The sequence below is a fragment of the Miniopterus schreibersii genome (genome assembly GCF_964146895.1).
Source record: "Miniopterus schreibersii genome assembly, chromosome: 18".
NCBI classification, from domain to species: Eukaryota; Metazoa; Chordata; class Mammalia; order Chiroptera; family Miniopteridae; genus Miniopterus; species Miniopterus schreibersii.
In genome coordinates, this window is record NC_138121.1 from 32,416,483 (window position 1) to 32,703,351 (window position 286,869).

A 286,869-nucleotide genomic window follows, 5' to 3' on the forward strand; every position below is an offset into this window, starting at 1 on the left:
ATCGAACCCTGATCTCCTGCATCCTAGGTTGATGCTCAACCCCTGAGCCACACCCAGCTGGGTAGGCCCTGTCCTTTTTGACTCCCCTTGCTACAGATTCCATATGTTTGGAGGCAAAGTTGACCTTCTACGTACAAAGCCCTCTAATGGGATATCTTTGGCTTCATCCCTGGGACTAGGTGTGAGACATAGGTGGACAAAATCAGAGCAGGCAGGGACCCTTGGGGGCACCAGCTTGAATCCTGCATGGTCAGCGTTGGAAGAACCCTGAGAAATCATGGGCCAGTTCCTTGTTGTTCAAATAGGGAAACAGAGACCCAGGGAGACACAGTCAATCCCCTGTCACTGAGCATAGTGGTCGTGGGGGGATTTGAACTTGGCTCCTAAGCTCATTGCCAGCACCCACACTTTAGGGCTAAGGCACTCATGACTAAACTGTTCAGCAGTTTGGAGCCTTGTGGCCTTATAGACTGTTTATCAATTTACTTCATTATTGAAAAGTTCAAACATACTAAAAAGTACAAAGAATGGTGTTATAAACATCACTGTATCTACTGCCCAGAATTACTAGATGTCAACATCGTCATGTTTGCTTCAATCCTTTTATTTATAAGAAATAAAAAATTAACAGGCTCATGGCTTTAAATTCTGTCTGTGCATTGGGACTTCCAATTTACATCTCCGGGCCTGGCCTCTCTTTTGAACTCCAGGTCCATATTTCTGGCTCTACTACTCCACATTCCACATGGATGTCAAACAGTATCTCAAACTTGACATATCCCCAACCGAGCTCCTGCTCCCAGCCTCACCTCCAACCAGACCTTCCCACTGTCTTGTCTGCCTCTGTCACCCACCTGATTTGAGCCAGGACCATCTCCCACGAAGATTCAGCACCCATTTCCTAAGTGGCCTCCTGTGTCTGCCCTGGACCCTCCTACCACATTGTCTTTATCATAAAGATGCTGCAAGGAACATCCCGTTCATGTCATGTACATAGTGTACAAGGCTCACTCATCCTTAGAAGGACAGCTAGGTTGTAGTGGGAAAATTGCTCTCCAAAGACCCTATGCTAATTTACATTCCCTCTAGCAATTTCTGAGAGTCCCCATTTCCCTACCTCCCCCTCCAGTACTTCCAATACTCAGACTTTGAAATGTTTGCCCATCTGGTAATTGTGAAGTGTAATGGTGTCTCAATGAGGTATAATTTGCATGTCCTGCCTCCCACCAGCTATTAACATCTAGAGCGTGAGCCACCGTCTAGTCGTCCTCACACTGACTGTGGGTGTCTCATTAGCCTTTCACACTCTAGCAAGAGAGGGTGCAGTGAAGATCATGGGCTGTGGTCCTTCGCACAGGGCTCTAATTCTGGCTCCTCTATCTGCTTGCTGTACAACCTCAGATAAGTTTCCTAAGCTCTGTGAACCTCAACCATGAAATGGAGATAACTGGGTCCACTCAGGGAGTTGTGGTGAGGATTGAGAGAAAATGAAAAAGATCAGGCATTTAACACAGTTGCTCAAGGAATAGTCGATTTTATTAAGAGCTCATGTTTATAGTGGAGTGATATGTTTATAGGCAGCTTGATATGGAGTCAGATATGCCTGGAGCTCATCTCCAACGCTTTGGCAAGGCATGCCACGTCTCCAAACATCAGTTTGTCATCTTTAGAAGGGAGATGATCATGAGCAGGACAGGAGATGCTAGGGCAGAAAGCTCAAGGGAGAAGTAAAGAACACAAAAGACAAAAACCTTCTCTCCTCAGCCTGGCGTGGCTCAGCGGTTGAGTGTCGACCTAGGAATCAGGAGATCGGGGTTCAATCCCCAGTCAGGGCACATGCCCGGGTTGCGGGCTCAATCCCCAGTGTGGGGTGTGCAGGAGGCAGTCGATCAGTGACGACTCTCTCGTCATTGATGTTTCTCTCTCTCTCTCTCCCTCTCCTTTCCTCTCTCTGAAATCAATAAAGATATATTTAAAAAACAACAACAACACACAAAAAAACCTTCTCTGTCACAACTCTGTCCATGGCCCGGCCTGGAAAAGCACGGTGCAGAGGGGTGAACAGGACACAGACCCCCAAACCCTGGAGGGTTGGGCTTTGGGGTGAGAGGCTGGGTGGGAAGAGCAGGGGCAGGCCCCCTTTCCCCATGCACCCGTTACTCCTCCTATGCTGGGCTAACTGAGAGTTACCCTCTTCGTGACCCAAGTTCTGACAGCTGTGCTGAGGGGGTTTTAAAGATCTTATCATCAAGAAGAGGTTCTGTGGGTTTTGATAAGCTGTAGATGTTTTCACATTTTCTTTAAATATATTTTTCTAGAGATTTGTTCCATCAGCTAAGGTAACTGTATCTGAGAGAGAGAGTTCTAAGAAAGGCTTATCCCCAACCAAGATACACACACACACTTCTGCTTTTCTGACCCCCAATTCCGTTCGGGGAGCCCTGGTAAAGAACCCTCAGCCTCCCAGGAGGTGGGTCCCAGCAATGTAGACTGTGAAAACCAGGCCAAGGCTAATTAGGAGCCACAGCTTAGCCGTCACCTGGCGGTCGGCAGGCCTCACAGACTCTCCAGGGCTTGCGGCTGCTGTTAATTACAGGGGACTCAGCTCCACGGCTGTAATTCAGGGCCCACTGGGCGAGGGAAACCCTCCGCTCTGCACACGGCCCGGAAGACGACCGAGTAAGGCCGAGGCCCACGATTACCCAGGCTTGCTGCCCCCAGCAGCAAAGTGGCTGGTCCAGGTTGGCTGGCAGCCCAGGTTAGGCCTTTGGAGAGGGGGAAGGAGGTTCAGGTTCATCTTTTTTCCTTCCTTCCTCTCCCCTGCTCCTTTGATCAGCCGTTCAGCAAACATATTCAGGCTGCCTGTGGGCTAGGTCAGGTTAGCCCTCTGAGTGGGGTAAGTGACCCAGACTCGGGGCCTGGTCCTCAGGAGCTGGATTCCCAGTCGAGGCAATGAGCGTGTCCAGAGCTATCAGAACAGGGGAAAGCAGGCAGGTGTGGGTGAGGGCCCACAGGCGCAGGGCGGCACCTCAGTGACCCTGGGAGCGAGTACCTGTCTAGATTTTGGGCCCTGCATGCCTCGCTTGCCTCCCCCGAGTGTGGGCCCCCCGTTGCTTTCAGTCTAGGGAACTCCGGCTTCCTCGGGGAACGTGGGCTGGACTGGGGCTTTCACACCGCGTGCTCAGAGCCCCTGAGGGTGGGATGCTGGGTCCCACCCTTACCCCGGTGGGAGGCAGTGGAGGGGCAACTCCAGCTGCACCCTCAGCCTTTATATTCGCCACAAGCCAGCACGGAGCCCACGGGGGAATGGTCAAGTCGCAAAGTTCGTCCTAGGTTCCTGCACTTTGGCCCCTTTATTAGAAACCCTTCCTTCTGACTAATGGGCTCACAGCCAGGAGCTCTGGCTTTGCTCCTCAATGCCTCGGGGAAGACTTGAAGGAGGCAAGCCCACTCCCGGGATTAACCTGATTCTAGAACGCCGGAGCTCTGCGGGCAGTAATGCGGCCCAAACCCTGCTCAATCCCAACCCCAACCCCAACGCCAACCCCAACGCCAACCCCAACCCCAACTACAGATTGGAAGCCTGAGGCCGGAGAGGGGAGGTGTGGGTCAGCTGGGTGAGGTGAGGAATCGGGGAGGAGCACCTCCCAGGGCCTTTGCAGCCTCCTAGGGGACTGCAGAGGGTGCCCACGCGCAGAGCCAGCTGCTCGGATTAAGCAACTGCTGAGGGCCCCACACAATGCGACATGCATCACCCAGGGGTACGGAGGAGAAGGTTCAGGTTTTATGGTGTAATTGGGACGCTGAGGCCTGAGGAGAAGAAACCGCAGGCGAGCATCGCAGAGCCCTGTGCTCCATGAGCTAGACCAGGGGCCTCGCGTACAGGTCTCGGTCTCTTCTGTCACCCTCTGTCCCTCCTGCTTTCTCCCTCTCCCTCTTCCCTCCTCCTCTCTCATCCCCCTTTATCTTCTTGTACCTCATTCTTTCTCGTGCCTTCTTTTCTCTCTCTCAGCACAAGGCGCCCAGGCTGGGACTCGGGGCGGCTGGGTCCTCCAAATTCCCTCGTGGCATCGCTCACTCGGGAGCCCACTCCCTGCCCTGGGACTCAGTCTCCCCGAAGCAACAAGGAGGGGCCCGTGTCTAGATGACCACTCGGGCCTCTCCCAGTTCTGTTCCAGGTGCTGGGAAAGACATTGGTATTTATTTATTAAATCCTCGCCCAGGATATTTTATCCATTGATTTTTTTAGAGAGAGTGGAGGGGAGAGAGAAGAGGGGGGGAGAGAGAAACATTGGTGGGACAGAGACACATCAACTGGTTGCCTCCCGCCCACAGGGCCGGGGATCGAGCCTGCAACCGAGATACGTGCCCTTGACTAGGAATTGAACCTACAGGCCAGCGCTCTAACCACTGAGCAAAACTGGCCAGGGTAAGACAGTGTTTTTTGTGGGTTTTTTTTTTTAAAGAAATGAGCATTTATTTTTATTATTTTTTAATTCTCACTCAAGGATATTTTTTCCATTGCTTTTCAGAGAAAGTGGGAGAGAGAGAGAGAGGGAGAGAAACATCAATGTGAGAGTGACACATCGATTCGTTGCCTCCCACACGAGCCCCAACCAGGGCCGCGGATCGAGCCTGCAACCGAGGTACATGCCCTGGGCTAGAATCAAACCGAGGACCCTTCGGTCTGCGTGCCAACTCTAACCACTGAGCCAAACCAGCCAGGGCAAGACAGTGGTTTTTAGACTGGTTAGGAAGTTCCTATCTCTAAGATTTTTAGAGGGGCTATTCCCTAAGCCACTGTCCCCCAAAAGCAATTTGTATTTAAAGCATTGAAATCAGCCCAACTGGTGTGGCTCAGTGATTGAGCATCAACCTATAATCCAGGAAATCGCATTTTGATTCCTGGTCGGGGCACATGCCCGGGTTGTGGGCTCCATCCCTAGCAGGAGGTGTGCAAGAGGCAGCAGATCAATGACTCTCATCATTGATGTTTCTATTCCTCTCTCCCTTTCTCTCTCTGAAATCAATGAAGAGATATTTAAAAATAAAAATAAAAATAAAGCATTGGGATCAAAGCCACATTTTCGAGAAACTTCACTAATTGTTAATCATCTGCAGGCACTTTTTGGTCTTGCCTTTCCCCCTAAGATGTGAGAGTGAATTCAGCAGCCCAGGCCCTGCAGCCCTGGCACATGCTCCCCCAACAGTGGGCATGTCAGGTCAATAACGTTTCCTTCAGGTCCGAAATCCTGGGGGGTCTGAGGACTTCTGTTTAAACAGGTCCCTCAGGTAGAGGGACCAAGAGCCCCTCCCCACATGTCAGGGATTTCACTCATAACTCCTATCCATAATGCATGAGTATTTTAATTTGTTGATTTCTCCAGTATAAACACATAGTCCTCTGCAAATGATCGGATCACCCTCAATCCATGTTAGGGGGAGAAAGACAACAATGTGAGGGTTTTATAGAAGGGGAATACTTATCCGCAGCGGTTATTTCCTGCGTTGTGAAAGGGTGGATGACAGAGCTTATTGCCCCCCTCAGCGCCTGTGGGGTTATTGGCCTAATGTCTTTGCGAAGCTCGGGTCTGGGAGGCCCAGTGTGAGAACCAGGAGAGGCGGCCACAACCCAACTGGGCATGAAAGCCGGAGTGCACTAGAATTCCTGAGCCAGCTCAGGTCTGCGTGAGCCCCACACGGACACAGATCTATTCTGCCACTGCTTTGATTTTGTCTCTCTCTCTCTCTCTCTTTGGCCTTGAGCAAGCCATTTGACCTCGGTTTCCCCGCCAATAAAATGAAGTTAGTAACATGCCCTTCTAAGGGTGCCTCTTAAGAATAATTGGCCAGTTCTTGCTGGACGCTTTGAAGAAAATTGCTGTGAAGATGTTCTGCTGGCTCTGGAATTTTCCTTGGTGCAAATATCAAACAGACGAGAATGGCCAAAGTTCTGATTCTGGCCCTCCCAGCTGAACCATTTCCCCCAGCTCAGTTGGAAGAGAGGAAGACAGGGGAGGGGCTGTGATCACAGCCTGGGCCTGTCTGGAATATTAAAGGCACAACCCTGCCTTTGATGCCTGCCTGCAACGCTTGTTAATTTTAATAGGAAGCCAGCAGAGGCAGGAAGGTTCTGCCTGGCAGAAGAAAACAGGCCGAGGCCAAGGAGGATTGGTGCCAACTCAATTTGGAGCTTGTTTGGCTTTGAAGTTCTTGGCCCCAGAGCTGGAGTCACAAGACAACTCCTAGATGTCAGTAGGGTAAGTGTGGACAGACATCTGGGGAAAGTATGGACCTCAGGCTCCTCAGTTCCCAGCTCAATTCCCTGTCCCAATTTGGGAATCACCTTAGAGTCAATAATCCCCCAAGTTGGTGAATTTCCAGGAAAACGTCAAATAAGGATTTCAAATGTAAGTCACCTAAGGGGCTAGGTAGTTAGTGCATAAGAGTGAATTAAGCTGATTGTAGGCAATAGGGAGTGGTGGGGATTGTGGCAAAGTGACTAAGCTCCAATTCAATAGTGAGATTTGGTAATGAGGGTCAAATTTTGTCAGCTCTTCTGATTTTCTGATAAATTTAAAGCATGAATTGTGTGTGCGTGTGTGTGAAATACTACAATTTTGAACATGGATGAGAGTTATTTATCATTTTAAAATACTCTCGCCCGGCCAGGCGTGGCTCAGTGGTTGAGCATCGACCTAGGATCTAGGAGATCACCCTTCGATTCCCAGTCAGGGCACATGCCCGGGTTGAGGGTTCGATCCCCAGTTGGGGGTGTGCAGGAGGCAGCTGATCAATGACTCTCTCTCATCATTGATGTTTCTATCTCTCCCTCTCCCTTCCTCTCCCTGAAATCAATAAAGATATATTTAAAATAAACAAACAAACAAACAAATAAATAAATAAGCAAAATACTCTCCCCATGAACAACTAACACATCCATATGCCAGAGAGGCCCACAGGGTCCTGTTTTGTGACCTCTGTTTTAGAATCCTAAAGCTTCAGGAGTGCAGAGTCTCTTAAAATTCACTGAGGCCTTTGGTTACTATTTTCTAGAGACTTCAGACTGTTCCCTGGTTGAAGGCATCAGAATCACCTAGTGAGAGCTTTTCAAAAACACAGCTTTGCAGAGATTCTGATTCAGTGGGCTTGGAGTGGGATCTGGGAAGGGTTCCCATATTTTTTTTGATCCTGAGATGGTTTTGATGTACAGCCAGGTTTGGGAAACAGTGACCTCATCAGTTCCGCTCAGTGATTTTCAATCTTTTTGAGTCATAAACCTTTTTGAGAAGCTGAAGAAAGTTATCAACACTTTCCCTAGGGAAGAAAAGATGCTCATCCAGAAAACATTTTGCAAACAATGTCAGGGGGCCTGAGTACCCTCCCTCTGAAGGTCATCCAAGGCCACCAAGGGAAGAAACCTGGAGGTACTTGATGCTGGAATCCCATCTCCAGGAGCCATGAAAATGCCTCCAGGGTCTCACTTGTACTCCTGCAGTGACAGGGAGCTCATTATCTTTGGAGATAGCCTGTCTCTTTTGAGGGAACATTTATCTCAGTAAAGTTTTTGTGTGTGATGAGCTGCCTCTTTTCATTAATGGCCTTCTCTACTTCCTCTAGCTTCAGCCGTAACTCCCACAATTGTCCTCTAGCTATTCTCTCTCGTTTTGCTGGGTGGAGAGGGGGGAGTTGCTGTAGGGAGCCAGGAGAAGCTGGGGGGTGACCAATGATGAGAAGCTAGTCCTCCTGGGATTTGAGACTTTGGGAGCAGATTCTTGGCCAGATCCTGGTGATTCTTGTTCATGCCACCTTATGGCTTTGCCCCTTTAGAGGTCCCCTCCATTCATCCAGGACAAAATGCCAAGCCTGAATGTTTACTTTGCTTCATCATTACCATCTTCTCCCTGAACCTTTCTCTGTGGCTGACCCTCTTTGAGTGCCTGACCCCAAGCCTGGAAGATGAACCTTTCCAACATGAGTCAGGTACAGCTTGCAGATGCCAGAAGCATCAAGAAAGCCATACGGCCCGGCCGGCATGGCTCAGCAGTTGAGTATCGACCTAGGATCCAGGAGATCGCAGTTCTATTCTGTCAGGGTACAAGCCTGGGGTGCAGGCTTGATTCCCAGTGAGGGGCGTGCAGGAGGCAGCTGATCAATGACTCTCATCATTGATGTTTCTGTCTCTCTCTCTCCCTCTCCCTTGCTCTCTCTGAAATCAATAAAGATATATTAAAAAAAAAAAAGTCATATGAAGTCGCAGCCCAGCGCTCTAGCTTTGACCAGGATCTGGTGGGCACTTGGGGGACAGAATGCCATTCTCTGTGAAATTCATGCCATCACTCTCCATTCGACATCGGCCAAACACTGACCTCACGGCTGTAAATGTGACAGCCACAGATCTGTCACCTAGCAACCTGAAGCCTTCCTAGCCCTGTTTTTATTCTTGGTGCACCTGCTCCCTCGGGGTAGAAAACATGGAAAGGTCTTTCTGAGAAAAGTAGGTTGGGGGGAGGGCGTGTGGCTTTTCTTTGCCTTAAACTCTTTTAAATTTCAAGGGAAACTTCTTCTAATGGTTGAGATGGGTGTCCATCATCCCTCCCTCTGCATCCACTTTGGGACTTTATAGATTTAATTTAAGCCAAGCCTCCTTGTCTCCATCTAGAAGAAGCCTCGTTTTGTACTCTGTCATCTCACCGTCCCTTTGATCACTTTAGTCATCAGATTTGCCTGACAAATGTACCCAGGTTTGAATGCAAATGCCCCTAAGTGTTTCCACTTACCTTTTATCCCAGGGATTCTGGAAAAAGGGGACACCTGGGCCTTGCTCTCCTACAGGGAGGCTGGGAAAATGGCATCCTCTTACCAATGCCACAGCAAGACAGGAATGACTGGCCACTTGTTGAACGGACACCCATGGGTCTGGCAGAGTCCCACTCATGTATCCATTCCTGCGTTTATGCCACAAATATTTACTGAGTTCCTACGACGTGTCAGGTTCCAGGCTCCATGCTGCAGATGCAACAATCAACAACACCAAGCAAAACCTTGCCTTCCTGGAGTTTGTATTTTAGTAGGGAAGACAGAAGACAAATAAGCACACCTACAAATAATTACAAGTTGTGAAATGTGACATGAGAGATAACTACAGATATGTTAAGGGGAACTCAATTTAGACAGAAAAGGTGCCCTTCAGCTGAGACTTGTGGAGGGAAGGGTGTTCCAGGCAGAGAGAACAGCATATGCAAGGGCCCTGTGGCAGGGGAAAAAAATTGTTCCTAATTCAACATTTGCACTGAGCTGGGTCGGGGAGCTCTGAGGAGGAGGAGTGGCTGGGCTCTGCATGTGTTTGCATACTAATGAAGCAAGGCTGCCAGGGGCTAATTAACAAGGGCCTGACCTCCAGGGTTCTTAGGCTGCCAGCTTTTGTCCAAGTCTTTCTCTTTCAGAGAAACTTGAGCTGGTGCCGGAACGGATGCACACAATAGGGCCTTTCAGGGCCTCCTTTGAATGAAGTGTTCTGTTCCCACCACAGTTTTTTTAAGATGTGGAGAGAAAACAGAAACTCGGAAGGACTAAGTTCTGTTCCTTGGGGGTGGCCAGGCCAGTGCGCTGCAAAGTCCCAGGACAGGCCTGTTGTAGTTGGAGAGCCAACAGATGCCCTGGGTCTGGGCTGAGTCACAGTCCCAGCACCCGTGGGAAATTATCACCCTTGGTTTACAGCTAGAAATCCTAAAAGGAGACTCAGGTCATTGGGCATGGCTATGGTCCAGTATACCAGGACATACATATCCCCTTCTGTCAACCCCTACAGGGGGCCAAAGAGGGCTCAGCTTGGGATTAAAGGTGTGGATTTCCCGGGAGGGCTGGGCCTATAGGAGAAAATTTAGATCATTCATATATAAGTACAGGGAAGGATGACAGAGAAAAAAATACAAATCGCTTTTAGAACAAGTGATAAGATACTCATCTACACTTATAATCATAGAAATGCAAATTAAAACTACAAGCAGGTATCATTTCTTAAACATCTATCTGATTGGCAGAGGCCTGGGAATGTGCAGGGCCGTTCCGGGAGGTTGCTGGGAAAGAGGCATGCTCAGACAGGGATAGTGACAGCCGACTGCAGGACACCCACAGTAGCCTCCAGAACGTAAAAGGCATGTGCTTTCACGAAACAACTCTGCTGCTGGGAAATGATCCTATCTGTGCCTTTATTTACACCTAATGCACAAAGACGTGGGTGTAATTCGTTGCAATCTTGCTTGTAAAGGATTGGAAAGAGACCGAATGCTCATGTCCAGGAATCATGACACATCAATACAGTGGAATTCCAGGCAGCCCTTAAAGCCAGGAGGAGCTCTGCCTGTCCCGATAGGGAAGGATCCAGAAGATACAGTGTTGACTGAGGGAAAGCGAAGTGCAGGACGGGGTGTTCAGGAAGGTACAGGCGGCCACCACCAGCGGGGGGAGAGTGAGGGGGCTGCCTGGTCACACATGTTTGTATATGAACAGAATCCGCCTGCAAGGAGACCAAGAAACATGTAGCAGCGGGTACCTGTGAGAGGGGAGCGGGGAGCTAGGCTCAGCAGGCTGGGAGGCAGACTTACGCTGCACATATTTTTTTTTAAGCATTTGAATTATTTTTGCCATATGCTCATATTTCTTTTTCAAAGGAAAATGAAGAAGGGAGGAAGGAAGGAAGGGAATGGAAAATTAAATATAGATAGAAAAAACTTCCGAACAACCCTACTACCCAGAAATAAGCACAAATGACTTGGGGCTCATATCTTCCTATCACTTTGGAATTGATTTCAAACTTAAGAGTTGCAAGAATAGTGCAGAGAACTCTTGGTGTGAGTTTGCCTCCTTGGCCTTGCCATTCTCTCACCTCTCCTCACCCTCCTTCTACACGTAGGTAGATGTATGTGTGTGTGCTGCATACACTTGCATAGGTTTATATTTATATATTTTTCTCTCTGGACCACTTGAGAGTAAGTTGCCCTTCACTAAATACTTCACAAACAAGGATGCCAATTGACACACCATAATGCAATCAACAAAATCAGGAAATTGAAGGTTGGTACAATACCATTTTCGTCTACAAACCTTATTTATTTTTCTTTTTAAAAATATGTCTTTATTGATTTCAGAGAGGGGAAGGGAGAGGGAGAGAGAGAGATAGAAACATCAGTGATGAGAGAGTCATTGATCGGCTGCCTCCTACACTCCCCCGACTGGGGATGGAGACTGCAACCCGGGCATGTGCCCTGACCGGGGATCGAACCCCGATCTCCTGGATCCTAGGGCGACACTCAACCATTGAGCCACACTAGCTGGGCTACAGACCTTATTTAAATTTCACCTGTTGTCTCACTAATGCCCTTTATAGAATTTTTTTTCTGCTCCAGGATCTGATCCAGGACCACACAATTACATTTAGTAGTCATGTTTTTAATTCTTTAATCTATCACAGTTCCTTGCCAGTCGTTTGAGAAGGGCCCTCAACATTTGCCTGATGTTTCCTCTGAGTAGGTTCTGCAGTCTCGACAGCACCACCTTGGAAGCAACCCTGGGTCCTCCGTGCATCCTGCCACGAGATCCAGGAGGTCCGTTTGTCCCATTATTGGTGACAGACATACCTACAATTTAGATTACTAAAACATAAAACTTAGATTATATTAAACAGGCTACTGTGCGACTTTTCCCCCTCCCCAACTATAGTCTGTAATCATCTTTACGAAAAAGTTTTAGTTTTATTTATGGATTTTTGCAGAGATACTAGAGTCATATATGGTTCCCAATCCAAAGGGAGTGGAAGGGAAGCACTGCAAAGCCTCTCCCCCCGGGGCCAGCCATGCGATGCCCCTCCCTGCAGCGACAACCGCTCCATTTTCTGTGTCTCCTTCCACTGGTATTTGATGTGAGCATCTGGTGAGGGGCCAGAGTGAGGTGACTATCTAATGAGCAGCATGCAGGACGCCCCAATCCATAGCATTGTTTTAGGAGGGTGGCCTCGGACCTACCTGCTGCTTCCCAGGGTCTCTTAGGAGGCTCCTTTGATCCTTCTAGAAACAACCAGGATCTCCTGGAGCCCAGCCTGGTCGATGAGGTGTGCCAGCCCTTTGGGGTCAGAAAACAAACTCTGGCTTTGGAGGCATGCCACGAGCATCTCTGTGGAAAATAAACATACACCCATATTGTGGTCATCTGAGGAGGCCTATTTGAGCCCTGTTTCAGGGAGGCCTGAGCTGCAGGGCTCAGAGTAAGGTGTGGGAGTGAGGGAGGGTCTGGAGGGCCAGGGCCAGCCCAGACTCTGCTACTTACCGATCGGCTGGGGGTGACCTTTGGCAAGTCCCCTTCTCTTTCCCTGCTTATTTTCTACCTGAAAAAGAGGCATATTTCCACCCACCACTCGTGGTTCTCCTGAGGAATAAATGAGCTACTCTAACAGGAAGCTCCTGCACTTAGCAAGTGCTCAATAAAGTAGCTTCCCACCCAGCAGGGAAGGTGAAACCATAGCCAGCAGGGGACCTTTGGGACCCTCCCTGGACCTAAAACACACCACTTTCAAAGTCTCACTGGGCAGAAGCCCCACCCCATCGACTTGCTGAAAGGCACGGTTTTTATGGTAATTTCATTTTCTTTGATATACCATCGGTACTTCTAAAAAGCAGAAGACTGGCTTACCTTGGATTCAGAGAATATTCCCTAATGTCCCCATTCCTTTAACATATTAAACTGAAGGCAATGATTTCTTGGGTCAGGGGTTTTATTGGCTTTTCCTGGGCTGTGAGATTCTAATGTCCTGTGAGAGGCTATGAGACTCAGGATTCATTCATTCATTCATTCATTCATTCATTCATTCATTCCATTCTTTCAAGAAATATTTACTGCCCTGGCGGATTTGGCTTAGTGGTTAGAGTGCCAGCCCTCAGAAAGAAGGGTCGTGGGTTCGATTCCAGGTCAAGGGCACGTATCTTGATTGTAGGCCCAATCCCCGATTCCCTGCCCTGCTCCGGGCTTGTTCGGGAGGCAACCAATCAATGATTCTCTCTCTCCCCCGTCCCTCCTCCACTCTGGAAAGCAATGGAAAAAATATCCTCTGGTGAGGATTTAAAAGCAGAAGAAAAAATTTATTGAGCATCAGAGAGGTGCTTGGAATACATCAGTAAAGTGGAATTTACACTCTCGTGGAGGAGCAAGAGGAAAAAAGAGTAAACATAATCAATCCATTGATCATGCAGTTTGTTAGGAGGTAATAAATGCTATGGAAAAAGGACAGGTAGAGTAAGAGGGACCAGAAGTTACCGAGGGTTGGGGACACGTGGTGTAAACAACAGGGTGGTCAGAGTAGGCTCCTTGGAGAGGTGCAAATTCCCTCAAGAGCTCTTCGAAGTAGTCCCCCATTTCACAGATGGTGCAACTGAGGCAGAGATGAGCTAAGTGACTTGCTTGCCAAAAAAGGGCAGGGCCTGGCCTGGATTCCAACCCAGACCGACTGGCTTGGTCTGTGCTCTTTACCACCTTGTTGTGTAAGAGCTGCAAGGAACCTGGGGGTGAGGAAACTGAGGCCCAGAGAAAGAAAAGGGAGTTGCCTAAGGTCATGGAAAAGAGGGAACGTGGGATTCGTGAGTCCTGGGATTAGCAGGACAGAAATGCTCTAGCCTGGGGTCCCAAAAGGGAGAGGCTTTTCGATAACGTGCAGAAAAACTTGGTTTTTGTTGTTAGTAGTTTTAATGGACTTTAATGTATATGAGAAAGAAATGCAACTAGTACATGGAGCTTATAGCTTCACAAAGGTTCGTGCTTGGGATGAATAAGTTTGAAGTGTGTGGAATCTCAGCCGCCTTGCTCAAGGCCCCTCTGCCCAGGAATTCCTGCCCTGCTCTTACACCGTCATCCCACAGTCCTCTCTGCCTCACCGCTGCGACCGTGGGAAGCAGCCCTTTCATGGGCAGTGTCATCTTCAAAGCGTTTTGGTTTATTAATTGGCTGCCTTTCACTCCCAGCTGACTAGAGATCCCAGACATTCCGAGGGAGGAGGGCTGCTGGGGTCAGCACTGGGGACACCTTGGCAGGCTCTGAGTTCTGGACCAGCCTGGGAGGCGACCCTGCTTTCAGGACTGAAGCGCATCTCCGGGAGCCTCGATTGTTTTCATCTATGGAACGGCCGTGAGAATAGGGTTGTTGGGAAGACTCATCCTATGAAGGGCTGGTGTGGGACAGCTACTCCATGAATGTTGGTCCCTTCACACTCAGATGTCACCTCCTCCACGCTGCTCCATTCCTTACCATCCCTCCTCTGCCCTCCAGAACATTCAGTATGTTTTTCTCTTTTAACACTGATCAGTTCTCTGCCTTGCACTAGGGTGAACCGTGTACCTGTTGTAGTAATTAACTCCTTGAAGTCGAGGCTTATGTCTAAGGCATCAGCACATCTCTCTCGCTGGGAAGCCAGGGGCTGGCATGAAATTCAGTAAATGTTTGTATGCCCCAGAGGCAGCACTGTGGCATAGTCAACAAGAGCAAGGGCCCGGAGCCCCGCTCTGTGGCTGAAGTCCCAGCCTGTCATTCATTAGCTCTGTGATCTTAGGCACGTTACTTACCTGGCCTCGAAGTCCCGACCTATAAAATGGGAATAATTAATAATATACCTACATCACAAGGTTGGTGTGAGAATTAAATAAGTTTATGTGCTTAGAACAGTAGCTGCCACAAGGCAAGAGCTTTATAGCTGTTGGCTATTATTCTACCAGCTTCTAGCAAAGGCCTTTTTCCTGGTGTGGCCTCCATACATGTGCGATAAGCTGAGGTGAAAAGACTGTTTCCCCGCCCTCCCCTCATGCATACACACACCTGGCAGCTGTCTGAAATGCCACCATTCTTTTTTAAAAAATTTTCTTAATTTTTATTTTTTTATTGATTTTAGGGAGAGAGGAAGGGGGAGAGAGAGAGAGAGAGAGGGAGAGAGAGAGAGAAACATCGATTAGTTGTTCCACTTATTGATGCAGTCATCGGTAGCTTCTTGTATGTGCCCTGACCGGGGATCGAACCTGCAACCTGGCGTATCAGGACTTTGCTCTAAGCAACTGAACCACTGGCCAGGGACCCACCATTGTTGATTCATCAGCTGTAAGTCTGGTTGAATACTCTTCTGGTCAAAGGCTTTGTGTGGGAACACCACTCCGTGGCCTTAAAAGAAAAAATGAGCACGCTCTCCAAAGCATACTGTTAAGTGCAAAAAGCAAAATATAAAAAACTATGGGTCTAGCATGCTACCACTTATGGAGTAAACAAAAGCTCGGGAGAAGGGTATATACAGGGAGAGGAGACAACCTGGGTAAACACAGACCATCTTCAGAAGGAGACCAGGAAACTGGTCTCAGGGGCTTCTTGGTGACAAGTTTATAGTCACCTGTTGATGGACACTTGGGCTGTCACTTTTTAGCTATTGTGAATAATTCTGCTATGACTATTGGTGTACAAGCATCTGTAATGAACATGAGGGTGCAGATATCCCTTCAAGACAGTGATTTTATTTCCTTTGGATACATACCCAGAAGTGGAATTGCTCCACCCTAGGGTAGTTCTATGTTTCATTTCTGAAGAACCATCACCCTGTTTTCCATAGTGGCTGGATCATTTTACATTCCCACCAACAGTGTGTACGGTTCCAGCGTCTCCACATCTTTGTGCGTACGCTTTCATACCTTGCAATTTGGTTGATATCAACGTATTACTTGTTCAAATAATACGTTAAATATTTAAAAAGATATACTGTGTTAAAGAGGTTAGGCTGGGTGAGTGGGGGGCAGAACAACACGGATAAAACAAAAAGCAGCCCAGGGTGGCGATCTCTCTGGCCCCTTCCTACTTGGAAATGCCCTGGCTGTAGGAACGGAACTTGGAGTCTCCTTGAGCCTGCTCTGCCCCTTGAAGACGTGGTGCTCAGACCCACCAGGCCGCACACTGCTTTCAGCTACAGGAGTTCGTGCAAAGGTGGGAAAACTCAGGCCTTCCAGAGCAGGTGCACCAGAGGTCGGCTTCCCGCCCAAATAGGTCGTTAGCAAAGCTGAGTCAAGCCTCAGCCAGCGTCTGATGCTGCTCACGCCCAGGTATGGCTCCAGGGGACTGTAAAGAGCACACTCCTTGGAAACTGGAACACACTCCGGCCATCAGCTTTGATCTGCACCCTGGGAGCACGCTAGGCCGGGAGCCGGTTCCTCTGCTCCAAGGATGCTGGGCCGACCGCATCCCACTGTGGCCTCCTCTAATTTCAAAACCACTCGAAGACTCTTGGGCCTTCCTTGCCTTGGCAGAGCCAACTTGTCATTGTCAGCACACCTCTGGTCACACCTTCCCATTAATGCCACTGGGGGTTTGGCAGGTGGAGATCAAAGCAGGAGGAGTTTTTCATTAATCAGAACAGAAAGATTAAGGAGAGTATATTTGCAGATTTAAAAAAATCACAACCTATGTAAGTTATATAGGTATTTCAAAATCAGCAGCTTATGCCTAAAGCCAGAGAAGGTTAGAAAGAACTACATCAACAAAAATGAATCAAAGTGTGTTTCTCTGAGTGAATTGTTTGGCAAGGCTATTGTGATATTTGTATCCTGCTAGATCAAATATTTTATTTTCCTAAAGAATATTTAAATGTAACCTTAGGAGTCTCTGGCTCACCCAGAATCATGAGTCACGCTTAGAATCCTGCCCAGAATTTCAAACACGGTCTTGTGGGTGTCACAATGCAAGACAAGAAAAAGAGAGAGGTGCCACTCTCCAGTGCCTACCTGTGTAAAACCATCCAATCAGTTCTGACTTTTCAGCGGGGAGAAGTTATGCAGGCCAGTTCTACAGGGTGACATTGAAAAGCAGGGTAATGAGAGGACGGGGGCTCAGGACAGGCCTCTGTGAAGAGGGCAGAGTTGAGCCGAGATCTGAATGACACATTGACATGTGGGAGTCAGACTTAAAAAGACCTGGGGACTGACTGTTTCAGGTGGAGAAAACTATAAAGTGGCATAGTAGGTACTGCCAAATGAGTTATTCGAGATGTGAATATTGATTTATTTGAATAGACCATCATTCGTTGAACAAATTTTTAAAGCACACTCGCTATGTGCCAATAACCGTTGAGGGTGCTGGGACGATGTCAGGCTGGGGGAGAGAGCAAGGATATTGTGCAACAGTCCTGGTGTCTTGTGCCCTGCTGCTCTGTGACCCCTGGGGTGCACAGCTCCTCTTCCTCAGGGGTGCTGGCCTGTCTTCTCCCTGACGAGTGATGAAAGAGGCCTGCCCCAGGATGTGGCCTGTGGTTCTCCAGTGACAGACACATCCCCCTGATTCTGGCATTCAGAATTTGGAAGTTCATTTGACAGCAAACAGAAGTCATATTCCCCATGATCAGTTCTTACCAGGGATACAGTAACACTAGAGCTTCCATCTCTCTCTCTCTTTCTCTTGGGGTGGGGGTGGTGCTAGTTACTGGGCTCCCACAGCAGAAGTGGGCAAGACACTTGCATTCTAGTGTGGAGGGACAGGCAGAAAAACAAGTAAAGAAATAAACAAAATTATCTCAGAAAGAGACAAATGCTATGAAGAAAATAAAGTGGCATGATGGGCGAGAGAGCTGGGGCACAGGGCAGGCCTCTCTGAGGAGGGGGATACGGAGCTGAGACCTGATTGACCCCGCAGGGCTCCATTGGACAAGCTCTGGGGGCAGAGCACTCCAGGTGGAGGGAACTGTAAGTGCAAAGGTCCTGAGATGAGACCCTGCTTTGGGTGACTCACAGACACCAGAGCTCTGAAGGCCAAGTTAGGAGTTTGGCTTTCATTCAGTGTGTCATGGGAAGTCACTGGAGGATTTTAGGCATGAGAGCGACATAATCATCTATCTTGATTAAAAAAAGTGTTTTAAATCTACTTCTCAGGGGCATAATTTACATACAATAAAATTACTTATTTTAAATGTACTGTTTGATGAGTTTTGACAGACGTACACGTCTATGTAAACACTACCTCAAACAAAATATGTGATATTCCTTCACCCCCAAAAGTTCCCTCATGCCCCTTTAGAGTCATTCCTCCCTCCCATGGCCACCCCAAGCCAGTCCTAGGCGAGAGTTCCTGTAGACCCTTCATCCATCTTCTGCTAATGTTACCGTCTTATATGACCACAGTATAAAGATTAACATTGGGGCAGCGTTGCTAACCAAACTATGAACTCCAATCACATTGCACCAGTTCTCACGAAGGTCCTATTTCTGTTCCGAGATCCCATCCAGGATTGCATTTACTAATCATGTCCCCTTAATCTCTTCTACCCTGTGCCTGTTTCTCAGGTTTTCCTTGTTTTTCATGATCTTGGCAGTTTTGAGAAATACCCGTCAGGTATTTTGCAAAATATCCCTCATTTTGGGTTTATCCGATGTTTTCTCATGATGAGACAGGGTTTTATGGGCTTTGGGTGAAGTGCTCTGCATGATCACATGACTTCCCACTGGTGACGTCAGTCTTAATCCCATGGTTAAATGTGTGTGCCTGGTTTCTGCCCTATAGCGTTACTATTTTTTCCTGCATTTATAGGAATCATATTGTATTATATATTGCTATACTGTAATTAGATTACATGTAATCTGATTACATAATAGTATTACTTTATATTATATAAAAATTACTATCTTTCATACTGTACTCTTTAGAAGCAAGTCACAAGCTGCAGCCCACCCTCAAAAGGGGCCGGCAGTTGAGCCCTACTTCCTGGAGGGGATTATTTACATGCGTTATTTGGAATTCTGTAGGGAAAATTTGTCCCTTGTGTCTCATTTATTTATCTACTCAATCATTTATTCATAGAGAAAAATTTTTTCAAGATGGCAGAAATGACAGCATATTTGTATGTTGATGGAAATGATCCAATAGAGGGTGAAACACTATGTAAGTGTCCTTGGTTTCTTCAGTCAGAACCAAAAATTTTTTTCACTTTTAGAATTTCCACCAGGAGTTTTATTATGTTTTCTTGTTAATCTTCATAGTATATTTTATTTAACTCAACATATCAAAATATTATAATTTATCATTTTAAAAATATAAGCAATATAAAATATCAACCAGATGGTTACAATTATTTTCATATAAATTCTTCAAAATCCAGTGTATATTTTGCACTTACAACTTACCTCCTTTGGAACTAGCCACATTTCAGGTTCTCAGTTGCCACAGGTGACACATCGTTACCACCCAGGAGGCCACAGCTCTAGACTTTTCTGAGACCAACACAAGGCAGAGTGCCACCCTGGTGAGCATGCCCTTCATTTTTGGTCTCTAATCGGATCATCTTCATTGTGATTCTATGGCTATGATTCCTGAGAGCTCCTGTTCAGGAAGCACCTTGATATCTAACTTTCGAGGTGCCAGTTTTAGATACTGATAAAACTATAGTGGTGCCCTGGCTGGTTTGGCTCAGTGGTTAGAGTGTCAGCCCTCAAACCAAAGGGTTGTGGGTTCAATTCCCACTCAAGGGCACATACCTGGGTTGCAGGTTCGATCCCCAGCCCCAGTTGGGGCATGTGCGGGAGGCAACCAATCGATGTATCTCTTTCATACCCATGTATCTCTCTCTCTCTCTCCTTCTCACCCCTCCCTCCCTTCCACTCTCTCTAAAAAAATCAATGGAAAAAATATCCTCAGGTAAGGATTAACAAAACAAACAAAAAACCTGCAGTGGTCACAGCAATTCTCCTTTCCCCAGCATGGCAATTTCATAGTCATGTGCTCATTTTATTGTCTCTTCATGGTGCCTTTCATGCGGATCCTTCTCTGTGCTTTCCTTTTACTTTTTAAAAAAATTCAGCTTATTCTGAGATATTATAGATGTACATAGTTATAAGAAATAATGCAGAGATATCTCATGTACCTTTACTCAGTTTCTCATAATGGTAACATCTTGTAAAAGACCTGCTCCAGCTGGCTGCCCAGCCCACCCCTCAGAGGTCAACCCTGTGACTGTTGGAGGCCTTCTGTCCTGGGGGTTCCTCTCACCCACCTTCCCTCCAAGCCTTTAGTCCAGCGTCCTAAGGTGCTTAACCTCCATTCTTTATACCTGCACTCCCTCTAGTGGGGGTGCTTTGCCTCTGCAAAGCGAAGGCAAGGAACCAGAGGGGCAGGCAGCAGGTATGGAGTAAGTCAGCATCTAAATTCTTGGTCTCACCTGGCTCCCACCAGACCTTGACTAGCTAGGTTGGTTTTTCCCACCCCAGGGCTGAGAGGAAACCTGGAACAATGCTAACAAAAAAAGAAAGGAAAGACACCAGGTTTATTACAATAGCAACCCCAACAAGTCAAAGGCAGCCTTTTCACCTAGAGGTAATAATGATAATAAATTAGTAATACTAACCATTTATGGGAGCTCTTATTAAGTGCCAGGCATAGCTTTAAGTGCTTTATTTATACTAGCTTGTATAATTCTCACAACAACACTCCCCAGAAGTTCATTGCAGGACACAGTAGTGCTGTGGTTAGTAGCTCAGGCGACCACCTGGGTTTGCCATCCTGGTCCTGCCGCTTACCAGCTGTGTGGCCTTGTGCTTATGTTATATAACCTCTCAGTCTTCTCTCTTGTAGAATGGGTGTGATGACAGGATCTCCCCCAAAGGGTGGCTGTGAGGATAGACTGAGTTAGTGTGTGTGTCAAGAACGCACAGAGAAGGCGCCCAGTAAATGTGTTAGGATTAAATGATGGGCCCAAGACTCAGTGAGTGACTGACTGGGGAGGAATTTGAATCCAGATCTATGTGCTGTTGAGGCCTGCGTGCTTACCCACTATGCAAGGTTGAAGGGCAGAAGCACAGATCCAGGGCAATTTCCATTGCAGGACTGGTCAGGGAACTGCTACAGGACTGTGGGTCTAGACAGGGGACAGAAGAGGAAATGAGGCAGAAAGGGGCTGGGAGAACTCAGACACAAGGCCTATCCGGCCATTGGTTCAGGTCTTACCTTCCACTAACGCCCTCAAATTTAGTCTTTATACATTATCCCCAAAGAGGTTACAACTAGTCACAGACATTGCTCGTCTGTACAGCTGTATTTACAAAATGTAATTATCAACAATATTCTAGAAGTCATCTTTTAAGACCTATCTACAGCAGCTGACATAGTCATGTTCCTCCTGACAACCCTCTCTTCACTTGGCTTCAGGACACTGTACTCTCCTGGTCCTACTTCCTCAATGGCTGCTGCTTCTGTCTCCTCTGTTGGTTCTGTGAATGAAAAAGGGGCTACCTAGGAGCCCTGACAAACTCAGGCAGCCACATGGCAGGCCTGACAAGCTCAGTGATGGAACATAACCTCACAGGATGGTCTGATAATAAATTCCTAACTGGGCAGGCCACGGTGGGTAGCTACATCCCAGGCCCATAGCTTCTTGAGCAAAGGTCAGTCTTAACCTTGAGCGAGCCCTGTCCATTGCTCTTATGTGTCTAGGATAAAGGACCTTTAAAATGTTAGAGTAATTTCCCCCCCAGACCCTTCAGAATCACAACTGCAGGCACCAGAGCACAGAGACCAGGAAACTCCTCCCTGTTATCTTGTGGCCCACATGCCATCTCTGCAGTGCTATAAATGCTCAGTGTTAGTGATCCTGCACCCACCTATGAAAAAGAAGTGTTTCTCCGTTTGGCTTTTTATACAGTCCTGGAGATGTCCTCGCTTTGCTTTCTCCTGCCTCTTTAATCGACCAACGATGGAGTTCAGGTAACCTTCCTTATGTTTTTCTCCTTTGATTCCAAATGTATAAAATGAACTGCAAACAAATAAAACAAAAAAATAAAATGAGCTGCGTAACAGCCATTCTCCAGAGCATTTTTTCAATCTGTTGAGATGTTGCTTCTGGTCATGTCCTCAAAACATTGGCGTAAATGAATTCCTACACAATCTCCTGTTGGTTTGGATGCTCTTACCTTGCCAGTTCCTACTCACGCCATCCCTTGCTCCTAAGTGTCTGTTTCTGGAAACCCCTGAATCCCTCGGCTGCAACACCCTGCCTCAAGGCTGGCTCCCTCACTTCCTTGGAGACCTCACTTTCTCAGAGAGGTCTCTTCCCTACCATCTACTTAGAACCGCACATCCTTTAACCCTCTCTCCTTCTTCCCTCCTTTATCTCTGAAGAAGTTCAATGAAGTAAATTTGAAGATCTAATTGGCTTTATTGAGCTATTCGTGAATCCGGCAGCATCCCACAGAATAAACAGAAGTTGTACAAAACGGAAAGTTTAGTGCTAGAAGGAGAAGCCCCGGGGGTGCGCTGGTTCGGGCACGGCCCCCGCAGACTCGTTAGTAGCGAAATTAAGGAGCATAAGTTGCAGCAGCAAAACTCGTGCCTCGGTCGCATAGAACCAATTTCAGGTTCTGCCCGGCGAGAGGCTCGACTGCGCAGCCGCAGGAACTGGGCGGAGCCTGCGCAGCCGCACAAGAAGCTGGGCGGGTCTGCGCAACCGTAGAAGCAGCTGGCGGCCGGGACGTGGGGGCTGCACGGAGCCCCGCTGTTTCGCGCCCGGCCTGAGGCAGCCGGAGCCGAGTGGGTTTGACCCCTGCGCCCCTCACAGCAGCGGGTGAGACCGGCTCCGCCGCCGCGGCCTCGGGCCACCAGCCGCCCTCCCCACAGCCGCCGCCATCATGCTGCTGCCCGTGTTCACCCTGAAACTGCGCCACAAAATCATCCCCCGCATGGTGGCCGTGGGGCGCTACGACGGGACGCACCCGTGCCTGGCGGCCGCCACCCAAGCGGGCAAGGTAACCGTTCCCGCCTGCCCTGGGCCCGGGCTCCTGGAGTCCGGGGCTCTCCGGGGGCCGCGCCCCTCGGCCCCGCCCCTCGTTCCTCGGCCCCGCCCCCAGCCGGGGTTGCCCGGCAACCGGTCGTAGCCATCCTGTAGTTCTAAATCCCGCGCAGAATAATGAACAATGGGGTTTCGCACGAGTGGCTTTTCGGAGCAGTTAACTTTGCCTTCAAGCACTTAGACTCGGACAGAGTTGAAGTCCCTGTGCACTGAGGGAGCTTAGGAAAGAGCAGCCCGCAGGAGGGGCCAGGGGCTGGCCAGGGTTAGCGGCGGTAGCAGACCTCAGATTCGGGCCCAGGAGTCACTCTGAACGCCTCACACTATCTCAGACTGCCTCGAGCCAAACAACTTGATGAAAAAGAAAGAATACAAACGAAATGATTCAGATTGCACTTGTGATCTGTATCCATGTACATTCACCTCTTTTCCTCTAACTTATTCACGAAGTACCTACTACGTGTTTACTGTGTGCCAGGTGCTGTGCAAGGTGTGGGAGTCACAGGGATGAAAAAGACGTGATCATTCAACAGTCACCAGACTTTTACTGAACACCTCCTCTGTGTTAGATGTTGAGGATTTAAAGATGAAGCTGGAGTCCCTACTTTCTGAAAGCTTATTGTCCAGAAGGACAACAGACAAGGCAAATCAAGGCACTGTGTATTGATGGAGGCTTGCCTCAGATACATGGAATACAGTGACACCAAGGGCAATAGCTTCTGACAGTTACAAAAGCTTATTATTACATCACCTATCTCGGCATTCTTGCAACAATGCCAAGGGCAGCGGCATAGCGCAGGTGTATTGGATCCTGGCCCTGGTACCTACTAATTTCATGACCTTGGGCCAAGTACTTAATAATAGTATCTACCACATAGGGTTGTTATGAAGACTAAATAAGTTAATATGAATCAGTTGGCATATAAGAAATGTTCAGTAATTGTTAGCTGTTATTTTTTACTACTCCCACTTGACTGACTAAGCGGTTTTGAGAGGCTCAAAGTAATACCTGAGGTCACTCAACCAGAAAGTCATGGAAATGAGATTAGAGTCCCATGTTCTCTGACACAGTGCAGATTTAATAATGATTAAAACATTTATATAATGATTTATAGTTTTCAAAACACTTCCACCTATGTTGTATGTTATTTCATGCCTTGAGATACACGATTAAAAAATAATCATTTTCATTAAGTGGTTTAATGGAGAAAAGCGCTTAGCACAGGCTCTGGCACATAATGATGTTAGTTGTTATTGTTAAGAAGCGCTGACAAATGCCAGAAGTTCATATTGGTTCTGTTGTAGGTGCATAGCAGTTAAATAAATGGGCTGGAAAGGGCCCATTGATAGTAGCTCAGCCGCTAATTTATTGAGGTCTTACTATGTGCTAGGCACTCTTCTTAGCTCTGCAGGTGCAAGGGTGACTGTGACAGTCAAGTCTCATCCCCTTAGAGCTTACATTTGAGAGCGGGAGCCAGACAATTAAAGGGCAAATGTATTTTTATATCTAAGATCTCCCCCATCCCAACCCCAGTCACCCCTCTTGGGAGTGATATCACCCCCTTGAGAATGCACATTCTAGTCCAAACCTTTTTACAGATGAAGCCCAAGGCAACTGAATGATTTGTGCAGACACTCTGACAGTTATATTTATGATCGTTGAAACTGCTAAATAAATAAACTTTGGGCTGATTATTTAATTCTATCTTACTAGTATAGAATGAAAGCTTTCAAGAAGCTTGATTTTTATGACTCAATTTAAGTTTGTAAAACAGATTTGCTAACTACCAGACTGTTTTTTTTTGTTTTTGTTTTTAACATATCTTTATTGATTTCAGAGAGAGGAAAGGAGAGGGAGAGAGAGAGATAGAAACATCAATGATGAGAGAGTCATTGATCAGCTGCAGCCCGCAACCCGGGCATGTGCCCTGACCAGGAATCGAACCCCAATCTCCTGGATCCTAGGTCGATGCTCAACCGCTGAGCCATGCCAGGCCAGGCTACCAGACTGTTTTAAGGGTTAGGAAGTGAACTCATTAGGTGTTTGGATGAAAGGTACTAAAGGAAGTGTTTATTATTCTGTTTGCTGGGATGGTTTTGGTGTGTAGCAATCATTATGGCTAGTAGCAGCTTCCTATTATAGGCTGATCTGAAAAAGGCTGGCTTGCCAGAGTGCTTTGACAGCCTGCTGGTGGGTAGCATGTAAGCTGCCCTGATAAGCAGCAACTAGACCTTGTCCATTACCCTGTTCTTTGCAAGGCCAAGAACCACGGATTCCCACAATTCACAGTCATTGAAAGCCAGCCATGCACAGAACTGTGTTACGGGTGTTTTAAGTAAGTTTCATAGGTAATTAAAGTGACTTCTTGTTAATGTTGATATCTGTTTATAACCTCAGTCTTTAAAAATGTATTTTAATTTTACATTTTTGGTATTTTAAGGGAATGTAATTAACTGGTTTTGTTTTAGGTTTTTATTCACAATCCTCATACACGGAGCCAGCATTTCAGTGTGCCCAGGGTCTTCCAGAGCCCCCTGGAGTCTGATGTTTCTCTTCTCAACATTAACCAAGCTGTCAGCTGCCTGACTGCAGGAGTACTGAACCCTGAACTTAGCTATGATGCTCTTTTAGTGGGGACACAGACTAATCTTTTGGCTTATGATGTCTACAATAATTCAGATTTTTTCTACAGAGAGGCAAGTATATCTTTATAACAGTAAAATTCCCATTACCCATTAATGTTCATTTTTGTTATGCTTGAATGAGATCAGACATTTATTTTGGCTGTATTATGTGGTTGTTGTACTGTAGTTAAACAACATGATGATTTTTCCATTTGCATCTGCTTTATCCACTTCACATTTAATTGGTCATGGTTACTAACCGCTTTCATTTTGCATTTCCCTTGTGAACAGGGATGTAGAATACCTTTTCCTGTGCTTATTGCCTGTTTATATGTCTTTTGTGAAGTGTTATAGTCTTTTACCTATTTATATGTTGGTAGTTTGTGTGTATTTTTGATTTGTAGATGTTCTTTGGATACAGTGGATACAAGTTCTCTGTCAGATTTATATGCAATGAATATTTTCTCCTAGTATGTGGCTTATTCCAACAGGTAGGTGCCTTTTAATGAGTAAAAGTTTTCAGTTTTGATGAACCCCAGCTGATCAGTTTTTTTCTTGAATGGTTAGTGCTTTTCCTGCCCTTCTAAGAAATCTTTGGTCACATAGATACGCTTCCTATATTATTGTACAATATTGGAATTGAGTTTAGGACTGTATTAGTCAGGGTTCTCCAGATAAACAAAATTACTAAGGATGTATATATTTAGAGAGAGGGGTGGGGAGGGATATATTTTAAAGAATTGGTTCACACGGTTGTGGAGACTGGCAAGTCCAAGATTTGCAGGGTCGGCTAGCAGGCTGGAGGCCCAGGGGAGTTGATGTTGAAACTCAAGACTGAAGGCAGTCTGGTGGCAGAATTCTTCCTTCCTCAGGGGCCAGTCTTTTTTCTATTAAGGTCTTCAGCTGACTGGATGAGACCCACCCACATTATAGAGAGTAATCTGCATTTCTCAAAGGCTACGGATTTAAATGTTAATCTCATCTAAAAAATATCTTCACAGAAGCATCTAGAATAATATTTGGCTGAATACCCTAGAGAGCCTTGGACTTTGTAGCAGTTTATTGTAGCAGATTAGTGTGTGATGCCTAAGGCCTGAGTGTACCCTGGATCTTCGCTCATCCTTGCATCAGCACATGTTCGCCACAGGGACTGTCCTCAGGGGACCTGCTTCTCAAGAGACCATGTGGCTTCTCACAATTGATGACGGAGGAATTTGAGTATCCAAATAAAGAGAAGGATGCGTGTTAAGTCCAGTGTGCCTATGCATCCTTATCTGAGATTTTATATCTTTTTTCTTCTTAGGTGGCAGATGGGGCCAATGCAGTTGTGTTGGGGACATTGGGAGACATTTCCTCTCCTCTTGCAATTATTGGTGGAAATTGTGCTCTGCAGGGCTTTGATCATGAAGGAAATGATCTCTTTTGGACGGTATGAAGATGAAAACACTCTTTAGTACTCTTAAACATTTTCACTTTTAATGTTCTTTATTTACGTTTTGTTCTTTTCCATTGACTGTAATGAATAGAGAAAACAAAATGAAACCATGTTTATAATTCTGAACATTAAAAAAAGTTATGCAAAGTTTGAGTAACACCTGTTAGTGGTTTGTATAATCTTCCCTTTCATGTAGCTATTATAGTCAGATTGAATGAAAAAAGAGGGCATGTTTATGATACTGGGTTCTATTTTCAGGTTACTGGAGATAATGTTCATTCCTTGGCCTTATGTGACTTTGACAGTGATGGGAAAAAAGAGGTATGTGGGGGAATAGATACTTCTCTTTGTGTTCAGCTGAATAAATCTTCCCATGACAGTGACCTTGGTGTTGAGAGAAGTGTTAGCTTCTCATGGTTGCCGTTGGTGCTCTGTTGCCTAAATAATGAGCTAACTGGCCCCATTTGTCTTTCTCCTCTTTTTTGAACAATAAATCACTTTGTTTGTCTAACACAAAGATCAAGGCCAATGTGTTTCAAAGACACAGGGCGGGGAGGGAGGGTGGAACAGTTGATGTGACCACAGTCATATCCAAATCTTATAACTTGCTTCTGATACTTTCGAACCATATCAGTAAATAGTTTATGATTTTGGCCAACTTTTTCAGGGACTTAGAAGTTTTGGAGATGGGCTCTTAGCCTTTGAAATGATTCTCGTGGTTACTCGAGAAATTAGCTTCTTGAGCAGCCAGCAAAATGCTGTGTTGGGCAGTGACTTGCCCCTCTCTTGTCCATGGATACTGGCCTTTGGCATTTGAAACAGGGCTTCTATCTGCAGGCAGACAGGTGCTGAACCAGGGAGCACTTTCAGGTGTGTGCTGGAAAAACGCGCCCTGATGGGATATGCAGCCCACATGGCAGGATGTGCAGCCCACATCGCAGGAGAGAATCTCTAGAGCCGCTGTTTCTTCACTCACTTAATTTGTTGACCTTCATTAGAGGGAACCTTCCTGAGCATTGGCTTGCTGGGAGATTGGAAGTCTTGGGTAGCAGTAAAAACATATATTATGGAATTCTTTTGTTTCATTTATGAAAATTTTTCTGTATTCACTTGCTGAACTCAATATGCATGATTTTTTTTTAAGCTTCTTGTTGGATCTGAGGATTTTGATATCCGAGTTTTTAAAGAAGATGAGATTGTGGCAGAAATGACAGAAACAGAGGTAAGAAGTGGTAACCTTGGGCAATATAGATCAGCACATCAAATATAACATCAAATGAGAGTGCTGGGACACTTGCCCACAATCCATACAGTAGTAGGGTAAAAACTGGAGGGATTAAACAGCTGTACAATACAGAGAAAGAAGCTTTTTAAAATCTTATATAAGATATATTTGGAAAAGACTGATTAAATAGAGGAGAATTATTGAGCAGAAAGGCATTTCTTTTATTGAGTTACTACATCATCATCATCATCATCATCATCATCATCACTTTTTATTGTGCACCTAATATGTGCCAGGCACTGTTCTAAGCGCTTTACATGAACTAACTCATTTAATCCTACAGCAACCTTATTAGGAAGGAAACACTATTATTCCCATTTTACAGATGAAACGGATATTAAGTTTCCTTGTTAAATTACACACACAAGGTCATGGCTATTAAGTGGCTTGGTCAGGATTTGAACCTTTGTGCCTTGTCTTCCTCCTCCTTGTGTCTATTAAATGGGATTGAGTGACGTGCATACATGATATTTTTATACTTTTTCTCTTCATTCAAATTAAGTACTTCTTAGGCACATTTCTGTAGGTAAACTTAAAAATTAGATGTTAGAGAACTTGGCTAGTCTATTCGTGATTAGAATTACTTCATGTAATTGAACCGGATATGTTTCTTAAAGAGTTTAAACTTCATTTTTTAAAGCAGTGCCTAAGACTGCCTTTGTCCTTTGGAGTTTTCACATTCTTAGGATATATGCTGCTGGTTTTCCAGCACTGAGCAAGATGGAAACAGAAGAATTAGGATATTCTGAATTAGGGAAAGAGAATAGGCTAAAGGAGCAATGGCTTGTGAACATTGTAAATGGACAGAAAAACAACAGAAGGGAGTCTGAGAAGTCAGAATGGCAGGATTCTGCAAAATGTAGTCAGGTGGTGTTTGGGAGTCTGGCCTCTAAACCGCATTTGACCACTTGTCCTTGGCTTCGCGCCACTTACGAAAGCAATCTAGGCCCTGGCCAGTGTGGCTCGGTTGGGCATCGTCCTGTGCACTGAAAGGTTGCTGGTTCGATTCCTGGTAAGGGCACATGCTTGGGTTGCAGGCTGGAGGCCCAGTAGGGGGTGTGCAGGAGGCAGTGGATCACTGTTTCTCACATTGATGTCTCTCTCTCTCCCTCTCCCTTCCTCTCTCTCTAACAATCAATAAAAAAATCTTTAAACCAAGCAACCAAAAACCATCTAGAAAGTCAGGCTTCTAATCCCCTAACTGCAGAGGGGGCCAAAAAGCAAAACTTGCATATTGATATACAAAGTGTTATCAATGATTTTAACTAATTGACTGTTATCCTATAGTGAGAGCCATGGATCTTTACTTAGTCCTACTATGCTTTTTATATACTTGAAGTTACTGTGATTGTAAAGTGAAAGTTATGGACTGAGAAGAAACGAAGGAGAGAGATAAGTGCCAAAAGCAGCAGTCCGAAGGCTGTGTCTGTATAGGGGGTTCTGTTTTATGTGTATGTGCTTAACATGTTTTTCTGGAGAGAAGGTCCTTAGCTTTCATTAGGTTCTTAAAGGGGTTTGCCACCTCCCCACCTGACTACCCCCCCCCCCCAAAAAAAAGAGCTTGAGAATCACTGGCCTATAGGTGCTGTGCCTGCATTGCCATGTCCCTTTCATGCAAATTTATAGTAAACCTTTTCCCATTTGGTGGGAATCATCCAGGTTTTGTTGAATTTCTGTTTATCATCAATATTAGATGTGAGGAGGGTGCATTCTTTCGAACACCTTTTTCCTAAATCCTAGAAGAGGCCAGGAGAACATGAACTAGAGGTGACTGTTGATCCTCTAGTACACAAAAGAAACTTGTGAACTGAGGAGGGGCTAAGGGACCTAGGGAATCTGGGGCTTACATTTATGAAAATGTAGACTTTATAAAATTATTCATTTCAGGGCCATTTTCCTGTCCTTTCAGTTTGATTTTGCCCCTAGCTCAAATGTCTTTTCCCAGATCAGCAAAATCGTAATTCATTTGGCAGTTCAACAGTACCAAGTACTGCTGGAGGAATGCCTTAAGCTAAATAATTCTGAAATCCTAACAGTTCTTTGTATTCAGAGTTAAGTGATGTGGGTGGTTTTGTAGAAAAGCTGTAGGCATAGAGGAAATTACATAACTATTCTTTGCTTTACAATTGATTTAATATCTTTTTTATTAGGGTCAGAATGAGAAAGTAGGTCTGCAGGATCATAGAGGTTATTAAGCTTTGGTTTTAACTTTAAAAGGTAATTTTGTTTAGTATCTAAAAATTTATCCTTTTGAGATGTTAAATCCCAAAACAGTCCTGTAAATATTTCTCTGTAACATATATGCCTTCTGTATGTTGTCACATACATACACAGAGGCATGTGCTTGGGTTGCCACTTTTTGAATGATTATGTTTTTTCCTAAAAAATGTCTTTTATCTCTAGTACACAAATAATGTCACAGAAAGAAAAGTATACACATAAAAGATATTCAGTTGTGGATTTTGTAAGTCTTTTAAAAATTTAGACCGTGGGATAGTATAAGTTAAGGCAATTGGAATAATCATTAAAGCAGTTTCGAGCTATTGTGTATTATACCTATTGTACATACTCTAGATCTTGTGTATGTAGCTTATTTCCTCCTTTTTCCCTCAATTTTATTGTATTTCTTTTTGCAGTTTGCTGAAACTTGCCACATAAGCTTAATCTAAAACAGCAAACGTTGTGAGTTTATTTAGTTGTGATTATCCAGCTTGTGCAATAGATGAGATGGGTCTTATGGACTAGAAGTGCATTTAAGTCTAATTTTAACACACTTGTAGCAAGGCATGCAGTTTTATAAAGTCATGCTTTGCCTTAAATTGAGCCTTCATGAAATGTAGTAGTGTTTTCCTGTGTTATTTTTTTGCAGATAATCACCTCTCTTTGCCCCATGTATGGCAGTCGATTTGGTTATGCCCTTTCCAACGGCACAGTTGGAGTTTATGACAAAACAGCCCGATACTGGAGAATTAAAGTTAGTATGATTCAGCCTCTGATATGCAGGAATTTTATACATACTGAGAGACTTCTGTACTAATTATTGAAATTCCTTTTCAGTCCAAAAATCATGCCATGAGCATTCATGCTTTTGACCTTAATTCTGATGGAGTGTGTGAACTGATAACTGGCTGGTCCAATGGGAAGGTAAGTTAAATAGCAGAGTTCAGATATAAATCAAAGTAATAATTGTCTGAGACATATTGGCTGTATGATCCAGAGAAATAACTTGAGGGTACAAACTCACACTCCTTGGCTGTACTTTCAAATTTAACTTCATAATCTTTCTGCACTTTTTCTTCCCGCTATAGTTGTCAGCACTACAGAGTAACTAAATGTCCTTTTGGACTTATGGGCCTATTTGGGTGATAACCTCCAGCAGATTCTTTCTAAATCTCTCCTAGAAGGAATGGGAATCCATGCAGTCAGGTTGACTCTAGGCATAGGCCAGTGAAACAAGGAATTTTAATAAGCTAATAAAGAATTGTGTATAGCTCTTCTCTAATAAATCTTAAAATTGACTGAAAACCTAGAATTAATGGGAATAATGTTTCCCCAGGTGTAACATCAAAATAAAATCTTTTTGCTTTCTTTCCTTTTTTCACTTTAAATCATTCTTTTCTACATTTGGCAAGTCAGGATTGTTTGTGCGAAGCTGCCGTGTGCTGCCAGGTCTCCGTGGGCACCGTTGGCCCCGACTCTCTCGTCTGTCAGCGGCCCATTGCCTGGGGACCAGCTCATTCCTGGCTTTTCTTCTTTGGTTTTTCTTTCCTTCCGGCCAGGACCTTATAAACCTTCCTTTGCTGTTATGTTGGTTCATGCTTTTCCTCTTGGTTTTGTCTTTGGTATGGGTGTTAAAAATTATAAGGGAAGACTGTGTAGTTTCATATTAAGAAATTTGAAAATCCAAAGGTGAAGGGATGAAGCAAGAAAACCTCAAAACTCTTAGACACAGACAGCAGTATGGTGACCACCAGAGGGGAAGAGGGTGGGGGAGGCAGGAGAGGGGGAGCGGGGAGAGACGGGACCGGAGGAGCCCTGGCTGGGGTGGTGAGCACACGGTACAACATACAGATGATGTGCTAGAGAGGTATACACCTGGAACCTATATCATTTTATTGGCCAGTGTCACCCCAATAAACTCAATTAAAAATAAAGAAAGAAATAAACTTGAAAATCCATAAAATGGACCATATTCTGGGAGAATATAAGTTACAATTGATTAAAAAATTAGGAATTACTAGACTTGAGAAGTTATCAAAAGTTTCCTCCAAATAGGACTCTGGGCCTAGGTATTCTTATAGTTAAACACTTTAAACATTTTAAGAATTTCTATTATATCATCTGTTTCAGCGCATTAAAAAAATAAGAAAATTGCAGTTCATTATATAAGTAGAAAAACTGATATCTACACTTACCAGAAATAGCACAGAAAAGGGAAATATACAGATAGAACATGTGAATATAGATGCAAAAAGACTAAATAAATGTATCTGGCCAGTTAACTTTGTCAGTAGGTCATTTGTTGAGTTAGAGGGCTGTCCTCTCCTCCAGGGCAAAACCTTCATGCCAAATTAAGCAAACGAGCAGAAGACCCACAGAAATATTAATTTGTAGTCCAAATTAATGACCCTTGTTTGCTAAATATTGTGGAAGTGCAGTGCTGAAGGCTTTTCAGAGGTTGGAAAGAAGCAAGTTCAGTTCAGTCTGAGTTAATGGGTTATGTTGGTGTGTTAAGAGCTTTGCTAAAATACAGGCCATTCATTACCTCACAGGCTTCAGCATCCATAATTTTCAGGCTTACATGATGCTGTTACTAATAGTGTGGATATGTGAGTGCGGTATTCTCCGGACAAGGGGTAGGAGCTAGTAGTAGGCCATGATCTAAATTACTTTATTTTCTCATTGCAAAGTTCTGACCACAGGATGTTTCTGAAAAGACAAAAGCATTGCGTAGCATCGGTCATTGAGATGATTGCTCTACCAGATTTTCTATACTAGCCTTTTGCTGATAATACATGTGTTCTTGCTGAGAACACAATCATTTTAAGTGATCATTCTTCATTGTTTTTGAGATGCATCTGTTTCTGAAGAGTCACATATGTACTTGCCTCTCTTAGGAAGAGGCGGCTAGGACGACTCTAGGTATCTCAGTAGTTATTATGGGGCAGAAGGACTCCTAAACAGGGTATTATAAAAGCTTCTATCTATGGGGGAAGGTTGGCTAGTTTGGCATTTTCAAACTCTAGACATAACTATATTTTATACATTTATATATATTAAAGATAAGTTTTTTTATATAGAGCTAACATTTCTTGTATACCTCTATGTGCCAGGCTCTGTTCTAGGTGCTTTACACGTGTTTAGTCCTTTAGGCCTCATTCCAACCCTGTGAAGTGTAGATGCAGTTACTGTCCTCATGTTCTTGTCATCAATTCTAGATGAGGAGACCAAGCCCAGGATGGTTAAGAAACTTGCCCAAGTTCCCAGAGATAGTAAGGGCAAAGCTGGAACCAGAACCTGGGCAGTTTGGACTTTTTCACTATGTACTATATGTACTGCCTCTCAGCTAACTCATTTATCCAAAAGCAATATTATGTAAAAGCCAGTATGTAAAATAATTTATTTATAAAGAAGAAAATGCAGATGGTTAAGGCCTCTTATGGTCCCCTCGGGCTGTAGAGGTCACAGGTGCCTCCTCAGAAGCTACAGGGCTCCATGGAGTACTCTTGGAAACTGCTAAACTCAATGACCTTTAAATTTTGGGGTTTTTAAAAAATAGTAACATAAGTGCTTTTTCAATGTCTTATTTTATTTTTAGGTAGATGCTCGAAGTGACCGAACTGGAGAGGTCATCTTTAAAGACAATTTTTCTTCTGCAATCGCTGGTGTGGTAGAGGGAGATTATCGGATGGATGGCCACGTACAGTTAATCTGCTGCTCAGTGGACGGGGAAAGTAAATTGGGATGGGAAACCCCTTGAGGAGTCAGATTTTCAGTTTTATTGGGTCAGAATACCAGGAAATTCCACTGTAAAGTGTTTGTGTTGCTATCCTCTGGTCCTAGTAAGTTCACCTAAGTTGGGGAAATGTGAACTTCGATTTTTGGTCTATAAGACCAGGTAATTGATGACTTACAAGTAGATCTGGCTACACTTGGGATATTCCTTAATGTGGTGAGCGTCTGTTCCTTCTTTTCAGTCCGGGGCTACCTGCCAGGCTCGGCTGAGATGAGAGGGAACCTTATGGACACCAGTGTAGAGCAGGACCTGATCCGAGAACTGAGTCAGAAAAAACAGAATCTGTTGCTGGAACTGCGTAACTATGAGGAAAATGCCAAGGTGGGGCCTAATGTGGAGGGGAAACAGAATCTGAAAAGTTGAGGGTGGCACGTGCAAAAGCAAAATGAGAATGTCTGTCTGTCTGCCACAGTGCAGGCTCCCTCCCACCCACTGGCAGAAGCGCAGGTGGCTTCAGCCTTTTTGGCCTGGGTCAGAATGGATAGGATATGTATCCTTTTATCTAGAAATGCCACTTCTAGGCAGCTGAGCTATAGAGATCTTTGCACAAGTGGTCCCAGACGTTTACTGCAGCACCACTTGTAGCAGTGAACCCTTGGAAGCGGCATAGATGTTGGCCAGGAGTAGGAAATACGTGCTGGCGACTGTGAAGCCACTCAGAAGAATGAAGTGTAGGTACCTGGGCTGGTGCGGAAGGATGTGTGTGGTAGTAAGCGAAAAAAAGGAGGAACAATATGTATGGAGTATCTTGTATCTTTTCAAAAACAAATTAACAGCCCTAGCTGGTTTGGTTCAGTGGGTAGAGCATCATCCTGCAGACTGAAGGGTCCCAGGTTTGATTCCAGCCAAGGGCATGTACCTCGGTTGCAGGCTCGTCCCCAGGTCCAGGTTGGGGCATGTGCAGGAAGCAACCAATCGATGTGTCTCTCTCACATCGCTGTTTCTCTCTCTCTACCCCCCTTCCACTCTCTGAAAAGCAGTGTGTGTGTGTGTGTGTATGTGTGTACACACCAAACTGGTTGGAGGATGAGCTGGGGAGAATTTTAATTTGTCCTGTTATGCATGACTGTATTTGAATTTGCTGTGCTAAATGAATTTTATTTTGTTTTTATTTATTTATTTATTTTTGATATTTTGTCTTCATTCTTTATTGATTTTAGAGAGATGAAAGAGAGAAACATTGATTTGTTGTTGTTAATCCTCATCTTAGGATATTTTTTTCATTGCTTTTCAGAGAGAGTAGGAGGGAGGGAGGGAGGGGGAGAGAGAGAGAGAGAGGGAGACATCGATGTGAGACACATCGACTGGTTGCCATCCCCAGGCGCCCCAACTGGGGGCAGGGAGCAAACCCGAAACCGAGGTACATGCCCTTGACCGGGAATGGTGCGCAGGCCGACATTCTAACCACTAAGCCACACCGGCCAGGGCTCCACTTATTTATGCATTCATTGGTTGTTCCTTATATGTGCCCTGACCAGGCATTGAACCCACAACCTTGGCATATCGGGACATGCTCTAACCAACTGGGCTATTTTGTTATTTTAAAAGAACAATATAAAAAATTTGAAAGGCATGATGGGGTACAGTGGACTTTAAACACAGAAAGGGAAAAGGTCAGATGTAGTGCAAGGGGCGCTAATGAGAGTCCCCTGAATTCTAAAAAATCAGATTAATATAGTAAGACAAAGAGTGTGTCTGTTGAAGCAGAATAACCATAGTATTTAGAAGTGACATGAATTCACTGTTTGGTGACTGAGTTGGAAGCAGGTGAGATGTTTTGCAGGTGGAGTTGAGCAGTCTACTGAACGAGGCCGATGGGCAGCGAGGCATAATCCCAGCCAACACCAAGCTCCACACCGCCCTCTCAGTCAACCTGGGGAACGAGACCCAGGCTGCTCATGCAGAATTGTGCATTTCCACTTCAAATGGTGAGAAACTAGTTATAGCTGGTGTTCGTAGGCACCTGTGCTAGCCTGAGTGGTTCTTGAACTGCCTGCCATTTTCTCTCTTCCCTGCAGACACCATCATCAGAGCCGTATTGATTTTCGCAGAGGGCATTTTTCTAGGTGAAAGCCACGTGGTACACCCCAGCATTCACAGCCTTTCCAGCTCCATCCGCATCCCAATTACACCTCCCAAGGATGTCCCTGTGGATTTGCATTTGAAAACCTTCGTGGGTTACAGAAGCAGGTGACCCTCTGCAAGTCAGTTTATTTGTAGACAGCACTGAAAGGAGGGCGAGATGTGCAGATTTTTCCAATATGCCAGGGATTGTGGGGCCACAAAAGCCTTTAGTGGTTCTGTCCACCCAAAGGTTTCCCAGGACCTTATTTCCCTAATCTTTAAAAAGGGGGGGAGGTATTTAAATTTAAGATGGTTATTTTCTGATTTAGTCTGATGATTTTTTACACAAAAGTGTAAAAAGTATGTTTAATTGATGATTTGTCAACTTCTAGTTTTGACCACTAAGACTAAGGGGTTGGGATGCATCTTTATAGTAGAGTTACATATAATGTCAGCTGGTGGAGAAAATCCACCAAATTTGTGGAAGACAAAACCCTTATCACACTTTTTTTAGGGTGTTTTAAACCTTTGGTGTATGTATGCATGTATGTAGACTCATGATATCTCCAAACATCAAACCCCATTAATGTAGTAATTTAACCCTCAAGTTTTGGGGTTTTTTTCTGTGAAACTCTTAAATATCAACTTGATGACTCAGTTGTGACTTTCTTTTCTGGGCCCTGTGCTTTGAAATGCATTATATACGAAACAGTTCTCTTTTGTCCCATTGGTCGGCCATAGCACCCAGTTTCACGTGTTTGAACTGACGAGACAGCTCCCGCGATTCTCCATGTATGCGCTGACCAGCCCGGACCCTGCCGGCCAGCCGCTCAGTTACGTCAATTTCACCATCGCTGAACGGGCCCAGAGAGTGAGCATCTGGCTTTTTTCTTTCAATACTTTTGCATTTTACAATCCTTTAGATATTATTTCTTAGAAGGGAGGAATCACATGAATGAGTTATTTGGTAGCAATAAATATGACATGAATGATGTGGCTTGGAGTTGGTTTGTAACCTGTAACAAAAATATTGCTAAAATACCCCCTCACTTTGAAAAACTGCACACCTTATTTACCTGAGCAATCCTTAGTTACAGGTGGATTCTTACCAGTTGTTTTCTTTCTTAATATGTCTTTATTGATTTCAGAGAGAGGAAGGGAGAGGGAGAAAGATAGAAACATCAATGATGAGAGTTATTGATCGGCTGTCTCCTGCACACCCCCGATGGGGATAGAGCCCGAAACCCCAGCATGTGCCCTGACCTGGAATCAAATTGCAATCTCCTGGATCATAGGTCAATGCTCAACCCCTGAGCCACCAGTTTTTAGTTCCCTTTTCTATGGTTATGGTCTCAGTATGGTTGTCCTGACCTAGTGTTTCAAGAGGAACCTGCATCAAAATGGAAGGACAGTGGGACTTGGAGCTGGGAACATTTTTGGGTTCAAATGCTACCTTAACTAATGAAATTCTTAGTGATTTTGGGGAATTGCCTGGCACCAGTCTGAGCCTCAGTTTGCTTATCTGTAAGTGAGGATATCTTCCCTCACAGGACCCCTGAAGATTACAATAATTGGTGTGACAGCACCTTGTAAACCTGAAAGATCTGATACTAATGTACTTTAACTGTAGCTGGACCTCAGGATTCTTAGTGAGGCTTTTCAATGGTGTAGGTTCTCAGGCCCCTGTCGGGCCTGTGGAACTAGAAACACTATAGGCGGGCCCTTCCAAAACCCCTCATGGTGGTTCTTACGTGGAACCTGTTACAAACCACTGTAGAGTACTGTTACTACTAATATTAAAATTCATTTTTGTGTGGATGTGTCGCTGTGTCTGTGCTGTGTGCATGCATATTTCACTTAAAAAATTGTAAAGAATGGGCTGGAATAATACTAAGCAGACTACACTGTCCAGGACATAGCCACAGAAGTGCTGTTACGTGAACAGAACTAGCATCATACCTGAATTGTTTCTGCATTGCATGTAAGATTATGTCTCAGTTGAAGATGCTATTAAATTATGCATTATGTCTGTGGAGCCAAACATAATGATGTTACCTAAGAACATGCAGGAGGTGGGGAAAAGGAGTGTGATTAGGTGGTGGTGGTGGTGGTGGTGGGTGAAGTATATATAATTCTTTGTTTACCAAGCAATGAAACGAGAAAGAAGGATAACTCTTAACGATGACTGAAAAATGGAAATTCATTTCATCCTATTAATTTTTAAGGTGGTTGTATGGCTCAACCAGAACTTTCTGCTCCCAGAAGACACTAACATTCAGAATGCTCCTTTTCAAGTGTGTTTCACATCCTTACGGAACGGTAGCCAGATGTATATAAAAATAAAGCTCAGTGGAGAGGTAATGTTTAATGTCTTGGACATAGATTTCTCATGTAGTGTTAACCATTCAGTGCCAAGTGAGGGGGGTGACATCAATCTCAAGGTCATAAAACCACATGTTTCAACTCAGTCTGTTAGTGTTAATCATCTTAGACACTGGGTATAACCTAGAACAGGGGTTTTCTGTCCCCCTCCCCTACCCCCCTCCCTCCCTCCCTCCCTTCCTCATCTTAATTTGGGGAGGGTTAGGAATAGAGGTAAACAGAAACATTTTCACTGTTTGAATGACTTTGTTGTTTACCTTATAAGACTAAGAGTGATCTTTTAGCCTGCTGCTAGAAATAATGAATGTGGTTTGTAATTTCCTTGAGGGCTAACCTTAGTCATCACCACATATAAATTTGTGCTCAATAAGTGTGCTGAATATGGAGAAATTCAGGTACTGTTTCAGCTTAGTCTGTCTTCAATATCTGAGGATGCTGAACTTGTCTCTTTTCCTCTGGACAGATCACTCTGAATACTGACGACATTGACTTGGCTGGTGACATTATCCAGTCAATGGCATCATTTTTTTCTATTGAAGACCTTCAGGTGGAAGCGGATTTCCCTGTCTACTTTGAGGAGTTACGAAAGGTGTTAGTTAAGGTGAGGGCACCCAGTGCATGCACTTATGAGAACATGGTGGTTTAATTCTGTCTGAAAGGATCTCTTAGGAGAGTAATGGTACTATGACTGTATGCATGTTTTATGATGGTCATGTTTTGAAGACTTTTGCAAATTCTTAAAATCAAAATTGAACTAGTATTGGAGAGTTCACTAATTAAAGGATTTCCATTGTAAGTGTGAGTGGCTAGTTCTTGACCCCTGCTTTGTTTAATTTAGAAGAATACTTTTAAAAATACATATCAGCAGTTTCCTTTTGCTGACCCTTCGTCTTATCTGCTGTATCTGCTTTGCTCTTTGGTTAGTCCTTTCCAACAACACAGGTTCTAAAGAAAAAGGAAAAATAATAACTTTGTTGGCCCTAAATTATAACAAAGTTTCCACCCCAAATCTCTAAAAACGTGTGTGTTGCTGGGCCTCCCATGCTAAGACATGGAGAGGATCCAGATGGAATGCCACTGAACTGCTGGAGGCAGCAGACTGATCCCTTCACCGCGGAGGAGCTGACACAGTGGCGGTTAAGATGGGCCGAGTGAAGTGGGGAAGGAGGGGGCCGTGGTACATGGTAGACGGTCTTTGCAGTCTGTCTGGTTTTCAGGAAGTTTGGGAGCTCTCTCATTCCCGAGTGTTCATGGTCTCCAGGTGGATGAGTACCACTCAGTGCATCAGAAGCTCAGCGCTGACATGGCTGACAATTCTAACCTGATCCGCAGTCTGCTGGTCCGAGCTGAGGATGCCCGTCTCATGCGGGACATGTGAGTATTTGCCGTGGCTCGGCAGGTGCAAGGTGAAACACGTCAGCAATATGGAATAGAGCTCTCAGGTGCTACTAGGAGGAGTGTGGTTGGCACAAGGGCTTTGGAAGGTAACTTGGCATTATCAGTAGAGCTGACAATGTGCTTACCCTATGACCCAGCAACTCTCCTGCCTTATAACCTGGAAAAACGTATATAAACCAGGGTATTTGTACAAGGATGTTCATAACGGCATTGTTCATAAGAACCCCAAAGTGGAAACAATCCAAGCTAGCATCTACAGCATAACAGATAAATTATGATATGTCCATACAGTGGACACTTCTCGCAGTGAGAATGCATGTATCTCAGTGACATGTACCAACATGGACAGATCGTATGAGCATAATGGAGATTGGAAGAAGACTCAAAGAGTATGTACAAAATGCTCCCATTTATATGTAGTTCAGAAGCAGACAAAACTAAACTCTCACCTGGGACACATACCTAGATGATAAAAAGAGAAAGAAATGCAGGGGAGAGATGATCGTGTAAGACAGCATTTTCTCCTGGGGAAGGAGGGACTGTTCAGAAAGAACACACTGGAAAGCTTCTGGGTTGCTGGCAATGTCCTTTTTCTTGACCTGGCTAAAAAACATTTGTTCTATGAATTTTTTCAAATGTGATTACATTTTATAATGAAAAGTGAAAACGAATGTGGGCAGGTCTAGCACATTTTGTGTAATGAATGTTAATCTGGAACCTGGGTGATAAGCTGCCGTCTTGCTCCCTTTTCCTAGCAGTGGGCCCTTGATCGAATTCAAATAGACCATGCACCAGTGACAGAGGACGATTACTGGTCTCAATTGATTTGGAAGGAATAGATTATTTGATAGAAACTTCTCAATGTTTTCAAAGTGAACTTTAGTAGTTACCCTGTTTTAATGACAGTACGGATAAGAATGTATCTTCTTTTACGTGTCTAAGAAGTCAGCAAGTTTTTTCATTTAACCTTCTGTATTGAGGACAATGATGTTCAGTTTCTACTGATGTACACAGGAAAACAATGAAGAATCGCTATATGGAGCTCTATGATCTAAATAAAGATTTGCTAAATGGATATAAAATTCGCTGTAACAATCACACAGAGCTATTGGGAAACCTCAAAGCAGTAAACCAAGCAATTCAAAGAGCAGGTCGTCTGCGTGGTAAGTCTTTTTGTAGTGCTGGGAAGTAGCTTCTAGAATTCATATGGGGCCTATATCTATAAAGATACTTTAATACTTAAGTCGGCACCAGTTGCTTGAGTTTGTCAGCCTGTTGTCTGGCTTCAGTTAGTGTCCAGATTTCAAAGGGAAAGAAAGCTTGTAGCTCCTTTTCTTAGACTTTGTTGCATTCTCTAAAGAAAAACCTAGCAACATATACCAAGAGGAAAGCCTTAAGTATACCTATTAAAAAAACAAGGGAGACTGAAAATTAGTGAGGTAAGTGTCCAATTTAAAATTTAGAAAAAATAATAAAACAAAGGAAGCAGAAATATATACCAGCCAGATTTATACCTAAAATATGCTGTTTTGGGTCAGTGCTTTTTACCTCCTTTTAAAAATAATCTTTGGTAGGTGGATCTGAACGTTGACCTTTTAAAACTGACTTGATTTCTAGGCTTGAAATGGTCTTTAGGTTTGTGATAAATTTCCTCACAGGTATCTTTTTTAGGGAGTGCTAACATAAATTAGTTGAATTTGTACTACCTGTAACTCTCTTCTACCCTATTTTTATGCTGTTTTAAAGCTGGCCTCTGACTTATAATTTCACTTTTAATAATCCTTCAGATTGTACTAATTTGATGTTTCTTTTCAAATAGTTGGAAAACCAAAGAACCAGGTGATCACTGCCTGTCGGGATGCGATTCGAAGCAACAACATCAACACGCTGTTCAGAATCATGCGGGTGGGGACAGCTTCTTCATAGGAGAGGGAATAGATAATGAAGTTCCTAGCGTGTTTCTCCCTAAAATCTAGGCTGGTTTGCCTAGGGTGAACCCAGGGTGCTGAGAATGAAAATGGCCTTGGTGATCGTACAAATGGGAGACACAGCACTGCATCCAAAAAATGTATTCCCTTTCTGTTTTTAAGATCAATAGGGGCTGTTGCCGAAGAATACCAGGTTTGCATGGAGGAAGGTGAATGCTTCTGAACCACTGGGGCTTTGAAGTCCAGTACTTCTGTTTATATGTAAAGTTGGTGTATATACATGTCTTTTCCCTTGTAACTGAATTTATAATTTTAAAAGATTATCTACTTTTACATTAAAATTTAAAAGCATTGCACTTTGTGTTGACTGATTTTAAAAATCACTGCGTCAGAACTGCCAATTGTATTAACCATAATAGACCATTTGTATCATGTAGAGGAAAAAATGTGGATGTTAAATTTGTGTGCCTTCTCTTTAATCACTGAAAGGTTGGGTGTAAACAAATTTGTATTAAAAGTTCAGGGTGATCTGCTGGTTGGAGTAATGTTAACTGCTAACAGACCTCAGAATCCCCAAGGGCCCATTTATTTCTCTTTGTCATATTTCTCTAGCTATTCAGGGACCCAGGTTCCTGTAGTCATGAAGCTATGTTACCCTCTAGGGCAGCCTTTCTCAGCCTGAGTTCTCTAGAGAAACCAGCCTTGGGAAAATGACTGGGGCGACCATTTCACATCCATTGCATTCAGTGAAGACCTATGGCCTTGGGCTTCCCTCTCACTTGGAACCCTACTGCCGAAGGGCTTTCTTAAGTAAGGCCCTGCAGTTACTTCTGTCCAGGCCAGCGAAGAGCAGCTTTCCAAGGCTGTGGTCTGGAAACGGTCCTCTCATTTCCACTCTCGCGCCCTTAGCCCGATGGCCACACCTGGCTGCCAGGCCGGGCGATGCTACCTAGCTGTGCCCACCAGGAAGACAAAGCTGAGGCGGTGCCAGTAGCTAGCAACTCCTTTTCTAAGTGTTAGTTTTGCCTTAAGGTAGATTTCAGGACTGGTTTAGTCAGTTTTCACATCTTAATAGCATTCATAAGTAGCTGAGGGAGAGGGGCCTTTCCTTGATGGTAAATGAACTTTACTAGTTTCCTCCAGTTGGCCATTTTGGATTACCTCTTCTGTATCTGAAAGGCTAGCCTGATGGAGTCCTAATTTTAATGAGGTTATGGCTTGTAATACCTTTGTTTTGCATTTTCAACCTGTAAACTCAAAAGATAGCCACATAAACTGTGTTACTTTTGGTAATCCTTGACGTAGTAAAGAATCTTCTATCTGCTTCAAAGATGAGGAAATGGATGTGCAGGGATTAATTACCTGCCAGAGTCACAGAGCTGCTGGTAAAACTCGAGTCCCACTGTTGAGTCCTTTTCCGTTTCAACCAGTCTAACTAACCTATACCTACTGAGATTAAAATCTCTAGTCAGTGGTGGTTTTCAATTGTATGGCACTTCATTTGTAGGGACCCTAACGGAATAATCTCACCAAGGGTCATTCTGTTGTTCTTCAGCCAAAATTCATTCTTCTTAGACCTAAAAATATTCATGGGCAAAGCTTGATGGGGTCACCCTGCAGCAAGATATTTTTAAATATTCTTGATTATGAGTTTATTTTCACATAACTTTGACCCTCTTGATACTAGTATCTCTGAGCTCAGAAAGGCAGAATACTTCTACAGGGTCCCATAGCTTGGCTTTGTAAGTCATGTGTTGGTTGGAAACCAAGTAGTCATGGTCCTTTTTGCTATTCTGAACTGTTCCCAGGTAGGTGAGACTGGAAGAGATGAAAATGTTCATAGAACATTCAGTTACCTTCTTTTCTTAGAAGTTACCATGTTCAACTTAGGGATGAAAAAAAATGGTTATCAGTTACTTCTCTAGTTTTCTACCATGACAGAATATGGTACCTTCTAGAAGCTATACTTTAAGCTCTATTTTGTTGCAGCTTTAAGCGAACACTTGGCCTTCATGTAAAAGCTAATCTTGAGGATTCTGCTATCTGGGAGAAAGCTTTTCAGTTATTTTTTAGCATGCCCTTAAAAAAGTCACCACCACAAGGTACTCAAAATTTTTACAGAGAGAATGGTTTTTATTACCTCCCACCATGTCTCCTTCTCCACACATATCAAGGCTCAGCTGAAATGCTCTCATCTCAGGAGACAGTTCTCCCATGTCTATTCTTTAACCCTCATTACATCCTATGTTGATACAAATCCTAAGCCCCCAGTAAGTGACAGCAGGGGCTGCATCTTAATCAGCTTTGTCTCCCCACGGTGCCGAGTGAATGTCTTCAGCACAGACAGCATCTGCTGCTCTCCACGGGACTGTCTGTCCTCAGTTGGCCTGTCAGTAGCTTAGAAATCAAAGAACTAGGAACTTTACAATTATTATATAAGCCTAGAAATGCTTTATAAGAATGATTTTCAACATTATTAAAGTTTCAGATTTTATAATTAGCAGTTAAAAATCTGCCAAAGCAGAGCCCTGTGATCACTCTGAAACTAAAGTACAAGGAGACACCCATGCAGCCTGGTGTTCTGCACTTTGCCTCGTTCCCACCTGGCCCCTGCCCACACTGTGCTCTAGTTCTTCAGTTATCTTTATTTGTATGGTACAGAAATCTGTTCCTAAAATGATACCACATGGATAGTTCCCAAGTAGTTTTCAAAACTGTGTATGTGGACTGTGTCAATCAGAGAAGGAATCAGTTTTTGTAGGAATGTCCAGTTCACAAGGGCTGGTGTGGCGTCACTCTGTCAAGGACCCTTCTAACAGGACTTGCATTTGCTCACTCAGTTTTAGTAGTGGTACGTATATAATGGTATTGAAGAGATACTGCAGCCAAAACTTCTTGTTGAAAAATTACCACTCTGGGAAAGAGAGCCCAAGCATTGACAATTTTTGGTATTCTGCAGGGAAGAAACCACCACATGCAGTGGAACTTGGGAGGCAATCAGTGAGCGGTAGGAAAGCCAGGTTCAAAACCCAAGAGCCAATCTCTTCTAGGCTTCATTTCCACATCTTTAAACTGAGGGACTGAAATTATATTATTCATAGGGTTCTTCCTTAAATGTTTTTTTTCCTTCTCTTAACAGAAATGCTAATATGCTTTTGAAATAACTTAATGAAAACGTTTTTCATTCCCATCATGGGTGACATATTAGGAGGACTTGGTATGGGGATCTGACCTTGCACGATCCATAGGAAGTGCCAATGTAGTCTCTCTAAGGCTGCACTGCCTGATGCTGGAACTTGAAGTCCACAGGACAGGCAGCCAGAAAGGATGTAAAATCAGGGGGAACAAGTAGGAACCCACAGGCATGAGCTGGAGGCCCAGGAGGACACATTATCTGTGTTAATTCTGACCTGGATGGTGTGGACGTCCTGCAGAAACTGAGACCCTTCCCTCATCAGGAAGCTGAAGGATGATCCACAAGTAAAGTGGAATAGTTGCAGGCCCAGGTGCTGACACCAGTGAGGTGAGCCAGTAGATAAGTGAAAACGTGAGCTACAAAGTGGCTGCTGCTTCATTCTGGCCCTCCAAATCTTGCCTAAGAATTTGTGGCTCACTCTAATGACCATAGAGAAGGGAATCCTGGGAAACGTAGTAAGGTCTAGCCAAGCTGATACATTACAGTGGTTGTTAGAGAATGGTGGGATTTCAGGTGACCACTACTTCGTATTTTTACATGTTTAATTCTTCACAACGAACATGTATTATTTATATAACCTGAAAAATGTATAAAGCTATTCTCTTTGAGGAATAACATTTTCCTTTACTAAAAGGAATTATTAAGAATTGGAGGTTCACTATTAAGTTATATATTATAGAGCGGAACACCATAGCTTTCATCTGAAAGTATAAAAAGGATGCCCATGTTTAATTCTTCTTTTGCCACTTAGTTGTCAACTTTGGCTCCAAGCTCTAAAAATCAAGATGAATGAAGCACTAAGGAAAAGCAGTTTCTCAATCACTGGGTCCCTTGCATGCAGGAGTGCCCTTTAAGTTACAGTACCCTGCCCAGTCTAAGTGGTGCTGCTGTGGATGATGTAACTCACTGCAACAGCAGAGTCTGGCTCACCGGGAGTCACTCCCCTTGGACAATGAATCCTTTTTTGGAGTGTGTAGAATTCTGCTGTGTTGACAGGCCACAAACACATTGAGATTAAAGAAAAACTAATATGCACACTTTAACACCTGTGTAATGTGCTAAGATTTAGACTCAGCATTCCCAAATTGGAAAAGTTGGGTGGCCTCTTAGATGTTACCTAGAGGATGAGCCTCAAACCATTTCCCAAGCTTGGCACACGTGATGGTTTCACCTGCCCAGCATGCTTCCTTGGGCCTTTCTGGGGGTATGCCACTGACAAGGTGTTAACTAGAACCCTAACCCCTCTCTCTCCTACTCAGGAAAACACATCAGAAAGTGAATGAAAGCAATGTACGGATGACTTTCAGTCTGCAGGAACTTAAAAGACAAGCTTTGAAATGTAAACCATTAGAGTAGTTGTAATCCCCCCGAGTGTCACTATACTATGGTTAAAACAGTGTGGCTGCCAAAATTATATGCATGTGAAATCACCCATTACTGTATGGGTGTGAGAAGATAATAGAACGAGTATTTATCTCATCCTTTAAAAATTAGTATTTGCTTTATAACAATACTGAATAGTAGTCCATGTGTATAATTTATAAATAACTACCCATATAATGGGCACACATGCTAAAACATTTTCTGACTGGGGTGCAAAACCAAAAAATTTATGAAACCATCAACCTAAAAGAAAGGGAAACTCAATCCCTTTATTAAAATGCAAACTATAGAAAAGAATTAGTGTATGTCCTGGGAGAGTTACAGTGCAGCAAAGCCGCAGGCAATGGGAGGAAGACGTGTAATGAGCCCAGCACGCACAGGATGTAAGCTCTGTAATTTTCTAAACCTGTGTCACTAGGAAGAGCAGAATCTGCAATCATTCACTGGAAACATGGATGATCTTGAGGACTTTATGCTAAGTGAAATAAGCCAGTCACAAAAGGACAAATACCGTATTATTCCACTGACATGAGGAGTACGAGTAGGTAGATTCAGAGACAGAAAGCAGAATGGTGGTTGCTGGGGGTTAGGGAAGTAGAAATGGGGAGTCAGTGTTTAATGGGGGCAGAGTCTCACTTTGGGGGGATGAAAACGTTCTGGAGATGGATGGTGGTGGTGGCTGCACAACAACGTGAATGTGCTTAATGCCATTGGATTGTACACTCAAAATGGTCGAAATGGTAAATTTTATGTCAGATATATTTTACCACAAAAACCTCCACATTTTAAAATCACTGAAGAAGTCAATATGGGAAACAAAGTACTGAATGCTAAAGATTTTTTTCAGCTAAGAGATAAGTACATATCTCTCTAAGCTCAAGGTCTAGATTGAGCACAATCGCTGTGAGTCTTACTAAAGGACAACCACGGTTTTAAGAACAGTGTCAGAGAGGTTACCTTGTGGCCCTCCTTTGCTCGTTGCCTAGCTCTTCCACTTTCTGGTACTGATGAAGGGTCTCTTTTTCTCAGCTGAGCCCAGCCCCGTCATTCATAATAGACGAACGAGAAGTCCCAGAAACCTGTTCTGTTTGGGAAGGTTTTCTTTTGTTCTAGGCTTCGGTGGTTAATATGCTTGACAAATTTCAGAGTCTCTCTATCTCTGTAGATCAATGCCAAAGAATTGTTCTCTGGATTCACTGTTAGCAGCTGAAACAGGCAAATATAATGACACATCAGAACACAGAGCTTATTCTCAACTCTTTTCTTCAATGACTCATCACTGAACAGATGGTTTCCGTAGCAAGTATTTAAGTCTGGGGTAGGGGGACAGTAAAGAGTCTTTACTAGGAAGAGCTATTGCTCCAGCTGTCAAGACATTTTCCAACAAACCCTGATCCAATACATACCCAGGAAGATTTTACCTAATGCACTTATTTCCTATTATGTTGAAAAATTAATGGGAATGTACCATGGCTCTTAATTTATTTGGAATTTCTCAGGGTAGAAGAAATAAATGCTTGTTGATTACCCTTTAGCATCTTTATTCCATGCCAAGTGCTTTCTACTAGAAATCAGACCACTGCCAGGCAGAACAACATGGATTTACCAGAGTTAAAGACACTGGAAGAAGGTAATAAAAGTGGTTTTTGGAGAAGGAAAGTGTCCGCAAGACTAAAAAGACAGTTTGCTATGAGAAGCAACTTACCTCTTCATCTTCCCCTTTGGCAATGTAGGAAGTAAAGCCACCATACTCTGGCTCCCAGCCTTAGAGGGGAAAACAAATAGCATTCAGAAAGCTCTCACTGTGTGTTACGCCTCCTGCTGAAACCACGGATCCCATGCTCCGTGAACAGGGCAACTGGGAGTTCAGCAGTAACCAACTCTATGACTTATGAGCCTGATTTTACCATTCAATCAACATTAAATAACTGAAAACTAAGAATTAAATGTAAAATTTAAGGACAATTACATAAAAGCTGTAGAGTGGGGAGGGGGGCATTTTTGGAGGGAAATTATGGTTTGCTCCATCTCCCATACCCTGGTCAGACATAAATCCTACTTTGTGTTGGGACCAAAATTCACAACCCCTAAGATCCCTTCCAATTCTGAACTCCTGTGATCTGAGATCCTGGACAAGGTAAATACTCCAAACTGGTTCAGTTGGAGCGGTGCACCAGGAGAGACTGCCCCCTTAAGGAAACAATTCACTGCTTCCCAGCCTCCCTCTTACCTTCACAGCCACAGTAAAGAAGTAAGTCCAGGGCAAATTCAGTCTTGCTGTTGTCATGGATTAAAGTGTAGTGACCGGTCTTCCAACACCTCAGTTCCCCCTGACATGTGGGAACACTTGATTCTAAGAAAAAACAGAAGGCCAGAAAAATACTAAAATAATCTTAATACTAAAATAACCTTATAAAGAAAAGCTTTATAGCTCTTCTTTAGATGGTAAACTTGTGAACAGTGACCTTTCTCATTTACCTCTGTGCTCTCCCCTGGCTCTGGCCAGGGCCTTGCATAAAGCAAATGCTCAATAAAAGAATAAAGCACCTTTTGGTTGCTTGTATCAAATTTTCTTCCAAGTTGCACGTTCCCATAAAAATGAAACCAAAAAGGAAAAGAAGTGGAGAAATACTCTTATTTCTAGATATCTGTGATGCCAAAGTGGCAGTTCAGTCAGTATGGGAGACTACAGAATACGAGTTATGTTGTTTGTAAGGTTAGCACCTAACACTGCTGGTGGTCTCATTTCCATGGTATCCACCCCCCTTTTCTTTGTTCTTCTGACTGCACAGGGTTCTTCTCAAGAAATCAGATTGGAGGCCTGGCCAGCATGGCTAAGTGGTTGAGCATCGACCGATGAACAAGGTCACCCTACGATTCCTAGTCAGGGCACATGCCCGGGTTGCAGGCTCTATCCTCAGTAGGGGGCATGCGGAAGGCATCTGATCAATGAATGACTCATTGACATTTCAATCTCTCCCTTCCTCATTCTGAAATCAATAAAAAAAGAAAGAAATCAGAGTGGAAGCAGGACAGGAAAACTGACCAGAGGAACTGGGGAACAGACTTTCTAATTTGATTTCATAAGGGCTGTAATATTTAGTTGAATTTGTAGCTGCTCAGTTAATGGAGCCAAAATTCCCACAGAAACATTACCTCTTAAATTTCTTATATTTTTCTTTCCTCTACTTTTAATAATTCCCTCTCCCTCTTTGTCCAAATTCCAGTAAGTTTTTCTTAGTCTGTTATTGGTCCTTAGCAGAAATAAGCTGCTCACCTCGTCTACTTTATGTTCTTGTATTTGGGAGTAATTTTAGGCAAAGCCAGTCATTTCTCTCCACCACCATGTGTACTGATAAAATGTACAAGCTGTTCCTCCTATTTGGAATACTCTTCCTGCAAATCCTTCCAGTCATTCAGATCTGAGCCTAGCTGACAGCTTCTCAAACAGGCTTTTCCAGATTGCCTATTCACCTAAGAGGCCATTCTGCCAATCCTTAGCACATAACCCTATTGAAATGATCTGCATAGCATGTATAATTATTTGACGTTTTCTAGTTGTTGGTGCACACATTTAATCTCTGTCCTCTCCTTTGAGGATGTAAACTCAAGAACAGCAGGGACCTTGTCTGTTTTGTTCTCCAGCTCCTGAAATAGGACCTAGCAAACAGCAGATGCTCAAGAAATACTTGTTGAATAAATGATTGAATGGCGAATGCTTAATGGAAACCCAGGACACGTCGTAAAAGCAGCTTACTTTCCTTGGCTTCATCTTCCTCTGGCTCTGGGTCTGTCTGTTCATTGCTCTGCTGGCCATTGCTGCTGACAGCCACCGGATTATTCTCTGGCTCAGAGGAGCTATAGCTTGTCCCTTCTTCAGTGCTATCCGGAGCAGAGGCTGCTTCTCCCTCTTTTGTGTCCTCCATCTCATCTTCTTCTGAAGGGGCCAAGAAGTGAAGTTTCAGGCCTGTGAAGTTGGACAGCAGCAAGAACAGTGCCTCGGAGCGAAATAATGTCATGCAGTCCTTGAGTATGTCAGGAAGTGTGCTCTCCTCAGCTTTCTCATAAAACCTGGAAAGCAGCAATGGCAATTTCATCAAAGCCACAGATGTAAAATTACTCATGGAATAAAAGCTGATTCTTAGCTTTGTACCTCTCTCCCTAATTCTTGGCATAGCTTATTAAAGCATGTGTTGTTACAACAGTGAGATTTTATTCGGACCTGCTACTGGATGTCCCTGGGAACCAGACATCATTAGGGAAAATGTCCTATTATTGGAGGTGAGCCTTGCAGACAGACAGGCAGGTGCCAAATGCAGAAGCAAATGTCTTGGATGATGGGTTCTACCTTTTGTTAGGGGGCCCTCGGCTGCTCCATTTCACACCTCCTTTCTCCAAAGCCTCAAAGACTGCCGCAAATTTCTCAGGCTGGAAAAGGAGCAAAGAAGAAGCAGTCAACAACTCTCCCCATGACCCCACACTGGTCTTGCAGGCGTCACGGCTCTGCAGAATCATCTGGCTGATTCTTAAAGGGGTCAGTTGACTCTCATCCCTTTCACACAACAGTCCCCAGTCCTGTTATGGTGAAACCAGAGCAAAGATGGAATAAATCATCAGAAAACTTTAGATAAGAGACCCAAGTGTCTATTTGGGCCATTTCCTTAAATAGTTGTTTATCTTATGTCAAATTGCTCAACCTCTCAAACTCCTTCCTTCAGAAGATGAGGATTATAATACAGACTTTTTAATTCATAAGATGTAAGGGGGAAAAAATTAAACTGCAGAAGAGTCAATGTCATTACAATGAAAAACTGTATAACAACATGGATTCTCTAGGCCTCAGCTCAGTTCCATCATTTAATCAACATTCTAAACTTAAAATGTCAAGTTCAGTACAAGAAGCTGATTAACCTACTGACATTCTCCCCAGGAGCTTTCTATGTACTTGCTTAATGCAATTTCCCATGGAGGATTCTGAAACAGAAGGCCTAGCAGCCAAGTAGGAAAAGGATCCCAAAGCACGTTTAGAGAAGCTGAATCACACAGGGTTAAACAAGCTTATTTCCTATAAAATTTCTTAAATTCCTTAATGTGTTATTTTCAGCTATAAAATTCTGAGACACAGTATGTGTTGTCTCAACCTTTTTTTCATGGAGGAACTGCTCTTGGGAGTGTGATGCCATGGGACTCAGGGTCAACTGTGAAGCACCACACCCCAGCGTATGAGATCTCGTCTGGCACTCACAACTCTTCAAGACGGACAAGGCAGGTTTAAGGCTCAAGGATTGAGTGATTTGGTCAGGCTAGTAAGTAAGAGCCAGGACATGAATATAAGGTATCTGACTTCTGCTTTAGCACTCTCCCCACTACAAAGTGCTGCCTCATCACTGTCAAACATTCATCAATAGGTGCTGATCAACTAGCAATCTGTCTATCACTAAAAGTAATAGTATGCACCAGAGTCTTCAAATAAATAGGAAGGGAATTCACACAACTCTCAGTGTAGAAGCTTCTCCCTCTCTGTGTGTACCATTAAGATTCTAGAGAATGGGAATACCTAAGGGACTCTTAACACACTTAGCATACAGCCAATACCAATGTTAGCTGTTAACATCATTTCTGTATTACTTTATTTGGAGGAAATAACATAATAAACATTCTAACCAGGAACAAAACAAGAAACAAAAACTCTCCTGATGATGCCTATTCACCCACCCAAGGAGCAAGACTGCATGCCATACCAGATACACTGGGCAGGATGTGCACACCTACCTTAAGGAACTCCTTTAGGAGAATTTCAGACTGTTGTTCAAACTCTTCTTGAATTTGAATTTGGTAATCCATGTCCAGATAAGTAGGGTTGATCCACTCATATAAAATTTCATGCTTAAAAAGAAGCAACAGATGCAAAAGGTGAGTTAATAACTCCTATTGCTTTTTTTTTTTTTAAATATATCTTTATTGATTTCAGAGAGAGGAAGGGAGAGGGAGAGAGAGAGGTAGAAACATCAATGATGAGAAAGTCATTGATCGGCTGTAGCCCACAACCCAGGAATGTGCCCTGACCGGAAATCGAACCCTGATCTCCTGGATCCTAGGTTGATGCTCTGCTACTGAGCCACACCCGGCTGGGCCCTATTGCTTTTGTTTTCACATCATTTCACAGTAGTAAAATAGCATATGCAAATCCTCAACTTATAATTGTCTCCTTGTTAAACATAAAGTGCTGGGAAACTGCCTGAGAAGGACACTAGCCACAGTTTATCTAAGAAAAGGGGAAGGGCAAGCTCAAAATCTAGTTTCATTATCAGGAATGGCCACTTTCAAAACCACAAAAACAAATGATATGCTATAGCTGCCAAGATAAGAATCTGCAACAGGCATTTATCCTTACATCTTGCGGGATATGAGGACTCCGAGGTATGGGAGGTTCAAAGTAGTTGGGAGGCCTGGTCAGTGAAGGACCATGAAACCAGCCGCTTATAGACAGACGTGACTTTTCTTCAGACAGGACTTCAGACACCTGAAAGGACAAGACCAGCGGTACATCAACCCAAAGATTGAGGAAGATAACCAGGAAAGGCCCACTAACTTTGGGATCCTTCCCGTTAGGTGTGAAAACAGTCTGGCCAGGCAAGTCCAACAGAAGGCTGTCACATTTAGATAATGGGTGACTAAAACGCATGATCCTTAGTGCTCTATGTATTTGTGGCTTACAATCTTTACCTGGTGAAAGGACACTGGAGACACTTCAAAGAAAACCAGTGTGTTCCACGAAGGGATAAGAGACTTGACAATCTGCTTCGGCTGAAAATGTTCTGCACCAGGAGAGAACATGTCCGTAAATATGATTTCATTATCATTTACCACTTCCAGGCTACCCCGTTTCACCTTGACAATCCTCAGATTTCTAAGTGTAACTATTTGTACCCTTCTAGTCCCCAAATGCCAGCTCTTCCAGCTGTTTCACTCATACTTGCTAGTTCTGCCAGGTGACACCTATTCTTCCTTACACTTTCCCTCTGCCGTTGGAGAAGGGCTGAAAGTTTCCTGGAGTCAGTCATTGCAATAAAAAGCCATGACTTCCTGTCAAATGGACTGCTCCTGGCAGATTCACAGCCATGGGCAGCTGTACATGCGCTCTGCTACCCTTCCATGGTCTGTGTTCAGAAGTCAGGTCTGACTACTCCTCTTCTAAATCAACTCTAACTTATTTCCGGAGTAATGATTATCTCAGGTACAACTTAGGGAGGTGGTTTTCAGGGCTGGCATTAATTCCTCCTGCAGTAGTCACTGTAACCGATGGCTTCCATCTCCTTGGAGAAGTACAGACATTGTACATGAGGATTGGGAAGTGGCTATGGGTGTTGATGAGCATGTGTGTGTCTTACCGTCAACGTTGTACAGGTCCAGGGTGCCCCCCAAGCTCCTGTCCCAGGGAGGAACCAGGTAAAGAATGAAGGCGATCCGGCGCCCCTCCAGCTCATCATCGTGGCAGAGCAGGGCATCTGCAAGTTGAATGCACAGCTGCATGTCCCTGTGCAGACAAGGAGCAGCTGGGACCTGAGCTTGCATTTATGTCAGTCTACCTGACATTCATCTGTAATGTCAGCTTCTCCAGCCTTAAAATGACACTTATTTCTCCTTTATAATTATAGAAATAAAACTGTCAACTCTAAAAACACAGAACAGCGCATATGTGGTTAGACCCAGAGAGAATCGCTAACAATATTTTTTATTTTTTAATCCTCACCCACGGATATTTTTTCCATTGCTTCTCAGAGAGAGTGGAAGGGGGAGGGAGAGAGAGAGAAACATCAATGTGAGAGGGACACATTGGTTGCCTCCTGCACGTGCCCTGATCAGGACTGGGAACTGAGCCTGCAACCGAGGTATGTGCCCTTGGCCAGAATTGAACCAGGGACCCTCAGTCCTCTGGCTGACGCTCTAACCACTGAGTCAACTAACAATATTTGGCCAACAATATTTTTACATATTTCTTAATACTCTTTCTACATACATGTGTTTCCTTTTGAAAAAAATGGTATCCTCCAGTGGTGGTTCTGTGGCCTGCTTTTTTTTTTTTTTTAAATATATCTTTATTGATTTCAGAGAGAGAAAAGGAGAGGGAGAGAGAGAGATAGAAACATCAACGACAAGAGAGTCATTGATTGGCTGCAGCCCGCAACCCAGGCATGTGCCCTGACTGGGAATTGAACCCTGATCGCCTGGATCCTAGGTCAACGCTCAACCGCTGAGCCACGCCCGGCCGGGCTGTGGCCTGCTTTTTAAATTTATTACTACACGGGAAGTGTCTTTCCATATCAATATATATACCTGCCATCTTTTAATGGCTGCGTATTCATTCTACTCTATGGATTATGAATTACCTCCCTCCTTCTTTAATCAATCTTCTGTGTTGTTTCCATTTCTTGTCTATTAAGAAAGAATGTTTCAGTGGACATTACTGCACAAAGATCTTTTTGTACCCATTCCCATTAATTTCTTGAGTTGAACTTCTAAAATGCATGAGGTGGGCCTGAGCAAGGTAAGAGACGCGCAGAATGGGAGAGGAAGGGATGCTACGGCGAACTGAGATCATTCACAAATGAAGGGACTGTTTTGATAAATAAATACATTAAAGATAATGGAATCCAGGTTTCTCACTGTCAAAGAAGGGAATTACAAATATGGAAAAGGAGAACTCTAGAATGAACCTGGTGCTGTTGAATTAGGCCTGGAGGAATCAATGTGAATTCAGTTTCCTTTATCTATATATACCTATACAGATATTCATATAGATACCTAGATATAAACACAGATATAGAGAAACACACAAATGTAAACACATGCACATGCATATATATATTTGCTACCTCCTTCCACTGAAAGGATCTTGGAGCAGTGATACCCTAATAGCAAAAACACCTTGAATCCAGATCTTCACTAAAAGGAACCAGGACTCTTTGGAAGAATGGCTAACTCCAAGTCTGGAGTTTAGGAAATGTAAGATAAACCTGGAAAATCTTGTTTTGCCAGAAAGTAAGATATAAATGAATTATAGGGATATCTAAAGGACACAGAAGTCAGTTGAAAGGGCTTCCCTTGATCTAATCAGGGACAACATGAACATCAATATAATGATTAGTAGTAACTGATAAATAGCCATTACATAAATAGTAATTCATAAATCCACACTGACATAAATAAATGAAAAAAAAAATAAAATAAATGGAGAGAGGAAAAGGTTGTCTTGTAGTAGAATGACAACTAATAAATGTAGAAGGAATGATTTTATTGCAGAAATCACCATTTGGCAACCTGCATAGTAATAATTTAGCAAGAAATATCAGTGGATGCTAAAACAAGTGAATGAAAGTTTGATGAAAAATTTACATACTTTTAAAGTATCCCCACAAAACAGTTAACTTACACACAGAAAAAGGACAAGTTTACAAGAGAAAAACTTGATGTCGGCCACCACCTTAATTAAGTGATCAAAGTTATCAATACACACAAACTGTGTACCACTTGATAGGATGGAGAAAAAGAGCACATAATTCTGGCCCTAGCCAGTTTTGCCCAGTGGTTAGAGCATCAGCCCACAAACTGAAGGGTCCAGGGTTTGATTGAGGCCAAGGGCATGTACCTTGGTTGCAGGCTTGATCCCCAGCCCTGGTTGGGGCACGTGTGGGAGGCAACCAATCAATGTATTTCTCTCACACTGATCTCTCTCCCCCCCTTCCACTCTCTCTGACAAAGCAATGGAAAAAATATCCTCAGGTGAGGATTTTAAAAAAAAGCAGCACATAATTCTGTAATATTCCTGCCAAAAATGCATAGCTTGAATCTAATCATGAGGAAGCACCGACAAACCAAAATTGAGGGAAGTTCTACAAAATAACTCCTCTGTAAATCTGCAGCAGCATCAATATCATCAAAATTAAGGAGAGATGAAGGAACTGTTCTAGATTAAGGGAGACTAAAAGAGACATGACAAGTAAATGTGATGTGCCATCCTGGACTGGATCCTTTTGCTGTGAAGGACCAAATGATGGAACTAAATGGAGCCTGTGGATTATATGGGAGTAATGTATCAATCTTTAATTTTCTGATTTTGATGGTTTATCACTATCATGTAGGAGAATGCCCTTGTTGTAGGAATTACTGAAGTTATTGATGGTAGTTTACCACAAACGTAACCTACTTTCAAGTAAAATAGGAAAAAAATGATCTGTACTATTTGTGCCGCTTTTCTGTAAGTATGAAATTATTTCAAATTAAAAAGAAAAAATAAAGTTACAAAAGGCCATTGACATGACTCTTCATGTGTATCACTAAGTTATCCTCAAAAAGTTGCTATCGAGTTCAACGTCCAGGACAGGAGTTAAACCCAAATCAAAACCAAACCAAACAAACCCAACCCTTTTCCTCCCAGGTAAAATACCAAACATGTTTTAAAAAAGACTTGTATATGCTCAGAAAGGGAACTTGGAAAATGCACCCCAAACTGGTGACAATGGATACCTCTGAAGAGAAGGGGGGCCAAGGAGCAGTGAAGGGGACAATCAAGGTTTACACTGTATTCTTCTATATTGTTTGCATTTTTTTCCTTAAGAGTGTATTCACTTATTACCTTCAAAATTAAAAAAAGAAAAAATGACACTGAAGGAGACATTTGTTCCCTAAGAAATCTAAGAGGAGAGTTTATAATATCACCTCTGAATTTCCCACTATTGTATGGAAAGTTGGCATGTATATGTGTTATCAGCATTTTTCTGAAAATATGGTCAATAGCTTTCACCATGTTCCCAAAGTGAACCACTGCCTTACACCTTCCAACATGATGGGCATTTCTGCATATGAGCTGGGTCAGATCTTTCTTATTAAGATCCTAATGTTACACAGGGACCCAGTCTAGGATTTTGATACACTGACACTGTTTCAACAGTTTCGTTAACGCCTTTAAATCTTACAGACCTCAGGGTTTTACCAGGCTTACCTGAGAATTCATATTTAGCACAGGACATATCAATGGTTGATTCCAGGTCAATCTTGGAGATGTCAGAAAGCCAAGCCCGGAAATCTTCAAAGAGAATTTTCCTAGAAATGTAAACAAGAAAGCTTGTGACGCCACAGTGTGGGCACATTTGGATGTATGCCGCAACTGCTGTTTCCTGGAGGTTGTTTATTCAGGAGGTCCATTTCCAAGGGTCTTCCCCACTTTAAACTTGCGTAGTTTAGGACTAATAATCCCAGAGCACATCCTTAATTATTTTCTCAAGATAAATTCTTATAAGTGCAATTACACTACAAAAAGTTAAGCCTAATTTTAAGGGTTTTGATACAACTTTCAGAACCACTTCTAAGAAAGATTGCAGCAGTGTATAAAGGTATCTATACTTCTGTCAACACTGGAGGTTTTGTTTTTCATATTTTCCAGCCTAATATGTGAAGAATGGTGTTGATATGGTGTTAATTTGTTTTCTTGATTACTAACAAACTTGAACATTTTATCATTGAGAATTTGGACTCTGGAGTCAGACAGACTCGGGTTTGTATCTTAGCTCCCTCCATTTTTACCTAGGTGGCCTTGAAGAAGTTACTTAATTTCTCAGAGGCTGTTTCCTCCTCTACAAAATGGGATAAAAATGTCAACAGAGATTGTATGACATAACATTTAAAGTATTTATTAGTCAGCATGGCACATATTAGGCACCCAACAAATATGATTACTTGTTTACCTTAAAGCACAGATGTGAGGCTCTCTTCTCTTCTTCAAATCATCAGACTTGATCATGAAAAGAGAACAAAAGGATTTCCTTCATACATGAGACACACGGAGGAGAGAAGTTTAGTAAGTATTCTGGCAGTCTAGCATTGTGGTTAAGAGCCTGGACTTTGAAGATATAATTCATGAGATAAAACTGATGTAACAAAATGATCATTTTAATTATTTGAAAGTGGCAATGCAGGACATACTGCAATGGAGAGCGTGCTGCAATATATTAAACCACCTAAACAAAGACATGAACTCAAATGGTTATTATCTTCCAATGTACAATTCTCTTAAGTATACCACTCCCTAAAATGCACTTAATGTACTTATTTACTGTTTACAATGTAATTATTTATTGGCTTACCATATTTCTTGACTGTCACCATCACTATCACCTCTATTACAGTATTTTAGGTTTTAAAGTCTTACAAGGCAGGAACTGGCAGACTGCATATAATAATTATAGCACCGAACACATAGTTAACACTCAGTAAGCTTATATTAAATGAATGAATGCTTTTAACAACATCAAGGCAAGGACCCTCCACGGCAAATCCAATCTAAAACCTCAAGCCTAAAGATACTGAATGATTTTTGCAAATAATAAATTTCTGAGTAGAAGAACTAATGGTAAAGGGTATAAATACCTGCTGGAACTTATATAAATCATTATACTTTTCATGGAAGTCCAAGTTCAAAAGTTCCTTCTGTAGCCCTTCCAAGAAGTTTTGGCTTGGGATGAAGTTTGGGATCACACAGTGAAGAAAGGGGTCCATGTCCATGACAATGGCTTCTGTTGGGAAGAAAACATTATGGCTTATTTTTCTTTTGTATTTTTGACCACTGAGTATCATAGTATAGAGAATACTATGGTAATGAATTTTCAGAAACCTAGTACCTAAAGTCTACGATTCAGAGGAAGAATGATAAGCTCTTCCTTTTTTTCTTTACCCACTCAACACTACTTTTTAATGATACTGTGCTTAAAATATTAGGCCTTAAAATGAGTACAGGTGATATAGCTAAGGTAAGGTTCCTGCTCTTCAGGGTGGGAGTGGTTTAGTTTAATGTTTACTTGTTGAATTGAATGTATTTTACAGTCTTAATTTATTTTCCCCAAAATTTAAAATGAGAGTAGCAAATTAAAAATGAGAATAGCAACACTGGCTGGCAATTTTCCTTCAACCCTCTTTCCTTTCCTAAGTTACTCTCTAAGGCAGTTACAACATACATATTCTTTTTGTTATTGTTTTTTTTTTTAAAAAAAAATCAGTTCAGGCATAACCCCTTCTAATTCCTTGATTTCTATTTCAACATTTTACCCACTGCCTCTAGTGGGTTAGATTATGTACCCCTCTAATAATCACCACCACCTACCAAGTGCCAAGCACAGGGGTGCTTTGCATGCATTATCTCATTTAATCTTTTCCACAACTCTAAGCGAGACATGATCACTATCTCCATCCCACAGATGAGGAAACTGAGAAGTCCTCGAGTGTATAGAGCTTTCACTTTAAACAATGAGCTATCACTTTCTTTTTTTTCAACTATGCTGGCATCTGGTATAGTAAACAACAGAGTTGGTATGAACCAGGCCTAGAATGCCAACCAGCTACCGGCTGCCGTTCTCCCAGTAGTGTAACACTGGCCTAGGTACAAGGCAACAGCCTACAGCTGGGAGCTATCACTTTCTCATCTGAGCCCCCAGGACTCACCTCTTCAAAGCACTTCACTGAAACAAAAATCACAGCAAACTTTAGAAGGGAAAGTATGATGGACAAATTAAGCAGAGTTTTTATCTTATAAGGTGATATGTGAAGCTGAGGTTGGAATAGTTCATTGTAGGTTCCTTACTTGGGCAACACACCTTTACTTCCATATTTCATAGGTCACGTGGTTGAACTATATTGGCGTAAAAAGCCGACTATGTTCAGGTGCCGGCTACTAGCAGCTCAAATGCTCTGATCACACCATCATGGGACAACGGAGCATTATCTTTAGAGGAATCTATCACTTAAGCCACCCATATATGTGTCTAAATGTTTACTGGTCCTTACTCAGGAAAACAATTATAGTTGCACACATGCATTAGCTTATTAATCTCATCCAACATCTTTTCGAGGTAAGTACTATTAGTTATCTCATTTTACAGAGGAAGGAACTGAAGTTTTAAAAAGTTAAACCCACTGACGAGGATGCACAACTAGCAGAGAGGATTCGAACTCAGAAATCCTTGATTCCAGAATTCAACTATGAACTTTCACGCCCTCTACTTCTCCAAACTCTCCGGCCTACATTTCTCTTCTTGGGTTTCTAAATCCAAACTGAACTTGGAATGAAAGCAGGGCAGCAGGACAGGCAGGAGGGTCAGAGGTGGCCAAAGCCACGCTGTCTCCAAGAGCCTCTATCCTCGTGGGTCCGCTGCCCCGGGCTCGGCTCGAGTGCCAGGACTTTCAGAGGCCCCCAGACGCCGCGCGGTGGCTCCCCCTTCACCCGGTTACCGTGACTGAACGGTGTCCTGTGGCTCCAGGCCTCGGCCACCTGCTTTTTCAAGCTTTCTTCCGTGACAGCGTCCGAAAACTCCACCATCACCTCCTTCTTTCTCTTTTTCCCGGCCCGGCCCGGGTTGGGCTCAGCGGGCCGTTTCCCATTCATCTCCTCATAAGCTATAGAGCCACACGACATAAATCAAGCAGCTACTTCCCTACTGAGACTATAATTCCCAGAATGCGCTCTTTCCCAGCACCATCCAATAGGAAGCATCAAAGTAAGAGAAGGCGGAACCCATGCCTGACTTACCAATGGGAGCTCCAGATATTGCGACCACCCACCATCCAGCAGCCCAATGGTGCTCGGCCTGGCTGGCCACCGCCTCTCTACTTCCTGCCGCCCGAGGCTCTGGATGCACTTCCGGCGTGCGTAGGCCTCCCCTTGCGTTCTCACGTTAATGGCGGGCGGCGGCTGCTAAGTGGGACGCAGAGAACCGCTGCCCGCACGGGGAAAGTCTCCCTGTCTCTCCCTCTTTCCGCTCGCCGCCAGTACTCGCCAGTATGTCCGTGGTGCCGCCCAATCGCTCACAGACCGGCTGGCCCCGGGGGGTCAACCAGTTCGGCAACAAGTATATCCAGCAGACCAAGCCCCTCACCTTGGAGCGCACCATCAACCTGTAAGTGCGGCCTGGCCTGCCCGCGCTGCTTTCCCGGGTTTAGCGGTCTAGCGAGCGCTGCTGGAGGCTCCGGTCTTCTCCTTCCTGCGCGCCCCCGGCCCTCGCAGGCTCTACACCGCCCCACCAGCCCCACTCCCGCTCGCGAGTGAGCCTTTCTACCTCCTGCAGCCCCCTTCCGTGTTCTCCAGTGCCAAGGTGTTAAGAGTCTTACCTGAGGGGGTTTTCCTTTCAGGGAAGGGGGCTTGTTCCCACGCCCCTTCATAGGAAGAACCCTAGTTCGCTTTGTACTCATTCTTTCCTCCACCTCCCCAGAGGCAACCGCAAAACGCGTTTATCTTTCTGACAGTAAGCTTTCGAGACCTGGCTACAACGCGTAGCCTTAGTTTCCCCCTAACTGCTGTATTGCATTTCAGCTCATGAACACACACTTGACTCGTGTGCTTAGGGCTACCTGGCCTGCCCTGTGCGTTCACATGTCTTCTCTGCCGCAGTGAGAGCATCCAGGCACCCAGTAGGCCCCCTCTTGGGAGGGTGGATGCTGTTACGGTTGTGCTCAGTCCTTGGAGGAGACTAGAACGAAACTCCAGGGAACCCATTGTGGTGCGTTTTGTTACCCACACCTTTCTGTTTAAGCACTTAAAGCCATTGCATTCCGAGGTCACTCTCACAAGTAATCTCTCTGCGGCTGGTAATTGACACTTGAGCTGTGTCTTGCTCAAGAAATGGTCCTGAGAGCTTGTGAGGCACTGTGATGCTGGCCCTAATGGAGGAAGGGGGCCGCTTAATTCTGGTCACTGTTTAAAAGATGCAAAGGTTTACTGATACTGGTGTTTTGGTAGGACACTTCAGGTGTTTTCTCTGTTTCATATTCAAATAAATGCATTTCCCCCCCTCAAAAGCGATTTGAGCCCTGGCCTAGTTGCTCAGTTGGTTGGAGGGTTGTTTAGATACACCAAGGTTGCCCGTTCAATCCCTGGTCAGGGCACACACAAGAATCAACCAATGAATGCATAAATAAGTGGGACAACGCTTATTTCACATTTTTTAAAAAGGGGAATATTTGCCTTTTGTTTTTTCTCTCTCCCTCTTTCTCACTCTCTCTAAAAATCAATAAATAAAAATTTTAAAAAGTGATTTGAAATAGAAAATATGGTTATTGTTTTATTTGGCAAAACAGATGGTGGCTTGGAAATTTAGATAAAAATGTTGGGTTTGTGAAATCTGGAATTAGTTGCGTATATACAAATGAATAGCTATTACATTAACATAACATTTTAATTTTATATCACTTCTTTTAAAAATCCTCATAAGATTCCCATGAAGTGGAAAAGGCAAATGTTCCCCTTTTAAAAAAATGTGAAAGCACAGCTTCTGGATTACTTTTAGTGGTGATTAGAACTAGGACTCACAGTTTTCCCTTGATTTGCCTTGATTATTGGATCAGTTTTTACTAAGCCATTATGTAGAACTGTTGAAAATGTTTTAATCTTTGCTCCATTAAATATGGGTTGATGGGTTTACAGTACTTTTCCTCTTCTATATAAATCCAGTATTAGAAATAATCATGGTGTTGTAAACTCAATTCACATGTGTGAGTAATGATGTAAATTGAAAATAAGTCCTCCCCCCCATATATTTTCTTCTGGAAATACTGCATAAGTGCCTACTTTGTACCAGGCATTGGGCACAATGTTAGGTATACAGTGGTGAGGAAGTAAGATGTAGTCTCTGCTTTATAAAGCTCACAGAGTGATAGAAATAATATGTATGTGTCTGGGCTGGCACTCATTTCATAGCTGAAAAGTATGTTTCCTCTTTATTGCATCTCCTTATTGATGTGAGAGCTGCTCTTGTAGTAGAGATGTGTTATAGCTCTCCTTAATTCTTTGTAACTTAGTTTGTGGGAACTAAATGTTTATATATGTAAAGCATGTTTAAAAATTGCCTAGCCCAGCCGGGTGTGGCTCTGCGGTTGAGCATCGACCTAGGATCCAGGTGATCTGGGTTCGATTCCTGGTCAGGGCACATGCCCGGGTTGTTGGCTCGATCAGTGACTCTCTCATCATTGATGTTTCTATCTCTCTCCCTCTCTCTCCTTTCTTCTCTCTGAAATCAATAAAGATATATTTAAAAAAATAAAAATAAAAATTGCCTGGCACATAGCGCTGGGTGAGATTGCTGCTGCTAACAATGATGATCTTAGTTAGATTCAGCATTGGGACTACTGGGAAATTTCTTTCTAAAAATCTTTGAAGCACCTGGAAGTGGTATATTTTAGAGTTGCTTCATTTATGCTTAGTATTTGACTTCTGGAATGAACCTTTTTTAAAAAAAAAATCTTCACCTGAGGAGTGAGGATTTTTTCCATTGATTTTAGGGAATGGAAGAGGAGGGAGGTGAGGGGGAGGAGAAAGAGAGAAACATTCATGTGAGAGAGACACATTGATTGGTTGCCTCCCACATATGCCCTGACCAGGGGCTGGGATGGGACCTGCAACCCACGCACTCGCCCTTGACCGGGAATCGAACCCGAGACCCTCCTTTGGGCAGGCTGGCACTCTAACCACTGAGCCACACCAATTAGGGCAGGAATGAACTTTAAGTTTTAGCACCTTGATTTGTTCCCTTTCAAGAATAGCTGAGTGGATTAGTTATGTAGTTACTGACTTAATGTCAAGGCATTTTTATAGAATAGACCGACACCTTGGGGCTAGGCAATGTGGTCAAAGCGTTCTTACTCAAAGGCTTATAATCAAAGGCTTCTTACTGTAAGTCTCATGATTGAGGGGTTACAAGGTGATATGAATGTAAATATGGTATTTTAAACTATTTTTAAGGAAAACATTGATCTTTACTAGGCAAGATGAAAAGTGTCTCAACAATATGAGCCATATTTTGAATTCTTGATGGAGGAGAGAATATTCAGATTAGGTTTGGTGGGCAGAAGATTTGAATGAGGAGAAGGGAAGAATAAGGATAATGAATGAAATAAATAAAGAAGGCTAAAAAGGTTTTAGAGGGGAAAGAAAAGTTCACCTGCAGAGGACAGGGTTGTGGTACCAAAAAAGTCTGAGGATAGTTGACTGGGAGAAATACAAAAAACAGGAGAGGTGCCTCAACTTGTAGAAAAAGAGATTAGCCATTATTGCCTGTAATTAATAGAATTTCTGATTAGCAGCCAGAGGAGCCCAAAGGGACCTTAGCCAGCTTGGTAACGTTATACTAGCCATGATCTAAAACCAGAGGATTACCAGATATCCAGATAACTACTTTTCCAAGCATTTAAGGCCCTTAAGGATAGTGATTTATACACTTGATGTAATAGAAGCTCTAGCTTTAGGGTCCCAAGACCTGGATTCTAGTCTCTGCTGTCCCATTAACTAGTTGTGTAACTTTGGACAAATCTTACACCTCTGACTATAGTATATACACTATCTGCTTTTTTAAATGTATATATGTGGTTGGTATCTATGATGATAAATTATGGTCTCTAGTTCTTATGTATAATGTCTGTCTTTGGATCACAGGTACCCTCTTACCAATTATACTTTTGGTACAAAAGAGCCCCTCTATGAAAAGGACAGCTCTGTTGCGGCCAGATTTCAACGCATGAGGGAGGAATTTGATAAAATTGGAATGAGGAGGACTGTAGAAGGGGTTCTGATTGTACATGAACACCGGCTACCCCATGTGCTACTTCTACAGCTGGGAACAACTTTCTTCAAACTGTAAGTGTCATCGGAAATTAACAGCAAGACAGCTTTTAATAGGATTTCTGTTTTATGTAGCTTTGGAATATAGTTTTAGCCCTTAGATATTTATCTCAACAAACACGGCTGTTCATGGATCTTTTGAAAGAGAAAATCACAAGTAATTTTTCTATAAGGCAGTGCTCATTTATTGCCTAACTAGAGATCTACCTGTTTCTGTATATTTTTGATGTTGATGACTGAGCTTGATAGAAGCCCTGTTAAACAAATTGGTCCAAGTTCAATGACTAGATTCACTGTAGCATTACTAAGAACAGTTGATACTATTTCTTAGGATGAATAGTATTTCCTATTCTTAAAATGGCTTAACATTTTTATAGGTACATTTTTAGTTTTACCATTTAAGCTCATAAATTTCTTGATATACATTTAGTTCACAACTATCTGACCAGATTGTACCAAAAGAGAGGTCTCAAATATTTAGGTTGGAGTTCTGGAAAAATGCCCCATTTTTCAGACTTAAAGAATGTTGTTCATTGCTCTCTGGATGTTTCTAGACTTCACTTGTTAGATAGCTTCCAGAGAAAAGAGATTAGGGTGGACTGGTGGTAAGCAATTATGTAATGTTTATATTATGGTTCATGTTTTGTTTGTTTAAAATTAGTGTTTGTGTACTGTTAGTCTAGTGACTTAACATGAATTCAGCTTTCTATTTCTAGCACATTCTTCCCCCTCCCTTTGATTGCCTCATCATGTGACACTAAAATATGTGTTATTCAGTTACTTGATAGAAATAACTATTGTCTTCTACCTGTTATCCCAAAATTGTATTGAGTTGAAAGCTGAAATTCTTAACCTTTATGCAGACCTGGTGGTGAACTTAACCCAGGAGAAGATGAAGTTGAAGGACTAAAACGCTTAATGACAGAGGTATTTTTCTATTTAACCACTTTGACAGTTTTATTTTGGCCCTTGTTAATACCATCCACTTACTGGATAATTAGGATTTTTATGTCTTGTGAAAAGGATAAGTATATTTTGACTATTTACTTTTCAATAAATAAAACTTAAGTCCCATAGTGTTAGTGTGTACAATGTTTATTTTCTGCAAATGAACTCATACTTACTTTATCTTATTTTTTACTTGAAATGTTTGTGTAATGATAATAGTTGATAAAAGCCAACATTTATTGAGCATTTAGTGTGCCACGCACTAAGTATTTTATATGCACTAACTCCTTTAGTTATCACAACTGCCCTAGGAAGTAGGTATTATTATTAATTCCATTTTACTGATAAGAAAACGGGGGCACAGAGAGTTCAAGTAACTTGCTTGATGTTATACAGTTAGTATGTCGTGAAGCTGGAGCTCTGAATGCAGGTAGTTTTGTTCCATAGTGGGCCTCTGTAGAATTTTGAATGCTTCTAAACATAGATTTTAAATATTGGGGTAAAAACAGCTAAGAGTTATAGCCAGTGGTAATGAGTGAAGTGGAATAGGGAACTGCTCTTTGTCATGAACCTCGTAGAAACATTTCTGACTAATTTTGACTAAAATGCAGAGTACAGCTTTGATTAAAACAATATAAGTTTAATGTTATACAGAATCATAAAAAGGAAAATTGTGATTTTTGCACACTTCTATAACTTTATCAGGTAGGTGACTCACAGAATCTATAGTTGATTCTATAAAAACTATTGTATACCATTGGCTGATATAGGTAATCTTTGTTTTTTTTATATATAGTTAGGGTATAACAACATATTGGTCCTCTCTGGTTATGTTGATGCTGGATTGCCAGTTTTGAACTAATAGTGTATGTCTTGGGCAGAGTAACACACATAATAATAAACAAGAAATTATAGAAAGGAATTCCATGTGGAAAGCATGTCTCTATTAGGAGTGCTGCCAAAAAAATTCCTTCATTGAAGAAGGGTGTTATGGGTATGTATATTTTGTTGTTTACTGGCTATATAATTTCTTTTTGACAGATACTAGGTCGTCAAGATGGAGTCCTGCAAGACTGGGTCATTGATGACTGCATTGGTAACTGGTGGAGACCAAATTTTGAACCTCCTCAGGTCAGTGTTCAGTTATGTTTGCTGGGCATTTGGGGAAGTAGTAAACTGATTTAATTCCAGCCATTTAAAAAGATCATAATAGAATTTGACTTGAAATTTCCTTTTACCCTTCTTAATTTAGATGAAAAGTTTAAAATCCACCTTTTTTTTTTTTCTTTTAAAGGAAAATTTCAAATATATACAAAAGTAGAGAAAATATAGGAGTAAATATATTCTGTTACCTGTTATCCACCTTCAACAGTTAGCAACTCCTGGTCAAACTTCGTCAGCCCCCTGCCCCCGCTGCGCCATTCCCCCTACACTTGCCTGAGATTGTTTTGAAGCAAATCCTTGATATAATTTCAATAGTTAATATTCCAGTGTGCATCTCTAAAAGATAAGGATCTTTAAAAAAAAGCCACAGTACTACCATTATCATCATAATAATTTCATAATGTCATTAAACATATAGTCACTGTTCACATGTTCTTTATAGTTTTAAGTTTTATTGTTATTTTGTTTTTGTATTTTATGTGAATTAGGATAGTCTCTTAAGTCTTTTTTACATCTATAGGTTGGTTCCCCATCTTTCCTTCTTTTTTTTTTTTAATTGATTTTTTTTTTTTTTTTTTTTTTTTAGAGAGAGAGGAAGGGGGAGAGAGAGAGACAGCGATTTGTTGTTGCACTCATTTATGCATTCGTTGGTTAATTTTTATATGTGCCCTGACTGGAATTGAACCCGCAACCTTGGCAAATCAGGACAACACACTAACCAACTGAACTACACAACCAGGACCCCTGTCTTTCTTTTATTTTTCCTTGTAATTTATTTGTTAATGAAAACAGGCTATTTAGCCCAGCTGGACGTGGCTCAGTGGTTGAGCACCAACCTAGGATCCAGGTGATTGGGGTTTGATTCCCAGTCAGGGCACATGCCTGGGTTGTGGGCTCCATCCCCTGTCTGGGGTGTGCAGGAGGCAGCTGATCAATGACTCTCATCATTGATGTTTCTATCTCTCTCTCTCCCTCTCCTTTCCACTCTCTGAAGTCAATAAAGATATATTAAAAAATAAAATCAATAAAAACATATTTATATATTTAAAAAAAAGAAAGAAAACAGGCTATTTAAAGTCCTTTGTTTTTCCATTGCTGATTGCATTCCCTGTTGTCTTTGAACGTGTAGTTCTTTACCCTCTCCTGAACATTGATAGTTAGATTAATAGATTAAATTTAGGCTCAAATTTTTGGGAGGGGAGTATAAGCCTTGTCAGAAGTGGTATATTGTTTTTTATTGTTGCCTAACATATTACCCCAAAACTTAGCAGCCTAAAACAGCAAACATTTATTATCTTAGTTTTTCAGGGTCAGGCATCTGGGAGTTGCTTAGCTTGGTGCTTCTGGCTCATGGTCTCTTGTGAAGTTTTAGTCAAGGTGTCAGCTGGGATTGCATCATCTCAAGGCTGGACTGAGGCTTAAAGATCTGATCCCAAGCTCACATGTGTATTTCTTAGCAGATCTCTCAGTTCCTTATGGTCTCTTGTACTGAAGGCCTCAGCTCCTTTTTGGCTGTTGACTTAAGGCCTTCCTCAGTTGCCATGAGAGCATCTCCATAGGGCAACTCCCATTAAGACATCTGGCTTCCCCCATAGTGTGTGATCTAAGAGATAGAGACATTGTCAGAAAGAGTGCCCAAGTAGGAAGCTACATCTGTCATAACCTAATATTGGTGGCAACGTACTATCAGTTTTACTGTATGCTGTCAGTCACAGAAACCCACAAAGTACATTGTGGGAGGCAACTACACAGAGGTGTGAATACCAGCAGAGAGGGACCATTGGGGGTCATTTTGGAGACTGCCTACCATGGGTGGTATTGTGTGCTTTCGTCAGGAATTTTATAATGTCTGATTGTCCCCTTTGTGATTTAGTAGTTCATTGATGATAATTTCCTGGATCTTTTAATTCATTAGGATTGTGATCCTTAAATAAAGAGAAACTTCTCTCAACTACTTGGCTACCCACACCTAAAGTATAGTTTGTGTAGGAAGGAATAGTTACTCAAAGTTGGATCCTGAATTCTTTTGACAAGGCTCTATGACTTGGATAGCTTCTTTGCATGACAAGACGTCCCAGGTCAAGAATTGCGTAAAATGTTGGCCAATTCTAAAGATTCTTCTGTCTGTCCTTCTGACTGCCCAGTAGAGCTGAGGGATAGGAAGATAAAGTGTGATGGAAGCTGATGCTAGTGCTCACTACCTGAGAACTGAAGTTCTCCAGGCTGCTTTCTGAATACTCTCATTCATGTCCCCCTACCAAGGTTCTAGGACAATTCCCTTAATTCACTAAACCCTAGTGTTGGCTCTGCTAATGTAAAATGTAACATATGTGTTGTGTACTTGTAAATTTGGAATATTGGCTAGGAGTCAGTGGGAAAAGAGCACACACCATCTTTGTATCTGTCTTTTTGATAAAGCACAATTGACTTAAAATAAATGCCAAGACGAGGACTGGAGAAAAAGGCTTAAAAGAAAAGGATTAGAGCACATCAGGATTCTAGAAAATTTAACTTAGTAACGATATTTTTAGGAAAAACAAACAACTTTTTGAAAGAGAATTATCAGACTTCATTCTGTTGTAAATTTCTTAAGCTGTAAATCTTGTGTCTACCTATTTGTCTTGAGCGATTGAATAGTTAATTATTTGTTGTTTTATATTTATTAAAGCATTTCTTTATTAGTACATGTTAGGTACTAGATCCTGGTAAAGAGCAGACTAGAAGGATTCTACTTCTCTCAGCAGTTTGCACAGTATTGGGAAATAAACATGTAAAGAAATAAATGAAGCCACAGGATATATGTTAAAATAATGTTGGGGTTATGAGGAATTTGATCTCAGAGGGTTGATATTTGGGCTTCATGTCTGAAATGGGAGAAGCTGATAAATAGAGGCATGGAGGTATAAGGGATGTCTTGGCAACAGCAAAGTATTCTCTTTTGTTATTTTAGTATCCATATATTCCTGCACATATTACAAAACCCAAGGAACATAAGAAGTTGTTTTTAGTTCAGCTTCAAGAGAAAGGTAAGTTACTTTGTTTTTGAGTTCAGCCATCTGAAATTTTTTGTAGATTACTTCTGTTTTCAAGAATACTTCTGTTTGCATTTTCTTCAAGTTCATTGAGTTTTTGGTTTACTATAAAATTAAAAACATAGCGTGTTTATACAGAATTACCTAGTTTTTCTCATAGATGTGCCAGTCATATACTGTTGGAGGGGAAGTGAGTTTAACTAGAGCCTGAAGTACCAGATGAAATTTTTTTTTTAAAATAGCATATCTTTAGGCTTGTTGTTCATTTTAAGAAGTAATTATCCTATTTCTTAGAATACTCTTAAAGTAGAACCCAAAATAAATTACAAATTTTTTCTCCTCTTCCTCCCAGGGCCAGAACTTATATAAGGTGCTCTTGGTTGTTAATAGCATGAATCTCTTTAGGGAGTCAGTTTCATAGCTCTCACTATGAACTTTGCTTAAAAGACAGAACCAAAATGTATTAATGAGAATTATCTTTTTCCACAAACGTTTCTCAAATATAAAATTGGTGATTCCTTTGCAAATGAAGTAGAAGCTGTGATTATATAAGTAATTAGAGAAAATGAGTACTGCTTTGTTTTATTTTAGCCTTGTTTGCAGTCCCTAAAAATTACAAGCTTGTAGCCGCACCACTGTTTGAGTTGTATGACAATGCACCAGGATACGGACCCATCATTTCTAGCCTCCCTCAACTTTTGAGCAGGTATGGAATGTTGAACGTTTGTGGTTGATTCGTCTAAGCTGCCAGATTTAAAATACTCTGAGCCACTTGAGAAGGGATAATTCATGAATTTTGGTCTCTAAGGAAGTTAAGACAGTAGATGGACCCTTACATCCTGTGCAAGGCATAGATTAAACATCACTGACTAAAAGTGGCCGTAATTTCCAGCATGACATTGTGGTATTTGGGTAACTGCTCTTCCCCAAATTTGATACTCTTTACAATTAAGTTTGAAGTCTTCGTTCAAAGAAGAGATGGAAAAATAGTAGTCAAAAATGTATAACAAATATGAAGGGAGTTACCTACATGGAAATGTGGAGATTGAATCTCCTGGTGTAATCTTTCTCCTTTCTGGAACCTACTGTATTCAGGCCCATATTGGAACATATGGGATTATGTCCTAAAATTCTACATGGAGTTTGATATATGAGGTGTCCCCAAAAAAATGTAAACACATTTTAACAACTGATAGCTCAATTGATATTTCTTCCTTTCAGATTTAACCCACTGGAATTAGTAATTATTCAAAGTGTGTATACATTTTTGGGGGACATTGTATTTTTTTAAGGCAGAGTGATGAGAAATGCTTTTTTTTAAAGTTGACTCATACTGGCTGAGCTCCTTAGAGCCAGCCATAGCTAGGAATCACAGAATAGCGTGGTGGTTAAGAATACAGATTCTGTGGTCAGTGTTTGGATTTGATTTCCACCTTCAATACCCCTGACGGTGTGACCATAGACAAATGGTTATACATATGTATTTGCCTTTTTCTTCATCTGTAAATGGGAATGGTAGTCCCCACTTCATAGAATTGTGAGAAACAAGTGAAATAACACACATAGAGTGCTTATAATAGTGCCAGGCACCTGGTAAGTGCATAACAAAGGTTAGTTTAAAAACAATTGCAGTAGTCATTTTGCCTTCTATGAAAGCTTGTTGAGTAAAATTGGCCTGTTTTGTTACACTAATTAAACTTCATTTTTTACTCTGCTTTGGTCTGCTGCTGGGTTACAAGTTAAAGAATGGGATATGAAAAAAGTCATATTATTTATTTAAACACCACCTATCAGGTTGGGAACTGTGCTGAGTGGTCAGAATACAATGAAGTTTAAAACCTTTTTCTTCCCTCCAGGAACTTATTAGTTGATAATTAATCAAATTTATACTCTTTTAAAAAATTATTATTGTAAGTGTTTAACAGCATTGTTTTTTAATGTGTAAGATGTGACAGGTAAGAGAGAAGTGTGTCTTGGTGTAGAAAATGCCAAAAATGTCAAGAGAGGGTAGAAATGTCCAAATAAATTTCTTTATTACCTAAGGCAGCGATTGTCAATTGGTGTGCCACAAGAATTTTAAAAACATGCAATATCTGACCATTTAGTCAGGGGCACTGACCTCTTTTTCCATACATTGTCAAATAAAAAAATGACAGCAGCGAACACAACATTAGCCATCTGGTGAATGAATCAAAATTGTACCTGTGGTGTTTTTTTTGGTCAAATTGGCAAAAAATATATTTTTTTTGGTGTGCTGCAGAATTTTAGTTTATGTGTGCCATGAGATTAAAAAGGTTGAAAATCTCTAATCTAAGGTAGAAACTGTGTAAATAATACTGTTTTTAATAAAGCTGTTGTTCTTTTTAAAATTCAGGTTCAATTTTATATACAACTGAATTCCTGCACAGTGGAGAAGTAAAAGAAGCCGTCTCTGTGAGCACAGCTCTACACAGTGTAGAATAAACGTGGTAGAAAAGTTTTTTTGTTTTATCTCTTTCCCTGCCCCTAAATTGTCACCTGCTTTCTATTGTTTGAATAGTAAAGTTGATATGAAGAGCTAGATAGTGATGTAAACATATGTGATAATGTTTAATTTGCTTTTGTTTCTACTCATACGTTTTTGTACATTAAAGAAAGTGGACTTCTTTCTATTTGTATTTTTTTTTAATTTCACATTAAACTTGTAAAATTCTTACAGGTGAGGATCATTTTTTCCCCCCTCTAGGCTGGTGAATGTTTAGAGACGATGGCAGATTTAGGTCAGTCAAGTTTATGGGACCCTTGCTTGGGTACCATTCTTGGGGGTACACTCCAAGACCATGTTAGAGATCTTTGTGATGAGGATCTTGTTACTTTTGGGAACTAGATTGGCTTGAATGAGTCCAAGGTGCAACTCCTGTACTAAATTTTACCCTCTGATGAGTTGTATTACAGCAGAATTCCCAGTATGTTACTGGCTGGCACAGTCTGTATTGGTTTAGCCAGACCTTAGTTTATCAGCAGTGTACCTTAAACATGGGAAACCAGTAAAATGGGCTGGGGCTGGGAAAGTCCAAAGGAATGGTATAAAGAGAGATGGATCTAGATCGATTTTTCCTTCACATAATCAGGGGGTTAATTATTTGCGCTGCTCTGAATATTGTGTCTTGGTTATTAGGGCCATAGTAAAATGGAGATCGGTGAAGGGTTTTCTAAAAGTGGGCAAGTTAGGTTTCAACACTTGGATTGCAAAGTTAATTATTCCCATTAACATGAAGTTGTATCCATAGAGGTGAAAATTTGATGTTAGCAAGTGACACAAAACCTTTGCAAAAATATGTTGGAATAACCTGAAATCTAAGGACAGGAGAGGGGATAGATTTTTGTCAGCCTAAGAGAAAAACAACAAATTTAAAAACTTAAAAAAATACTGCTAAAATAGAGTCAAATTTAAAGGAATAAAAAACGAATCTTGGGGCAGAGGAGTTTGCTGGCTGTGCCAGTGTTTAATGGTCAAAATATATTGTGTATGCTTTATTACAAACTTGTTGACAGTAGGCTCAAGGTAAAGGAAACCTTGTAAGGTACAGCTACTTGAAGAAAAGAGATTGGCATAGTTAAGTTTTTAATAGAAATGAACTTTTGATTAGTTCATACAACTTGATGGTACTGACCATAGGGCTATTCTGAGTATGGGGTGATACGAAAGGTGTGTTATGTTTTTCCCTATTTAGACTTGAGAAAGTCAGACCAGGAGTGCCTGAGCAATTTTATTTATAAACTTTCAAATTTATGCAGTTGAGGTCCTGTCAAACCTTCATGTGGCTGCATATCAAGTAGTGACTGTAACTGTGCCTGTGCTCAAGTAGTAGGTGAGCACCACACTCCAGGACCAAAAATGACCAGTTTCCTTTGAAAAAGTCACTAGTTCTGAGGATAGACTTCTTCCCTGAAGGGCTTCCCTGGTATACATTAGCATATTTCTAATTTATTATGATTTTATTGGTGAGCTCACTGATCAGCTGAGTCCTAAAACATTGGGGAAGGCAGAGATGGAGACAGCTTGATCCTGCCCACTTTCCATGATTGCTCCTGGAATCCACATGAAAAGCTACAGTGACCACATTCCAGACAGATCACATTAGCTCTTGCCATTTGGGGTGGGTGGAAAGAGGCAGACTTTTTTTTTCGTGTGATTTATAAAGTGCTGTCAGTAAAGGAGTGAGTTGAAGAGTCATCTGGATTGAGGCCACTCACGTCCTTTGTAACTTAAGCTTTGACCTAGAAATTCTTTTTTGATCACTGCTTTCCAGATAAGTGCTTGAGTCAGTTACTATCCATATGCTAGAACCTAAGTGAGAAAAACCTTTGATTTAAGCTGGCTGGGTTATTAACCTTAGAGTTAAGATATCTGGTTTTGAATGTAAAATTCATAACACACAAATTTTGAAAACTGCCTTTGAACTCGTCAGTTGTAGTTGTACCCCAACATTATTATTCTGGTTTCTGGAATGAAATAGGGAGGTTTAAATCTGATGTGTTCCTACACATTAGAAGAGGGTTCAAGGGCACAGTTTAACGCTAAGTAATCTCTTATCACACTTCTTCAAGAACAGTGTTAAACTGTGCATTCCAATTCTCTACATGCTAAATACTGAAGAGGGTTTTGGGTTTTTTTTATATGTCTATTGATTTCAGAGAGAGGAAAGGAGAGGGGGAGAGAGAAACATCAGTGATGAGAGAGTCATTGATCGGCTGCCTCCTGCATGTCCCCTGCTGGGGATTGAGCCCGCAACCCAGGCATGTGCCCTGACTGGGAATCAAACCTCGATCTCCTGGATCATAGTTAGATGCTCAACCTCTGAGCCACGCTGGCCGGGCAATACTGAATAGTTTTTCATTTAAATGAACTCTTGACTGACATATTTTTGACATATTTTGTTCTAGGTTTGTTTATAAATAAGAGTGCTCTTTTGTATTGTATAACTACAGTATTTGCCATGTTATTTTCACTGAGTAATCCAAGTAGTGTATATTTTATATAAAACTACTAAAGTACTGGGAAATATTCAGTAGGTTGAGGAAAAAAAACAAAAAATTTTACTCAAATGTTTTAAATCATATTTAGTTAGCTTTGACATCCCTTTGAAGAAAAATGAAATTTGTGTGTTTTTTCCTAAGTGATGAAGACTTGTGAATTTTTAAAAAAAAATACTTAAAATGGCATATGATAATTCTATGAATTTGTACTTTTAACAGCAGGTCTGGGTTTTTATCATTGTCTTATCTTGTAACTTGTATTGTGTGGTTCAGTTATTACTTAGGATATTTAACAGTTCCATTAAGGGAGCATTTTGTTTAGATAAACAAGTTAGTCTATTTTTTTCCTACCATGATTAGTTAGAAGTGAGAGGTAGAGGCCCTCTAGATTCAGCAGGCCCCCAAGCAGTTTAAAATTCCCTTAAATGATATGACTCATGCTCTCAGATTTTTAATGACTTTTTAAAAAACATATATCTTTATTGATTTCACAGAGAGGAAAAGAGAGGGATAGAGAGATAGAAAAATCAATGATGAGAGAGTCATTGATCGGCTGCCTCCTGCACACCCCCAACTGGGGACCCAGCCCGCAACCCGGGCATGTGCCCTGACTGGGAATTGAACCCCAATCGCCTGGATCCTGGGTCAACGCTCAACAGCTGAGCCATGCCTTTTTTTAAGTACCTGCTCAGTCACTTGAGATGATGATAGAGTAGGTTTTCCACATTAGCGTTCCTCAAATTTAACATTTTTACTGGATTATAGTGTTGGGGACAGTATGTGCCCATCAGTAAGACTGTTTCAGAGAGTGTGCAATTTTGTACCTCTCATGGCCAGAGAAGGCTTAGTGGTTTTTGACTGTAATGCAAGTCAGCTTCTGCAGCATAAGGTTTCATTTCCCATAACGATTCTACTTGTTTTCTATCACTTATTTGGGTTAAACTGGACTCACTTCAGTTTCCTTTTGTTGTTCAAATACATGATGAGAAACATAATACTGTAATTTTCACTTGAGCCATAAAAGACATTTTAGTATTAGCTTATATTTATTAGTCTTGTTTTGGTGAAAAAACAGACTAAAGCCTAAGTAAGTCTAGATTAAGCCAGTTTAGGTGTAGTTTGTATTTTAGTAATGGCTTGTATTGTGAGACTAGAGATAAATGGGGAAATGTTGAGGGAAAGATCACTACATTTATAAACTTTTGGTTACTGTGTTCACATCCTAGAGTACAAGCATCATTTATAGTTGGACTCAATTTTTCTCATATTAACTTTTCACATATAAGTTTATAGAAAATGTATAAAAAGAAACTGAAGTTTTGGTTACATTTTTATATTTGTAAAGTAAAAGTTTGATTGAAATGGTCACTGTTTAAGTTTTATTGTCATTTCAATTAAAACAACTTAAAACAATGACTCTGTGATTACTCGTGTGACATTATAAATCCTGCAGGCTTCTTTTTCAGTGTCAATTGCCAGGGGCCATTTGGAAGAGGCAGCTCCGCCTAACAGCAGGGGCCTGAAGACCTGGCACACCAATGTTGCGCTCCCCTCAGTCCTCCATTGTGTGTTAGAAGTGCTCTTAGGCAGACTCAGTATCCTGCAGTGTGAAGGGGTCACACTGCATATGGAACCTGAAGAGGCATTTAGAAGTTGTCACACAATAGTGTTAACTGTCATACCACTGGCGACTCAGTTTCTTCATCCATAAAGAGAGTGTGGACTCATAGTTTTCCCCCCCACAAACTTGCCTGGAAGTCATGATGTTCTATGACACCATGCTTGCTGCCTATGTTATACTGTGTACATTAATTTCAGCATCTTAAATAGAAACAATTCTCAAAATATGAGAATATATTTGTGATAAAACCATAGTCTTGAGGCTTTCTATCTGAACAAAAGTTGAACAAAACCCGATAAAATTACTACAAAGTTCTGAAAATTATACTACCTATGTATTTTATAGCAGACACCAAAGAGCTATGAAAAATTATGAAAGAAAAGCTAAAAACTGAAACGTACCCATTAACTTGGTTTTTTCCATTCAAACGTTGAGAAGTTGGTTATTTTCCCTCATCTGCTGGATATTGTAGTGGAACACATTGATCCCACTAGGGAAACACCAGAATTCCATGGGAGTACACTTACAGCTACTGGATTGGACAACTAAATTCACCTCATAGGATGCTGAGAATCAACAAAACTACTCAGCCTTTCTCACAGGATGGTGAAAATCAAATGAGATCATGAATATGAAAGGTTTCAAGTATTTTAAAACATGAAAATAGCAATAATGTATCTAGTTGTGAATCTTACTCCACATAAACTCTGGTTTGTTTGAAATGACACATTTTTTTAAGTTGAATTGGGATGACTGATGAACAAAACTATATAGGTTTCAGGTATACAATTCTGAAATACATCATCTGTGTATAGTATGCTCACCACCCCAAGCCAAGTCTCCTTCCGTCACCATTTATCCCCACTCAACCCTCTTCTACCTCCCCTCACCCCCCTTTCCCTCTGGTAGTCACCATACTGTTGTCTATATGACACATTTCTTTTAAATCAAACCAAAGCAGCCACCATCTCACAAATGTGGCAGGAAATTCAGTCTCTCAGTCATTGGGAGTGGGGGGCCTACCCAAGTTTCATAAGAACCGATCCAGAAGGCATAAATGGTACTCTGAAATGAAGGTGGAGGTGGGGAGAGCTCTAGCTGTGGTGGACTCCACAGGTACTCCTTGTCCAAGCTCACCAGCCCTTTAAAGTCTGGCACCTTGCCTTCCTGCCACACTTGGGCCTTGGGACTTAATTGACACAGGTAGTCCCAAGCCTATGGTCCAACCTTCCTGGGCACACTGTTCATCCCTTCTGTGTCTTGCCCCCGCCCCCCCCCCCCACTCTCATGGAGTAGGACCCAGTACAGAGAAGCAGAAGTATTGAAGTATTAGTTGACTTTAGAAGGGCAGGTCTAATAACAGCAGTTCCTCATTGACAGGACAAGTTTGGTGTATTTTTGTAACTATTGTGACTTGGGTTGAATATAGATCATCTCAAAGTATGGTTTAGAAGTTATGGGGACTCAGAGAATGTAGAACACGTACTTCCCTGGACAGTTACCATCATTTTTTCAAAATAAAGCCTTATTTTACCAATAAAGTTAAGAGTTTAGCATTATAATCAAATGGCTGTGGGGAGAGGACCAAAGAGAATTGGAGTCTAATATTCATATAGGCCTCATATAAAAAATGTGTGTGTGTGTGTGTGTGGTAACCACTCTCCCCCCTTCCAGCCAAGAGCTGAATTGTGTTCCATCAAAGGCCCTTTAACAGGATGTTTCTAAAAATTCTAAAGTGGACGGCAACAACCTTGAGAGAGTTTTTTTGTTTTTGTTTTCTAATTAATAGATTTTTAGGATTAGAATATGAGGCATAAAAGACCTTGAAGATAATATAGTCCTTTTGAAAGTTTGTAAGATTCAATAAATCTTTACTGAGCACCCACTCTGGGCGAGGCGCTGTTCCAGGCCTTGGGGACAGTGAGGAATAAAACCCCCAAGTGACACTTTTGCTTGGTAGCCCTTTTGTGTGTGTGTAGTGGCCTTACTGAGCTGTAACTCATACCTTGAGATATACCTCACCGTTTAAACTGTGCAATTACATGATTTAGGGTATATTCAGAGTTGTGTAACCATCGCCACAATCTTAGAACATTTTCATTACTTCATAAAGAAATCTTAGCTTCCCCCATCCCCCCAGTTCCATGGAGCCCCATCCCTAACCATTCAATGTACTTTCTGCATCTGTAAACGTATTTGCCTATTCTGGAAATTTCACATAACGGACTCACAACTTGTGGCCTTTCGGTCTGGGCTGCTTTCACTTAACGTATTTTCACGGTTTCCCGGGGTGTGGCACGTGTCAGTACTTCACTGGTTTTTACGGCGAGTGAAATGCCACTGGATCCCTTAGTTGTGGACTCATCCCTTGATGGACACGGGGGTCGTTTCCGCCCTTTGGCTGTTACAGTAATGCTGCCGTCAACACCTGTGTCCGAGTTTCACGCGGAGGTGGTTTCCTTTCTTCGGGTGGAGCCCCAGCCGTGGAATTGCTATGGTGCGATGGCCACTCTCACGTTGAACTTCAGGAGCTGAGACTGTTTCCCGAAGTAGCTGATCCATTTTACATTCCTACCTGGTGAATGAGGGGAAACATTTTTATTTCCTGCTAAATCATGTTCGTTTCAGGCTCTGCTCGAGGCTACTAGTAAACAGAAACTTGACAATCTTTTATTGGTGACAGATTTGACTCGATAATAGCCTTTGTTTCGGGGTCAGGTCTCTACTATTCTCTGTTATTTCCCCCTCTTTGGGCCACCGGGGAAGCTGCTGGGCCCCCAGGGGCTCAGGGTCACCTGCTTGGGGGGGGGGGTGTTGTTAAAGGAACTGAAGCGGCCGCACGCCTGGGGGCCCAGGTCCCCGCGTCACCCGCGGAGGGGCCACGCGGCCTGGGCTCGACCCCCGTCAGCGCCGTCGGGGCTGAGTGACGCGCGACGGCTCGGCCCCGGGCGGGTGTCCGTTGGGTCGGCGGCCCGGCGGAGCCGGCGGTCGGCGGAGGATAATGCTGGGCGCTGGGACCCAGGGCCTGCGGCCGCGGCCCTACCCGGCCAGGCGGCGCCGCGACCGCTGGGGGCGGGGGACCGAGGCCGCGCCCCCGCGCCCGTCCCGCCCGCACCCTGCTGGAGGCGGCGACCCGCTCCGAGCCCGCCGAGGCTCTTCCGCGCCGGCAGGGGCAGCAGCGGGAGCGGCGCGAGCGGCCAGGAGCGGCCCGGCCCGGCCCGGCGCGGCGGCGGCAGCGGCAGTAGCGACGCCAGAGCCCGTGGGCGCCGTTCGCGAGGCCGCCGCGGGGGCCCGGCCGCAGCGCGGGGAGGCCTGGGGGCTGGAGGCCGCCTCGCCCGCCATGCCGCTGCTCTTCCTCGAGCGCTTCCCCTGGCCCAGCCTCCGCACCTACACGGGCCTCAGCGGCCTGGCTCTGCTCGGCACCATCTTCAGCGCCTACCGCGCCCTCAGCCAGCCCGAGGCCGAGGCCGGGCGCGCGCCGGGCGAGCCGGAGCCCATAACGGCCCCGGTGCAGCCGGACGCGGCCGCGGTCGCCGCGCCGAGCGCCGGGGGGCCCGGGGTCCGCGACGTGGCCCAGTACCTGCTCTCGGACAGCCTGTTCGTGTGGGTGAGCGAGGCTGCCCGGGCCGCGGCGGGGCGGGCGGGGGGCGGGGGCCGCCATGTCACCCATTATCCGTGGGGGGCGTGGCTGGGGCGAGGGTCCCCTCCCCCCGACCCCGCAGTGCGGGGGGGGGCGCGTCCGGGAGCGCGCAGCTGGGGGAGCGGGTGAGGTGTTGGGGTGGCGGGCGGGCGGGTGGGGAGGAGATCGGGGAGGTCTTGAGGAGATTGGGGGGTCGTGAGGAGGGGAGGGCCGGAGGAAGGGGTCGGGGCGCGGGGGACGCGCGGGGACCCGGGGACGCGCGCCGTTGGGGGAGTTAGGCGGGTGGTGGGGGGGATTAATGGTGGGGGTGTCTGAGGCACCTCGCCGGAGGAAACCGGAAGGCCCCAAAGAGCAGGGGACCCCACCGAGGAGTGGGCTCGGCCGTCAGGTGCCGGCTTTTTGATTAAACCGCGGGGGCCTAATGAAAGTCGGGGGGCTTCTCTGAGTCGTCAGCCCGGGACTGCGACCAGCGGGGCTCAGCGAAGCGGAGAGGGCCAGGCCGGGTTCGGGTGTGGGGTGGGGAGAACCGGGGACATTAGGGTGTGCTTGGACATTGCTGTTCGGAGAGAGGCCGTCTCCCACAAGTTTTGGGTGGTGTTTGTCTTTTGCCACTTAGTCTTTGATTGCCCTCTTTGGGTCAAACAAACCTACACACCGTGCTTCCTTTCCTGTTGCTCTTACGTGATGGTTCACGACGGTTTCCTTTGATGTCTGAAGACGACAAAACATTGCGAGTCATTTCAGCTCAGGATTTCTCATGTTAGCGATGCGCTTTCCAGCAGGTTTCCAGTGCGTCTGCCGGTGCACGATACGCACCACGTACGAGGCATAATAAATGCTGGTTTCGCTTATTAAAACACAGAACATCATTTCAGCCTGGACAGATCAACAGTTACTCTGGCTAAAACCGCCTTGGCCTTGAATGCCTCTTATATAAATCCCACAGTGGTCAGAAAACTTGCTCCAGGATTTAAGCCTATGCCACTTGGGTTTACTGTGGCGTCTTGGGTCTTGCCTCGGTTTGCAAGCTCCCATTTGGGGTTGAGAGTAGGCTGTAAATGACTGAGATTAATATTCCAAGTATATAGATGATATGCAACTCATTTGTTATAATTAATCCCGCTGTGCTTCATCAGGAAGCAGTGGGATTTGTGAACCCTGTGGGCTGTGGATTAAGTCTTCTGGTCCTTCTGAGATTAGCAGAAGGTAGTGGGGGGTGAAGTTCCCTTCTTCCACTTCTGTGTTAAGCTGCAGGGTACTGTACCAAATCAAGAAAGAACTCCATCCACTTCTCTTAATTTCAGATCTGTTTTTGCATTTGAGTTAGCAGGTAAACAATTTGAAGTGATGTGAAGGGTGCTTTTGCCAAATGTTCAGATTATAGTTTTTGAGATATTTTTTAAGTATAGGTTATAGATAAGCCTTTGAGAAGGAACCACTACGGTATTTATATAACTATGAGTAATGTTTAATGATTTTTTTCTCCTAGCAGGGTTTTTGTTGTTGTTGTTGTTAACAAAACCCATGTTCAAATTTCAAGGATAGCACAACTTTTCATAAAACAAAGCCTGTTGATTTTTTTCTGTGAAGATTATTAATTTTAAGAAAAGTTTTTTTCCCTTCCTAGCATTTTCAGTAGCAGTCATGCAAGTTTATCATTTCTTCCTATCTGTTTATACACTTTTCCTTTCTCAATTGATCTTACTGTTTTTCTTCCACCGTTTCTCTGTGGTTTTCATACTTTCATCTTGGCCTGCCCTGGTTTCTCAGACCCTCCATGTGTGCACTGTAAATTTTCCTTGTCGCCCATTACATAGTTTTTGCTTTCATAGCTGAGTAGGAGTCACAATCTCAAAGACCTCCTCAGTGGAGGGACAGACAGCATTATTGGGTAAATAGACAGTGGGGCCTTTGTGAAATGGATCCTTTTTGTGCCCTGCCCAAAGACATTCAGATTCCATTTTTAAAAACCAAGCAAGACAAAGCAAAAACTGATCTTTCTGCCAGTTTGCAAATCCTGCTAGCTATTGTTTGGCAATTGGAATCTCTAATACATACCTTTGTAGAGCACAATGTAGATTCATATAGGTCTAATGGCATCTCAGGAGGTTTTTGATTAATAAACTCAATTTAAACCTTTCAAAGGTACTATTTGGGGCACTCCGGAGGGCACAGCTGTGAACATTTCCCCCCTATTCTCAAAAGCAACCCATATACAGATAAGGCAGAATTTGATAAGAGATAATAGACATATAAAGAAAATATGGTAGAGTTTGGAGGAAAGAGAAACTGGTGCCTAGGGAAGAAGGATGCCTGGAAGGTGGTACTTGAACCCCGCATTGGAAGATGGGTGGGATCTCAGCAAGCAGCATAGGGCATTCCAGGTAGAGAAAAGAGCCTCAGAGTGGCGTATGAACAGTGTATATATAGACAGGTCCATAACTGGACTGTTAAATTAAATCTCTGGTGGCTCCTCTGATTTCAGAGTGAGCTTGGTTGGGAAGGTGAAGGAGAGACTCAGGAGGTGGGAAGAGCGACCCTGCTGTGAGAGAAAGGGAGAGGCAGCAACCCCTCTGAAGGTATATTTCTCAAAGTGTGGGCCTCTGGCAGCTTGGCTCGTTTTCACCTGGGGTATCCCCTGGGGTACTTGTAAAATGTAGTTTCTCAGACTCTACCTGGGGATCAATTCGAGGGAGAGGGCTGGAGCTTCGGAACCTTCATTTTGATTAAGTCCAAAGCCATTTTAGGCGCATAAGGGGAGACTGATGAGGGAGAGGGTGGGGCGCGGGCTCATGTCATTATGTAAACCTAGCCTGCTGCACTAAGGGGTGTGGACATTATTTTGTGGGCCATAGGTTTCAGTGGAGGGGGGGGCTGTCATGAGGAGGTGATTTTCTCGGGGTTGTCTGAGGCAGCAATTGGGGAAGACGGATTTATGTTGAATGGGAAGAGGTCAGGAGACGTAGTGACCTAAGACCTCCTCCCTCCGAGGAAGTCACTCCAGGTGGCCCTCTGGCATGGACATTGAGAATAGGTTGGAGAGGAGGCGCCACGGTTCTCATACTGACAAATACTCAGGTTTGACATGGTAACTTGTTTCCTCGTGTCTTTTTAGAACTTTCACTTGAAAGCTTCATTCCAGATAGCTTTTATTTGTTGCTCATTTCTAGACTTGCTTTTTCTTTTTAGATGTCCCTTCCATTACATTACCTCTGGATTCACTCCATCATTGCTGTGAATTGTTTATGTGTTTTGGCCTTTCCACCTCATCTTTCTTACTCATGATCTCCTGTCGTGTCATGCGTCCCCTGTCCCCACCCCTCACTTTGTATGAACTTGCTTCTTAAATTGCCAGAGGACATGGTAAAATGGTGAAATAGAAATATGAAACAATGACTTAATAGTATGCAAATCTGACTTAATTACATGCAAATGAAATAATTTAAATAGAAGTTTCAAGGGGGGAAAAAAATCACTGGAAACAAAAATGGATAAAAGTAAACTGACCATTTAGAGCAGAGATTGGCAAACTGTGGTGGCCTGTTAGGCCCAGCCTGTTCTTTTACAGTCTGTCAGCTAATAATGAGTTTTACATTTTTGAAGGAAGAATATGTGGCAGAGAGAGTGTCGCCCTAGATATTTACTAATTGATAGCCCATTAGAGGAAAAGTTGCTGACTCCTGCTTTGAAGAGCCCATGTTCATCTAATCACATAGTTTCTGAACTGAAAGTAATGTACTAGGTTTGAATCTTTATGAGTTGCATATTCCAAAGAAAATTGAGAAAAATGTTAGCTCCATAAATATTGCAGCAGCTGAAGAAAACGACTGACTCATAAATAATAGGATATAAGCCTCAACAAACAATTTAAAAAAATAGGGAAAAATCTTCCGGGTCAGGAGGAAGGAGACTGCTATTTGTGTACTCAGTGCTTTGTGTAATCTCATTTATTTCCCTCGTATGCTTCTTTGTATTTTATTGGCATTTTATACTTGTCACTGGGAGCCTTCAGAGAAGTAATACTTTCCAGTTGTCCTTAAAGGGAGGAGACAGACGAATGGTGCGTTGGGGGTGTGGTAGTTAATGCTGGTGTTAAATAGACTAAGAAATACCCATTTTCATCATGTCCTTGAAGCAGTTCCTGGTAGTTTAACCACATTTCATCACAAGCTCATAAACAATGCCCCTTGGTGGCCAGCATTTTACCAGATCAAAAATACCTCCAAGGTATTTTTGGCTAATCCATTTGTTATCACCCTTCTTTTTCTCGCAGGTCAAACTACCTTGTAATTTTGTTTCTGTTTTCTTAGGTAGGACTATTTTGGGCAGGAAATTTTCTCAAGAGGCCTTAGAGTAAAGGCCTGTATGCCTAAGTGGGGGTTCCTTGGGTCAGTATGATCTACCCTGTTTTGTTACAGGCTGCTCAGGGCCATGTTTTTACTTTGTGTAGACTAATAAAAGGCATTTGGTGAGGCTTTAAAAAAATATATGGGTGATTGGATTATGAGGGCTTTCTGTTTGGGGCTTTTTAAAATCAAAGGTACAAAATTTTTTATACCTTTCTTTGAATTTAGAAAAACTTCTTTTAAAAAGTTTAACTGAGAAATAGGAAATAATACTTTATTTTTTGTTTTGTAGCTGAAGATGTTTGAGAATGCTGTTTTGGGTAGAGAAACTATTAAGCAACCCTAAATTTGATTTATTTCCTTTGCTCAGACAGCTGCCTGCCTGCTCTATTAGATGTTTTCCAAGTTCTGTGTCTTGTAGATTCTAAAAGCTCTTTGAGTGTAGATGCTAAATGTGTTGAATTTATTTCTTTATTTCATGTGCCTATGTGCAAAACCAGGAAGAATTCTTTTTTAAAAGTATGCTGTAGTTAGGTTAGGGTACTTTTGGCTGATTTTAAGAATCCTGTTCAGCTGGGTAATGTGGCCTGAGGAGTTGTAGTTGTGGTTTTGTCTTTGGATGATTTTCTTAATTAACATGAGTGAGATTCCCATTGACTGGTTTAGAAGCACAATGGAGATGAGCCTTTTTAACACATTTCATCGCCTTGAAAATTAGGATCTAAGCTGTTTGTTGGAATGTTTTGAATGGGGCTGTTCCACAGGGAGTCCTAAGTTAGGGGTATAGGATGTTTTGGATAACTAATTTGGGATTTTTTTCCTGGTTATTTGAAGGATTTAATTACCAGAAGAGTTTCTATTTTCAGCAGAACTATTTTTGTTTCAGTTCTTTAAAAATATGTCACACACTTCCTTGCCCCATTAAGCAGGCAGAATAGAACTAAACATAATTTAATATTTTTCTAATGAATCAGGGCTGTTCTACTGAAGGGTGGATGGTGTGAGATACTAAGGGGAACCTGAAAAGATCTTAGGGAGCTTGCTTCCTTATATTGCTCTCTTCTTGCCCCTCTTTCTCCTCCTCTTCCTCCTTCCTTCTTCCCCTCCCTCCCCTCCCTTTTTGTAACAAAACCCACAAAAATTATTTACTTCTTTTAAAAGTAGAGGGGAAAATGATCTGGAAAGAGGAATATGGCCACCTTCATGTAAACTTAGTGAATCAAAGATTGAAGCAACCTTTTACATTGACTTGGCGTTCATTTTCATTTGCTCTAATAAAAGTCATCTTTACTATCTTTATCAAGGTTCTTTTGGCTTTTTTGGATCATGCAGTGTTTTAAAAAATCATTTGAGCATCAGTAATGTGTTGTGCCACACTAGCCTTGTGGTTAGGGATAGCCCACTCTTTCCTTTTGTAATGCCCCACCTCCTGTTGAAGAAGGCCTTGGTTTTCCTTTGGTGTCTCACGGCTGCCTTTCGTTTCTCAGCCCCTCCTGTCAACTTGCTTCTTTCTCCTTCCTGATTTCTCAGTTCCAGTCCCCTCTAATGTCCCAGAACCTTGACTTTAAGGCTAACACCAAGCAGAGTACCTTTTAGTTGGCAGATTATCTCATTACAATGCATTTTAAAATATGCATATGTATTTTGGTTCTCAATTCTTCATGTTCTTGTGACTTTTTTTTTTTTTAAACACGGGGAGTCTTTTATTTTTTAATTTTTATTTATTTTTGAATATATCTTTATTGATTTCAGAGAGAGGAAAGGAGATGGAGAGAGATATTGAAACATCAGTGATGAGAGTCATTGATTGGCTGCAGCCCGCAACCCGGGCATGTGCCCTGACTGGGGATCGAATCCCGATCGCCTGGATCCTAGGTCGACACTCAACCGCTGAGCCACTCCCGGCTGTGCTCTTGTGACTCTTGTGACCATCCACCCTTCTCTTCCCACCTCCTATTTGTTGGGCAGGGTATTTGGGTGCTGGGTTTTACTGTTGATAATGACTTCATTTTCTAGAAAACTTCATTAAGACTGTCAAAATTTTAATGCAGGAAATGATGTACATAGGAGATTTCCACAGTTGATAAGGTACATATGGATTTACACATACAGCACAAAGTTTGCACACAGTTTGGTTCAGATTAAAGGGGAACGCAGCCTGCTGGAAGGTATATGTTAGGACAGGCCTCTGAATTTACTGGCGCCTCTCCTCCTCCTTAGCCCTACCCATACCACCTTATAAAAGTGCCCCTTTAGATATTACTTATCTTGTCCTGGGATAGGACTAGAAAGGTTCAGTCATTAGGAATGATGGCTGAATTCCTAATGCAAAGTTTTAGAGCTGCTTTCCTTTTCAACAGGAGGAAACAATCTTTCTTTCTTTGGTTTGTATACAGGTTCTAGTCAATACTGCTTGCTGTGTTTTGATGTTGATGGCTAAGCTGATCCAATGTATTGTGTTCGGCCCTCTTCGAGTGAGCGAGAGACAGGTAAGTCCAGACAGCAAGGATAGATTCTTGTGACCAGAGTTTTTTTTTGCAGTGATATAATTTCAGATTTCCAGGAAAGTTGCATTGATATTACGAAGAACCTGATTCATAGTTAACATTTTGTCTCATTTGCTTTAACTTTTGCCTGTTGTTTCTATACTTATTTTTTCTGATCTGTTTTTAAAGTTGTGTACATCATAGCCCTTTACCTCCAAATACTTCAGTATATATTTCCTAAGAGCAAGAACATTTTTTTGCATAACTGTAGCATAATGGTCAAAATCAGGAAGTTTAGTGTTGATAAAATATTTTGTGTAATCTCCAGTCCATATTCAATGTAGCCAGCTTGTTCCAATATTGCTCTTTAGAGCTGTTTTCCCCATGACTTTTATGAATGTAGTTTTAAAAGAAGCATAGATTTTAGTTTGAATAATCATAAATATCTTTAGAATGAATATGGATTCTTTTCCAAAGGAATTTACTGAGAGATTTTAATTTTTCCCTTTGGAAAAGTAATTTAGGATTGTTCTACAAGCAGAAAATTAGATGCTTTCTTTTTTTTTCAGGTGAGACTGATTGAACATGATTCTCAGAATGCGTATGTGAGCAGGGCAAATAATAAAGAATTATGCCACAGGATACTGCATAGATCAGCAGTTCCCCAAAGATTTTAGTGGATAGAGTATAGAATGGTGTGTTTTAAAATAAGAATTTAGATCTGACTTTTAAAATAACAACATACAAATAAAACTATATTTTACTTTATCTCATCTCAGTGCTAAGACACAGGAACCTACTCCATTAAAAGTACAACAATGGCTTCACTCCTTACTTACGCTTTTCAACCCAGATCTCCTGTTATCAGATCATCCGAGGTCCTAGTTTAGAGCTGAAATGCAGTTACTGTGGGGGTTGAGCTTCTTGGATGCTGTTATGAGCAGGACTGTTTGTTTCCCCAGAGACTTTTCATTAATATCATCACTTTCTCCAAAATATCAACTCCAGAAGTCTCCCAGATTCCCGTCTGTGGAATGTAGACTTTTTTGGGTAGAATACAAAAGCTGCTTTTAATGCTTCTTTCTTCTTCAAGAAAAACTTTTGACTTGTGGGCCAGAAGTTGATCAGGCAGGTAAGCCATCTAATTGCTGATGGATTGAGCTGGCACCAGTGGGCCTTAGATACACTACTGCTTTCTTTTTCTAAAACGTTAAGTATCAGTTTGAAACTTAACAAAAAACAACCTAGGAGTATTCCAGAGATTTTTTACAAGACCTAGAGTTAATCATAATGGGCACATTTATTACTCAGCTCTGTGTTTAAGCTTTTCAGTGCAGAGAACATTTTCATGCTGTTCTGTGATGACTTTTTGACTGCTGTCATTCAGTAGCACTTATTAAGCACCATTCTGAGTTAGGACTAAATAGAACTGACATGGGTTTGCTCTGTGAGTGCTTAAAAGATCGAGACTGGAGGAATGCTAGAGGCAAAGACATTAACTACCTAAAATGGGATAAATATTAAACTAAAGTGGTGGTTTAGAACAAGGAAGTTTTTTAAGCACTTAATGCCTATTAGGCACTTGTCTAAGCACTGTACATATATTAACTTATTTAGTTCCCTCAACAATTTTATGAGTATGAGATATAAGCCGTTAAAAGGCCCCATTTTATAGGTGGGGACACCAAAGCACGGGGATGTTAAGTGACTTGCCCAAAGTCACACAGCAAATAGATGATGGAGTAAAGACTCAAAACCAGGGAACACAATGTCCTTGGTTAGCCTTGTGCTTTACCTGCCCCAGATCTGGAAACAGACATCCACCAAGGACTGCTGGTTTGTTTCTTCTTTGTACAAAAGGTGTACAGTCAGTGTACTGTGTGTAAAGTTCTCAGAAGAATTCTTTACATAGTCATGTGTCAATCTGTTACATGGTTAGGTTCAAGTTCAGTTTCATTCAATTTTGCTTTTTTTCTGTTTTCATTTTTTTGACTTTGTGAAATATTTACATGGTTCCAAACTCTATATAAAAGTAGACTTAGAAGTCACGTTTTTATCCCACCATCCCCATAGTTGGCTTGATAGTGTATTTTAATATCTGGTGGCTCTTTTTTCAATAGAATAAAGATTTTTAAAACTGGAAGTCCTGAGTGTAGGGAGAGTACAGTGAAGCAGATATGCATTGGTCATGGGACGTACACTTACACAGCTTCTTTGGAAGTCAGGTAGATGGCTGGATAATGCTGAAGAAATAGAAACTTATGCAGAGATATTCATCACAACATTTTCTGAATGGTGAAACAATGAAAAACAGTTTCAGCGTCCATCTGTAACCACTAAAATGATATACTCAGAGAATATTCACTGACATTGATAAGAGTCTTGCAGTATGATAGTGAAGTAAAGCAGTGTACAGAAAATGTTTTGCACACAGGAAGAAGCTAAGAAAAACGCATGAAAATGTTAAGACATCATTTTTGTTGTATTTTTTTTTTTTTACTTTTATTGATTATGGGCTGCCAAATGAGCATGTTATTTTTGAATCTGAAAGATGTTAAAAAAAAAAGTCTAATCTTTTCTATTGCTTGTTTTAAGAATCCAGAGAACAGACATAGTATAAATATTTGTAGCCCTTACCATTCTTTTCTATTTTGTATTGGAAGTATAAATATATGTATTATTTAATTCATGAGGAATTAGACTAATATCACTCCCCCCCCTTTTTTAAAAAAATATATCTTTATTGATTTCAGAGAGAGTAAAGGAGAGGGAGAGAGAGATAGAAACATCAATGATGAGAGAGTCATTGATCGAGCCCGTAACCCGGGCATGTGTCCTGACCGGGAATTGAACCCCCATCGCCTGGATCCTAGGTCAACGCTCAACCTCTGAGCCATGCCCGGCCGGGCATCACTCCCTTTTGATGACTGAAATTCCCTAAGTGATTTAAGATTATAATCCAAAGTCTGCAAATTACTTTCCAGGAGTCTTACCTCTATTCTTCAGAGGGCTTATTTTTTCCTTTGCCTTTTATGTTCTTGTGGACACGTGTTAGAGCTGAGATAGAATGTTTTCTCCACAGAAGTCAGCTTTTGTTATGTTAACTTCTCTTAAATGGGTTAGATGTGATGGTACTAACCTTTGCAAACATTTTTCTTTTTAGCACCTCAAAGACAAGTTTTGGAATTTTATTTTCTACAAGTTCATTTTCATTTTCGGTGTGCTGAATGTCCAGACAGTAGGAGAGGTGGTCATGTGGTGCCTCTGGTTTGCTGGACTTGTATTTCTGCATCTGATGGTTCAGCTCTGCAAGGACCGATTTGAATATGTGAGTTTTTAGCCAAGCTCTTTGCTTGCTGTGCCACACATTTGCCAGGTTTATATCCTATAATGTGAGGGAGCCATAATAGGCGTGTCGGGGTAGGTCTGTAGAGGAAGACTTCTGGATCAGGTACCCACTGCCTGTTTCTTGAGGGACTTTTTGCAGCAGCCAAGGAATGCGGGATCAGTGTCTCCTAGGGAGGCTTCCTCCCCTACACAATGGTGTATTACATTACAGTCCACGTGGGGTCAGTTCGCCTACACAAGTGTTTCTGTCACAGCACAAGAAACCTTAATATATAAACTGGATAAAAGCTGGTCTCTTCCAGATATTTTCTCCTCTAGTTTGCTTCCATTTCCCTCCCTCTTACTCTGGCTCTTGGAGCTCTTATTTCTGATTAATTTACATTATTTCCACCCCTGGGCAAGGACTGAATTAGCTCTCTGGTTTCCTTGGTCCCAGGAGAAGTGAATCCTTTTCCAGCTGGGCACAAGATCTGCCTCTTGGCTTCAGATCAGAGCTCTGCAGGTGAACCCTCACTCTTGAGTGCTCCGAACTAATTTCATAGGACCCAGATAAACCCACAGTTCTGCTCTTCCATTAAACCCATTCCAGGGCCTTGTCTGCCCCTTCTTTACCCATTCATCATGGACCAGTGGCTTTTGCACCTCTGTGTGAGTTAATTCAGTCCCTAAAACTATAGCTCTTTCACAATTCAAGGCCAGGAACAGGAGCTTCTAACCTCCCTAACTGGTTTGCTGTCTACACCTTCCTGCTCAGGAGCTACAGCTCCAGGCCGCCTTTTCCAAGCTGTTGCCTCTCCTTGCATGCTATTAACATAACATTATAATACTGTAGTAGTAAATCCGCACCGGGGTTACATTTCAGTTGTCCTAGCCCTAACGGACTCCCAATGTCCTCCAAGTGGGTTCTGGGGAGGGGGTTAGAGCAAGAGCAAGAAAGAAACACAGTGTGGTGCTGTCCTGAGTCCTGTTGAATATTAGAAGAGAGAATTACATACCTCTGGAAAATTGCTTCTAGAGATTTATAATCCCACTGGTAGCATCCTTGAGAATTTGAGGTGACAATATAATGTGTATTGTTATATTCAGTAGTTTAAATGATAAAAATCTCTATATATTGTCTCATACTCATGTTTTGGTTGGTTGGAGGATTTTGGCCATCTGGTAATGGGATGCTTTTTTGTGCTTCCCATTTGGACATGAAGCTAAGCACAGATCCCCAAGCAAAGCAACCAAGATTAACCTTGAGTTTCTCATTGAAGTTTCACACTGCCACGAAGAAGAATGAGCTTTCTTCTTCTGTTTTGTATGTTTCAGCTCTCTTTTTCTCCCACCACTCCGATGAGCAGCCATGGCCGAGTTCTGTCTCTGTTGATGGCTATGCTGCTTTCCTGCTGTGGATTAGCGGTTATCTGCTGTGTCACAGGCTACATCCATGGGATGCACACATTGGCTTTCATGGCTGTGGAGGTAAGATGTAAGATGCAGACAGCTTTTTGCTCTGATCACATTTCTGAATATTTTCAAGGAAGCTAGAGGAGTATTGACAGGTTATTTCCACCCATGAAGTGACTGATGGATATTTGGTCTTTCACTGTAAGAAGTGTTTTTGAGTTCTGTCCTGTGTTGGGTACTGGTACTAAATGCTTTTATGTGTGTGATTTTGTGTAATCCTTGCTTCAACCTAATTAAAAGTGATTATTTTTGCCATCATTTAAACAGTACTTACTGTATACTAAGAATTGTTCTAAATACCTTACCTGTATTGACTCATTTTATTATTCCTGTTCATGCATTGGAAACAGGCAGAGAGGATGAAGTGAATTGCTTAAGGTTCCGGAGTGGCAAGTGGCACAATCAAAGACCAGTGACTCCAAAGTAGGAAGGATATTTCCCTTAAGATACCATAAGCAGTGATTGGTGGTGATTAAAAAGGGGTACTCTGTAATTGTGTTTTTTCAGATAGGGCATGAATTAAGATTTTATAGAATAATATAATATATAAACTATATTTATTATTTTGAAAGAATAATTTGATATTCATATATATTTTAAAGTTTGCCTCTTAAACCTTTCTGAAAATACCAGTTTCTATTCATTAGAAGTCAAAATTTTCTGAACTTATATTTAGTGACTTTGCTTTTTCCTCAGGCCAAAGGCAAAATACTTTTATCTTATCCATAATAGCAATTAATGAAAAATATGAAATGATAGATATATTAAAGCTGATTAGCTAATATCAAAAACACAAACTTTAAACTACTAATTGGGAATTTGTTGGAATAGGGTTAAAGTTTATTTTGCTTAATAGCTGTCATTTCTGAGTATAATATAGTAGGTTACTTAAAATTAGAAAAGGAACATTTAAGTGCTTAAAAAAAGCATTTGTAATCCTGGTTGAATACTTTCTGTGTGTGAAAAGTATACAACTATATTTTCTCTTAAAAAACATCTGTCTAAAACTTTATTTACACTGACCAGTGTTAATTCGTTTATTTTATTTTATTTTATTTTATTTATTTTTAAAACATATCTTTATTGATTTCAGAAAGAGGAAAGAGGAAGGGGAGAGAGAGAGATAGAAACATCAATGATGAGAGAGTCATTGATCGGCTGCCTAACCCGCAATCCAGGCATGTGTCCTGACCGGGAATTGAACCCCGATCTCCTGGATCCTAGGTCGATGCTCAACTGCTGAACCACGCTCAGCTGGGCAATTTGTTTATTTTAGATATACTTTATTATAAACCATCATTTGAATAATACTGTTTTCTTTTTTGGTTTTCTCTAACTTTTAATTAATATTAGGCCAGACTTTGAACAAGGTATACCTAAAAATAAAGACATTTAAATTAGGCCTGTTGGGTCATACTATAGTGCCTATTTTTATTTTAGTTCATTACTGTTTATTCTTTTAAGATAATTTATCATGGTATAGATTTGCTATTTTAAGCTAATATAGTTTTATTTTTACAGTGTTTCTCTTCTATGTATGGTAAAATATTTTCCATTTATAACTGGGAGTGCCCTAATCTCAAACATAAATGATTTAACAGTTCTATTCTGGTAGATTAAGAGGAAAATGGTCTTTTCTTTTTTTTAAAAAATATATCTCTGTTGATTTCAGAGAGAGGGAGGGAGAGGTTGAAACATCAGTGATGAGAGAGTCGTCATTGGTCGGCTGCCTCCTGCATGCCCCTGACTGGGGATCGAGCCTGCAACCCGGGCATGTGCCCTGACTGGGAATCGAACCGTGATCTCCTGGTTCCTAGGTCAATGCTCAGCTGCTGAGCCACGCCTGGCTGGACAGGGAAAATGTTCTTAATATCAATTTCTATAATACACAATACCACCAGGGGCTTATTTTGTTTCTGATTTCCTTCATTCTCTTTTCTTCCGTGTGGGCAGAGGGAGTGCACACAACGTTATGTAGAGAGCAGGTGCTCATATCTAGGGTAGTGCTACCTAAATTATACTTGGGGTATAGGCTCACCAAATATTAAAAAAATCCTTCTTAGGTAATCAGTGTGTAACTTAATGCTGTATAAAATAGAAGTGGGCATCCAATCACTAGGATGACTCCAGATTGTAGAAGGTATCCTCAGGAGATGGACAGGTGTAATTGATTGTCACCTATCAATAGAAAAGAGCTCAATAAAAGTTGAGTTGCATGAAAATATTCCATGGAAGTTTGAAGCAGATGAAATAAAATGGTTGGTAAACTTGAACAACCACTGTTTTTTCCTTTTCATTTTATTGAGGTGTCGCTGACATATGGCAGGCACTATAAGTTTAGTTGTACAGCATCCAGACTTGACTTACACATACTGTGAAATGGTTACCATAATAAGTTTCCTTAGCATTCCTCGTATCGCACAGTATCGCACAGTATCCCACACAGCACTGTCAACCGTAGTCATCATGTTGTCCATTACACCCCCAGGACTTATGTATCTTATAACTGAAAATTTGTACCTTTCGACCCCCTTCACCCACTTCTCCCATCCCCACACTCCTTGGACAACCTTTGAAATTGAACTGAGAAATGTTTGACTTTTATCATTTTGTAAAAGTAAGTTTGGCCTGAGGAATCCTAACTTTGACTAAAAAGAAAAATGTATCTGTTTTTTTTATAGTCTCTTCTTGTCACAGTGAGGACTGCTCATGTGATTTTACGGTGAGTAGAAATTTGGGAGGGAGGTGATTAGATCTATTCATACAGTTTATTTTAAGATATAATGTGTATAAAATATATAAAAATGTGACTATCCTATGTCATGTTTAAACCAAGTTCAATTGTAACAGAAAATATTAAGACGATTTTTCTGTTTTCATTGCAGATATGTAATCCACCTTTGGGACCTCAATCATGAAGGGACGTGGGAAGGGAAGGGAACGTACGTCTATTACACAGATTTTGTCATGGAGCTCACTCTCTTGTCCCTGGACCTCATGCATCATATTCACATGTTGGTAAGTTTCCTCAGAAGGAGCTAAGGTTTTCAGACTCAGGAACCCTGGTTAGTACATTAACAAATAAAACATTGGTGCATGAGCCATTTAAGACCATAAAAGAACGCAGCTGTGCCTTTCCTCTTTTTGCCACTGGGTATAAAGCAGTGTCCTGGAACCACTTTGGCTGGCGCCCAGCTCAGGAGGAGTTTGCTGACTCTCCTAGGAGATTGTGAACTCTGCTGACCAAGTCAATAGATAATTCTTTTAGCATAAAGTTAAGGGGTTTCCTCTGCCCATAGTTTCTGTGGGTTGTAATATTTTGCAGTTACTTTGTAAGTGGTAATGGGAATTCTTGCAGAGTTAGCTACTTCATGGATTCATAAATTTTCCATCTTTGTAGTTAAAAACATCTTTATATTTAAATCCTCCCACGTCATTGGCGTGCAAGAAATGACAACGTTGAGCACCTCATTCATTGGTTAGTACGTCAGTGATCTCATAATGGTGAGAGTCAACATATTTGGTGGATAATTTATTTAAATTATAAGCCTATCAAAGTAGTATTTAAAAACTGTTAGGTTAGATACAACACATTTCTAAATAACTTTGAAAATAACTTTGAAAACGTACTTTAAAAAAACCATCTATAGCTTTTGTTAAGGGAAAAAAAAAAGATCTCCCTCTGCCAACCCCCCAACAAGTGCTCAGAGATCACTGTTAACATTTTGTTGTATTTACTGCTGCTTTCTATGTTCAAATACGTAACAATTAAGAGCTTCTGTTGCACACCTCACCTTCATCACTAGCAGGCTCACATTCATTTTTATTTTATTCTCTCCCCCTCTTGTGAAGTTATTTGGCAACATCTGGTTATCCATGGCCAGCTTGGTCATCTTCATGCAGCTGCGTTACCTGTTTCATGAGGTCCAGCGTCGAATCCGCCGGCACAAGAACTATTTGCATGTCGTTGGCAACATGGAAGCCAGGTGAGTAAGCACAAGGTGCCATTGCCCAAGTTGACTCATTTTAGATCTTTAAAAATAGCATCCCAGGAGAACTTGCTTTTGTAAACTGGTAACAGAATGGTGAAGAGTACAGGCTCTGGAGTCAGACTGCCTGGGTGGGAGGTCCCACTTACCTGTGATTGTGGGCAGTTTACTTAACTCTCTGTGCCTCAGTTGCCTCATCTCTAGGGGTAATAGCAGAACCTTCTTCCTGGAACTGTTGGGATGATTCAGTGGGATAATATGTGTAATAAAGTTGGAATATTCTAGTATTGGATATGTAGTATGTGCTCAGTAAATATTAGGTTCTTATTATTTTGTCATTTTTATCATTATTATTATATGGAAGCTTCCTTGGGTATCAGCCCTCTTTATTTTAAGAAGAGGGGTCTCACTTATTCTTTACTCATGCATGTTTACACACACACACACACACACACTCTCTCTCTCTCTCTCTCTCTCTCTCTCATACACTCACACATTCTTAACCTCATTGAAGGAGGCACTCACTTGCCAACCTGAAGGTAAAACAAGCCTAAAAGTGTGAAATTAATGGATATCCTTTTTGTGTCCAAGGGGACTGTTTGGCTCTCTGGGGGTCTTACCTCCTCTGATTTGCCCAGAAATGTTCCCTCAAGTTGTCACTAACAGGAGCCATTGTTAAGACAAAGTTAGTTTCTGTCTATAAATTTCTTACTTGCTTTATGATAGGCCATGAAGAGAAAACAGGTGTAATATTTTTGATGGTTGGCAGTTTTTTACTGAATTCCTTTTTACTGCATTCCTCTATAACTGTGCTGTTGGAAAGGTGCCGTCTGTCCAGTGGTGCTCGGAATACGTTTGTGGAACTGATCCCTGCTTGGTGTGCTCTGTTTACAGGTTTGCAGTTGCAACTCCAGAGGAGCTGGCTGTCAATAATGATGACTGTGCCATTTGCTGGGACTCCATGCAGGCTGCAAGGAAGCTGCCATGTGGCCATCTCTTCCACAAGTAGGAGCTTCGGGAAGGGCCTGGTGTTCTGTCTAGGGCATGCGGGTGGTTTTTGTGCTGAGCTCAAGAGGAATCCTAGCAGAGGGGTGGGGACATTACCTCAGATTGGCTGTGGTGCTCTTCAGGGTTTTGAAGAGAACGCCAAGGTTATGGCAGTGTTAGTGGGCAGCTAACGTAGCGGGAGAGAACAGGTCATTGGCATGGAGGATAATTCAGCCACCTGGGTTTTTAGGTGGTCTGACAGAGTTGGGAAGGAAGACGGTGAGCCATGTGATGAAGTGTTGAAGAAGGGTCATGACCAGGAGCTTGGTAGATGACCGTGTGCATTAAGGAATTAATGTTCACAGCTGAACATTCTAGCAGTAAGAGTGAAGTAGGGCAAAGGTGATGCTGACAGATGTTTCTCAACATTTAAATCTCACCTAGTGTTAAATAGAAAGTAAAATTGCAGCACATTTGATACATTCAGAGTACTTCTGGTGAATTCTCACAGAATATGCTAAGGATATCTTATTTGCACTTTTTGGTAGCTCCTGTCTTCGTTCCTGGCTAGAACAAGACACCTCCTGCCCAACATGCAGAATGTCTCTGAACATCACTGACAATAATCGTGTCAGGGAGGATCATCAAGGAGAGAACTTGGATGAGAATTTAGTTCCTGTCGCAGCCGCTGAAGGCAGACCTCGCTTAAACCAACACAACCACTTCTTCCACTTCGATGGTTAGTTGGTTTCAGCCTCTAAAACCGTATCCAAAGGGTGATGCTGTTTTAGTTGTAAATTGTCCTGTATAGGCCAGTTTAATGTAATATTTCAGTTTTAATTGAAACTGCTCAGAAGGTATTGATAGCACTGAGGGGCTGGTTGTTGTGTACCAGGCACTCTGCTAGATTCTGTGTGAGCACGGGGTGGGCTGGGGCAGGGAGGAGGAGGCAGCAAAAGCCTCAGCCATGCCTGCAGGGAGCACACTTGATCAGTTTAATAGTTAACTGTTGCTCCTAATTTATTGCATTGGTGTAGTACTTAAGCATAGAATATAGGGTCATTGAGTAGCCTTTCTAGTGAGTGTCAGAAGCAGAATCAGAGCTGGAACCCTGTTTCTTTACCCATAAAATGTGAACAAACTCTACCTCCTAGCAGTGAAAGGAGTTGAAATAAAAACCACACTTAAAATTCGAAGGCCTGGGGTACCATATCAGGGGCTGTGGATCATCCTTCCATAATTCATACCATTGAGCTGTTCAGTTTCATCAATTCCAATACCACTAAATTGGATGAGTTCACATTTCTTACTGTAAAACGTCTCTGTGGCTTTCTTTTAGGAGGAGGGCTATTCAGATCTCTGATTTGAGTTTACAAGGGTGGAGCATGGTGGGAGTGGGGTATATTGGTGAAATCCTGATAGGAAGGACTGAGGGAAGTAGAGTCAAGTCTCAGGAAGAGATGACGAGGGCTGCTTGACTAGCCGGGTTGGGGGTGCTGGAGGGGTTTAGAGGGGCCTGCTTTGGTGGTTATTAATTAAGGCCTCTACCAGGTAAAACTTCTGAAATATACTAGCTGATTTGGACATGGGTCCTGGCTATATAATCTATTATTTTATGAATTATTACTAAAAACTTGGTCAAAATAGAAAAGTCAACATTATTTCCCCTTAGTAAGTACATGAGGTAAGTTTCAGTTTTTCAATGGGCACATTTTGTTGGGCAAGACCTTTGAGATGGCCATTGAACTTGTTTTTATATCCCATGCCTCTGCTGCGCTTCTTGTGAAGGAAAGAAAAATTACCCTTCAGTGTGTGGCTTGATATTGAATTGTTTCACAGCCAATACTTGCTGTCATTATATTTTAGGGTCCCTTTTTCTTGGAGAAACAGCAGAAGCAGCCAACTTCTTGATGCCATTAGCCCACAAGCCTGTGTCATAAAACTCTTTGAAATGAATTTTGAATCAATCAGGACTTTAAATCAGATTATTAAGGAGAAAAGACTTATGAAACAAATTGTGAAAATGCTAAGTGAGTAGTATTTGTGTATAGTGTGAAAGAGAGGAGCAAAAACTCATCTACTGTCGCAGCTTAAGAGCCATGAAAACCTCCTTATATTTTAGGCCACTGGATTCAGGGCCATTGAAGTGTTCTGAAACCTCACTGTCTGGCTTCATATCCTAGCCACCTTAATTAGTTTGATCTTGGGCAAGTTACCTAACTTCTGCGTGACTTGGGGACCAAAAACCAAGGGAACTAGAGTCAAATCTTTAAGAACAGTAAAATGGGGATAATCCTAGATTGCGCCATGTGGGGTTTCAGTGAGGATTAAATGAGCTACTGCATGTGAAACACTCAGTACAAAAGGCCTGGCATACAGTGAGCCCTCAGTGAATACCAGTTGGTGTCGTGGAGTGGCCAGCTCCAAGGTTGATGGCAACAGGGAGAGAGGTCTTTAAACCTGTTCTCTCTTCCTTGTTTCAGGGTCCCGGATTGCAAGTTGGCTGCCGAGTTTTTCAGTTGAAGTGATGCACACCACCAACATTCTAGGCATCACGCAGGCAAGCAACTCCCAGCTTAATGCAATGGTAAGGACCGCCAGCTGCTTTGAGAAGAGTGGGGGAAGGAAAGCTGGAACATGTGTGCGGTGGGAACGACTTTGTTGGTCTTAACTTGGCTCTGCCAGGATTTTTAGGGGCATTTTACTTATTCATTGAGATCACTCAGATTCCCGTGTTTTAAATTTTAAAACTGGTTTGGAAACCAGCTTTTATTTTACTTTGTGGCAGATAATCTGACCTTTTCTGGGCACTGCTAGGTTCACTGTGTTGTGATGTAGGCCAGTCTTGGACTATCCTGATTTTAGCCAGAATTAGTGGGGGAATTACTGACTGAAGTGAGTGATGTGCCGTGTATTAAAGGTTGTACTAGGTCTACCAGATGTGTTTTTTTGACCCTCGTCCTCTCCTTCCCCAAAATAAATAAATCCATGCACACACACACACACATACACCTGTGTGTGTATGTGAATATATATCTTGAGATATTGAGGCATGCTATTGGCTTAAGGATATTGTTCAAATACTTCAAGATTCTTTGTATTTTTCTAAACTTTGTCACTTGGTGAATTATTTTATAGTGTTGGAGACACTTGTTTGACTACTGTTGAAGTTCAGTGTTCGTTGCGATAATAAATGTATGAGTATTAACATGCCAACTTCCTTAGTCTAGCAAGGGCCTCTGGCTGATGTGGGTAAGCCTGGCCAGTACTTCAGAAGGTCACTGGTCATTTGCTCATTTATTCATTAACTTTAATATATTTATTCAACAAATTCATACTGAAAGCCTGCTCCTGTGACAGGTGCTACGTGATGTAAACAGAGTGCACAGCACCTGCCATGTAAGCAAGGTGGGTGTGAGCCCTGCTCTCAAGATGTGTTCTTCTGGCTGGGGAGACTGACTGTCAACAAACAGGATCATTGCTGATGTGCTGAGTGCTTTGAAGGCAGTGAGGCAGTGATGTATAGGGGGTAAAGGCTATTAGAGGAGGCATTCCGGGAGGTTCTCTCTGAGGAGGTGATATTTAAAAAACTGAGATGTGCAGGATGAGGAGGCAGATCAGGGGTGGAAGCAATGGAAGCAGATACAGAGGCCATGAGGTGAGAAAGTTCTGGAAACAGAGGCCATTGTGGTTGGAGCCCACAAGTCGGGAACCAAGATTGTGACATAAATTGAGATTGCAGGGACTTGCAGGCTACAATCCAGTTTAAAATTTATAATTTATAATGAAAGTATTAGAAAGCCATTCAAGGCTTTCTCTCTCACCCAGGGGACTGACGGAATGATTTTGCTTCTGAGAGAAGGAATGATAGAGGGGCAAAAATGGAAGAAGCGAGACCAGGTGGGAGGCTGTTGCAGTAGTTTAGGCAAAAGAAGATGGTGGCTTGGACAGGATGTATGCAGTAAAGATGAAAGAAAGACGCAGGTTGAGGGAAGTGGGGAAATGAAAGCATCTAAGCAAATGGCAGTACCATGTCTTTTTTTTTTTTTAAAATATATCTTTATTGATTTCAGAGAGAGGAAAGGAGAGGGAGAGAGAGATATAGAAACATCAATGATGAGAAAGTCACTGATCGAGCCCGCAACCCGGGCATGTGCCCTGACTGGGAATCGAACCCTGATCGCCTGGATCCCAGGTCGACACTCAACTGCTGAGCCACGCCCGGCCGGGCAGTACCATGTCTTGAGATGGGCAAGACGAAGGGATAAACAGGATTGGGGACAGGGAGTTGCTGTCATGTCAGGCTGGGGAAGTTGGGATAGCTGTGAGACATCCGTAGAGATGTCACGTAAGCAGTTCTGGACCTCAGTAAAGAGACCAAGCTGGAGATACACATTTGGGAGTTTTAATCTATAGCTGATATTCAAAGCAGGGGACCGGATGGCTTCTCAAAGAGAAAAGGGCTCAGGGCTGAGGTCTGGCAGGGAGGGAGGAGCCATGACCATGGGTGGAGGAGGGGAAGGAAGGAAACCAGAACGTGGTGAGCCAAGCCTGTGGGAATTCTCAGAAGACGAGGTCTGAGAAGTGCATGTGGATATGGCCGTGGAGGTGGTCAGCTAGCTGGAGAAGAACAAGCATTTTCCGTGGCCTGAGGAATTGAATACAAGATTGTGGTGGATTGAAAAATGTGTGGGAGCTGAAGAAATAGGCAGTGCCTGACAGTATGTTATAAAAGGGAGCAGAGATGTGGTGCTTGCTGGGGACATGGCATCAGGGGAGCTTGTTTTGTGTGTGTGTATGTGTGTGTATTTTCAGACATTTTGAACAGGTCATTTATTCACAAGTTTCAAAACCTACAGAGGAGTATCAGGTGAAGTCACTTTTGCACTCAGCCAGGTTGTCGGCAGTGAGGGTGGCGTCGTGGTGGTCAGAGGTAGTGTGCAGCCAAATGCAGCCTCTGATGCTTCTCTCAGGCTCTGTGTGGAGACGGGTCAGGCAGTTGTGGAAGCTTGGCAGGTGGATCACATCACCTGTCTCCTTAAAAAATCAGAATTATGTTCCTGGAGTTGGTGTGTTTAGAATTCTCAGGCAGGCCCTGGTGTTCTTCCTCCAGTTCCCTGATGGATTGGAACAGCCTATTTTTAGCACAAGTAATTTACTAGAATCATGCATTTTTTATAAAGGTTCAATATTCAACTTACTGGATTTTCTGGAAGGAAAGTTTTGGTCTCATAAATGAATCTTGGATATTTTAAATTTGGGAAATGAGGGGAAGCTGTTGAGGAAGAGATGGATGTTACCTGGTTCCGGTTTTTATGGACTCTTGTTAGCTTTGCTTGGACCTAGGCAGAAGTGACCCACTCACATTCATATACACAATGAGGGGATCCCAGTACCCAGGGGATCCCAGTCCTCTGCTGTGCACCTGCCTTCCCCCACCCCAGTGACTTTAAGCAGAGCTTTGTGCAGGATTCACCCTGGTCATTTCTCTCAAGGCCTGACCCTGAGGCTCATTTCCCCTCTTTGTACTAACGGCATTTCCTTAGGAGCCACTGTCCTGATAGTAGACTTTATTGTACCCCTAAAGCAATTAGAGTTATCCTTTTCTTATTTTTTTCTTTTGATCATTGGGACTTTTCCACAAATAAAAGCTTGACCATAGCACTGTAAAATGAATATGCATAAATGGAAAACAAGACCTGGAGCCTCTTTGATGAAAGTATGGATAGTGCTGTGCCAAGACTCGTGCCTGCTCCCCCACACGCTCACACTCACCCCGGAGCCCTAAGTGGACTGAGCATTTCTAGAGTACAGTTTGAAAACTATGGCTCCAGAGCAATATTAGCAATTCACACTCTCTAATCTTTATATTCAAATTGAGTTATCATTTACATATAGTAAATTCACCCTTGTAGTATCCAGGTCTGTGAGTTCTGTCAGACTTGTGCAGTTATTAAGATAGAGAACCACCTCCGCTATCATGATAGAGAGCCGTGCAGTCCCCCTCCCCAGGTCCCACGGCGTCCCTTGTAATCGCTTTCTTTTCCCGCCCCTACCCTCTGGCAACCACTATAATTTTGCCTATTCTGAAGTGTCATGTAAGTGGAATTTTTTCAGGCTTCTTTCATGTAACTCATTTGAATTTCACCCATGTGGTATGTAGCAGCAGTTCCTTTTCAAAACTATCTTTAAGGAGAACGCATTTTTATAGCCCACTTTGAATGTGCGCTTTTTAAAACTAGCACATTGTTGTTAAGCCTCTTTCAGGGCCCAGCTGAATTTCTGTATACTTTTTATTTTGAAATTGATGTCTCAAGTTATCTGTTGGGCATCCTGGAGAAATATAAAAGAGGGAGTGTAGTTGGACAGTGAGCTGTAGAATAGAAGTGGCCCCTTACCTTTGTTTTCAATGCAGATGCCAAGTTCAGTGGCCAGAGCCTGCCATACAGCATGCCATCATTGAGTAACTGTTGAGAGTGAACATTCTGTGATCTTTATGTTTGTGTTCCTATAGGCTCATCAGATTCAGGAGATGTTTCCCCAGGTCCCATACCCGCTCGTGCTGCAGGACCTCCAGCTGACACGCTCAGTTGAAATAACCACAGACAACATTTTAGAAGGACGGATTCAAGTACCTTTTCCCACACAGGTAAACTGGGGATTTGAGCATGATAAATGGATTCTGTCTTCACAAACATTTAATCCTCTAAAGTAACTTTTTTAGTTACTTTAACAGCTAAATATTATTTATGACTTGATGAAGAGTTTCTGTAATTTCCCCAACTTTCCAAATTATGACTGAGAACAGACCCACCAAAGAGGCTTGGGTTAAGACAAGAACAAATGTACTTGGGTCATTTATTTTTATTTTTATAGATGTACACCCAAACCAGCCTACCCTTGCCAGTCCAGGAGGTCATAACATTGGAACAAGGATTGGCAACCTTTTTCTGTAAAGGGCAGATAGAACTTATTTTAGTCTTTGTGGGCCATACAGCCTCTTTGTAACATCTCACCTCTGCCCTCGTAGCACAGAAGCGGCTGTGGAGAACATGGGCATGAACACAGCTGTGTTCCAGTAAAACATGAGTTATAAAAGTAGGTGGAGGGTGAATGTGGACCGTGGACAGGAGTTTGCCGACCTGTCTCTAGGAGATAATGCCATCGGCCCCTGGTTGGCTTTGCACGTTGGCATGGTTTTCTCCTTGATATTATAGCTATGTGAGGCTTGTACTCTTGACTTTTTAAAAAACGTCAGGTTTCCTAGCCCATCATATATAACCACTTTGATGGGTACAAGAAGTATTAACATTTTAAAAGCAAGCTCTCTGGCAGGACCAGAGAAACATTTACCAAGAAATTATTCAACTTCGGTATATAAAAACATGGAAATCTATTAATGAAATCCTAAAACTTGAGAATCTTTGAAGAGGGAATGAGCTTGGATTTTGGCGTCAAGTGGGCTGGGATATTCATTGAGGCTCGAGAGTCCTTACCTATTTGAGCTTGCTGTTGGCTTTGTATTTCCCAGCAGCAGACCCTGAAATAAGGATTCACAGTCCAGTAGTTAATTTGGGAAATGTTCTAGGAAACAGAGGCCGCTGATGGGACTGCGAGATGGAGAAGAGAAGGTGGCCAGCAAAGGGTTTGCTATCGAGCAGGTTCCTGTCGAGGGTGACTAGAGCTGATCCCACTGGGGGCTTCTGGGTCCAGTTTTGAACTCATGTCTCTCTTGAGAGCTGAGGAGCTGGTGCTTATGCACCAGTTCCCATACATTGTTGGTTGAGGGCTGAAAATGAGAAGAACAGCAGCTCCTATTTCATAGACGCTAAGAAGATGAATGAAATGATCAGGTCAGGGGTTTCCCACAAAGTGTGCAGTCGATGTGACCTGCTGTTGGCACTTTGTTATTGTGTAGTTACTGTTACTGGAAGGGAAATGGAATGTGGAGCAGATGGATAACTCAAGCTTGTGCCTCAGGCTCCTGTGTCCAGTCTGTAATCTTAGTAGCATTAAAAAAAAAAAAAAAATGTTTTTATTGATTTCAGAGAGAGGAAGGGAGAGAGGGAGAGAGAGAGATAGAAACATCAATGATGAGAGAGTCACTGATTGGCTGCCCACTGGGGATTAAGCCCACAACCCCAGGCATGTGCCCTGACCAGGAATTGAACCACAATCTCCTGGTTCATAGGTTGATGCTCAACCACTGAGCCACGCTGTCTGGGCCTTAGCAGCATTTTCATTTTTTGGTGCTGGGACTCACTGGTGGGACTAGCTCCTCTGCACTCCACGTTTTTCCTGTACCTGTTTAAGTTTGGAACGGCTCTGTACTGACTGTGGTGCTGTCTCTTTCAGCGGTCAGATGGCATTAGACCTGCATTGAACAATCCCATGGAAAGGCCAAACAGTGACCTGGAGGAGGGAGAAACTTCTGCCCAGGTAAGGTCTGCATACCAGAGTGAGTGTACAGGGTTGGGGAGAGACATGTGCCTGGCAGTGATCTTCAGTCCTGCCTTTTACATTCATGAGGCACGGGGCAAGGGTGTGGAAGAGGTCCATACATCATATATGTCTCAGTATTTAAGGTTAACACACCATGCTGTGCCCAGGGTGTGGCCTGCTTTCCCCCCAGAGCCTGCAGCCCACTCCCTGGGGATTGATTGTCTCAGGACCTGGAGGGGAAAGGATTATGTTCCCCTGGGCCAGCCCTGTCACCTTGATTGAGCTTGAGTGGTAGCACCAGGAAGGCAGAGTGAAGCTCGTCCTAGGACTCAGGGTGACTGGACTCACCCAAACCCAGATGGGGGCTAACTGGGGTTCAGCCTTCTAGAGCTGAAGCCATCAAATTATTCTCCCAACACTTCACCTGTTCCACTCAGCATTTCCAGGTCCTTCCATGCATTTCACAGAAACAAAACACCCTGAGTGGGGATGGGGTTGGAGGAGTGGGGTTGTCTTGCATCTCCAGTGTTTTGGATACCTGGCTTAGCTTAGATTTGAATGCTAGGCTGGTGTAGGGCATCTGTGGGTATAGCACGAGCACGCTTGAGTCCTGCCTTGGTTTCCTAATGCTATTTTTAGAGTTTTACATGAAGACTCCTAAATTAAAAAAAAAAATTTCTAACGTAGTGATGGGAAAGTATGTATTTGACAAGGAAGCTTGCTATATAACAGTTTTGGTCATTCTTAGGAGGTAAAAAGTCCTTGGGTAAAGCAGAAACTTTAATTTAGCCCAGTCATCGCATCAGTTATGCTCATCACTTAATTCAGTCTCTCTGGCTCAACTCAGGCCTGCATTAGGCAGGCTTGGAAGCCAGCAGGAGCTTAGGGTGGGCTTCCATATCCTTCCTGCATCCCCTCCTCCACTTACCACTGTTCTTTCTAACCTCCGGTAGGCTCAGGCTCAGGAAGAGAGGGTTAAGGTGGGCCATGTGACCCCACAGTGTGTGTGTATATGTGTGTCTTGTTATCTCTGAGATCTCCCTGCCCCATCTAGCACCAGAAACCTAAACTACACTTCTTTGAACTTGAGATGGCTATTTAAGACCACCCCTACCTTCATGGGAGCCACATCCCCCTCCAAGTGGTCCTCTTGGGTAGGACCCACTCCTGCTCCCAGTCCACAGAGCAAGGCCGCAGTCAGTGGAAGTTGAACTTGCTCTCATCACAGCCTTCTTGTTAATCTGCTACAAGCTAGTTTCTCTTAGATCTCTCAGGTGTGTGTGAGTCACCATCAGTCCCTGTGTCCCCCCAACTCTAGGGAGTATGAGTCAGGTGACATTGTTCTCTGGAAGTCCCCTTACTTGCTTTGCTGAAGGCAGGGGAGGAGGTAGTGGGGGCGGATGATGGAAAAGCTCCGCACACCGGCCTGTCCTTAGCCTTTTCCACCTCAGCTCTGTCGCTGCCTGGAGGTGGCAGCCTGGGTCTGTATCTGACAGCACCAGTGTAGATGGATGGCACCTGCCTGAGCATGTAGGGGCACCTGGACCTTGTCCTGGCCTTTGAGCTTCAGCCGAAACCAAGAGAATCCCATTTTAAATCCTGTTCCACAAGGAACCACATGATCTTAAATCTGTTTATAAAGATACTTAGAATTTACCCTTTTTATCTGCTTGACTGTCTTTAGAGTCAGGTGAGGGTATAAAATTTGTGCGGTGAGCATGATAAGAACTAAATTTTAGAGCAGTTATTAGAATTGAACAGAAAATTCCCAGAATGCAAACTAGCAATTAATGATTTTACCTTTCAAGAGTGCAGTCTCGAGGTGCATGTGTGATCATTCACCTGTTCCTCTGACATCGACCGTCCATGTGAGTCAGGTTCTGTTCTCACTGGTGCACAAGTCCGATTTGCGCCTACCCTCAGGGAGCCCACCTATGCCTTCATCACGTGCACCTGGTCCCTCCCTTTGGGCCCAGGAGAATGCTCCTTTGGGACACTCTGGACAGGTGGGGCACCTGCCTGGGAGGGTGGCCTGAGCTTACAGGGCCCCTTGCTTCCTCTGTGTGCAGGCGGAGCGTGTGCCACTGGCTCTCAGCCCTCGGCTGGAGGAGGCACTGGACTTCAGTGAGGTGGAGGCGGAGCCCAGTGAGGGGGAAGACTTTGAGGCCCGGGGGAGCCGCTTCTCCAAGTCTGCCGATGAGAGACAGCGCATGTTAGTCCAGCGGAAGGACGACCTCCTGCAGCAGGCGCGGAAGTGAGTTGGTTCCTCAGCCCTTGCTGGTCTAAGTCCCAGGTCTGAGCCAGTGCCCAAAGGCCATTGTCATGTCAGGCCCACAATCAGGTCCTCTTAAACAGATGTCAACATAGAAAACCATTCTATGTCACCTAAAAATTCAGATTTCAAACCTCTCTTGAGAAACCAGAGGATCTGGTAACATTGGGCTCCACTGGTGACTTCGGGCAGCTGCTGCTGTCGCCAGTCTTCTGTGGACATCTTCAGCCACACATACATGGACAGCACTTGTGCCAGCGTGTTCTACGCTCTTTATATTAATTATTCTGATTCTCTTGACAACTCTGAGGAGCACTGTAATTATACCCATTTGACAGGCTTAAAGCTAAAGAAACTGAGGCTTAGAGAGGTTAATACTGACCGTGGGCCCAGCCTCGGAGCAGAATGCACATCTGAGCCGCCTTCCCCGTGTCGGTGCAGCTGGAGCCTGGACTGTCCCTGTGGCTGTGCCAGGCTTTTTACTGACACTCTTGGGGACAAGGCCAGCAGTGTGTTCAAGGGGGCAGGTGTGGTGCCCAACATGCACCTTCTGAGCGTGGGGACTTCGTGCTGTGTGTGTATGTGGGAAAGGGACAGCCAGAGGACAGGGAGAGCTGAACTTGACGAGCCTCCTTCCTGGTGCAGAGAACACTTGTTCCTCTGCTCAGGGCCAGGGTGTCTTTCTCATGGGGTAGTGCCGAGTGACAGCTCCATGCAGGCACCTGGAAAACGAGGGGTATGTTTCTGTATGTCTGTACAGAGCTTCCCTCATGTCTCATGCAAATCCTTTGTTTTCTGTTCAAGGCGTTTCCTGAACCGAAGTTCTGAAGATGACTCGGCCTCAGAGAGCTGCCTGGCCTCAGAGAGCTGCCTGGCCTCAGAAGGCACAACCTCCGACCCTGTGACCCGACGTCTAAGGATGCGGACGGCGGGGGCCTCAGAAGGCACAACCTCCGACCCCGTGACCCTACGTCGAAGGATGCTGGCGGCTGCCGCAGAACGGAGACTTCAGAAGCAGCAGACCTCCTAGCGCTCCCGGCCTTCCTCAGCCACCTCTGCCCGAGCAGTGCGCCCCCTGGAGAGGCCTGTTCTCATCCCGCCTGCTGTCTGAAGTGGGCTTGACTGCATTGCCGCTGTATAAAGCATGTGGTCTTACTAGTGTTTGGACAGCTGACAAATGTAATCCTTTTTTGTAATCCTTTCTATGTGACATTTCTTCTCCCCTTAGAAACACTGCACATTTTAACTCTGGGCATGATCTCTTCTGGCATCGACTGGACTTCTTGGGGATGGGGAAGATCAGGAGGGCGTGGGCAGCCAGAGTCTCTCAGGCCGGCAGCTGATTACTGCTTTATGCATAAGTCACAATGAATGCTGGTGTCTCAGCTCCAAATCTGGCAGGAAGTGTGGGGGTTGGGGGGTAGGACTCATGAAGAGCTGACATGTACAGTGGGAGCTGACTCCACACCACAGGAGAGTCTCTGCCAAATGCTGTTCTTGTCAGGAAGTGTTCAGAATGTTGCAGGGGCCGGACCCCTGGGCTCCTGGACCCCTGGGCCCGCAGGGCATCTTGGAAAAAGCGACTCTTGGTTTGATATCTGGAGTAGCCCAGGGCTAGAATGTGAGCACGTGACCCATGTGCCCCAGAACATCCAGGACTTCCTTTCTGAGTCCCAGTCAAAGCTGGTTTTATTTCCGTTTTCGCTGGTGCTCCTGCGTCTCACGAGTTTACCCTGTGTGTGTGTCCTCTCCTCTCTGCATGTCACTGCCCCCAGATGTGGGGGGTGTGTGTGGGCAGCACTGAAGGGGTTGAGCAGCAGCTTTAGCTTATGGTTTGAATTCCTTGGCCGAGTCAATACCGAAGGCTGTGGATTTGGTCCTTGGAGAAAATGGTCCTTGGAGAAAATGTGGGCTTTACAAGATGGAGAGGACTCTCTGGAGGGCTTTGCTGGAGAAATAAAAGATACCTTTTCTATCTTCTCTGGAGCCCTCATTTTCATAACTGTGTTCCTGTTGGTGTAATTAGACATGGGAAGGCAAGATGCTGCATCCACCTGCTTGGAGCAGACCCAGGTCCTGACCCTTTTCAGATTCTTCACACATTTAACTTTAAGGATTTGAAACATGCAGTGATAGGTTACATAGTTCAGTTTTATGTCCTTTCGGATTAAGTTTTTTTAAATGTTTGAAAACAGTTTTACAGTAGTCCTTTGGGGGAGAATCCAGTATTACCTAAAATTATTGGCAAAGTTAAATGTATTTTAAATGGAAAGTTTTTAGAATGTTGAAAAGTAATTGAAAAAAGTGATGAGTGAATGTTTAGGCCAAGATAATTTATTTCAGTAAATTTTTCAAAAGCCTTACCTTTGAAATGCTGTTAGTAAATTTCTGTGATTTTTTAAAAAGAAAATGTGTTTTGTTTTGCTGAGAGCATAGTTATTTGTTTTTATTGTAAAACAATAATAATAATAAAAAGCAAACCCTATTCTTAGTGTGCTGTGTGTGGCTGGAAGCTAAGGCTGGTTTTTTCAGAGGTGCCACTGTTGGATCCTTTTTTGATTTTGTGTGTACCATTTTGGCTGGAGGGTTTTTTCCATCCTTATACTCTGCAGGCTGTGCTCATTAAAAATGGCATTAAATGTTTCAGATGTGTGAAAAGAGAAAATTGTTTGAAGTCAGTTTTAGAAGGTCTTGAAACATGGAATCTAGCAATATGACAGCGGTCAGAGTGGAAACATGCCTTACATAGCTTCGATGACCAAGAAGAGAAGCCTTAAATTCACTGTTAGATTTTGCACCTGGGTGGTTAAGGGTTCTGGGCACTACCTGGCATAGATACTAAGGGCAGTGGCAGGAGGCTAGACCAGTGTCCCATTGGGCCCCTGTCTTTCCGTCTCACTGTCCTGGCGTTCTCCAGGGTCGGGGAGCCTGTTCTTGTGCTCAGCCCCGTAGGCCAGCGCAGAACAAGGAGTGGCTTGATGCTCTGGTGCACAGGGGCCACGTTGTCCTTGCCCTCTCAGCTTTCGGAAGTAGTCTGCATTACTCCCATTTTCTCATGGGCCCTGTTTCGTTGAGATCTTGGGTTTGTGCCCCCCCCACACACCAAATTTTGAGGCTTTTATGTGGAAGTTTTGTGTTGCTACAAATCCTAGGTGCCCAGGTGGCCTCTTGGACCTGATTTCCTACTTAAGTTGTGTAGAAAACATGCTGTTTTATCTTCGGCCAGCAGACATGGCCCTCTCGGTGTGACTCTCCCCTTTATGGGAGGGAAGCTGAGAACCCTGCTGAAACAGGGCCCAGCAGGCAAGAGGAGCCACAGCCTTGTGATGAATAACCTGCCTGCTCGCCCAGGAGGAGGGCCCTCCGTCTGGAAGCCTCATCTCATCTCATCACCCAGAAATGGTTCCAAACCTGAGTGCACATTAGGCTCAGCCCCCAGGCTCCTCGTTCTAATCACATTGGTCCCCCTGCATCCTTCCCCAAAACAACGCTCCCTGTCATTTTAAGGAGAATGAGGCAAAGAAAGTTCTGTTGGTCTACAAGACTCACTTGAAAGTTGGGGGAGAACCCTGCTAGAATATGGCTCATTTTTAGCGCACTTCAGCTGTGCCGTATGCCGACAGTCATGGTATCCTTCAGCCTGGTTTGCCTTCCAGACCTGTCTTGTGAAGTCCAAGTGTGACCGGGGGTGCAACCTTCCCATCAGCAGGTGGTGGTGGGCCTCCCTGGGCAGGTGGGTGGGGTGAGGGGGCTGGTGGGAAAAGCACTGGTGTGGCCTGGCTGACCAGCAGGCTCGTCCTGGCTGAAGAGGCCAAGGGGGCGCCCTGGGCAGTTGGTTCTTTATAACAGGAGAGAACTAGCTTGTTACTTCACAGTCTCTGCAGCAGTATCAACCCCTACCCCCACCTCCGCTAGGTTAAAAGACGAATTGTCAAGGGCTGTATTTCCCATTTGTTGGGGTGTGGAGAGGGTGCCGATGAACTGACCTCCAAGGCCCTCCCATCTCCCGGACCGGACAATGCAGCACTTGCCTGCTTGGCTAATAAGTGATTCATGGACATGACACAAGGACTGGTGGCCTGTGTTCCCTCCAGGCCCCAGTCTCAACTCATTTGAAGTTATTATAGCAAAAACCTGGCGACCTAGGAGAGAGGCAGTGAGACCAGCAGCCTGGAGGAGACAAGAATTGGGCTCCACATGCCAGGCTGTGCTGATCTCAATTGCCCCTGTGTGCTCAGCCTGCAGGGGGCTTCTGGGCATCCAGGTGCAGCAGTGGGGGCTTTTAAAGATGTCCAAGTGAATGGATGTGACCCCCTGGGGGCAGAGGGCCAGGCAATTTGGCCTCATTCTTGGGGCCACCCATTCTCCCACTGCGATGGAACCACTGGAAACAGGAGAAACAGGAGCCTGTATTAGCAGATTTGGGATTACCCACCCTCGCCCCTCTCCCCTTTCCAGTCCTCAATTCCACTTTTCTCTCATAAACAAACAAACCAGCAGAGGGCGAGGAACTGGGAGCCTGGAGGAAGCAGACATCGGCGGACGGAACGGCCCATTCCTGCCCTCCTTGCGCCCAGCGGGCTCCCCTTGGCGGCACCGAGGAGGGCCATGGAAGGCCCTGGGGGATTCTCTGTCCGCCCCACCCCCAGCCTCGCCCGCCAGCCTCCCAGTGTCTGCGGCCCAGTCAAGTCCCTCCTTCCCTCTCCCGTCAGAACAAAGCCCGAGGGCGGGAGACTCGGGTACAGACAAACATTCTCTTTATTGAGCTACACATGAATTTTCCATTAGAGAAGGAGACTGGCAGTGTGTAAGATATCACAGAAACCTCACCGATTGGGAATAGAAAGGCTTAGAAAGACCGTGGGCTTTTTTTTTTTTCATTTTTCCTTTTTTTTTTCCAAGTTTTTTTTTTTTCTGTATTTTTAATTTTTTGTGTTTTGTCGTTTTGCCTCTGTATCTGAAATGGCTGCGACTGGTCTTCAGCAGATGTCTTAAAAGTGAAACAGTGAAAAGGTTTGGGTTTGGATACGAGTCAAAGTAGAAATGACGCAGGACTGATCATGAAAACCGGCTCTCATGTAAACACGACATCCCCCTTTTTTTAAAATTTTTGTGTGTTTTTTTTCTTTTCCATCCTGTGATAGTTTAAAAAATGTTTTTGTTTTTTTCTTTTTATCAGCAGCACAAACATCCCCACGTGAGAAAGAACGGACACAGGTCACTGAAACAGAGGAGAGGCGGGGGGCGCACACGGGAGCATCCATCCGAGAGACCGAGAGGCGCAAAGGCCAGAGGAGCAGACCGCAGCCCCGACCCCCAAAGACTAGGAAAGCTGGTCTGTACGTGGCACACAGGGCTCGTCAGGACAGAAAGAAAAACTGAACAGTGAAAAAAGTTATCGAGGGCATATATGGGAAGGGCTTGGTGGGAAAACTGTTTTCTATGGGGCTCTTTATACATATGATCCGGATTCTTTTTGGCAGCTACGGGCCAGTGAGAGCTGTGCTTTTTCTATACAAACCTGGAGTGAGCATGTAGCTGGAGTGGTGGGGGATGTGTTGGGGGGGTGTGGGTGGCGTGGGGTGTAAAGCACAGCCCGGTCTGAGCACACTCTGGAAACCGGGTATGGACAGACTGACCTGGCACCTCCACAGGGGTGCTGTCCCCCCACCCCACCTGCCACCAGGTGAGATGGGGAGAGTGAGGGGGCAGATGTGTTTCTTTATTCAAAAAAAAAAAAAGAGAGAAAGAAATATGGATGTAATGGTGAGTTTTCCATTTCCTTTTAAGCTACAAAGCACATGAGAAATGTTCTCTTTTTTTCCTTTCAAATTCTAAATGTAGAGACTCAACTAAAACCGGATTCTACAGCATTCTACAGAAATACACAGCCATCAGTCACTCTGGGGTCGTAGGTTAGACAGGGGCTTGATACAGAAAGGCTGTGTCTTACAAAGGCCAAAAGGTCATGCTACCAGGAGATCAAGGTCAACAGCAGAGAGTCCGTGAAGCAGTCTGTAGAGAGAGAGATAAGGGGGTCCAGTCTGACCAGTTTCTTTGATTTTAAAAGCCAACCAACCAACCAACAAACCCTGGCATATTTTTCATTATGTTGGGGGAGGGAAAGAAGGGGCAGCATTGCAGGAAGATGAGAAACCCAAGGGGGGCCCAGCCCAGGCCCCTGAGGCCGCCTCCGAGGGTCAGGTCTGCAATCCAGCCCCCACCTTGGCCCCTCCTGTCCCCTTGTCCCCATCTCTCCCTTTCTCCCTATGTGCCCTGCATGGCCCCTCCCATCGCTGCTTTGACAAAGCAAACCACGTCTCCCTTTTCTGACTCTTGCCTTTTAGCATGAAGAAAGAAAGCCAGGAGACAGTGGGTTGGTCGAAGCAGTGATTCTTCTAAGTTCTTGAAATGAACAAGCACCACCCCCCCAAAGAGAAGCGTCCTCACTTTTTCCATCACTGGGGGTGAAGGGCAGGGAGATGTTTAGAGCATGGGCCATTTTGTAAAGGGTTTTGAAAGTCGAACAAGAGTGGGGTAGAACTGAGGGCCCACAGCCCCAGCGGCGGAGGCAGAGACGAGCTGGACGATGCCAGGCCTCTCTGCCTCCCCGGCCCTCAGAAATGGGTCCCAGAGAGTGAAACCACAGGGCTGGTCTCCCAGGTCAGGACTCCCATCACGGCGTGTGCGCGTGCGCGCATGAACATGCTCATGGGCTGCCCGGGAAAACCTTGATCTATGGATGGTGGTGGTCAGTTCTGTCCAAAGCTCTTTCTAGTACAAACTAAAAAGAATTTTTTAATATATATTTGTATATATATAAGGTTCTGTTATGCCTTTTTAAAGTTTATTTACCAACTTGCATTTGTCAGTGGCGTGTGTGTGTGTGTGTGTGTGTGTGTGCAAGCTTTTCTGTGAGTGCTGGAATCATTACCAAATAGGTTGCTATACAGGACAAGAGGTCAGTACAAGCCGCAGCCCCGGAGGTTGTTGGCAATGATGATGTCAGTGACGGCGTCGAATACCACCTGGATATTATTTGTGTCTGTGGCACAAGTCATGTGACAATAAATTTCTTTGTTGGGCGAGCGGTTTTTGCTTTCAAATTGTGCTTGGATGTAGGCGGCTGCATCTTCGTAGGTATTGGGGCCTGTAACAAGACAGAAGAACAGGGAGAGACCCTGGTGAGAGCTGGGGGGTAGGGAGTGAGAACCCCAAGGCGAGAGGTGGGCTGTGGCATTTTCCAGGAAGCTGGTGAGACAGGCGGGAACACATGAGGCTACAGACAGTCACTCCTCCAGAGGTGTCGTTGAATTTTACATCAAAAACCACATGCAGCTCAGCATTCTCCTGGATTCTGACTTCTCAGGGTTTCTTACTGTTTTCACACTGGATGGGCCCAGGAGCTGTGGGACAATGGCCTCAGAAGGTCCCTTTTGCTTTCTGGGTGAGCACAGCGAGGCCCTGTCTGGGCCTGCCATTCATAACACTCACCCCTGGTCTAAACCTGTCCTGCTGCTTTAATAAACCAAGGCATTGACCTCTGAGGAAGAGCCCCCGGCAGGGTGGGGACCCAGTAGTCCTGCTGTCGCAGGGCATGTTGGGTGCCCAGCTGGACATGCACTTCTTTCTGGGTGGCTTCCTCCAATGAGAAGCCACTTGGCTGGGCTAGGAGCACCCCTACATAGTCCTTGGGTGAACTGCCAGGACGTGGGGACACCGGTATCCCCTGGGTGGGAAGTTTAAGGTGCTAGCAGCGTGTGCAATACCAACTGGGCCCCACTGTTCCTTGCTGTCCCCTTGATCCTGTTGGGGCCTGGAGGGAATGTCTGTGGATGATTCAAAGACAGTTTTTTAATCAGCTGCACCCCCAAACCCACGAAGCTCTGCCCTGTGGACAACTTTCAATCACCATAAAATATAGACCAACATAGAATTGCCGAAAAGGCCATCAAAGGAAGATTCCTGATTCTCCTCAGTGCCTAGGATCTGGGAACTTGGAAACAATACAATCTGGTGCTGAGGGTTTGGGACAATTCCCTCCCCCTGTCCCACCTGCCAGGCCCCACCCTCCAGCTATGGGTGTGAGCCACACCGGGAGGCTGGGCTTGGCCCCCTGGAAGGCTTCTGCAGCCAGATAAACAAATGTAAGGGGTCTGGGGAATGGGTGAGGACATCCCTGCGATGGGGATCAGGATGAAGACCAGCTCTGCACAGCCCACAGGGCAGAACCTCCCTCTCAACCCCACTGTTGGCCAGGGGGTGGGGTGGGGCACCAGAGCAGAAGTGCACTGAGCGGTGAGTCTGTAGTGAAGCCATCAAGTTAGCGGCAGCTTGCAGAAGAGACAGGCTGCCAGAGTGGACCCCATCAAGGAGCTTCCTGTCCAGAGAGTGCCAAGACAGGGCACTGATCGAGGTGAAGGTGCCTGGGAGTGACTCTCGGGATGCCGGCTGGTGCCTTCTCAGCATCTGCAGAGTCTGCGCCCTAACAGCTGGCGCAGAGCTCACCTTGGACATCCAGCTACCAACTTCCCCCCCGCCTGTCCCCGTCAGCCTGTTTTGTGTCCCTGTAAGCCTTGGCACCCCACGGGGCTACTTCATTGGTGACCATTTGTCATCCATCGTGATGTTGTTTGAACTCAACAGTGACGTGGGGCTGGACCCCTCTGGGTGCTCTGGAGAACTCAAATATTTCCCAAATTCAGACCGACTTCCTCTGGGGCAGCCAGTGCCTCATACTGCACAGCAGTGAGACTGGCCACGTGGGCCACGTCCCAAGTCGGGCTCCAGTGGGGCTGGTTGATGGGGACAGGAAGAGCCTTAGGGTGGTGCCTGCCTGAGAGGGCCTTCTGGGCCTTCAGGCTGCTAAGACCTACCCGGTTGCCACAACTTCCTAAAGACCTGAGCTGGTCCTGCAGGGCCTTAGCTCTGCTGGGAGACATGTCAGCAGTGGCCACCTGCAAGCAGGGCCCTCCACTGCCCAGGACCTCAGGGCCTGTTCCTTGCCACCCCGCAGAGGGCACCTCGATGGGCCAGTTCCCCATCCTTGGTTCCTATCCTCTGAGTAGCACTAACAGTGATGGCCAGTGGCATGCAGACCTGGCACCGGCTCAGTTCTCTCCATTTTCCCCTGCGGCCACCCCATTCTGTAGGCACTAATGTATCTACTATGGTGCCCAGATGAGAAATGAGATCCAGGGGATTAGCTTGTCCCCTGGCTCCAGAGGCTGCTTTGGTGCCCCTGCCTGCAGCAGACTACGCTCCTGAGCGCTGTCAGACCCCAGCCTGCCACCACCCTGGCTCTGTGCATCCTGGGGTGGGCGGGAGCCTTGCTGGTTGACAAGCAGCTGAACACTACTGAGGAGAAGGGCTGTGCTCCGAACAAGCCCAAGCACCCTGCTTGACACCAAGGGTGAGCGTCTAAGCTTCCCAGTGGTGCAGAAAGGTGGAGGGGCCGGCAACCATCTCTTCTGGAATCTGGCTGGGTTTCGGGACCCGGGTAGCCCTGGGAGCCGAGCCCATGCCCTCCTCTCTCTCAGGGCCACCCAGGAGTGTGTTCCTGGCTGAGCCAACTTGAGACATATCTTCCTCTATTGCAGAGGGTCCCTAGAATCTTCCCAGTCCCCAGAGGGACAAAGGCTGGGCCCTGGCATCCCAGCAGCACCACGCTAGCCACTAGCTGCAGCCCAGGGCCTGCCAGCCTGCAGCAGCCGCTTCCTGCAGCCAGCAGCCCGATGCCTCATCCACCTTTGGGAAAGAGTTTTGGGGGGAGTCTGTGATGCATCCCCCTGGGAGCCAGATGGGAGGGAAAAGCCCCAGGGAGGGTGGAAGAGAGGCAGGCAGGGATGACGAAGCTTTCGGGGTTGGAGAGGTTTGGAGGAAAGATGGGCAGTGGAAGAAGAGGGGAAAGCAGGCACGAAGGTGGAGCAGGTGGAAGGATCTGGTGGGGCACAGGCAGGGCTCTGCTGGTAGAGGGAACAGGTGGGGGCCACTCACAGCCCACGCGCCCACCCACCCTTTCTAATTCAGGCCACGGCGCTGTGAGGCCATCGGCTGCCCAGGGCAGGTCAATGGGAGGCCACTGATGAGCCTGGGAGAGGCAAGAGACGTCTTCCAGAAGTGATCAGGGTGAAAGGGGAAGCCTGTGTCCTGTTCTGCTTCCTGATCCCTGCCATTGTCACCCGAGTCACCTCGTCACAAAACCTATGGATCAGAAGGTCCACACCTGCTCACGCCCTGGTGCTTTCCTCTGCACTCCGCCAAACTCCTGCCGTGATGCCCCGCGCACCAGCCAGTACCGGCCTGGCAGCCTGCTCCCCGGGCCACAGGCAGTGGCTCTGGTTCCTGCCCTGCAGGTGACGCAGGTTGTGGGCAGAGCGGGGCTTCCTCCCGCACAGGGCTGCTGAGACACCCACCTGTGTACTCAGGAAAGCAGATGGTCAAAGGTGACTTCTTGATCTTCTCACCGAAGAGATCTTTCTTGTTGAGGAAGAGAATGATGGAGGTATCTATGAAGAACTTGTTGTTACAGATGGAGTCGAAGAGCATGAGAGACTCGTGCATGCGGTTCTGCGGCCGCAGGCGGGAGGGAGAGAGTGGGACAGACAGAGAGGGAGACACGGAGACAGGGAGAGAGAAGAGAGAGTTAGGTTTGAGAGAGAGAAGCTGGGCTACTCAGCAGCTCAGGAGGGGCTCCAGGGCCCCTGTGGCTCCTTGGAAGGCCGACAGGACTGTAATTGGTAACATAGCACAGAGCTGCCGATTTCCAGTGTTCAGGCCAATCTATGCCCCTCGTCCCAGGGCCAGTGGCAGACACTGACCTGACCACTGCTCCCTGGGTGAGGCCGAGGACAGGTGATCTGGGTTCTCCCCCTGCGAAGTCCTGGCCACAGGAGGGTCTCCCTGAACGTGTGTGTGTGTGTGTGTGTGTGTGTATGTTGGGGGGTATTGCTGGGTGGGAGCCTGAGAGTTGGGTTTTGGCCCTTCCTGTCCAGACTTTTCCTCTTTAGCCCAATCTGTGGGTGGGTGATGTCGTTTGGGAGGGCTGAGGGACTCTAGGTCCCTCCTGTGACCTCAGGGAAGTCACACCTTGGGGGCTGCTACGTGGCAGGGATGCCTCTACCCAGGCTGCCTGCAGGAGTGCCTGGGGAAAGGGCCACACCTCCTTGTACACAGAAGTCTGTTTAGCAAATGAATGCACACGTTGGGCCCTCCAAATAAAGCAGAATCCAATGGGGACCTTTCCCCCAAGCAAGGCCTGACTTATTCTGCTGTAGGATGCCCAGCACACACTTGGGTAGTGTTTCTTGGCAGGGCAGGGGAGCGTGTCACTCTGTGAAGGAACCCCTTTCTGCAGGGGAAGGTGACTTCATGAGATGGACCTCCCTGGGGGAAGGGGCAGCTGCTCGTTTTCTCCAAGAACCCTGCCCTGACCCTGGGAACTTGTCCACCCCGCACCCAGCGCCCTGGCTAGCCTCAACCGGGCACTTTCATCCTCAGCTCCCCCACAATCCCATTCAGGGAAGAGCGTGACTCATTTGCCCTGTGCCATCTTGGTGCCTGTTTGTAAAGGAGCGGGTGGAGGTCTCCCTGAAGGCCAAGTGCAGGGCCTGGGGCTGTGAACACTCAGGCTCACCAGGCCACCTAGGAGGGCGGAGTAGAGACGCTCGGAGACCCAAGTACTCAACAGGAAAAGGCCTCCCACCACACGGAGCCACCTGTCCCACAGCTACTGAACCAAGAGCTGGAAACCTGCAGCGCAAGGCCAGCTCCCAGCTGCTGTACAACCATCCCAAGCATTGCATTGGTCTACAGACACTGGGGGGCATGGCGGGGACATATGCCTGGGGCACTTGCAGGACCAGAAGAGAATACCAGGATGACCCGAGCTGAGAGTGGGGACTGTGTCCCTTTGGCTGGACTGAGGGTCTCTTCCTCAAGAGGCCACTGAGCTTAGGTCTGGAGGAAAAACCCAGGCCAGCTGCCTGGGCTCCACAGTTCTCCTCTGCTCCTGCTCAGCCCCTGCGCAGCCCCACCAATACCCACTGGATGTGCCCAAGGCCCCTGCCGGCGGCTCCGGGGCTGTGGGAAAGGCCGGCACAGGCTCCTGCCCTCCGAGAGCTCACAGTGAGCACACCCCAAAGCCCTGCCGTCCCCGCAGTGCACAGAGCTGGGGAGGAGACGGCGGCAGAGCGCACATTGCACAATCAGACCGGAATTCGCGGGAAGGGCCTTGGAGGAAGTCAGTCTGGAAAGAAGGGCAGATCCCAGAGATGCGGGGGGGGGGGGGGGACAGCGGGGACGGGTGCTGCTGCAGGAACGGGGGCGCCGGCACTGAGACCCCTCCATACCCCGCAAGCCTGACAGCCACCCCTCCACACACAGACTGGAGCCCATCACCAAGGAGCCAAGAGCACAACTTGTCCTTACAAGCTTCCTGGAGGAAACGGATGCCGGAACACAGTCAAAATAGAAGACGGAACCATTTGAGCAAAGAGAAGGAAACCAGGGGTCACAACCTTCCTGTCTCCCCCCAGTCCTCCACCTGCCCCAGACTTCAGCGGAGCTGAGAGCAGTAGGAGCTGTGCCACCACCACCCAGAGCGGTGGCCTGGCCGGCACCTTGAACACTAGGACAGGAAGCTGGGCTCCGCATGGGAAAGACCAGCCTCAGCCCTCATGACAATCCCAAGTCCTGGGCATCGTGGCCAGTGACCCAGAACGCTTTGGTCCCAGCAGGACCAACCTAAGGCGGGGCACGGGGACAGGTGTGGTATGGGTGCGCCTGGTGGAGGCTTGGGCACTGACACAACACACCACACTCACGCTAGAAAAGCTGGCACTTTTATTAACGGTAGGTGACTAATAAATACATTACGGCAGCCAATAAATTATTACAATAACTAGAGATTTATTAAACCCACAAGTCACTCTACTTACAAAATTACAGTTAATATGGGGTGGGTGGAGGTGGTGGGGTTGGGAGGTGGGATTACTGAACCTAAGATAGGAAGTTTGCTAAAGAGGGAGGGGGTGCCCAAGCTCACCCCTGCCTGGGGCAGGGGCAGAGAGGCCACAGCAGAGGGGAGGAGGCCTGGGGGGCAGAGGAAACGTGCAGCGGGGGCTGGGGCAGAACCAATAGGGATGGAGAGATCAGGAGGGAAGGGCCTGGCTGCCCAGGGAGGCAGCAGGAATTGGAGGGGGGCAGGGAGAAGGGGCTACAGGAGCAGAGGTGTGTGGAGCTGCTGGCTGCTGAGAAAGGGGTGTCCTCATGCTGGTGGTTTCAGTGCATTGGGCCTGGGGATAAAACCATTCCTTCCAGAGGGAGCCCTCTGACCAAAAGGGCCAGGGACTTAGGACTGGGGGGTCTTCTTTCTGCTTTGCCTGGACCCACCTCTCCCTTGAAAGGGGCCTTCATCCTGCTGGGGTGGGACCTGTCTGGAGCCCAGGACCCCCCAGAGGAATGGCCCCCCCAGAGGGAAGACACCACTCCGCCTCCTGGGAGGATGGGGAGCCTGACCACCATCACACAGCAGCAGCCCAGGGCTGTGCTCTCTGCTCAGGGTAGGGGCAGAGCCCACCCGCCTTCAGACCAGAGTCCACAGGCTCAACAGAGCCTGGCCTTGGGGACCTCTCTTGGTTCTCTGCACGAAGGCCGAGGCCTGGCTCTGTGGGGGTTTTGGGGGCAGAGCACAGAACTCGCCCACAGGCACCTGGTGGCAGGCACAATTTTCATGGGTTTGGCAAAGGCGACCCTCCTAGAAATCAGTTTCTCCTTGGCCTAAATTAGGGCCAGTCAGAGGATTTAAGCATGGCCCCCAAACACAGGGCCACTCACATCAGGTCATTCACAACATCTCCCCCTACACCCACGACGGAGCCAAAACTCATCTGTCATCTTCAGTTGTTACGCCCCATGGTGGAGCCCTCAGTGATGACGGTGATGATCTGGATGGGAGACGCAGTAAACAGCGAGGGAATTTCACCCCAGATACCCTCTCCTCTCTCAAGGGCTTGCACTGGTCAGGCCCGGAGGGCGAGAGCTCACCAGAAATGGAGCAGCACATCTGGGAGGGAAAAGGAAGTCCCAAGGACAAAGGGCAGGAAGGCCCCAGGCAACCTGCTCGGCCAGCTTCCTTCCTGATGCTGCCATGGGTGAGGGTGGGGTCCTGGGGGCCTAGTCCTGCCAGGGCTCTGGCTGCTGTGGTGTGAGGGAGGCAGTGGGCAATGGAGAGCCCTGGGCCTGGAGAGCCAGTGACTTCTACCTCTAGGGCAATAGCTTTAGAGGTGGAGTCTGGCCAACACCCCCCTTCTTGTCGGCTGCTTTTGAGCCTGGGCAGAGGTAGGGGCACAGCTGGCCACATCCAAGGTGATGATGCCCAGAAATAACTGCTGTGTCTTTAATGTTGGGCCAAATGGCTTAACTGGCCCTGGCTGCCTATGATGAGACATTGAGACTGTTCTCTCCAGGGGCCTGTCCTCTGCCACGACCCAGCAACTAGTAGAGGTGCAGCACACGAGGGGAATGAAACCAAGTGGACTCGGGTGGGCAGGGTGGCTCCTGCAGGTTGGCTGCCTTGTGATTTCTCGTAAGGCCAGGGCAACAGCAAGAGAGACAGAGCAGAGATGGGCTAAACCAGTGACACCTGTCCCTGCGGGCATTTGGCACTAGGGACAGTGCTATAGGTCTCACTGAGGGCCTGCTGGAAGCAGGGAGCCCAGAGCTGCTGGCATGGGTTCTTCCTGGCTCCGGGGCAGCCAGGGGGTGACACTGGGAGCCCAGGGGTCCTGCCTGGTCCTGGGACTGAGCAGAGCCCAGGTGGAGGCCGAAAGAGCAGAGGGCTTGAGCAGGGAACCAGAGACCTCTCAAGGGGCAGACCCCTCTCTTACCATGGGCACATCTGGCTCCCGAGGCAGAGCCTGCCACACAGCACACAGGTCTGCCTGGGCTGTTGGCTGTTGGCATCAGCCAATGGGAGTGCCGACTGCCTGAGGCCAGCTGGGGCCTGGGTCACCAGAAGTTGCCCCACCCATTTCTGCTCAGGAATCTCTGCCAAAGCCCCTGCAAAGGGTCCTAGGACTCTCTTTACAGAGGGAGGGGGTGGATATATGTTAGAGCTGGCCCAGGTCCTTGGCAATGCACACTTTAGGGTGTTGGTCCTGACATCTGCCCTCCTCTGCCCCGGGGGTTGGCAGGACACCAAGAACGAAGGAAGCTGGGTATTGGCCTCAGGGGCTGCGTCCACACCCCCTCTTGTCTCCCCAACTACAGAACCTCCACCTAGTCCCTGCTGATTCGAGTTGAACTCACTGTAAATTCGAGAAGGAAAAGTAGGGCTACTAACACCTGGAGCAGCTGCCTGAGACCGCTTGATGGGGGAAGGAGGATGGGTCATCCGGGGCCTGTGAGGACAGGGCGTGAGGTCCCATTGCATGAACACTGGCACTACTTCCCCTTGGCACTGCCCACCGCCCACCTCTTCCTTGGCCTCTGTCCAGGCACCACGGGACTCCAGCCCTCCCACCACTGACCACATGTCTTTGCAATAAGTTAGTCTTAGAACCATTTCCAGACTATGAGGAGTCCCAGATGAGGGTTCCCCAAGGGTGTGCAAGGAGGGGCAGCCCAGAGAGGGAAGGGGTTGCACCAGGGGGCTGAGATCCACAGGGAGGAAGGGAGGAGGCACTCGCCTGGGACCCACTCGCAGTTGGCCCAATCCTGCCGTGGCTTTTGGTGACGGAGCTGCCCCGACCAGAGAGATCCCAGGAAAAGCTGAGCAGTGGTTCCCACTCTCCCCTCTCCTTCCAGCACCCTGCCCCAAGGCGCCCCCTACCACCTGCACAACCCCAGGAAACAGGAGGAGACCCTGGGACTTTGAGTCTGAGTCACCAAGTGTAGGGAGTGCCCATTCTGGGCCAAATGGTGGCTTTGGCTCTACAGCCCTGTCCTGAGGATAAAACACTCAGAAACAGAGCAGAGGCCCAGGAGCTGCAGGCAGGCAGGGAGTGGCCTGTCCCAGGCGAGGTGCAGGACTCAGCACCCTGCCCAGCCCGTGTTACCACAGCTCAGGTGTCTGGGGGTGGGGCCTCCGTGGAGGGTGTTCCCTCCCCCTCGGTGCCAGAGGCTGTGCTTTCTAGTCAGGTGCAGAGAGAGGTCTGAGAGGCTCTGAGCTCTGGTTCCAGGGGGTGGGGGGCAGCAGGCCGGGTGGGGCGGCGGGTGGCTGGGAGGCCAGGCCTGGGCTCAGTAGAGGCCACAACCCCGCAGGTTTTTGGCGATGATGACGTCCGTCACAGCGTCAAAGACAAACTGGATGTTGTTGGTGTCAGTGGCGCAGGTGATGTGGGTATAGATCTCCTTGTGGGCCGACTTGTTCTTGCTTTCGTACTGGGCTTGGATGTAGGCCACGGCTTCCGTGAAGGCGCTGGGGCCTGCGGGAGAGACCGGGAGGGGAACAGGTGAGGCCAGGCCACGGCCAAGGGCCTTTGGGTGACGACCTGAAGGAGAATCCCGACAGGTGGGGGAAATGGAACAGCTCAGCTAAGTCACAGGGGGCTGTGAAATCCAGTCAGTGGAGCACCTCATTCAAAAATCATGAAAGAAAATATCAAACCTCAGTGCAGGTGAAGGGCAAGCAGTGTTTCATAAAACTCCGGTTTTCCTTTTGCATATGCACCTGACTCCTGCTGCAGATACTTTCTCCCCGTGGGCCCAGCTAAGCTAGTCTGAAGCAGCCCTGCCTGAGGTACACCCTGCAGCTAGGTCCTCTCCTGCCTGGAACCCGGATCAGGCCCTGGTGGGTAGTAACTGTGGCACCTGTGAGCCACCTTGGCCCCCTTCTCACCCCTCCCTTTTCTCAGGCTCACCATCCGAGGACTAAGGTTGTTTGGCTCCTGACTTGCTGCCTCCCTTGGGGTATGCATATCGCCCTGCTCCTGGGTGAGCCCAGGCAGAGGGGTTCCAGGAGAGCAGCTGCAGTTTGGGAAGGAGCAAAACAGGAAGCTTTGCATGGAAGCCCCCACAGACTCCAGGAACTGGGGCCCAGGTCCAGGCAGGGCTGCCTCAACCCTCGGAGGTGGGGCAGGAAGCAGGGCTGGGTTTTGGAGCCACAGCACTAAGCCGGGGTGGCTGCTATGCAGACTGAGAGTGGCATTCCTGGAGGAGGGTTCTAGCCCCTCAATCACATAACCACAGGCCACCAAGCCTGGCCTTGAGGGTTTGCCAGACCACAGGAGGCGAGGGATGGGGCCTACAGGTAATCACTCAGGCCTTGTCAGTCCCAAGCCAGCCTCGGTGTCCGATCTACCCAGCCTCCTCCTGCTGCCTCATGGCCCATAGCAGAGGTCAGCTAGGGCGGGATCCATGAAGGCCCAACTTAGAGCTAAGAGGAGGCTGACTGGTGGTTGTGGGGGCTGCTGAGCCCCATATACTTCTGGCTGCATGATGCTGGGGGCCTGGCCTATGGGGCAGTTGGCCTGATCTTGAGGAAGGGGAAGATAGGACGAGGGGCTTGTCAGGTTGGGGATGCCCACTCACCTCTCTGACCAGGCCCTGCCATCCGAAAGAGCTGATGGGCACTTGGGCTGATCTGCCACCCCACAGTTAGGTAAACCATGGTAATATCAACAGAGGTGCCCAGGTCATCCACAGCACCCTCCCCAGGGAGGCCAGGTCTTGGCTGCCTGCACAGCTCTCACCCCCAATAGGCCATGAAATCTTATAACTACCACTAGGAGGTGTTATGATATTGGTTAGTTACAGTCACAATTTTAACAGTAATAGTAAATGTTCAGTGAGCATACTCTGTGCCAGCTGCCAGGCTAACCGCTCCATGTTCACTAGCTCCCATGGTCCTCCCAGCCACTCTGTGAGAGGGTTGGGCAATCATGATTATTCCCATCTCACAGATGTGAACACTGAGGCACTGAGAGGTTTTACAACCTGCTGTGAGTGGCAGAGCCAGGGGCATGAGGCTTGGGCTGCTGGACTCAGCCACTGGTGGTAAACCTTCATCTTCTTGGTGTTGTCACCTCACTGATAACCTCTATTTACAAATGACCAAGCTGAGGCTCCAAGAGGCTGCTGTGACCACACAGCCAAGATTCCGGCCCTGCTCCCCCTGAGGAGGACGCCCCACTGGCTGCCTGGCTGGCCCCCCTCACCACAGCACCCTGGGGGTGATGCAGGAGGCTGCCTTTGGTTTCGTGTTAGATTCTCTGTGGTCGAGTCTGGAGTATCCTCAGGGCACAGTACGTGGGACTAAATGTCAGATGGGGGGGCCAGGCCCCTGCGCCCCTACCTGTGTACTCGGGGAAGCAGATGGTCAGCGGGGACTTCCTGATCTTCTCCTCGAACAGGTCCTTCTTGTTGAGGAACAGGATGATGGATGTGTCCGTGAACCACTTGTTGTTGCAGATGCTGTCGAACAGCTTCAGGGACTCGTGCATGCGGTTCTGCAACAGAGCGGAGAGGCAGGTGAGAGCTGGTGTGCGGGGCCTGACCCACCGCGGCCACCACACAGCGGGACAAGCCAAGGAAAGGTCCACCAACGGGCCAGACGCACCACTGAGGGACGGAGGTGGGAGGGCCCACAGGACAAACGGGACGTGGTCCCCGCTTCATTCCACACGCAGGCAGGGCGGGGTGGAGCAGGGCGGGAGGTGGGGAATGCTGCCCCAAGCCCCCTCCCCGGAGAGGGCTGGCCCGGGGTGGGGCAGCGAGGTCACTGAGGGGCTCCAGCTCATGGAGAGGACATGCACCATGCACTCGGGGCAGGGGCCACACCACCATCCAACATGTCTACACGGAACCGAGGGCCATGCAGATTTCTCTACTGGGGTCTCATTCAGATTCGCCAGCGGGGGTGGGGGTGCACGCATTCAGTTGGGGAACATTAACCGAGGATGAAGAGATCCTCGAATTAATCCAGAGTTGGAAGCAGACACAAGGGGGACAGCGTCTGGGGGTGATCTTGCTGTGGCCTTGGTGTGGTTGGGGATTGGGTTAGTTGGCTGGGCTGTGGCTGGGGGGTGGGGAGAGGGGGTAGGCTCTGGGTGAGCTGCTCATTGGGGCTGGTTTCTCAGTAGAGGGGCCAGAAGAACCCCAAGATGAAACCCAGCAAAACAGGTTAAAACAGAGGAAGATAAAAACCCAGCAGGAAACATGAGAGAAAGAGAGAGGAAAAAACCTGAAAAATTGGTTCAACCAGTCTCGGGGCTGGGAAGTCAACGCAGGTCCATTCCGGGGCCCCTGTGCAGGCTCACAGAGGCCACAGCCACCCAGGGACTGCGGACTGTGTGGCTGGAGGTGGACTTGAGGGTGGAAAGGAGCAGCCTAAGCTGCATCTGATGAGGAGGGTGAGAGGCAAGTGGGCGGGGCAGGCATCACAGCAAAGTCACCCGGTGCCCCGAGGACCTGCTGCTTTCAACTCTTAGCTGATGGTCTCAACTGGAGGGAGGTGCTTCATACCTGCCCGGCTTGGAGGTTCTCTCAGATCTGCTCATGGTTTGGGCCTTGCTTTGGCCAGTTAAGGCCCTGTAGGCGGTGGTGACGGTGGTGGCGGTGAAGTTGTGGCAGGCTGAGGCCCAGTGCTGCCAAGGTCACTGGCCTGGGCTCCTGGGGTGCGGTGGACAGGGTGGCTGGCCGGTGAGTGGGCAGCCACCAGCCCCAGGGCTCCTGGCCGAGCTCCAGGAACCACCTCCAGACCCCTGTCTTGGGCAGCCTGACTCTCTCCCCAGGCCGGGGAGGGACACACAGGGCTGACCAGAGAGGAAGGCCAGGGACCTAGGGCTGGTCAGTGGGGCCTAGTCTTGCTTTCAGGGCAGAGCGTCCGTAGCCAACAACTTGTCCTTCAGCCATGTGCCTGGACAGGGGAGCCCGACCACTGCCATTTACTGAGTGGAGTCCCGAGGGTAGGCCCTCGAACAGCTCCGAGCCTGTGCTCTTCACAGCTGCTCAAGAGGCTGAGCTCCCACCATCACCATTTTAAGGAGCAGGAAGTGGAAAGGCTGCCACGTGACAGTGGCAAAGCCAGCGCTGGACCCTGGGCCACATCTGTCCTGCTCCCAGATGCCCAGTGCTGCCTTGTGTCCTGGACACACAGTTGTTGGCTTGGTTCTATAGCAACGGTGTTGCTCTTGCTGCCATGGGCAATGGGCCGCCTTTGTAGGCTGTTGTCGAGGTGTGAAGCCCATTCCTGTCCCCTGGAAGGGAGACTGCTCTTTCCTGGGCTTTTTAGCTGGTCCTCTTTGGGGAGGAAAGGCCTCAGGAGGAGCCTGTTCCTGACCTGGGCCCACGTGCCTTGGCTTCCCCAAGGCCCCCTGCTCCAGCCCCGGTGAAGAGGGGCAGGGCACCCCAGGGGAAGGAGGGAGGTGAGGAAAAGAGCAGGACAGGAACAGGAAGGCAAGGAGGTGAAGGAACATGTGCCCTGGTCGGCAGCAAGGGCTGGTGAGGAGTTTGCAGAGGGCTGACTGGGCCAGACAGGGCAGGCAGACTGGAAAGGCTGCCTGAGCTCGGGGCCTGGCATCTGCCCAGCCCCATGTTTAATGGAGACCTGAGGGCCATAGAGCTTTGGCCCCGTGGCTGCCAGATCCACCCAGACACCCCTCTGCTGCTACCCTGTGCTGCAGAGGTGAGGGAGAGCCCCTGTTCCATGACCGACAGGCCTGGGACTTGGGTTTGAGCTGCAGGCCTTGCAAGGTCCCAGGGCAGAGGCCTGTTCAGGGAGAAGGGCCTCCCCTCTCCAGAGTCCTTCACTTTCTTTGAAACCCATGACCCTGCTTCCCACTCCCAGGCACTGCAGGGAGAGATGAGCCAAGTAGATGGAGCTCAGACCACAGGGGTGGCCAATCAGATCATGAATGGTGGCTTGGAAAGCATGGTGACCAGCGGTACAGTGCCAGGTGCCAGGGCAGCCCCTGTGCGCAGAGGCATCGTGGGGGCAGCCAGGAGCTGCCCTGGGCTTTGGTGTGGTCAGTGAGTCGGGTCCAAGCACAGCCCAGGGGTGCGGGTCTATCCCCTGCCCACCCTCCAAGCCGGTGCTCTCAGATGCCACAACCTACCAAGGTCACCCAGAATGGTGACGGCATTACCAGAAAGAGCTGCATGGCTGAGTTCCCAGAAGTCTCCCCCAGGACAAGGCAGGTCTTGGGGGACTTTGCTGAACCCCAACTCAGGGGTACAGCTGGGCCTGAAGGAGGAAGGGCAAGGTAGATAAGCCAGCATGTGGCTCTAGTCCAGATCACCCACTCAGGCAGTGGCTTCAGCCCCCACCTGCCAAAAGCCCCATTGTGCGTTGGCCCCTCAGGACGGCGGCTCCTTCCCCCCATAACACTGCACCCCTCAACCCACCAATTTTCACAGCAGCCCATGGGATCAGCAGGCAGGACTGATGAAGAAATAGGCAGAAAGAGGACAGGCCTTGCTCAAGGTCCACCATGATGGAGGCCCTCCCGGCATCTCAGTGCTGACCCAGAGGCTCAGGCCAAGGGCCTGTGCGTGCCGCAGAAAGAGGAGCTGACCAGTGCCAAGGGTGTAGCCCCAATGCCAGGGCGTGAACCCACAGCCCAGGAACTCTACTCCCAGGAGGTGCCGTGGGCTTGTCTCCGGCGACCTCGGGGGTGCACCACACCAACCCCCGGCTTCCTTGGCAAGCTGTGCGAACAGGCCCACTGCCTTGTGGGCCGTAGACCAGGCTGGGACTCCCAGTGGACCCCAGGTCAGGACAATCACCAGTCACAGTACAACCACCATCTCGGCGCCGCTTTGCCAGAAACAGCTCCCAGTACTTCACGCCGGTGCTCTCGTCCCTCGCCAGTGACCCCCCGGTAGGTACTAGTCACCCCCATTCCACAGACAGCAGTAACAGAGCAGGAGAGGTGCCGCCTGAATTCGGCAGCAAACCAGGACTAGGACCAGAGAGACGGAGCAGCCTCACCAGGTGAGTGCCCCTTGCTGAGGCCAAGCTGACTGTTCTCCGAGGTCCCAGACTGCATTCGACGCATGTCACACTCAGGAACCTGGGCCGGCCTCCTCCAGATGTGCCGCAGCTGCCTCCCTGCCCTCCACTCTGCCCACTGCCCGCCCAAACGCCTCTCCTGGCAGCAGCCCAGCCAGACTCAGGGATGGCTGTCAGGGCTGAGAACTGATCTTTCTGTCTTGTGCACATTCTTGCTGGACACACCCTGATTCTTTTAAGATCGGCTTGATTCGGTCCTGGCCTCATGGCCTCTGTGACTGTCCTGTTTACCAAAGAGAAACTCACTGCCCGAGACCCAAAGTCTGTAGAGGTATCTGAGCAGACTGCCCTCGGCCCCGAGCCGCCAGCCAGCCTGTGGCTGTCTTTTCTGTACCAGCATCACCAGACGTTTGCCCGATGACGGAACCCCCAGCCCCCGCTGAGCCACGTGGACTGTCACCGTGGTCTGGTCTCAGTGCCCTCACAGGTCGGGCAGGTGCAGGCCACTCACCGTGGTCTCGTCTTCATGGAGCACCTGGTCATAGCCGCTGAGCGCGACACAGAAGATGATGGCCGTGACGTCCTCGAAGCAGTGGATCCACTTCTTGCGTTCAGATCGTTGTCCCCCGACATCGAACAGCCTGCCAGGGAGATAGGGAAGCTGGGGTGGTGGGCAGTGGGGCCCAGGCAGGTGGGGGGTGCCTGGTCAAGCTCTGGGCAGGAGGAGGAGGGGCTGGGCGCCTGCCCAAGCTGCCCCAGGAGCCCCGCTCCAGGTGCTGAAAGACTGCCACTGCCATTCTTGGGGTGGGGCGGCCATCACTCTGTCCCACAGCTGGGCTGTGCTTACATGTAGTGAGTCGAATACCTGCCCTCGCACCTCAGATCTTTACTAGGGGTGCACCTCATCTGGCCCCTAAGAAATGCCTCTGTGAGGTCCTCCTGCCAGGATCACATGCACTCTGCCCCTGGCTTTCTGAACGTGTCTGTTCATGTCTGTGCTCTGGGCAATGTCCCAACCAGCCAGGGAAGGAGACAGGCAGGGACTGTCACCTGTTACATGGAGGAAAAATGAGGCACCTAGAGGTTAAGTGCCCAGGGTGCTAGTGAGGGCTGGTGTGTAGAGCTGGGGTCTGGGTCAGATCTGTCCGAAGACAAAGCCTCTGCCCTCTGCCCTGTGCCACCTGTCCTCAGCCCATAGGTGCCTCCCTCTGTTCCTCTCAGACACCATCCTCCAGAGGGCATGAGGGCTGTGGGAAGAGACTGTGGACAGGTGGGGCCAATCCCTGGAAGTAAGAGCTCAATCTTGCCTGGCCAGCATGGCCTAGTGGTTGAGCATCAACCTATGAACGAGGATTCATAGGTTCGATTCCTGGTCAGGGCACATGCCCAGGTTGCAGGCTCGATCCCCAGCAGGGGGTGTGCAGGAGGCAGCTGATCAATGACTCTCATCATTGGTGTTTCTATCTCTCTCTCCCTCTCCTTTCCTCTCTCTGAAATCAATAAAAACATACATCAAAGGGCTCAATCTCATACCCTGCATGCCCCGGGAAAAGAGCTCTGCAGCCTCCCAGGCCTGGGGAGCCCATGGGCACACAGCTGAGAAGGGCTAGGCCCTACCCACACAAGGACGCTGGGCCCTCCAGACAGAGGACCACAACCAGAGACCAGAGTGGACTCGGGGCAAGGACCCAGGTCTGGTTCTCCCCTTTCACTGCCTCCCCAGGATCTTGCCCCACCATCTGAAATATAGGGCACTAGCTGATGGCCTCTGCCTGCTGGGCAGCATTGAGCCCAGGTTCACACCCGGTGCTTCCGAGAGGAGAGAGGGAGAGACTGAGGTGACTGGGAGGCAAGAGGCACCTCGTGGGGCCTCTCAGCCCCTTGCTGTGCTCCCCAGGTTCTGGGGAGGCCTAGATACACCTGTGCCCAAGGCAGTGCCCATGGCCTTGCGGAGAGACTGCCTGGCAGGCTCAGGGGCCAGGAGACAGAGCCCCAGCCCCTTGGTCTGGATGAGAACATGCAGGGACTGGGGATGTGGGTGGCAAGAGCTCTGGGATTCAGCCCTCCTAGGCAGGCTGGGGTCCAGGACCCAGGGCTCATACCTGTCTACTCTTCCTGGCCTCTCTTCCTGCTCCACCCTACACCCAGAAATCATACCTAGAAGGCAGGTGGGGGTAGGACAGGGGCTCCCAGGCCTCAGCCCTTGGAGGTGACCCCAGGTGGCGACACAGCCCTCCAGCAGTGTCTGGGAAGTCCAGTCTCACACCTGAGGCTCCTGTTCTGAGAAGTTCAGAGCCCATGGGCTCGAGCTGTGTTCTGTTCTTGGGGACAGTCTTGCTCTTCCCAGGCCTCAATTTCCCCTTATGTGCTGGGAGAAGGTGGGTCAGCTGATCCCTAAGCTCCTTCCAGCTCTGAGATTATGTGGGTCCTTGGGGGTCTCCCGGATATTGTTTGGGTGAACCTATTCTCATTCCCACCCCTCTCCACAAGGTGGCCTTGGAGGTGATCCACCTCCTTCGCCTCAGAGGTCACCCATGGACAGGCTCCCCTCCTTTGTTGGTTTAACCTTCTCATTCCTCAGAGACCTACTCCAGGACCCCTCTTCCAGGAAGCCTCCCTGTGACTCCAGCCCTGAACTTGGTGCAAAACAGATAGGCCCTTTCTCAGAGCTAACTGCCTGTCCCAGCATGAGAGCTCCTGCGGTAGGTCGCTATCTGGGGCCAAGGCTGAGAGTATGGCATCTGCCTTTTTCAGCGCCCCGGCTGGGGCTCAGAAGTCCCTGGGCCTTACCTGAAGTGAAGGTTCTTGAATGTGAAGTGGGTTTCTACGATGCCGGTGGTTTTGACCCTGGTTCGAAGGATGTCCTGCTCAGTGGGCTGGTAGTCGGTGGCCCCGATCCGATCCAGGCTGTCCAGGTAGCTGGGAATGGCAACACACGGGGGGCTGTGGAGCAAGCTCTGGGCACTACTCCGGCTTGCTGGGCCACACCCTTTCATGGCCAGGGCCCCTTGCAGGCCACTGTAGGAATGATGGCACCCCCTTGTCCAGGGCCAGCTGTGGAAGGTGGGGGGTGGCCACACATCCTCAAAGAGCCTCTAATTTGGACCACAAGGACCTCTGCACGCAGTTCCAGGTGCACTCAGACGAGATCCGACTTTTCAATGAGACTAATGTGTTTATGATGCTGCTTTGTCACTTCACGACAAAATAATAATAGCCAACAGCTGGGCTCTATTCTTCACATGCGTGATCGTGTTTCATCTCTAATTTCCAAGTTGAATGTACTATTCGGGAGGTTAGAGAACTGAGAGTCAATGAAGATCAGTACCTTGCCCTTGAACCCAGACAACTGGCTCGAGTCCACGCTCCAACCAGTCTCTATAGCACTTCCAAGAGGCCCCGAGCATCTGCCCCGCCCGCACAGGCCAAGCACCTGGAAGGACTTTGGGGTCTGTATGGGTTAGACTTGAAGCCAAAGCCAGGGCGAGATCTGGGAAACGAGGAAGGAGGGAGCTGGGTTGGCACCCCAAGGGCTGCCCAGGCCTCCACTCCTCATGCCTGGGGGCAGGAAGCCACACTCAGCCCACACGGGAGAACCCCCGGGTGTCTGAGGCACAGGACGACCTGAGTTCCTGGCTGCACGTGGAGGGGTTGTGCTTCATCAGCACCTGCCCTGGGACCAGCTAGGGGCCGGCTCCCTGGCTTGTGGACGTCCATGGGGTTGGGCAGGGCAGAGCTGTAACTGACTCCAGAGCCCCTGCTCTTAGACGGGCCTCCAGCCTCCTCTCCTGTGTGGACGGAGGGGGCTGAGGCTGCAGCACTGATCTGGAGGCTCTGGCCGCCCCGAGCCTCCTCGTCAGGCCTGTGGGTGTGGGCTCGGGTCTCTGCCTGCAGTAGCCCCTTCCAGCCCCTCCCAATTCTCCTAACCTCTCTCTGCGTGCCCCTCCCTTGCTGTCATTGCCTCCGCTTAGAACCTGGGCTGGTTTCAAAATGACCCTGTCCCGTCATCTCCAGTTGGGACACCAGGGCTGAGGAGCCTCTGGTCTTGGTCTGACATCCAAGCTGGGAAACCTCCTTTGTTTAGACAGACAACCAGGCTGGCTGAGCCTCTGTCTTGGCGCTAGCTGAGCCTCCCACAGGCCACAGCGGGCTGTGCACCTACTGTACGTACTACCTGCCAACTGCCCGGGTGCTGGGGATGGGGCAGTAAACAGGCCAACAGTGTGTGTGCGTGAGATCATTAACAGATAGGTCAGATCTATAGCCTGTTAGGAGGTGGTATCAGAAGGAATCAGGCAGATGATAGGGGAGGATTCCTGGGGGGCTGCTCTTTGACATAGGATGGTGGGGAACATCTCTCAAGCAGGTTGACGTTCGAGTGGAGGCTGAAGGGAGTAAGGGGTGAGCCTCCTGTGGTCCAGCAGAGGGCCCACGGGTGCAGAGGCCTGGACAGGAGGAGGAGCCGGGATACAGGCTGGGAGTGCTGGGAGAACTCAGGTGGCACCGTGTAAGCTATTTTCTGCCCATATGGCTCTCGATTTTGTGCCCCCACCGTCCTGTTCTTCCCTGTCACCTGTCTTAGCAGCTCTGACCTCAGCCTCACTCATCCTCAACTCCCATGCCAGTCCCTGCTCGGCCGGCGGCCACCCTCCCGCCCAGGACACTCACTATTTGGCCGAGTCGTTGAGCTGATACTCCCGAGACCGGTTGAAGCACTCCTGGATCCCCGAGTCGCCCCAGAGCCGCATCATGGCCGATAGCAGTTCTGGAGAGAAGGGCTCGGTGTCTTCCATCCGACTCACCACGTCACACACCATCTTGGCGTCAGCCTGTGAGGAGACATGGGTGGTGGCTTTGAGGCTTGGTGGGGACAGAAAGCCTGGCCGGGCACCTGCCAGGGAACCAGAATAATGCTCAGTTCTCGGCCTGGTCAGAAGAAGTGGCCACTATCTGAACACCCCTATGCCCCTGGATATGGGCACGGTCTGCTTTCCTAGGCCCTGGGGGACCAGTGTCTCTGTGCCAGCCTTCAGGGACTTCTAAAGCAGTGGTTTCCAGCCATGCTCGCAGGAGGGCAGTGGGCAGGGCTCTGTTCACCTCCCAATGCCCCCCGAGCAGCCCTGCTTTCATTCATGTTGACAACTGGGGTTTGGCATAGTTTTGGGGGGAAAATGTCAATGTTCTTGGCTGACATAGTTTTCTATACTTCCTCCGGTAGAGCCAAGTCCCTGGACCTGGGCATTCCGGTTCTTCGAGAACTCAGGTGGCAGAGGGACGGGGCCAGGTGGCTGTCCCCTGGGCCTGGGGAGCGAGGAGTCTGCAGTCCGTGCGTGTGGGGAAAATGCCTCACAGCAATACTAAGTCTCTAGAGCGTGGGCCCTTGGATGACCCGAGGCGAAAACTTAATTTTATTGATTTTAGTTACTTATTTGCCTTTGACCTGTGCCTGCTTTTCCCTGGGGCGGCGGTGGGGAGGCTGGTTAAACAAGAGAAGGGTAAAGGGGTGAATCAGGAGATGGGGAGCCCGCCCTTTCTCTGCCTCCTGCCCCGTCCTCTGCTGTGAGGGTGGGGGGGCGCCATGTGCTTGGGGCACTCGTGCGGAGGCCACGAGACTGCTGCAATTGCCTCGAAAGGACTCCACAACCAACAGCCACCTCCTGCCTTCCCTCCCCTGGGAAACCAAACAGGGCCACCCATCCTGAAAGACGACAGGTGCCAGGGTGCAACACCAGACCCAGGTGGGGCCCCTGCAGACTCAGAAGGCTCTTGAAGCCACAGGACTAGCCCCGAGCACTTGACAGTGTACAAGGGATGCTCCTGGGCACACACTCTGCTTGCTGAGAATGTCACAGCCACCTCCTGAGGGGCTGCGGAGCCTGCACCCCGGGCCCGGGTCTTCGTGGGGTGCATGTCCTTGCTCTTTGCCCAGGACCTTTGCAGCTCCCCCGCCTCTGGGAGGAGCACACCGCCTCTCTCCTGGACAGTGGGGCTCGCTCCAGTCCGTGCAAAGATGTGGCATGTTTGGGCCACGACTGTCACCATGAACAGGCCCAGGCTCCCCATTCACCCCAGGATAAGGTTGAGGGGTGAGCACGGCAGAGCTGAGCCCACCCGGCTCTCGGGTCCGCAGCTGAACCCCCTCCCGCCCCCATGAGAAGAAATGACCGCTGTTGTAGGTGACTGAGTCAGGCAGGTGTGTGAGGCAGCACTGTTGTGACGATAGCTGACTAGTAAGGGGGTCACTGTACGTGTCACTATCCTCTTACATCTGACAGGTTGGGAAACTGAGGGCTAGAGAGAGGAGGACACCCACCTGTGTCACAGGTGGGACCCCAAGGCCGGCCTGTGGGGTCAGGCCCACAGGCACTGGGAGCAGTCATCTACTATAGCACCTCGCACAGCCAACGGTGCCCGGCAGAGGGGGCTACCCCCGGGGGGACCCGCATCGCCAGAAAGATCCATGCTCCCCAGTGCTTCCTGAAATGACTTTTAAAATAAACTCCTTGTCTCGGGGTCGGCTTCTGGAGGAACCCGCCAGGACAACCAGGCGGTGGCCTGAGCCCAGGCCCAGGCAAACCCTGTCCACTGAGTCTGCACACGTTTCTCCAGGTGACAGGGCCTTGCTCAGAACAACTCTCCCAACCCTAAAGCAAGGAGCCTGCTGCCTCTGCCTCATGGCTGGAATGAACAGAGAGACGAGCCCCTGAGGGTGGGGTGCGCCAGGCCCACCATCTCCTTACCCTCCTGGGCCTCCCCGAATTGGGGTCTTTAATTCATGGGCACAACAGCTACTACTAGGTGCTTACTCTACTCTCAAGTCCTTTCAAGCCTCTGCCTTTTGACTAAGCCAGAGGAGAGCCAGACTCTCGGAGTGTAGCCCGTGGCTCAGGAAGTGAGCAGGAGGGGCTGACAATTGGCAGGTGTCCACTGGGGTGGGAGAGACACAGGAGAAATGAGGTCAGCACCTGGGAGATGTGTGACCAACAAAAGATTCTGTACAAAGGCCTGTGGGACCAAAGTCTTCTGGGGAGACTTTTCCAGAATTGAGCTGCCCAGGTAAGGAGCTATTTCCGTGACAAGGCCTGTCTGCTGCAGAAGGTCAGTGGGAAAGTTTGGGCAGCTGTGTCCCCTCCATACACTTGCCCTGGGAAGGCAGCTACCAGCCAAGCCCACAATGCTAGTCCAGAGCCCAGATCCAGGTCCCCAGACCCCAGCCCTCAGATTCCTGAGCCACCTTCAGCTTTCCATCCAAAGGGCTTGGCCTCCCAGGCTCCCAGGTTGGAAGTGAGTTTCTTCAGCATCTGGGGCATCCCCTGGGGCATCAACCTGGGCCTGGGGCTTTGGGTTCCCTAGGCAGGCAGTGACTCAGGGAGGCTGGGGTGGGTGAGCGGGGTGGTGCCTCCACCTGGGGCTAAAACCAGAGCGGAGGCCTATGAGTCAGGGGCCCACCTGCTGATGCTGCTCCAGGTGGCTGGGTGACCTGGGGACGTCCCTGTCCTTTCCCGGCTCTCACTGGGCCTGCCTATCTATGGAATGCAGCCAGGACCTGAACAGGCCTTATCACACTTCCTACTTTGGGCTTTCCACCAAGGTTTCTGCCAGGTCTGTGGGAAGGGAGTCAGGGCCTGAGGGGTGGGGCAGGGCAGCTGACTTGCTTCTGGGTGAGACACACTCCAATCTGAGTGCCCAGAACATCATGTAACCTCACAGGGAGGCTACAGAGCGTGTGTGCTTTGTAATAGCCTCTGCAAAGCCTCCTTGTACCCCTGTTTGTCCCTCTGTGTGTGACCTGCCCACCCTTCCCAGAGATGCAGCTGGTGCTGTGCCACACCCAGAGGAGGGTGGGGGTAAGTAGTGACCAAGGGATGCTGGCATCAGCCCAGCTGGGCCACTAGCCATGATGGCCACATGTTTGCCACTCACTGCTGGGGACCTGGAGGTGCCCAGATGAACTCATCATCTAAACTGGGGTGCCGAACGTCACCTGTGACACTCAGGTCTTCAAAGCGCTTCCCTTCTCTCCAGGTCAACATGGACTTTTCAATAAACATCAGCGGCAAAGAGCGAAAGTGTAATAAAGAGCCTTTGCTCTCCCAAGAGACGAGATGTAAAAAATGTGGGGAAGTGAATAGGAATTTTCAGTCAGGTGACCGGGTTCAAATCATGACTCCGCAGTTTTTTAGCTGTGTGACCTTGGACAGACCACTTAACCTCTCTGAGCCTCTGCTCTCATTACTTCCCACCTCCCGGGGTTGTTTGTGCGGTTGAAACAGGCGAAGGATGAGACACAGCTTTGCAACATCAAGAGCCCTGCAAATGTTAGTTATTATAAGCAAAGATGAAGTCCCTCAGACACAAACAACAAGCTGACGTAAAATAGGCCTGCTTTGTACAAGACTTCAGGCAAGCATGATAATCTTGATAACAGTAATCACAGTAATTACAATAATAACCCCTTCCATTTGAGGAGCTGCTTTGGACCTTTCAGAGTTTTCCTCCATCTCTAATGTTTTAGGCCAAGTGAAGTGTGAGCGCATGAGCATGTGCGCGCACACACTCACACCCAAACATTGCACACACGCAGTCCTCTGGCTGCGGGGAAAAGCCTCCATCCACCCCAACCTGGCCTGTGCACTGTAAGTTGTCCAAGCTCCCACCAGGGGGCAGGAGTGCACAGGCCAAGGGGAGAGGGAGCTGGCCAAGTGGCGCCCAGGAGACCAGGCAGGGCAGGGCCAGCCCAGAGGGCATAGCTCCCTTTCTTGGCTATACACTGTTCCTCAGTGGGAAGGGGCAGAAAGACCCCAGCTGCTAGAGACCCGGCCAGGTACTGCAATTGCAGCAGGAGAAGAGCAGTGTGGGGAGTAGGGAGCATTTTGGGCACTTAGTAACTGCCAGACCTATGCCATCCAGAGAATGCAGCAGAAAGAGGGGCCCACTACACACACCCCTACTTTCTTGGCCCTGGGCTGTCCATATGCTCCCTAATTGTGACTCTCAGTGGAAGTGATGCCACCCCAGGAGCATTTTAGGCATTTGTGAGGTGTCTTTGTTAGTGGCAATAACTGGGGCATTACAGGCATTTAGTGGTTGGGGACCAGGCATGCTTGGGCCTCTTTCTTTGCTTGGGCTTAGGGGTCTTAGCAAGGCCTGTGCTGCAGCAGCGTGCTGTCAGTTCACAGGGTCTGTGGGGGGAGCTGGGGACCTCCTAGGTCTACCACCCGCCTTAGGGAAGGGAGCCTTCCTGGTTCCCCGGAAAGATCCTGCAGCAGAACCAAGGACTTGGTGCTGTTTCCAATCTTGCCTCCTTTCAGATCTGCCCATCCTTTCTCCATCCCTCCATCCCTCCATCCCTCCATCCCTCCATCCACCAACCCACCCACCCACCCACACGTCCCCGGAACACCTAGCTGGGACGCACACCTTTTGAATATCACGCATCCGCCCATGTAGCCATCCACCCATCCATTATGTCATCTACCCATCAGCTACCCTTGTTCATCCATCCACTCACTTCCACACCCACCCACTCCTTTACCTCCCTTCTGTCCTTCCACAGCATCTGTCTATCCTTTAATTATTCATTTGTGCACCCAGTCCTTTCATTCCGCCTGATCTATCTAGCCACCCACCTTTCCATCCACCCATTCACTCATTTATCCATTGCACACCCATTGAGTGGGGTCTTGACCTAAAGAACTTTCATATTTGGCATAAAGAAAACATACTGCCTGCATTTCCCCAGCCTGTGAGTTGATGCCCTGGACACATCAGGGAACTATGGCCCCTTGACTTTCCTTCCCTCTGTCCCGTGACCTATCTTTGTCAGGGGCCCATGGCCTTGTTAAGGAGGGCTCGCCTAAGATCTCCAGCTGGGCTCGGAGGTGGCCCAGACTTCTTGGGTTCTTTAGGGATTTGTCCTGAGCCTTTGGAGGACCTTCTCGGGCAGTCTGGGGCCCAGGCTGCCTCCCATGGAGGTGGAGAGGGCTTGGGCTTTCTGAAGGACCTCGCAAGCTGAAGGATCACACCCCTTTCAGCCTCAAACCCTCAGATCTTCCAGAAGCAGCAGCTTCTGCTGGATTTTAAAGAACTGGGTACTGGGGGGGAGGTGAGTGTGGCCTGAGTCCTCCGGGACCCTGTCACTGGTTCTAGCATTTGACATCTAAAAGCTCCCACTTGGAAACCACCTGTCAGCCCCTGACATTAACACAGTTTCCCACCCCAGTCCCCAGCCTGAGTTAGGTGGAAGGAGCCAGGGCTAGAACAGTGGGTGTCCCTTCACATGTCCCTTCACCACTGGCTGGCTGAGCCCAGGATTGGGTGCTGGGCACAGAGGAGCAGCAGGATCTGGACCCTACCTGCCCAAGCCTGCAGTTCTATGGGGCCCTCAGGCACGTCAACCACAAACTGCGGAGACAGTTTGGAGGCACCTCCATGTAGGTGCCACCGAGTAAGGTCTGGGTCTCAAGGAGAAATAGTGTGGGGTGGAGGCTGTCAGAGGGGTATGCCTGGTAGACAGGCACCCAGAAGGTAGGGCACAGTGCAGACACTGGCCTTCCCTGAGGAGGGAGTTAAGGGGGGAAGGGCAGAGAGCCTAAGCAAAGCCGAGGGCCTTGTCAGGAAGCAGCGGGTCCTGGGTGTCAGATGCCCCTCCAGCCATCCACAGGGCCTGAGGATAATGGTGGGGCTTGGAGATCCGTGCAGCCCTTAGACATTAAACTAAGAACAGCCGACTGCCTGCAGGGATGGTCCATGTTTGTGAACTCGTGTGCCACCGGGGGGAGAGGGCTCAGAGACAGTCTGGGGTCCCACTGTCTGGGGTGTGAAACTCTCCCCATAGGCCTCCAGAGCAAATGCTAAAATGCCAGCACTCGGCTGCCTCTGGTGCACTGGGCTTTTAGCCCCTCCCCAGCTCTGCCCTCCTCAGTTGAAGATGCTTCACTTCATGCGTCTCCTAAAACCACCCCCGCAGAGTGTCCCATGCCAGGGCCAGGTAGGAAGATGGGCAGGGTGAAGGGCCACAGCAGGCCACAGCTTTGGTGCAGGGACATGCTGAGGTCAGAGTAGAGTGGGGCCAGGGCCCAGAGAGGAGGCCGGCCTGCCCGAGCGCGGAGGGGTGTTCTATGTGGGTGACCAGCAGAGATGGGGGTGCAGGATGGAGGCTGTCCTGGGCCCTCAGGGGCAGTGGTAAGTTTGTTACCAAGGTTTCTGCTCACCTCGGACCCCTGAGAATGGAGCAAGGATGCCCATTTGTCCAGAGTTCCAATCATCGCCCACTTTGGGGCAGCCTTAGGTGGTGCCCCTTTCTCTCGGTCCTGTTTTCCCCTTGATGGGTCCAGACCCGCCAGTCTATATCTCCTGGGGGCTCTCAGGCAGGACCGCAGTGGACAGCCGAGCCACCAAGCAGCACTCTTCAGTCAAAAGTGAACTTGAAGGTGAACGGGACAGAAATTTCCAAATCTGCGATGGCCTCACCCTCTGCCCCCTTTCCTGACCTCAACGTTCTAAGACAGGAGAAAATAACTAAAACTGGAGACTAAATTTCTAAGAAACGAACAGGGGCAGAATGAAATCACCCACACAGAGCTCAGTCAAGGGAAAGCAAAGAGATGAGGGCCAAGCTCATCCCTTCAGAACACAGAGTGACAGTGGCGAACAGTTTAATTAGAGCCGCCTCTGCTGGGATGTCAGCAACACAATGACAGAGGAGAAAATGTGGAGGCTGGGACGCTACACGCAGGGCAGCGGTCAGGGGACACAGGCGAGTCCTAAGCACCACAGGTCCGGCTGATGGGCGCCTCTCCTCAGGCTTATTCATGGGCGCCCCTTCCTGTCTCCTGGTCCCCTCACTGAAGACACTGGGTCCCACACCATCCATTAGAGTGACCAGATACTGTTTTTTTCTTTTATTATTGTTGTTGTTAATCCTTACCCGAGGATATTTTCTCTACTGATTTTTAATTTTTTTTAGAGAGAGGGGAAAGGAGAGGGAGAGACACAGAGAGCGAAACATTGATGTGAGAGAGACACATCGATGGGTTGCCTCTCACACGCGCCCCAGCTGGGGCCAGGGATTGAGCCTGCAACTGAGGTATGTGCCCTTGACTGGAATCCAACCCATGACCCCTCAGTCTGCAGGTCGATGCTCTAACCACTGAGTCAAACTGGCTAGGGCCAGATACTGTTTTTTTCTTGAAAAGGAACAAGCATGTCCCCCTGCTTCTAGGACCTCAGGTCCTGAGCAGTGCACTGGTGTCAGAAGTGGGATTCAGCCTTCACTTTGCCTCCGACTGGCTCTGGGACCCTGGGAAAGTCTCCTCTCCTCTCAGGGTCTTGTTGTTCTCAAATGCACAAGGAAGGGGTTGACTAGGTTAGTGGTTTTCAAAGGGTGCTCTGTGGACTCCTGGGGGGGGGGGGGGAGGTGTCTCTGAGGCCCTTTCAGGAGTTCACAAGATCAAAACTGTTTTTTATGGTTTTAAAAAAAAATATGTTATTGACTTACAGAGTGAGAGAGGAAGGGAGAGGGAGATAGAAACATCAATGAGAGAGAAACATTGATTGGCTGCCTTCTGCACGGTCCCCACCTGGGATCGAGCCCAAAACCTGGGCATGTGCCCTGACTGGGAATCGAACCCGCAACTTCCTGGTGTATGGGTCAACACTCAACCACTGAGACACACTGGCTGGACAAAACTGTTTTCTTAAGAGTACTAATACGTTATTTGTCTTTCTAACAGTGTTAATGTTAGCACTGATGGTGCAAAAGTAATAGCAGATAAAACTGCTAGCCCTTTAGTGGGAAGCAGTGGCCCCAAACTGTCCTAGTTGCCATGGTGTTCTTTGCCACCATGCATTCACAGTGTTAGCACATTGACGCTGGCAATATTTATATGCTGGCAGGTGGGTCGGCGACAGGTGTAAAAAACAAGGGTGACAAGTACTCCCATCAACTAAAACAGGGGTGAGGCCGAGTGGTGCCTGTGGCTGTGCACCAGCTGGGCCAGGCAGAGAGGTCCCGGCAGGCGCCCTGGGCAGGGCGGGAGGTAGAAGGTGCAGTGGGGCCAGGCTGGATGCCAGCTACCTTGACTCCCAGCACCTGGCCACGAGAGAGGAACCAGCAGTAGTGGAGGGTCAGGCTGAGCAAAGGGTCAGGCTGGGGGCCTGTCTCTCCTGTTATGTTGGCAGGGAGGGAGGGAGGAGGGAGCTGTACCTCATGTGGTCTGCATCCAACTGAGGGCCAGGTAGGCAGGAGCTGCTCCAGTCTGGATGCTACCACCTTAGCAGCTCTCTCTGAGACCTAGGATCAGGGTGCATGGCTCCCCCCACACCCCTGACTTAGCCCCTGCCAATCTCATCTCCCTGACATTGACAAGGGTGAGCATGAGCATGGGGCCAGACAAGGTCCCAGCAGCAGACCTGGGCATGGGAAGGTGATCAGATGTCCCAATGGGCAGCATCTGAGGCCTCCACTCTGCCCTGAGCTGGGGAAGAGCTGCATGGGGCTCACAGAGTTAGAAAGTCAACAATGAAGCCCCTACCCAGTTGGGGAGGGGTGGTACACTGGCACAGGCCGACCATCAATCTCCAAAACTGCAGGGCCACTAAAGAGGCCACTTGGTGCCACCTGGATTTCAGCTCTCTGGTGGCCCCTGGGTTAGAGATTGTCCTGCAGGATACAGCCTGCCATGAAACTGAGCTGGAGTCGATGGAGCTTGAGTGTGAAGTGCACCAATTCTGGACCAAGCCTCTTAAGACATGAATATGTCCCCTGGATGCAGATGATGACAAAGTCCTGGGGGAATGGGTGGTGCCAGAAGATGGAAAGGAGCTGGTCCATGAGTCACTGTGTGGAGGAGAGCTGTCCACCCACCCACAGTACCTGCCCGAGGCTGTCAGATGAGCAAGAAACAACCTTCTATTATATTTGAACCATGAAACGTTGGGGGGGGGGGGGCTGTGTGTGTTTGTTGTAGCAACTAGTGGTACCCTTATTGACACATCCTGTTTGTGTTCCCCCTTTTCTGACTTTTGTTCCCTATGCGACATCTGGCCTCTCTTTAGCCCTAGATTTTGGACTATCTGGTCCTATCCCTCTTCCACTGCTTCAATAAGCACTAGCTTGTCCTCTTAACCAGACTGCAGCTGGTGAAGAGTAGAGGTCAGTTTTTGGAGCATCAAAGAATCTGTGCTTCCTCCTCCCCTCCCCTCAAAAGGAGAAAGTCGTGCCCCCCACCCTTGGGCGTTGCCCAAGCCTCACTCCCTCACAGAACACTGCGTGGCACATAGTAGGCACTCAATAAATGATAGTAAATTTTTGCTGTTTTTATATATCACCTGTACTATAATTTACTTAATATTTTCCTTTAGACTTTTATCTACTTAAACTTATTTTAAGAGAAAGGAAATTTCGTATCACTAACAATAATATCTGCAAAAGGAGGTTGGGTATGCCAGTTTTTATCTTTTCCTAATATTCATGAAAAGAAGTTAATACTTAATGTGATCAAAGTCAACATGTTCATCCTTCACGATAGCTCAGGTCTGCCCACCTCGCCCATGTGGGAAGCGCTGCCCACGTGGGAAGCCTGCAGCATAAGGCAGGCACAGCTGGTGCAGCCGCAGGACTTGGAGCTGAAGCAGCATGTCCACGAGCAAGGAGTTTGCTGGGTCCCTCGGCAGTGGAGCTGGGATCAACTACTTCACATCCCGGTTCTGCATGGCTCTCACCCACCTCCCCCCAGCAGGGCCTCTACTCTGAGTTCTGTGAAGCCTGAAGAACCGCCCTGATTTACCGGAGCGCACAAAGCCTGTTGGTGGGCACACAGGTACGGGGGCACACCATGGGCTCTAGGCTTTCACCACCGCAGACCTCTTGTCTCCTTCTCTGTCCTTGCCTCCCTCCTGGGTTCTCTGGGTTTGGTGTCAAGAGGGAATAAGCTCATTGGTGGTTTCAGCTCCTGAGGAGCCTGGCACATTCTCATGGGAAGGAAGAAGGGGCATCTATGCCTTGGGTGTGGGGTATGGCAACGGTGAGTCTGCCCCCCATCTCCCCACCCACAGCAGTCAACTTGAGGCCTCACTTTTGTTGAGAAATGATGGCCCCCAATTGCCTGGACACAGATGCAGGGGAACCAGGGACTCTGGCCTGCTAAGGAGCTTGGTTGTCATGGTGACTCCTGGTCTCCTAGCTGCCAACCTCCTCTTAGAAGGTGACTGCTCAGCCTCAAGGCCAACAAGGAGGAGGGAAGGAAGGAGAGAGGGAGGGACCCCCCACCTGTCCACCTGTCTCAGCAGCACAGTGGCTGGGCGGACACCTGCCCTCCAGAGAGGCAGGCTGCCCCCTCTGCAGGGCCTGTATGGCCCCAGGACAACCTGTTCCGAGGAGCCACCAAAAACTAATCCAGGGCAGCCTCTCCCAAGCCTCTGTGGTCCCACCCAGGCACCAAATGAACTTGAGCAAAACCCCCAAAAAGAAAATCACATTGCCCCACATCCCACACTAGACTTGACTAGCTAAAAAGGCGGGTGTGGGTCCGGTCCTGACTCTTCATCTGCACCCCACCTCCTCCATCCCATCCCTTCTCTGGGGCCTCCTCTCACCACTGCTCTACATTCATGCTCTGGGCACCCCGTCCTAAACCTTTCCTCTGACCCTGCTTCCCCTCAAGCCACTGTCCTCCCGCTTCCTCCTTTGGTCCTGTCACCTCCCCTCCATCTCCCTCCAAGGCTCTCGGTGCCCGCCGCATTGCCAGATGACCCCTCTCGTTTTCTCTCTGGGTGCTGTGGACTCTGCTTCCAGGTCACCTCAGTGCACGTGAGCCTGCCTGTCTCCCCTGGGGCCCCTGTGCCTCCGTCCAACCAACACTGAAGTCCCCAGGGGCTCAGTCCTCAAACCTTCTTGCTTTCTCAAGCCACCTCCTCCTCGGGCTCGACTCCACCCGAGATCCCCCTCCATGGAGGGCGCTGCTGCGTGACCCCACCTGGCCTCTGCTTCACCGGCTCCGTGGCCGGGTGCCTGCCTCTCCCCGCTCCTGGTTTCCTGTCCCGTGGTCTCTAGCACCACATTCCTTCCCGTCTCCTTCTCCTTCGAGAGAGGAGAGAGTTCTGCTGGACCAGCGCACCCCTGATGCTATTTACTTAATTTTTAAAAAATGACATTAAATTGACTCATTTCTAAAATTCAGCTTATTCTAGACCACCACACCCATGACATCAGAGGGGACACAGCCTCTTTCCAATGGCAGTTCTGTGCTTCCTGTCCGGCACACCAGCTGGAGACCCCACGGTCAGCTCCTCTGATTCCCCAAAACGGGAGCACTAATCACGCAGAAAGGTCTGAACTCTGATCCTTCCCCTCCAGAGCCACCCCTGCCTGTCCTGCATGGATGACAGCAGCAGTCCAGACCAGTCTCCTGGCCTCTCCCCTTTTTATCTGCTGTCACTGTGATGGAACCAAGGCCACCTCTCCTGCCACCTGGAGTTCATGCCACCTGTTTCCCATGCTTATCGGCCACCTCACCACTGGTGTCCCCTCCAAGGAAGAACTGGGTAAGACCTCTTCTGAGAGACACTGAGATGGCAACCAGAGGGAAGGAATGGGACAGAGACCTCGGTGGTTGCTAAGGAGCAGGGTGACATGAGGCTACCTGAAATTTATGGATAACGCAGGATTTGGCCTCCAAAGATGTGGGCCAGTCATTTCAACTCCTTGTGACTTAGTTTCTTCAGCTGTACATGGCGATGTTCTCCGTGCCATGTGAGAGCCCAGGGTCTGGGCGAATGTGCTCTCCGAGCTGCGAAACGCTTCATCATGGTGCGTGCCACATGTGCCTGCGTGATTAGTCAGTAGCAGGAGTAATAACAGTAACAGCGATAACTTGGGGTGGACAAGGGATGTGCAGGAGCCCCCGAGGGTAGCTGGTTCCTCACACACCTGGGCTGCTTTCCTTGGTTTATCCAGAGAGCAGGAGAACAGTACCTGCGCCTCAGGGTCTCCCTGAGCCAGCCGGAGGCCCATCCACTTGCCTTCTAAGCTGAAAGGGACTGGGGCTGCCTCTTCCTCGATTCTGGGAGGGAGGGAGAAGGTCTTCTCCACCTGGTGGATCTTATAGGCTCCTGAGAGGTCCTGGTTCTATAGCACTGGAGGAGACTGGGATGGGAGGATGCCTGCGACCAGCCCAGGCCAGAGCTCTGCCCTGTGAGTGCCCCAAGATGGCCCAGGCTGGACAAAAGCTCACTCTCCAAGGATAAGCCACTGCCTCAATTAGCTGTCCTCCAGGGAGCAGCTCCACTGATCCCCTAAAAGGCACAGCAGGTTCCCGAGGGCTGCGGCCCCCTGCGGTCCCCAGGCCTTTGCTCCAGGCCCGACCACATTGTGCGATGGGCCCCACGCTGCTCCTTTCACTCCCTCTGCCTGGCCGGCAGTAGGCAGTGCCTTTGAAGTCTGGTCTTCTGTTCCAACGGGAAACGTTGCTCAGAACCAAAATTAGAGAGGCTGCGCAATCAGCTTGCCAGTTAAAATGCCACCCAGGTCCCCCCTCCCCCTTTAAAATGTCATCTTAATTAGATGGAGCCTGGTTTCATGTTTTCTGAATTTCAAGGTAATTTCTCTAGGACATTTCCCTCCTTGTGGTTATTTTATTTTTATCCTCGGCATAGGGTGGAGGGAATGACCCGAGGCTGATCTGCAGGTCTGCAGGCAGCTCAGCCCTCCAGCAATTTGGGGCTGGCTGCCCCTGGCTCTGGAGGTGTGAGGGGACTGGGGAAGGCAGGTGGTGAGGTCTGCCGGGGCTTCAATCCTCCATTTCATTCAACACAACACTTTCTGGGCCTCTCTCCCCTTGGGGAGCCTGGATGTGCCTCCCCAGCCCGCTCGCCAGGCAGCCCGGACCCCTTCCCCACTCAGCCTGCCATTCTTGTCCCCACCTAGAGCTGGCTGCCCTCCCCTGAGGGCTGAGGGCCACTGGCGACCCCGCACTAACACAGACCACTGAACCACACCAGGAAGGGCTCTAATTCTCTCTCAAGGATTCTGACTGATGGTGGATAAAAAGCCTGTTTGGTACCACTGGGTCCCTGACACCCTGAATGCTTGCGAAACATCCTTTTCAACAGAGGGAGAAGGCTGCTTGGGATGGTCTCCTCTGGTCCCCCACAACCCCAACCCTGTCCTCAACGAGGAGGTCAGGGAAGATCCCTGTCATGAGCTGCATCGTGTCCCCCAAATTCATATGCTGAAGCCCTAATCACCAGGACCTCAGAATGTGACCGTATTTGGAGATAGGGCCTTTAAAGAGGAAATTAAGTTAAAATGAGGTCATTGGGGTGGGTCCTGATCCATTAAGACTTGTGTTTTTATAAGAGGAGATTAGGACCCAGGCAGAGGGAAGAGCATGTGAGGACACAGGGAAGACAGTCCTCTACAAGGCAAGGAGGGAGGCCTCAGGAGAAACCAACCCTACTGACACCTCGATCTCAGACTCTGGCCTCCAGAACTGTGAGAAAATGTCTGTTGTTCAAGGTCCCCACTCTGTGGTCCTTTGTTATGGCGGCCCTGCGAACTAATACAGCCCCCCAGATGGGACAATCTTTGGGGCTGGGAGTGGGGGTTCTCTCTCCATCATTCCAAACTCTATCTATAAGTCTGTTAGGGTCTCGATCCTACCCCCAACCTCCCCTTGAAGTTCATCCCAAGGCACCTTGCCCTCACCCTGCTCCCTTTCTAGGCTTTGCACATACTCAACAAGCTCACTTCCACCTCAGGGCCTTTGCACTGGCTCTCTTGCCACCAAAAACGTTTGTGAGGTTGGCTCCTTATTTTCCAGTCTCTGCTTAAGTATAACCCCTGAGAAAACGTTTTCCCTGACAGCACCCCTCCCCTCCCCTAAAGCAGGTGCCTTCTGTTGTTCCCAGGCCAGCTTTCTTTTCTTTAATAGCACTTATCACGCTGTGTAATTAGATCTGTTTGTTTCTTCATTGACTATTTCTCTTCCTAGGGAGACTGTGAGCTCCAGAAGGGCAGGGCCTGCGTCCGCTTTGTTGACTAGAATAATTCATTGACAAGGTGCTGCCAGTGGAATGAATGAAGCGACGAATGAATTCTAGGCCATACGTTGAGCTAAGCACCACGAGCCATCTCCTTGTCGCGGGAAGGCCCAGCAACACCAGGGTGAGCCATCAGGAAGCAGACAAGAGACTGCCCAGAGCTTGTTCTCAAGGCGTCCGCTCGGCTCAGCAGGAAACCCAGGAGTGCTGGGTTACAGGGCAGATCAGTCACGAGAGGAGCTGAGACGCCACAGGTGAGAACAGAAATAGGATGCCGTCCTGGATGCCACGGAGCGACGGGAGGAGAGGGTGCTGGCGCTGCTCCAGCAGAGGTGAACGTGTCCTCCCTGGTGCCTACCCATGCCCGCTGGACACTGACAACCACGCGTGGGGACTGCACGTGCAGGGACCGGCCTGCTGGGCGGTCAGTGAGGAGGGCTGTTTGCAGGGGAGGGGGATTTGTTTCATTACCTAATTTCAAAGCCTCTAATATTCCTTTCGAGAATCTGTCTGGTTTGGAGTGTCATAAATAAAAATGGAAGAAAGGGCAAGTACTATAGAAAAGTGGAGAATGTTTGCCTTCATTACACATGAAAAGGAACTTGGAAACTCCCTTTCGAGTTTAACTCTGTAATTATGTCCACATGGGCTCCTCCTCCCCTCAGGGGGTGGGAGGAACTGGTCTTCTTCTCTGGTTACAAATGATGGACATGAAAGCTAGCCCCCCAAAAGTTGATCTGTGATGTTAAGTTCAGTGCATCCAATATAGCCCTTATTTTGAGCAATAAAGAAAAATATTTCATTAATAGGAGGTCAGTGTCTCCCTGGCCCATTGAACAAATGATGAACACCTCAAGTGTGCAGGCCTGAAGAGGAACCAGTGATCCGCCTGCCTCGGATGGCCACAGCCCTGGGGACAAGGTTGGAACTTGGGGCAAGGAGTGAAGAGAACCCAGGTGTCCAGATCCTGAGAATCAGTGAGGGGGAGACAAGGGGCTTGTTGAGGTCCAGGTTGCAGGACCTCTGCTCCCCTGATGAGGGAGGCACCGAGTGTGGCCCTCACCACCTCCTAGGGTGCCATTTCCAGGTCTCTCCCCTGGACCCTGAGCTCCCATGTAAGGCTTCTTCTCCCTCCGGATCCACCACCAGGCTGGGCACACAGCAGGCACTCAGTCAGCATTTGCTGAATGAATGAACTTAGAAGGGAAAGAGCCAAAAGGCACTGCACCGGGGGCTTAGAAGACTTGGGTGCAGTTCTCTCCTCTGTGGCCTTCCAGGGCACCTCCCTGCCGGGCTCTGTGACATGAGGGAGCTGCACTGGTTAGACCAGAGAGGCAAGCTGGCTTCAACCTGCGGGCCGCTCTGATCAACTGCGCCGGCTGCCTGGGCTGCACGGAGGGGTCTCCAGGGCCAGGCGCAGTGCTGTGACTCAGCAACAGTGAAGGGCTGGTGGTGGCTGGTGGTCAGTAGTGGCACACAAGTCACCACTGTGCCACTCTTTGGATGTGATCATCTCTGAGGTTGCTGTCAACCATCACACTTGGTGACATTGCAGCTAGCATGCAAATACTCCAACGTCCGACAGTCATGAGGGCTCTCCTGCCCCAGTAGGTGAGACCTCTACCCAAGGCCTCACCACCTAAGATGCCAACCTAGGCTCTGCCTTTCTGGATGGTCTTGCCCACTTTTCCCGTGTCAGGTCTATGCAGAAAATGACGGCACCTGTACAGCACCTTCCATAAACACAGAAGGGGCTTCCTGGGGTGTACCGGTCACCCGAGTGCCTCTGCTTTGGGAAGGTGCTGCACCTGTTCCACACCTGGCTCTCCTCTGAGGTCCCACACTGGGCTCTGAATCATACCAGTTAGTTGCTGAATGGGCTCCTGTGTGTCAGTCTTGAAAACAAGCCTGTGATTGCTCTGCGTGGGGCAGGAGCTGTGCCTTCCCCAGTGCATCCCCCCTGCGCCCCCAGCCATGGGATAGGCACAGAGCTGGGCACACCAAAGGTGGGGGTGACATCACTTGAAACTGTCTGGAAGTGGCAGAATAAGTGACTGAAGGCCGCTTACAACTCCTGGGGCCCTTCTGCACTGACCCTATATTGACTGACTGGGGAGGTCCTGTTTCAGGCCAGGGGGTTCCAGAGATGGTGTCTGGATGGTACATGAGCCGTGGCTGGGAGCAGGACACCGTGCATTGGGTGTGTGCTGGGAGCTCATCATGGAATTGCAAACTCCCAGAAAAATTTTAGGTGGAATTATTTACAGATAGAAAAAAAATGTTTTCCCATGATTCATTCAATTACTTATAAAGCAGCTGTTTTTAATAATTTGGGACATGTAAGAAAAGAGAAATGTCAGGGCAAGCCATAAACATAAAGCTGAGGACACAGGTTGGGTGAAGACTCAACACGCAATGATGATGTCAGCGACATGAACTACGGCCCGACGGCAGGGAGGCTGGCGGGCTGGCTGTGCTCCAGGCGCCTCAGCGCAGCAGCCAGCACGGGACCCCCGCCCCCGCAGGGCCAGGCTGCCCACCGGCAGAAGTCCGGCTTATTCTGAGTGTGGCGGGAAGCCATGGGAGGCTTAAGGGAGAGACGAGAAGTACTGCTGCTTTTGAGGCTCGCTGCGGCTGCTTCGCGCAGCCAGGCTGGGTGCGGGAGAGCTGGAAGAGGGAGGGCTGCAGAGAACACCCAGGAGGCTGGTGCAGGCGACAGATGAGAGGCGACGGAGGTTTGGAACGGAGCTGGAAGGGCCCTTAGAAACAATGCCACCTATGCTCTCTCATCATGCGAGTTAGGTCAGCTCAAGGTTACAGGGCCACTGGTGGCTCAGCTGCTGGCTCTCAGCAAGGATGTGGGAGCAAGCTCAGGTTAGCCAGCAAGTGAGGCTCGTGGGAGGGAGGGAGGGAGGGAGGGAGGGAGGGAGGGAGGGAGGGAGCAGGTGGTCGTGGAAATCCTTGAAGGAGAGGCCATGGTTTGAACTGCCAAGTAGCAGGGGCCCAGGGGCCTGCAGTCTGCCTGGGCTGGTCCTGGGGCTCTAAGAACTGAACATCGCAGGTGGGAGTGTGTGTCAAGCTTAGAGGGAGCAGATCCTGAGCTGCAGATAGAAACGACTGCTCACATCAGTGTGAGACAGGACACAAGTGCCACTGTCCGGATGAGGCTGGCAGGGTCCTAGGATAGAGCCCTCAGGGCCCCAGGAGGGCGTGGCCACCCGCACTCCCAGACAGCGACACTCCCTGAGTCTCAGCACAGACCTACTTCGTTTTATTGCACTTCACAGATATTGCTTTTTACAAACCGAAGGCAAGACCCTCCGCCAGCAAAAAGATTACGACGCGCTTTATTGCAGCACTCACTTGCAATGATCTGAAACCCAGCTTGTGACACCTCTGAGGGATGCCCGTGTGTGCGTCTGTAAAATGGGGATTACAGCTGCATGTACCTCAGAGGATGCTGTGAGTGTTACGTGAGTTAGCGCAGTCAAGTGCTCAGCGTGACACCTGGTAAGAATTCAACACGACGGCTGCTGAGGCTTATTAATCACGTGTCTCTAGAGCTGCTCTGACCCACCCTCCATCAAGTAGAATGCTCCACTTGGGAGAAATGCACAGCAAAGCAAGTACAAGTCAGGAGTTTGGCTAAAGTAACTCACCAAAACAAAACAAAAAATTGCAACCAAGTAAATAAATAAAAAAATCTGTCACACGGGAGCACACATAATAATAACAAATAAAATTATCTGCTTCTGTGATCAGTGCTTAGAGGGTCAACAGAAAAACAGCCCCTCCCTGCTCAAGCCTCTTCATCCCCCAGATAAATAACTGGGAGGGAGGCAGATGGAAACGAGCAATGGTCCCAGGTCCCAGAGGGGCACGCTAGAGCCTGCGTGTGTCTAGATCTTCCTGACCCCCAAAGCCTGTGTTTTCGCCTCTACTGCACCCCTAAGAGCCTCGATCCTCAAAAGCACATCTGAGACTTAGTGAAGTGTTACACAGCCCATTAATATTCTAGGGGGGTCGAAATCAGAGCCCCTTAATCAACTGTATTGCTATAGTGGACCTAAGCTCTGTGTTCTAGGCCTTGTAGCTGTAGGACACTGTTAACCAGAGGGCAAGCGTCAACCGCCGTCAGCATCAGCTGCTGCGTGCACACCGGCCACAGGCTACCACCAGAGCCCTCAGGCGTCCGAGGGAATGTGGCCTTGCCCTGGGCTGAGACTGATGAGCCTGTGGCCACTTGGCAGTGGATGGGTTGGTGAGAACACAACCTCAGGGGACCGGTAGTGGCGAGTGCTGGGCTTTTAAAGCTAAAACTGTCGTTCGCTGGAACTTTGACAAGGTAGTGGGAGACAAATCAAGCTCTCTAATTTGTAAAGTGAGGTTTAAGTAAAAGTCATCACATTGGTAGTTCAACTGGTAGCCCTGAAGGAGTCCAAGAAAATGCAGGGACCTCTGTGGTCCTGCCACTGACATGCCAACAACTCCATCAGGGGCTCCTGAGCCAAACACAAGGGTCACACAGGGGTGCGATTTTCAGAACTTTTTGCATAATAGCTTATATATATTTTTTCTTTTTCTTTTTATTAAATTTATTGGGGTGACAATGGTTAACATGATCATATAGGTTTCAGGTGTGGGTTTCTATGTTATAAGGTCTGTGTATTGCTCTGTATGCCCACCACTCAAAGTTATATCTTCTCCCATCACTATATATTAGGAGAAAGCTTATATTTTTAGAAATACTCTTTCGCTTTTCAGGGGTAAGCCAAATCTGGAACCGTCCCATTTTACAGATGAGAACAATGAAGACTTGGAGGAAAGTATTTTACCTAGTGAGGCATTTGGAGGTGAGCAATCCTAGATTTTGGTCCTGGCTCTGCTACCTGTCTAAGCTTTAGCATTCAAATCTGATAAATAGTCCCAACTTCTCTGGGTACTGTGCTGTGAGGTTTGTTAAAAGGAGTAAGATACACATAATATAAGCATGTGGCGAGCAGTCAGTAGGTGTCAGCTGTTACTGTGTCACATGGTTGGCCAAGGGTGAGCTGACTTCAGGGGGCCACCTGTTTCCGGCACCCATTTAAATCATCTGTCTTGCATGATCACTATCTGGCTCTTGCAGTTTGTTAGTTTGCTTTTCTTCTCTAAACTGTAAATTCTGTGAGAATTACTCTTCTCAGGGGCTTCAGCTAGCAGCTTTCATGTCTGACGCACAGTAGGTCTTCAGTGTAACCTTAGGGTTGAAGGAAGCCCCTTTAAAATGGGAAGAGAGCTAGAGACTCTTTCCTTAGGGAAGGCACATAGTCAACCCCCCCCCCCCAAACCCACATACAGAACTGCAGAGCCAAATACACATGTGCACGCACACAAAACACACCCACACCCACACGCTGATCTGCCTTTTATTTCTGCGCTTGCAGCCCCAGAATCCCCAATAGGAAGCTGGCCAACTATAAAGCACAGGGACCCGAATGGTTTCTAAGCCACAAGATTTGCTCTGATTGGGGCGATGCCCGCCCCCATGCCTGGGTCAGCTCGGCTGATCTCCCCCAGTGGAGTACTAGGCCTGGCCAAGTGCTTGGGTGACTACTGCCTTCCTGCTGAAGGTGCTATTCCCTTGCCGTTCACACTGTGCGGAAGAGGCCACGCCGCTCACTGCCCATGCAAACGTAATCATATTCTGAAACCTCGGGCCCACATAAATAAAAATGTGTTTCCAACTCCGAAGCTTCAGTTATCGGAGGAAGGCTTTCCAAAATCATTCAGGGAGTTATCTGACATACTGAGTCGACAGCTTATTGGAAAAAGTGATTCAGAGACAAGAAAGAAAGGAAAAAAGGAAGGGCTTGGAGAGACCAGGGAGGAAAGGAGAGCGAGGAGGGCCCTTAGGTGGTGGGTGGAGCTGGCGGGGGAGGGCGCGGTGAACCCCCAAATGGCAGCTCCTCAGTCACACGGACATCACGCCAGGCTCTTTCTAAAAAGGCTTCTATTCGAGAGAATTCCAAGCGGCAGATTGGAGAAAGTGGGCCCAGGCCCTCACCTCCCCAGCGAGGATTTGCCTCCATTAACCCTTTGGGAAGGAGCGAGGAAAGCCCTCCTTCTCCAGTGGAGAGTCCCAGGAAGGCGGGCGGAGCCCACGCCAGCACTGGGGCTTCACCTGGAGCGCAAAGGTGAGAATGCTCACCTGCACTTTGGGCTCTGGGCCTTGCTGGGGCTGCTGACCTGCCTTCAGGGTCAGGCAGGCCTGGGTCTGGGGCCTGGCTTTGCCATCTGTCAGCTGTGTGACCCTGGGCAAGTCACTCAACCTTTCGAAGCCTCAGTTTCCTTATCTGTAAAATGAGCATAATTATATCACTTGCCTAGCTCATATGGAGAAGGCAAGCTTTTCCGAACCTCAGTCTTTCTGTCCTGCTTTTGTCATTTCTGCCCAATCTGTGTAAGACCCTGGCCTTATGTGCGTAATATGTTTTTTTACTTGACTCACTTAAAAAAAAAATCAAACTCCGACACTTTGGGCTTGTTTTAATATCTGGGCAGTCATGAGCTAGATGGGCTGCATTCTTATTTTCTGGATTTGTATTGAAATAAGTATCGTCCTATTAAAACGAGGAGTGTCACCGAGGGTAACAGCAGAAACAACGGTGTCTGGCACAGAGCCTGCCTGCGTGTGCTCCATACGTGGGGACTTGTTACTACCCTGCTGTCATCACCATCACTCAGATGTGCAGGGGAGGGGGTGACAGTGGAGTCTCTCCAGGCACCTGCTTCAGGAACCCTCTCCCCATCTGGGGTGACAGTCCCCTTCCTGGGGACCCCAGCCTGGGCTCCTTCTTCCCCTGTTCCCTTTCTCTTCCCATACTATCTCATGTCTGTGCATATTAAAAAATCACCCTGCACAAAGATAACTTATTTTTTTAAATGTCTAGTTCTACATAAAGGAGGGAATCCGCCCTCCAGGCTCAGCCCAGCTGTACACATTTTCCCCAACTTCACAACTCCCTCTTCCCCAAGTTAGCAAAACCTGAAATTCTAAGGGGAGGGGAAGTACTCCACCCAGCATTGCCTGGTTATTTGTCAATTCTGCCTAGATGACTAACCCAGAATTTCCTAATTTCCACCAGGGAGTTGTAACAGTTTTATTTTTTTTTTTAAAAGGGAAAAACCACCCAAATTCAAACCTCAGAAAAAACGCTCACCTTATAAAAACAAACACAAGCAAACAAGCCAACCAAATAAAGCTCAGCGCCGTGGCCTCTGTGTGCAGAGGAAACAGGCTTGGGTTGGCCTCAGAAGCCCCAGGTCCCCAAGTCCAGAGTCGGCACTCTCCAGCAGTGTGAGCCTGCCTCATCTGCAAGTGGGGGTCAAGCGGGGCCCGCTGGTGAGGCCGCTGTGTGGTGAGGGGCAGGTGTGAGTGGGTGTGGAGCACCAGGTGGATATCACAGGCGTGAGTGTTTCCTGGTGTGAGGGGTCACTTTGGGGGCCTTGACTGAGCTGGGAGGCACGTGGAGTTTATCTGACCCTGCCCTGGACACAGGGATCCCATGTGCTCCCCCAAAGGGCTGTTTCCTCAGTTAGACGATGGCTTATTCCACTGGGAGATGCTTCTCCCTCCAGGGGCACCAGCACGTCAACAAGGATTTCTAGAGACCAAAAAGCCTTTAAAACCCAAAGGGCTCCATCTCCAGCTGGGGCATTTTAGGCATGGGGAGACACTGTGAGTGGGGCCCAGCATCACCCTTGGGTAATATTCCCCTTGTAAAAAGCGTTCTGGGGGTGGCAACAGCTTCCAAAGAACCGGGGCTTATTTATCTTCTTGTTTGTTCCACAGGAAGAAACACAGGTCCCAGAACCAAATCAGACTCTGACCTGGAGCCCGGGTCAGATCCCATCACAGGCTCTGCTTGGTTTCTCAGAAATATCTGAAAAAGCAAGGCATGCTGGCTGCAGACAAATGTTGCTTTCCAGCCCCTCCTGCCCTGGGCCCTTGCTGCTGAGGTCCAGCAGGTTCTGGGGAGAGGTGACTACCTGGGCAGAGGCACTCAAGGGGCTCTAGTCATTTGGCCCCTTGATCCTTGGCCTCAGCAGCTGTTTGTCTGTTCCCTGGGCAGGGGCTGGAAGCCGTCGGAGCCCAGCCCACTGCTGCAGCCGCTCCCGAGTGACCAGCAAGCCACTCCTGCGCCCCGGTCCGTGCAGTGCCCTTGAACGCAGCCTCGGCCTCGTCGGGGCTGCTCCAGCTCTGCTCCGCATGGGAAACGGACGCTCTGCCTTCAAAGCTGAAGGACTCCGTTTAGCTGAGCTCAATTCCCCAGGCCCTCACCCCGGCAACGGATCTTTGGGGGGTTTACATCTCATGCATCACAACAGGGGAACAGCCATTCAGCAAGTTGGGGGGAACCCCGCAACACAAAAATCAATGTGCCCCCCACCCCGCAAGAGCGCAGCCACAAAACAAAACAGGATCAACAACAAAAATTTCCCACAAGCCCATTTGGCCTTGGCTGGCCGTCAACCAAATGAATTCAAACTTAATCAAACTTTCATGTCTTCCTTGTAAAGCTCAGGAAATCAGTAATTGGTTTTATAATTGAATTTTCTGATCACGTATCAAAGGACTGGGTCCTGCCAAAGGCCAAGGAATGGCCTGTCTCCAGCAAGGACGGCCAAGGCGCTCTGGAAGGTAGGGGCGGGCGCTAACTGCTGGTGGGCTAAGAATAGAGCCTGTTATTTATAACCAGAGAAGCCAGTGACAGCAGAGCCTGCCCTCACCAAGTGGTCTCCCCAGACGCTCCCCCAGGAGCCCCGCGTTTCTGATTTCTTTAGCAATGGTGGCCTTGGCCTAAAGGGTGGACGGTGAGGAGACGGAAGGCAGGGAGAGGGTGTTGGTAGCCCTGGGGAAGCAGGAGGCCTCCAGGGGCAGGGGCCTGGGCAGAGACTGGACGGGGTCAAGGCCAGAGCCATTCTGGGACAGGTAGTGGGGCACAGGAGGGGCAGGAGGAGCCCAAGGTTTTCCACCTGGGGAAGGAGGTGTTTTCAACATAGAGAAAGAGGAGAGAAGAGCCAGCTCTGGGCCTGGTTTCGCAGGGGTTAGGGGGGTGCTGGGGTGCTGATGGGCCTTAGCCACCAGAGTGCTGACAGGTACAGCTCAGCTTTTGCAAGTCCTCTCTCTGTGCTTCACGGTCTTCATCTCATTTAATCTTCACAGAAGCCCAAGGAGATGATCATTTTCGCCCCCATTTTACAAACCAGAGAAGCGAGATTCAGGGGGCAGAGGTGAAGGGGCTGCCCACTCGTGGGCCATGGAGCTGGGACTTGGACCCAGGACTGTTTGATCCCAGAGTCCACAAGCTCAACCCCTAATGCAACACAACCTCTTTCTCTGCAGATAAAGACATCACAGCCACACAGAAATAACGAGAAAGGGTTCCCGGCACTCAGAGATGGAAGCCTGAGAGTGAACAAGTCAACATTCATTAGTTCATTCCCTTAAAAATGTTCCTGCGAAAGGCAAGCCACAGGCTGGAGGATATTCGCGATACATATATCTGACAAAGAACTTGTATCTGGGAAGTGACTTTAAAAACCCCTCAAAACTCACGAATAATAGGACAAACAACCCACTAAAAGGAATAGCCCTGGCCAGTGTTGTACAGTGGTTAGAGCGCCGGCCTGCGCGCCGGAGGGTCTCGGGTTTGATTCCCTGTCAAGGGCACGTACTTGGGTTGCAGGTTTGATCCCTGGACCCAGTCGAGGTGCATTCCGGTAGCAACCAATTGATGTGTCTCTCTCACATTGATGCTTCCCCCTCTCTCTTCTCTCTCTCTCTCTCCCCGCTCCCTTCTACCCTCTCTATCAATGCAAAAAATATCCCCCATAAGGATTAACAAAAAAAAAGAAAAAAAAAGGAAAGAATAAAAGATGTGACCAGATACTTTACAAAAGAAGATATACAAATGGCCAAAAAGCACAGCCAACGTTGCTAAATATCATTAGTCATCAGGGGAATGCAAATTAAAAGCACGATGGGGCCTCAGTCCATGCTAACGGGAATAGCTAGCGGGGAGGGAACAATTCCCGGTGCTGGCGACAGCGTGGGCCAGCAGGAATGCTCATACATTCGAAATAGTCCCACCACTTTGGAAAGCAGTTTGAGAGTTTCTCACAAAGTTAACACACCCTCCATAGGGCCTAGCAGTTCCACTCCTGGGTATCCACCAAGAGCGGTAAAAGCGCGTGTCCACAAAAAAACCTGCACACCAGCGCTCTGGCGGCGTTAGTCACATTGCCCCTGGAATGGAAGGAACCCGAATGCCCATCAACAGGTGAGCAGATGGACAAAGGGCCCCCCTTGGGTACGTCTGAAGCTTGGTCACAGTGAAGCACCTAGGTGTTACGGAGAGAGCCAGCGGCAGGAATCTACAGCCAGGCGGAGGCTCCGGGAGGGGCCAGGCTTGCAGGCGTCCAGAGCACTCGGGTCTGGGTTTTGGAAGGAGGGATAGCAGCCCAAGTTCTGCAAACCCCTCCTGCAGCTGTCTGGGGGCTTGACCAGGGGGAAAGCACTAAATGGGTCTGCTGGGTATCCGCATATTCCATAGCAGCATCTCCCACTGCTCCGAGCTCCAGGTGTCCTGGTGGTGCCACGGGACATCTGCCTTCGTGCTCTGGGTGTGGGGCATGGATCGATGAAATGTGTGCATGATGTTTGTGACAGCGCCCAAAGGTGTCCCTGGCGTCACACCCCCACCCTCAGCCTGCTCCGCATGCTCTGCCATCGAATTCTCTCGTCAAGCAAACAGTTTCCCTCCCCGCACTACCCAGGGAGCCTTTCGGATTGATTAGACAGAAAAAAACTGACAGCTTCACATGGCGGGACATCTCCCCCTGCCGCCCCGAGACGTGGTCGCCCTTGACACACACTGATGCAGCCATGGGAGCACTTGACAGTTTTTCTGCCTGATTTAGTGGCTTCCCCGTGGCTCAGTGGTCTCTGGGTGCCAGTCTCCACAGGCGCTCCCATCGTGCTGGGAGGGTGCCCATACCTGCATGGGGGCGGAGGGCTCCCTCCAGTGTGGGGCTAGAATTCAGTCTTCAATTGACACACAGGTCCTGCCTTTGAGATTCAGGTTTTCTTTTCTTTTGGATACAAGGGAAGAGCCTTGTGCTTGGCAATCACATAAACTTAGCCATTAAGTTCTGCCAGAAGAATTGATAGAACCTTTTGGAATTTATGGAACTGAGATGACAGGGGTGGGTGAAGGGGAGATGGGAGATCTTAGAAGCCACCTCTGAGGACTCTGTGGGACAAGGGACTTGCCTGAGGTTGCACAGACACAGGGAGCTGGGCTGGGCCTGAATGGACCCCAGCTTCTCTGTGAAGGGCCAGTGTTCCTCTGCCACGGAGCCTTGCACTCCTCTGGTTCAGGACAGACCCTCACCTGACAAAGTCCCCTGCCCCTCGATGCTGAGTTCCTGGGGGCCCCAGGAAGAATGGCTCCTGTCCCTCCAATGCCAGAGTCCCAGCGAGGGAAGACTGGCCCCCATACTGGCCTTTCTCCCCATCGGCTGTGGCTGGTGAGGTCAGGACTGGAGGGCTGCTTTTCCCACCTCCCTCACTTTCCCCAAGAGGAAGCAGCCTCCTTCCAGAAGGCAGGCCCGAGGCTCCTCTTCCACCCAGTTTGGAAACTGCAAGGACTTGGGGCCCAGCATGTGCCCCTGTGTTGCTTCCTGGCCGCTTCCTGATGGTGACAGTGGAGCACTCTCTCCACCCACTCACCCTGTGGCTGGAAAGCCCCCAAGAGCCAGGGAAGGGGGCCGAATAAGTCTCAACCAGGAAAGATGAGGCCTTCATTGCTCTGTTAGCACCTTGACCTCATCTGCCAGCAGGCCGGTGACCGTGCAGGGGCATCAAGTCCATGGCTGCTTCCCTGTACTCATTGACTCCAGAGCCTGTGCCCTCCACCCCACCACACGGACAGCTTCATTCTGGGGACACGCACTGTGTTTGTGTTCTCCGAGAGACAAGAGTCCGAGACCACGTCACCAGGCTTCTGGCCACACAGCTGAACTCTTGGACTTGGGCCAGGGGTGAGCAGTCTCTGGGGGTCAGGTACTTCATCATTCAGGTGCACAGTCCCGGACCCTGAAGACAGTGATGGAGCCCCAGCCAGGCCCAGGCCCCCAGCAGCCACCCTGGGCCGGGAGAGCTGCTTTCCTCTCCTTGGCCAGTGGTGATCAGGGGAACCAGCTGGCGTCCGCACCAGGGAAGTGCGACAGGAAGGAGAAAGGAAGGAAGACAGAGGGCTGGGAAAGAAGGGGGGGGGGTGCCCACAGAGCTGGAAAAGCTGGACCTAATTCAGCAGGCAGCTATTTCAGGACTGTGCCCTGGGGACTTCATACCAGGGATACTGGGGGAGGAGAGTCTGGTAGTGCAAATGCTCCTGAGCTGACAAGGGAGAGGAGGGGCTCTGGGTGACGTGAGCTTGCTGTAGGGGCCAGAAATGGTCTGTGCAGGTCAGTGGTAGTAACATGTTCCTGTCGTATTTGGAGGGGCACGTTGCATGGCAGGCACTCCCTCTCCATGGTATTTGGTTGTCACAAATGTAGAAACATCCATATTTTACAGATGAGGGAACTGAGGCCAGGGCTCAGGGTTGAGGGAGTAGGGGTCAGAAGACCCAGAAAGGGCTGCAGTCAGGAGCTGGGGCCAAGGGGTAAGCAGCAGCTCTCTAGATACACAAAGCCTGGAACCAGAACCAAAACCTACAGGCAATTTCCTCTGGGGAACTCACTCTCATCCCAGGGGCCCCACAGGCAATTGGAGCACTGCATTCCCTTGGTCACAGGGACTAGCTTAGGGATGAGCATGTGATCCAACTGGGGCCAAGGAGAGAGAGGGACTCTCCCAGGACCGGGGTGGCTGCTCAGGAAAGAGACCACACAGGCACACCTGTGTCTCAGGATGCTCACAGGTCAGGTGTAGTGGGAGGATGCCAAAAATTAACTGCTGTAACCACTGTCTTGCAAGGTGAGGGAGAGATTTTGTGGGGTCTAAGGTGAAGACCACACAGTGGGACAGAGTGGAGAGATGAAGAGAAGCCAGGACGTCATCCTAGCTGCTGAATCAAGCCTCGCCTGCAGCTGTACCTCTAGACTTCTTCATCGATGGGCCAGTTGATCTTTTTTTCATAAGCCACTCTATTACTTGTGACCCAAAGTACCCCAACTAACCGACATAAAGGGGTCTTTGGCAGTGATCCAGACCGCCGTATGCTGGCTTGCAGATACGGAAGGGGGAGGAAGCTGAGTAAAGCAGCAGATGAATGTGTGTGTGGCTGTGGGAGGGGTAGACAGGTTCTGGTTTTCCTAGGGAGGCCACCCCCCACCCAAAAGAGCAGGGTCTCTGAGCTGGGTAGGGACCCAGATGGCACCTTAGCCATCACCCACACCCAGCCTGCGACAGACACACAGGCTCTCGCACAGAGCTGTAAGAGGCCTGGGAAATCAAGGAGGCCACCTTCTCAAACCAGGGATGTGATCTCTGCCCGAGCTCGAGAGCCCCGCATCTTTTCATCTGTGTATCCAACCTTGCCTCTCTGCAGTCTGCCCGGGAGTGAGTGCTCCCTAAGTGTTTGTGGAATGACTAACTGACCAACTGAATAAGAGAAAGTGAGGCCCCATGTGGACTGGGTGACTTGAGGCAGCCTGGTGAGATGCAGAGAGCTGAGCCCTGATTCAGAAAACCCACAGTGCCAGTCCTGAGCCTGCCACGCCATCCCCAAGGAAGTCCCTTTCCTATTTGGCCAGATGGGGCTTATTTTGCCCCATCTGCAAAACAGAGCAGCAGAACTGGATCCTCTTCAATGGAGGAGTTCCAAACTCTATTAATCTGGGCAGGCAGAGGGACAAGGCAGGGCTGCACCTGGCTGGATAGCTGGAGAGCCCTGGTGCCCAGCACGGGGCAGGTACACGCACTGCTGCCTGGCAGGAGCCTCCTCCTGGCCTCAGGTTTGGGATGGGCGCGTGAGGCCTTCGTCAGTCACCTCCCCTAGCCCCTCGTCAGACCTGACACCACCACTGAGGTTCTCCAGGCCCCAGGGAACTCAGGCGGACGCAGGCCAGAGAGCATCCTTGTTTTCGTCTGTTTCAGAATTAGTGCAAGCCGCAGGGTGAACAGCACTGCGCCACGGAGATGGCACCACAATATTTTCAAGATCCAGAAAAAGATAGTGTTCTGAGCTCCAATGTGTGACTTAAATGTCAAGATTTCTTTTACCAGAGGAGATCCAATGACATTCTGGAAGCTAACTGTGAAATATGATTCAGCCTCCCCAAAGGGCTGCTACTGTCTTGGGGGGGACAATTCTAACCAAGCCCCTTGGAGGAACAGAAGAGCACTGGGCAGTGATTCCACCCCTGTGGCTCTTTAGTCCTGGGCAGGTGAGTGACCCTGGGCAGCCAGTTAAGCGCCTTGCGCCTCCATCTCTAACCTGAAAAATGCACAGAAAACCTTACCCCTGCCTCACTAGATTGCTGTGAGGATAATTCACCAATTTTTATTAGTAGTAATAATTTTAAACAAATAAGTGAAAGAACCAGAGCTAACATGCTGAGAACTTCCTATGTGTCGGGCACTACCCTAAGCACTTCATTTACATTTACATTGTCTCATTTAATTTCACAGCCCATGAATGAGGAGAGTGTTAGGATTATGCCCATTTTACAGACAAAAACACTGAGGGTTGAGGAAGGTAAATAATTTACCCAGGGCCGAAGAGCTCAGGGTAGATGTGGGAACTCAGTGCAGTCCCCTACTTCTTGTGTCAGGCTTTGTACTAGATGAACAAGCTCTATGGTTTCTCCTTCCAGGGCTTTATAATTTAGTGAGAGAAATAGGCATATGCACAAAAGTTGAACAAAAGGAAAACACGAGGATTTTCAACTGAATAAAACCTCACACAAGTTCAAGGCATTCGTTCTTCGCTCGTCTCGTTAGCTTACAATATATTTTATATATACACCCGTGGGTGTGTAAACCTGCTGAGGCGGGGTGGGGCTGCTCCCAGACTTGCTAAGGGGCCCCTCTAACCCAGTAATTGTCCAGTCTCCCCCATCCGGCTCCCAGGGTCGAGTTTAGGGCGCCGCAGCCAGGCGAGTTTCTCTACTTTTGTGATGCAGATGGAGCCCGGGCTGGGGGAGAAGGGGGGGGAAGACTCCACTTTAAAAGATTAAGACAATTTACATAATAATGAGCTGGACGGGGAGGGAGCGGGAGGGAGGCTCGGGGTTTGAGAAGGAGAGAGGCAGCGAGGAAGAAAGGGAGGGAGGAAGGCGAGGGGAACCCGGGAGACGGAGGGAAGGAGGGCAGAGGAGGAGGGAGGGCAGAGGAGGAGGGCGGGCGTGCAAGGAGGAGGGAGGGAAAGGGTGGGAGAGGGAGGGGGAGGGTCGGGGAGGGGGGGGGGAGCCCTGGGGGCTGGGGGTAGAGGGAGGGTCTCCGGGGAACTTGGGGAGATGAGCAGCTCAAGAGAGTGGGGTGGGACAGACCAGAGGCAGACAGAAAGGCTATAGGAGAGAAGCAGTGGCAGTTGTCCTTTGGGTCCTTTTTCATATTTTAGAGAGACGTAGGAAAAAACATGGGATTCTTTTAATGATTTAACGTTTTGCCTGATTGTACGGCGCCTATTTAAATGGGACTCTGCTCCGAGCCTTGAGCCACACGGATTGTAGTTTCACTAGGCTTAGGTCTCTATGTCTCTATGCTACATACGTAGATATTTTGTACTGTATGACCTTGGGCAAGTCACTTAGGGTCACTGCACCTCACTTTTCACTTGTAAAATGGGGTCAACGACAGCACCCGCCGCACAGGGAGCTGTTCGTGTTAATAATTTCATTCACGTACGTTGTTTAAAACAGGCCTGGAGCACGGAAACGGAACGCTTCAGTTCCGAGTCCATCCGCATGGGGATCACCCCCACCTGGAAACCCCCCAGGCGGAAACCTGAGTCCCGTACGTGGCCCCATCTCCTGACTTTCTGCCCACGGGTTCGCCTTGTCCCCGGTCGCCCGGACTGGTCACACTGGAGTTTCAGTTTCCTGATTCTTATCCTTTTGCCCCAGTAGCCAGTCACCAGTCCCCTTTCTTTGTCACCACACCACGTGGCTGCTCTCGTTTCCATCGAGACCCTGATGTGGGGTCAGTCACCATCACTGCCCCGCCGCCTGCCCGCCTTCAGTCTCTCCCCCACTGGCCCACCCTGCAGGTGCCTTCATGACAGTTCCCTAAAGTCTACTCTTATCCATCCCTCCCAGCTCAAAAACTGTCAAAGGCCGCCTACTGCCAACAGGGTAAAACCCAGACCCCTTGGCATTCTTTCCAAGGCCCCGGAATCTGGACCTAACTGTATCCTCCAACTTTCCCACACCTGGCCCATCTCCTAAGCCTCTGCTCTTGCCACTGGCCTGTGTCAATCAAATCTCCTTCGGTCATTGCCAACCCACTGCTTTTACTCACGTTCCTCCCCTCTCCAAGTCCCTTTCCTCTCCCACACTTGGACCTGCCACGCCACACCTGTTTCGAGGACAGTTCCAGCCTCACTTCCTCCAAGAAGCTTTCCCTGGCCATCCTGTGGAGTGACCCGAGCTCATTCAGCCAGTGAGCCCTATCTTCCCCAGAAGATGCCCAGCTCCTTAAAGGCCCATCTCACATACCTTTGAATCTTTACAAGGGCTGAGCACAAAGCCTACACATAGTGGGTACTCAACCAACATCTATTCCTTTAGTGATGAAATTATAGGTACTTTTCCTTGGGAATTGGAAAAAATTAGAGATGCCATTCCACTGTGTCTGCCAGCTGGTTAACTGAGAGGCAGGCACCACGTTCTCGCTTTGTCTAAAAGGTGGACAGACAGCAAAGGCCTGCACCCTGTCCTGTGTCTGAAGAACAGACCAGGCATTTCATGCCCTGGGCTTTAATGCTAGAGTTAGTTAAAATGAGTTAATACATGGAAAGCGCTTAGCACAATGCCTGGCAGCTAGTAGATGCTCAGTAAACAATGGCTGTTTGTCAGAGGGGAGGAGGGTTGCAGGTCTAGGGGGAAAAGGTGAAGGGATTAAGAAGAAAAAAAGTGCCCAAAAACCCCTCTTAGACACCTCTGGTGTGGTGACTACCAGAGGAGAAGAGGGATGGGGGGAGGTAGGAGAGAGTAAAGCAGGGATAGATGGTGATGGAAGGAGACTGGACTTGGGGTGGTGAACAAACAGTACAATATACAGATGATGTGTCATAGACTCGGACACCTGAGACCTATATATACTTTTATTAACCAATGTCATCCCAATAAATTCAATATAAAATGATAGCTGTTTGTTACCACTGTGGCTATTATTGCTAAAATGAATGAAGCCCTAGAACCACCTCGGCTACTCGGATGATAGGAGTAGGTATTTGCTGACTGCTTCCTCCGGGCACCACTCCCACTGTGCCCATTCCCGTGTTCCAGCAGCCAGCACCGTGCCTGAGTCACTGAGCTCGCAGGGAATGCTTATAGGAAACAAGGCTGGAGAACTAGCAGTGCCCTCTTTCCATGGGCCCTGGCTCTCTGACCCAAACCAAAGCCTGTCCCCTGGGGAGAAGTGCTTGTCTGCAGAACCAGCAGGGACAGGCCCTTCTGCCAGGGCCCAGCTTCCCCGCCCCGGCTGGCCTTGGAAACACTCTGTCACCCAATTCCCCTGAGAAGCCAAGGCCTGAGCTGGGACGACTTTGTACAGTGGAATTAGAATTCTGTGCATCAGTATTGAATTTTTACATTTGAAGCTGTCTGTCACAGGTGCGTTCTCTGTCCCAGAGGTGAGAATAGTTTTCCTCTGAGATGGAGGTGATTTTTAGCAAAGACAGGATGTGATTTTAGCAAAATCAGGCCGATCACCCAAAGATAAAGGCTCTCCATCCAGAGGCTCCACTCGGGGCCCAAGTGCTTGGAGGCCTCCACTTGCCCCCCTTCCATGCTCTAGGTCACAGGGAGAGGAATGCTGGGACTCAGAATTCCCCCAGGGACCAAGAGCTGCTTCTGGATAGAATTCCCTGAGGATGTTTCCCTCCCTCCCTCCCTCTAATTTTGCTTTGCCAGTGTGACTGTATAAAGTCCACTCTTACAGTTAATGCAGATGTTTGCAAGTAAGGGGCTTTTATATACTTATTCCATTCACCACTTATCAGATGCCTGAAAATCAGGTGAAAAACAGTCCCTGTTCTAGGACAAGCACTTCCTACAGGAACGGGAGCCCCTCAGGCCCTCACTCCCCAGAGGCAGAAAACACATCCCGTGGTGAGAGGGAAGCAGGAGTCAATTCACGTGGCTGCCCCGTCCCCCCAAACAAGGCACAGAGAACTCTCCTAAGGAGGGGATGGTGGCCAGGTAAGACTGTTAAATTTTAGAAATATTTTCTCTATGCAAGTGAACTGTTCAAGGGCAGGTACTGAACAACGCGTGGGAATCCCAATTTAGAACAGCCACCAGCCCTTTCTTATCTGCAAACTGAGCCCTGGAACTCTGGCTGTTGTCCTTGTTGCGCTTTGCTGGGAAGCTTGCCCCCCAGAGAAGCCCCTGTTAGCGCTGGCCAGGTCTGAACTGGTGTCCTGGCTCAGGTGGGTGACAGGCCTCCTCTCGAGTATGTAGCAGGTCTCTTCTTGTTACCGCAAGGCAGCCCGGCGTGACCCACAGGGGACCAAGACAGTGTCTCTCCTCGCTGTGCCCCTGGGCTCAGCGGCCTACCTTTCTCTCCTTGTCACCGTACTCGATGCCCAAAGTGTCCATGGCCCGGACAATGGCTGCCAGCGACTGGATGGTGTTGCTGTAGACGACAGGCTTGTACTGCTTCACGTCTTCTCCGGAGAAGCCGTCTTCATGGATGATCCTGGGGAGAAACCAACAGGCCACTGAGTGCACAGTCCTCGCGGGGCTGAGAGCACCGGCTGTGAAGCCCCCGGGCCCCCTCCTGGCTCAGCTGGCTGCGGCCGGGTCCCATCCGGGCGCTGAATTACTGACCTGCTGCGTTAGTGCCATTGGGTCTGAAGGAAAATCTACCCGAATTACTGAAAATAAATCTGAAAAACAGAGTAGTGGAGAAAAGAAAGGCAGTCTTTTCAAATTCCCCGCACACGTGAAAGCCACGCCACTCAACAAGGTGTTGATAATACTTGAAAGCACTTAGAGAGGGGGGACGCACATTAAGCACCCAATAAATGTTAGCTGTTAGTATCTTTAAGCAAAGCTCAGAGTCTTAACTTAAAGACCCACTCAGGAGTGTACAGCTGAAGAGCCCTGCAAGAAGCCAGAGGGGATTAAGACACGGGAGGTCAGAGGGTCCACTCAAAACCAACCATCTGCATCTTTGACAACAGAAAAGTCAACGGAAGGATTCTGCCCACTCTTCATCCCGGGCTGAGACTTGAGCATCATGTCACCCTATTCTGGGTGCTCTGCAGAGTGACACAAAGGCCACGGAGGTGGCATCACAGTTCTCAGAGGCCACATGCTCCCTGCCCTCCTGTTTTCGGGTTCCTCTGAGGCCAGGGTTAAGACTGCACGTGCCCGAATGTTCCTTCTCCCTGCAGATGGGCCACTCAGTAAATGCTCACTGCTGACAAGGTGCCGGATAGGGGAGGAAGCTAGAAAGAGCATAAAACCAAAACTGCTAGAATCCTCTTACAGTTGAAGGAATTAAGAAAGAGCAAATGGATTTTAAGAGTAGCATCCAACATTAGTCACCCCCTGATAAACTGTGCAAACCCCTCTGTGGTCACATTTTTCAGTCCGAGACTGAACACCATGTGAAACATGCACCAATTCCAATTCCAAAGCAGCTGAGGCTGCTCTTCCACCTCACCACGGCCCCTTTCCATTCCTGCACTAGCAGGAGGAAATTGCTAACAATTCTTTATTAAAAAATAGCTTTATTGAGACATAAGTCACATCCAATCCACCCATTTAAAGTGTGTAATTCAATATTTTTTTTAGTGCATCCCAAAGGTTGGGCAATGATCACCACAATCTAATCTAATATCTTTGTACCCCCCCCCCAAAAACCACATACCTGTTAGCAGTCACTCCCCATCCCCCACCCCAGCAGTAAGCAACTGCTAATCTGCGTTTTGTTTTTATAAATTTACCTTTCTGGACATTTCATATAAATAGGACCATATATAAGATGTGGTCTTTTGTGACTAGTTTCTTTCATTCAGTAAAATGTTTTCAAGATTCATCCATGTTATATCATGTATCAGCACTTCATTTATTTTTATTGCATATACCACATTTTAGTTACCCATGTACCAGGTGATGAATAATAATGATTCCTGTTGCAAAATTCAACTTGGTGCTGGGTTGTGGGTCCTATTCTGAGTTTCTCTAAGAAACAGATCGGAATGACCCTCTTGACATTTCATTGACCTTTGTTGGCCACAAACCCATTTCTGTACAAATCTCTGGAGGGAGTACACACCCAGTCTGGATCATGGAGCACTACTCCAGAGGGATCTCAAGCAGACTTGTTAGCTCCCACTGTAAACAACTAGAAAACTGGACAAAATATATGAAACAAGTGTTTTCAGGCATTGGGGAGTGGATGGCGCAGGACTGCGATCCCAGAGAGAAGGGAACTGAGCCTGGTGAGTCCTATGAGTGCCTTGGCTGCCTGCCTGGAGGCATTTACGAGACCACGGTGCAGACAGGGAGGGCCCAGGCAGAGCACAGGGGTCTCACTGAGCTGGTGAGATAAAGATCGGAATTCAGGACAGCTGAGCGGCTGGGATCTGAGGGGCAGAGTACCAGAGAGGGATCGCTGCAGACAGAGGGGGTCTGCGTAGGGATCCCGTTGAGTCTTTGGCTGACTAGGGTGAGACCTCACAAGCTTGGTAAGGAACAAGAATCAGGAGCTTATAAGTCATAACTCCCCAAAGCTCCTCAAGGCTGGGAGATGTTCAGGTTCTGACCATCTAGGCCGGGTTTACTCTGCGCTAAGTGCTTTACATGCAGCATCTCATTTACTACTTGAAACAATTCTAGGAGACAAAAATCATTATTTCCCTTTTACAGATGAGGAAACTGAGGCTCAGAGAGGTTAAGCCACCTACCTGAGGTCACACAGTTGGCCGAGTGTCACAGTGGCATTAGAGGCCCTACTTGTGACCATCAGGCAAATGCTGAGAGGCAGGGCTGCTTCTTCTGCCCTGGGTCTTATATCTATATTGAGGTTCCCGAAGAGTCCAGGGACTTCACACACAAATTGGGCATCGGCACACTTCCTACAATGCCAGCCCAAGGAGTGTGAGGTAAGGAAAGGAGGTGTCTGGTTTGAGTTGGAGGAACAGCCCAGGGCAATCTGGTCTCTTGTGATAGCCCAGGTCTGAGTCCTGAAGGAGGCAGGACCAGGACTGGGAGAGCAGGAGGGAGGCTGCATGGGCTACCTTAGCTGCAGTCAATGGCATCTCCCAGATAAACTAATCTTCACCTACATAGTTGAGTGACAGAGTGTAAAATGAAGTCCCGGAGATATCCTTTGAGCCAATGGATCCAGCCACGTCTGAAGCTAACTCTGTTCCTACACTTTTGAGTGATGTGAGCCAAATGATTCCTTCTTATTTTTGTATAAGCTAATTTGACTTGAGTTTCTGTCACTTACAACCAATAGAGTCATAACTGAAGCGTGTTTTGTACCTTGATGACAATTGTCAGGGATCATCTCCAAGTAGACTTGTTTATAAATTTTCTGTCTTTACCACCAGCTTGTCAGCCCTTGGAAGACAGATGATCACACCTCAGTTTTCCTCTCTCCATATCACCTGGCACAGGACTGGCTCTGGAGAGTACCCAGTGAAAGTGAGACATAACCACATGAGCCAAGAGTACATAGATGCCCAAGACCAGTCCTCTCCAAGGAGCTCACAATGGAGGCAGGTATATGTGTGTGCGTGTGTGTGTGGGCGTACGTGCCAAGGTGGGAGCCCACCAGATTTTTATGCCTGTAGAACAAGGGTAGCAAAGGGAGGCCAAGCTTGATGCCCACTCAAAACTCAGGGGCTCTGAGAGGTATTCCCAGCCACCAAAGCAGAAGAAATATGGGGAGCAAGCACAGGCTGACTCTGCAGGCCTGAGTGTCGGGCTTTGGACAGGAGCCACCGGCTGGACTCTGGAATCCTGGCAATGCAATGAGGGAGATCTCAAGTGGAGATGGGGAGAGAGAGGGACAGTGGCACCAAGCCCACTTGAGAAGGTTGGAGCTTTTTGGGAAGAGGCAACCAAGGAGGGACCCCTGGCCTCCTTCAACTCGACACCTCTTTGCTGCCTAGGGGACCCTGCAGGAGGTCCGGGCTTGGGCTCCCTTTGCTCTCTGCTTCCCCCTCTCAGTGCAAGACTGCACTCAGCTGCAGTGAGACTTCCCAGGCACAGTGGCCTTATATGGTCACAGAACCACAGGCTTGGGAGCTGCAAGGGACCTTGGAGGATCATCTGCCCCAGCAGCCATTTTCTGAATCACAGATGCCTCTGAGATTGTGACAAGTGCACCCTCACACAGTTTTGCCCAGAATTTCCGAAGGTTCACAAACTCACAGACCCTCAGCTGCGGGAACACATGATTTTCCACTCCATCTCCCGGCTGGTTAAACGCCCCTCTTCTGCTTTCTGTTATCAGCACCCTTTTCCCTGCACAGAGCCTCTCTCATCAATCACCATCCTGTGAAGGATCCAGGTAAAGGGGGAGCTTCTGGAACCAGACTCGAGCTGTGTGACCAGGCCTAAATGAATGGGGTGCTGGGGAGGTGGCGGGGGCAGAGGGTGTCCATGCTTTAAATGACTGGCTCAGAGACCACTGGCTGGGCAGATGTAAGATGTGTGCGTTTTGCAAAGTAATCATGCTGGGACCTCGATTTCTGATTTCTCAGAGTCTCACGAGAACAGAGGCACTGAGACCTGGAGGCCCCTGATGGGAGGTAAGAAGCTCTGCCCTTCTCTAGGCATAAAGGCTGTCTCCCTGGCTGGTAGAGCTGAGCTACCCTTCAGATTACTGCCACCTTCACTCTCCCACCGATGGCTTCCTCCTCTGGTCCATACTGACTGCTACGTGCCAGGTGTATCTCATACAGCACCCAGGAGACAGTGGTGAACAGGACAGACATAGCCCCTGCCTTCAAAGGACTCACAGGCTAGTAGGGGAAGGTAGAAAAAAGACATAAACAAACAAACAAACAAATAATGACAGAGTAATAACCACATAAAGGGCAGTGATGGAGTGAGGGGCAGAGTTAGGAGCCAGGAAAGGAGGTGACATGTAAAGCTGAGGCCTCAGCGATGAGAAGGAGTGGGCTTTGCGTTTATGTGAGGAAGAGCATTGCAGGCAGCGAGGACAGCAAGTGCAAAGGTCCTGGGGCGCCTTGTGTGTTAGAGGAATGATGAGGAGCCGGTGGGGTTGGAATGAAGTAGATAACAGGGAGAGTGGGGGACAAGGTCAGCGAGGGCAGCAGAGACCCAATCACATAGGGCCATGTACTATTTACATTTTTCTTAATACACATTAAAACAATCACCTATTAAAATAAAAAAAGTTCATCTGTGCATCTTTCCAAACCATCTTGATTTCCACCACTGGCTGCTTGGTGTCCCATCATCAGAATGGGCCCTGAGTCATTCAACCAAACCCCTATCAGTGGAAATTAGGGTTACTTGTGGATGGGGGAGCTCTTCCCAGCTTTAAATTCAGCTGCTGAGGAAGCTGCCTGACATTGAGCCTATTTCTCCTAATGGAGACAGAAAGCTCTGAAACCAGGACAGAACAATCCAGAGGTGGGGTGACCATGGCCTTACAGGCTGGGCTTGAGTGAAGCATGTGAGCTCAGATGGGATTGCTTGGCTACTTGCAAAGAAGAGAGGAAAGAGCCAATGTAAAACCCAGCTCCTTAACTGTGGGTGAAGCTGTATGACAGGAGAAAAGTTATCTAAAAATTAAATAAGAGCCCTTAGTAATTCATGCTATATTTAAAATGTGATATTCTAATATTAGAATCATATAGAAAACAAGGGTATTTTAAATTAATAGTGTCAGGCGAGTCACTCCCCAGGGAAATGATTGGTACAAAACAAGAGATGTGTCCTGTTGACAGTGACTTGCAGAAATCTGTTGTAAAGATGCCGTCTTTAATAAGGGGTAACTCGGTCCAGAAGCAAAGATGTCAGCTGCCAATTGTCACCAGACGGAGTCAGGGGCAAGGCCAGGACTTGTGATTCCAGGACAGAGCCTCTGCTGCTGTTATCTGGAGAACAGCGTGGCCCCTGCCCTTTCCCAAGACTCTCGGCACTGGTGATGTGTGTGGGGGGGTACATGCCAGCTCCCATTCCGTGTGTGTGTGTGTGTGTGTGTGTTGCTCTGTGCCTTTCCCCCTTTGTGGTGGTGAGGCTGGTCTGAATCCTGGGACTCCGGCTTTGGGTGAGAGACACTGTGCCTTGGACTTGGAGGCAGAAGACCCAGGTTCTTATGCAATTTGGCCTCTAACAAGCATCACAACCCCAGGTGAAGTGGCAGAAGGAGGCCCCAGGAGCTGGGCCTCTGGCCAGACCTCGTTAGGTCAACATCACTTGTCTCAGCCTGGGCTCCACCTTGGTGCTATCCTTTGAGGCAGCCCTGCCAGCCCCCTAAGAGGGGACCCTTGGTCTCCTAATCCACCCTCAGAGTCTAGGCATGGCCCTTCTCATGCCGGTGTTTTCAGGAAACCTCTCCACTAATTGTGGCTGCTTATGTCCCCATTTTGTCACTCCAGAGACCTGGGGTCTGGTCTGGGCTCTTCCACCGACCAGCTGGTGTGAACTTGGACATCACTGGGACTCTGCAGCAGTTTGCCTCAGCCTCAGGACAGGTCACGGGTCGGCTTTGGGCTGTCATCTCCCTGTGGTCACCCTGCTTCAGGTTAACCACGCTCCAGGGTCATATCTATGTCTCTGCCAAAAGTAGTCTTTTTGGGATATAGCAGCTCACAAAACATGGGACAAATAAAAGGGCTCTTGGTGGACAAAAGGTTGAGAGGCTCTGAAATAAAGACCCACATAGCTTATGAACCCAAGCTCTGCTCGTGTCACCTCCTGGACCACTGCGGCTGAAAGAGGTCGCTTGCCTCCATCATCCAGCCTTTATCCGTGAAGGCAGGCAGCCTTTAAACTGTGGGCCAGGAGGAACCCGCAACTCTCCACGACCCCCGCCGGCCCCTCTCACCCCGGCTGCCAGTCCTGTCTCCACCCCGGGTGCCCAGTAGTCGCCCCTAAGCGCCCAGCCCGCGGCCCCTTCCCCGGGATACTAACTGGGCCCACGCCCTCGCTCCCCGCACGGCGATCTCGGGTCAGGACACGCAGCCACCGCATGCTGCCCATTCCGCGCTCACGTCTGGGAAAACCCAAAAGCCGTTGTTTGAAATCCAGCTGTTACATTCATTGTGATGTCGCAAAGACGTGACAGAGAGCGCTATGGCCTCCGAGCCCTTGTTACAAAGCCTGTGCAAAGACGCGCTTTCATTCAACAGTAAGAGCCCGCGAGTGAGGCAAACTGGTTCAATGTTGACTTTACCGCCTAAGCTAAGTAGCATCCCTGCCTTCCCCCCTGCCTGGCGGGACAGCTGCTGGACTGCCCTTTCTTCTGCAGACATGACGAAGTGAAGCCTTCCCATTAGGGCCTATTCGGACATTGTGTTTAATATATGCACAGTATCACACATTGGGGGCTGTCTGCACAGCTTTTATTCTGTTTTGTGGAACACACACCAGCAAGGCTGCAGAGTTTGCAGGGCTCGTTCCATCCCTGGGAAAGAAACCCTTCCTGTCTGCCTGCCCACAGTGTCTGTCCATTATTTATGTCCCCTGCTCATGAGGCCCTGCATGCGTTCTCATGAGCACAGGAAAGGGAGAAAAAAACCACGGGAGCCTGCCATCTCGGGCAGGCAGCTCACAGGCAAGACAGTCACGAACCCGAGCCACCTAAAACATCTCCCTCTGCATCAGGTGGACAAGTGTAAAGGCTCTGCCACCCAAGCAGACCAGGTGGGGACTCTGCCAGTCTGTCGGAGGGCTCCTGTCTGGGCTCCTCCCAGCTCTCTCACCACTCACTGTGGGGTGCGGTGGTGACTCACTGCACAAAACGCCTAGGAGTGGGGATGAGCTTCGTAAACGGCAAATGAGAGCTGGAGTGGACATCTGCTGTTTTCACTTGCCCAGCTTCTCTTCTGCCTTCCTTTGGAGAACCATCCTTCCTCCCACTTTGGGGATTCTTCCTATTTATAGCCTAAGTTCCCTGACCCATGTCTGGCCAGTCAGTTTAGCACACACCTGGATCCAGCTATGCCTGAAGCTGCTATATTTCTAGGCTACTCAGTTACATAAGCCAACATGTTTCCTTCTGTGCTTCAGTCACTCTGAGGCAGGTTTCTGTTCTTAGCAACCAAGAATTCTGATGGCTGCGGAGGCACTGCACAGCCCTCGAGAGTTTGTTTAGAAGATGGTGGCAGGGCACTGGACTAGCCATGTGGCCCTGCTGACCTGAAAGGGGGGTATCTGGTTTCTGCATAACTTCTGTGGGCCCTGAGGGCTACAACCCTGCAGGAAAGCATCGGTTCCAACCCCACTTTACAGTGGCCAAATCAGGCTGGGGGGCATTTTCTCTTACAGGCATTTCAGGGACCAGCAGCTCCCAAAGCATTGTCCGCTGCCCCCCAATCCTCAACAAACCTCAGGAAAGTTACTGCCCTTGCTTCTCTTGTAGCTACAGACACAGGCATCCTGGAAAAGGCTTGCCACAGGCTCTCGGTTTTCCCTTTCCTGTTCTTTTAAAACAAGGAATTGGTTTTTTTCTTCTTCCCACGTGATTGGGCAGGGAAGGACACCAAAACACCACCACCGACCCCAGAGACAAAGGGGCATAAAAAGAACCCTGGGTTCTCCGGGTCAGACCACTTGGCACACACGCAGGCACGCAGGGGCCAGCTGAGAGACCTGCCCGATGGGGGGCCCTTCTAGGCGAGTGTTAGTTCTGAAACAAAGGGGCAGACAGAAAGCACCCTTCTGAGCTCCCTGCTGAGGAGAGTTCAAGGCCAAAGGTACAGATCACCGACACTGGGCTCCTGGGGGAAATCACATTTCTCACACCCTCTCGGGGGAATGCTGTGGAAAAGTCTGCCAGAAGCAAGTCTGAATCCACATTCCTCTCCAGGGTAACTCATGTCTCCCCCGAAACAAACAGCAGTGGTCAGTTGCCCCATCAACTTTCACCAGCAAAAGCGGGCCATGCGCGCACCCAGGCAGGGCCCTGAACCACTCGGACTGCGCCCCACAAGCCACGCTCTTCTGCTCCCCTCTGCGTCACCCCTCTGCTAGGCCTTTGAAAGACAGTGCGGGAGAATTCCAGGAGAGGGTGTGTCTTGCCAGACCAAGAGAAATACGGTCACAGAGACACAGCAAAGCCCAGCCCAGCCAGCCTTCCTTCCCCGATGTGGCCCAGGGAGGATGCCAGTCTCCTTGTGGTGGATTTAAATAGCCCCACGGTGGCCTCCGGGGTTTCCCACCCCAGCCTTTCTCCAGCAGATGGAAGCTCCTCATTAATAACCACTATGCTATGGTCATGGCCCAAAAAAAGGGAGTCCATAAAAATCACTTTGTGGGCTTCCACATCGATTGCCCTTTCTAGGGATGTTGAAGTGGGCAGTGTTCTGCTGGAGGCCAAAGGCATCCATTCCGGCTGCAGGGCGAGCAGATCCAGCTATGCCCTCTCAGCCGATTTTTGCCATCACTGGGGTCGGTATGCAGGGATTGGGGCTTAGCTGATGGCCCTACTGCTCATCTGTGAGACCAACGGGAGCATAAGTAGTGCCCGAGCCCTCACTGTGGCCTCACTGAGCCTCTGCGGAAGGGGAGACCTGCTCTGGTCCAGCGGCTGGCGGCTGAGGGATTCTGAGTGAGCCAAGCCTGAAACTGGCTCGCACTGGAGACAAGTGGTCCAAGGAGGACAGGCCTCTCAGCCTGCCATCCTGAGAACCTGCCACTTGCTCAGGCCCTCATTAGGGTTTCAGGGTAAAGACCAAATGAAAATGCCCACTGCTTACTGTCCAAACCCTCTCTGATCCACGCCCTCAGCCACCCTGTAGTGAGGTTGGGGTTGGGGAAGAATACTGATGGCCAGCAACTGTTGAGCTCCACAGGGGCCAGCTCTGAGCTAAGACCTCCATGGACACTCACATATTGAATCCTCCCGATGACCTTTGACTCACCTCCCAGCATCCAGCCTTGGAAAAAGCTATGTAGGTGTGCATGCTAACTTCATGTTAAAGACGAGGAAACTGGCTAAGAGGAGTTACTTAGCTTTCCCAAGGTCAAGTAGCAAGAAAACACAAGTATTCCCAAGAGCCCAAGCTCTTCTCCTGAGCACTCTACGGCCAGCCCTCAGACCACAATTTCCAAGGAATACAGGTGGCCTCAAGCATGTTCAGAGGAAGGAGACCAGGCTGGTGAGGGACCCAACCCCTGACCATGGACAGGAGGAGAGAGACATAAGAAGAGGTCCCAGTTTCTATTGCTACACTGGGCTCTTAAATGGAGACTCTTATGCCTCTTTAAACACCTTTGCAGCATCATAGCTTAATCGTCACCCAATGAACTTGCTGCCCTGCCCTTCTGCTGACCATTCTCAGCGCTGCGTCGGCTCCACTCCCCCTCTAGGTGCACCTCAGCTCTCTCACTGGGCTGAAGACCCCTTGAAGGCAGAATCCAGCTCAGACTCCTGCGGTTGCTGAAGGAGTGAACAATGAATGAAAGGGTGGAGTCTGTCCTGGGAGATCCTGACACTGCCATTTGTCCCCACCACTGACTATTTCTGCTCACCATCACCATAGCCAACTGCTGGAAAACTGTCCTAACTACATCCACTGTGCTTTACGCTCCAACATGCCTGCTGATCAGGATGGCCTAGTGTGGGCAGTTAGGGGACCAGGAAAGACGGTGGGAGGGGTAGAGAATACACACAACTTTTCAGCATCCAAGTTGGACACAAATTGGGCTCCCAAGAATGACGTTCAGCCCAATAACACTCCCCAACCCCTACTAAGTGCAAGGCACATGGCCTTTGCTTCCTTGGTGTGGATCCTGCTCCCCAACAAGGAGGCATCCCAGCTGATGGGCCCTCCCGGAGGTGGTGCCCATGCCCTCGGAAGCCAGCAGCCCTCCTGCACCAGCTCCAGCGGGGACTTGCTGACTCATGCTGATCACAGAACACCCTGGGGCTCTTCAGCTGGCCTGCAGGAATGCGTAAGCAAACACTGTGCCTGTGCTGTTCCCGGCCTATTACCATACACCGAGGCTCAGATAATGGACCCTCTGAAGCCAGGCATGTGCCTGGCCGAGCTCTCGACAAACAACAAAGCTGTGTACCGGCGTGACCTTGACTGTGATGCCCATGTCAACATGAGACGCACCAACAGGGCTCTGGAGGCCAGAGGTGCCAGGGGCAACCCTGTCAAACTTCAGACTAAAACCTCTCCACAGCAGGCCCCAACCCCTTATTTCTCTTGAAAGCAGATGCCAGAACTCTCCCTTCCTCCCCTGTGTCCTTAGCACCCCTCAATCCTGTGATGGGGAGGGGCTGGCCAGAGGCGGTGAGTACGACAGGGCCAATGTGTGGGTCTCTCATACCAGCCCACAGGGAAGCTGCAGGGACACGGCGCTGGGTCTCCCTGGACTTCAAGAATATCAACACTGCCACCATGTTCACGACCAAAATAAAGGTGAGTGAGGCCATTCGCAGTCCGGTCCTGCTGTCCCCTCTGCTGTAGAGACGCAGGGAGGCCCTTTCTCATCTGGCTGGTGTGCCCCTGCTCAGAAGGGTGCCAAATACCCAACACTCCCTTTAGTTTTTCCAAGCATTTCCACAGATGATATTTGAACAATAATAACAGCTCCCAGTGATCAAACATTAACTTTGTGCTAGGCATTTATGTATGCTTTCCCATTTACTCCTCGCAACAAATCTCAGGGACAAGTAACACAGCTATCCCCATTTTACAGACAGGGGCACTAAGGCTTAGGGAGGTCAACCAACTGCTTGGACAATTTCTCAGAGCTGGCTGGGAAGCAGCAGAACTGGGGACTGAAGCAGGGCTCCCTCCATAACCTCCATCCCAATAGCCCTGGGAGTGGCCCCATTTTATAGGCTGGCCCACTGTTCCAGAGCAGAGGCCGCAAACCTGCCATCTGCAGCCTGGACTTGGGCCAGAGAAAGCTGTGTTTTGTTTGGCCCATAGTGGTCTTGAGGTTTTGGTTTAGTTTTCGTTGTTGTTGTTTGTTTTTATGGGAACAAATGTTTATAGACCAGGAGAATTCTCACAAAAAGATACTGATCTCTTGAAAATTTAGATATGCTGATCTGCTTTCTTGGTGGAACCTGAGTTTGGCAGCCTGTTGTGGACAGGGTCAGTGCTCTCCAGTGACCCACAGGCCCCTCCAGTGTACAGCCCTGGGTCTACTGCCCGCTGGCTCTGGCAGCATTGTGACCCATTAAGAGAGCTGGTTAGTGGCATGGCCATGTGTTCCTGGTAGAATAAGCATTTCCAGCACACTGGTAAGAAAGAAGAGTGCTGAATTAATGGCAGATTTTGCTGTTTTCTAATAGATATAGGCAATAGCCAGGAACCTGACAAGTGCAATGAATCTGGAACATTCAGTGTGAGCCAGGTTCAAACTGTGTAACAGGTCCAGCTTGCTTCCGGCCTTTTTGCAGCCTCAGGGGAGGATACCCCTTGCCCCCAAGGATCCGACAGGTTGCACCGCAAACCAGAAGGCTCTGCACAGCTGGGAGCTTGGCCACAGTCCATGTTTGCACTTAAGTGCTGCTTGGTCAGACACATGGAACACTAATGACAATCACGTGGCTTCGGCTGCCAAGAAGTGGCCCAGAAGTGATGGGAAGCAAACCTCTTGAGCGAGCCAATTCAAAGGCACTTAGCCAACAAGCGGGAAAGGGTCCTGTGCACTGGTTGGCACTGAGGAAGAAATCCAATCTCTAAACAATGGAGAGGCCCTGGGCTCAGACCTTGGCCCGCCTACTCAGCATCTTAGATGCGCTCCGCACTGCACACTAACCGGGCCCCTCACTGAACTGCCGGCTTTCCCTCCAACCCTCCTCCCATCAGCTTCCCCGCCCTGGAAAGGCAAACACTGTTGCCTACCAAAGACTCAGAGCATCACACCTGCTCTCTTTTTTTTGTTAAAAGGGAGATTAATAAGTGTTAAAGAGGTGTGAGAGACATAGTAACACCAAACTCAAGACTTTCTATTTGTCATAATCAGAAGAACTGAAAACAAAACAAAAACCTTTCCACTGTGGGATTCAATGTTATTGAATACTGTATCCTTGTTGTTATTGGAAATCATTTTGGGGGACATCGCCAGTGACCAGCCTACACTGAGAGGGACCTTGGAGCATATGATTCTGGAATTGAATCCAGTGTTTAATCTGATTTAAACAAACAAAAGAGTGAAGGAGGCTTTGGGAGGGTGAGGGGTGTTAGGGTCTCTGGGTGCCAGTCATAGCAACAGCCTGCCCAGAGGAAGGGAAGGGTGGGGGGTTACCAGTCACAGCTGACCCACTGAGAATGGCATACAATAGAAACCCGAAAGAGATGATCTCTAACCTATCTGCCCATCCTGAATCAGAATTGCAGAGGCCTTTGGGCAGATGGGGGTACATGTGGGAGATTCGACTAAAAAAACTGGTGTGGGGATCTTTTCCCTTTGACTTGGAGACCAGCTACAGAGAGCTTTGGGGCAAGAATCTTGGGCAGAGCCTGGTGAAGAGAAACCCGTGGACCCCAGAGGGAAGAAGAGTTTGAAACTTGCTTTGCTGGACTAGCCCAGGTCTTCCTGGACCCCAGGGGGTCAAAAAGCAGCTGAACAAGTGGGCTGCATTCCCCCTGCCCCTGCAGCTGAAGGAGAACAGAGAGGCCAGGGAGAAACGAGTCCAGGAGCAGGCTGGTGGCCCACCGAGCTCAACACCCCTGGCCCAGGGGGAGAAGGCAGGCCCCTCCTACCCGCTCCCCTCCATGGAAGGCTGCTGCTCCGGATTCCACGCCAGAAGAGCAACAAAGAACAGAGATCGCTCACAATATGCTTCAGAACATGCACCCGGTAGAAGATCAGTCAGAACAAACCGTGCACATGCCTGGTGAAGCAGAGCTGCTCCAGGAGACAGACGACAAGTCAACCAGAAAATCGCACGTGCCCTAAAGCAATTCAGGACAGATAGGAAAGACTGTCTCCATGTTAAGACCAGGTCCTCCCAAGCACAGTATGTGAATGTTGACATGAGAATTAGCGGCCTGGAAGACAAGGTGAAAAGACTATCTCCAAGTATAGGCCAAAAATGTAAAGAGAAACAATTCATGAGGGGAAAGGAAAAAGATGGGGAGGGCAGATCCAGGGAGAGCTAGCTTGAGAATATTGGGTGTTTTAGAAGAAAAAGGAACTGATGGGGGAGAGCCAGCAATTACATAACAAATAGAAGACCTGAGCGTACAGATTGAAAGGGCTCTCAAGGCTCCAGGAAGGATGACAAAGAGCGACATACATATTGGTTACCCTGGTAAAATTCCTCAACTTTGAGGACGAACACAAAACTTTAAAACTTCCAGACATAAAGAACATCTTACCTATAAGAAAAAAAAAATCAGACATCGAACTTTTCATCTGAAGCACCACGAGCTAAAACGGAGTGGAACAGCCATCTACAGACTACTCATCAAAGAGAACCAAGGTCCCCCAAATACTCTGCCCATCATTTTTGGGGGGCAAAAGATATCTGCAGATATGCAAGAATTCAGAGTTCATCACCCACACATCTCATCTATGGAAGATACTCAGGGCAACAAACAGCAAATGCTCCCGAACAGAGACCTTAGCCCAGGGGACAGTGCACCGGTCAGGAGACTGAAGAATGGGGGCTTGCTTGCACACCTGCCCCCTCCCCTTTCTCCTAAACCTAAAGGGAGAAAGGTGGACTCTCTGGGAATGGAGCTGCTCAGTAAGGACTCTGAAAGTAGAAGGGACATATTACAAGAAAAATTCCAACCACACCCCAAAGCTAGAAATACTAAATCATCCTAACAAAATCAAGGAGTAAAGAGGAGGCGAGCAAATGTGTTCCAAGGTCTTATCTTAAGTAGGGGACAGAGGAATAATTCTAACGGTCTCATCCCACCGAAGTAGGGGGAAGCAGGGAGGAAATGGAGCAGATTGGAGGAAGAAATAATTATTTCGTGTTATCTTGTTTTCAAGTAATAGTAGAGCAATATGTACTTGATTATGAATAAAGGGAGAAAGAATGTAACCTTTAATAAGATGGAAAAGTAGAGGACTTCCAAATTGGCATGGGAAAAAAACAAAATGCAAAGCAACTACATCAAACCAGCACAAACAAGAGGAAAGAAAAATACGAAAATAGCACTGGGAGGAAATTAAAAACATACCATCAGATGGAAGAAATAAAATCAAGTACATCAGTTAATAGACTAAGTTTCTCACTAAAACCCAGCCAGATTAGGTTTAAAAAATTAAAACAAAAACCCAAACCCAGGTACATGCTGTTTATAAGAAAACTAATTAAAATAAAGGTATGTAGAAATGTTGGAAATAAATGCGTAGGCAAATAGATACCAGGCAAATGTGAACAGAAGGAAACCAGGAATGTCAAAATTAATTAGATAAGGGGAAGTTTTACTTGAAAAATAGTGCAGAGGATAAGTAAAGATGTTTGTAATGATAAAAGGAACACTTTACGAAGAAGCTGCAACCATCAGAAACCTGTATGCACTGAACAACAGGGAAGCTAAACACATAAAGCATGCACAGAAAAGATAGCATTATAGTGTGGCATTTCAAAGATGTCTATTTCAGAAATGGATGACAAATGTAAGCAAAAAATTAATTAAGATAACAGAAAATAAGATAATTTGAATTATGAGAAATATGCAGGACTTATATTCTTTGAATACAGACGGGACTATTTTAGGAACCTGGATCCTTTACAAAAATTGATCATATATTGAGTTACAAGAGATAAAACCTTAGAAAATTTTACAAAGGAAAGCTTTTATAGACTGCAATCTTTGATTGCAATTAATAAAATTAGAAACTTAAAATGATGAGAAGAAAAATGCTGACTTAGAAATTAAGAAACACACGCTAGATAAATCCAGGTTAAAGAGGAAATTAAAGGGAAATGACATACTACCTAGAAGCAGTTAAAGAGAGCATGCCATACCTATTCCCAAGGGACAGAGCAGAAGTCATGCTCAGAGGACATTCAAAGCCTCTACAGCTAAAGAAGAAATACAAAAAAATAAAGGAACTTAGCCTTCTTCTTAAGAAACTACAAAAAGGATGAACCCAAGCAAAAAAACTACAACTGTAAACTAATAAAGTCAAAAGCTGGAATTCATAAGATTAAAAGCAGTATCGGAGAGTATAAATGCAAACACTGAAAACAAGTAAAATAAAACCTTGAAAAGATGAAGAGGAAAAGCAAATGTACAAAGATCAGAAACGAGAAAGGAGCCCCAACCACAGATTCAGGAAAGAAAAATAAAATCAAGATCACCACATGCCTCCCTATGACCACAAGCCTAAAAGTCTGATGATCACATAGCCAAATAGAAATTACTAAAACTGAGCCAAGAAGAAGAATGAATAGACAAATTACCGTAGAAAAAAATTGGAAAGGTGATCAAAGATCTGCTGAAAATGGCACTGGGTGTTTAGTGCCAGACAGATTCGGTGAATTTTATCTGACCTTTAAATGACAGATAATTGCAACATTATTTCAGAGATTCTAGGTCATTCGAAAAGATGGAGAGTGCCCTAGTCAATGCTTTGAAGCCACCATAACTCTAGTTACTAAAACACAAAGAAGAAAGCACAAGAACACTACCAACTATTCTCATTTATTAAAATTCATGCAAACTTATTTAAAAAAATTATCAAATTGCATCTAGCCAAGTATCAAAAGAGAAACAAGTTACAACTGAATCTGTTCATACTAGGAAAATAAACTTAGTTCAACAGCACTATCCGTGACAACCACGAAGGGCTGTCACGGATAGTGCCATATGGTCACGCCAATAGAGCTGAAAAGGTACTTGGTAAAATTTAGATCATTCCCAACTAAGAAACAGGAATAGAAGCTAATTATACATACAAAATAAAAAGTATTTACCAGCACCCAACAGTAAATATGATTATAAATAGTGATATTCTAAAGTCATTTCAATTAAAATCGAGAACTAGATAAATATGACAGTGATATCATTCTTATTTATCATGATCTACTACTATCTAATGCAGTAAAGCAAAAAACGGTATCAATGTTGTAAAACAGGAACTACAATGACCTTTTTGATGATATTGGGGTATCCAGAAAACCCAAGAGACTATTATAAAAAAAAAAGTCTACTATAATTAATAAGAGAATTGGTAAGGTGGCTGGATCCAAGATAAATATTAAAAAATTAAGGTTTTTTTGGTAGCAATCATTACCTAAAAAGGGAAATAAAGAAAATAGCCCACTCACAATAGTGAGAAAATTATAAATATCTAAGAATAAATTCTATAAGAAACTTATAGAACCTACACAAAGAAAACTACAAAAATCTTACTGCACATCAGCTCCATTCTTAGGTATACATCTGAGAGAAATGTGTACATGTGTTGCCCAAAGGCATATTCAAGCATGTTTCTAGCAGTGCTATTGGTAATAGCTCAAGACTGGAAATCATCCCCTTCACTTGGAAAAGAGAGAGAGCTGTGGTCAGTCACACAATGAAATAATGCACAGAAATGGGAAGAAACAACTACAACCATATGCAACAATATGGATAAACCTAAACTTTAAGTGAAAGAGAAAAACAAAAGAGTATGACTCCATTTATGTAAAACATAAAAATAGGCCAAATCGATGTATGCTGTTGGAAGGCAGGAGAGTGGTTTCCCAGCGGGGGAATGACAGAGAGGCACGCGGGCCAGCCTGTGTCTTGTATTGGGTGGTAAGTACCTAGGTATGTTCGCTCTGTGAAAATTCTTCAGGCTTTACATTAGAATATATGTATTTTTAATAGGTATGTTTTATTTAAAAGACATTTTACTGAAGGCTATAAAAGCAGATTTGAAGAAAGGGACATATGTTCTTGAATGAGAGCACTGACCATTATAAAATATCCCCTCATGTATATTGGAATTTGATACATATTAATTAGAATTTCAACAAGGTTTGGGGTTTGTTTTTTTTTTTTTGGTTTGTTTTATTTTTTTAATTGGAAACTCAATCCCAGGAAGACTTGACATCTCCCTCCCACTCCGAGCCTGGGAAGGAGGCAGAGTCCCAACGCTGGCTCCTCTATCCCACTCTGCCACCCACAGCCTGGAGCTCTGCTTCCAAACATGCGGGGAGCATGCAGCCCATTAGGTCAGAGCCCGGCCTCAGAGACTGTCCATGTCAGGGCACCCCTCCCAGTGGGGTGCCACAGGGCTCAGCCTGAAGCTGGCAGGTGGTCCTGTGAGAGTGCCTGCGGGCTCTCACCAGCCGACACCAGATGTCTGAAAAGAGTGGTCAACATCTGCCTCGCTGGACTGTGCAGAATATTTTCATTTCTCACACTCACCTCTGGCTTTCTGTCAAAGCTTCTCAAACAGCTAAGCATTGCACTATGGTTGTCTTATTGGACGTCACACATACCCCATTAGGGAGAAAGGCTGGCTACCCTCTTCTCCCCATCTTCAGGGGACAAACAGAAGTCTGGAAAGGTAACATGACTCGCTCAAGGTCAGAAGCTGGCAAGGAGCGGTGCTGGGGCTCCAACAGCAGTCTCCTGACTCCCCACCCCAGCCTTCGTCCTGCTAATCTCCGTGATAAGACGAGTCACACGCTGCTGTGGGTGAGATGAGGAATGGTGGGGGTGATGGGTCCTGGCACCAGACCCAGGGTCCTCGAGGGGGCCTTTCTGGGAGAGCTGGCCAGACCCCGCACCAGGCTAGGGGGGCCTAGAGGGGGGTGACACTGTTCCCTGCTCAAACACTTGGCTCCAGCGATGGCTGTTGCTGGTGCTATCTAGTTGGACACTCAGAGGTCAGGCGAGAGCAACTCCCCAGCTGAACTCCTGGCAGGAGGTAAGAATGTCGGCCCGTCACCCCTAATCTCAGTGCAGCCTGAGAATCCAGCTCCAGCATGGCACCTCCACAGGGCTCCACCTGTGAGCTGTGTGTGGGAGGGCAGGCCAGTGCACCCCAAGGCAGCAGGGTGGGTCTCCTATGAACACAGGGCCCACCCAATGCCCAGGAGAAGGCACGGTGGGACTGGGCTGGGCCAGGAGGAAAGGCGTGGGGGCGTCTGGAATCCACTCGCGTGTTCCTGGTGAGGGGATGTGGATGAGCTGCTCCCTGTCAGAGCTCGGCGAGGACGTGGATCCTCGGGGCCGCGGCAGGGAAGGGCGACGGCCTCACAGCGTGAACACACCGAGGAACTACCCTGTGCTGACACCAAGCTCGGGGGTTTACATGCACCCTCGCCTTTCATCCTCACAGCTCTAGGGAGGTGCTATTATTGTCCCCACCTCATCTAAGAGAGATGTGCTCACCTGCTCAAGGTCACAGGGAGTAGGTGGCAGAGCAGGCCTGCTAGGCTCGAAGCCTGCGCTCTCACCAAGGTGCTGGAGCACCCCATCATGCCGACTCCCTTGGGGTGGCCCTGCTCCCCTGCAGCCGAGCGCCCTGCCAAGTCGGCCAGGACAGAGCAGGACTCTGCTCCCCCAGCCCTCATCTCAGAGGGTCCTGCCGGCAGCCTGGCATCGGGGGCGCCAGCCGGGGGACTTGGAGTCAGAGGACCTGGGTTCACAGCAGCTGTCCCACCCAGTCCTGCTAATGCTCTGCCATCCAGAAACTAGTAACCATTAGGGACAGAATATAGCACCTATTATTGACCTTGGACCTTCATGTATGTTCTCAGTAAACCATAAACCCACATTCCTGAACCGATCAGCTCACTGGACATGCAATTCCTTCTATCCTTCTCTGAGTGCCCTACTTTGAGGGTGGAGTACGATTTCTATTCTCCTTATAATTTCTGCCCATTGCTCCTTCTGCAGGAAACAAGTCTAACTTATTGCCCCCACGACGGAGCCTCAGAGAATAGGAGACAGTAGCCAGTACCTTCTGGCTTAAAACCCTCTGGTTCTGTCTGGACCCCAGAAAAAGTACTTATAAACACCCAGAGGTCTAACGAGCTTCTTTAGAATCAGAGACAATGGCAGCCTGGCTGATGGCTGAGTTCAGGACGAGATCCTGTTAGGTACTGAAATGACCCCTGCAGGAAAAGCTCAGTACCAACCTTGGGAGCAGCCTGAATTCTGCCCCAGGATCTGCAGGACCGTCAGCTGACGCTGGCTTGTGTGCTGGCCAGGGGACAGCGGGGTGGGGTCCGCGAGGAGACTCATCCACAGGCAAGCTCTTCCCCATAAAGGAGGCTGTTAGGAAAATCCAGCTCTTATTGACCACCTGGGGTTCCCCATTACCATCCCTCTTCCTAGGACCCATCTCAGCAGAAGCGGAAAATGTTTGCTGATTATTTTGCGAAAGTTAATTAACTGTTATTAAAACATGCCCTTGAGCTTAATGATGTTCTTTATTTTACCATTTACATATCATAAGCCTTCAAGTGATGGTAGCTCCTTGAGCTGACTCTTCAACTTGATTTCATTTGTGCGGTTTTAGGAACTTATCTCTGCAAATATGCACGCAGATTCCCAGCCAGTCCTAACTGTAAAGAGCAATTTTACCCACAGAGTAGGCTACAACACCAGGCTTGGGGTCAGAAGACCTGGTCCAACAGCAAGACCAGGCCTTGTATTCCCTACCTGGATGGCACTGAATAAATAATTTGATGTCTCTGACCCTCATCTGTAAAATGGGGTAATTCCCACCCAGCCACCTTTATAGAGAAATTCTGAGGATCGAGGGAGCAGTCTGTGACATTCTGTAAAACACATCAGCGGATGTGAAACAAAACATGTTAGCTTTTTCTTGGACTTGGAGGCAGAATCTTGGATTGGATATTTGTGGTTTGGGATTACCTCGTATTCTCTTACCTTTCTGCCAGCTTCAGAAGTTTGGGGTGCCACCCCACCCAGACATTTGGTGAATGTCAACATCAGGCGGGTCTGAGCACAAGGCATTCCCCAAAGCCACATGGTTGGTTCAGGGATGGGAACGCAGGCCAGTCAGAATCAGCGAGAAGCAGTAAGCCTTTTCCTGGGACACCCAGAAGCAAACTCCCACTTTCCATGGGGTTTGACCCTGAGGCTGTGGATGGCCTGAGGCCGAGGCAGCCTCCTGTGGCCCTGAGGGATGAGCCCATCTGAGAGTGAAGTTAACACGGGAAAGCAGAGAGGAGACACACCAAGTGCTGATATCTTTTAGGCCCTTGGGTCCAGCCTTCCAGTGACAAGTGTTGCTAAGTTTCTGTTTTATTTATGCCAAAGTGGGCAGAATGTCTATGATTGGCAACCAAAGGGTCTGATACACAATCTGAAGGAAAGCAGGGATGACCAAGAACCAGTAGCAGTTTCTGGCTATGTTTCCAAAGGAAAACACTCCATCCTGCGTGCTCTGCCCTCTACCCAAGAGACATCACCTACACCTGGCATCAGCACCTAGGACACCTGCCCTGCCTGCTTCTCAGAACCGATTCCTCCCGACAGTTCAGGGCTGGGGCAGACACTGTTGGTGGCCAAGCCATCTACCATGTTCCCTCTCTCTCCTGCTGGCCAGGTACCAGCTGTGTCCTGGTGTCCATAACTCTTCCCGATCAGTCTAAGCTCCTCATGTAACTCCATCCCTCTATTCAGTGACTGGCTTAAGAAGACATATGTGACCCAAATCTATCCGGCAAGACATAAAGGCTTCTGGACCAAGGAAGGGCTAGGCCTTTTGATGCCCCTGGATTTGGGTGTCTGAAGTCATGATGTGCAGAGCTGCTGCAGTGAGGAGCCAGCTAATATGCTGAGACTGGCAGAAAGAAAAGACAGAAAGCCTTGGGTCCCTGATGGCTTCCTTGGGCAATCTTGGCACTGCCTAATTTCCAGACTTCTTGATATGTGAGCTAATAATTTCCTATATAGTTTAGGCCATTTGGAGTTGGTTTTTCTGTTACTTGCAGCAAATAGCCCCCTAACAGACATGAAAGCTCAGTTCAAGCTCCTCTCCTCCTAGGAACTTCTGCGGATAGTGCTGGCCATAGGGATGCCTCCTCCCCAGCGCTGCCCCCCAGTGCACTCACTGCAGTCTCTGTGAACACTGCAGGAGTGCCAGTCTTCATTCTGGGGGAGGGTTTCTGAAGCACAGTGCTGAGGTGTTGAGGCCGCATTTGAGTTGAGCAGGGAGGAGTATTGTGGCAGCGAAGGCCAGGAACTTAGGAGAAGGCAGATGTAGCTTCATGTGTCCAAACAAGACTCCTGAGTTGGCTGCCCAAGACTTTTTCCTCTGTGTTCTTCTGTCTCAGTGAGCAGTAGCTCCATTTATTAGTTACTCAGGCCAAACCCCCTGGACTCACCCTCGACTCCTCTTTCTCTCATACTCCCTTTCAATATGAAAGGAAATTGTGTTGACTTTCCTTCAAGACATAGCCAGAGCCTAACCACTCTGCCACCTCCCTACACCACTATTGCCCTGGTCCAGGCCACAATAATCTCTGTCTTGAGTAACTTCAACAGTCTCCTAACCATCTCCCTGCCTCTCTCTGGGCTGCTGTCCACAGAGAGACCAATACTTTCCAAGGGCTCCCATTGTACGCAGAATGAAAGCCCAGGTCCTAACCACAGCCTCAAACATGGCCCAACCCTAGCCTCCCGCGCCCTCTTCTCACCTCACTCCCCTGCCCTCCACTGCACTCCAGCTACACAAGCCTGTCTGGTCCTTAAACACATCAAAAATGCTTCCACCTCAGGGCCTCTGGACTTTGCATTTGCTGTTCCCTCTGCCGGTAACACTCTTCCCTCACTTCCATATCTTTCGAATCTCTGCTTAAATTAATCTTGGAGGGGATGTCTCTGACAACTATAATAAAACAGCAGCTCCCTCTATCCCTCTTGCTCGGCTTTATTTTTCTGCATAGCCTACTTGCCCCTGATATTTTCCTATACAGGTGGGGCAAAAGTAGGTTTACAGTTGTGAGTACACGAAGCAGAGTTTATTCGTGTATCACTTATTAATTATTGTATTATTTTCCATACAAACAACTGTATGTTTGATGTCTGCTTCCCGCCCAGGAGAGAGCTGGGGCTCTGCCACCGTTGGCCCTCGCGGCTCCGGGCACAGAGCAGCACTTAGGAAATGCTCGTTCAGGGGGCAAACGCTTTTTGTACCTCCCGCCACTGTCCACACAGGGCCCTGCACATTGTGGGTGCTCAAAGAACTTGCCTATTAGATTTCATGTTTGTGATAGGATCCCACCAGCACTTTGATTTCATTTCTGGCAGAAATGAGTTTCTTTGCTACGTATAAACAAGAACAGGAGGGTAGCACAGAAAGAGAAATACCAGTTAAAGGTGGCGGCAGTTTTTGTAGTTCATTTCACTAACCTTTGTTATGACAGTTAGTACAATTAAAAGGCATAAATATGTTCTACTATTCAAAACTGTTTCAAAGACTTGTTCGTTTTTCTAAGCCTGATCGTTGAAAGCCAAGCAGTTTGTATTTTGGTAAAGGTATCGACAAGTGAGGCCGTACAGAAAAAATCTCCCTCAGCATCCCTAGTCCCCAAAGGCACTTACCGAGACCTCAAGCCCTCCTGAAAGACTTTCTGAGAGCTGTGATCCTCAACTGGTTTGTGAGAAAATGGACATTCGATAGCATAACTGCCTTGTCTTTACATATTTAATTTGCAACTCCAAATAGCATTACATGAGGACTATTTATCAAGAAGTAAGACAAATTAAACAATTTTTTTTTGCCTTAGGAAGCATTCAGGCCAGTCCTCTAGCTTGGGTAAAGTTCTTGTACATATTCATTCATCCAGCTAGCATTTATCAAGATTCAATCACATTCCTGCCCCAGAAGTCCCTATCTCCAAATGGGTGCTTATTTTTTACAGGATTTCAGGGAAGAAGATGTGATTTGGGTTTTGGAGGACTGTTCGAGTCATTCTAATTCAGTTATTTATTGAGCATCTGTTATGTGCACGGTGTTCCGCTGGGCCCTGCGAATTCAAAGACATGGGGCTGTCCATGAAAAGCTTATAATCCAGTATGTGAGAGAAGATCTGGAAAAAACTCACCTTAATTGAAAGCAAAAAATGCCAGAATACACTGCAGGAGAAAAGCACAAGTACCCGGCTTCTAAAGGGGCTCAGAGGAGGAGGAAGCTGACTGGAGAAGCAGGTGCAGCTCCGGGAAAACCATGACACTCTGCGGCCTGGGAGAGGTGGCAGTGACAGGCAGAGGGGGACGTGTGGGAGGGGTTATTCCAGGTAAAGGAAGCTGTGCACCCCCAGGCCGGGAGACGGCAGAGCACCGGCCGCAGGCGGTTCTGTTCTGCTCGGATGGCCAGCCCCAGCCATGTGCTTTGGCAGAGGCGTGTGTGTGTGTGTGTGTGTGTGTGTGTGGCCGTGACTGAGGGGGGCTGAGCTGGGCGAGGATGGCTCCAGCAGCATGTGGAGAATGGATTAGACAGGGGACAGAAGAGGGAAAATGGCCAGTTAAAGAGTCTGTTACTCTAGGGGCAGGCCAGAAAGGAAATTTAACTTGTCAAAGCGGGCATTTTATTATTAGTGCCTTATACTGATGTCACATAGTCTTTTATAGGTACAAAATATTACACAATAAAAAGGCCTATTTGATTAATTGATTTAGTTAACAAACATAAATGAAACTTTTGCTCCTTGAAGTTTTTTTGAAGAGGCTGATGTCCAGGGAAGAGAGATGACAGGGCTGCACCCGGGCAAAGGGCTGTAGGAAAGGAAAGGAGGGAGGGCGAGCAGGGAGCAAGGACAGCAGCAGACTGGCCAGGGGACAGCTGGGGTGGGGAGGGGCATGCGGGAGAACCCAGAAGCACCGAGAACAAGGTGCAGAGCAGGGCGCTGGAGGGACGAGGTGCTGCGAGCCTTCCGAAGGAAGATCCTGGGCAGAGGAAAAGGGCTTTGGTTCATGAACACACTGGCTCCTGTCTTTCTTTTGGTCCTAGCCGGGAAGTTTCTTAAAGCTGCATTTAGCCAGCAGACACTGAACTTGGTCATCCAGCATCCACAGGCACCTTCTGGTCACGGGCAGTGGCAGGACACAGCGACGCCTGCAACAGGATCCCTGCTTCTGCGCGCTCAGGCTGTGACCTGGCGTGTTACCATGAGCACAGACGCCCTACAGGAGAGCGTTCTCACCGCTGCCCTTGTGATTGCGGCCGGCAGATTTCAGCAGGGGTTTTCCGTAACCTGACCTTTCGAAGAAAGCTTAACAAGTGTATCAGGCGGGCCTGAGACCTGCAAGGCCTGAGAAGGTGTGTGGAGAGGAGAGTTTGGGCGTTAGGGCCACACGTGGTGTCAGCCATGTGCCCCCTTCAGTCACACAGGGGGAGATGTGCCCCAAGGAAGCAGCCCGAGGGGTGGGTAGGCTGTGAGGGAAAAGGCTGACTCTGTCCCCGACTCACCCAGGGACCCTGCAGAGCTCTCAGCCGGCAGGAAGCAGGGTAAAGTCACTCAGGAATGCGCTCTGGACTGGGTGAGACCTGGGTTTGAATCCTGCCGCCTCTTACCCCCAACAGGCGCAATCGAAATTACACACCTCTCATTAGTCTCTCTCCTAAAATGCCTGCATTGCTCTCAGTTTATAAAAAGGTTCATCTGTGTGTGTGTTTATTGTCCCTCTGCTCCATACAACTTTTAAGCTCTGTGAGGGCACAGGCCATGTTTGCATGCCCAGGGCAGGACCCGGCACACAAGTATCCACTATTTGCTAAGTGAATGGATGGGCCTGTGGAGCACGTGACTTCGCCTCCAAGCCTCACTGGGTGTTTCCGGTGCACGGAATGCCCATTGTAGCATCAGATGGTAGCTATACATTAGTGCTCCTAAGAAACAGGGAGCTTGGACCGGCTCTTCAGATGTCAGAGCAGAAAGCAGCTGACCATCTGTCTTGCCAGCCCCACCATTTTGAAGACAGGAACCCCAGTACAGAGAGGGGGGTGATTTACCCTGGTGATCTTCAAAGAACGACTTTCACTCTGTCCGAGCTCCAGCCTCCAAACTTGGTATTGTTGGTATCTCAACTGTAATGTTTTTGTCCTCAGGGGGCCATGTTTTGACAGCGAAAGTACACCGTATCAGTTCCCAAATCTTACTGACTCCTTAGGGGCCAGCTCAAATGCTATCTTCTCCCAACACTTCCCTTGGGCCTCCAGCACTCAGTAACTGCTCCTTCTATTCAAGTCCCCAGCCCTCCATGCGGCCCAAGTATTTTCTGCCTTTGCATCAGGGTGATTAGTGCACCCATCTACAAAACATTTACCTTCTTGGGTGCACCTATCAGCTCCTCTGGGTCAGGAGTGCACCCATATCAACTTCTTTCATACCTCCCAAGTCCCTCGGGCAATGCCTGCCATGTTCAGGAGTTAACGAATGCGTGAGTGAGCCGGATTCTCTGGAAGCCCCAGGGCATGCTGCTCTTTAACTAGCCAGGGCCATGAACTCTTCTACGATAGACCCGAGCATCACCCCAGCCAAGCTGAATCAAGGGACCATCAAGGCTGTGATTCCAAGACAAATCCATACAAACTGAATTTAGCAGTTGCACAGAGAAGGGGCACTCACCAGTTTCTACAAATGGATGAATGGTCCTGATCATCACATCAGCGGCGAGAGCCTACCGAAGGCCACATCTCCCTGGACTAACAGTGGACTAACAGAGGCATCTTTTAAAAGGCTCTCATCTATAAAATAAATAAATGTTGTTTGAGGGCCTTCTTCCTGGCTCAGCTGTTCTAAGACTCTAGTTCAGGCTGATCCTAAAGGAACTATTCTGCTCAATGGAGAATGTTTTAGTAAAACATGTTTTGAAAATTAGTGCCCAAGAACACCAGTGCTAGAGTAGACCTGGGGCGACATCAACGCAGCCTCTACCTGGCTTATTTTCAGAGCTCTCCAGGCATAACTGGGGATGGTGCCAGTGAGTGGGAAGAAGTGGTGGAGGCTCAGAGCACTGAGGACCCTGCCCATCTTCCTGACAGCATGCTGCTTGCCCAGCCTGGCTGTGGTGCTCACTTCCTACCCAGTGCCCTCCTTGGCTCCAGCCTTCCACAGGGAACTCCTGGGTGGTGACAAAAAGCCTCCTTAGCTAGAATCTGAGTGACTAGACAAAGCTGGGAGTCCAGGGAAGGGTAAATCTCATGGGGGTCAAATGACCTTGGAGAATCACAGTCTGACAAAGCGGTGGAAGCTGTCCTTGCCCGCCAAGCAGCCACAGAGCATAGGCGATGAAGGCTTGCTCCACTACGCAGCACTTCTCAAGCAATGACGGGTCCAGTTTCTTGTTCTTGCTAAGCAGAGTCAGATATGTAACTGCTAACCAGAGCTTCTCATCAGCCCGAGGTAACCAGGGTTACCGCCTGGTCGGATGTAATTCCAGCCAACAGCCAAGACGCTCTGCAGTCTCGTTAGCCTGCGGGGCCTGATCACAGATAGAATCCCTACCAGCATTGTGTGTTTTTTTAAAGAAATGCTGAAGGTTGTCCACTGATCTGCACTACTACCTTTAAGAGCCCCAGGAGGGGGCCCCTTGCATCGAGCCTACGACACACTTTAAGAGATGAGGAAACGGGCCTAGTTGCTGTGCCTTAACTAAATCTCAGAGTTGAGTCATGGAGAGGGTCATCCAGGCAGTGTTTCTTGGGCTTCTTTCTACGTACTTGTGTTCAAGGAGCTGGTAAGTCCCCAAGGACAGGGACTCTTTCTTTCACTGTTCGTACAGCAAGTGAGTGGCCACGAGTGAGGTCTGCTTGCTACTGGACTTCAATCCTGCCTCATCCTGTGCTCCGTGCGTGACCACAGACACAGCCCTGAAACTGTGCCTCAGTTTCCTTATGTGATACTAAGTTATAAGAATAGTACCTTGAGCAACTCTGCCTCAGTTTTCTTAGCTTCAAAACAGATAATATTCACATAATAGGGCCTACCTTCTCGGGTGATTATGAAGATAAAATGTTAATATGGGTAACATGCTTAGAATGTTAATATGGGTAACATGCTTAACTGGCTCCCAGTAAGTAGTCAATAAAAATTTTAATAGCTTTATTGAAATGTAATTCACAAACCATATAATTCACCTATTTAAAGTGGACAATTCAAATATTGTAAAACTATGTATGGTGCCAGGTGAATACTAGACTTATAGGGGGATTATCTTGTAAGTTATATAAATGTCTAACTACTGTGCTGTGCACCTGGGGCTAATATAAAATAATATTGACTGTCAATTGTATTGAAATAAAGTGTACAAGTCAATGATTTTTTTTGGTATAGTCATAATATTTGCGACCATCACTACAGTCAATTTTGGAACATTTTTATTACCTTAAAAAGAAACCCTGAAGCCCGGCAGGGCATGGCTCAGTGGTTGAGCATTGACCTAGGATCCAGGAGATCACGGTTTGATTCCCAGTCAGGGCACATGCCTGGGTTGTGGGCTCAATCCCTAGTCAGGGGTGTGCAGGAGGCAGCCGATCAATGACTCTCTCTCATCATTGATGTATCTCTCTCTCTCTCTCTCTCTTCCCCCTTCCTCTCTCTGAAATCAGTAAAGATATTTTAAAAAAAGATATATTTTTTTAAAAAAGAAAAGAAACCCAGTAACCTTCAGCTATTGCCCCCTTCCCCCATCCCCAAGCCCCTTCCCATACCCTAAGCAACCAGTAATGTACTTTCTGTCTCCAAAGATTTCCCCTGTCTGGAATTTCATATGAATGGAATCCTATAGTATGTGGTATTTTCTGTTCTGTTTTTTTTTTTTTCCACTTAGCATAATGTTTCCAAGGTTCATCCATGTTGTAGCATGGACCAATACTTTATTCTTTCCTATGGCTGAATTATATTCCAGTGCATGGAAATACCACATTTTGTTGACCTGTTTGTCTATTTGGGTTGTTTCCAACCATGAAGTCATAAAGTCAGACCACAGAGTCCTAAGGTAACTCTATGTTTAATTGTTTGAGAAACTGCTGGATTGTTTTGCTGTACATTTTATATCCCCACCAGCGCGTGAGGGCTCAGATTTCTCCACAGCCTTGACTTTCTGATTTTAGCCATCCAAGCAACTTTTAAGCCATATATCGTGGTTCTGACTTGCACTTCCCTGATGGCGAATGATATTGAGCACCTTTCCATGTGCTTATTGGCCATTTGTATATCATCTTTGGAGGTATCTATTCAGATTCTTTACCCTTTTTTAAAAATTGGGATATTTGTCTTTTTATTATTGAGTTATAAAAGTTCTTTTTATATTCCAGATACAAATCCTTTATTGGATAGAGGAGCTGCAAATATGTTCTCCTATTCTTTGGGTTATCTTTGCACTTTCACGATGATGTCCTTTGAAGCACAAACGTTTTTAATATTTACGAAGTCCAATTTATCCATTTTTCTTTTGTTTCTTGTGCTTTTGGTGTCATATCTAAGAATCCTTCACCAGACCCATCAAGATTTATCCCTGTTTTATGGGATTTGCTCTTATATTTAGGTCTTTGATCCATTTTGGGATAATTTTCATATATGGTGTAAGGTGGCTATCCAGCTGTGCCAGTGCCATTTGTTGAAAAGACTTTTCTTTCCTCATTGAATGCTTTTAGCACCCTTGCAAAAAATCAGTTTACCATATACATATGAGTTAATTTCTGGACTTCCAATTTTATTCCATTGATCTATATGCCTACCAAGACCACAGTCTTGATAACTGTTGATTTGTGTTAAGTTCTGAAATTGGGAGGTGTAAGGCCTACTTCATTTTTCTTTTTTCAGGATTGCTTTGGCTATTCTGGGTCCCCTGAAATTCTGTATGGATGTTAGAATCAGCATTTCTATGTCTACAAAGAAGGCATCTGGGATTCTGATAGGCATTACATTGACTCTGTAGGTCATTTTGAAGAGAGTACTCAATAATTATTAACTTTTCCACATTTTTCTTCTTTTTTTCTTATTACGCCCACCACTACTATTACCTTTTAGCATTGTGAGAAGATAACCCATGTGAAGTGCCAGCATGCAGTAAGAGTTCAATACACGTTTGCTATTAGTGTTTTTGTTATTATTGCTGAGCCCCAGAGGCTATCAGGAGTGTGGCGAAGTGACCTCCATAGCACTCCCTAACTCTGGCAGTGACTACCCAGGAGTGCAGGCTGCTTTCAGGTATGGTACTAGTAACTCCCGAGTCCAGGGCTTTTATTTTCCTTAGTGTGGCTTTCCACTGAGGCTCAGGTCGGGGTTTCTGCCAGCGGACGGTATGACCTCTGGTCATATTCAGCAACCACAGGCCTGTAATCAGGAGCTGCTGTGAGTGATATAATCCATACACTCAATCAAAATGCCTTCTCAGCGGCCCTGGCAAGAAGAGACACTGGGCTGCATGGTAAGGAAAGCAGCAGCTCTGACTGAGCATTTCTCAAACTTTAGTCGCTCAAGGCCCACCTTCATGATTTTTGGTCATAGCCACATCCTACCATAGTTGATTCTTTGAGTAGTTTAATGATACGTGCAAGAAACAAACATTATCTTATTACTTAAAAAAGAAATTTTACATCCCTGCCTTAAATGGAAAACCAGTATCACATGCTTTAAATAGCAGATGAGCGTGAAAGCAAATATAGTAGGAACAAAACCATATAATAAAACCATACAATAATAATAATAATAATAATAATAATAATAATAATAAAATGCTCTTTGTTGAAAAGGAAGATTAGCAGGCCTTAGAAGGATGTTAAAGGCTTCCTAATGCCTAAGCGAAACTCTCCCCTTGACTTGATCAGAAGTACTGGAGAAGAAAAGGGGCTCAGTTGCCCCACTTAGTGATTGGGTGCTGTGCTACGTACAGTCACCCTGGCACCAACAATGCTGCACATTAGGCCGGGGAAGGGGCCTGCCCAGTGATGCTTCGCCTCCCAGCTTTGCTGTTCAATCATATTGGCCTCACCAGCACCGGCTCCAGGCATTGTCACAACTCAAGGTGCACTGAATTCGTCAGGAAAGTGCCATAGGAGCAGCGTCAGAGCACTGCAGGGTCTGTAGAAGGGTCCTGCATGGCCCACCTTGGGGTGCAGCCGCAGGACAGCTTGGTTCCCCAGGCATGCCCTTCCTCCATGAAGCAGTGAGCAGAGCCTGGGCCACCACGCACCAGATTATGAAGAATACAAAGTCTTAGGGAGAGCTGGATGGAGCCAATGCCACCTTCTGGAAGGAGAAGTTTCCCATGGAGGTACCTGGCCTTGGCTGTCCTCACTCCAGGAGGACACCTTTGTCTGCCTCACTGCTCACTACCTCATCACCTTCAACACCTGGCCACGAGTAGGCCTGAGCCTGGAGAGGGAGGGGAATTCCAATCTAAGACCAGCCAATAGCCCAAGATCAAGTCACAGAGCCCCACTTAGGATCCTGAGCAGGCACTCCACGGAGGAATTGGCCAGGGTCTACAGAAGTGGAAAAGTTAGATTCTGATATGTTCAGATAAAAGTTCAAGACAACAGAAGAACCGCCATCAAACTGACATGCTCAAACATATGCAAATATGAGACCCACCACCCAATAAACCATTAAACAGGGCCATGACGGATTGATGGAACAAAGCCAAGACATTTTAGGGAAGTGGTTTAAAATTAATGCCACTCTGGGGAGTGAAGTTACCGGTGTTCACATCTGCCTCCTCACAGACACCTGGAGGTGAAGCAACAGAGGGGGTACCCAATGACAGTTGGCTAAACTGATGGATACAGGGACAGAGAAACGCCTTCCATAACCAGACAGACAAGCAGAATCTGGGGAATGGTGTCCACAAGAGAAAGCATCTCTGAGCCTGACTCTTAAACTCCTGAGCCCTGCACAGACTGAGCTGAAAACAACGAGGGGACATTTCCCTGGAGGCTGCTGAGGTGGCTTTCGGATGCACTTGAGGAAGAGTCCCCATCTCCATTGTAAAATTACATCAAGGGCTGGCTGTGCCCCTGCCCTGAATCCAGGGCATGTTAGGTGAAGCCTTCTGCTTTCCTGCTCTCCAGGTGCTGAGACCCCCAACCCCCAAAGCACTGCCACTTCTGCTGGGTCACTTATGCTGTACGCTATCTGTTGCTGTCTTTTTATGAATAAATGACCATCTTATTTACCTACTTGGGAAAATGATCCATGGCTGAAGGCTCTGGTGATAATTAACGATGACTTCTGCAAGAATACAGACCCTGAATCATATGTAGTAGTTCCCACGTTAGCCAATCTGCTCTAAATATGGAAATTCTTTTTTTTTTTAAATATATCTTTATTGATTTCAGAGAGAGGAAGGGAGAAGGGGACAGAGAGAGAGAAACATCAGTGATGAGTCATTGATCGGCTGCCTCCTGCACGCCCCCCACTGGGGATCGAGCCCGAAACAAGGGCATGTGCCCTGACCGGGAGTCGAACCCTGACCTCCTGGATCTTAGGTCGATGCGAAACCACTGAGCCACACCTGGCCAGGCAGGAAATTCTTAACTTTTCCCCCAGAAAAACAAACATTCAGCAATTATCTCTAGGACTCATCACTGAAGCGATTTTTCACTATAACCTGGAGAATGTGATACCTCAGCATCTTTGGATGTAGATCCCTAAGGAAACAGATCTTATCTGGTGGTGCGGTCTGTAGGCTCAGCACCTGGGGACAGCCCTGTCCAGTATGTGCCTAGAACTCCTCTGTCCCTGGAGGGGTTTTCCCAGCTGCAGGAAGCCTAGGCTGGGAGAGGAATGCTGATAGGTCTGCTTTTATTAAACCATCTGATTACCAAAGGGAGTTATATTAAAACATTGCCCCCTTTTCTTTGTTGAGACAATCTACTCAGTGCTTCTGAGTGGCACCAAGACAATTTTCCATGGTTTCCATGGTGCCAAAGCTGGTATTCACCTTGGCAATGGCCGATGAACTGAGCATACTCATAATCACAACTCAATGTGGGAAGGGTCGCGGTAGAGTGTTTGTAATGGGCCCGCACACAACTTTCAAGGTGCCTAAGATGTGAGCCTGTGATGCAATGGTAAAGTGTATTTTCTATTGTCTTCATCTCTGATGGCACGGAGAGAGAAATAAAAGGAAGGATCTTCCAAGAAATCCACAGGGCACACAAAATGATATGTAATTATATTTGTTGATATAGGAAAATGTTCACAGTGCATACTAAATGTAAGGAAGGGTAACAGAATGATGTGTTCATTTTGATTCTTATTTGTTTAAAAACATGTTCACATGTATTGAAAGAAGTCTGGAGATATATATACTATAGTTTCCTGAGTACTGGGAATATAGGTCTTATTTATTTTCTTCCATTTTGAAGTCTGTATATTCTAATTTATCTATAATAAACAGGTATTGTGTAACAGAAATGCTATTAAGAATAAATGTGTGTGTCAAAGGACATGCTACGTCAATGGGTCTGAGTCTACTGCTGACTGTCTTGTACTTCCAGGGTGGAAACAGACCAGGAGCAGAGTTGGGGGGGACAATGGCTCCCCTGAGCCTGTTTTCCAAATGAAGTACCTTTCCAACAAATTCTTATAGCTACGTTGACATGATTAACCTTAACAAAGAAGGTCAATAGGATGGGAAAGCAAGACTGTAGGCTGTGCGGTGGTTCTCATGGGTCTGCCCCCACTCCCAAGTCTGGTCTCAGCTCTGAGACGTTAGAACCCCGCTGCGCCACTGAATGCATCTGGGTGTCTATGAGCAAGATGCACCTTTTAAAGGAAGGATGCACCTTTCTAGATTAAGAGGAAAGAGAAGGAGCTGCCAACCTGTATCTCAGCTTTGCTCAAATCCCAGGCCCAGGTGATACGTCACAGGCTGTCATAGATCAGGGAAACCTGATCCTCTTGGGTACCAACTTTTGAAAATCTCATTTTGTGGCAAGAATTAGGAGGATCCAACAGGTCTGCTAAAAAAAAAGTGGACCCACCAAAGGATGTATGTGTATCCGTGATGGGGATCCATAACGGATATCTAGATCCATGGGTATCTGTGATGGGGATCCATGACGGATACGAGACCCTGTGTCACATGCATCTCCTCTCACCCTCACTTCCTGAAAACATGCTAAAGTGTATGAAATAATGCTTCTGGCACAAAGCTTTGAGAAAGATGGAGAAAGGCAGTTATCTCAAGGCTAGTTATGAATTACACAGATAAAACTGTACAAGTGGTATCCCAGGTACCTAGATGCTGAACTTGGCTCTCTTATCCATTGCCAGCTGGCCTCGCAATGTGCAGCTGCTAAATAAACAAACAAAAAAGGATTCACATTTTAATTTAGACAACTTGGTGCTCTATAACATGTCCATTTTCCCCCCTGGAGCCAGAGAATTTGTTATTTCTTTGCAATTTCAGAAGTTATGAAATGATTCATGGTTTTGTTGGAGCTGAAGTCAACCAAAACCATTCATAATTGTGAACAATCTCTGTTATTGTTAGAGGGAAAGCGCCAAGGCATCTGTGCTTCCCAAAAACACATGGGGGGAGAATTCCAGTTTGGAAATGGAACGGCTGTGTTTTCCCCCCTAGAGTTAAATTTACACAGACTGATTTCTAGGGAGATCATTGTGTTCTTCTGGTAGGAACAGTGGGGTGGCCACCGGAATGCATGATTTCTCCTCTCTCCAGCACATGGCACCCATGTGGTAACACCCTGCATACCCGTTAAATGCCTGTCTCCCCTGCACAAGGGTAGGATTCTTGAAGATAGGACCATATCTATCTTATTGACCCCAATATGCAGCTCTATGTGTGGCACATAGTAAGTGCTTAATAAACATATGTTGAATGACTGCATTAGAATAAATATCTATTGAATGACTCCATCTACTGGGCTAATCTTTGATTCTTTGCACCATATTTATTTGTGGGGGTTGAGCACATCTACAACTAGAGGAGAGACCAACCTAAAAACAAAAGAGAGAAGAGGATCACGATATTAGCAAATGTTCTTTGCGTGCTTACTATGTGCAGGGCGCCGTGCTGAGCACATTCCACTTAATCCTCACAACGGCTTTATGAAATCGGTTCTATTATCACTCCTATCTTAGAGATGGGGTAACCGAGGCACAGATAAATAGTTATCCAAGATCACCCAGCAGTAAGTGGTGGAACTAGATGCAGACGTCCAAATGCACAGACCCACACACTCCAGCGGCACTGCCATCGGTTAAAGCCTTCTGACTGCCTTCTTCAGAATGTAGTTAGAATCCAAAAATACTGAATAATGGTAAAAGTTCATTCTCTGTTGGTGAGTCTGACTTTGAGAAGCAAACAAAAAGTCATTCAAAGCCATAAGGTACGTGATGATTACAGAGGATCACTGAGTTTGGGAACAAAGCTGCTGGTGTGACGATCGTGCCATGTGACCAGTTTGCTCTGGTGAGTCATAGGCCACGTGGAGAGGTCACTCGGGAGAGAAGTAACATGGAATAGTGAAGCCGAGCACTGGCGGGGCATCGGGAGGTTTGTTTACAGGGTGGCCAAAGGCTGGTACTTCATCTCTCTGACCTTGACCAATGAACTGCTGGGCTGGCCTGCACCACTGCAGTTCAGACCTATTTGGAAGTCATATTTGGGGATTTCTAAGGTCCTTAAGAAGGGCACCAGCACTTCCCTTTCCTCTCTTCCAATCTACCCATGACACTTAATTTCATGGATTAAAACAGCAAGATTTCTCTCTCTCTATCTGTGTGTCTGTGTGTGTGTGTGCATGCGCGTGCTGGGGGGGGGGGGTGTTAGAAAATATATAATTTAACACCAGCTCTCTATTCCCTAACACGTTATACTTTGCAAGTCGTGCCTAAGGTTTTATTCTTCAATTTAAACCACAGCCAGAATTGCCCATACGACTCATTTCTTCTCCCTCAAAGGAGATCAGTGTGGATTTGCTAGCAAAGGTCGACCAGTTCAGCAGCTTCGGGAAAGATCTGGGAAGCAATGATGGGAGAGCACTGTTTCCCCTTTCCCTGAGAAGTGGGATCAAGAACGAATGCCTGAACTCAAGGGGAGACCTGGGCTGACAAAGGCTTTATCTTCAGACTGATGCATCGCTTCCCCATGTCACCATGGGCTACGACTCGAACAGTTGTGATCTCAGGTGAAACCAGGGTATTCTTGTGATAATTTCAAAGGACAGGCTCACCTGAGTCATGTACATAAAGTGCCACTCCATTTCCCTTCCTGTTTTACACACGGCCACGAGATCTCCACGGGTCAAATGATGAAGGTAGATCTCTTAGCTCCTGGCAGAATCACCACACATTCACCTTACTCCATTCAGGCAAGTGGCTAGTTACCCCAGGACAACTGGGGTAACTAGCCACTTTGTTAGCCCCAGGATAGAGCTGGGCACTGAGGGCAGAAGGTGGACGCAGAGGCGGCAGCCCCCACAGCAGGGCAGCCAGGGAGGCCTGAGGAGGGCAGGGCATACTCCATGTCTCCATCAAAGACCCAGGGAGAAGGAAGGCTCTCTCTTGGCAAGCATTTCTCCATGAGCACTGCCTTTAAGGACAAGTTTTAGATTGATGTGAGCTCTACGGGGATGCCCCAGGAGCCAAGGGGAAATGGCGGATGGGCAGAGGCTGTAACAGTGGTGGCTCCCCACCTGCGCTGCCCTCCAGATCTCTAGCCTCCCTATGCCCTTGTGGTCTCTGTGGGCACCAGCCTCTTCACCTATGAGCAGGTTGGGCTACATGCTCTCTATGAGGTTCTAAATCTAGATCAAGTTTCTGGATGATCGACATAGACTGAGACTCTTATTAATATCCTGAAGCCACCTGCAAGCAAATGGAAGTCCTGGAGTTTCTCTGAAGGAGCCAAATGCTCAAAGAAATACCTTGTCTCCAACATCAGCCCTCAAGAGGGCATGAAGACTTGATACCCCTTCCTCTCCGTCTCCTCCAGCTGCACCCTGAGAGTTGGGAGTTAGGGCTAAGCCTCTCTGCCAGGGCATAGACTGGGTGCACTTGTGGCACGTAAGCACCAGGCACCATATTTAAACTCCCCGGGGAGCTGGGGGAGAGACAAGGATAACGTTTCCAGGGAAGCTGGCGCTGAACCTCAGCCAGCCAGGTGCAGTGCAGCTGCAGACGGCCCTGTTTCCAAGCGAGCAGGGCCTCTGAACCAGACAGGTGACCGGGGCAGAGAGGCAGGCGCTTTCTTCAACTCTTAGGGCCCGAATGTGTTCTCTCGGAGAATCTTTTAGTTGGAAAGGGCCCCCTACACACCCACTGTGGTCACTGGAACAGGAGTGTTGGGGACTGGAGGGGAGGGCTGGTCCAATTCTAAACTATCCATCCTCAAGAACTCCTATGCCTCAAAGAAGACTCTGGAAAGAAGAAGCAAATGACCCAGGGACTGGGGAACATGGAAGCTGCAGATAGTGAGTCAGCTTTGGAATAGTTCATTCCAGGCTTTTGCCTTTGGTGAGAACTCCCCAAACTGGCTATCAGAGCCTGTGGGAGAGCCTGGGGGCCTGCAGGCCTGGCTGAATCACAGCTGACCCCGCCTTTCAGCCGCATTTCCTGGAAGATGGCATTCAGCTGCAGGCCTGGAGAATCTGTGTCCATCCCCTCTCCAGACATCAGTTGGATAAGTACATCCCTCCCCAACCATAAGTATCCTCAGCCTAACGACATTCTGAGCCAGGGGGCCAAGGCCATGAGCCTGGCTGGTCACACAAGCTCTGCTCAGGCCAGTGCCACTCTCTACACTGGCTGCTACTGGGTTCTTCAGCCACAGAGAGTGAGACAGGTGGATTCTCCTTGGGTGTCACCTTTGACCTCCAGCCAGAGGCTGGGAGGGCGGGCCACTCACAGTCCTTAGCAATACCTAACTCCGGGTAACCCTGGCTGCTTTGGGAATAAAACAGTGCGGGCATGGCTATCTGGAGGAACACACTGCCATGGAATGGAGTGGAATCAACACCCCAGCTCAGGTGCCCAGGCAGGACTGAGGTTACTGAAGGCAGAGAGGCCGGGGCAAATCAACATCACGCTTCCCCACAGAGCTGGGTCAGCACAGAGCTGCTTATTTTGGGGCAGTGCCTCGGCTATGTTTCCTCAAGTGGGGGTAAAATCAACATCAGCAGGCCATGGGTTAGCTTGCCGTTTGTGGTGCCAACCCACAGAAGCAGGAATGCGAGCCTTTGAGGGAGCAAGAGTTCAAGATGGCCAAGGGGCTCTTGGTCCCTCTTTGATGGCCAAGGGCATTTCCCCTTCCAGAAGCAGCTCCGCAGGCAGCATCTTCCCTGGGAAACTCCAAAGATAAACGGTTCTCATGCTGGCAGCTCTCCGGCTGGGGCCAATGCGCACCTGTGTGTAGTAACCAGGAATAGAAGTCCACAAGGTTTGGAGCCTCAAGGCCCAAAATGCTCAGATGACACTGTCACCTTCCAGGAAATCACCTCACGCTCTGCTCTGAGTGCCATCCTGTGACCTGCATCCTCTGGGGTGCTGGCTCTTCATTCATACACAGAGAGGATCGGGCAGAGGAAGAAAAAGCCTTGCCCCGCAGAAAGCAGCTTACTTGTAACCCGGTGCCTACTCTGCCTGAAACTGACTCTCAGACACCTGCTTTGCTCTCCATACAGGGAAGACCGGCCATTCATTTTCTCACTCATTCATTCATTCAACCAGTCTTTACTAAGCATCTACTATGTGCCATCCCCTGTTCTAGACACTGGGGGTAGAGAAGTGAACAAAACAAAGCTGCTGCCTACATAGAGCTTTCACTCTAGAGATAATAGTATTAATAGGTCAAGTGAGTAAGTATGGGCTTTGCACTGGACAACATTCTAAATGCTAGTCCCAGGTAATCCTCAAAACAACCTCAGGGAGATACTACATACACCTCATTTTATAGGTAGGGAAATTGAGACACAGCTAGAATCTGTGTCTAAGGTCCCCTGGTGATGGCAGGTTCAAACCCACTTAAGGACAGTGACGCTCTGCCTCCCAAGCTATGTGAGCATCATCGACGCGATTTCCTGATGGTGAAAACTTCGGGCCTGTCTCAAAAGCCGTTTGTGGAGAGGATATGTTTGGCTCTACTCACAAAATGCAAAGAGCCTGCAGACTTTCTTAGAACAAAAAGCCCCACAGAATCACAGGATATAAAGGAGAGGAGTTAATTTTGTGAAGCTGTCTTTCTAGTTAAAGGAGCAAAAAGCTGGTTGGAGGGTACTCCACCCCCAACCCTTTTGAGGAGGCTGTACATCATATTTTTCCAATATATTTGACTATTAAAGTAAAGAAAAGCCCAGAATTGTATAAAATGAAAAAGAAAAGTTTGGTACTACCCTGTGGAAGCCATCTAGTTGGTCTGTGTTTGGAGGAAGACTAGCTCTGTGAGAGGCTAATAGCTCTTCATGCAAAAGGAGTTCTGAGGTCAAACAAGTGTGGGAAACTCTGAGCTGCTTGTGAGGATTAACTACAGACCTTCTCAGAGTCTTTAATATGCTCAAGCCCATTGTGTCTCTCCACAACAGGGATACAGTTGGCAGTATCTTCCACACTTATTTGACCTTACAATTTTGGGGGCAGGTACAGAACATGTTAAAAGCTCATGGAACCAGAATTCCGAGGAAGATGAACCTGGGAAATGCCTGACTCACTGGAACCAATTTCTCTACCAAGAAACAAGTCTTGTCTCATTGGGCACATGTCTGGAGGTGTCCTCTCTATGTAGGCAAACATGTCCTCTCCACAAATGGCCTTTATGACAGGCCCTTCAGCAACTACCTTAGTTATAAGGTCTAAGAGGGTCAATCATGTTGGAGCAGGCATCAAGAGGCCCTTGCCGAGGATTTAGAGACTTTTTTTTTTGTAAGGAAGGCTGTTAGGAGGGAGGAACATTAAAGTATCAGCACTAGTAAAGTGAAAAAAAAAGAAAAAAAAAAGCAGGTTCCAGTCTAGGCTCTGCCATTGTCTTGCTGTGTGCCCTTAGGTAGATACTTTACCCTCTCTGGGCATCAGTCCCATTCACCCTTCTGCAAGAGATGGGAAAGGACCAGATGGTCTGGGGGCCCCTCAGCTCCCACATTCTTTCTTGTGACCTGCCACCCAAATGGGGAGCATGCTTGCGGGTAGCCACATAGATGACACTGTAACTGAGATACACCTGTCTCCTGGGACCAGGCTCCAACTTGCTAATGGCCCCACTCTGCTGGATGGGAAGGGTTTTGAGCCTCAAAGGAAAAGAGGCCCCTTGGGAAATACAAGTTGGGTTACAAGAGGATTGAAAATCCTTGACTTCAGATGCCAGTGCCTAGCATTCAAGCCTGGCGACTTTTGAAAGAATCCCAGGTGAGCCCCTTGAAGCAGCTCTGAGCACAGTCTGCATTCAGGTTTATTTACATGCTCAGAAAGCAAGGGGGATTCACTCTCTTCCTTGACCCAGTTCCTCCCAGTTTCCCCCCCAAATCCTACTATTTCTCCAATCCCCACTCCTATCTCCTCCCCAGGTCCCACTGCTACCTGCCAGCTGCTAAGCACCTCCAAGCGCTCCCCATCTTGCAAGGGCCCCCAGTCCCACACCCTTCCTTCTTGTCCACTCCCTATCTCTGATCTTTTCCAGAACTGCCCAATTCTTCCCAATACACTGACATTGTGCCCAGTTCTTCCTGTTTTCATAATCCCCCAATTCGTCCTTTTGTTCAGTCAACAAATATTTATTAAGCACACAGAACAAGCAAGATACTCTTCTGGGTTCTGGGGATATAGCAGTAAACAAAATAGACATGGACCTGGCTCTCTGGGAACACGTATTCTAGAAAGGGAAAACAGAACTGGACAAGTAAATGCGTGAGAGGTGGTGATAAATGCAGAATTAAGCGCAGTAAGGGCACAGTGAGTGATGAGGAATCCTATTTTAAGACAGGGTGTCACGAGAGGCCTCTTGGAAGAGGTGACATTTGGGAAGAGACCTGAATGAAGGGAGTCCTTCTCCGGGTCTGTTATGAGCCACCTCCTGATGGTTCTCAAAGCCAGGTCCCCTGGGTTTCAGAAGGCTGAGACCTGGCCATGGAGAGGGCTGGTCTGGGCTGCACAGGGACCAACCCAGTCCCTCACAGAGAGTGAGCCAAACTGCCCAGGTCATAGTGGCAGCCTCTTCATGAAGGGTACACCCTCATTCCCCTCACCTCTTGCTGTGTCTCTGGGTCCTGGCTTTATGATATATACACGAGGTGGGGGTTAACCAGACGGGAAGCGCTGAACAAAGCCATACTGTTTCCTAGCAGAGCACACAGCCAGGGCGCAGGCTACATAGACTACAAAGGGCGGGGCCTCCCTTTCTGTCTCTGGGCCTCAGTTTCCCGTCTGTGAAATTCGAGGGCTGGATGGGCTCTAAGAGCCCTTCCAGCTCTAAACCACTGCCTGACTCTGGACACGTGTGGGCCGGGTTTCCAGCAAGAGGCAAACAAAGACACGAGGAATGAAGAGCCCTATCTGAGAGTCAGTGCACTGACTGTACTCCCTCGGTGGAGAGGATGACTGGACACTCAGTGCCTGAAGCAGTGCCCCGAAAAGAAGCCCTGCTCCCAGGCCCTAAGCTCTCCGACACCAAAGCCGGGTGGGCTGACTCTCCGTGCTCCATTTCACACACCCCACTGGACCTCTGGTTTATACAAAACGAATCACAAAGGTTATTCCAATGGCTTCTGGGATGTTTTATTCTCTTTCTACCCACTCTCTGATTGGGGATGAAGGGCAGAGCTATAAAATCTGCTTGACAGGCAACCCCTTATCAGGGGGCTGGGCAAGCACTGTTTGCTGAAGGCCCGTTCGCCCAGGTGCAGCCACCATCCAGGTCTGAAACGACAGATGGCTCGGGCTTGGAAGTGAACATCCCGTTTCCTCTGGACAAGCCATGTTTGCACAGGGACAAATGGCATGAGATCCCACTGATGGGCAGGGGAGAGACCAGGCCCCACAACAGGCTCCTCTGTGGCCTTTGCACACTGGGCTGGAGACTCCTGGGTGTACAGAACTCACATTAGGAGCATATCACCTATAAGGTAAATGTAGAGTGGCAGTTTTAATTAAAGTTGTTTTTTTTTAAAAAATTATGTCATGTAAGTGGCTAAATAATCAAAAGCATCATTTTTATAGTAAAACAAACAAGAGGAGTTTGTTTTACTATATAAAGGAAATGCAAAAATTCATATGAATTTTAAAACGAAAAAGCCAGATGTCAAAGAAACCCTGGGCTGGAAGTGGGCTGCATCAGGTCACACCTGCAGACCTCCCTGGACACACACTTCCCGTGCTCGCCCATGAGGGCAACCTGGTGGGAAAGCCTGAGAGGCTGTGGGAGTGTAAAGAGTTGGGCTTTTGTTCACTCCAACAGATACTGTGTGCCTGCCACGTGCCAGCCACGGTTTTAGACACTTTGGATTAGAAGCACTTGAGTTTCTGGGCCTTAAGTTGTGTGTGTGTTTTTAATCTGTATAATGGAGATAATACAACTTAGCTCAATGGATTACTGCAAAGATTAAATTAATTACATGTATGTGTGTATGTATGTATTATCTATCATCTATCTATCTATCTATCTATCTATCAATCATCTATCATCTATCATCATATATCTATCATCTCCTAGAACAGTGCCTGGTAGTCAGCAGAGATCCAATTACTCTCGGCTTATGTCCCCCGGCCATGGGTAAAGATAGCACTGGTATCTTCCATTAAAGCAGATATTCCGTAAAATGATGCCACCTCCACCCTCTAAATCCTCTTTACAAACATTAAAGTCATTTTCATTTCTCTTCCATTACAAAGGTTTACTAAGCGGTATTAGGTTATATAGAAAAAAGGTTAATTTATTCAACTAACAAGTATTGACTGAGTTCCTACTATGTGCCAGACACGCAGAACAACATATAATCCCTGCTCTCATGGAGCACACATAGGGGAAGGCAGATAACAAAAAATATACAAACATGTCAGGTAGCAGTAAGTACCTTTAAGAATATAAAGCAGGGTAAGCGAGAGGTGGTAACAGTGGGGCGGGCTGCTAATTTATAGAGGGTGGGTGGCTCGAAAAGGCCTGTGAAAGTGACATTTACACAAACCTGAAGGAGGGAGGCAGTGAGGCAAGGAGATGTGCTCACAGCACGCAGCAAATTAATTAGCAGACCTGGGACTTGGAACCAAGTTTTCTGACCACCCAGTGTGCTCCCCACAGCTCTAGGCCAGCAGGCTCGAGTTGAGGGTGGGGGTAAAATGGGAGGAAGCACACCACCAGGATTCACAGGGCAAGGAAGAAAACATTACAATTTCTAGTTAATATGTATTTTATATTAATCCTTATGTATTTCAATATACACGATAAAATCATATTTATAATGTTATAAAACATATAATAAAACATACAATTATTATGTAATAATTTATATGTAATATAAATATATATAAAATATATAAATACATATATATATGATATAGACTCAAACATCTTTTACTAGGAGGTGCATAACGGGAAATGTCTAGAAGCCCTGTTGTTCACAGTGCCCCTGGCTGGGGCCCTGACTAGGACTGGGAAAATTTTCCTCTCTGGTTGCACTGGGAATACATGAACTTGTGCAGATGGAGGCAGGTGGCCTCCCTCCCTGGCTCTGGAAAGTGCCATCAGCCTGAAGCAGCGCTCAGGGCCACCTGGGCATGCCAACTCTGGGGTGAGGCCTTCCTGCCAATCCTGCTATGTCACCCCAGGTAACCAAGCCCAGCATGGCCCTCTCGGTCCAAGGGAGCCAGGCAGATGGCAGCTCCCACGGCAGGCAGGTGCTCCCCCAGGCCTCCCCAACGGCAGGTTCCACTCGGCATCGGCCACACCTGCTGATGCTAAAGTTCGCTGTTACATTGATCGTATCACCAGAAAGAAAGGCCAGAAGGCTGCAGATGGAGATAAACAACACACCCCAGGCCTCATTATGCTGGCAAACTAATAACAGCAATACAGCCAGGGAGAGAGGCGGGGAGTTTCAGGATTTGCTGAGTCAGAAAGATCACAATTCTTACCGCTGAAGTGCAATGATGCCTTTGGTGGTTGGTGCCAGTTGGGGAGGGAACAGCTGAGTGCAAACCACATGCACCACGGGCCCCAGTGTCAGGGGAACCTGGCGGGGAGAGGTGGGAGCCATGCGGCTCACTCTCTGATATTCGAGGACCAAGCACAGAACAAGCCTGCAGAGGCCACTCTACCTGGGCTCCTGTAGAGCAATGCGTGGGGCGCCAAGTAAGCGACAAGTGTGTAAAGCAGGCAGGGGGTGAGAAAGGAGGGAATGGGGGAGCCTGAGGTGCGGGCCAGAGAATACACACTCATCTAAAGCAATTCCATGTAGTTCTTTTCTTTCTTCTTTTTAAAAATACTGTACAGGCCAATAAAACAAGCAAAAGTGAAAAGCTCCCCGTCGTCAAACACACACACACATACAGCCACAAAAAAGCCATAGCCCATGCAGCACAGCTGGGTGTGAGATGTGCTCTCTGGGCAGCCACGCGGCAGTCTGCTTGGGTCTGAGGCTTTCCAAAGCTTTCTAAAGACCTGCTTTTCAAGTCCCAGGAAATGAAGTGCAGGGTGATGATGAGGGGGTTGGTTTCCGGGAGGAAGCACGGGCATGGCTAGGCTCGTGGGGTGGCACTGAACCCAGCTAAGTTCAAATTCAACTCTGCCATTTCCTGGCTGTGCGACCTTGGCTAAGTTTCTTAGCCCGTTTATCCTCAGTTTACGGTTCTGTAAATGGAGAAGAAACCACCAAACTGAAAGCTATTGGAAGGATTAGCATTTAAACGAGATAAAGGACACCAGTGCCCAGAACTTATAAAATTGATGTCTAATATGCATTTAAAATTAACATGGCCCCAACAGACCAAAATTCTCCCTCCCGTGCCCTCTCCTCCTCTCCACCTCTGGTCTTTCCCACCTCAGCGGATGCCACTGCTGACCATCCAGTTGCTCAGAACAAAGGCCTCGGAATGCTCCTCGGTTCTTCTCCCCTCACCCTCCACAGCCGAGCACTAGTGAGCTGGAACTGTCTCGACTGGCTCACAAGAGCTAACCGTGCACTGTCCACTGTCACGTTAGTAGCCTTGAATGTGGTGGGAATATTACACCACGCAAATTGGCACCCTCTACCAGTGAGTGCTTCGCTCCCACTCTGGCAGGCTTCCCCGCCCACCACTGTCCTAACCGTAAGTAGGCCTGAGTGACTCTCTCACCCACCTGGAAGACCACGATGGCCTTCTCCCTGTCTCCCCGCTTCTTCTCTTGACCCTCCTATGCCCATCCTTCACATAGCAGCCAGAGTGAACTTCCAAAGTATAAATCAGATCATATCTCTCTTCTAATCAATTCCCTCCGATGGCTTCTCAACAGATTCAGAAAAAATCCTTGAGGGCCCTTGTCAGCACCATCGCCCCTTCCCATCTCCAGGTCATCACATGCTTACCACTGTCTCCGTCTTTGTACTCCTGTTCCTTCTGTTGGGGAAATCTTTCCCCCAGATCCTTGCATGGCTGCCCCTTTCTCATCCTGGGAGTCTCAGCTCAGATCGCATTCCTTAGAGAGCCCACCCTGACCACCTCAGCCAGAGCAGCTCCCCAGCCATCTTCCATCACGCTTCCCTCTGATTCTCTTCATGGCATCCAGTGCCTGCAACTTACTCTTTGTGTGTTTGTCTGTCTTCCTGCAATTAGAATGGGAGCTCCCTGAGGGCAAGGCCTCTGACTCTTTCACTACCTAAAACAAGTACACACAGCGGACACTCAGTAAGTACCTACCGCCTTGCTGATGAATGGGGCCCGTCATGATCACACCACTGCTTTACTCACCCCTTCTCAGCTAGAATGGACTCCACTGTCCCATCAGGGGGCGAGGAAGCTGGGCACAGGGCACACACCTAGATGCTGACCTGATAACCAAATGAAGCTCAGGTCCAACTAGTTAGAGCCCAAATAATTCTTGCTAGTATTCTCTGGGTTACCAGGGACAGTCACTACTTCCCAACTTCCATTTCATCATCCATAAAACTGGGAAAGCACACCTGCCTCAGGGGAGTAGCGTATGTCAACGTAAGCAATAGATCAAAGTGCCAAGCCCTGGCCTGGCACACAGTAGGAACACACATTAGCCTCCCTTTCAGGGTGCCACCCACCACATCTCCCATTCCTGCAATGAATTCCCTGGTACCCCTGACATTGTAATGCTTGACATTTCTTACCCAGGAAAGAATAATTCAGATTTTGCTCAACTCTCCTCAAACACCCAGACACCACGGCGAAACCCTAATTTCAATGAGACAGCATAAATGCCACATTCTGCTCTATGGAGATATAATGGCTTTGCCTGAGGCTGCCTCATGTCAGGTGTGGCCTGGCACAGCCTCAGGGCCGAGAGACACTGGGCACCACCCCATCCCGCCTTAGCTGGCTTTCATGGAGAGAGAGGGCACTACCAGCTGCCCAGAAAGATCTCATTGGCTGTCAAGCTGCGCTGAGCCTAAGCAGAGCCAGTCCATCTCTGTCCCTGAAGCTGATGGGAATGTTCTTGAGCCACCCTCCTGAAAGGGGCCTGAAACCCAAGGTTACTTGGGATCCTGGAGGTGGCAACTGAATTCCAAGGAGCCAAATGGTCCCCAGTCCCATAATGCTGTAAATGTAAACGGGCAGACTAAACCCATCCCCTGACCCTGCCATGTAGTCTTCCGTCAGAGCAGAGGGGCGTTAATGCAGGCACAAGTGGGCTCAGGACAGGCTGCTGTCCTCCTGGGAGCCGCCTCTGGAAGTCTATAGGAGCCTGAGGAACAGCTGCAGACAGGCCGTGCCAAGGACCACCTCTGGGAAGGAAGGGTGGGGGCTCTCTTCCATGTTGGCTCCTCTCTCCAAGGCTGTGCCTGGGGCAACAATCCACACCCCTACCCCACTGGACTGGCCTCCGGCTTGGGCGAGACCACAGGGTCGAGAAACCCCTACAGAAGTGAATACAGCCTGGGGCAGAGGAAGACGTACTGACCAGGGAGGCACAGACTACATTCTGGGGCTCTGCCATTACCTGTCACCTGAGGCTGGTGTCTTCCCCATTGAGCCTCAGATTCCCAGCTGTGAAACCAGGAGCTTGGACAGGTAATCTCTAAGAGTCCCCCCATTTCTGACATCCTCCAAGTCTAATGGTGCTCATACAGATCATTCATCCCTTCTGGTTCTGGTCATTCACTCAACATACATTTACTGAGCATCTTTTCTGGGAGAGGCACCGTTAGAAACGACGGAGGGATGAGAGATGATTAAAATGCAGTCTTTTCTCTCAAGGAGTGTTCAGTCTTACTCCTTGGGCAAGTTACTTAACATCTCTATGTCTCAGTTTCCTTGACTATGAAACAGGTTCGATAACAATTCCCACAGCGAACACTCCGTAAGCGTTTACCCGTGTGCCGTGGGCCGAGGGCCTTTACATTCAATCCTCACAGTCCCAAAGCTGGCTCTTCCCCTAGATCACTGTGATGAGCAGAATGGTGGCCTCGCAGTGATGTCCACACTCTAATCCATGGACCCAGCACGGCAAAGGGGGCTTTGTGGATGTCATTAAAGTTATGGATATTGAGATGAGGAGATTATCCTGGACAATTAGATTAGGTAGGCCCAAGCTAATCACAGAATCCTTAAAGCAGAAAACCTTTCCCAGTTGGGTCAGAGAGATATGCTGTGACAGAGGAGGGAGCAGGGAGACGCAATGGAGAAGGACCCGCCCCTCCACTGCTGGCTCTGAAGGTGGAGGAAGGGGCCCCAAGTCAAGGCATGCGGCAGCCTCTAGAAGCTGTTCAACCAGGGAGAAAAGGGCCTCCTACAACCACAAGGAACTGAATTCTGCCAACAATCCCAACGAGCAAGAAACAGATTTCCTCCTAGAGACTGAGAGACTCCAGAAAGGAAGGCAGCCTGCAGATACCTTTAGTCTGGGGAGACCTGTACCAGACTTCTGACCTACGAACTCTGAGATAATAAATTTGTATTGTTTGAGGCCATGAAATTTGTGGTGTTGTGCAACAGCAGCAACAGGAAGCAAATGGAGTTATTACACACGCAGAAGGTGCTGGAGATGGGTGCTGGGGCCCCAGTGCCCACCCTGTATGTACATGGATGCTCAACCACACTATGATGTTCATCTCACAGCCAGTACATGAGGTGGTGCCAACTCACTGCCACTATTATCGCTTTCATCATCAGGTCGTACAGTCTAGTAGCAAAGCTATATCACATTATTTCTCACGTGTCAATGAAGGGACTGAACGGCATGTTCTCCCAGGCTCGGGGTCTCCTAGGTTGATCCTTGGCTCTCTCCATTTCTGCGTTTCCACCTCAGATGGGAGCTCAGGCTCCCAGGCTCCAAGGTGAACCTCAAGCCATCGGTGGGGCTGATGGAATTCCCTGTACCTAGCGAGCACACATGCAGGGGATAAGATCTCACAGGGGGGATGGCATTTATGTGCTGTTTTGGAGGCCACCAATCCAAGGAATTGCAGGGCTCCAGGGTTTAGGGGGGTACTCTAATCTAGATTATCACATCACCCTGGCTGTAGAGGGGTAAACCTTGGGTGCATTTTTAAGGATATTAAAACAGGTTTATTTTAAGGACACCTTAGACAGGCAGCCCACTACCTCCCGCTGCAACAACCTAGTGTTCCACAATTTCTGGGGAGCAGGGGGGTTCTCTACCAACCTTGTGGGTCTGCTGCAGAAATAATGCAAAAGGATTGCAAAGCATGCTGCAGAAGGAGGCTGCCTCACTTGCCCTCCAGAACTATGAACACGCTGCTGCTCCCTCCCTCCCACTGACGTGCTCTGTTCTTAATAAGGCTCCCATAAAGATCTCTCCTTGGAGATAATCATAGACTCTCAGGGGCATGCCACTCTTAGCTGTCAGCATCATTCAGGAGACCTTATAAAGGCTTTAAACCGCCTGTTCATCTCAAAGTTGAGCTTTCTTAAAAACCCTCTTAAATCCCATTGCAAACTTCTGTGCTTGGCTCCCAGCTCTTTTCCCAAGTTCCCCCCACATCCCACCCAGCATCTTGCCTTCCCCACATGGAAGTAGAATGCTTATAATCTCAGAGCACCATCACTGGGACGGGTCACCTTTCTTTCTGTCTTGGTTTCCTCCCCAATCTTGGGGTGAAAATTAAAGACCATAGGACACAGAACACATGTACAGCTTTGTTGAAATGATAACAATGACCACACCACACCCGTGCTCCTACCTCCTGTTCACTGTGACAAGATGCCTTTGAAGAATTAACAACTTGTTCTCAAGGAACAACACTATCATCTCACTATCTGGTCCAGAGCACCTGAGACAGGGTGTGGCAGGTCTGTGGACTGCCTTTGGGAGACTGCTAATCCCTGTATACAAACCTTACCTTTTCAGATTCAAAGATGCAGGATCATTTTTCTGAGGAGACTCTTCATAGCTTCCATTGGTTTCTCAAAGGGTCTGTAACCCAAAGAGACATCAAGAACCCCAGTTTTAGGCCCTACACTCCTCCAGGAGGCTCTGAATTCTTGCAGGAGAAAGTTCACGTATCAATCTATTCTGGAAGCCTGGAATTATCATGGAACCTGGCCAGAGTCAGTTTGTAGTAAATGATTTTTAAAAGAATCATGTTTGAAAGCATCCTTTAAGGTGACTTCTTCATGGAGGGGAGGAAAGAATGCATGGAGGAGGTGGGGTGAATTTCTGCAGACAGTCCCCCAGGCTAGGAGGCTGTGTCTCAGGTCTGCCTCCAACTTCAGTTTCTTTACCTGCAAAGAAGGCCAGAGGCACGTGTCCTACGTGGCTATCCGAGGAGCTATGAGGAGGTTTCACAGAAATGGTAGGTGTGGAGGAGTGTGTCAGTGGGTGTCTCCATCTCCTGCCTTTCCTGCAGTATTTCTTGCCAACATCCTGCAGCAGAACACAAATGTTCCACTTTTGTCTTCTCCGCTGCCTCACCTCCTACTCTCCCCTACAACTCACACCCCTGCAAGAACAGAGAGGTGGGTGACGGTCCATCCCCACCCACCAGGAGAGGCATTTGAGGCCCAGTTACAAATCACCTCCTCGCTCAGGAAAGCATGAGCCAGTCGGGTATCCATTTGGGAGAGAGCAGCTCTACTCACTACAAGGGGGCATTCTCCATCTCCAGCAAAGGGCAGGGAGGAAGTGAAGAGGGCAGCCATGGTGGGATATTTGAGAGAATTTCCTAACCCACCTGGGCCAGGCACAGCTTCTTAATTGCTTTTGGTAATTTCTAGAATATTAGAAATATGTGAATGTTTGGATAGAAATGCAAAGCCCAAGAGAACTCATTTGGGACTGTGAGTTGTTTGGCATCTCCCCTGGGTCCATATGAGTACCTGGCTCTTCCCTCCTAGAAACATACTCGGCACATTCTCTGTCCCTTCTCAGACGTTACCAGGTGCTATTATTAATTTACTTATATGTTTTATCTACCTTATTTGATTTTAAGCTACTCAAGATTAAGGTCCAAAGGGGTGCCATTCACACAACACAGTGGGAATGGTACCCTGGCACAGTGCAACACAGGGTCCTAGGGAAAGCTCTGGAGATCACATCCTGACTACACCCCAAGAGAGTGAGTTTGGACAAATGACTTAACCTTGCTTTCGTTCTCTCACCTGTAAAAAGGGAGTCATAGTGCCTAACTCACGGTATAATGTCTGATGACTAATCTGAATGCATGTAAACGCCTGGCACTCGGTAGACCTTTAACAACGTGGTTCTCTCACCATCTCTGCATTCCCCATAGCTCCCAGCCCAGGGCTCCACAAACACTCACTGAAAAAAACCCGGACGAAGAAAATGCCAGCACTTGACTTGCCCCCTCAGGCAGCCGGGAAGCCACTGTGTCAGCTGGATATGACTTTTCAGAATCCAGGCTCATAGCAGAAAGAGGCTGAGGTTCAACCTGTGCCACTAGCCTCCTGATTTAATATGCACACTACCTCGCTGCCCGCGTTTAGCTAGATCTGCTGTCCTGTTGAAAATGATTCTGCAGCAATCACCTTGAATTGAATAAGACCTAGCCTGTCACTTTTTCGCTGAATAGTAAATCACAGAGCTTGAAATTGATGCTGCAGCAAAACTCTGAAGGCGAGGACAGGTCACAGGGGACCTTTATTTATTAGTTAAACTCGAAAGATTAAAGGTTTCAGAGTAAAAAAAACACACTTGCCAAATACAGCCAATAATCAATCTCAAGCCCCAAGTCATGGAAAATAAAGCTAGTGCAAGAAGCTGTTATATTCTGTTTTTTTTTTCTGTTGTTTTTCCTGTTTCTGCCTAATAAAGACATCCTCTCAAGACTTAGCAGAGAGCCTTGCCCATGGTAATTTTAGCTGCAAACCTGAGCCTCGCACGAAGTGCTTTACCTGGATTGACTCGGCTGATCTTTAGTACAAGCCTGTGGGGCAAGTGCTGACACTATTCTGTTTTTTAACTGAGGAAACTGAGGCACTGGGAGGGCAAGCAGCTCACCAAGGCCATGGAGAGGGCATTGGTCGGGCCAGGACCAGTGAACCCAGGCAGCCCCCCTTTAAATCCTGCACACTGAGCCCCTGGGCTTTACTGCCCCCGACAACCAGGCTCTCAGTCGGTAGAATTAAGCAGGGGTTGGGGTGCACTTTGTTGGCAGTTTCTTTCAGAACTTCCCATCCATGATCTCATTTGCAACTCCCATTAGGTATGTGAAACGGACACAGTTCTTATCACCATTTCTCAGGGGGTGATGTCCCCAGAGGCTCAGTGAGGGACAGGACTTGCTGACTCCTAGCCTGGCCAGTGGCAGGGCCAGCACTTGAATGTTGAGCTTCACAGAGGCAGGCAGGTTTGTGCCAAAGAATGGGCTGTGGTCACAAATGCATGTGCCAGGCAGGGCAGCTGAGGGCAGCTGAGGTGGGTTTGGGGCACCTCCGCCTGGTTCCTCACTCCAGGTGCACCTGTGGGGGTGAAGGAGGCTCCCAGAGGGCTGATGCCAGGAGCTGGGTGGGGAAAACAAGGCTGTCTGGGGCATGCCTTTCTCTTTGAGGGGTCAAACACGTCCCCCCGTAGAGTACCCCTCCTTGTTCCCCGCAGAATCAGATTCTGGGAGGCTTGGAGGGGCATGGCTTCATTTCTCGGGCCTTCCTTTGCTTAACAAACATTATTACCTTTTAAAAAATTGATGATATATAATTTACATATAGTAAGCCATATAAATCTTAAGTGTACAGCTCAATAGAGTTTTAATAGATGTATAACCTGTGTGACCACTGCCTAGATTAAGATATTACTCCTTTTAGAACTTTTTGCCCCTAGCAGAGGAAGCGCAGGAAGGAAGGGCCTAGCATTGTAGGCCAGCCACGAACTCTTCTGCTGCTAGCACCGGCCCCAGCACCTGCTGGAATGAGTGGAAAATGCCAAGGCCTGCAGGGGAAAGGGGCAGAGAGAGGCCCAGGTCTGGGCTGTGGAGAGAGATGGGGAGATCACAGGTGGTCTCCTCCCTCAGTACAGAGCTCGGGTCTGGCAGGCTCAGAAACTCTCAATCTACTGGGGACCTAAATACACAAATAATACACATGTATGTTTACTGAGCTTCACATAGGCATTGTGAGAATGTCTACGGCTAGCGGTCAATTTATGAGAAAATGCACAACAGTACAAATGGGCCGCTCTGCTTGTTATGTAAATTTACCCTGAATATTCACTGTGCCCCACGGACCTATTTGGCTTATGGGGTAGAAAAGAGTATGAATTGAAATTCTCTCCGCAGGAGGTTTACAGCCTAGATGAGGAAACAAGTCCTACACACCCAAATGTTTGCCGATCGATCAATAGGAACAACAGTAATTATTCACTATTACGCTCCTAGTACTGGACTAAACACTTTCTATTCCATTTCACACAATCCTCACCCCTGTTTGCCTGAGATCAGGAAGCTGGGAGGTAGCATGGCCAGGATTCAAACCAGGCAGGGCTGCCACCCACGCGTGCTCACTTCACGGTTGTGCTCGGAGCGCTTCTCTGCAAACAGCTCGTGTGCAGAGTCCTCGCTGGGCTCGCAGTGAGCAAGGCTATCCTGGAACCGTGCACGTGTGTGCACGCACGTGTCTACGATGCCCGGGTAAATAAAGGGACAATGTCTACGGGACATGACAGCCTATTTAAGGACTCCAGGGGTGTGGTGCAGGCACCATATACAAATAGCTTAAAGAATGGAGATACCTCTGTGGGTTGGCATCCCATGGAGCAGATGAGGCCTGAGCTGGCCCTGGGAGGCCGGACATGCGCGTGCAGGGGAGAGGGGAGGCCTGCCCCGGCTTCCAGCACAGAGGTACCTGTGGAGGGGGGGTGTGCGGCTGCAGGGGGGGAGAGAGACGCTCAGCAGAATGAGAGGCAGCTCGGGATCAGGGTGGCGGGCTGGACTACGCTCTGTTCTCAAACCCAATGCAGAGGGTGAAAAGAGACCATCTGAAGTGGCTGTGCAGGGCAGTGAAGGGCAAACACAGCATTTCTGGAAGACAGCCAAGGAAACTATGCCACAGGCCCAGAGAAAGGGTAAGCAAGAGATGGCAGCGAGGGGGCCCAGGCCAGGCGCAGGCAACGGGACACACACCCGGCAAGCAAGTGCTGGGAAGAAGACTAAGTGGGAATTATGGGGCAGCTCAGGGACCTGGGGCTGGGACAGAGACATGCTGCTCCCTCCCCAGGATGCAGAGGGGGAGCTCTTCCAAGGCACCCTTGTCCCTAAGAGGGCCGGACCCTGTTGGAAATCAGCGCCCTGGTGCTAAGGGCAGGTTCGAGGACAGCACTGCCCAAACATCATGCTTCCCCATGGTTTTTATTGCCTTTTAAAAACGTCCTGCTTACTTTAATGTTATCTTAAACATAATTATCTGTAAAACCATGGTTTTGATGTGTTAGGGCCCTTTTGTCCTAGAACACATTAAGCAAACATATCAACATACTTGTTTACTTGTGTCCCACTGAATTTCCGGCTATAGTTGGGGAAACCTGCCCTATGGCTCTGGCTCCCAGCAATCAGCATTTTGACCCCAAGTCTGCTTGCTGAGTATGTCCAGGATCAAGGCCTCACCTGGGTCAGCAATCCTGATAAGGTCTGCAGGCCAGTTTCCTTGTCCTTGCTCCAGCTTCAGTGCTCATGGTCTGGGCTAGGGAATGAGTGAGGAGGTGGCAGAGCCAAGGCCAGTGATGAGAACCTCCTCTGCTAGGAGAGCAGCAAGACAGGGTGGCCCGTACTCTGGGTGCTTGTCTCTCTTAAAGACCAGCCAGAAATGACTGGTCCTTCCGAGGCCATGCAGAGCCAACCAGGTCACTCCTGCCCTCCCATGTCCCTCCTCTGTCAGGACGCACGCGTGCACACACACACACACATACAGGAACCCCCACCCCTCACCCTCAAAGAGCCGGCCTTGCAGGGAAATAACACAGTCCACACGCCCACAAGACAAAGGTCTGAGCAGGTCTGTGATGGGGCCTCCTTTCTGACCCCACCTTTAAATAAGACCACACCCCAAACAACAAATAGACAGTTCATTTGCGACTCCACTTACACAGACTTCTTTGGGGTTCCTCCACACACACCAGGCACACCCCTGACTGAGAGCCTTTGCACCTTCTATTCCCTCTGCCTTGAACACTCTTCCCCACTGTACATGGCTGGCTCCCTCACTTCCATCAAGTCTGCTTGATTTCATCTTCTTGGTGTGGCCTTCCCTGACCACTTTTACAAACTGCAACTTCCCCTCCCCATTCCTGACCCCCCTTCCTGCTTTGTTCTCCACAGCATATAGGGGACCTACTATAGGGGACCTACTATAAATTTTACTTATTTGTTTATTGCCCATCTCCCCCCACTAGAATGTAAAAATGCTCCATGAGGGCAGAGATTTGCTCAGTTCCAACACTTAAAACAGTGCTGGGTACACAGTAGGAGCTTAGTAAGGATCTGCAGAGTGAAAAAAAAAATGAATGAGCAATAATGGTGGAAAGCATTTTAACCAAAAGGTTTCAAACACTAGTGTGAGGGTGAGAAACATCTGAAAACAGTCAGATCCACATTCTCTCTTCCCTGAAAGGATCAGTGTGGGTCTTAACCAGAAAGTACCAACTGGGAGTGGCCTGGCTTAGCTCAGTGACCTTAGGTTCTCATGCAGGTGAGCAGATGCCCAGGGTGCCCACCACTGGGGAGGGTTCCTGGGACTGTCCCTGGCTGTCACACAGGGCGGCCCGTACTCTGTGTGGTACCCATGTGTGCCCATGTCATTTTACAGAGCAGGTCCAGCACAGCACTTCTGCTGTAGAGATTTTTCATACCAGCCTTCTTGCTGCTAAAGCCAGCCCAGCATCTTTTGTAACCAATGACAGTACCTCACACTTATCTAGGATCTACTTGTCCAGCAATTTCTGTGAATTGAAACCTTGCCAGGAACCGTGAAGAACAATGAAGAACTCTGAGCACCAGATTGCACAACAATAGCACCTGTCACCATCCCTGACATGTGTAGAGCATTTCATAGTTGTCAGTTCATTTTTACATTCTTAATCCCATGTCATAAACAGGCAGAAATGCAGAAAAGCCCAGGCACTAAAGCACAAACACTCTGGTCTTAGAAAAGAGCCTCAGGCCCTCACTTATATCCTACTTACCCTTGCTTTACACACTATTGTGATAAAGCCGGTCATTTGGTTGTCCAGGCCATTGCAGGTTCAGAGTAGAAGGGAAAGACGCTGGAGGTAAGAACACTGCAAAGGGTAAGATGTGACAGGTGACAGCAAGTGAAGAGAAGGGAAATTACATAAAGCCCATCGAAGCAGAGCTCACTGTATTCCAGGACCGTGAGCGCCAGGAAAGCAGGAGGGCAGCAGGACACAGTCTGCACAGGCTGCCCTTTGTGAAACCGCTGATTTTTACCACAAATAACCAAAAAATGATGACTTGGGGCCATCAGGACAAAGGTTAAACAATGTGTAGGGCATTCAGTTGCGTCTATTAACACCATATGACTACTTTCTTTTGTAAATTTCTTTCCTAGTTTCTAAAACTCTCCCAGAATTGGTAAACAGGGTTTGAAAAGAACATTTACATTTTTTAAAAAAGTAAAACCCACTCTCACAAGTAGCCCTGTGACAGGACTTCCTGGCTTTTCTCAATTGCTAAAGACCTTCCCCCCATCCATTGCCAAGCAGCCCAAGTCTGCACACTCGCATTTCAGGCCCAGGCTGCGATCCAGTTTGTCCCTTCCTTTTTGCCATTACTGCTCATTGTTTAACTCCAGAGCTGCATAATTTACAGTCACCCTGTGAAGGCCGTGTGTTCCAGGGTAGGAAGCTGTCACACTGAATAGAGCACTGCTGGGCTGTGTTCACAAACAGACCACTTCACAATTCCTCTGCACAGCCAGCAAAGGCAAACCTCTTCCTTGCCTGCAGGCAGCTCCTGACAATCACCATCGGCAGAACTGGGGGAAGGGGTGCGGGGAAGGACCGCAACCATAAATTCTCTCCACTCCACTGTACAACAAAGCAGGCTCATAAAATCCCAACGGTGTTTTCAAGTCAGGGCTGAAACAAGATGCCCAGGGCAACTCCTAATTTGGTTCCTAGAATCCAACAAGTTGTGAACAAATTTTCTCTGTTGGGAAGGAACTGTGTAGGGGGTAGGGGTGGAAACTGATCTTGGATGTGGGTGGGAACTTAACCCAAGAGCTGACAATAAGCAGGTCTCCATGAGGCTGAAGATGCTAGCACAGCTTGTCTGCAGCAGCCCTGGGCAGGTCTGGTCCCTGGGAGAGAGCATAGTTGAGGGGTGGAGGTCCAGAGAGATCTGTGGGTGTCTACACTGAATGCAGGTGTACAGACTGGTATATGCATGACAGCAACAGGACTCCTCCAAATCTGGGATGTCCTCTTGGTGATGAGCCAAGAGATGACCCTAAACAAGTGTTTTGGGAAATCTCTCTGAATCTCAATTTCTTCATTTATAATACCAGGATAGCCAATAACCTGATGATGAATTGAGCTGATCATGTATATTAAGCATTTTAAATAACAGGTGTTTAATAAATATTATTGCCTTCTCCCCAGATAGCTTCCCCCAACCCTTCCTGAATATTCTGCCTTGGGAACTTAAGGAGTAAGGGGACCTCATTCATACTCTGTTACCAGGTAGCCATGGGAACCTAGCCAGGCCACTCCCTTCTCTGGGAAATCTACAGCTTAACCATTAAACTTTACACAAAAATTAAGTAAGGTTGACGAATATAAAGTCAATATCCAAAAAACACCAATGTATAATTGTATTTTTATACAGCAGCAACAGATACAAAATGCAATTCACAAAAAGAAGCAATGACAAGACCATTGTAAATATCAAGTAGCTAGCTATAAATCTAACCAAAAAAATGACATTTTCCCCATAAAGATGGGGAAAATTACAAGTATTTTGAAGAGAAATTACAATAACTTGAATAAATGGTGAAACATAACATTATCATGGATCAAGAAGATTCAAGACTTAAAGATGTCAATTCTACCCAAACAGTTTAATGGATCAAAGAAATACTAATCAAAATCCCAATAGGGGTGTGTGTGTGTGTCTGTATGTAACATAAACTGATTCTAACATTTACATGCAAACACAAAGGACTGAGGACAGTCAAAACACTTCTGAAGAAGACCAAGGTGGGGGGTGTTTGTTAAACCAAATATCCAGACATGTTTTAAAGCCATACTAATCAAGACAGTACGGCACTGACATAGGCATACAGAGTCCAGTGGAATGGAAGAGAGAGAGAAGAAACAGGCCCCTGCATATATAAACACTTGACTTAGGACACAGGTGGCTCTCCAGAACAGTGATGCAAAAATGGCCTTTTCAACAAGCAGAGCTGGGACAAATGGGTAACCATTTGGGGGGAAAAATGAAACTGAAACTACTATCTTTTACCACATATAAGAGTCAATTACAGGTGAGTTAAACACCAAAATATGAAATGAAAACAGCCTCAAAGCTTTCGAAGAGGGAAAAAAGGACAGGTTTTGCCATCTCAAGGTAAACAAAGATTTCTTAAATAGAACCAAGAAAGCATTAACCAAAAAGGGAAGACTGAAAAATCTGACTACAGTAAAAAAAGGAACATATTTTTATCACAGTACACCAGTAACAAAGCAAAGAGCTAGAGAATGGGAGGTAGTGTTTATAATAAATACTTTGGGAAAGGATCAGTATCCAGAACATATAAAGAACTCCCACAATTGAGAAAATTACAACTCAAAAAAAGGTGACAAAAGAACAGGTGCTTCACAAAAGAGGAAATCCAATGCCCAATAAATATATAAAAAGCTGTTCACCTCATTAGTAATCTAGAACAGGTAAAGTAAAACCACAATGAGATACTACTACTTACCTATCAGTTTGGCAAAAATTTAAAAGCTTGACAATATCAAATAGGGGCAAGGATTTGGAACGACAGGCATTCTCTGTGCTAGTGTGAGTATAAAAGGGAATAACCACTTTGGAAAATACTGTGGCATTACCTAACACAGTTGAAGATTTCCAGCAATTCCACTTCAAAGAACACTTCACAAATGTGTGTGTCTCGGGACATATCTACATGAGTATGCACAGCAGCATCCTTCATAATAACCCAAACGCGCATCAACAGTACAACAGATAAATAAATTGCAATATACTCGTACATGAATGCCATATGGCAGTGGAGTGAACACTACAGGGTGGGATAAAAGTAGGTTTAGTTGTTCACAGGGAAAATAATACGATAATTAATAAATAACAAAACAAGATAAACTCTGTGTTTCCCGTACTATAAACCTACTTTTGCCCCACCCTAAGAGGATGCATACATAGGGGATCAAGTCTATAGAAAAGCAAGGAAACACCATGAAAGTCAAGGCAGTGGGGAGTGAGGGAGGAAGCTGTGCTCAAGAGGGATATTTAGGGACCTTCTTGGATACTAGCAATGTCCTAGATTTGTACCTAATGATGGTTACATGAGCACCGGCTTTTTAAAACACTTGTTAATCATGTAAGATTAATGCACATTCTGCATGTATATTGATCTATGTTACAACAAAAATGCTTTTTTTGTTGTTAAAAAAAGACAGTTTCAATGTTACCTCAGCACCCTCCACCGCTCAGCTGGCTGTAATGCTTAGGAACTGTAGGGCATCTCCACCCTCAAGGGCAGAGATGGACCCTGTCTTGGCTCACCACTGTATCCTGTGTTGAGCGCATGGTAAGTGCTCCAGAAAAATTTGCTGAATTAATCAATGGCTGCCTTGAAGGATGTGAGTCGGTGAAAGTAATTAGCCCTGAGCCAATCAATTCACAATCAGGAAGAATGTACTGAGCGATGTGATGGAGGGAGAGACACTCCCAGAATCAGAAAAACTGGGACCCAGTTCCTCATGTACTGGCCACATCATCTTAAGTAAATCACTTTTTTCTCTGATGGTAAAAATGATATAAATAGCTACTATTTAGTGAATTTTTAACTGTGCTTTTAGCTGTGTTACTTCCTTTATTCCTCTCATGGTATCTGCAATGTATTTATTTTTCATCTCCTTTTTTTGATTAGGAAACAGGTTCAGAGATTAAATAATATCCCCCAAATCACACCGATAGCCAAAAAAAAAAAGGCAACACCAAGATCTCCAGAATTCATGCTTCTGATACAGTGACGCTGGCCTCTTTTCATCTCAGTTTCTTCCCCTGTAAGACCGGGATGCGGTCACATCTGTGCAGCCTGACACGGCTGTTGTAAGGCTTGAAGGTGACAGTGAATGTAGAAGCAGCTTGTAAGCTTTCAAGCACCGCTCAAATGTAAGGAAGAAATATGTAATAAGCACCTACCATACAAAAGCAGCAGACGGTTTCTACCCACAGTGAGCTTTCGAACCAGTTGTAAAGGAAAGCTATGTAAACAGAAAACTAGGAACACACATCAATAAACTGATTATAGGAAGCCGCCAGGAACAGCACACAGTTCAGGCTGAGCTGTACGACCAGCACTGAGTGGACATACTGCTTGGACTGTGTGATGGTCCCGTTTCCATGCTTATGCCCTGCTGTCCACCTTCTGCACAGCAGTATACAGTTTGATGAGTTTTATTAAACATACACAGTTGTATAACCATCACTACAATTAAGACAATATTTCTATTGCTTCCAAAAGTTCCACTGTGGCCCTTTGTAGTCAATTTCTCTTCCCCACGATCCTTAAGTGATGTGATTTCTGTCCCTATGGTTTTGCTTTTCCCAGAATGCAGAGGGAGCTTTGTAACATATAAGTCAGGCCAAGTTGCCCTCTCCTTCAACCCCGAATGAAACCCAAATGCCTCCCCAGGCCTTGCACCGTGGCTCCTCCCCGCCTCTTTAATCCCATTTCGCATCACTTTTCCTTTCCTATGGTCCAGCCTCCCTGGCCTTCTCTTTGCTCATTTCAGCCTCAGGGCCTTTGCATCTGCGATTCCTGCTTCCTCAGATCCTTCCTGACCCGCCTTCTTATCTCCCATTTCCTCCAACCACTCTCCACTGTGTAAGCCCGATTTCCTCCGTTGGAACACACCGTGATATGAAATGACCTTGCTTAGTCACTCACTTGTTTACTGTCTACCTCCCTTCTCTAAAACTGTAAGGTCCTTGAGGGCAGAGGGGAGGGACTTATTGGTCTTATTAAGAGCTCTAGTCCTAAAAACTTAGAAAGTGCCAACACATGGTCGGTCATTGGTATTCACGGAATGGACAGGTGCCAAAGAAGTTAGGAAATAGTGAGGTCCACATGGTTAAAACTAAGGAAAGGACTCGAGGAAGAAACAGACCTTTATTTTGGACGTGGGGGGAAAGGGGTGGGAGGAATGGCTATGACTCAGAACCAGGGTCTCCCCACTGCCATTCTATCAGACTTTCCCCAAAGTCCCCCACCGATGGGACCACAGAGTGCGCTGGAGACAGAGCAGGTGCTCTCCTGCCCTTGCCCTCTGGTGCCCTCAGGCCTGTTGCTCTCCTGAGGCAGGGCCCTCCAGCTCTTCTTGGCTGGAGCTCCTCCATGTAGCCGAGGTTGTTGTGTCTTTGTGCTCTGGGATCACTTCAGCAATCCTCCCCGAGGAAGAGCAGCACACGATCCTGGTCCTGTAAACCTTGACAGTACTTTACAAGACAAATTCCTACCTTGCAGCGCTCCACACTCTCAGCGGAGAGTACACGTGGATACAGCATGCACTGGTGTCCGCAATTCCCTGAGCTGATGTCCCAGTTTTCTTTCTCAATTAGCACTAGATTTCTGAAAGCTTAATTTTGTTATAATTTATTATCTCAGTTGGGGGTGGCCATGGGAGAAGGCGGGGAATTCCTTTGCCACGAGAACATCTGTTTTGCTGGACAGCAAGATTTAAATGATGACCTCGAGCCTCCTCCTGCTTCCCTGTTCTCCAGCCCCTCTCCCCAGATGGAACTACCTATGAATCTACTGAAGGCAGTTTCCCCTGCTCACCTCCACACTGAGGGGCCCTTTCCCTGGGTCCCCCTTCTCCTTTCCACCTGTGTACTCACCTCAGGGGCACTGACCCACTCTCATGACCCTACCACGCAGGGCAGCTGAGTCCAATTCTCCTTCCAGCCCTGACCTCTCTTCTAAACACAAGAACAACTTCCTGAGAAAACCACTGAACACTGTGAGCATAACACAAAAGTTATCCTGCAAGGACCTGGAATTCGTGCTTGTGGTCTGACTTGCTATCTTCCTCCTGCCACCCCTCTTCTGATCCTGATCTTCCTAACTTGATGACACAACTCCATCGCCAGGTTCAACACTGGGAGGACTTCTCTGATCTCTCTTCTCCATTTTGTTCAACTGGACACCAGGTCTTATGTCTTCTGTCTCCAAAATTTCTCTTCCATCCAACTCCTTATTGACTTTCCTACCAATTTCGTAGTTTAGACTGAAAAAAATCTCTCTGTTCCTAAGCCTCTTCTCTGCTGTCCCTTCTCCAAGTATCTCCGACTTGGCACCCTACTACCCTACCATGGAGTACATCCCTTAGCAAAATGACCAGGGAACCTTACAATTCAGCTCTATTCTTCCTTTCCAATCACTTCTCCTCATATTCCCACAAATTCCCAACCCTTCGGTCACAGAGGGCTGCCCACTACTGCCTGACGGTGCAAGCGTGTTGGTGTCCTACTTTGTGCTTTAGCTCATACTGGTTCTCCCTAGGCGGCCTTGCCCTTTTCATCAGGATGATTCTGGTTGTAAAGGAGAGAATTCCAGCTGAAATATGTTTATGTAAAAGAAGAGATTTATTGATTCACATAAGTGTCCAGTCCATAGAGCCAGCACCAGTGATTACAATAATGTCACCAGATGTCCTTCTGCTTCCTCTCTCTCTTTCTCTCCCCTCCCCGTTCCCTCCCCATTCCAATCTCTCAAAGCCTCAGTCTCTCCCACGATAAGCAAGCTTCCTCCTCGCAAAGAGCAGTGGAGATGTGGAAACACGGCCACAGACAGCTCCAGGCTTCCACCATCCCAGCCCAGCGAGGACATTGCTGGGATCCCAGACAAAGCGTTTCTTCTCATAGCAACTACACAATCCCAGAGAAGACTCTCACTGGCCTGGGCCATCCCATCCCTGGGCCAACCCCAGGGGCCAGGAGAAGAGGGTATTGTGAATGGCAAGGCCTGAGGCACACCGCTTCCATCTTCTAGCGGCAGGGGACAGCCTAAATGGGTGAGGCCAGGCAGTGTATGACAATGGTGTCCACTGACCTGCAGTCCCCACCTTGCTGCCCCAGGCGTGAGCCTGAGCGCTTGTGCAAATTAAGTTCAGCCACTGCCTCTTCCCTACCCAATGGCCCCGATTGGTCTCCTCCAAATGATTCAACTCTCTGAGGGCAGGAGCCGCGTAAGGCCTTGCCCAAAAGTGTGACCACGGACATTTTTCACAGCCTGCAATTACTACGTCCAATTATTTGTTAACGAAGTTATTGCCTGAGTCCCCTGGGACACGACCGGCTCACCACCGAATCTCTAAGCACCTAGAACAGCGCCCAACACAGGTGCTAGATAAACACTGGGTAAATGAATAAATCAGGAGTTTGAATGGAAAAGATTATCAGTCTTTGGTGTGCCGGTAAATAGGCACAGCTGCTTTGTAATTCCTCCCAATTCACAGAGAAAAAGAAATGACAAGGCAGGAACTCCTTCAACGTCTTGTCTCCACCATCCCACCCGAGATCTCTCCACTCCCATGCTTCCCATGCTTCCTGCGCTCCTGGCAGCCTCAGGGAAGATGCCATTCAGGTCCAGGTCAAGCCGCTGTCAGTATCTGCACCTCTCTCCCCATCTCTGGGGGGCTCTACCCCTTCTACCACTTGCTCTCCTCTACCTCCAGTATCTCCTCCCTCCATCGGGCTCTTTCCTTACAGCGTCTTAATGGATCCAGGTTCCTCCCTGATAGCCAAATTAACAATAAAAATAAAACCCTCCCTGAACCTAATACCTCCCTTTTTCTCCCTCCCCAGCTCCCCTTCTTTCTACAGCCCAGGCTGCTTTTCCAGGGACCTCCAATGAAGGCCTCTGTTTCTCAGTCCCACTCAGAGCTTCAGTCCCACTGCAATTTGGCTTCTCTGCCACCATTCCACTGGAACTGCTCTTGCCAAGGTCACCAACAACTTTCCAGACCCAGCGGACACTGGCCAGTCCTCCTCTCATTGGACTACTGCAGTATCTGACTCAACTAACCACTTCCTTGCCTTCTTGAATTTCTCTCCTTCCTTGGCTTTCATGAGACTGCTCTACCTTGGGTTTTCTTTCCATCTCTCAGATCGCTCCCTCTCAGTTTCCCTCACAGGCCCTTCTTCCTGAAAGATTCTCATTTCTTGGAGCTGGGGGGTGGTGTGTGTGTGTATGTGTATCTGTGTGTGTGCCCATGTGTTGGGGGATGCATCTTCTGCCTTCTCTCCCCTTCTCACTCAGCCTGGTGACATTTCCAGCGTCCAGGGATGGCTCTCACTGCTCACGAGCCCCACAGAATTCCAAAGTGACCCTTCTCCCCAGGTGTGTCCTGTCTCCTAATCCACATATCCAGTTGCCTGCCAGGAATCTGTGCTTGGATGATTCACAAGAATCATCAACATGACCAAACTAGGTCATTGTTTTTCTCCCCAAGTTGTCCCTCTTCTTCCTTTGTTTTTCCGATGTCAGGGAAATGCACTGCCATCCCACCAGTGGCCCAAACCAAGAATCCTGGACTCATTTTTGTCTACATCTTTGACAGCTTGGTTCCCCCTCAATGCCCTTCCAATTTATCATCAAATGAGTTCAATTATCCCACTACCCAAATATTTCTTAAATCTGACTCCTTTTCCCACCCATACTACTACTGCTTTAATTCAGTTCTTAATCTTTTCCCAACCGGACCACAGACATAACTTTCTATCTGGTCTCCCAACCTCCAGACCTGACTCCCTGGTCTAGTCCACATAGGAAATCTTTCTAAAGTGCAGACAGATCCTACCACTCATTATTTAAAAAGCCTCCAATCTAATTATACAAAGAATAAAATCCAGAGCCCTTAGCACAATAGTGAAGGCCTCTCATGATCTGATCTGTCTTATCTTTCACCCTTCACCTCTCAGCACTCCTTTTACATACTGTACTCTGAATCAAACCAGATTATTTTACATTCCCGCATGTTCCACATGGTGACGTGTATTAGTGCCTTTGCACATGCTGGTCCCTCTGTCTGAAATTCCTTTGTTCCACCTGGTTAACTACCACTTGTTTTTAAGACTCAGCCCACATGTCTCTTTCTCTTGGCCAACTCTAAGCTTCCTGCCTAGAGAAGGTGCCCTCTGTTCTCCCACAGCTTCATGGCACTTCCTGCCCTGAGTGTAAGCATCATTTACATGTAGCTTCCTTTAGGCTGCATTCCTCTAGCACAGGGACTGAAACTTTCCTCTCTACCTCCAGGACATCATGTATGACCAGCACCCAGCTGGCACTCAGTAAATGTTTATGGATGGACAGATGGATTGATGGATCGAGAGTTGAGTTGCATGGATGGATATCTTACTATCCTGTCTTTCCCAAGTCTTCTCCAAGCCACCTGCTTCCACCAAAGCCAGAGCCTTCAGTGGCAGCTTCTCTCTGTTGCCACCTACAAATGGGCCACACCTCTGAGGCAGGAATAGAAAATGATTTCAGGAACTGTCCAGAGGGTGGTTAGGGAACACTCTGGTGTCAGAATCAATGTGATACATGATGATGACCACCACTTCCACTTCCAGAAGGAACCCAGCACCAACTAAACACTTGTTATTCTCAGCTACCAACCTCAACCAAGGCTAGTGCCATCCCACTGGCTCACGCACCATTGCCCACACTAGTGGTGGTCCAGGAAGAACTGTGTGGGGTTAGAATGGAAAGGACATAAATTTTGGAATTAGACAAATTGTGACCTCAATGCACTGCTGTCACTGACTATGCTTTGTGACCCTAAGCAAGCTACTTAACTTCTCTGAGCCCCACTCCCTCATCCATAAGATGGAGCTGATGACTGTATGTCCTCATAGGTTGGTGTGATAAAACAAGTGGGGATGATGGGTTGGCTTGAAAATGATGACCACAGCCTATGATCGTCAAAGGCTTTTGGTATTATTATTCTGGCTCATGTAGAAATGAGTCTGCATTCCTGGTGGATGTCATTTCTTTCTCTCTTCTCTTCAACTAACATTTATGAAGTACCTCTTTTGTGCCAGACATTGGGCTCAGTGCTGTATTATGAGCAAAAATAAGTCCTCATTCCTACTTCAGAGAGCCCTGGTTGGGAGGGGGCACCCAGACTAGCAAGGGAGACAGGCACATAAACACCTAGTTAACTTACAAGGTTAATAAATGTAGTGCTCTGGGACCCTGGAGGCAGGTAATCCAGGGTTGATTTTGCTGCATGGGGATTTTACTGCTGTTGGCTAAGACACAGGCAGAATCCAGGGTAAATCCTTGACCATGGAGTCCTTTCCTTATATTTCCTTATATATCCTACCCTTACATATCCCCTTTTCTCTTTCCTCCCTTTTTCGGTTGAGTCGGGGGACAAATTCAGGGCACTGACTATTAGCCTTGCAGGATTTTATTTTACTTTAATTTTTGGTGCTATGAAAAGCACCATGTTTTTCCTCATCTCTGTAAAGAAAATTAGAACTAAAGATGGCTCAGAGATAAAAGCTGTGGGTGGTAAATACTCCCACAGTCCTCCCTGCATTTCAGGCTTCCAGGTTTCTCTCTGCCTTTACTGTGCCTTAGAGCTAGAAACCTGCCTGAGACATTCTAGGGTGAAAGCCCACATCCTAATTGAGAGATGGATTAGGGGGCTAAATGACCTGCTCAAAGTCAAATTAGAGAATAAGTGAAAATTAAAACATGGTCCTCCTGACCCCACCCCTTTTCACAGGTCTGCACTCTCTCAAGCCCCTGGGTCTTAGGCATCTGAGTTCAGCGAGTTCCTTCATCTGCAGCCATCCTGGTGGAAGCCAGGGCTGTCTCCATTTCTAGGCGTTCTGGAAGCCACACACAAACTTCTTCTTCTGACATCTCTGGATCTCTGCCCCCAGAAACATCCTGTTTCTTACTAACAGGGTACTTTCAGATCCTCCTCTGGTTTGAGAGCCACGTCTGCATGAAAAGTTTGGTTAGAAGTGGTTTTCTCAAAATGCCTCTCGGAACTATGACTTTCCTGGCTGACAAAGCTTTGTGGTTGAGGCTGCTATTGTGCAATTATCTTGGCCTTAAAGAAGCTTCCATAGGTCCCCTACACCCACAGGATGGAACCATAATCGATGCTTTCATATTCAAAATCCTGCACCAGAGACCTTGAAGACCCTGAAAATGAAGATAATTCCCAAATTCGTAGACCACTTAGAATAGGAAAGGAGCTTGGGGTAGCCCTGGTCCAACTTTTTAAGAAACAGAGACCTCCGAGAGGCAGGGGCAGAGCCACTTCTCTTGACTCCAGGTCCAGTGCTCTTTCCCACTCTTTGTACTATCACTCCAGCCTCTTGGGCTGAAGCAGCTGCGCCATCAAAAATGTCACATCAGTTATGACAACACAGTTTGTTATATAACTAGCGCTGCAGAGCAGGCAAGGGGAAGAAGCCATGAGCATGATCCACAGTGCCCCCCTCCTGGCTGTCAGGGCAGCTAAGTCCCCACACACTGGAGAAGGAACTCTGTATGGGAAGGGAACACCCGCTAATCAATCAAAGGCATGAAAACTAGAGCTGACATTTGTATGACTTCTGAAAACTGTTATAAGGGCATTTCATATATTACATCATCTAATGCTCATAACAACCCTATTAGGTAGTTATATTATCAGTCCCATTTTATAGGCAAAGAAACTGAGGCACAAAAAGATAAGTGTCATGTTTAAGGTCACACATCTAGTTAGTGGTAGAGCCGAGATTTGAAGCCAGGCAGCTTGGTAACAGAGTCCATGCTCTTAATCACCTCTCAAGTTTAGAGAAGCATGCTAAACTGCTTCTCTAAATGAGAAACTACCTATTTCTTTGAACTAGTAACAGGCCACTATTCCTTCCTCTCCTTCCCCTATGTGCTGATGACTGATTTGTTGGATGCTTTCTTTTCTAACCACTACTGTGCATAAATGAGAATAAAATAAGGAAATGATACAAATTTGAACAAATCCTTAGAATGGAACACCTTCAAGCTTTTATGCTGATGCCATCAGTAAGAAAGTGGGGTGAAGTGCCCCTCTCAGCATCTGCTGTTGAAAAATCCATGTGGCATGTGTACACACACATATATTTACTTTTCTTTCAAAATCGAAAATTGTTCATTGCTAGGTCAAATTTGGGGCTAACCCTTTCCAATATGCTCTTTTCAGTTTGAAATCATCCCCTCACCAGCTTGTCTATTGTCTTTCAGCTCAAGATGTGCTCTTGTGATAAAGGCCTGTCTTGCTTCATGAGAAATGAGACTAAAAACACCCTGCATCCAGATGGACTGAGCACAGGTCAGAAAACAGGACCTTATTCTATTGATATTAACTCTTCAGTGTTAAAGGAGATAGGGTGCTGGGAGCAGCTGCAAAACATGAGTGATCCTGCCCTATCTTTAGCAGATGTGGCATGCTAAGAAACACAACACAATCTGAGGAGTTCCTGTGCTAAAGAAACAAGAGTACTGATTCTGGGTGCAGTAAATCTAATCTACCCCACACAGAGAGAACAGAAATTCTGGATTCCTTTCGAGTCATGCCAATCCCCCATCCAGCCTCATCCATTTAATCTAATCAGCAACAGCGCTTTCAACAAGCAGACAGGTTCTGTTTCAGAATCCAACAGGTAACCGAGGCTCAAGAATTCCATAGCTGATTCCTCAGGAGATCAGGTGGACTGTTTGTTACTCTTCTGGCATGAAGGTCTGCTGGTATTTACAGCTCAGTGAACAGTAAGGAGGGAGAGAGCACCATCCATCAGCAAAGGAGAACTCATCTGCTACTTGATCTGACATTCTGTTCGCGCTCACGCTGTCTCCAGAGAGCAAGGTGCATCCATTTGAATAAACATGGAGACAGGAGGAAGGGAGGGGAGCAAAGCAGCCAAGAGGATGATTGCAGAAATAACAAGTCCACAGATCTAGAAGAGTGGCTCTCAGAGGAGCGCTGCCTCCACACGGGACCCTTTGGGGATGTGCGGGAAATGCCCTTTTAGACAGCTGCACTTCACAGAGTAATGGCTGCAAGATGCCATCCGCCCCACTCATGCCTACCACTTAGTGGGTGCTGAACAGGGGTGTGTTGAATGAACACAGGCTTGCCCAAAACCCAAGCCAAACAGTAGACAACCTAATTACAATACCAGGGTGAGCTGGTAGGAGAAAACCACCAGCTTCTAGCAGCAGGTGACATCTTAAGACTCCCTTTCCTGGCAGGGTAAGGTCTGTCCTCAGAATCATATCTCACTATAAGGGCTGGGATATTTGTACGAGCAGGACATCTTTGTCAGGCAAATCCTAAAATCTGTTTTGCCATGGCACTGAGCAGGCACCTTGGGAATGAGCACATATCCAAAGCACTCTGTTTACTGTGTCCATTCATGTAAACCATAGCAGCTAGGAGGCCAGGCCTCACTGTCACTTTCGAACACTCTATCTTCCAAAAAATCCACTTAGTGCTCCAGAGGCAGATAGCCTGGATGTGACATCACAGAAAACTCAACACCTCAAATGAGGGCAAACTGTGGTGCCCATGGCAACTCCACAGTTCATTTTACATTTTCATCAGGTAGACGGCCAAACAGCAGTTGTTACTATTTGTTCAGAATGGGAAGTCACTTAAAGTGGTATTCTGTTGATTTCATACTTCATAAAATATAATTCTTGAAGAGATTTCTTTGTAAAGGTTTTGGTAATTAAATTAAATGAACTATCTTAAAATCTGGATTACTCTTAATAACTAAAAGAGTCCCAGTGATTACAAAAAATGGTGAGGTTGACCCTGGCTGGTGTGGCTGGGTTAGCTGCAGCATTGTCCTGTGCACCGAAGGGTCGTGGGTTCAGTTCTCAGCCAGGGCACATGCATGGGTTGTGGGTTTAGTTCCCAGTTGGGGAACATAAGGGAGGCGACTTTCAATGTTTCTCTCTCTCTCTCTCTCCTCCTTCTCCTTCCCCTCTCTCTCTAAAATCAATTAAATAAAAACATATTTTTTGAAAAGGTAAGGTTGTATCACAGGTGAGTCCACAACCTACAAGTAAGCAAAATTATTTAAAATGCCACACATAAATAGGACACTGATTATTCATGGTATGTGTGAAATTAATATTCGTGCTATTTCAATGATCAGTGTTTATATCTCAGTACTGAAATGTTTTTGACTGTCTGACATAGAGCTCCCAAACACTAGTTCACAATCACATACACAAATTCAAAAAAATCCAGAAAGCTGTGTTCAAATGAAAGTTTTAATAAAGTATTAAGAATCAGGCTTTCAAAGGGACAGTCTAATCTATGATATCTCTTAAGTGGATGCAAGTTTCCCATTACAACATGTATCAAGCAGAATAATTTCAAAGGCCGGTCTCCCTGCAATGTTCCTAGGGTGATGCAGGTGTTGGCACTTTGTTGTAAGTGGCATGTGCCAATCAGTCCTTTATCATACAACTTCAGATATTACAGGCATACATGGAAGCCTATTCCTTCTTCTAATTAGCACATCACAACATGGATGACAATACAGCCTGACTGGAATGGCTCTTTGCTCTTCTGGAAATGCTGATTAAAAAGATCTGGAGAGGTCTGAATATTCAAAGTCCTCCTCTCAATCCAACAGGCAGAGCTATTAAACTGCAGTCCGCATTAAGAAATCATCAAGTCCTCACAGGATGTCACCCATGGAGGACTCTCTAATTTCATCTGCCCATGCAAAATAAAACAGCAATCTAATTAACTCAGACGTATGGGCTGATAGGTTGGTCACCAATCGTATTGCACAGGCAAGTCTGAAACTGCTTTCTGTATAAATGCCACCAGATTTTGAGACCCAGCCCCACCCACAGTACAATTCTCTTGGTTTAAGTGACTCTCAGCCAAGTAGTGATCAGGAAAATTGTCTTTGCAAGGGAGGATTCAAAAGAATTTGTCACCAGGATACAGTGACACCAATCCCACATTTTGTGGCTAATAAAACAAGTCCTGCATCTAGCTTGGCACACTGCCCTGATCTGATTTATTTCCAGCCAAGCTGGAGGACGTACAGAAAAGGCTGCCATTCATGAATGCTTCAGGACAGGCCACCAGGGTCCCTCGGAGCAAAATCTACATGGGCCAGAAATCTCTCTGACTGACCTTTTGACCAAACCTCGCCTATTTCCTAAAGAGAGTTGGTGTATTTTTTTAAAAATACATAGTTTTACCTACAAAAATCTGTTTTTCCTGAAATTTTTCTCCCAAAAGATGTCCTATATGGATGACAAAAGGGGGGAGTTCAGGGAAAACAGAAGAAATGCTCAGATATCCGATTTAACCACCTCAAACATCAAAAGCTTGGTGTGCCCCCTCTTAGTGTAACCAAATATGAGACACGTAAGACTTCCCCGGGAAAGTCTACATTTAAGTCTACATAAGAGCCTTCATTTAGGATTTCCTGCCCCGGTACATAATTAGGAATTTTCATTCTAAAATGGCACACCTATCTCCTCAGAGAGCTCTGCTCTCTTTGAATAAAAAAGGCTAGCTGCCCTTTGGGGGACTCAGTGTATATTTTTAAACTTCTTATTATACCAACCTAATTTATGGGGCATGTTTAGGAAAAGCAGGTAAGGAGCTGACTTGGTAGATGCAAAGTTAACCTGCGGACTCCAGCGCACCACCTTTCTGCCCCCCCCCCGAGCACTTCCGAATGCCTTCGATCCCAAACGAAGCAGCTCGGCTCTCTCCGCCCGGCCCCCCGACTCGATTCCGAACGCTGACGAGTCCCTCCGAGCCCCGCACCCAGCCCGCGCCGAGCCTTGCCGAGCACCGCCGAGCCGAGCCCCATCGACTTTTCCGGCCTCGGCTGGGCGCTGTCCACCACTCGCAACGCCTGAAACCTCACCCAGCTCCGGTGGCTGGGGCTTCGACAGGGCTCTGAGCCCGCCGCTGCGGATCACAGACTTCTGAAGTTTGCAAATATCCCCCTTAGAGAGAGAGGGGTGGCTCCGCTCGCATTTACCGCCCTGCAAGGGCTCCCGGCAGATGCAACATGCACCTTGTTGCAAGGAGCAATTCCCCAGGCCCCGCCTCCCCATCCATTTGGGTTGCACAAGCTCCAGAGAAGCCCCAGGCCAAATTACCCGCGGCTCAGAGGGGTGCGGCGAGCCGAGGGGGCCTTTGCACAGAAAGTCCCAGGCGCCTCTCGAACAAAAATAAGAACATGTCAAGCAGACGGGGAAAATTGTCTCCAAGTCGCTACTCCCTACCATCATGGCGCCGCCTAGAACCCGCTTGTCATGCCTGTTACACATGCAAGAATTTTTGCATCTTGTTTCTGAAACCGCAAGCACGCTTCGTCTCCCACCCACCTTTCCACGAAAGGGGTTTTTATTTTCCATTGTTTTCCTACGGGATGCAATTACTTCGGCTATCCTGTCAAGTTGAAAAATAATCATTTTTGTTTACTGCACAGCAACCCCTAATTAGGAGCTGTGTGTGCACGAAGGTGTCACAGCAAAGCGACGTGGAATCCTCGCTAAATGGTCTTAACGAACTCCTCCATCCGGAACCGACAGCTCAACGAAAGCAGCAGGGCCGGGAGCCTGGAAGGGGGACCCCTTCCCCACAGGCCACCCCCTCCCCAAGCAAGCGGTCTGTGGGCTCGCCAGGAACTGCCGAGTTGATGGGGCAAGAAGCGAGCCGAGAGTGGGAAGGAGGGGCCAGGCTCCTCACTGAGAAAGTGCGGAAGGGAAGGAATATCCCATTTTGTTTTAATTTTCCACCATCACTCAAATCCACCCCCAGTTAATTAGGAGGGGAAACTGATATCCAAGGCAGAAGGGGGCGGTGGCAAGTGGGGCCTGAAATCCGCATTGTAGGTAGATTACATGGAACATGGCCTTTGCAGAGTGTAAATAAATACATTGATAAAGGCCACAGAGTGAAGGAAAACTGCCTGTGTCAGGACAGCAAACGCTGGGAGAGTGGGGGAGGAAGGGGGGCAGCAAGGGGCGGGCATTCGGCCTCGCAGCCAGCGTCCCCTTTCCACCTCTGCCTTGCACACACAGCGATGCCGGGCACATCCACTTGGAAACCCACGCGCCCCTTCCCCTGACCCTCATTCTCGGGGGGGGGGGCGGAGAGGGGGGGCAGAAACCACAACCTCCACTTCAGCACCAAATCCACGAACAGCAGACACTCGATCCTTCATCCCAGTGATCTAGGGCTGGGTCCCCTCCATGTTTTAGCCAAGTTCAAAATCACTGCCCCAGCAGAAGAGCAGAGGAAATGGGATTATGGATGTCGGGTGCGGGGAGGGGGGAGGGAGGAGGAGTGAGAGACAGAATGAGACAGAGACACGGAGACAGAAATGGAGGCAGTGATACCCACGAAACACCCCACAAGCAAGAGTAATGATCATAATCATGCCAATAGTGTGATGTTCTGATCAATATGGCGGACACTGTCATTCATACAACTAAAGGCTCTCCCGTGCCTCCCCCGCCCTCCCCAGAAAACACCCACCCAGGGAGTTGGGGTGAGGGACCCAGAACCAACGTAGGGAGTGGGGGAGGGGAGTCGAATCCAGGTGTGTGTGTGTGTGTGTGTGTGTGTGTGTGTGTACGAATTAAAAACCGGGCCTGGAGAGCAATGTAGAGAGAGCAAGGTAATACAAAAGATAAAAAAATTATTCTTAATAAAAGTACAAATCCCAATGCCACAGGGACTTACTTCATCTGCTTCACAATGGTGCTTTTTCCCGATTCTCCAGCCCCTGTTGGGACAGACAGGGGGGGAAACTGGTGAGTGTCAGTTCACGGGAAAGGGGTAGAGGGTAGGATGGTAAGGCATGCGAGAGGGTGGGCGATCTTGGCACATGGTTGATGCCAACTCGGGGACCAGGTCTCGCCGAGCGCGAATGGAGTGGGGGAGCTGGCGAAGGGGGGTGCGGAGTGGCCGGGGTCGGGGGATGGGGGTGGCAGCCCGGTCCTTACCCAGCAGGAGTAATTTCACGTCTTTGGCGGCGCTGATGCCATCCTCTTTGAGGTTTTTCTCAATCGCCTTGCTCCGCTCCAGGGCGGCTCTCTCCTCTGCGCTCAGAGTACATCCCATGGTGGCCCCTTCCCTGCCACAGCCCGCACGACTCGGCTGGCACGGTTCCCCGGCTCGGCGCGCCCCCCACCCCCCCAAAGAGCAGAGCCTGGGCTCAAAGGGGGAAAAAAATCACGATATCCTCCCTTTGGCTGAAAACAAAAATGTCGGGAAACCAGAGCCCCCCCAAAAGACAGCCGCTAACAAGATTCTAGCAGCAGAGACTCGCGGCAGCTGGCGGGGCTCTGGGGGTGTCGAGGCGAGGGTGGCCGGGGTCTGGGGCTCGGGAGCCGAGGCAGAAGGCGCCCGCGGTCCGAGGAGGCGCAGGCTGCAGGCACTGAGGCTTGTGCACGACCCAAAATAAATAAAATAATAGTCGAGGCAGGAGCCGCAGCCGGAGCCGGCGGAGGGTGGGGTGGGGGGCAGGGTGGGTCCTTCTGCCGCTGCTGCCGGAGGAGGAGGCGGCGGCGGCGGCGGCGGCGGCGGCGGCGCGGGGTGTGGAGGGAGTGAGTTAGGGGGTGCAGCTAGTGCATGTGCATCGCCGATCCTCAGCCGTCGGTGCGTCCGCGGCGCCTTCGCCGACCCCCGCGCGCTGGGCAGGGCTGGGCAGGGGGCCGGCCCGGGGACAGGTCTCTAGCGGGAGGCGGCGTCGCTGTCTCCCAGAGCGCGCATCGCTCGGCGGAGCCTACCGAAGACGGGAGAGCGCGAGGGAGCCGCGGGCAGCGGGAGCTCGAAGGGGAGAGAGGGAGCCAGAGAGAGGCTGGGAGGGAGGGGAGGAAAAAAGGGAGGGCTAGCGAGCGCGCGCCACAGCCCGGGCGGGGGAGGGGGCGAGCGCAGCGCGCGAGTGCGCCAGCGGCTCTGCGCACCCCGCACCGCCGATCGCCCGCTGACGTCAGCAGAGCCGGGCGCCGGGCCCCCGGGACCGGGAGGGGCGGGGCAGGGGAGGTGCGCGCGCCCGGGCTCGCGTCAGCTGGCGGCGGCGCGCGCGCGCGGCCTCCTCACCCCCAGCGCGCGCGCCCCCACCGCTTCCCCTGGGCCCGAGGCTCCCGGGGTGGGCGCGTGCGGGCCCCGGCGGGGGCGGGGCCTGGGCTCGGGCGTGCGCCGGGGCCCCGCCCCGCCCTGCGCTCCGGCTGCGGGGGCCTCCTTGTCAATGAGAGCGCAGGGCTGGGCCGCCCTCGGCGGTCAGGTGGGCCTCCGGGCTCGCGCCCCGCGCCGACTCTGTCGTTCTCCGGCTTCCTCTCCATCTTGGCTCCAGCGGCTCGCTCCCTTGGTTGCTCTGCTGCTGCTGGGGCCATAGCAGCCGAGGCCGAATGACCTCAGCTACCGTGAGGACACCGGTGGCTCTGAGGACACCTGCGTTCCGGATAATTCGCCTTTGAGGCGTCGGGCCGATTTGCTTCTTGCGTCCCACAAGCATTTATTGAGCACCTAGTATGGCTGTGAGGAGAGAGGAACGCGGCGGGATGAGACAAAGCCAGGGCCTGGCCTCTGGGAGCCTCTGCCTCCCTTTGCCACCGCGACCCCGCTCCGAGACTCCCGGCACTAGGTGCCAGGCCCCACCCGGGAAGCGGTGCCAGGGCAGCGCCAGGTTTCCTGCGAGCGAGCTTGTGGCCGGTGCTCACCCCTCAGCACCGAGTTGAAGCGCTTTTGCTCATTTTGGACTGTTTAGCTAGGTCGAGGTCCTTGCACTGATTTCTCTTGACCTGCGTCTTCCCAAAACACAAGTGCATAAAATGAATTTTGAATAGATTTTCTTCCTTTTCTTATCTTTTAAAAAATTCCCCCCATCTCTTCTTTTTTCAAATGAAGATCCAGAAACGCGGGTTAGTTACTCAGTGTTCTGAGAAAACACGTACACATTTGCCAAACACCGGCCATGTTCTGGGTGGTCTCGGAGATTTTGAAGAAACTAGTTCTCGCGGCACAAAAATCAGTTCCACCAGACAGCCCCAGGGGACCTCCCAACGACAGGGGCCAGTAGGAAAGGTTGCCTGGGGACAGGAGAGGCAAGCGGCCAATGGAAAACGTTGGTTTTTTTTCCCCCCCTAACAGTTGGGTATTTCTCTGACTCCGAAAGCAAACTTGTTTGTTTCATTTCAATAATAGAAAAAAAAACACACCCCTGTTTTGGAAATGTTACCCAGCATAAAAACACATTTTCTGTAGGGGGGTGTGGGGGGGGGAGTTCAGGCCCACCCAGAAGAAAACATTTTCCCCCTGAATTTTAAACTTTGTTATTTCCCAGTATGGGTTTGGTCTGGAATGTAATTTGAATATTTAAATTTGAGCAACATTTTCCTTTTCTAGGAAACTGACAAAGGACTCATAAAGAATTGTTTTATAAAGTAAATAACTTCTCTCCACCCTCCCCTGCAACCTGCACTCCAGTCTTCTTTTGTGTTATGTTTAGAGGAGCGCTTAGGGGATAAATCTGGGTTGCTTAAAATTAGGGTGTCACTAAAAGTCAACTCTCCAGATCCAAAACAGCTGAGGTACCCAACATTCTATAGAATTTGTTATTTCCTCATGAGTTTGCTAGGATAATTATGCAGATCTATCAGATATAAGGAAAAAAATTCAGCAACTTCACCTCGAGTCTTCTATCCCTACCAGACTACACCTGAACGACTGAAAAGGTAAGAATATAACCATTTCTTTGCATGTGGTGGGTTATATTTTATATTTTAATGCTCTTTCAAATCAACTAATTTTAAATTTAAGATCTAAGCTCTTGGGGCATTGTGGCTTGTATGGTTGAATCAAACTATCCTTGATTTTAGGTATAGTTGGTATCATACCTGGTTTGATGGAGACACAAACCTGCTTTTGCGTGTGTGTGTGTGTGTGTGCGTGTGTGTGTGTTTCTTTATTCATGCAGTACTTACTAAGCACCTCCCTACCATGTATGAAGTAATGTTCTAGGCATTATAGATGTTATATTTTGGGTTTGTCTACCCTGCTTTCTTTTTCTGGGTCACTTTGCATCTTTATAGCTGGGCTTCATAAAAGACTTACGATAATCCCCTTTGTCTGTATAGTGCTTCACAGCTTACAGAGCACTTTTATAAAAATGATCTCATGTGATCCTCCCACATAAACCTCAGTTAGGCACTGTGGTGTGGGGAGAATCCTGGCTGAGTGGAAGGAATTTGGACCATGAATCCAGATTGACATGGGTACCCATTTTACAGCTGAGAAAACTGAGCTTCTGGGGGGAGGGTCAAATAACTTATTCAAGGTCACACGTGAAAGGTTAAGGTCCGTGGTGTGTGAGCAGGCTAAATAGCCTTCTCAGATGGTGAATAAAGAAAAATTGAATTTATTTAAGGAAAGGGAATGGAGGGTGGGGATATCCAAAGGGAAGGGCTGAGTCAAAGGGTGTTGGGTCCATGATGGCAGCAAAAATATACTTGGGATGGTGAAACAAGGAAGGTGCATGGAAGCAGTAACAGGAGAGCCTACGCTGGGCTGCTTCGGGGACCTTGGAGACAGGTTCAGGGGGGAAGCCTGGGACGAGCTGCCTCTGCCCATTGCTGCAAGTCTCATGGGGTCCCCTCAGAGGGAAGAGGGAAGGAGACGGCCCAGGGGTGCTACCTTAGCAGGAAGCACACACTGAGTCCTTTGTCCTAAGAGTATTTATCTTTTTCTTGCAAGTGGAAATCTTAGGGGAGGCCTCAGAGGAGGGTCTCAATAGAATATTCATCAGCTTTCCACCGGCGCTCTTCCAGGGTCACGGTCTCCACTGATTGGTCTGTGCCAGGGCAGGGGGTCATTAGTCCATGTATCTGGTCCTGAGGCCACTTGTCTAGTTTCATTGCTATTCTGGGCCTGGAGATGAAATTCAGCTAAGGCCTAGATGTTATCTTTAGGGAGGAAACCCTCAGGGGGTCTAAACCGCATGACCAGCGATATGCTGGGGGAGGATAGGTTACTCTGGCGACAAGGTTCCTGCTTTCCTAGTTTTGCCCCTTGCTAGGCATCCTGGGCTTCCACTCTGGTAAGTCTCTGTACCCGAGTGTCTGTACCTGGGTTTCTGAACCTGGTCCATCTAACAAACAGTCATTAAGTAATAAACTAGGGCTCCTTTTATAGGTTTGTGGACTAGTTGAGAAATAACATGTTTATAATATATAAAGCATGCTTCCTAGACTCACAGAAAGCTCCCCACCCTAGAACCTGATTGTATCCTGGTCCCCCCAAAAGAATTGAGTTCTCTGTGGTGTTAAATAATGCCATAATATTTGTCCACAATTAATTCCTGTGGGAGTAGGGAAATTACAATCCTAACATCAGGAATGATCAAATTCATTTGGTTTTATTTTATATGCTCTTTAGAATTATGTTTCTCTGATTATTACTGTTTAGGCCAGAGAATAATGCTCATTTATTCCACCTTCAGTCAACTTTCCTCCTTGCCCCCCCCCACACACATTGGTCAACATATTTTTAATTTTAAAAGATAATTAGAATATTTTATGGGCTCTCTAAAAGGAACAACAGCAAAAGTCTACATTAGGTTGCCTTTTTACTACATATAGCTAGCTCCTCATTCAGGAGGAAGTAATGTATGATATAAGCAAGATCTCCTAACTCTAACTTACAGAATGTGGGCTGTCATGAGATGAACCGAATTTCCTTATTTGTTCCCTTTTGTTACTACTTTAATTAAATGCGCATGTATTGACAGTCTACAGTGTTTAATATATTGATTTAAACTCAAAGGGAGGTTTAGATATGAGCTTGGGTTCTTGAAATTTTGCAATCCCTGAAATGTTCTCTCAAAACCACTCACATCAGCATTAGCTGGAGTGCCTGGCTGGCGTGGCTCAGAAGTTGAGCATCGACATATGATCCAAGAGATAGCCTTCGATTCCCAGTCAGGGCACATGCCTGGGTTGCCGGTTCAATCCCCAGTAGGGAGCCTGTAGGAGCCAGTTGATCAGTGACTCTCTCATCATTGATGTTTCTATCTCTCTCTCCCTCTTCCCTCCTCTTTCTGAAATCAATAAAAACATATTAAAAAAAGAAGAAAAAAGAATCAGCAGGGGTGTTTTCAGTTAAAAATTCAGTCACCTATCTTACCAAGTCAAACTCTTCTGCAATCTATCTTGATAGCCATTCCCTAGGTGATTTTTCTGGGCACGTGTGAGGGCTTATACAGAATCTTTATGTGCCAACTAATTCTGCTAGGAACCTGCTTTCTTAAAATCCAAATATCTCACATGCTTCTGAATTCAACTTTTTAAAAAATGTTAACTGGTGTTTTTTGTTTTGTTGTATTTCTGTCAAAGGAAAAAATTATGAAAATTACCTCTCCTTATGAACACTACTATCATGGGAAGAAAACAGGCTAACATGTGTGGTTCATGAGCCAAATGAAATCAAACTAAATGTCAAGTGAATTAGACATTTTAGGGAGAATGGTAGATCACTAGAGATTTTAGGTTTCTGCACAAAGGGTTTCTATTATAAAATTGATAGCTCACAATCTAACTTAATGGTGGATATAATTTAAAAGATTATCCAGGTAAGACTAAGATATGACTTAGTGTTTTGTGATAAATATCTGGCATTAATGATGACAGATGCTGATAAAAAAAAATGTTCCCTAGAAGACAGGCCCCCTTTAGCCCATTTTCAGCACTTCTCTGACTGACATTCTTTGGTGCACATCCTTCAGACCTACTGGTTCTCAAATGTTATTTTGCCTAAGAATTACCTGGGATACTTTTTTAAATGCAGATTCCTGGGTCCTAGAATTACTGATTCTAGAATTTCTGAATCAGTAAGTGTGAGGTGAAGCCTGGAAATATTCCTTTTTACAATCTGACCTTTTCCCTCAAGAAATACTGATGCCCTTTGAGAAACACCTCATTGGACTGTAAACTCCTTTGAGGTGAAGGAGTTGTCTTTTCACTTTGTAAACCCCAAAAGGCCAAGCATGGCCCACAGTAGACAGGTCATCATTTTTAATACTTTTAAACTTAATTCACCTGGCAATAGGCAAGGGCTAAATCAGATCACATATCTAAGTTCTTCCCAGCTGTGAGACTTTGATTTTTCTGATAGTAATTTTATGACTTGATGATTGTAGAAAAAGTTTAAGATTAGGTGAATTTGAAAATGTAATGACTGTTTTTAAGTAAGGTTCTGAGGAATGAAATAGTACTGATTTTAAACACACAAATGCAAGATGTATTGACATTTTGGAGCATGTGAGAAGAGCATATGCCAAATGTTTGTGAAGTTCCCATCAGAAAATTCTTTGCTAAATTTTGTTCCTCATTTGTTATTTTGTAGAGTGTGTGAAAATAAATTAGTTTCTTTGTAATTGTTAGGAATAAAAGACGCCATTGGAAGAAAAAAGTTTTTGTGTACTTTTAAATGAAGGGACTTAAATGAAGGAGCAGATTGAAGCCTGCAGGTTATTGAATTGAGCTCTTAAGTTATTGAAGTCCATTATGTGGTCATTCTTAAGAGTTGTCCAACAACATTAGTTGTTGTACTTTGATGGTTCAAGAACCCCAAGGAGGGTATGCTTCGTGATTTTTCTCAATTTAGGATAGCAAAAGAATTCCACAAGGATGCATTTGTCTTGGATTGAGTGGAAAGTTGGAAAGGGCTAGGACTTGTGCTTTCAAACTGATAAGATTGACCAAGAGCTGAAATTGAAGTTGGAAGCTTAGCTTAATAAGAAGGCATTACTTAATAGCCATGGTCCCTGTTGTAATTTCCTTGGAAAATTTTTCATTAGAAACCAAGATTCTTATTTGTTATGATGGGAATAATAGTACTTTTTAACCTACCTGGGCTTGCATTGACAGATAAGATTAACAGGTACATGTCTGTAAAATATTTATTTAATACTTATTAAATCCTCTAGAAGACAGATTTTCTGACACAAAGATCTCTTGCATTATTTATTGTATTTCCTATCTCCATAGAGCCTTTCACACATGCAGCTCAAACAAATTTTACACTTTATCTCATTAGTCTTCTGTAAGCTGCAAGGTCCAAAGTCTTGTTATTGCATTGCTCTTTACGGAGAGAAATGTTTTTGTTTGTTCCTGTCAGATGTATTTGTGAAAGTAAAAAGTAGGTGAATTTTGTCCGAACCCAGTTAAAGTCAGTTTGAACTGTCAGTAACAAGTGTGACTGGTGGGAGGGTGAGGCTATCAATGAATTCAAACTTATTAAAAGAAGATTAAAGGTGTTTGGCCAGACTGAACTGAGTTAATTTTGTGACCTGTCTGCATTCTCTAAAGTACATGTGGTTTGGGTGTTTCCAGTCTGCCAAGTACCAAGAGCATGGCGTTCCAGTGGGTAACATGGTTCTTCAGTTGAGTTGACATTTGAGCGTGTTATCTGTTCCCCAGAGGCCTGCCAAACTCTGACCTCTGTGGCAGAGCAAAACATTTTTATGAAATTTCTATGTGTGTGGTAGAGCACATCTATAAAATCAAAGAAGGGTAATTCAGAAAAAGATGCATTTTCAACCCGACACCTGTCCCATAGGACTTTTAGCTAGAATCAGTTCAGAGCTTGAAGCAGAAGAAGAGCTGAACTGATTTTCCTCTTGAGCTGCCCCTGCAGCCTGCTGTCTTTCTCCAAGACCGCTGGAGCCTTTGGAGAGGGCTAAGTGAAGAGAAAAGATAATGGAGGAGGGAGGACTTTGAACTAGTTCCATCCAATATAAATTAAAAACAGCACTGTTTCTAATGACCAAAGAGAGGGCACATACACATCTTAGTGAAAACACTGAATGCAATGGCTAAACAATGACTGACATTAATGAGGTGAATGCCCAAAGGCAATCTTAAAAAGTCAGTGGTGGGATCCGGGATTGAGAGGTGAGATGAATGGGGCAGGGAAAGAAAAAGGGTAGATTGGGGGATTGGTCAATATGATGATTTTTTTTTTTTTTAATTTCACAATCTCTGCTTCTCTTTTATGGAGTGACACCAATCATTCTTTCCTTTCCCCCCATCTCTGCTCCTACTTCTATCCTTAGCTTTATCCCCCCATAAACATTTGCTTAGCAAAAAATACTGATAAGAATATTTCCCCTATCATTGCCTTCATTTCCGTAATGCGTATTTATTGTGTGTTCACTGTGTGCCAGACTCTGTTAGCTGCTGGAAATACACTGTTGAATATGACACGCATGCCCCCCGGCCATCCTAGTGCGGATAGCCTCTGATCTTTGAGTTATAGCAATCTCTGAACAGAATTTGATTTGATCCTTTTAGTAGCCCTTTGAAATAACCAAGATTTCTATTTACATTTCATGCATAATAAAACTAAGCTTAGAGAAGTTCAAATGATTTAACCAAGATCACATTGCTGATAAATTGTATAATCAGGATGGTCACCTTAATTTTCTGAATTTTGAGACAGAGGTCTTCCTGCCATATCTGCCACATCTCTAAGATCTAAAGTTCAAAGATTATATCTCAGTTGCTCTTTTAAATAGCACCTAGACCAAATATATTATTCATATTATACTTAGTTTTTACTCAGTAATCTTATCTCCCTTTGTTAGACATTGGGATCATTATAAATGAAATTTATCCAAGCAATTCATGACCCCATGATATTTATTCCAATAAATTATTTCTAGCTCTTAATATAGAATAGATTGTTTTTGTGCTGCATAATATTAGAATTTCTCCATGTTTTGCAGTACTCCCTCCCTCATAAAGGTAACAAACAGAAATTGGAAGTAGGTGTTATATAGCTATGAAAAGAAGATATTAGAAAGCTTCAGTCCCTATAGGCTTGGACAAATAATAAATGAAAGTAATTTTCAAAACTAAAGGGGAGTAATAGGCCACAGTATAGTGATTACAAGAGAGAAAGGGGTGGGGGGAGGTAAAAGAGGGTAAAGGGGGGATAAACGGTGATGGAAGGAGACTTGACTTGGGGTGGTGAACACATAATACAGTATACAAATGATGTATTAAAGAGTTGTACACCTGAAATCTATATAATTATATTAACCAATGTCATCCCAATAAATTGAATAAAAAATATTCATACTATCCAAAGCAAAAAATTAATAAAATAAAATAAAATCATGAAAAAAGGAAGGTAGCAGAGTGAAAAGAACACTGTACTGGGAATCAAGAAACAGAAATTTTAGTCTTGGTTCAGCCAACTTTGGGAAATTCAACTCTCTTTCTAAGCCTCAATTTCCTCAATCAAGGAATTGAATTTTAGGCACCTTATATATTCTACATTCATAATTCTAAATCTGAGTTGAATGGACAGAGAACCTAGGGAGTGACATATAGAAGGCAGAGCTATAGGCCCCTCTGCAGGGCAAAGCAAGAAAATATTACAGATCCATTCAGTCCTTGAATCTGAGTCCATCTGTTCCACTGTTGAAATGGTTCCCTTTTCTTTTTCCCTCCCTTCAAATCAAGAATGAACCTTTCATATTCTTATGGCATTTGCTTTAAAAATATAACACTTTTGTAAACATAACAATCCAATATTATGAAAGGACTGTAGCTTGACTTTGATTTTTTTTTTCAACTTAGAAGGGACACCACTCCTAGATATATTGGACTTTTACAAAAAGTCCATCATGAAAGGTTTTCTCTAGATTGCCTTGTATCCCTTTTAGCACAGCAGGCAGATAATGGCTCCTAATCAGCACCCAGTTGGTTTTGAGAGTGCAGTATTTCTTCATGGTTGAATAGGGTGAGTGAGGAACATCCCATGGTGCTGGGGAAGGATAGCCACGGGGGTTGCGCAGATCCAGGAGTGCTCTTCTAGCATTGGCTCTAACAATCCTCCCGATTCTTCACTTACTTCCCACACCCCTCAAGTATGTCTTGGTTAGTGATTACTAGTCTCTCCCTGCCTACTTGCTGAAAGGGTTTCATCCTGTTAGTAGAGGAATTCAGCAAAAGCTCCCACACCCTTAAGGATACCAGTATCTAAGCATGAAAGAACCAAGGATTTGTGGGTTTATCCAATAGTGAGCTAAAAATTAAAGTTTTTCCCTTCACTACAAGAGTAATCTTCAATTTTAAAGAAAGGTAGATTTGAACAGAGAACACTTGAGTTCTCTACCCTGGAGTGACTAGGTTGTGACATTGTAGAGTTTCTTGGGGGTGAAGACAACTTGCTGTTGGCTCCAGAATCCACTTGCCCCCTGGTTCCCTTAGGGAGCTGTTCTATTTAGGAATCAGCTTCTTGCACAGCTAGCTGCAAACACTATAACTACTGAGAGAAAACACCATCATCCCTGTGACAACATTCTGAGACTATGCCTGAAACAGAATTTAAGTAGGGAATGGAAAGTTGGATCAGATAGGTTCTGTCCAATCCTTTCAGCAGGGACACTTAGCTCCCTGGGACAGTCAAACCCTTGTGACAGGTCCTGGACTAATCCAGGGCATGAGCAAGGAAAATCCCAGCATCCCCACCTGTGCTACTTGGTGGCTGAGCATCAAATCAATCTCTGTGCTTGTCCTTCTTTGAGCTAACTGGCCCTAGGGAATAGGCTCTCACCTCGGTCCTTGTGACTGGTTCCAGTAATAGGACTCTGTAAATTCCCTTGTATCTGACTCTGACTGTGACCCTGTTTTGGAATTGCAGTTCTACTTTAATCCCCTCAAACTCATGAAAATTAGCACCCAATCCCAAAACCTAAATTTGTGTAACTAGATCTGTACTACAAGCTGCTACATTTCCAATGCTTAAGATCTGTCTGTTTGGAACTTTACCTATTGTAGATGCCTAACTCCTAACACATCTTTCCACTTTGGGATTTCTACCTGTTGACACTGAAGGACCTCCCCCATAAGAGTGTACATGAACCATCTACTTACCACCAGATTACCTTGACCCCTGTGCCTTGCCCACATATTTGGATTTAAAAATTTTTGGTGCCTATTGAGTGGACCTGATATCCTGCCTAGTTCCAGTGGGATTGCCTATAGTTATTCTCAAACTTCAATGTGCATAAAAATCACCAAGAGTGCTTATTAAAAGTGAAGGTTCTGATGCTCTACCATTAGAGATTATGACTTAGTAACTGTGAAACAGGGCTTAGAAATCTGCATTTAAACATGTACCCATATCACAAACTAAACTTGATTTTAACAGATCATGAGAAAATTACTTTTCCATGAGGAATTTCTGAATATCATAATCATTGTTACATTTTAGAATATTATTTTTGTTTCTGTTTTTCTGCTGACTGGAACCTTTACAGAGAGATTCTAATACCCAGATTGCTGAACTCTGGCTTGTAAGGCATTTAAGCATATCACAATTTTAAGAGTCCAGGTTTTGCCTCATGCTTTGGTCCTTGACTTCTCTATGGTAAAGGCAGCACTGTGTCTTAGAAATTCATGAATCAATGTCTCCATCAGCAACCTGCATTTTAGGTCAATGGAGGAAAGAATTTTCCTCCTCTTGGGTTTGGATTCATGCTTAAATATTGCCATCATCAAAGTGCCTATGCATGCCATTATATGAGTAACATAAATTCATGTAGAGATTGGCATAAATAAAATGGAGATGAACACAGGAACTCTGGACACAGGAGGAGTCCAGGTGCAGAACTGCTCTTTGTTGCAGGGTGGTGGCGCATGTGAGGCCCACTCTGACCCAGTTGCACTATTCCTTAGATTCAGGTTAAACGTTTTTGGAAAGAATACCTCAGAGGGCATGTTGGGGACCTCTTATTCCATTATATCAAGTATGTCACAAGGTACTCGCAGTGGCTTAGAAAACTTCTGAGCCATTTGGGACCCTGGGGGCCATCGGGAAACAAACCTCGGGAAGATCTGTTTCTGGCCCAGATGAAGTAATGGGTCTGCCTCTTTGCCCTACTACCTGACACAATAGGAAAAACCAGACGAGATGCATAAACTAATGTTTTTCGTGACCCTGGACATCTGGCAATAAAAGACAGGGATTCCTGAAAGACAGGAAGCAAATGAGGTAACACTATGATCGCCACAGCTTACTGCCTTGAAGGAGTTTCCAGGTTGTGGCATAGGGAGGGGAACCCCAGGTGTAGCTAGCAGACTCCCCGGTGTGAGGAGATGGAGCTCCGCATCCAGGGAGACCAAGGAAGCTAGAGTTCTCGGGACAGAGGACTGGAGAAGAGAGATGGACAGAGAGAGCCTGATACCTGCAGAGTCCCTCTTGAGTATTAGAGGCCTAATTGACACATGTATGTGAAGAAGCTACCCAAAGGTTATATTCAAATAACTATCCTTCATTTGAAGGTTGACAAAATAATTAAGTTAACAAATGTAGCCCTAAATTTGTTTTGGAAAACCACCACAACAATAACAAATAATTTTCATGATAGCAAACAATAATAACAATTATTGTTACTACTAGTACCATTTGTTGAGCACTTGCTTTGGGCCATTTACTGGTTTGGTCAGGCAAAATACGTTCTTTAAATTTCACTGACTCCTCACCACAATGCTATACTGTAGCAGTTACTATCCTTATTATACACATAAGGAACAGTTCCTTCGTTTTCTTTTGCGGAATCATATCTCCTCCATTGTTAATCCATACAATTTAGGTAGGGTTGCCTCAGCCCCAGGTTCCAGAGTGGGCATCAAAGCTTTATGCCTTTCCAATTTGTGATGCTCATCCCAGGGGCCACAATGTTTACTTTAAGGGAGCAAGTCACTGAAGCTGAGCCACTGAAGACTTCCCCCAAAATTTCTGGAGCTGTTGTTATTTTCAGTAACAGTATGGCCTGTCTCAGACAAGATTGCAGCAATTCACATGTGCATTCTGGAGGAGAGGTTCAATTGCTAGTGATAGCACTTGTACTTCTGGTGGCCCTAAAGTTATGATGGCAGGTTGGAAACATCCATGGGCACACCTGAGCCCTGTTCCTGTAGTTCACCTGGGCTGCATAACGTGGGCCTTTACAGTGCTACCTACTCGCACCTCATACTAAGCTCATGTATCAGTGCAATCATGATTTTGATGTGCTGGGTATATTTTTTCTGATGCATATTAAAGTAAACAAATAACCATTAAGAAAACTTTATCTATATAGCACCTAAAATAATTTCATGTCTTGCAGTGGTCTGTGTGAACACATTTTGGGAAATACTGGCCTTAAGTATCTTAGATGTTCACTTTTGTGTTGTTTAGAATGCTGCTTTTGCTTGTGCATTTGTGTTTAAAATTATAACAACTCCCTTCCGAAAAACAAAGCCACTATGAACAGTTATGGGGGAAAAGCTCACCTAGAGGAAGAAACATGTTGGATTGTATTTTAACTCATATTTGGAGGTGGTATAGATATGAAGCAGTTATGAAATGGTCCCTTTTTGCATATTTGATAAAGTTTTTCTCTTGTAATCCATGCCATGTCTCTAGAACCTCACCTGCTTTAGGCCAAAAGGAAGCTACAGCCTAAAGGCTCCCAAATTAGGATTTTTTCCCACTTTTCTGTTCAAGTAAAACCTTTCACTTTAGTTTCCTTCTGCTAATTCTTATAGATTAAGCTCATGTGGTCAGGCCCATGTCTGTTGGATTTAATAGCATCTCCGTAGCACCATGCCAGTGCTCAGCACAGAATAGGGACTCAATGAATATTTCTTGAATGAATAAATGAGCATATTCATACAAGGGCTCGCCAGGTGAGCAGGTCAGATATCATTGATAACAGAACTAAGGCAAGGAGAAGTTATGAGGTATCTTTAATGTCATATAGTCAATGACTGAATTGGACTTGTGTCTTTTACCCATTCATAGTATAGGTTCCTGAAAAATGTTTGTTGAATAAATGAGTTAATGAAAGAACAATATATACTGTTCTCTTAAACACACTCAGACTTTATTAGTTATAAAAGGAACATTTAAAGATAGACAAACTAGCTTTGTGGTTTAATATTGGGAACCAAATTGGAGGGTGGGAATGGGGGATAGAATGGGTAGATTTAAAATGACTTAAGTATCTGAGAAGTAACTGAACATATACAGTAGTCTAGTCATAAGTCTAATTTAATTATGGAATGACAGTGAATGCCTTAAACTAGTTCATAAACCAGTTTTTGTCTTTGTCATTAAAATGTGATTAATAAGAAATGTGTTTCATGCTGGAAAATGCTTCTTGTGAGATCTGTTATTTTGCTATACAATGAATGCACAGAAAGATTTGTTTCTATTTACCTTGAAAAATCCCCTTCAGAGATAGCATGTTGAGAGTGACCATCTGTTCAGGATTACACCTCTGAATTGCTGTTTCTCTCAACTTGCCTGATTCTTTATATGTTAATTTGAAAAATAAGGAGTGTTTCCCCCTTTTATCAAGTTCATTTATCAGCACTATTGTAGGGATGTACTTATTTCTGGTGTGCATTAGTAACTGTTAGTTGGCTATTGAATAACTGGGAACCCTGGGGGCTCTGAATTCAGTTGCCGACTGTTTTCACTCTGCCATTAGACTTGAGAACAAGTCATCATATATGTCTTACTCCGAAATAAATAGCTTTGAATGTTTATGAAATTAGGGGCAACTCAGATGCTGTTTAGCTGGTTAGGACTGTAGTAGTGCTGGGCTGAGGTACAGGAGAAGGTAAAAGAGAAGTGTGTATGGCAGTAATCTTACTTCTTTTTAAAAAATATTTTTTTATTGATTTTTAGAGAGAGGGGAAAGGAGAGGGAGAGGGAGAGAGAAACATTGATGTGAGATCGGAACATCTATTAGCTTCCTTCTGCACACCCTCTACTGGGGATCAAGCCTGCAATTCGGGCATGTGCCCTGACCAGGAATCGAACCAGCAACCTTTCGGCTCATGGGATGATGCCCAACCAACTGAACCACACCAGCCAAGGCACTCATCTTAATTTTTATGCCCACTACTCCATTTGACCCTGAAGATTCTGACACTACACGAATGGAGAGAGACCTAATTAGCACCAGGTGAACATCTCTTCTGGGTGAAACTATATTGTCTTAACACTAATACAGAATTTTAAGAGGCTGTTTTCATGTTCATTACCTCAAATAAACCTCATTTTGATCACAAAGGGCAACAGGGCAGATTTTTTATTAGCTCAGTTTTACTGGCGCCAAAATGGAGGCTCAGATTGACTAGGTGATTTGATCAAAGTCACACAATTATTGTGTTTTGAGCCAGGACTTGAACTCATACTTTCTGATCCCTGTTGCATTATGCTAATTCTTTGATTTATCTGAGGAAAGACATTATAAGGGGTTAAAGGAATATTTCAATTATTGGTGGTGGAGTGCTAACTTTTTTGACAGCAAAATTTTATTTGTCTTTAAGTAAGATCCTTTTATTTAAGCAAAAACTACACCAAACAAAACCATCCTTACAATATATAACATACATATAAAGAACTAAAGGTTCTCAGCTGAAAGAAAACATTTGTGTTTGATTACAGACCAATTTTATAACGCAAATACAATGTGTTTCCCCCAAAATGTATACACATTTTAACAGCTGATAGCTCAAATTTGAAAATGAAATGTATCTTAATAAGCACTGCCTTTATAATTATTCAAAGTGTGTGTATACAGTTTTTTGGGATACCCTATAGAAGTGATTATGAACCAGCTAAGAGGTTTTTCCTGTTACCTTATTTGATGAAGTTTCTTTACTGAACCATCAAGTTTACCCTCATATAAAGAAAACATAGTAACATCTAGATTTCAAAGAAAATTAATCACTTTTTCTTAAAGCTCTCCAACTGGTATTATTATTAAGAAATTGAACACTACTCTGCCATAAAAAGGAAGAAAATTTTACCCTTTGTGACAGCATGGATGGACCTGGATAACATTTTGCTAAGTAAAATAAGTCAGAGAAATGCAAGTACCATATGATTTCACTCACATATGGAATTTAATGAACAAACTGAACTACTGAGCAAAAGAGAGACAGACTCGTAGACAGAGAGCAGGCAGACAGCTCTGGTGGGGGTGGGGGGCTGTTGCCGAGGGGGCGGATTGAGCAAAGCGGAGAGAACTCATGGACAAACAGTGCAGTGATTGGGGGGAAGGAGGAAGGTGGAGGTGGAAGAGGGCGTAGAGAGATAAATGGTGATGGAAAAAATAAAATTAAATAAAAAAAAAATTGAAATGGAAGTACCAGCTCTCCCCTTCCTAAGATTTGCTTGGAGAACCTTCTGGGTTCTGTTGTACAGTTTGGCTTTAGTGACCTTGGACACATCTTTTTTAACCTTCCTTACCTCATCTAAAACATGTCTCATAGAGGTTTGCTTCGGGTTTAGAAATGCTTTGACCTTTTTGGATTAAGTGGTGAGGTGGACAGAAATGCTATTCTTAAGGAAGCTTGAAGGCTAATGCAGATATTTTTATTCTCTTCAACTTTCTTTTTGGGAGGATCAGGGAGCATTTTAGTTTAAGGTAATGTACTTGTTCAGCAGAATGTATTGAGTACCATGTATCAGACCATGACCAGCACCCTCGTCTGCTCTCCTGTGTCACCCGATGATGCTTCTGAGGACCCTGCAAAGGCCTTTATTTCCCTTATGGAAGGAGACTGCATGGTGGCTATTTGCAAGGACTTCCATCCAGTTATACAAGCAAGAGCGGACTGTTCTGTTCCCCCTGTATAATTAGTACTTTACCTTATATGGCTTTATTACGATTAAATGTGTCACAAGAATTTGCTATTAGAAAGTAAGCTCCTTGAAGGAGGAAACCTTGGATTATTTCTCCTCCATTTATCTCTCATACAAAACACTAGTGAGAAATTCTTTACCAAGGAGTCTGTGGATCATTGGGTTTTACATGACTGTGTACTCCTTGAAATTCTAAGAAAAATTATTTTGCACGTGCAATTTTCTATAAAGAGGGTCCATCATTTTCATTAGATTCTCAAAGGGGTGACTGGCTATAAGCTAGCAACTTTAATGAGCTTTTAATGAATACTTGAATGGTAGAAAGTATAGGAAAACAGATATGACCTTGATGTATGAGAGAGTTGTCATGATGAGAAGCATGTTTGGGATGGCTCTCAGCTCTCCAACACTGGAGATATTCAACTAATAGCTGGATAACCACTCATTAGTGATAATATTGTTGGAATGTCAATCTAGTCTTTTTGCTCTGTGATTCTATGACAATATCAGTCTCCATTAGAGAATACATCTAATTCTTCATGCGTACCACGCCCCCATATTCATTTTTGTGTGACTTACTCTTTGGACTATGTATACACCTAAAGAACCTTTTTGACAGATAACCAGAGGCCTATAAATCAGGCTATGAGAACCGTGGCCCTAAGGATATATGTGAAATACTGAACAGCAGGCAGGAAACATTGCATGAGCTCTAGAAAATAAAGAGAAGGTAAAATGATTTTTGAGTCAAGGGTAGGAGATCCAGAGAATAGTAGTTGACAAGTGCATTGACATAGTTGCTAGTAGATGAAACAGAATAGGATTTAATTGAGTACTAAATTGGGCTAGCTACCTTTAAATTTAGGCTTCTGAGCAATTTTTAGTTTATACTGCAATTTCACTACTTTTATTCGAAGAAATTAGGACAATGCAACTCCAGAGATGAGTTTCAGAAATTCGAAGTGGTAAAAACACGCTAATTTTCAATTATATACATAAACAGATTTGTACATGAATACATAAATGGATGCAGCAGCATAATGCCTCGATACCGTAGAGATAGGGCTCCAGCCACAGGAACGCACTCACTCACACGTATGCAGATGTAAAGAGGGTTACATTTTATATCTAATAGAAAAGTTTTACTTGCAGGGAAATAGGGTATTTCAAAGCAGTTGAATATCCAATATATGAGAGGAATATTTTAAGTAATATACTGATGCCTCTTTTAGGGTTAACGTTACAAAACTTCACAGGATGTATAAGGAACTGAGTCCAGGCAGAACCTAAGCTGATAGTGTCATACCAAGAGATAGCCTAGATGAGAGAAGTCCTAAAGCCATCCATTAAAATCTAAGGGAAATTGGCTGTGTTATATGCTCCAGTTTCCCTTTAGAAGTGTGTTTATTAAATCACGATCACCAACAACAGCTCCAGTTCTAGTTTGTTGGGTTGATTGTAGGACCCTTTAATCAAATGCTTCCTCAAAATGCTTTCTGGTGATCTTCTGAGCTGGCTGTTTTCTTTACTCTTCAGCATTTTGCAAAGTCTCACTTAGCATCCTTTAGCTTGTGCATTTTCGATGAGTATTATATTGCTATTTTTACATAAGTTTTGTAGACTCCTTTGAGGAGTGCAGGGATACATGGAGAGGAGATGGTTGTGAGCTTCTTCTTTATTTAATCCATCCATGTCCCAATCTCAGAGACCAGTATAAAGCTGTACCTATAAAAGCTAACTGATTTGCCAAGTGTTTTTGCTCCGAAGGGACATCACCTATTTTTAGCAACAAAGAAGTGTTAGGAAGGGGAGGACAGCATACCTCGGAAGGACAGATCTGAAATGAAGCCCAGAATACTGAAGAGAGTGGAATGGAAAAGCAAGAGTGTGTGGTGAAAGGTTGCTGAGGCGGAGCGTGCAGATCAAATATTCTGGATGGTCGTAGGAAAGCCTCAACGAGGAGTTCTGTTAATAGAGAATTTAGGAAATGTTATTAAAAAGTGCTCTTAGCCAGCCTAATAAAGGAAATTAGGACATGGCGAATTGAGCTGGTTGTTTAACTTGTTTAGTAATCTGTATTTCTTTGATTGAAGTACTATCAACACATTTATCAAGCAATTATACTTGTACCAAGTATTGTGCTAGGAAACGTGTGTGAGGGGTGGGAGGATGGTATTTAAAAAATACAAGATGAGTGCATGTTCTCCAGAAATATACAGGAAGCTGTGTGTTGAGTATTGTGCTGGGTGCTTTCTGTATATTATCCCATTTAATCTTTAACATGACTGCCCTGTTAGGAGTGAAAATTACCCCTATTTTATAGATAGCCTGAGACTCAGAGCAGTGAAGTCCTTCCTTCTCTCCTTCCTCCCTACCTCTTTCCACCTCTCTTCCTTTCCACGAGGTTAAATTCAAGGGTAATAGAGCATGGTGCCTTTCTTCCAAGGTTTGGCTTTTTCTGAAGGCAGCAGAATGCTAGCTATGTAATAAATGCTCTCGCAGAGGCTTGAACCCAGCAGCATGGGAGCTCAGAGGACGAGGCGTTCCGTTCTGCTTGGTGCTATCAGAGGGTTCCAGCAACAGGCAGCATTTCAGTGGAGTCCAATGAGAAGGCGTCTGTCTGGCACACAAGGAACCCGGGGAAGCAGCAGCGGTGCGGCAGATACTGCCGGCTGCCCACTCAACGCCCTTTACCTTCTTCCTCTCGAGGGAGAGCTGAGATTTTGCTCAGGTGCCTCTTCTACTTGGCTCATGGAAGGGAGTGTGACCCTGTCCTAGCCTTTGGGAGTAAGTGGTGATTGGTTTAAGCCAATTATGATAAGTCTGTTCCTCACATTTGATTAGCTTAGGAGTGGGCATCTGAAACAGTTCTAGCCAGTGAGATATCAAAGGGAAATCTGGGGCTTTAGGAAATGTTTCTTGCCCTTAAAAGGGAAACACTGGTCTTTTCCTGGTCTCTAGGTGTTGCTGTGCTTGGAAGGGATGCTTAGAACTACTGCAGTCATCTTGTGGCTAAGAAGGGAGCCAACCCGAGGGCAAATCAGATTTTCTGAGGATGGCAGAGCAAAGGGATAAAAAAGACCATGTCTTGGATGACATGGTTGAGTTGCTGGACATAGAATTTAATGCCTGAGCATGGCCCCCAAATACCTCCCTTTCTAAAGTGTTTGTGTTCTAATAAAAGACTGAGAAATGCAAAGAATGGGTAGACGGTCAGCGTGGGAGAAAGCCATAAGGAAAGATATTGGGGGGCCAGGAGCCCGGTATCCTCGCCTGGTGCCCTTGGACCACACTGTTTCTCAGACTGCTAACTCTCCTGTTTCTGTTTACACATATCTGCACCCTCCACAGAGCTCAGTATCAGTGCTCACGGACTTTGATATGAATAAACTCTCAAAAGTGGGGAGTGACCAAGATAAGGACATAGGAGGCCCCTGAATGCCCCTGCTCCCATGGGCGCACCAAATGTGCAGCCATACATGCACTGGTTATGTTCGTGAGAAACCCAGAGACTAATGGGGTGACCCCTACACATGAGGCAACTAAGAAAATACCCATATTGAAATGGGTGGGTAAGACACATTCTTGCCATGCAACACCCGCTCCCAGTGTCTTCCTGGGGAGCGAAGGGTGTGTGCTACGCACCTAGCGCCCCATTTGAAGGCTCCCGCTTGAGGGATGGAGCCCCAAACACCTGCCTTCAGACTGGAAAGGAAGAAGCAAAATTGTCTCTGTCTGCAGATGGCACGATACTGTTTCTAGAACACCCTAAAGACCTCAGCAGAAAACTTTTAGAACTAATAAGTGAGTTCAGTAAAGCTGTAGGATATAAAATCAATATTCAAAAATCAGTTGCATTTCTATACGCTAACAACCAACTCCTGGATAGAGAAATAAGTCAGCAGAGGAAGACCGATGCTCCGTGGTATCTCTCGCTTATACAGGGTGGGCCAAAGTACCTTGACAGGTGTGAGTCTGTGAAACAAAGTTTGTTCTTATATGATTTGTTCTTTATTGCATCATTCATGCGAACAGCTGTAAACCTACTTTTGCCCACTCTGTGTGAGGAATTTAAAGAAGGTGGGACTCATGGAAACCAAGGGGAATGCCGGTTGCCCGGGCCTGGCGTGCGGGGCATGGCAGGGAGGCGGGTCAAAGGGCATACATTTCGATTCTGAGATGAACAAGGCTTTAGGACCTAGTGTGTAACGTGTGACTACGGTTGATAACGCTGTAGTGTGTAATTGAAAGTCACTAAGAGAGTAGAACTTGTATTTTTGCAAAAAAAAAGGAAAGAAGAAAGACAGAAAGGTCACTAAGTGAGGTGATGGTGAAAGGTTAAGGTCCATGGTGCACGCAAAGGATAAATAGCCATCAGACGGTGAATAAAGAAAAATTGAATTTATTTGAGGAAAAAGGGATGGGGGTGGAGATACCAAAGGGAAGAGCTACACAGCACTGAGTCAAAGGGTATTTGGGTCCATGATGGCAGAAAAATGTACTTAGGATAGTGAGACAAGGAAGGTGCATGGAAGAAGTAGCCGGGGAGCCCAGGCTGGGCTGCTCTGGCTCACTGAGAAGTCAGAGAGAAGGGGACCTTGGGGGCAGGTTCAGAGGGTAAGCCCTGGATGAGCTGCCACTGCCCACTGCTCCTGCCGTTGCAAGTCTTGTGGGGTCCCTTCAGAGGGAAGAAGAGGGAAGGAGATGGCACCGGGGTGCTTCCCTTATGGGGAGGGGCACACTGGGTCCTTTGTCCTGAGCATATTTATCTCTTTCTTGCAGGTGGGAATCTTAGGGGAGGTCTCAGGGGAGTGTCTCAATAGAATATTCATCAGTTTTCTAGGTGTGCTCTTCCAGAGTCACGGTCCCCACTGACTGGTCTGTGCCAGGGGAGGGGTCATTAGTCAATGCAGCTGGTCCTGAGGCAGCCAAGCGGTCACGTCTGGTTTCACTGCTTTTCTGGGCCTGGAGCAAAAATACAACTGAGGCCTAGATGTTATCTTTAAGGAGGAAACCCTCAGGGGGTCTAAACCTCATGACCAGAGATGTGCTGGGGGAGGATAAGTTACCTTGGGGACAAGGTTCTTGTTTTCCCGTTTTTGCCCCTTGCTAGGCATCCCGGGCTTCCGCCCTGGTGAGTCTCTGTACCTGGCCCATCATCTGTGCTCTGCTCATGTCTGTCTAAGAGATGGGTGTGTCAATTAATTTGACGATGGGAATCCTTTCACAATGAATACATGTATCAAATCTTCATGTTGTATATTTTAAATACATTATAATTTTGTCAGTTATATCTCAATAAAGCTGGAGGGGGGTGGAACTATTAGAAAAAAAGAAGGTATGGGAGAATTAACACTCTCAGGGGAAACTGGAACTGCAGGGAACAAACTTTGTATAAATGCCCTTAGGGGAGACAATTCTCAGAGGTCTTTGTGGAGCTGAGCTCTTGCCTGAAACAGTGGCCTCCACGACACACCCTTTCCTGGCTTTTCTCTTTTTATCTCAGTCTCCCTGCTTCCTCCCTCCTACTGCCTGGGATGCCTCTCAATAAATGCCCTGCACTCAAGTCCTGGTCTAAGACTTTGCTGGGGGAACCCAGTCTAAAACACGGCTCTCCTGCAGTTTCAGGCTTGTCACAGACAGGTATGGTTTTTATCGCGGATGTGCTTGCATGCATACCGAGACAATGTGTAGTATTCTTTTGCTCGTTTTTAACAGTTATCAAACTGTCAAAAAAGAACTCAAAAGGGAAATAATCATCTTCTTAAAAGGAAAGCTCCTGTCTTTGTTGGTCATTTTTCCCCATTCTTATTCAAAACAAAACAAAATAACCAAGTAACCAAAACAATAAAACAAATAGCTGCATCCCTGTAATCAATATTTTTTTACAAAAATATCTTAAACACGTAACTCATGACAAAACATCACAAAATGGTGAAAATTGCCATCCAGATGTGGAATAGTAACTGGGCCAGCTTTCATCATGGCACCAATATGAAGCCTACCTCAAAGAGAATGAAAAAGGGAGCAACATTTTAGTATTTGAAAGGCGAGGTAACGTTACATAGGCTCTGTCATATTTATGCAACTAAATCTACTGGGAAATTAAGTAACCGAAGCTGTGCCTCATCATCAAGAGAGTTCATCATGTGACAGGATGAAGGTGTTCAAAGGAAAACCTTCAGGCTCCTGCCAGAAGATGTTCCCAGCTGCATAAATGCCTAACTCAGCTACTGGTCCTTACAAATTAAGCAGCTCTGAAAATTCAAGCTTCTGCCAGAAGCTACATCGGGCTCAGATGTTGAAATCAGTATCTCCTGCTGGATCAAGCTGTGACACAGCTAAAGCAATAGGTCTGGCTTCTCACTTCATTCTCAGTGAGCCCTTCTTTTCTCTCTGCAGTGGTTTGGCATTTAACATTTAAGTCCTTCGTGCACACTGTAAATCTTTCCTTGTCAAGGCAGATAAGAGTAAGAACTCTACCTGTTTCAGTCTCTGCCATTATATTCAGAGCATTAGGTAATGAGTGTCCTAGTCGAGTCAGCAGAGGACAACCAGGTTACTTGGAATAATAATTGACAGGTTAAGGACAGGGAGGGAAAGACAGCCAGGTAGTGGATGTTAAGGGCTATAGAACAGTTTGGAGAGAAAGACTTTATTTTTAAATGCCTCCAGTAACACTGCTAATCATAATAAAGCAGTAGGATACAAATGGATAAAAATAATTTCAAATTAGCACATTTGTCACTTAGAAGCAATTGTTTGTATAACAATGGTTCACTTCCAACCCCTGGAGGAAACTACTGTTAACTGTTAATTGTATTTTTTTCAGAAGCTTTTTGTGATATATATAAGCACATATAAACGTATCTTGTATTTATTACATAAAGAAACCATGCAAATTGCATCATAAACAGCTTTCCACATCAGATCATATGGGTCTTTTCAATTCTTTTTTTTTTTTTTTTTAATATATCTTTATTGATTTCAGAGAGAGGAAGGGAGAGGGAGAGAGAGACAGAAACATCAATGATGAGAGAGTCATTGATCGGCTGCCTCCTGCACGCTCCCCACTGGGGATTGAGCCTGAAACCCAGGCATGTGCCCTGATGGAATAGAACTGTGATCTCCTGGATCCTAGGTCGACGCTCAACCGCCGAGCCACGCTGGCCGGGTCAATTCTTTTTCAATCACTGCAGACTATTGCAAGAAGTACTGTATTCAACTATTCTAATAATAGACAGTTGGGTTGTTTATAATCTTTATTCTTTCATTAAGCCTGCTGCAACATATACTATTATTCATGTGGCATTTGATACAAGTGTGAGTGTATATGTAGGACACATTTCTAGGAAACAGAATTGCTGGATTAAAATTTATGTCTGTTTTAAACTTAGATGGTTAATGCAAATTCCCATCCAAAGAATGCATTCCTTGAAGTAAAATTGGTGGGCAAGTGATAGGGGCCTTTCATCTTTCAGAAATGTACCTATTTATCTCCCTGGGAAATATATCAAATTAGATAATCTGAAAACCTTCTAAAAAAAAAAAAAGACACCCAGAATACTAAAGAATATATAACAGCAATCTCATCTGTAGAGCTAAGCTTGCAAAAAAGTAAGGCAAATCCCCAGTACCAAAAATGAAGACGCTTAAAACCAAGGGAGGAAGCAGACATCGAAGCCAGGGGCATTTTCTCTTCCAGGTAACCAAGATGCTCAGTGTTTAACAGCCATGTGAAGACAAGACCTTGGGCCCAACAAAGTGGAGAACCAAGGTGAAACCAAGACTCACTTGAAACTGGAATCCTCAAGCACTACATTTTCCATGAAAAGATGAACTAGAAAAAAATAGCGCCCTAAGGAAATAATCAAGCAAAATCTCTGGCCTGACCTGGTAATACAGTGGGTAACAAGTGTCCCCTGAGAATTTATAACCACAGCCTGCCCTCAAGTGGTTTAGGATTTCTAATATGTACTACTTCGGGCACCTTGGATGCCTAACAGATGCAAATGCAAATCCTCTCTAAAGATGTGTGCCTTCAACCAGGCTGCATAGGATTCCCATGGATGTAAGGATTGATTGAATATAAACTAACAACCCAAAACTGCATCATACAGGAAGAAACAGATTTCTGTGAGTGAGTGCAATCCGGATAAAGAACAGTATTAGACCTCCAGTATCTCCGGGTGACCGAACAATCAGAGAGTGAATATAAAATGAGTTTTATACTTTTAAAAGGTTTAAGGAAATGATATCAGAAGTAAAATGTTACTAAGAACATACACATAAGCAAAACCTGACATTTAAAAACACAAAGTAGAAATTCTAAGGAAAAAAAAAAGATAATTGAATTTTGGAATGCAATAGAAGAGCGAAATAAGAAGATTAGACTGAATTGTAAAAAGATTGAGCAAACTGGAAAGATCTGCAGGGGCTACCCGAAGTGCAGGACAAAGTTACAAAGATGGAAAATAGGAAAGACGTTGCGTGTATGAGCTTGAAAGGGACAAGTGAGAGTTTTCCAGAAGATATCAAAGATATGACTCCTCAGAGTCAGGGGACACAATAAATTCCAAATTTTCCCATTGCATTTAAAGATAAATAACATATTTTTATAAACTATATTTTCCAAACCAAAAAATTCGTGAGATTGGTTTATATTTTGCTAATATCTTTACTGTCTGGCTTAACAGAAGACAGCTGGGTTCTCATATCTGCTTCCACATTTAATATGTTCCAATATTACATATCACGTAGCCTCTGGAAAACTCCAACTTGTGGGGGAACGAGAATAAAAAAGGCAAATAGTGTCTTGGTATTTATTACAAATATACTTTTGACCTTGTAGAACTCCTAAAAGCTTCTCCAGTTTCCTCAAGAGTCTCTAGAGCACACTTTGAGAACCCCTCATTTAGGTTAAGTTTTCTATTATGGGTCATGATTGGTGGACTGGGTGTTACAAACAAATATTCTACACATATTCACATCCTCCCTCCATGTACGCTCTACATAAATCATGATTTTTCAGGGAATTAGAATACAGTAAAGTAGTCTTGGAGTTGAAACAAGACTCAAGGGATTCATTTCATCTCCCTTCCATGAGGGTACTTCAGGGTCCTGCAATGCCATATTTGGGAATGTCAAGTACATTTGGTTGGTATGTGCAGAAGTCTTGGGTTATACCAGATATTTTTGGGTTAATGAGATGGTAGGCAAACTACATGTTACTGTGGTATGATTGAGTGATGATGTGGTATGAGTTAAAGTTTAATATGATTCTCTACTTCATAATTGCAAAGCTGCCCCGAAGTGGAAGACATAGTCATCTACCAGAAGACCAACACATTGGTGTTTCAGAATCGTAAGGAAGCTGATGTGAACATTGATGCAGAACACTGACTCTGGAGACCAACGGAGGAGAGTTAGAGGATGTTTTCTAATTGCCTGGAAAAGTCTCATTTTCATAGCTTGAATTAAATTTTGCCATCAGATAGTCTTAATCTGCATCTGATGTTTCTTATTTCCGATTTTACATCATTAAAGAGATGGCCCCCATCCGAATGTTAACACATTCGGATCAGATTCTCTGATGACTTCACCCACATTAAACAAACACGATCCACATGTTTTTTCTTATTTATTTCATTGTATAAAATCTAAGATGCAAGACATTATTTCAGTAGTGCCCAAGAGAAGGACAGTTATAATAACCCATTAAAACTCAGATATCTCAATTTCAATGAAAAAGACTAACATTCTCTCTAAATATTTAGGTGAATCCACAAGGCTTAGTCTTGATTCATTTCTGCGAAACATAGTAGAAGATTAGCTGGCCAATTTTTAACATGGGACAGCCTGTGACTTACAAAATGATAGAAAGGATTAAAAATTGTTTATTCTCTACCTCATTACGAAAAGGAAATGATATAAAAGAATGTTTTGTTCCAGGAGAATTTTATTATGCAAACATATATTGAGTACCTCCTGAGTAGTAAGCACTCTTCTAGACCCTGGGCTACAGAGATAAATCAGAAACCATTCTTGCCTTCATAGCCCAGGAGAGGAGATAAACCTATAAATAAAAATTGATTCAGAACGTGACAAGGTTTATAATAAAGATATGTATGTGGTATATAAATGTCACAAAGGGATTGATACATTATGGGATCAGAAAAGGCTTTATCTTTGAGTTGGACTTGAGGAATAGGTTGGAGTTTGCTAGGCTGTAAAGGAGGTAACAGTATTCTAGGCAGAAAGAACTACGTGTGCAAAGGCCTGGCACATCCAGCCAGTGCAAGTAATTCAGTTTGGCAAGTCTGGAGTGAAGGTGAAGGCAGAGAGCAGCTGGAAATGATGCTGGAGAGTGGGTAGAAATCAACTTGTCAAGGGACTATAGCCAAGCTAGGAAGCCTGAATGTTATCTCATAGGTCTCTGGTTTCCCAGATGTGCCCTAGAACTCCTGGCGATTCACAGAGGTGCCTGAGGTGTGGATGAGAGTGTGCTTGGCGGGCAGGGAGTTGCTCCTACCCCTGCTTTAAAGGACCACTCACCTTTAAATGTGTGCATGTTTTAAGCTGAACTCCATTTTAATCAGCATTGTTTACTGAGCGTATACTAGTTGCCAGGCATTTTGCTGCTATACATAATTAATAGCTTTCCAGTGCAGAAACCATTCCTATTTTAAAAAGTTAGAAATCTACAGTTATAATGGATGGGGAACCACTATAGGGTGTCAATCAAGAGAGGGATTAGATCAGGTCACTTCTTAGAAATCTCACTGTCGTTGCACTTTGGACAGTAGGTTAAGAGGCTAGGTAGAAAATGAAAGTATAAAACCAATCGGACTTGTGTACATCGAATGTGGAGATGAAGATGATGGTGTACTAGGATAAGCCCCAGGCTTCTGGCTTAGATGAATGTATCCACCATAAGGAAGAACCTCTAGGGCTTTTAACTTTTAGGGACATGTTGGAAGAGGAAGAGCCACTGAGAGAGGCTGAGGGGGGGGGGGGTTGGGGGGCAGAGGAAAGGAAGGGAGGGGGAAAGAAGCAGAATTTCAAGAAGGGAGAAATCAGCAATCCAGTGCTTTCAGGAAGACGGTACAAGAGAGACCAAGAAGTCTTTACGTGATTTGGCAGATGGGGAGGCTTGGGTGACTTCAGCAGGATCGGTTTCAGTGGAAGCCAGATTGCAGTGGGCTGAGAAGTGAGGAAGTGGAGACAGTCAGACTAGTTTACCTTCTTCATGAGAATGGCTGTGAAGGCAGAAGGGGAGAGAGCATGACTGCTAGAGAAAATGCAAGGGGTGGGAGGCATGAATTGATCAGTGTGCGGAGGAGAGGAATCCGGGGTGGAAAATTGAAGATAATGCTGTGTGCGTGTGCGTGTGCGTGTGTAACTGCTAAGGGAAGTCCTGTGCAGGTGGGAGGGAGCTAGTGTCCAGCATGGCCTTTATTGAGTAGCCCTAAATATACAAGAATTTAATAGGAACGTATTTAGTACATATGTGTACATATATCCGCATACCCATATATTTGGGGTATTTTGGGGGAAATTTATTGAGAAAAATTTGAAAATAAATTTCAGTTTTATCAGGGTACTGGAGGATTTGGGGTTTCAAGGAACTGTGGAATCCAAATAATGTTGGTTTAGCTATTAAACTTCTTTATTGAGGACATTCAGACTTCTGAAACACAAGGCCACCTTTGTTTAAGCCTGACTGATACCTCAGTAATTCATTCTGGAGTGCTCAGGAAATGCTTGGGAAGCATTTTCATCCCTGACTCCTTGAGGAGCTCTTTCCTCCCGCCCCCTTCTCCAGCTCTTAATTCTTCTTGGTGTTGAGTTCTCCATGAGTCACTCAGAGCTGTCTTCCCCTCCCTTTTGATGTACCTTACATCACTCAATAGTGGTTTTTCATTGGCTACCTATGGATCATCAACTTCTTAGATGAAATATTATTTTCTATTCCGCAGCTGAATTTTATCAGAGGTGCTAGTGACCTTCTGAGACAAACCAGATGTGTGGAGTTATTAGCCCTTGGAGGTGATTTTGAAATGAGAAACGGCACCGTATTCTCCAAATAGTTGCTGTTATTTCTGTGCCTTAGAAACATCGTGAATCTATAGTAAGCTATGAGCTGTCACCTGAAGGGCTGGTGGTGAGGGGAATGGGTGAGAAGATCTGGTTAACATGTAGCTCTGAGTGGGGGGCTCAAAGTCTATGTTTGTTCTTGAATTCGCTACTCATTTACATTGTGGACTGGGAGACATATATGTGCCAGGTGGAGAGTGAAACGGCATCCACAGGTGGCTCAGAGGGAAAAGCAACACCTATTTATCAATTAAGAGGAAGTTCAACCTAATATCATAAAACGTTCTTGACGGCTGGGCTTGTTAAAGTATGAAACGGCCCTTGGGGAGAGCTTAACTTGGCACAGGCTTCACCTGGCCACAGTATTTATTAGTGATTATGAGATCCAGGCTAGGTCTCCCAGACAGGAACAAGCCTGGTTCCAGTGGTGTTTTATAGGTTTTGACATTGATTTTGCTCCAGACAAATAAATCTCTGACTGTTAACTTCCTCCCACCTTAATTCACCAAAAGAAACATGTTCCTGGTTTATTCAGCACACCACCTCCCTCCACCTCTGGGAACTCCTCCTGAACATGTGCTGTTACAATTTCCAGTGTGTATTCACCAATTTTACGGTGCCAGCATTTGCTCACTGATCTTCCACTGCCAGGCCATCTTTCCTGTCACCTGTCTTGGTTGTTATTTTCCTCCAAATGTATAGGATATAGTTTCTCTAACCAGTACCCAAATGCTAGATTGTCAAAGGGAAGCTGACAAAAGTATGCTGTGCTTCACACTGTGACAGGAGCTAATCAAAGCAGCCTTTTAATTGCTATAGTAATGATTTAGATGTGCAAAAAGTACTAAAGTTAAATGTGCATGACTAATTAATTAAGCACAGCTCACGATTGACAAACATATTTGGCACATTCAAAATCGAGACCACATTCCCGGTCGTCTTAACTTGGAGCCAAAAAAGAACGTGAGGCATGCAAAGCCCCCTTCCTCCCACTGTGTAGGTCTGCTTGCTATTCTCATATTTAGGTTCCTTATACATGGAGCATAGTTAATTGCAAAATGTTCCTGAGGATCTTATTTATTTTTTTAACAGAGAATTTTCATGAGTTTTGGCATATTTTTTCAATGTTTTAGTAGCTAAATTTTACCTAATACAGCAGAAGTCTTTTCCAATGGGGAAAAGATATCTCTATACCTGTGATTCATCTATCCGTCTATTTATCTCTCTATCACCTAGCTTTCATTTATTCATCTATTTTCTATAAATTCTTGTTGAATCAGCTTTCATGCTATGTAAGTATTTTACGTGGGGAAGTGCTTTGATGTGGAGACACAGAAAGCTATGGAATGCCATGTCGAGTTACCATGGAGCCCTCTCGCTGGAAATATGTACTGTTTTCTGTAGCAAATTCTTGAGGTGCCAAAGTAAGTCGGTCTCCTGGAGTCCTTGCTGAGCCAAAGCCATGCCGGGTCTGAAGAAGCTGGGAAAATATGCTTTCTGCAACTCACTCATGCTCATTCAGGGTGTGACGTGCTTTGTCACTTGGCTCCCAAAGTAGAATGGCTGTATTCAGGGAAACATGAGAAAAGTCACTTCCCTGGTAGCCTAGACATCCTTCCTCGTTTCATAAAGCAATGACCTCTGTTGGAATAAAGATCATTATATCTGGGTCAGGTACCATATTCTGTTTCTCGTAGTGAACCCTCAAATGTACCTGCAAAACCAAGTCCTCATTCTTAAGCCATCGCAGCACAACAACAGTGGCGAATCTCCCCTCATACAAATTGACTCTTAAATGTTTCACTCACCAGTGCAACACACTTCATGCATTTATTGAACCAGTACTGACCAGCTACCTGCTATGTGCCAGACAGTCTTCCACATACAGGCCATGCATGTCTGATACCAGACTGGACTCTGCCACTTACACGTGTGCATGCATGTGTAGGTGTACACACAGATCTTTCTTTTCCTTTAAGCTTTCTTTTAATGGCAGATACTCTGATTCTGTGTAGCTAGTAAGAACTTTTTATCCTTGATAGATAGTAAGAAGCATTATGTGATTATAATTATGAAAACTTTCAAAAATAAAGAAAAGTGCTGAAGACAATACTGTGAAACACCTAGGTAGCCATCAAGCGGAATTTTCAAATGACATTTGTTATATTTGCTTCAAAATTTTTAAAAAAATCAAAGAACTAATAGTTTGCTGATAAATCTTTCATCTCTTTCATTTTCATTTCCATTTCCCTCCCTGTGTTCCTTCCCAGAGGCACCACTATTATGATTCTGCTGTATGGACATCCCCTATATGGCTTATATTTTTACTAGATATAGAATATGCCTAAAATATATGTAGTATTATTTTCATACATTTTGTAAACTGATGGTTGCCAGATGGGAGAGGGCTTAGGGAGCTGGCTAAAAAAGATGAAGGGATTAAGAAGAACGAATTGGCAGTGACAAAATAGTCACAGGGAATAGTACATCATAGGGAATCTAGTCAGTAATGTAATAGCTGTGTATGATGCCGGGGGGTACTAGACTTATTGGGGAGATCAGTTCATAAGTTATATAAATGTATAACCACCATACTGTACACTTGAAAGTAATACATTATTGAATGTCAACTGTAATTGAAAAAAAGTCTGAAGATAAATTGTGAACCTGGAAAGAAAGGAAAAACCTTAGATTTCCATGTTTTTATTTAATTAATTAATTAATTAATTTCAGAGAGAGAAAGTAGTGGAAGAGAGAGAGATAGAAACATCAATGATGAGAGTCATTGATCGGCCACCTCCTGCACGTCCCCAACTGGGGATCGAGCCCTCAACCCCGGCATGTGCCTTGACCAGGAATCATAGGTCGATGCTCAGCCACTGAGCCACAGCACCCAACCTCCCTTGTTTTTATTATTTGAGCTTCAATTTTAATAGACCCTTAATGGGGAGCAGGAGAAAAGCTGAGGTGCAGGAGAAAAAGCTGAGGTTCCAACCAAGGTGGGGAGCTGGATTAAAGTCCAGGACCTGAAAGGTGACCCATATAGAGATTATTTGGAAAAACCCCACTCCTCCTGCATTCTCAAATAAGGCAGAAAGGAATCTTGCCCGGCTCAGCCTTGGCTCTAGGTGAATGGGCTGGGGGAGCAGAGGGGAGAAGATCCAGGGTTGGTATTGTGTACATCCTACAAGTTTTTTGGTTTTAAAAAAAATATATCTTTATTGATTTCAGAGGGAGGAAGGGAGAGGGAGAGAGAGATAGAATCATCAATGATGAGAGTGTCATCATTGATCAGCTGCCTCCTGCAGGCTCCCGACTGGGGATAGAGCCACACCAGCCAGGGCTGCATCCTACAAGTTTTGAAAGAGCACTTTCAGGGAACAAATGTTTTCACTGTCATTCAGTTCTAAATCTTTTATAATCCCATTTTAATTTCCTCTTTAACCTTTGATTATTTAAAAACACACTTTTCATTTCAAAATGTAAGAGTGTTTTTATTTTTTACTCTCTTTTTTATCCTAATTTAATTGCAGTGTGGTCAGAGTATGCAAACTGTATGCTATTAATATTTTGAATTTTCTTGAAACATTTTTGTTATTTAATAGTTAAGGTTTTTTGTAAATATGCCACATATACATGAAAAATATTTATTCTCTATTTCGGGAGTGGGGTCTAGTGTTCTCTAATGTATCTGTCCATTATGTCGTGTGTGTGAATTGAGTTGTCTGAGTCTTTGTCTGATTTATCTGAGTCTGACACAATCATATTAAAATCTCCCACTATAAATGTGGAATTATCCAATTTTCTTTGTAATCCTATCACTTTTTTCATTTATATATGTCTAAACTGTAAATTCATGCAAGTTCAGATTATATTTTCTTACAGACCTTTAATAAATCATTCAAAGTGAAACTCTTTATCTCTGTTAATGCTTTCAGCCTTAAATTCCACTTTATCTGCTATCAGTATAGCTCATTAAGATTCTTTTGCTAGCCTGGCCAGGTGTGGCTCAGCGGTTGAGCATCGACCTAGGATCCAAGAGATTGGGGTTTGACTCCCAGTTAGGGCACATGCCCAGGTTGTGGGCTCGATCCCCAGTTGGGGGCGTGCAGGAGGCAGCTGATCAATGATTCTCTCATCATTGATGTTTCTATCTCTCTCTCTCCCTCTCCTTTCCTCTCTCTGAAATCAATAAATATATATTTAAAAAAAATTCTTTTGCTTAGTATTTGTCTGGTCTTTTTAATCTCTTTATTTTCAACCCTTTGGTATTTGTTTTAGGTGTGTCTCTTGAAAGCAGCCCATTGCTGATCTATATCTATATATCTCTATCTCTATCTCTATCTATCTATCTATCTATCTATCTATCTATCTATCTATCTATCTATCATCTGTATATCCCTATATCTATAGATTTTAATCCACAGTTATACTAAGTATCTTGGGTAACTGAGTTTAATTTGTTTCCATTGATTGTGATTAATGACATAATTAGACTTACTTCTATCATCTTATGTTATTTTATATTTACCAAGCTTTTGACCTACTTGTGTTTTTATCCTTTCTTGCTCTTTCTGGATTTTACTTTTTTTAATGATTTCCTTTACCTGTACCCCAGCAGTTTGAAAAATTTAGATTCTGCTTTTTTAATCATTTTTTTACATTTTTAATATACACATTACATTTTCTACTTAAAGTTTAAAATTCTTCAGTATCTCTGTTTTCCTTCTGCACAAGATTAGGAATTTAGCAGGCTTTAATTACTCACAGAATCCCTTCTTCAATCTGTCATTTTATTGTCAGGTAGAATTTTAGTTTTATCAGTGTTTAGAGGAACAAAATCAGTTGGTGTTATGATTATTACCATTAGCAACCATTACTTAAATAGATTTACTGATACATTTTGTTAATTTCTTCGCTAATTATGCTCCTTCTTTCTGGGTTCATTTTTCTTCTTGCTGAAGTACATCCTTACTGGATCTATTGCAGCCAGAACAGCAGTGGTTTTGCTCCATATACAATTCTCACTATTTCCCCTAATTGTTTGGAAGCTCTTTCCCCACTGTCTGCTGACATCAATTCACGGATGAGAAGCCTGCTTTCAGTGTAATGACTGCTTTGTAGGTAATCTGTCTTCTCTCCTAGTAGCATTTAGGATTTTCTATTATCCCTACTGTTCTGAATTTCCACTGTGCTATGCTTGGATGTGGATATATTTTTGTTTTCTGTCTCGGAAATTGATGTAAACATTTACTCTGAGGACTCACATCTTTCTTCACTCCTCAGCCTGGAAAGGTCTTGGCCATTCTCAGGTGTTGTTTCTGCCAGGGATACCTCTCTGCCTCTTCCTCTATTTTGTGCTTCTGGAATTCTATGAGATATAGGTTGGAGCTTCTTTCACTCTTTTATGTCTTCCAGCCCTTTATCTTTTTATAATAATTATTATCTTTTTATTTTAAAAAGACCTCAAATTTCTGTGCTAAATCTGAAAAGAAAGAAACATCAATCGAGCTATCAGCTGTTAAGTGTGTATACACTTTTGGGGGACACAGTTATATATATCACTTTCTCATGGTTCTAAGAGTCAGAGCTATCCAAAAGTGCACATATTTGGAGAAATGTTGCTCCCCCATCCTTACTCTCCTTTCCATGGCCCCCTTTTCCTCCCTGTCCCACCAACAATCCGAAAGTAAACATGCTTATTAGTTACCAGTTTATTTTTCCTGCATTTCTTTTGCACAAATGAGCAGATACATATTTTCTTATATTCCTTTCTTTCTTTTATGAAGGGTAGCATACTGTAGATACTTCTTTTGTACTTTGCTTTTTAAATCTTTTGCTTAACAGTACATACATCCTGGCGGTCGCTCCGTATCAGTTCATCGAGACCTCCCGAATTCTTCTTTGCTGCGTACTCCACTGTGTTGGATGTACTGTAGTTTGTTTTGTTTTTTCACTACATATGGGCATTGAGATGGTCTCCAGTATTTTGCAATTACATTTCAGTGGATAATCTTGTGAATCTGTATTTTTGTGTCATTGGAGATTTATCTTTAGGCTAGATTCCCAGAAGTGAAATTGCTGGGTTAAAAGGTACAGGCACATGTGGTTTTGTTAGATATGGCTAAATTTCCCTCCAGGAGGGTCAGATCAGTTAGTCTATATATTAGCAATGTGTAGAGTGCTTTTTTCCTCTCACCCCTGCCAAGACAATATGTTGTCATACTTGTAAAATTTCACCAATCTAATTAATGAGAAATGATATTTCAGTGTTTGATTTTCATTTTTCTAATTATGAGTGAGCTTGATCACTTTGTATATGTTTAAGGGTCACTTCAGATTGTGTGTGTGTTCATGTCTGTTCATGTCATTCTTCCATTTTTCTATCGGGTTTTCAGTACTTTGTCTTTCGATTTTAAAGACTTCTTTATATAATAGAAATATTAGCCCCTTGTGTGTGGTATATGTTACAAATATTTTCTCCTACTTCGTTGAAGTCTTTTGACTTTGTTTATGGTTCTCTTTTTCTTTTGCCACACAAAACTTTTTATTTTTATGAAGTCAAGTATGTTAGTCTTTACCCTTTTATCACCTCTGAATTTTAAACCAGGGTTAAAAGCCTTTATCTAACCTGAAGATTAAATGGAACTTGCAGGCTTTAGGATATGTTTTAATGTCTGGGAGTTCTAGTTCCCCCTCTCCACCAGGCCCTCGTAGCTTTTTTATTTTTCAATATTTTTGGGGCTAGTCTTGCATATTTGTTTTTCCAAATAAACTTTAGTTTTAACTCCTCTAACTCCATAGAAAAGCTTGTTGGTATTTTAATTGGGATTGGGTTAAATTATAAATAAACGTAGGAAGAACCATTTATAATGTTGCATCATGCGACCCCAGAAAAAGGCTATCTTTCCATGTGTTCAGTTCTACCTTGTACCTTTTAGGAAGGTATATATTTTATTTTATTTTATTTTATTTATTTTGCTGTATCAATTGTTGCTCTATTTTATTACTCACTGCATCTTGTCATTGGTGTCAACTTTCTGGATATTTAATACTTTTTCCTGTTTCTTAGTCTGTGCTTCCATATGCCGTTTACATTTCTGTAGTTGGTACCATTTTATTCCCCCCCCCCCCCCCCCTTGCTCTTCATCGTAGACTTTGTGCAAAGGCTGCCTGGAAAAGAATGTTAGTGATGGGGACCCCGGCCCGGGTTGGGCAGGCCTGGAAGGAGCTATAGCCTACCCGGTGGGGCCTGGGCCGAGTTCCATGGTTGGTGACACAGGAACGAGGGCTTGTTTATAGACTGCTCATAATAACATTCAACCAGTGGAAACTTGAGTTATGGGGAAAATGGAGGAATAAGTCTAGATTAAATAGGCATAAAGCCCGGGGCTGGGCTGTATCATAACGTTGTAGAATGAGCATGGGCTTTGGAGTCAGACAGTCTGGGTTTGAAGGCAGCTCTGCTGTTTCCTGGCAAGCTGAGCCTCAGTTTCTCATGTGTGATAGATGTTAATAGTACCTATCTCAGGGTTTCTGTGATGATTAGAGATGATGCACATAAACCACCCAGTGTCTGTTAGATAGATTATAGATATAGATATAGATATAGATATAGATATAGATATAGATATATAGAGATATGTGAGTCATCACATCACATCAAATAGACCAGACTAGAATAGACTATGATCTGTGATATAACAGAATATGAGCCTGTGACTTGTAATCAGATTTCTCCTGCTCTTCCTCAGTTCTCCTGGGATTTTGATGCACTTTTTAGGCTTTGGGGGTATGGAGGACAGCTGGTCATTACCCTTCAGGTTTGGGGCTGTGTCTAGAAGCCTGCAGTTTTAAATGTCGGACAGAAAATTACAGGCTTAACAGGGGTTTAGTGCCCACATGGAGCTAATGGAAGATGAATCCTATGAGTTGTAGGGATCTTATCTGTAGGTATATTCTTCCCTGGGGAGCCATCCTCCCTGTGGTCTGAGCTTTTGATTGAATCCTTGACAGTTTGAGCTGCAGGAAATTATTGGCTTTGGCTTGTGAACCACCAGTAGTGGGGACGCAGAACTGAAAGAAGTAATGCTTTGATTTATATTCTGTTGGCTAAGGGTTTGTCACTTATAGAGATACGTAGTGGGATGGATTAGGGGAGAGAGAGCTGGATGGTGGGTTATCTTAAATATCTATATGAATAGCTAAAGTAACAAGACTTCAGGCAGGGGATTGAAGACATGATAAAACTTGCAGCCAAGAGGGGTGACAAGGCTGCACCCCATTCTCTGCCTGGGGTAGCATCTAAGCATATAGAGTTGAATGTCTAGTCAGTAAAATTAATGGAGGTAAAAGTGTGATGGGAAAGGCCTGGAAATCCTAGGAGTTCCCCTTCAAAGTCAGAAATAAAAGGCCTGTCATTTAGTAAGTAATGTAACTCCTGCTGACAGGAGAAAGGAAAGGGAGAAGAAGGGCAAACTGGGACCTGAGGGACAAAATTAATCGATAGAGTGAAACAACAGGAAAGTCAGAGAGACAAAATCAAGTGTTATTTTGCTAAATTCAAGACTTCTGGTCAGCTTATCACTGGAGAAATAGAGCACTATGAGTAAGTCAGATACATGAAGAACCTTGATTGTAAGGTTAACTATTCCTCCTTTATCCCATAATATTCAGTAGATCAGGTGGGAAGTTAAAATCTGCTGATTTGAGTTTCAATTTTGATTATTTCCTTTGCCCTGCATGTGAAGAGGCCAGCGGACCTTAAAATGACCAAATGGCAGAAAACCAAGGGGAAAGGGACAAGCTTAAGTGCCCGGCCTAGATAATTAGTCTTTGGATAATCAAGAATGGGGTGTATTATAATCCTAATACTGGCACAGTAATTAGACTTAGAGGCTTTGAACTGTGATGTGATAATTTGCATGTGTGGATATGAAGCTGAATAGTTTGGGGACACTTCAGTTTTTAATTAGCAACAAAATAATTGATCCTTCATTTTCTCAGCATATGAACATCTTGCTTCATATTTCTGGGAACTCTAGAAGAATGAAATAAAAATTCAGCAACACTGACGCAGTGACCACAGGTGCTCTTTTGTTTTTCTAAAGAAGTCCTTCTCCCATGTTACTTTGTTATTTTGAATGCATACAGTGTGTCATCCCCAGAGCACCTTTCAGACTCACTGTTTTGAGACACAGCTGACTCCCAATTATACAAGTAAAAGCAATTATCTGGATTCTCACCATGAATTTAAGATTATAGTTTTATGCTTATTTATAAAAAAGTAACACAAGCCAGGAAAACAACTTACTTAAAATGCAGCATGTGCTCTGACTGATTTGAAGTAATAACAGCAGTCATATCCCTTGTGGTTCTTCAAGATGTTCCTTTCTTCCTGTGCCATTTGAATCAAATGTTCTGCTTCGATTTTGATGTCTCTCTTCTAATTGTTGCACTTTTCTGGGCTCTTTGCATGTTAGAGATGAAGGGAGAGAAAGAACTAAGAATCCCAATCAATAACATTTTAAAACTCAAGTTTAAGAGTTATTTTGGTTAACAATTAAGATTTCTACTTTGAATTTAAGTTAGAAATTCAGTTGTTAATTAGAACACCCACAAAGTGGAATCTCTGCTTTCCTCCCAAACAGCGTCCTTATTAAGCACAGAACAGGTTTGTGATTCTGTAGCTCCTACTATTGTAGAGAACACAGAGAAGATAATACTCATCTCGAGTATCCTTAAAATAAACCTGATGAAATATTTGAACAATACAAATATTCCATAATTAATTGGAACTCTCCTTAAAAATAATCATCTTCAGAGATTGAATGGTGGAGAATATTTACAATATTAAAAAAAGTCATGCTATATTTAGCGTAAACCATAAAATTAAAAATACCAAAAACAGAACACAAAAACTGCAACTCTTGCCAGTAGGGCCATCAACTTTACACCGTCTCAAAAAATGAGTCCAGCTGAAAGGTAGATATTCCTAAAGCCTGGTGATTTACACAAACTCCAGGCTCTTTTGAAATGAAGTTTAATGTTTACACTTATTCTTTTCTGTCTCTTAAACTTTCTGGACTTAGCAGACATGTTGGTACTGTTCTAATATTTAATTCTTATCTTAAATTGTGTATCTTTTAAAACTTGTCTTTCCAACTAGGTTATAAGCTTCTTGAAAGCAGGGGCCGTATATTTAACATTAAAAAAAATCTTACATAGCGTCTGGTAACATACCTTGATACATCAGAAACCCAGCAGACAGATACTTCTTCATTGATTTAATTGCTAATATTTTTAATCATGTCATGTGCTTGAAAATCTTCATTTTCTTTAAATATATGATCTTAAGAGGTTTGCTTCCTTCTGAAATGTGATTTTATTACATTTAGGAACTTGATTCCCAGTTAAATGCATTCTATTAACTGAGAGACACCTGCACAGATATGCCCCTCCCTCCACCAGCACACACACAGGCAAAAGTAAAGGTGGTGGTGGAAGTGTGAAATGATGGAGAAAGGGGCAGGTCTATCTATTTGCATTAATTAAAGAGGCCCGTGAAGGAGACATTGGTTAACGGCAAAGGTAACTAACAGCCTAAGTTTGTGTCCTGTATCAGAGCTCGCAGAGAGCTCGCAGTAAGAAGCCTTTGTATTTAAGTAGCAAAATGGAAACTCTTTTTTCTATACCTAGTTTCCTTAGAGCATCTTACTTTGGGCATATGGAAATTTCATACTCCCCAAAACATTTATCTCTCAGCCCTCTGCAGTACCGCCGATTTCCCCCTTGAACTCTGATTGTGAGGGTTGGAGAGAGCCGGCAGTTCCGCAAGCAGAATTAATCTCCTAAATCCAATGTGTACCTTTCAGTGTGGGATAGAGCAGGGGAAGACAGAGTTGTTGGTATTAATATAGTAAATGGCTTCTCTAAGCTGAATGGTTGTAAGCAGGCTGCTAGCTCCTGCATCCTGACAGTAAGCCTGCATTCTATTGCCCTCCAGTAAAGAGCATTTTAGGGCACGGCTCTTGCTCCTTGCAACAATTGTGGGAGAAACCTGAGGGTAAAGGCAACTGCAGATCTTCCTCAAAAGCTGACCGAACACTCCCTTCTCCCTTCTGCCATCAGAAATACAATCTTCTTAATACTCACTGTTAGTTGGGGCCCCCGAGTTGAGCCCTGTTCAGAAACTTCCCGACTTCCTGTTGCCACTATGACCTTCTGACCAATATCAGCCACTGGCTCTGGGCATTAACGGAGCTGTCGGTTAGTAAAATCACAGTGACCATCACTGTCCAAGTTAAGTCTTAAAATGAATGACATTAATAAAAATGTATCACTTATCATATATATGTATATGAGATATATATTTACCAACTTTATATCCTTTAAATATGGATAGGGTGCTTCTATAATACTGTATCTGCCCCTTCATTGTGTTTTTTATTACGTTGTGCCCTGTGTTAAAATGATGCCCGTATCTCATTTCATCTACCAGCAGTCAAACACTTGAGGTCCGTGTGTGTCGCCCCACCCCTGCTATTGTCCGCCTTTGCTAGTATGGTGCCTTGCACTTAGCTGGTTTGCAGCAGATACTAAGTGATGAAGAACTTGGTATTTGTTACCGCTATTTAAATCTCCCCGCCGTGTGCCGCACCCCGTGTGACCTCGCCGTCTGGTGGCGAGGCGGGGACCGGTGAGCGCGGCAGGCTCTGTCTGTCCCCCTGGAGGCCGCGCCTCCACTTCGGTTGGGAGGGCTGAGAATGGCGCTTTGCTTTCAGGGCTCTTCATGATAACACCCCAGCGGTTCTGGCTTTAGTCGCCTAACAGGGGCCACACCATAATTCCAGGCGTTGTTTTGGTTGCTCACTGGTCGCTCATCCATTTACGAAGAGGATTTGAATGATTTTTTCCCAAATACCCTTGCATCACCCCCCCCCCCCGCTCTCTCGCTCACTCCCCCTACAAATGGTCCCCTGCACCTTGGCATTAAACCGCCCAGAAGCGATTAAGGTTGTCCCCATCGGAGACTCATTGCTTACGTCTCCCAGATGTTTTATGTGTTGAATCATGTCAGTCCTCACATCCATTCCTATGGACTTTAATACTTACTCAGCCTGAGAAGCCTTAGTTTGTTCTTATTAAAGTTCTTCTTGCAGGTCAGGTTTTAAGAGATGGGAAGTGCAGAAGTGTGTGTGTTTTGCCCCCTGCTACACAAGGCTCTGCTGCCGTGGTTTATGCTTGCTTTTCCTCTCCTAGGAGGACAGAGATCTGCATTCTACAAAAATCCAGCCAGAGCAGGGCCAGTTGTCTGGGATTTTCTGTAATCTAATAGAGCAAGTTTAATGACTCAAGAGAGGCTGGCTGTATATTGCAGCTCATGGCTCATGAAAAGATGTACTATGTTAATTTTCTGAACTGGGTCTGTTAGGCTGAATCACATTATTTTGGTAACGCCTCTCCTGAATTAACTGCAGTTATTTAAGCGTCCAGCATCTCTAGCTCACCAAGGGAAGGTGAGCTATTAAATCCCAACTGGACCTCATCCTCTCTGGAGGAAAATGGCTAATGGAGACAGAGTCTGAAATGGTTTAGGGTAAAAGAAATGCTTTTCCTCTGGGCAGCACACTTCTCCCCATTGAAAAATATGGGTAACAAATGTCAGGAGCCCCTCCTTTTAGAGTACTTCGTTGTTCCTGATTCTTTCAGGATGAACCCCAAACTCCTTAACAGTGCACAGGGCTTCTTGCCCTCTGGTGCCTGCCCTCCGCTCCAGTCTTCTCTCATTTCCTCCTTTCTCTCTTCTCTCCAGCTGGGTTGAACTACTCTCAGGACACCAAAAGGCTATAGTCTGTCCCCTCTGGGCTAATCTATGCAGAGGCATTCTGCCTGGAACATTACTGGCCACCTCTCCACATCTGCCTCACTATTAGCAATAACAGTACCAGTAGTTAAGCTCTGTGCTAAGTATGACTTACATGGATTCTTTCATGTGCTCCTACAACAACCCATGATTCCTATTTCTCAGATAAGGAAACTGAGGCTTAGTGAGTGTAAGAGCCCTACTCAGGATCCCACAGCTAGTAAGTGGTAGCACAGGGAGTTAAGCTAAGTAGCCTGACTCTGGAGCCCGCTCTCGGCTGTACAGCCTCCCAGCATGTGAACTAAACAAGATTATGAGGCTCCTTCTCATTATTTAGACATCGCTTGCTCCAGAATCTCTCCCTGATATGGCTCTGTTCCAGCCCCCTACTGGGTTATGTGCTCTTCCTTTGCTTGCCTTCCATGTCTCCCCTTATTGCACTTACCATACAAATCCCCTGTAATTGCTTGTTTGCTTGTCTGTGTCTCCAGCCTGAGAGACCCATAGGGTAAGGTCCCTCTGCCTCTCTTGCCATTTTATCCCCAACAGCTACCCCAAAGCTTGGTGTTCAGCAGGAGCTCAATAATTGTTTATGGCCCTTTGATTCAACTTAGCTCCACTGAAATCCCTGCACAATTCTTTTGGCAGGAAAAGATTAAACCTCATCTTACTGATTTCAGGCTTTAAATACTCAGCAGCTCCTCCTTTCTTTGGACTCCAGAATTATGTGACGAGTCTGAGGGTTTCTCGTCCTTAAGAGAGCCTAGCCATGGGGTCAAGGCGGTCACTCAGTTAGGCTTTTGTTCACTCCAGCTTTCTCTCCCTATTAAATTCTTATGTACAAAAGAGATAAACCAGGAGGTGGCTTATTGGTTTACAGAAAGATTCATCAAAGGAGTCTCACTTCTCATCGGGCCTGTTATCCTGTATCATGTGACACTGAAGCTGGGAGAAACCCTGGACTATAGCTCATTGACCCTTTTTAATTGGGAGAGAAAAGTGAAGTGCAGAGAGCCTCAAATTAACCACTAGTTAGTGGCCAAGCCAGAGCTGTAATTCACATCTTTTATTTGTTTATTTATTATTTATTTATTTATTATTTTTAAAATGTTTTATTGATTTCAGAGAGAGGACAGGAGAGGGAGAGAGATACAGAAACATCAATGAGAGAGAGTCATTGATCAGCTGCCTCCTGGACGCCCCCTTCTGGGGATTGAGCCCTGACCGGGAACTGAACCATGATCTCCTGGATCGTAGGTTGATGCTCAACCACTGAGCCACACTGGCCGGGCTCCACATATTTTATTTAAATGATGAAGTTACTGGGCACACTTAAAATATGATTACAAAACTTTTTTTTACCTTCACATTTATAGGAATAAATGTGTTGGCTCTAAAACAACATATCACTATTTATATACATCATCGGTGCAGACACAAAAAAAGGTTTTGAAAAAACTTTGTTGAAGTCTAACAGACATTCAGAAAATTGTGTATAGCTTGATGAATTTTTATAAAGTTAATACAACTGTGTAACCAGCACCCAGATCAAGAAGAAGGATGTTAACAATGGAAGATTTTTACTATAAATAATATGCAGTTACTTTTATATTATCTCCTAAATATGTTCTATAAAACATATCACAGGCTTAGAATAACAGAGGGTCCTTATGGGGGTGAATGGAGAGGGAAAGGAACTTTTAAGATGGCAATTTATCCTCATGTGCGACTCTTACCATATTATGGTAGTGAAAGCATGTATCTGTTTGCTTTTGTGTAATGAAGATGTGGTTTTCTTATTTAGCTGTTTGTTTCCAAAATTAACATGCGTTCAGGCTGATGCTGTAAAGTCATCAAGGGCAATACTGCGTGACTCTAACTCACATTCTATAGGGCTCAGTGTCTACTTAAAGCATTTTTGATGATTTGTTACATGGGATTTGTAAGCATATGTGTGTACGCTTCATTCTTTTTAAAACAAAGTGAGATCCCAAATCCATTATTAGCCGTGTGTATGCTCTGAGCATGGCGGGTTTGCATGGAGCTCAATATGTGTTTTGCTTACTCTCCTGGGCAAGCTTCAGTGTGATTCTGTGCAGACTAACTGGCATTAATGTGTTTGATTGGAGAGCTGACCTGACTGTCCTAACCCGACTAACCCATGCCTGTGACCCAGCTCCTTAGCACCAGGCTCTAAATGTCCGATTTACTATTACCTGATATAGAACTTTATTCCCGATATAGACATCACCCAAAACTTTGGGTAAATTATGTAACCTGAAATACTTTCTTCATTCCAACTGCTGGAATAACCAATCTGTCACATAATTATAATAAATATTTGGGGGTTGAAACTTCTGCCTAAAATTGGATCAGAATGTGGCACTTACCTGAAAGGCCATTATATTACGTGAACGTTTTCATTGTACAGTTCAATTAAGGGAACAGTGACTGGGCAATTTCTTGAAGAGTCTCTCATGATCTGAAAGTTGCTTAGCCCAATGGATTTTTAATAACACCCTAAGAAAGCTTTTTTTCCTCATTTCCTATCTCCACCCAAGGATAAAATTCATCCATTATTCAGAGCAGTGGCTCAACTAACCTTAGTCCAGAAAAAAGGTTCCTACCTGGTTTAAACTTACTTCCTGCTGTCTAGAATAGCCCATTCAGCAAGCAACTTAGTAATTTACTTAATTAACATGTACTGTGTCTTCCTCAGGGCTGAGCAGGGTTCAGGTATTCGCTGTAGCTAATTTTACCTTTTTCCTTTTTGGGCCCCATTCTGCTGTCCCTTAGCCTTATCTGCGTATAAGAAAAGCTCAGTGGGAGACTAGCAGTAGTGTGATAAAATTAAATAAACTGTCACAAAAAGGCCTGGGAGTTTGAAAGGTGTCTCTTAACTTCAGTGGGGAGGCAGAATAGCAGGGTCCTTGCCCTTGGCTTGGATTCGGTTATGTGGCAAGTATATGACGGTTATGTATGTTTGCTGTCATTGGACACTTTTTTTATTCACATGAGAACCATATTTAAGTAGGATCACTACTGAGTGTACACATTCCCCAGTAAAGGGAAGTGTTGACATCCTGTTGATGCCACCGAAGCCTGTTAGGACTGTTAATTTGGTTGTTCATTTAGGCATGCATGGTTGCCACAGCAACGACAATCTCAGAGCTCCTTCAAGCCCTCTGTCAGTGAGCATCTGTTTAGAGTCCTACGAAGGTGTCATAGTTTCTCTCCTTCATGTCACAGATTGAACCCCTCATTTGCTCTCCTTATCAACTACGTATTTATCAAGAGTCCCTAGAGAGAGAAGAGGATCTTTGCTGGGGCCAGTAGAAAGAGACATCTAAATGAAAACCAAGGCCTTTGTTTTCCATGCGCTGCTGCAGAAGACCTCAGAATAGGTGGCTTGGAAGTCAGACGATTATTAACAACTTTGGTCAGCTGAAATGTGAATAAGCCCTTGGCAGAGTTCACCCAATCTTTTATACAGGGTGGCCAGGACACTGAGTGTCCTGCTTAAAGCCAAAACTGTAAATTGTAACCCAAACTCCCAGTGGAATGCCGTAATAGGGTGCAATCTCTTGCCAACTATTTTTCATAGTCCAAGACCTTCTCCTTAAGAACCATGTGGTTTTCAGAAAATATGTGTCTTGAAGGGACACATTTTCTCTTTTTTTATTTCCTTCTAATCACGGACTGGTAGTGAAAGCTTACAATGGTTTCAAAAGCTTTTGTTAGAACCGATAGATAACCATCTTCTAAGACACTACTCAGCAGGAGCCCTTGTCTTTGAACCTGTCCTAATTTATCTCATCTGCAATTTATACAGTCAGAATTGGAGGAGAGTAACAATTTATAGATAAATTATGAGCTAGCCAAGAGAAAGGAGCTGAGACAGGGGCAGTCTGCCTTTTATAGCCTTTTATAGTTGAGATGAGATGTCTTAAGTACTTGCAGAATCTTTAGTTGAAACTTACATGTAAATGTTAGGGCATCTGACTGAGTAAGTTTATCAAAACATCATTATAGGTTTCCTACTCCTGTCATTACTCTGATCAAGATGATCAAAAACAGATTTTTGTATTCATCACAGAAGAGAAACGTACTCATTTCTCTTCACATTCTC

General features: G+C 46.4%; 5 protein-coding genes and 2 long non-coding RNA genes across 11 annotated transcripts; 4 read left to right on the forward strand and 3 right to left on the reverse strand.

The window, feature by feature from the left end:
* Positions 1 to 19,908: 19,908 nt before the first annotated feature.
* On the reverse strand, positions 19,909 to 21,802 carry LOC308547704. The gene is made up of 3 exons (XR_013997537.1): positions 21,651 to 21,802; positions 20,821 to 20,908; positions 19,909 to 20,661 (listed from the first exon to the last, which is right to left on the reverse strand). It is a non-coding gene; the product is annotated as an uncharacterized lncRNA (long non-coding RNA).
* Positions 21,803 to 22,476: 674 nt separating this feature from the next.
* On the forward strand, positions 22,477 to 43,255 carry BBS2 (Bardet-Biedl syndrome 2). Of its 2 annotated transcripts, XM_081118464.1 has the most exons (18): positions 22,477 to 22,790; positions 25,301 to 25,528; positions 25,861 to 25,947; positions 26,760 to 26,885; positions 27,150 to 27,212; positions 28,036 to 28,113; positions 31,046 to 31,150; positions 31,234 to 31,320; positions 33,995 to 34,130; positions 34,374 to 34,513; positions 35,976 to 36,120; positions 36,211 to 36,382; positions 36,998 to 37,127; positions 38,482 to 38,613; positions 39,102 to 39,239; positions 39,900 to 40,012; positions 41,051 to 41,199; positions 41,856 to 43,255. In XM_081118464.1, the coding sequence occupies exons 1-18, from the start codon at positions 22,674 to 22,676 to the stop codon at positions 41,960 to 41,962; spliced, it is 2,253 nt and encodes a 750-aa protein (XP_080974590.1). In that variant the 5' UTR covers positions 22,477 to 22,673; the 3' UTR covers positions 41,963 to 43,255. The 2 variants fall into 2 exon arrangements, with proteins under 2 accessions (XP_080974590.1, XP_080974591.1); XM_081118465.1 differs by lacking the exon at positions 25,861 to 25,947.
* Positions 43,256 to 46,999: 3,744 nt separating this feature from the next.
* Positions 47,000 to 61,051, reverse strand: OGFOD1 (2-oxoglutarate and iron dependent oxygenase domain containing 1). 2 transcript variants are annotated; one of them, XM_081118466.1, is made up of 13 exons: positions 60,824 to 61,051; positions 58,970 to 59,115; positions 58,288 to 58,334; positions 57,546 to 57,646; positions 53,935 to 54,051; positions 53,270 to 53,361; positions 52,938 to 53,066; positions 52,316 to 52,429; positions 50,892 to 50,971; positions 50,301 to 50,614; positions 48,774 to 48,896; positions 48,249 to 48,307; positions 47,000 to 47,749 (listed from the first exon to the last, which is right to left on the reverse strand). In XM_081118466.1, the coding sequence occupies exons 1-13, from the start codon at positions 61,005 to 61,007 to the stop codon at positions 47,588 to 47,590; spliced, it is 1,668 nt and encodes a 555-aa protein (XP_080974592.1). In that variant the 5' UTR covers positions 61,008 to 61,051; the 3' UTR covers positions 47,000 to 47,587. The 2 variants fall into 2 exon arrangements, with proteins under 2 accessions (XP_080974592.1, XP_080974593.1); XM_081118467.1 differs by lacking the exon at positions 53,270 to 53,361 and having other exon boundaries at positions 53,935 to 54,080; positions 60,824 to 61,031.
* A 177-nt stretch (positions 61,052 to 61,228) lies between these two features.
* On the forward strand, positions 61,229 to 72,992 carry NUDT21 (nudix hydrolase 21). The gene is made up of 7 exons (XM_081118468.1): positions 61,229 to 61,488; positions 65,016 to 65,216; positions 66,065 to 66,128; positions 67,191 to 67,280; positions 70,264 to 70,339; positions 70,937 to 71,051; positions 72,720 to 72,992. Exons 1-7 carry the CDS (start codon positions 61,373 to 61,375, stop codon positions 72,739 to 72,741), a joined length of 684 nt encoding a protein of 227 aa, XP_080974594.1. The 5' UTR covers positions 61,229 to 61,372; the 3' UTR covers positions 72,742 to 72,992.
* A 7,155-nt stretch (positions 72,993 to 80,147) lies between these two features.
* Positions 80,148 to 110,601, forward strand: AMFR (autocrine motility factor receptor). The gene is made up of 14 exons (XM_081118469.1): positions 80,148 to 80,592; positions 87,368 to 87,460; positions 90,621 to 90,785; positions 92,120 to 92,272; positions 94,939 to 94,979; positions 95,143 to 95,275; positions 96,110 to 96,243; positions 97,141 to 97,251; positions 97,782 to 97,972; positions 99,717 to 99,820; positions 103,748 to 103,882; positions 105,589 to 105,672; positions 107,745 to 107,929; positions 108,752 to 110,601. Exons 1-14 carry the CDS (start codon positions 80,326 to 80,328, stop codon positions 108,975 to 108,977), a joined length of 2,022 nt encoding a protein of 673 aa, XP_080974595.1. The 5' UTR covers positions 80,148 to 80,325; the 3' UTR covers positions 108,978 to 110,601.
* A 2,087-nt stretch (positions 110,602 to 112,688) lies between these two features.
* Positions 112,689 to 242,050, reverse strand: GNAO1 (G protein subunit alpha o1). 3 transcript variants are annotated; one of them, XM_081118194.1, is made up of 9 exons: positions 241,069 to 242,050; positions 240,806 to 240,848; positions 167,715 to 167,856; positions 134,568 to 134,728; positions 132,690 to 132,818; positions 130,411 to 130,540; positions 118,363 to 118,516; positions 114,882 to 115,097; positions 112,689 to 113,962 (listed from the first exon to the last, which is right to left on the reverse strand). In XM_081118194.1, exons 1-8 carry the CDS (start codon positions 241,184 to 241,186, stop codon positions 114,910 to 114,912), a joined length of 1,065 nt encoding a protein of 354 aa, XP_080974320.1. In that variant the 5' UTR covers positions 241,187 to 242,050; the 3' UTR covers positions 112,689 to 113,962; positions 114,882 to 114,909. The 3 variants fall into 3 exon arrangements, with proteins under 3 accessions (XP_080974320.1, XP_080974321.1, XP_080974322.1); XM_081118195.1 differs by lacking the exon at positions 112,689 to 113,962 and having other exon boundaries at positions 114,780 to 115,097; positions 241,069 to 242,039; XM_081118196.1 differs by lacking the exons at positions 112,689 to 113,962; positions 114,882 to 115,097; positions 118,363 to 118,516 and adding exons at positions 120,770 to 124,374; positions 126,243 to 126,396 and having other exon boundaries at positions 241,069 to 241,861.
* Positions 144,486 to 149,744, forward strand: LOC308547569. Its single transcript, XR_013997522.1, has 3 exons — positions 144,486 to 144,721; positions 146,257 to 146,444; positions 148,892 to 149,744. It is a non-coding gene; the product is annotated as an uncharacterized lncRNA (long non-coding RNA).
* Positions 242,051 to 286,869: the final 44,819 nt, after the last annotated feature.

Excerpts from the sequence above, each read along its gene's own strand:
- BBS2 (XM_081118464.1), top strand. The coding sequence starts at position 22,674 with ATGCTGCTGCCCGTGTTCACCCTGAAACTGCGCCACAAAATCATCCCC. Across the intron at positions 26,886-27,149 it reads GAAATGATCTCTTTTGGACG|GTTACTGGAGATAATGTTCA; the intron begins GTATGAAGATGA and ends TTCTATTTTCAG. Across the intron at positions 40,013-41,050 it reads GCCCGTCTCATGCGGGACAT|GAAAACAATGAAGAATCGCT; the intron begins GTGAGTATTTGC and ends TGATGTACACAG.
- OGFOD1 (XM_081118466.1), bottom strand. The coding sequence starts at position 61,007 with ATGTCGTGTGGCTCTATAGCTTATGAGGAGATGAATGGGAAACGGCCC. Across the intron at positions 59,116-60,823 it reads CAGGACACCGTTCAGTCACG|AAGCCATTGTCATGGACATG; the intron begins GTAACCGGGTGA and ends TCTTCCCAACAG. Across the intron at positions 57,647-58,287 it reads CCTCACATCTGTGCTTTAAG|GAAAATTCTCTTTGAAGATT; the intron begins GTAAACAAGTAA and ends TTACATTTCTAG.
- NUDT21 (XM_081118468.1), top strand. The coding sequence starts at position 61,373 with ATGTCCGTGGTGCCGCCCAATCGCTCACAGACCGGCTGGCCCCGGGGG. Across the intron at positions 67,281-70,263 it reads CAAATTTTGAACCTCCTCAG|TATCCATATATTCCTGCACA; the intron begins GTCAGTGTTCAG and ends TTGTTATTTTAG. Across the intron at positions 70,340-70,936 it reads AGTTCAGCTTCAAGAGAAAG|CCTTGTTTGCAGTCCCTAAA; the intron begins GTAAGTTACTTT and ends GTTTTATTTTAG.
- AMFR (XM_081118469.1), top strand. The coding sequence starts at position 80,326 with ATGCCGCTGCTCTTCCTCGAGCGCTTCCCCTGGCCCAGCCTCCGCACC. Across the intron at positions 92,273-94,938 it reads TGGCTTTCATGGCTGTGGAG|TCTCTTCTTGTCACAGTGAG; the intron begins GTAAGATGTAAG and ends TTTTTTTTATAG. Across the intron at positions 105,673-107,744 it reads AGGGAGAAACTTCTGCCCAG|GCGGAGCGTGTGCCACTGGC; the intron begins GTAAGGTCTGCA and ends CTCTGTGTGCAG.
- GNAO1 (XM_081118194.1), bottom strand. The coding sequence starts at position 241,186 with ATGGGATGTACTCTGAGCGCAGAGGAGAGAGCCGCCCTGGAGCGGAGC. Across the intron at positions 167,857-240,805 it reads ACCATTGTGAAGCAGATGAA|GATCATCCATGAAGACGGCT; the intron begins GTAAGTCCCTGT and ends GTTTCTCCCCAG. Across the intron at positions 132,819-134,567 it reads CTCAACGACTCGGCCAAATA|CTACCTGGACAGCCTGGATC; the intron begins GTGAGTGTCCTG and ends TGCCATTCCCAG.